Below are 288,358 nucleotides of genomic sequence, written 5' to 3'. Positions count from 1 at the left end.
ATGATAAACTTCCCCACTCTCCGTCCTCACCTTATGGCAGTGGGTCGACTGTGATGCCAATAACTCCCAGAGTTCCTCTGCTGGGAGTGGAAAACGAAGGGAGTTTTAGCAGATGCAAAAGTTCTGCAGTTCTGGCAGTATAAAATGACATACTTACATTGCAGAATCCTATGAGATGCAGCTCCAGCAGTTCAAGGGCAAAAGACAGGGAGAATCCGGCAAAAAATTTCCTTCTTGAGCTTCGATGCTCTCTGATACAATCAGGACAGTAGGAGTGATTGACTAGTTTGGTGAACTTGCTAAAAAGGAATGGGAATGGTTTGGGAATGAAAAGGTTTTGTCAAAGAGCATCAGTTAGAGGAAGCAAAAAGGAGCAATGCCCTAACACTCTGAACCAGCATTACACACAGCTACCTACAGCATTCTCACTGACATAGAACAAAACCAGGAAATGCAAGAATGTTGAATTCTTTGCTATATGCTAAAAAATAATTCTTTTCACAGGTATGTGGCAAATTACCATTCCTTGGCTGCTTTTTTTTTTTTTTTTTCCCAGAGACTCCACTTTTTTCTTTCCAATTTGCTTACCTTCTTGAAGTGCACTGAAAATATGTGCTTTAGTTGCTTGAAGTAACAGCGTAAAAACCTTCATTAAAGGACAAACTGAACGTGATTATGCTACTAACAAAAGTAGTGGAACTTCTTCTGGAGACTTCATCTACAGCTCACAGCACAGAAGGTCTAATTATTTATGGAAATTCATCATTTGTGTCATTATAAACATGCTGCAAGTGCCACACACATATAGTTACTAGTCTGCTGAATCCATATTGATTTGATCAGCTTACCTTTGACATCAGCATTTCATAAATTTCTTAGTCATTTCCTCGTGATGACCTCACCAAGCATGCTGTAAAGCAGCACTAAGCTATCTGAATGCTTCCCATCCTTTCCCCCGTGCAGCCCTGACCCTAAAATCTTCATCTTTTTTCCCCTGATCTTCCCTCTCGTCCCCATTCCTTTTTGCTCTGACCCTGTCTGCTAAAATTCTGATTTAGCTGCAGTTACCAGCTTTCCTCTTAAAATGATACCGTCATAATGAAGAGAAAGGACAAACAAACCCCACAAAATCTATTTTTAGCAGATGGTCCCAATTGTACAAACTTTAGCGGGGGTTATTTCTCTCTCCCCCTCTTTTTTTTCCCGACCCCATGCCCACCCCCCCGCCCCCCCAGTTCCTGGGTTGCGCTCCCTTCAATCTTGTCAGCTGTAAAATGGGTCTCTTTTTAACCTATAATGGATCAGTGAGATTAAAGGTGAAGTCATGAATTAGTAGCAGTGACAGCCCAGCACGATGGCCCCGGCAGCAGGGGGTCTCTCTTTGTGCTCGTCCACTCTGACCCCCCGTGCCACTCTCCGCCTGTGGGAACCGGACAAGAAGAATGTCGGGGTGGGGCCGGGGGCCGCCAGCCCCAGCCCCAGCCCGGCCAGCGCCCCCCAGCACATTCTTTCCCTGGAAATATTCTGACATCACCCCGTCATACCTCCTTGCCGGCTCCTTCGTTAACTCCTTTATGCCTTGCCGCCGGCAGACAATGGGTCCTGCTGCAGGCTGGAGGAGGAGGAGGGGAGGGAGACATCTTTCCCAGGACAACTTTTTCATAAGCTGTGGACCTTAGGCAAGTGTGGATTTTAAGGCTGGGGCGTGGGTGATTTCCTAGGAGTTGGGCTGTGCGGTTTGAGATGCCGCTCTCCATGACAAAAAAAAAACACAAAGTGAAATGTGTCAGTAATGCAGGAAGATTTCTTTGGAGTTTTAAGCCTAAATGCCTAGAACAAAACCATCCCTACCATAAACACAGCTTATTCAGTGGCTACACTTTGTCTTGGGAAGTACATCAAAACTGCTCATTAGAACCTTTGCAAAAGTGTGATGCCTTTCCAGCCTCCTCCATGAAAAACTGTGGTAGGGCAATATTGGGGACAAACACAAACAACAGGAGTTTCCTGTTGAGAATTCCTCTTTTGGGGAATACCTGAGAGCAGTGGGACAGCAGCAGAGCTACACTTTTCTGCAAGTGTGAAACAGACTGGTGTTCCTGTTCATGTCCTCTGGGATATATTTTGTCCTTACCGAAGTGTAAATTTAGTAATGGCTTCAGCCTGTCCTCTAGGATAAGTAGCTAGACTTTTCATAGTCCTTCCCAATTAAAATGCACTAATTAATAAATTGTAACAGGATTTGTTATCCTGACTGATCTAGCCTCCCAATGAAGAAAGTTTACACTTCTGAATGTATTTTTCTAACACTTTTAAAGCTCTCTTCTGCACCTGCACCAGAGCTATCCCATCTCATATCACTTCTCTGAGGGATATAACATATTCAGGACTCATCCAGAAAGGATGGTTCCAGAAAACTTACAGAGGATCTTCCCAACACCATAAGAGGATCACTAAAAACCATTTCACTGGGTCAGCAATTTCAATTTCGTTCTTGTCATATTATAAATTCCAGTAAGAATTCACTATCTCTTGCCTTGAAGTTCTCCTCAAGTGGGTCCTAATCATACCCCAACAGAATCAGGTGCGATTTAGGCCCCTGAAACAGCATAAAGGCATTTTAAGATGTCTAAATTCACAATTGTAATTCCTGCTTGGAGGCTGCATAGCCCTAGGGAAACATTAGTGTTTGCAGGATTCTTCCATTTTGCTCTCAAAGATGTCAGACCACTTGTTTTTCTGTTCCAAGGTGAGTGGTCTGGAAGACAACCCCTCCTTTAACTTACTTTGCAGATTCTCCTGGGATTCACCAGGAAATTCTTGACCTAGTCTTGGAGAGGAGGGTAAGGGAAGAAAAATATGCATTACAGCCAGATGTCTTCTCTTATAGGACCTCATTTTGCCTTTTCTATGGCTCACTAGACAAAAATCCTGTTCAAGATGCGGGGATATTTCCTGTAAAACTAGCACAAATAAATGAATGGAAGGCCCAGGGAAGGGACAGGGCAGACACCTCGAGCCTCTTCATCTTTTGAGCAACATGTACTCACAAAACCAGCATCTGACTGGAAAGCTCACCCCAGCTTGACATCGCTGTGTTTAGCCCCAGCCCACAGCACAGGACTGTGCAGGAAGTCCTTGCCAAGGGAAAGGGACAGCCCTTTGGCTTCAGGAGCAGCAGTCCTGTCTCCAGCCCCGAGCTGCAGCGGGCACGGCTGGGAGCAGCCAGTGGAGTGTGCAGATGGCACAGTCTCAAACAGGTTTCTGACTAGATGAGCTGACAGCATTTCCACATCAGTTCATGTCAGCTGTGTAGCATCCAGTTACACTTCTGTGGGTCTGCTGGACCTATTTCCCAGAACAGCTCATCCCTGCCTGGCATCTACCAGGCTGCAATCCATAACGCCACATTTTGAGGACAAAGAGCAGAGCACACTGGAGCTGTACCTAACTGGCTGCAGGATGCACATTGCAAAGTGTCGCTTGGCAACAGGCACAGCCAGGACCAAATGGGACACTCTCAAGCTACCAGTTACATCCCCTTCCAGATAAGACCCTCCAGGCCCAAGGAAGAAGAGTTCAGATTGCAACCAGCAAAGGTCTTAGCAAGCTGAGCAAGTGCCAGACCTGATGTGCCAGACCAGAATCCCTCTAATATGCAGCATCAGTGTCTGTCCAGTATCCACAATGTTCTTCTATTTCCTCTTAAGTTGCAGATTTAGGTGCAATCTTTTCTCTGTCTAAGAGAAATCTAACTCATACCTCATTAAAGGGTCAACCAATCTCTATACATTTGCATGTGTTCAGAAGGAAATCTGGGAAAAAGGCTGGTTTTAGCTCTCAGATCTTTCTTTGAAACACAAGAAAATCCCAAGTATCTGCACTCAGTCCTTAGGCTACAGGGTCATGTTCCTTCTCTTTGGCATGCCACTGAAAGCAAATGACTGGATGTTCTGTGGCAATGCTCCAGCAAGCAAGCTCCTAGCCAGGCAGCAAGCACACTCTGGGAACAGAGGAAAACATCTTTCCACAGAGGGGTGGGACCAGAGCCTCATAAACCTCAGGAAAATGCACTGGACAGTAGGTGTCTGTAAAGGATTACATAAAGCACTGGCCATGTCCTACATTTAAAATTGTGTCTGTTTATTTTTGTTAGAAGAAATGTTTTAGCCTCCCATGATGAGGGAGGTGAGCAAAGGAGAGTGCACAGGCAGGCAGGGCTGACTCCAGGGTAGTCAGGGGAAGCTGCCTTGAGGAGCACTTCACTCTGACCCTCCCTCTCACCTTGCTGCTTATGGCATGTAGTGTGGGCTGTTCAGGGGTCTGTGGGGATGCAGAGGCAAGGCATAAGGCTCAGGACCACACTGAGGAGGAGTGGCAAATGGAAAGGAGTTTCTTCCCTTAAAGATTTCAAAGGGCTTTCCTGTAATTTGTTCCTTGCCTCACCCAAACAGAAGGAGCAGGGGTAAGGAGTAAGAACAGCATTAAACTTATAGAGAGGTGGTGTTGTCATAAATCCCGATTTCATGAAATATAGTGTAGTTCTTCTTAAAGTCAGGGCTCTTGTAGTCTCTCCATGTTAAGGAAACAAGAAAATATATATCCTTAGGATCTGGAGAATAGCTTGAAAACAGTCACCTTTATAATATTACCATCAGATAGCAAACAATTAATAAGTCAATGTCCAAACGTACTTTCGAGTGCTGTTGTTTAAAAAGCATTATAAAAAATTAGCTCTGCTTTTCTTCAGTTTGAGACTTTGGACTCCATTTCAGATTTTGTGGCTCTCGACTACTGTCTGCTGAATAATGGAGCTTGAACATCCTCTGCCTTCACCACAGCCAGGAACATTTCATAAGTATCCCCCTTTGGAGCAGGGGGAGGTCCCCTTTAGGGCTGGGGAAGCCTGGAGCAGGAGAGGAAGTCTTCAGCCAGGAGCTATGAAGGGCAATTAAGAAGGAAATCACCTCCCAGAATCACAGAGGCATCGAACACCAGTGTATTTTCCCTGAACAGTTGTCCCCTGTACCATCTGATCCCATATCCAGCCCAAGAGTTCTGTTCATTCCTCCACAATCCAAACCTAAGACCCAAGCAGTCCTGGGAATGACTTGATTCTCCTTGGTGGCTCATTAGCAGCTGAAGAAGTAACCCAGTGGAAAGCCATCCAATCCCAAGGGACAGTAGTCTCCAACTCCATTTCTGTGTGAATTTCCTGGAGGGCTGCATCTCCCTATTCCACGAGAGTGCATTGGTTGGGGCTAGCACAGAGATTTGGTTCCTTGTTGTGTGTTCTGCCTGCAGCCTCCTCGTGCAGCCTGGAATCCACAGTGGGGATCCCTGCCTGTGCCAAAGCAGCTTCCTGCATCCCTGCTCTTCCCTCACTGGAGACCCTGACTGTGCACACCAAAGACACTGCCTTGCTTCTTTGCTGGGGCCTGGGCAATTTATGACAGCTCGTAAACTTTGAGGACACACTCTTTGGCTGAGCACTGCCTGGAAATAAAAACATAATATTTCTCTCATGCCGTCTTCTCTCTCCTGGATGTGCAGCCCAGCAGCAGCTCCAGGGTTATTCCTGCCACCTGCCCTCTCCTGCCAGCGTGAGGGAGAGCTGTGCTCCTGCCGGGAGGCACCAGCAGGGCCGGTGCTGCCCCGTGTTCCCTGCAGGCTGTCACTCCCCCTGTTGCACACGGAGGTGCACACGCGTGTTCCCGTGTGTGCCAGCAGAGCCTGGGACATTGCCACTCTCTCTCTGTGCAGGGTGGGTCAGGGCAGCTGGGCATTATTTATTCCTTCCCCTACACACTGCCATGGGAGGGAGAGAGGTGTTACCTGTGCTGGACATGGGGCTAACACGGACTATGATAATCTCCATTTGTGCTATTTCCTATTCCCTGGAAAAAGAGGGAAAGTGAAGCCAGTCCTAACCATCCTGCCTTATAGCAAAGCCACGGTTTAATAGCAGCTTTTTATTGAGTCACTCAGGTATTTCGTTCTGGAGGAAGGATGGGATTAAAAGCAGATTAAAATGATCAACGCTTCTCCAGCATTTCAATGTCAATCCAGTCCTTGATCTTCAGGAAGAATCTAGCTTTGAAAAAATATTTGCCAAAAATACAAAAAGCCAAAATTTTAATTATTATGTCTCTGCCTGTTTCTCATACTGCTCACTTAGAAAACAGCACAATGAAACGTTTCATTACCCCTTACTAGCTACTGAGAAAATTCTGGAGTTACATTGAAACATCAAGCTTTCAAATGACTGCAACTTCTATCAAATACTTCTAAAGACAACAAAAAATGTCTCCATTAGAAATACAAAAACATTTTGTGGCCAATACTCTCCTAGGAAGGTTTATTATAGTTCTAAAGTCAATTCCAGCTAGTTGCTTTTTTTTTTTTTTCAGGTATCAACTAAACTGTATTGTGAGAAAAGTATAAAGAATTATTTTTTTTCCTTAGATTTTTATTTTAATCACCTAAAAATCATTCTTATGGAAATGAGAAAGACAAAAAGATTCCCCAGGGACTGAGAAACTTCACTGATTTGCATCATTAACACTGAAAAGAACTTGCCTGGAAATGGCCCCTTCACATTTTCTTTTATTTACATTTCCAGACAAATACAAAATTAATTTCAACAAGAAGGTTTCTTGTAGATTCCTATCCCATTTTGATTAGTCTAGCCATTAAAACATGAATATAGCTTGCTGTGCTTTGATGGACTGATTTAGTCTTTGTTACACTGGAATTCTTAATTTTTTTTTTTAATTTTTTTTTTTTTTTAGTTTTTACTTCATTTACAAAGGGTTTGCAACATGGGGGCTCTGAGTGATCATTGACTGTATTAACATTCATAATTAACACCAGTAATTATTAAGATGCTTTTGGAACAATTACCATTTGTGGCATGGAATGAGAGAAAAGTGACATTCATTTAACAAAACTCTGCCGTTTCCATTTAACGAGTCTGTCCAAGCATAAGCAAAAATAAAGAAAAAAAAAAACCTGAGCACACTAAATATATATTTAAATGCAGATAAATTTCTGTGATAAAGTAGTTCTTTCAAGGCTGGAATCAAAATTTTAAACAGTTTACCTTCTTTGTGTCTTCTGAAGAGTTTTACGCAACAAACTTTCAGTGTCATCACTAATAGCAGTTCATGCCAAGGATTACTTTCTTAAAACTGCTACTCAAGCCCGGTGATTTGCAGTACACTTCTTATTACAGGATACATTATGCAGAAACCCTCTGCTATGTGATGGGACATGGCAACCCTGCTGTGAGAATGCCTATCAGCGCTTCTTTTAAGGCCCTTTCTCAATTGTCAGCAAAGTATTTTTTAAGGTTAAAAGGTGTAAAATTATTCTGAAACGCTTTTCTGACCTGTCGCCTATCACTGCAAAAAGCTATAGTTCATTTTTTTCCTAAGATTGTATTTTTAAAATGTGATATTATAAGAATAAAGCTAGTAAGAAAAATATAGTTTTCTATGCTTTTCATGATATTTTTTGTAATTTTTTAGTACTGATGCACATTAAGATCGTGAATCCCTTTTGATTTCTGATTTTCTTCATTATGATTCTTACTTTCCTGTGAGTCAGTTATGATGTGCAATTAATGAGAAATGAGCAATTACAATAAAAATATTTTAATTTATATTTTTGTGGATTTTCAAATGAATTCCTGAATCATATTCTCTAATGTAAAAGTCAAATGCAGCAGGGTCATGAAGCATAATCTCATTTTACTGGTATATAAAGCTCACAAGATCTGTCATTCTTCAAGTACTACCTGTACTTTGATTGAAACAACACTGAATATCAGCAGGAAAACTAGAAGACGACTTCTATTCTTCAGACTGGTGGCTGGCTTTTATGGCTTTGCAAACTGCTTAACTCTAGATTTCCCAGGCTACGTGCACAATTCAAGGTCAATGATCCTATAGTTTTAAATCCTGTGCACAAGAGGTTACCATCTCCCATTGTCTGTAGCTTAAGATTTCCAATGGCAGCTAACTATTTATGCGCTGGTAAAATGCTGGGAGGTATCTGAAATCACTTTGCACGGTGTTTCATGGACTGTTCTATAGCACAATCTTATCAGAGGATACTGGAGAGCTCAGCCCTGCTGCAAAGAAGTGTCAGACATGAAGGGCCTGATTTTCCCATCTGATATGTGATACATGCACACAACAACGTGAGTTGCAGCTGGAGCCAAGAAGAGAGGTACAAGTAGGTGGTGCAGCTGAAAACAGATGCTGTGCTGGGCTTGTGCACTGAGTTTTGTGGCCCACAGCAGAACACCAAGGTGATTATACCCAAGAATTCTTATAGCATGGCTACAAGAAGTGATAAAAGCAATAAGGAGGCATGGTCATGTTGCAGGCATGAGGAGGTTTGTATCAGTCCTTTTCAATGTGGACTCACCCACTTTTCCTGATACCCACTTAAGCAGTCTGAGCCTCCAGAAAGGTTTTCTTCCTGTATCCTTCAAAGCTGTTAGTGGTGAGGTGTGCAAGTCAAGCAACTATTGTGTGCTGTGCTGTGTTGGCATTGCCAAAAGGCAGACTGCACATTCTGCTTCACATGGATTTTACCATATCCTCTCTATTAACTGACTATATCTCATCAGCAGAAAGTCTCATCTTAGCCTGCTTGCAGGTACCTTGATAACCAAACAGGAGAAGGATGCCATTCATACACACATAGATGACTGCACCTCGTGTTTTTTGGACCACACAAGTATAAACTGCATGTTCCCCAGAAAGGAGCACTCCAGAGGTCTGCTCTTTGAGAGGCAGGGCCTGGCCCAGCATCCCTGGGGGCCCTTCATCCCTGTGTCTGTGCAGGGTAAGAGCAGGGCTTGTCTTCAGCCAGGTCCTGGGTTCAGGAGCAAGTGTTTAGGTCTCAGACATGAGAACAGAAAGTGAGATCTCACATCAGAGCACAAAGCACAAGGCAGAGGAGCAGAAATGCTGCGCTCCAAGGATGATGACTATCCAGCCAACAGTGCCTAGAGAAGCTTGCAACATCCAGCCCTAAAACTCCTACCATGGATGACTGCTTACTGCTATGCAAGATGGAGTGATTCTTTTAGACAACAAACCAGCAAATTTCTAAAACTATACCCAAGGATTTAAAATTCTATATTTAGAAATTACTAACAAATACAAAGTGCAAATGAGATCATTGCAGTATGTAGTATTTAGTGGTAGAACTAAACATATCAATCTTAATACTGGACAATTCCAGATGAGATTGTTACAGGCACCACAGAATGATCTTTTAAGTTAGACCCTGAAAATTATGGTCATCATATTTCAAAATATATATGTTTACCCAAAGTAAAATAAGTCTCTCAGGCTGAACAGTTAATCTTCATTCCCTGTCAGTCTTCCTGCAACCATTCTGAATGCACAACAGCCTTCTCTTACTCAGCTCCTTAAAACTCCACCTCTTCCACAGGGAGAAATTCAAGGAAGTTATGAAGTGAAACCCACCTTTGACACTCTCTATACACTTTGTTCTTGGAGAAGGTGATTTCATGTTCAGGCTGTGCATTTTTAGAAATGGCCAGAATCCCAGGCATCAAGGTATGGAGTGATCAATGTCACACTAGCCAGCTCTTTGGGACCAGACCAAGACACTTTTTAAAATTGAAACTTGCCAGACTCTCTTCACAGAGGTCTTGGCTGCAGTAGAATTCATCTGTTTTAACATTTTAAATTAATCTGTCTGGAATTAAAAAAAGAGTTCTCTATATCATATTGAAAGGAAATGTGCAAATCCAGAGGCATCTCACCCTAAAATAGATATCTATGATTGGGATCTTATTCCTGGTTGAGGATAAACAATTCATAGACCTAAAAAACTAAGATCTGGGAAATATTTACAAGAAGCTGCTATTGTTCTTCTGAAGTTCCACATTCAATTTCTTCTGCATCCAAATTCCAGCTGTGACCTCTAGATAAGTGAGGAATAGTAGGCAAGATTATTGTCATGGTGTCATTTTAACACTATCTCTACACCTGTTTCTATGTAATAATTTCCATGACATTACCAATGGAGATGATAGGGCAGAAAAGATCAAGAAGGTGCAATCCTCAGGACAATGAAGATCTCGTTTTTGCAATATTTCAGAGACACTAGCCAAATATCTGCCAAAGGAGTTCCCTATGGAACTTCTGAAAATTCTGAAATAGGAATTCTGAAAATAGGAAATTCTGAAAATTCTCCTTTTCTAAGCATCCACTGAAGCCAGTGGTTGGGTTTGCAGGAAGTCTGGATTGCAGGCATCTGTGATGCTCCACACTGTAGAATGATTAGGAGCACCTGTGCTCACCCATGAAACCCAAAACATTACTATGGCCATTATCTCAAATAAACAGAAATCCTGCTGCTAATTGCAGTCACAGGTTGTGGCATTTAATTATTACCAGTTAATGCTAAGGCTGGATTTTAGGCTCCAAGTCAGGGCGATGACCTGGTCGTGTAAGAGTTCAAAACCCTGCAAACCAGCAGCTGGAGGGCACAGCTGCTCTCCAAAGGTACAGCTGGGCACCAAAACCCAGTTGTGCCAGCTTCCCTCATGGATGAGCAGGAATACCAGGGAGTATGCCAGCAGTGCTGGGGGCAGATTGCAGATTCAGCAGGATCCTTTGCTTGTGCAGCTTTCTGGGCCCAGTCTAACTGAGATATTGAGTGCCTGAGCTCTTTCTTGCCCAAAGAGAGAGGCTACAGACCCAGGTAACATTTTCCAAAGCAAGGCCGTGGTAGGGAAGAAGTGTGATGTGCCTCTAAGAGTTAGTGGGGGCAGGCAGACATGAAGAAAAAAAAGTCAGTCACATTCATCAGTAGCATGTCCAAGACAGATATATGCAACTATTATTTTTTAATTTAGAGGTGCAAATTAAATAAATAAATGTCCATACAAGATAAGAAAATAACAAGACTATTTTAATGTCCAAACTATGAATGTCAAGAGACAAAAATTAGTGGAAATACTGCAACAATATCCAGACTTTTAAAGTGATCTGATTTCATAATCTAAACCATCATATTTTTGCATAGTAAAATACATTGATTTCAACTTTCAGTGTTTTTCATACATACTTAGTTGTTCTCACCTCTTGCACAAGACAGTAAATTTTTCTGTGCACTTTGCAACATAAAATAAAGACACCACTTTTTTTCTGCCATGTCTTCTTTTTGTTCCACTGGTTTTCCATTTTCAAGGTTTCCCATACTTCTCAAAAGAACCCCATATTGCTGAATATTTTTTTTCCTACTGCACTAGTAATTAAAACAAAAAAAAGCAGCAACTTTATGATCATTTTTCATAAAAACCATTCACTAAAGCAGTGGGCAAATTGAAATATGGGTTTTAGCCTGCTTTTAAAATTACAGTGGTGTTACATATACATACATACATATGCATGCAAACCCTATAGATATACTTATAAAATACAAAGAAATCAGATGAGGTAATAGCACCCCCTTCTGAGAGTTAGGACCAAAGCTAACGCCCTCACTTTAAAACAAATCTGGAGACTTTTCATCATGGTGCTACAGCTTTTTGAATGCAGCTCCTACTTCATGTTTTGTCCTACTGTGCTAAGCTAGAGACATGTACACATTATTTACTTGGCATTTATCTGCTCCTCACTCTGCCACTGTAGGAATTCCTTGGTTACAAGGCAGCACTTATAATTTGGAACTAGGAAGTCCACAAGAAATTATTTCCCTCAGCTCACCTGTTCAATGATTCCATGTATAAAATTGTCCTTTAAAGTGGCTGTTTTGCAGTCAGGGGACAGGTGGAGGGAGGTGTGAAGGGCTGGTGTAACTCAGCAGGAATGTAATTTCTCTCTTGAGCAACTCAGCTTTCCTGGGGGTGGAGCTTCATCTCTTTTGAGATGGACATAGCTTCCTATTCCTCATGCCCTTTGCCTCCCCTAGTTTGAGATTAGGGCAGGACAGGACCCGGAGCCTGTCTCCCCCTTGTAGCAGCAAGGGTTTAAGTGGTATCTACAACAGCTTCTGGGATCATACCAGAGCCACTCTGGCACCACAAGGGCCACAGCAAAGCTTCTTGTGAGCCTCCCTTGCCAGGTACCTACACCTGCAAACATGGGCTTGGCTCCTCCCTTGGCCTGGCAAAAGGTTGACTTACCTGCCAAAGAAGGGCATTTTCCACACTAATGGAAAAACCAGGGCAAGATGATTTCCTGCCTCATCCATTCCTCTCCAACAGCAAAGTTCCCTTCAAGCAATTTCATCTCCATGGGAATGAGACGATCCTTTCTCCATTTGCTCAATGCTCCTTTGCACAGCGTGGTACAGGCAGAGCTCTTGTAAGGCAGAAGAGAGCAGCCCTGTGAGCAGCTCTGTCCCACCACACCAGGTTTTAGTGGCATCAGGCCATCCCAGCAGCCCACAGCTCACCAGCCAGAGACAGAATAAATCATAGCAAATAGCAGCAATCATGCCACAAAATGCTCAGAGAGCAACTGAGAAATATGGCCAGGGTGAAGAGTCAGAAAGAGACTGTAACAGTGCTCCTCAAATTCCCACTTCTCTTTGAGAACTGATTTGTGGTATCCCTCAGCATATCCTACTCCGCATAAATAGTAAAATAGTAGTTTGCAAAAACTTCTGAAGGGTTTGCAACAAAGCACCTAAGGGAATAGCAGAAGGTTATTTACTCTTCTCCTCTCTTTTTTTTTTTTTTTTTTGAGCTGCAAAAGAAAGAAATGTGTTTGATGGAAGGTGCTAGACTAAGGAAAATAGTGAAGGTTGCAACTTAAAGCACAGAAATCCACATGACACTGAGCTGTGTATAATTTACCATGACAAATCAGTGCTCTAGCAGAAAGAGAGTCACAGCATGTGAAGAAAAAAATTAGTGGAAGCTGAAGATAAGATAGACACCATTTTCTACTTGTAGTGCTTGGAAAAAAAAAAGTAAAAATTGAGCCTAACAAATAGAAAAAAAATTCAGCAATACTGAAAAGGAAAAAGGCTCAACCAGGTCATGTATAAAGGTATGTTCCACAGAAATGCAACATCAGAATACCATATCATCATAAGGAAAATATTACTGCTGAAAAATTATTAAAGTGCACAAAAAAATTATGTAGTAATGATGAATCTGATGCAAGAGCCTTCAGCAGAGTTTTTTGGAGCCCAAAACCTGTAGTAAACAATATGCTAAAGTAATTATGAATAAAGTTATGGAGATAAGAACTTATAAAGTGATTACAGTCCATAAAAGTGGATGTACCTGAAGCCCGGATTAAAATGGTACTCAGTGCTTGGTTTTGGCTCAGTGTTGTTATGTGCAGGGCTTTGGCATGTGAAGAACAGCCAGCAGTGCACTCAGAGAGAGTGCAAAAATGAAGCTGATTTGGGGGAAAGAGTTCAAAGCAGACCTACACACTCGGGATCTTTCAGGTCAAGGGCAGCAAGCCCCCAAGCTAATGCCTACATTCCCAAAAAGCCATGTGCACAGATCAAGGTTATCATAAACTCATACAGGAACATGAATGGACAAGCATTTGTGTTTTGTTATAGAATTTTTTTAAAAAATGACTTCTGGTAAAACAGGAGTCATGGGAAGGGTAAACGGCTTCTCCTGGGAACTCTAGGGAGGTTGCAGAGAACCTCTGACCTGGAAATCCCATGCTGAGGAGGATCATCAAGAGCAAAGAAGAGCTTTTCCTTGCTCTCTCTAGGCACTGACAGTTATTCCCAGAAGGAAATTGTATTATTGTGCCTGGAAGAAGTGCACACTCATCCACTCCCATCAGCTCAGGTATTGAAATCCCTCAGCTGGCCCCTTTGAGAGTCCAATTGATTCAGAGGCATTTAAGCTTTACTGCCAGCCAAGTCCATTTACTCTTCTCATCTCTAACAGCTCCTGCCCTGCTCAGTGTTTGGCAGGGCTGGCCACACCTGACCCTTCATCCCTTGCAGCATGGGATCTGACCTCCTGCTTCCCCCAGAGTGGCTGGGACACAGGGGATTACTTGGGCATAAACTGGGACCTCTCTGTTGCCAACAAAATGTTTCGCAAAATCACCAGTAAATAAAAATGGCACCTCACCAGCCACAAAAAGAATGCATTAAAGAAACAGAAGTGTTACTTGAGGTGGGAATAAGAGACAAACCCCTTGTATTACCAATGGTTCTTAATCTGTGCACCTAGCCCAGAAAAGTCTGCTGGATTCGATTTGGAGTGGAAACTAAGACAAGACTTTGAAAGACAACAGATTCTGTGATGAAACAGGAAGCTGTCCTGCAAGAAAAGAGACTGCAATTTTTCCTTCATACTATTTTTTACATTTCTGTCATAATTCTAATCCTTTGGAACACTTGGAGGCTTAAAATTTCCATTGATAATTCAAAGAAAAAAATGTCCATTCAGTGTCAGTCATCTGACTTTTCTACCATTTCTTTGAAGTTACTGTCAAAGATGCCCACATCTCAAAAGATGGACTTTGTGAAAGGACTTTGAACTGATCACAACAAAAATAATCACAGTGGAAAGGATGCAGAGGCTAAGGACATGCCTCTCAATAAAGGTTTGATGCTATCTGTGGAAGTGTAAAACATACTATGCAATAGGAAACTACTTAATAGATTATAATCCAGTTATTCTGACCAGCATGGAATTTGAAGTGTTCAAGTAGTCCACAGAAAACTTGAGACAAGGTTTGGGGCATCATCAACTGTAGAACAAACTATGTACACCTGCCTGGCAGTAAACAAAGATCAATCAACCCAAGCAGTAAGTTACAACAAGTTACTTCCTTTATGGGAAAATATTGACATCATCCCTGAAAATTCAAACAAAAAATTCTATCTCAACAGGCTAAAAAACCACCTGCTTTTGAATTTTGGGAGGGAATATAAATGTTGCACAAACCCATGGAACAATCATGGTGCTAAAGTGTCATACAAACGGGGTACAAATGACAGGGGTGACTGAAAGCCCAACCTGGATCTGTCACCCCTGCAGGTGACTGTGGTGGCACAGTGAAGCCAACCCCATGGCAAATGGCCTCTAAGTGCCACAGCCTGCTGATGGAAACAGGCAATGCAAGCCACCCTCTCACTCGAGGCTGGAGAGCCACAGCCAAATGCTAGCAAGGTCACAGCAGCTCAGCAAGCCCGTGTCTCCCAGCTGAGACACAGCAGCTGCTGCCCAAGGGACACTGAAATGCTCCAGCCTTCAGCAGGACAGGCCATGCTTGCTGCAGGCTGATGTGCTCAAGCAAGAGCCTAACAGATGTGTTTTGGAGAGCATCCAAGGAATTTACGCAGGAGATGAAATCCTTAGCCCTGTCTCCTGTGTGCTGCCAGGTGGACAGGTAACACAGTACAAACACATTGATACAAAGGAGTCTCACCAGACAGACACCAGAGGGATCGAGTCCCTGCTGGCCAGAGGGAAAGAAAGCCAAGGTCTGCTGTGGGATGCTCTCATGCATCAGTGTGTGCCAGGGCCTGGGGCTCCCTCCTTACTCTGTTGATATGCTCTCACACCAAGCTGAAGTGGCTCAGTTGGATCCAGCACCTCTTGATAATCAGTGAACATAAATGTGGCACTGAATGGAGACACAGCATTCTCCTCCAGTGCTGGCAGGACTCTTCCCTGCTCCAGCCCCTCTGCTCAGCATGACAGCACATCAGCAGGCCACGCTGAGAGGAGAAACAACATGAGGCACAAAGGAGCAATGCTAACAGAAGCAGGGGGATATGGCAAAGGAGAGCTGAAAGCCCACGAGCAAAGAGCAGAGAGAAGGAAGGAAAAATTAAGTTGATGAGCATCTGAATGAAGACTTTATGGGGGGGAAAAAGGCAATGTATTTCTGTGCTTGCACTTTTCCCTTTACACAGGCGAAAGCAAGAAGCAGAAATGATGGTTTTTGTACTGCTCATGATGAAATTCAGAAAGGAAATAGAAAAGAGATTCAAAGGCAGAGCTCAGAGAGCTCCCACTCCCAGGCTGCTAGGCCAGTAATTTTCAAGCTGTGGTCCATTGTGACTTACACTGCCAGGCTCTGTTTACCCTGTGACTTAGTGCCAGCAGTAGTGCTGGATAAGGCCTTTCAGCAGATCAGCATCAAATCCTATTTTCAAAGACTTAAAACAAAAACAACAACAAAAAAAAACAAAAAAAAAAAAAAATTAAAATTGCTCTGTACAAAACCTTGTTGTGATATTCTACATTCTGGGCAATTCCTCCATCAACTTTTAAATGAGCATATTTGGGCATTATAAGATGTCTATTTTGTGTGGATTTTGCGAGCATTGTGAAATATATATGGTTTCAAAGCTTATCAGTTGTGTTCTTGTGCAGGAACATAAAGGAGAACCACACAATCTAAACAATGATATTGGACTTGAATGAGCAGTAAATTTGAGATTACCATGGTTTTTCAGTACTCGAACTCCACCCTGCTCATGTGTTTTGAGAGGAGCACTGCCGGGGCACTGAAGGATGCAGCCATGAAGCCCAGTATCAGCCACACAAAGCCTGATGTTGGCACAGATAACTTCTGCTTCTGTGCCACTGTGATATTGATACATGCTAAGTCTCCATAAACTCCTTTGGCTCACATGAATAGAAAGGCACATTTAAAAATCTAGAGAAAATGGAAATCCCTGGCCACCCTGAACATGAAAAGGGCAGTGCAAACTCTGGAACAACTCAAGCAAAAATTTTTTCTCAAATGGCTAAACCAGAAGTTAGAACAGTTGGCTTACACTGCAGTTTTGCAGTTAAAATGGCAAATGTCCTTTCCCTTATCTGATGTTCTGTTCTGTGACCTGTTTAACAGTTTCCTCTCTTTCACTCTCTCAAGCTCAATGTTTTTATTTTATCCTTCCTAATTAGCCTTATGTCTTCCTCTGTTTCTTGCCCCTCTCACCCCAGTGATTTTGTCCCCTTGCTGTTGTCAGCTTTGGTTTGATCTCCTACCACAGTAACCTGCTTTTTTCCTCTAGGCAGTCTCCAAGTGAGCTGATTTGTAAGGTTTTTATTTATTTCTCTTTTAAATCACCTCCCAATCCCCTCTCTGCCACAGCAGTTACAAGAAATGAACCAGTGATAAATGGTAGGGATAAAGGGCACTTGATAAAATGAAACTTGATGAACTAAAGTGTGTCAGAAGGTACATTGCTGGTTTCTTTCTCCCATATCTACCATTTACAACCCACTTCTCAGAACAGAAATTAAAGATTAAACATAGTACTTCATCCAGTCCCAGAGTACACTGGCAAGTGCAATACAGCAAATACACCAATAAAGGTCACTTCAATTACCCACACAGAGGCTACTGATGGCATATATATAATCATGCTATGCAATGCTGGAAGTTTTTTAATGACAAAGCATAGTCCTGGAGTAAATTACTCACCTCTTCTGAAGGACCAGCAGCACAATGTTCTGGAGCACTCACTTGCAACAGAGAGAGGAACACCAGTGAACAGTAGGCATGATTTCTTTGCACCCAGATGTTTGCCTTGAGAACTCCAGACCCCACGACACATCAGAAAGTTAAAGAAGCCCAAATTTAATCAAATCAGCTACTTACCTCTGGAATTAAAAATTGTGACACAAAGACAGGAACAACAATTGATATCCTGTGTCCATGATCAGTGTCTACATTCAGTTAACTCAGATGTGTGCTGGGGTAGTAGAGCACATGCAAATAGCAGGGTATTAAATATTCTGCAAGAATATTATAACTGAAAGGGCACCAGCAAAAGTCACAGTGTGAATGTTTTTGCCCTGTTACTGCATCTTCTGACTTTTCTGCTCTAGATGCTTTTGTCTTTTCTACAGTCTCTCCTAAGTAAAGAAGCCAAGCACATGTGTGAGAGCGTGCATTCCCAAGAACGCTTAGGAAAAGCACAGTACAATACCAGGAATACAACTTCAGCAGGCACATGAGCTCTGTTCTCCCCTGGCTGCAGTAGTCACATCTCTGAGCCTGCATTTCTTGCCTGGAACAGCAGTCACTTTGCTATCTGTCCAGCCAGCATCCTTTTGCTGATCAGTGAAGTTTTGGCACTGCAGATGTGATAAGAATAAAAACATTAAAGCAATCGGTTAATCTAACAAATATGTTAAATTCAGTGAGACAATGCCCACTGCTTTCATTGGCACCAGACATAAATCTGAGAGAAAATTGCACAGATGCAATCACAGTTGAACACGAGAAGTGTTTGGCACATTTGAGCTCTGCTACCCTGAAGATAAGACTTGAAAAAAGGACAGACTGCCTATCAATACCTTCACAGAGCACACCCTTTTGAGCTCTATAAATACATTACATTCTCACCACAATACTTTTTTCCCCCTAGGACTGTCTTTAAACATACATGCCCTCATTTCTGCCCTGAGATTTTTTTTAGCATCCTTCTGATAACTTTCTCCAGCTTTGAATTATTAGTGAACTACTTTATTGTAGCTAACATTTTCTAAAATTACTCCAAATCCCTGCCAATACAGAAAGGTATTTATTTAAAAAGTACTTTTAATAAAATATTTGTAATGAGGCAGTTTTCAGCTGTTTGCAGGTGCCCCTTGCAGTCAAGTCTTACTGATGAAAGGTGGGAAACAACTTCCTGGAGGAGACTGCTCTGAGATTTTCAATTGAAACAAAGCTGTCTCACACTGTAATGGCTGAGTAATGTCTCCAAATTGAACACAATTACTTTTTAGGGAATAGTTGAATTTTCCAGGCAATTCATTTTATCAGAAACCCTACTAAGTTTTATAGACGTTCGTAAAAAATAACTTTTTTGGGAATAGACCTTGTTTTCCACCACCCATTTTTATGTTTCTCTCATGACAAACAATTTTTTCAACTTGCCAATTTGTTTTCCTCTCATTCAAGGTAAGAGAATTTCTTAAAGCTAATTCAAATTAAATTTTTAATGTATTTTAGGTAAATCCTATTCAGATTACCTGTGTGCTTTTTTCTTCAGAATCAAAGTTGCCCTGACCTAAAAAGTTTTAACCATCACAGCAGGAAATAAATTAAACCAAGAATGAAAACCTTTTGAATTTTGAATGAGAATGTACACATAATTTTTTTAATATGATTTAATATCATACCTCTATGAATTCTCAAGATATCTTCTAAGTGATCACAACAAGATTATTCTTAGATTGTTAAAAAATGATTAACTATTAGTACCAGTTCAGAGTTAAAAAGACAGTTCAGTAGCCTTAAGACAAGGTGAGAAGCTTCAACTTCTCTTACAGCTCCAGAAGGAGCCCATTTGTTGTTCCCACACAGCACGTGCCTCCATGCCTCTCTGGTTAGAAGCCAAAAGTCTTTCAATATTTGAATTGTTGCAGCCACAGGAGGCAAAGGAGCCAGCAATGAAAACCACCAAGTGTACTTGAGTATCAAGAGATGTTTGGACAATGCTGTCAGGCATATGGTGTGGTCCCTGGGGTTACCCTGTGCAGGGCCAGAAGTTGGATTCAAGGATCCTTGTAGATCCCTTCCAAGTCAGAACACTCAACGATTCACTGATAATTGTCTGATGCAAAAATATTATGGTTTTTTGCCTTGAAGTTCCAGTGATACCTCAATATGAGTTTATGAAGTCATAAAGTGTGAATTGATCTGTCAATGCCTTTGCTGGCTTTAACCTGCTTAAGAGTAATTGGAGAGTAAAAAAATACTCTGGCTCATTTTTCTTCTGTTGAACCCAGGAATGTCTCCTAGCTCCCACATTTAGCTGTGCACCCCAGCTGTGTCCAAATCTAGGACAGGGGAGGATCTGGCTGACAGCATCCCCTTTGGCTCAGTTCCTCACTCTAGTTCTCTTGTCTTCATGGACAACACCAAGGATCACAGACTGGAAAGATCTGGGCCATATCTCAGCATAATCCAGCCAGTTGGGGTGCCAGAGAAGAGGATATGCTGCAGAATTATTGAGGCAAAGTCGAAGACACCATCGCAGGTAGGCTGAAGAAGGATTTCTCTAAATCTCATTGATGCCCAATTCACGTTCCATAGAAGACCAAGGCCCCAGGCATGAGAGCAGGTTTATAAAAACCCTTCACAGGAGGTAGATGAGGACAGCCATTCTTTCCATAATGATATGGCTGGCAGAGATGAGAAATATGCAGGGATGAGAAAGAGATTTTGCTAAAACCAGCCAGGCCAATAGAAAGGTTGCACACCGTGACCTCACAGGAACCAAAATACTGATATCTCCCAACTGGTCAGATGATGAGGGAAAGATTGTTGTGGCACTGCCAACTAAGCCTGAGGTAGAGAGTTTTTGATCTCAGAGTCTGGAAGAATTTGACACAGCTCAGGAACATGGATGAGAGTGAGCATGAACTCTTTTTTCACGTGCCATACTCCAAACTATGACCTTGCCTCTAAGACAAAGGTTTACACAGACCTGCAGATATATGGCAGTAGCTCTGAAGTGGCTTTGGAGGCCTAGGACCATCCCAGAGGCCATGGAAAGGCTTGCAGGAAGGTTTATTTTTCTACTGAACTGATGTATCTTGAGAACAAAAACTCATGTTGATGTAGACATGTCTGCCTGCTATGGACAGACTTCATGGGTGGGCTATACACTCATGTAAGATGACTGTTGGCATCACAACCCTCCCCCTCCTTACATCTCATGTAAGATGACTGTTGGCATCACAAACCTCCCCTCCAAGCACCCTATGTGAGAACATAGGCAGGGAACAATGATTTGGTGACTTTGAAGCCATATTCTCTACACCAGCATGGAAAATACACCATCTGACTATCCCAAACAGTTGAGAGCTGGGGAGGCTCAGAGTTGACTTCAACTCACTGGCTTATGTTTGGTGTAAGACCTTCAGATGTGCCACTGCACTGCCCTGCTCCACAGTGTAGCCCTGGCTCAGCACAAAATAATTTGTTCAGTTTTCAAAGTTACACTGCCCTTTTCCATTGGTTAAATGAAATATTGAAACTAGGCAGGAAATCCCCCAAAGTTTAGCATCCAGGGTAAAAACTGTATTCCAGGGATTTCGAAGCACTTATATTAGCCTGTAGGTAAGTGGGCTCAAAGTTAGCATGAGTGACAGATACAGAACACAAGATAGGTTCAAAGTTGTCCACAAATAAACACATTGGCAATTTTATAGCCAATGAAGGCTATAAAAGGCTGCAGGGTATAAAACTATTTGGTGGAAGGTTGTATACTCCTAGAGTACCACTGACATCTAAACGTTGTCCTTCAATTTTGCATACCTGAAGCCTGCAAGACCAGCAGTGCAGAAATCTAGAAGATGGACCTTAAAGAATTTCAGCCTTCTCCACAAAATTATTTTTCTCTCAGGTTTTGCCAGGTTTAGAAAGCTAAAGAAAGGGGTCAAAACTCGGGGCAAACAAAGTTCTGAACAAAAAGAAGACAGTCTGAAACTTCTGGGGAGTTACTGGAAAAGAAATTACAGCTTGCTAACATCTTCCCATCAAATTTCAAAAATGGTGGATAAAATGTCATGCAGTCCCCAGCCCTGGGATACAATCTCTTTGAAATCTGTCGGCAATATTACAAATATGAGATTGGGTATGCTTAGCATGTACCATTGCACACAAGGTTTTTGAGCAGACACGAACATGGAAGTCCACACAATAATTAAATAAACAAAAAGAGTAGCTGGGAAGATTCCAAACACCACGTCTTATTTACTTAATCACCCTGCAAACACATTTCAGATTATTCTCTTTTTATTAGTTTCATGTTAAAATGCAAATCGCATACTGTCGTTTTAATGACACAATAAAATAGAAAATAATTTTTGGCATAAAGATCTACTGAGTAGATTTCTCCCCCACCAAACTGGCTTGTCCGACACATCCTCTGCTCAGTTTTAGTTCCTTCTCTCCATAGCAGCTCTTTTGGTAGGACGCCAAAGCCTGTCAATTAACAGTAAGCCTATCCCTTATGAACAGAAGCAGGGACTGTGATCATGTTCAACTAAGATCAAGGATTAGTAAATCAGCATGGCACCAGATTGCAGGCACTATTTAAACCCCACAAGCCTACAAGCCACAGCAGCAATATTTTATTCCATCTGGATGTGGAGAACAAAATCTCATAGTTACAGAGGAACTCACTTTTTACCTTTCCTGTGCAGGCAATTACAAGCCAACTTAAAATGAGCCCCGATTTAATCATGTTGGCTCTCTCAAATGCCAGTTAGGAAATAACCCCATGCTGCCACTGCTGGTATCTTATCAAGGACTTTCCATCAAATTATACATATTTCATTATGCCTACTATAAATTATAGAAGGCTGAATTTTTTACGAGCAAACCAAATATTGCTCCAAAGCTGGCACAAAGGTTTCTTTTTAGAGCTTGAGGAAGTGTAATGCTATCTCACCCCTTGCCTGGCACATGGGGTTGTTTCTGCTGCTTGCTGCAGAATCAGGCACGCTGCACATGCTGAAATGTTTCACTTATTTGATAAACAGAGTTTGAGTTCAGGGCTTTGCCAAAAAATGGCCACCCACTACAGTGAACATCCTATGTTTCCTACAATCATTGTTTCCCTCTGGGATTTTTAATTTTTTTTCCCCTCCTTAAGAAAGGCATAGGTTTCTTTTATCCCAGATCAAGTGACAAGAGAAAGAACTGAGATATTTGCTGCCAGGTAAAACACAAAGTCATGGAGGTCCAGGGGGATCTCATTCCACAAACCTACTGCCAAGCTGAAAACAAATGATATTATCAGAAAATGATCACAGAAAGCAAGCCTTGCTCAAAGAGAAACAGTCTTTAATAACCTCTCTCTAAAATTACCTGAAAGCAAAGTCAAAGAACAATGAGGGAGGGTGACCTGCCTCACTAGTGCTGCTCCCACCAGCCATCCTCAGCTGGAGCAATGCCTCGTGCAGTGCCAGACTGCTGGTGTTGAAACAGCAATAGCTCTGCAGCCAGGGAAGACACTTGGGCCTTTAGGCAGAGGTTTTGCTTTAACACTGCCTCCCTTGCTGAGAAATAATTTCCTATATCTGAAAATTAAAACAGAAAAAAGCTGATGCTGTTATTTTCAGCCTTGGTGCCTTTGACTTCTTTTTTCTATGACAAGCCTCACATAAGGAGGGAGTGAAGCCACAGGCTGAGAGGCCCTAATCTAGTGCCCAAGGGGTGTCTTGTATATTAAACTACATCTGTTTTACAGCAGGAACATGGGCTGTTTCTACACACGGGGTCCCCAGAGCATGTCAGTTCTTGGTCTTGGTGGCTTCTGCAGCCACTTTGCTATACCATACTGGGATGAAAGCTTGGCAGCAGCCAGCCCCTCTCCTCCCTCCCTCTCTCCCTCCCTCTTGTCCAGTTTCCTGGTGAAAGGCAGACATGCACCCAGGAGTGCCCCATGGCACTGCCCAGACAGATGTCATTTGGCATCAGCAGAGTTCCACAGCGTAAGGGATGTGTGTCCAGGCACGCTGTGTATATTTGCACTTTTGTTTGGGATTCATCTGTCCTAACCTAATAGATTTGATAGTTAAATGTCTGTCCCTAAACTGGCCACAACTGGTTGCTTGTGTGATCAGAAAAGAGAAAGAAGCACTTTGAAGGTGTGATTCATGCCATCTTAAAGCAGATGCCAAAAATATGGTCAAATTCTCATCCAATTAATATAAAGGCAGTCAGGGAGATGAATGCACATAGACATTTATTCTGTGGATATCTAAAGCCAGCAGATACAAGTTTTAGTCCTGGTGACTCTGCAGCATGGCCCCCTTTGCTGAACGCCTGGAGTTTACTGGGATGAAATTGATTTAAAGTCATTGTCCTGTTAAGGACAACAATTAATCTGAGACTCCAAATAACATAAACTTCACGTCAATTATTTGCTTCCGCATTGCACACATACCCTGAAACAAAGGATGGAGCCTGCAGATTTCTGTAATTCACTGCAGGACATATTAACCAGACCCAGCTGGTTTTGACCTCTTTAACACGTGTCCCACCAAAACCAATTAGCAAATCAGGTTTCCTCCTCCCTCAGAGTGCTCAATTCAGAAATCCCTCTTGCTCAGGACTTCCCTGTGGGCAGCATGGCTATCAGCATGGATATTAAGCATCCATCATATTTTTGCACATCTGCTGTGCTGTGTAAAGGAATTTCTTTTCTTTAAATGCTTATGAGAGGGAAGGGCTGAAAATCTCTCAATCTCTTTATTAAAAGCATTTTAAAATATGTTGTCAGTCATCCTTCATGGAAGAGCCATTGAAATCCCTATGCATAGCAGTGTTTCTTCTAGTGACAAGTCTAAAAACGAGACTTTCTCCTATTTCCAATTTTGCAGGCACAAGCTCCTTATTTATAAATATAACTTTCAGTGTAAATTTAGGTCCAAGTAGCCTAGGAAAAGCTAGCATATTCTTGAGTACTTTGCTGAAAATGTCATATAAGTCATGGTGCAAGTACTAAGTTTTGTTTAAGAGAATTGTCTTCCGTGTCTGTCATGACAGAGGGACTATTTTAGGAGAAGAGATTTCTTAAAAGTCAGGACCTTTAATTTAATCAACACCTGAAGATCACTAAAGAGAAAAGAATTGCTATGCAAATGAATTATTTCTAGTGATACTATCAGGTTTGTCCCCTTAAATTGTACTTGCAAGAAAAAAATAGTTTGTCTCACTTGATGTTTAAGCTATATAATTGCTCAGATGGACATTTATTGGCTTGCCTGGTGTCTGATGGTCTCTGAACAGCTAAGTAAGAGAAAGGAAACTTACAGGCTGCAGAAGTTCTGATTGTGAAACAATTGCTCTTTGGAAGTGTTACCATGCCAAGTGAAAATACAAGAACTGAATGTAATTTGGCATTGCTAGAACTTGTTAGTGCTTTTTCTTCTCTTAGCAGTATCCTCATGTGACAGGATTTGGTTATGAGGAAACTCCTAGAGCAATGCTCTATCTGGTCCATAAGGACTTTCAAAGCCTGTTTAAAAAGAGGGAGGGGAGATGGCAGAGGGAATGGAGATCTACAGGAAAAATACAACGAAGCCTGGTGTAGATTTCCCAGTTCTCTTTAAAGCCAAGATGTAAATGCCTAAAGCTCCTCTGTGTCCTTGAATTCTCAAACTATGAAGGAAATGTACACAACCCTTTTTTCTACCCCAACTGTGCAGAAAAACCTTCCAATTACTGAATTCTCTTTATGTGTCTTAGTAGAAGACATAAAACATGTTTTAAAAAGTATCCATTGCCAAGTACAATGGTATTTTCAGCAGAAATTTATCATTATATTTGTTAACTAGAGGCTGAAATAATAAATAATCACTAATGCTATCAGCTGATGGGTAGCATTTTTGTCAAAAAGTAAAAGCTACTAACAAGCAATACTACAATTTCATAACAGGGGCTTTTATTCAAACAAAAAAATCCCCACAGGTTTTAGGATTGTTTTTTCCTGCCGATCTTCTGCTGAGCTTATCAAGCTGAGCAGTCATGGAATCAATCTCACTGAGGAGCCGCAATTTCTCCCCAATTCATGAAGCTTAAAATCACGGCTTTGGCAGCAGCCCTCCCACCCACCCACTGCTTTCATGGATCCAGATATAATGTTATTTTATTTTTATCCTGTATGGTTTTACATGGAAACTCAGAAATATATTTGCACCATCACATAGTGTCTATGAAAGCAGCAGGAAAGCAAATTCTGCATTTGCAAGTTCGGGGAGACCTTTCAAATTCTCCAGTCACCAGTGCCTTTTGGGGGGCAGGAGGAAGAAAGAAAGCAGCTTTTTCTTTGCAGGTAGACAACAAAATGATTGGATCTACCTTGTACTCTGGTGTTGATTCCCTCATCTTGGGGGACTATTTATACAGTTGTAAAATCGCAGGACTGCTGAAATCCTGGTTATACCCCTGTCTTCTATGCCCAAAGAAGCTCAAAGATCCTGATTCCTTTTTAACAGATGTCAGTCTAACATGTTTCTTATACCTCCAGTAACAACAAAGTCTCCCAGTGTTATTCCAATATTTCTGCTTCCGGAGCTGGCAGGTTTTTTCTGTGTCTGACCTGAATTTGTATTTGTTGCAGTATAAGTCTGTGGTTTCTCTCCTATTCAGCTTAGACAAGAACAGTTCAGTCCATCCCTGCTGCAGCTTTTCACGTACTTAAAAACCTGCCATGTCACACCTCAGTGTTCACTCAGCTAGTGCAAGCAGGACTGAGATGCTGTTTTCTGGAGCTCTGATCATTTTCGCTGTTCCCCCTCCAATTACTCCTCCTAAAACGTGGCACCCCAAACCAGACACAGCATTTCATTCAAGGCCTTCCAGTGCAGAGCAGAAGAGGAGAACTGGACACGACGTGTGCTGTATTGCTATTTATACTCCCAGCCTTTACAGTTTGTCTCCTATTTGCCAGGAACATTTGAATTCTTTTTCTGGACCAGCACGCCGGCATCCCCTCTCAAGTTTTTGCTTATTTGCAAATGTATTGAATGCAGTTGCTATGCTATCATTTAGGCTGTTAATGAACACTGACCCAAATCACTGACACTCAGCTGCTCTTTTTCAGTGTAATGAAACATGTCATTTCACAGTGGGAAAACACAGAAAATATTACTTTCTTTTTTAACCTCTGAGTATGCATGCTTTGGTACTATTGTTTGTAATGGGACAACCTACACAAAGCCTGCATATTTTTTATTTCAAGAACTTTTTTCAAAGTTCAGTGCATATACACTTGAAATCTGGCTTTTGTTTCAGAGTGGTTTAGGATTTTTTTTCCACTCTGTTTCACTTTGCTTTTTCTCAGCACTGAATGAATATGATCAAAGGAAATAGTTACCAAGGTGAAAGAATGACTTGTTACAAGAAAATTGAATTACACTTGAAAAATTCTTGTGAAGACTAATATTTTCTTGGTAAATAAGTTCAAGGCTAGGAATAAGCAACCTATTCTACCAGGATTCTATGTGCAATAGCTGGGCAGGAGAGCAAATACTATAAAAAATGAAAAATACCTCAGCATTATTCTTCTGCTAACTATGAGAGAAGATTAATTCTCTAATAATTCAAATAACTGCTTGGGAAGAAATCTGCCATAATAAAATTATTTGTAGGGCAAATAAATGTTTGAATAAATCTGGGTTAGGTTTAAATGCAGGGGTGGGGTTTAAATGCAGAGCATTAACAAATATTTGCGTAAGAAATTTCATTGATCATCTCAATTCCTTATTCCATGGTTTTCTCTGACATAGATAAATGTCAGATGGTTAAATTTCAGATGTCAGATGTCCTACAAAAAACAGTAAAGGAGGCTGTGATGAGTTCTTCTCTGAAGTGGGCTTTAAGCTGTTGAGACAGATGCATAAAAATTAAGACAGTTTTTTTGGTTTTTTTTTTTTTACTGTGACCGTGACATATCATTGCTCCTGCAGTCATTTCTTTAAGGCATGTTTCTAAAAATGCTGCGAACAGAACCTGCTTCTCCTAACACAGGGCACACCCATGCTGTCAGCTGACCTCGCTCCCCAGACAAATCTTGGCCCTGTACTTGTGTTATCATGCTCCTAAACTCTGGGTTTTGGCATGGAGCAGCATCCAGGTACAGCATGAGGGGACAATTCCCACTGGTGAGTGGTGACAGCAGACAGGCTGGGTGACACTGCTGCAGCCTGCCTGGTTCCCAAACACAGCCCCAGCCTCCTTCCCCCACCCCTGCCAACCCTCACATACTGCCACAAGCTGGGGCTTGTGCTGGAAAACCACTGCTCTAGGGGACTGTGGCACAGCCCTCCCATCACTTCTGAAGTCTGGAACTGAAGGATCACATGAAAAATAGTGTTTAGGTCTAAAGGGGCACCACATGAGACAGGGGTGTTTCAGGTCTAAACACACTTCCTAATGAAGTAAGATTTATCCTAGAGAAGATACAGCCACAGTTTTCAAATATGTAGAGGACTATTGTAAGGACTCTTTTTATTGATACATCTTGTCCACACTTCTTTATTGATATGTGTTCTGGGAGGGCTGGAAACCATGGATTAAAGAGCAGCATGAAACCTTCAGGTTAGGAATGATGAATGACAGGAGAAATGGAGAATTGGTTGGACAGAAGGTCAGAAGGGAAAATGGGACCTCTAACTTCAGTTTGCTTGCTTAAGAGCACATTGGATGAGACTCCTTAAGCAATTGGAGTGTGTAGATGATTCTGCCTTGGGAAGACCTGAGATTGCATCCATGGCTCTACCAAGGTTTTATGAGTGTTGCTGTGGGTGCTTCATAAGTAGGATAGAGAAATGAGTGTTACTGATTAAACAAGAGGCTGCTCAGATGCAAAGCATTGCATAAAGCAAGGATAGCTCTGTAAAAGCAGGCAAAAGTTCCTTGGGGAGCTCCAATCTGTGAGTAGCTACCAAGTCTGGCAAAGATTGAGATGCTTTACACAGCCAGCATGTGAAAAAAGCAAGACAAGTTAAGGGTAAACTTCACATTCAGGTGCTGGAGCATGTTCATAGAAGAATGGAGAGGATGAAGCGATGGGGAAGGTTCTAGAGAACAAGTCTTATGAGGGGTGGCTGTGAGAACTGGGGTTCTTTGCAGCAGCTTCTTTCAAGAAGGAAGAATACAAATAAAAAAAATTAGTAAGAGTGCCTACGCTTATTATTACAAGAACTGTCTTCTTCTCTCTGTCACTATTTCTGTTGCTATAACAAAGCAAATCATAATTAACTAAGGACCCAAAGATTCCTCACATTCCAGCTAAATCCTGCAATTTTTCTGTCCAAAAACCCTCATTATATTTTCTTAACAAAACTGTAAAGACCTACATAGCAGTGAAGCTTCTGTCTCCAGTCTCCCCGGGAACAGGGGCTTCCTGGGGCTGTGTGTGCGCTTAAACCTGCATTCACAGAGCCAGCAACAACACTTACACTAAGCCAGGTGTGCTCCTACCCTCACTGTCCTTGACTGTGTGAGCACAAAGCTCAATCATTTTGAATTTTTATGAGCCCAATCATATGAATTTTGTCTACAAAGTTGGGCACATGGGTGTTTGACAATATTCTTTTAGTCTAACCCAACTACTTTAATTGATGTGTCAGAACCTTGATTGCTGGAATCGCTCTTCTCTCCAATGTTCACATTAACAAACTGTTCAGCCTTGGTGTGCTGTGTACTTACTAAAAGGAAAACCTTGTTTTCTTCTGGAGATGGTACTTCAGAAATGTAAGCACCTAGAAATGCAGAAATGTCTTTTGATGGCTTGAGTGTCTTGTTTGTGACTGTATCTCCTCCATAAAGCTGTACCTGCTTTGTGATTTTCCTGTGGCCAGTCCTCAGGTTCTTTCAAGGCTTGCATTCACTGATCACTGTGTTAGATCTCTTCTCCATTTCCTTTTCTTCTCCTCACCTCCCCTCTCCTTCCTTCTTTCCCTTTTTCCTTTTTCATTTTCCATGTTCCTAAGAATCTGCCCTTGTTCTTTGCTGATCTGTAAGTCAACAGCACCTCAAAGACATTGGGGTGCTGGAGCATGTCCAGAGAAGGGCAATGGAGATGGTGGAGGGTCTGGAGCACAAGTGCTGTGAGGAGTGCCTGAGGGAGCTGGGGTTGTTTAGCCTGGAGAAAAGGAGGTTCAGGGGGAACCTCATCCCTCTCTACAAGTCCCTGAAAGGAAGCAGTAATGAGCTGGATGTTGGTCTCTTCTCCCAAGAAACAAGCAATAGGACAAGAGGAAAGGGCCCCCAATTGTGCCAGGTTTTAGGTTGGATATGAGGAAAAATATCTTCATGGAAAGGGATGTCAATCACTGGAGCAGGCTGCTCAGGAAAGTGGTGAAGTCCCCATCAGTGGAGGTGCTGAAAAGACGTGTAAATGTGGCACTTGAGGACACAGTTTTTTCATGGACTTGGCAGTCCTGGGTTAACAGTAGGACTTGATGATCTTGAACATCTCCTCCAACCTAAATGATTCTGTCATTCAGTAAGTCAGTAAGAATATTTTGAAAAAACAATTAGCAGAAAAATACTTGGGATATATCTATGCATTGAAATGTTACCTTTTCTCATTTTAACGAGCACAAACACAGAAATAATATTTGTAGCAGATATACATCCTGCAATGAGCTCCAAAAGCTCTCTCTTTCAACACACATTCCACAAACTGTCTTCTAGCTTAAACAATATTTAATATATTCTCACTGTAGGCAGAAGGGAGTGAGCCCTTTGCACAGGCTAGTGCCAAGGCAGAGCGGTACCCAGCTTCCTTGAAAGGAAGGGGAAGGCAAGCTGAATTTTCTTATTTCTTTTAAAATAAGGAAATTCAGCTTGCCTTCCCCTTCCTATGCTAAACACCCAGTGGTGTTTAGCATAAACAAAGAACTAGCATAATCACCATTATTTAAAAAAAAAAACAAACACCCCCCCCCAGAAAGAAAGGAACTTCCTTTTCTAGTGCACCCTGGTTTTATTCTTCAGGGTATAAGCACATTGCATGTGTGTGTGCACCTGCCTGCACATGCCACATAACTGGGGAGGGGGGAAGATAGCATGCAGAATAATGTAATTACTCATTCTTGAATAGAAGGATAATTACTGTCACAGAAACCCACATAACTTGCAGATCTTTTTGTTCTTTTTAAGATGATAAATACAGTATTTTCCATTTTCTAACAGGATGCATCCTTTCCTTCTGATTTCCCTTCCCCCCACTTAAGCTGAATTACATACATTTCAAATTAATAACAAGGGTTATCTGTTGCCATATAGGAAAAGAAAAGCTTACCCGGATTTTTAAAAAAATAAAAGTAATTCCATGTCTCTGGAGTCACAGTGGTTAGTCACTGATTGGGCTGTTACCTGCAACAAACTTCCTTTAAGAATGACTTTCAACAGCTTATCCAGAAGAGGATGGGGAAAAAGAGGTAGGAGCAGAAAAAGACACAGTGACTGACCACAGGCTGACTTTTAAAATTCACAGTGAATCTCACATTTAAAAGCAATAATAGCCTATGTGTGCCTGGCTGTCAGTCACTCCCAGAGCCTAATCTGGGGACAGGTGGGAGGCAAAGCACTGCAAAAAGACAAATGAGCAGCCAGGAGCTCACAGCTTCTGACAGCTGGCCAGGTGCCCTCTTTCCCTCCTCCTTCCATCCAGAGAGGCCTTTGGAAATGGAGAGAATTGCCACTGTGTGAGTAACCATCTGTTTGAATATAGTCTCCTAAATAGCTTTATTTAAAGATGCCTTTTAAGACCTATTGCCAAACCATAGGCAGGAAGAGTACCTTTTTGGGTATAAATCTAAATGTACTGCCTGACTTTAGGGTATTAGGGCAACAGCAGCAGAGCAGGTACTGGGAACTGCTTTAATGAGACTTTTTAACATCTGCTGACAGAGCAAGCCTGCCCTTTTTTAGTGACAGTGATGTTGAAGAAAAATTTCAAAGACTCCATGGGAGCCTGGAGCTCACAAACATCTTTATGCCTCTGTGAACAACAGTAGTTTAGGCATCATCTGTTCTCACATCTTCTGGAAAAAAGGATTGAGATTATTCCTGCTTTGCAAATCCCCACTAAGGTTAGGCTGATATTGCAGTTAGCTTGAAACTGACTGGGTTTTGATGGCTGTATAACTGTGACATCATACCACCTAATGTAACTGGTTTCAGTGTGTTTACTGGGACTTTTCTCCCACCTGTGACCTCAGAATCATAGAATTTTTTATGTTAGGAAAGACGTCTAAGGTCAAGTCCAGCTGTTAACCAAGAACTGCCAAGTCCAGAATTAAACCATGTCCCCAGGTGCCACACTTACACATCTTCTCAACACCTCCAGTGATGGTAACTCCACCACTTCCCCACTGCTGTGATTTGATACTGGCCCCATGCCAGGCACCCATGAGAGCTGCTGACTCACCCTGCCCTGCCACAGCTGTAAAGGAGAGAAAAAAAATATGGAAGGGTTCATGAGTTGAGATAAGGACTGGAAGAAAATGCTCCAAGGGCAAAACAGGCTCAATTTAAAGTTGCAAAGTGAATTTACTACTAACAGAATCAGAGGAGGATAATGAGAAGTAGAATAAGCCCTTTAAATCCTTCTTCCTCCTGCCCACAACAGTGCAGGGACACAGGTGCTCTGGGGTGATCTCGAAACCAGGACAACAGGGCGTGGGGGTTTTTGGGCCAGTTCATCACCTGGATTTTCTTCTGCTGCTCTGGGAGAGGAGTCCTTCCCCTGTGACACCATGGGGTCCTCCCAGGAGAAAGTTTCCCATGAACTGCCCCATCCTGGGTCCACTCTCACAAGCAGCAGCCAAAGCACAGCTGCTGCAGTGTGAGCTCCCCCCACGGGCACACAGTCCCCAAAAAACTGCTGTGGCGTGGGCCTCTCTTACAGGGGTGCAGGCCTTCAAGGACAGGCTGCTCCAGCCTGGAAGCAAAGGTCCCCTATCTCCACCAGGACTCCCACTGGATCACAGCCTCCTCCAGGCATCCACCTGCACCTATGTGGACACCTCCCCCACGGGCTGCGGGTGGATCTCTGCATCCTGCATGGATCCCCAGGGGCTGTGGGTGGATCTCTGCATCCCCCATGGATCCCCAGGGGCTGCGGGTGGATCTCTGCATCCCCCATGGATCCCCAGGGGCTGCGGGTGGATCTCTGCATCCCCCATGGATCCCCACGGGCTGCGGGTGGATCTCTGCATCCCCCATGGATCCCCACGGGCTGCGGGTGGATCTCTGCATCCCCCATGGATCCCCCAGGCTGCAGGGGCAGAGCTGCTTCACCATGGTCTCACCACGTCCTGCAGAGGAATCTCAGCTCCAGCACCTGGAGCACCTCCTTCCCTCCTTCTCCACTGACCTTGGTGCCACCCTGTTGTTTTCCCTCACATTCCTCCTGACTTCCTGCTCTCCTCTGACCAGAGACACTACCAGCCTCTCTCACTGGCCCAGTTTTGGTCAGCAGCACGTCCATCTTCAGAGCCATCAGAGATTGGCTCTGGTGAGCACAGTGGAAACTTCCAGCATCTTCTCAGAGGAGCCACCACTGTGGACCCCCTCTACCAAAACACAGGCCATGCAAAACCAGTGCACCTTGGCAGCCTGTTTCAATGCTTGATCAACCTTCCAGTGAAGGTGATTTTCCTGATATCCTGTCTATACCTCCCCTGGAACAACATGGGGCCATTTCCTCTTGTCCTATTGCTTGTTTCTTGGGAGAAGAGACCAACACCCAGCTCACTCCTGCTTCCTTCCAGGTAGTTGTAAAGAGCAATAAGGCCTTCCCTGAGCCTCATTTTCTCCAGGCTGAGCAACCCAAACTTCCTCAGCTGCTCCTGGTAGAATTTGTTCTCCAGACCCTCCACCATCTCCATTGCTCTCCTCTGGACACCTCAATTCCAGCACCTCAATGTCCTAAGAGTGAGGGGCCCAAAACTGAGCAGAGAATTTGGGGTGTTGCCTCAGCAGTGTCAGATGATTGCTGCCTTCATCCTGCTGGGCACACTGCTGCTGAGCTTCGTGCTGCCTCAATTTCACTGTCAGTAATAATCTGCTGTGACTGAATATGCCTTCTTAAGCTTCTGAGCACTAAACCTAAAAAATCTTGAGCCAGGGAAATTCTCTCTGCTTTTATATTTTAGATAAATCTGGTAAATAAATCAACTTGTGTGATGCTATCCCAAATCCCCTCACCTGAAATGGAAGATGCTTCATCCAAGACAGATTACATTGCCAGTTCCAGGAGCTCATACCTTGTTATGAAAGTAATAATAAATAACCAAGAACAGCCTACTCCACACTCCACCAGAAATAGCATGCTAGCTGCCTGCTCTAGGCTTCAATTGAAATTCTGTCTGTTTGCAATAGCATCCTTAGCAACCAAAAAAATCACACAAGACAATTCCTTTAGGTGAGGTGTATCCAAGCAGCCAACATTTCAAATGCAAGCTTTTCTTGTGTGCATGAAAAGCTAATTTCTCTCCAAAAATCTTGAATTTATTTAAAAGTTTTATCCAAGATATCTTTCTCACTCACAGATTTAGCATATCAATGTTCCTAGGAAGTCATAATCATTGCTTTCATTCTATAGATTTCCTTGCCCTCTAACAACTCAGATTGTGTGTTGTCTCAACCATTTCCTTCAAGTCAGCTCTGACAGCTGAGTCAGACCAGAAGAATGGCTGAATTAAAAAGCCTGACAATCCTCTACCCCTTATTCAGCCAATAACCTCATTTGTTCATTGATTGGAAATTAAAGATGATAGAAGTGCTTTTATTATTTTTGTTGGTGATGATCTACAACTCTACATTTCATGCAAACCTCTCCATTACTCACTTAGGGCCAAATTACTGTGGAGACAGAACAGGAAAGCCCATAATAAAATACAGTAAAAATGTCAGAGAGGAATCAGTTTCAGCCAGGCAGATGTATCCTACTGGTGTTCACAGCCCAGCTGAAGGTTCAAGCCTTAAAGTCCCAGTGCTGACTGTTCCTTTTTGCAGCAACTTGCAGTAGGATGTTTGCAGCATGTCACTTCTTCAGCAGTGGGAATATAGCAGCCTCTTCCCTGGCTGAAGAAAAGGACTCTACTGCCTGGGGTGAAAATGGATATGTCAGTCCTCACTCTGCTAAAAGTGGAGCTAAGGCTTGTGTTAGCCTCATTGTGTGTTCTGCTGATAGCTGAAATGTTCTCTGCAGTTCAAAATTCATATTTTTGCTCTCCTAATTATCCCTTAGCTTAGCTTCTGATATTGGAAAATTATCCTCTAATTCTCTTCCTTTAATCAGATGGTTTATATTTTTAAAAATTCTTGATTATACTCATTTTCATATCCCCACTTAAACATAGTTAGCATTTGCTGACCTCTATCCCACGTTAAAAGAGCGATGAATTGACTGCAGTCACTCCAGCTGTTCACTAAATATTTTCCACATTTCTAAAATGGATTATTCATTCAATATGGGATTTAAACTTCAGTATCTGAAATATTCCTTTTTAAAAATGTTCTTCACACTTATCCATCCAGGCTTTTGACATTGAGAATGATGTAATTGCAAGATCTGAGGTGCTTCGAAATAAAAAGTCATTTCACAAACACTTATTTTCTGAAGGTAGGACACGGAGCAGGCTGTGCTCATACATGCTGCTCTACAAACTTGAATGACTCCTGAACTATATCTCAGAACATCTCTCTTCACCTCACGTCTTCTCCTCTTGTGAAAGATGAGGAATTAAAATGCCTTGATCCAACCTTCTGGGGAGTATATCTTTGAATATATAAAAGGTTTTGTTTCCACTTGCTCTGAATGTTTACAGCAACATTTTGACCTTTGGTAATCCCCATTACCCCTGAACCATATCCACACTTTTGATGATTTTTTTATCAGTCCTCTCTGAGAAGCGCTGCCCTTAACTTATGGGGTACATTAATTTCATGAAGGACTCAATTCAGAACTTTAAAATGTCTGGAGAAATTATTGACGAGTTTGTTTTAAAAAGAGCTGAAGAGCAAAAATATCTAGTATTACACATGGCTTATTATTTTTCCAAGCAATAAGCTTTCTTCTAATTTTCCACAGAATTAATTTTTTACCTGAGCAATCAGTGTTAAAAACATGTATTTGAGGCTTCAAAACCAAAATCTCTTTGAGTTATCTGGGTTCACATCCTTTACATCCTTTTTGGATAGTAAAGCCATTAACAGAATATTGATATTAAGGAAAAAAGTCAAGGACTAAGAAGAGAGAAAAATCCTTGTGTTTATCACCAGCTCACTCTCAGACAGACAAATACTTTCCTTCCTTTGAGGAAGACAGCAGTATATGAAAAAAACCTGCCTAAACACTGAGGGCATTTCTTTGGAATGCCGAATAAAAGTTAAGTGGCAAAATGAAAAGACAAATTTCCCACAGGCACCCCAAGTGTACTGATTGGCTGTCTGAGAGCCCAGAGAAGCTCCTCAGACACTGTGTGCTTGCCACTCTTTCCTGGGGTAACCAGCGTGCAAGTATGACAGAGGGGGAAAAAGCATTTTTGACAAAATACCAGGTGCTCACAGGAACAAGCCCTGGTTGTAGGACAGTAACAAAAGAGCAGCCATAGGGTGGGGGCAAAACTGGCCAGAAAGCTGTGCCAGGAAATTAGTTATCAGTGGTCAACCATCAAATTAAAAGGATGTATTGAGAAGGATTTCCCAGGAGTCTGTCCTGTGTCTGGCTCTATTCAATATTTTCATTATTAATTTGGAGGGTGGAATAGAGATTGTATATTTACATCTGACTCTAACCAAGTAGGAGATGGAAGTGATTTGGAGGTCAGGAATGAGACTCTGAATAAACTTCAGGAAACTGGAATTGTCTGAAAAAAAACCAGATGAAAAGTTCCACATTCATTTCTGCTGCTTAAATATGGAGTGGGAAATGATTGACTACTTAAGAGCTTTGCAGGATCTGGAGTTGTCACAAGCTGAATGTCAGCCAAAGACATCATGTGGCAGCAAAAAAACATCCTAACATGCTGGAATATGTAAACAAGAGGGTCATCTGTTAGACATACAAAGCAATCCTTCTGCTTTACTTGAGGCTGATAAAGCCTCAGCTACAGCACTGAGTCAATTGAGGGACTAGTTTGCACTCAGGTTTGGTATGAAGCATGTTCCCTAATCAGGACATAGCAAAAGAGTAATTGTAGGAAATGGAATGGCTGGAAAAGGAAGATTGAAGGAACTGATCAACAGTCTTCAAAAATGTAAAGAACAGGGCAATAAGGAGGGCAACAGACACTTGCAACTCTCTTTTCAATATAAAAGGTGTATACATCTTAAAGCAATTTTACAGACCACTTACCTGTCTTATTGTTACTGATGTATTACTTCTGTATATAAAAATCTGTGCTCTCTATTTCAGGATAAACCTTGACTAGAAAAGTAGACATTATTCGTAGGACATTGATAATCTCATCTTCTAGTTATTTCATTTTAGACTTGCTTCCTTTATTCTTTCTCACCGACATCTACCACATTAACTTCTTCCATCACATTACTTTTATCCTTGCATGCCACACACTGTCTTTCCTCCTCCAATCCCTGAGAGCCCTGTTAATATATGAACAAATTTCTGTCAGTTTTCTATAGCTGTGGACCCAGGCATCATTCTCAAATGACTTGACTTCAGTGCCTGGTATTCTCATCAGCCATGAAATATCATTTCCTTCACTGTAAGGAATGAGAGAGAAGACATCTCCCTTTCCTCTAACCCAATTTATTCAACTGGACTCACCACAACATGGTCTCCTGAACATCTCACTACACCACTGTGTTTGAATGCTTTTATATTCCTTGGCATGATGAGTGACAGCATTTTTTCCTTCAGCCCACCTGCAGGACCCAGAGCACATCAATCATTCAGAGAAGTACAGTCCTGCCATCCTACTGAGTACTTTCTTAAGGCCAGGAATTGCAGTTCAATCCCCTGTACAAGAACCTAAGTTTCTGGTACATGGTCTTTTTCCCAGCTTTATTTCATGAGCACTGCAGTGAATAACTCACATATGGGGGGTACATAAAGTAGTGGAAATAAGTAGCATTCATGTTCCACTGGAACTAGCTTTCTGTTTGAGATGGTGTGAGAGATGCAATGAAAAATAAAATGAGCAATGAAAAATAAAATGCCTCCCATGTCCTGCCATAAGTTATCATTTCCCTGGGCATGCCATTGGGTATAGCTCCATCAGGATTGCAACACATTTACTGTGAAGGTACAGAAATAAAATTTTAAAATTTAGTCAGTGTAGAATGAGACTGAAATATTTTATAAGAAAGCTACTTTTTTAAACTTTAATTTGCATGGAAGACACTGAATTTAGTGTTCTATGACTACAATTCTGTCTTCAAAACTTGTACATTATTTGATTTTAGTAATAAATACAAAAACCTCATAAAAATGAAGCATTGTTGTTCATTGATTAAGACACCATCCATTTTGTAAAAGTTCAAAATTCAGCTTCATTTTACATTTCTGTACCTTCATATTTATACTTCAAACAGTATGTTTTAACAGCTTAAAACATACTGTTTTATACTAAATAGATCATTTTTCACTTTATGATTTTAAAAATGATTGTTCACTACATTTTAACGTGGCTATAAATTAAACATATCTTGTAGGAAGTTCATCTCACTGGTTCAAATGGAGTGGCATTGTCTGCAAGGTCTCATTTCAAAATTATTGTGCTTTTATCCTTTTTGTCATGCCACAGGTTGTGAAGTCCAAAATATTTACCATTCTGATTGTCAGTCTTTCCTTCATAGAGATGTCTGAGTGAAGACAAAATAGACAACTTGTTTTGTTGAATCAATAGAGGCATATTATCACAGCAAGATTCTAATTCAGGTGTACAATACCTGCATTTTTCGGCGCACAAAACTGAAACTGCCATGTGCTGTGTGTCACAGTAGGTAACTAATATCAACAAAGTACCACCAGTCTATGTTCAAATACTGTTGTATGGGTCTAACTTCAATCCACAAAAGCAAGGCAATTCAAAGTTAAGGGTAAACTCTATCCACAATCCACTCTCTTCAGGAATTGCATTGTGAATGTAGCTGAATTCTCATCTCAGGCCTTTGCAGCTCCATGTTGCCACACAAACAGTGGGAGAAAGCAAACCTACTGTTACACTTACATGCAGATTCCTATCAATTGCTTTATAACTGGTAAGGATACCATCTACAGGCATTTGTATTCACTTGAGGCCGAAACCTGAGGCTTTGGAGACAGGCTATGATCATCACATAAGGTGCTTGGGATGAATGAGTTTAGGTAACTAGGTATTTCTCTTTGCTTGCCAGGGCATATTGGAGTTTTGGGTTTGCATGGCCAGGTTTTCATAACAGGGGGGCTATAAAGGTGGCTGCTGTGAGAAGCTGCCAGAAGCCTCCTTCATGTCCAGCAGAGCCAATGCCAGCCAGCTCTATGAAGGATGAGCTGCTGGTCAAGGCTGAGCCCGTCAGAGATGGTGGTAACACCTCTGTGATAACATACTTGAGAAGAAGAAAAAAAAAGTTTTTTGGCAGTTGTAATTGTGCTCAGAGAAAAGCAGAGTGAGAATATGTGAGAAGAACAGCCCTGCAGACACCAAGGTCAGTGGAGAAGGAGGGGCAGGAGGTGCTCCAGGAGCTGAAGCTGACATACCCTTGCAGCCTGTGGTGCAGCCCATGGTGAGGCAGCTCTGCCCCTACAGCCCATGGAGCCCCACAGAGATCCACCTGCAGCCCATGGAACCCCACAGAGATCCACCTGCAGCCCATGGAACACTACAGAGATCCACCTGCAGCCCATGGAGAAGCCCCATGCTGGAGCTGGATGCCTGGGAGGAGGCTGTGAGCCCATGGGACGCCCAGGCTGAAGCAGGCTCCTGGCAGGGACCTGCAGATCCATAGAGAGAAGCCCATGCTGGAGCAGGTCTCCTTGTAGGACTGGTGACACTGTGGGGGACCCACGCTGGAGCAGGCTGTGCCTCAAGGACTGCACCCTGTGGAAGGGTGACCCACACTGCATCAGTTTGTGAAGAACCATTGCCTGTGGGATGGATTAACGTTGGTGAAGTTCATGGAGAGCTGTCTTCCATGGGAGGGACCCCATGCTAGAGCAGTGGAAGGACTCCTCTCCCTGGGCAACATCAGGAACAACTTGTGATGGACTGACAGTAACCTTCTCTTCCCCGTCTCCCTATGCTGCTGGTGGAAGGAGTAGAGCTGGAAGGAGGGAAGGGTGGGGAAAGATGTTTTTAAGATTTATGTTTCTTCTCTTTATCCTGCTCTGATTTTGTCAGTAGTAAATTCAGTACCTATCCCTGTGTTAGCATTTGGTGAGTGATCTCTCCTGGCCCTTTTCCTTCATTCTATTTTCTCTCCTCCATCCAGTTGTAGAGGGAAGGGATAGAGGAGCTTTAGTGGGTGCCTGACATCCAGCCAGAGTCAATTTAACATAGAGGTAGGAAAACACCTGGTTTGTGAATTTCTTGTGGCAACAGGAGCAGACAGTCTTTTATTGACTTCTGCATCTTTTTGAACTGCCATTATCAGGAGACTGGAAAAAGAGGGAATATAAATCCATGTTGAAACCAAAATAAACTGGCATCAGTGGTTTTCAGTATCAAGAACCTTTCTCTTCAGCCTGTGATTATAGGCAAACAAGATCACAACGTAGGAAGAAAATGGTCTATTTCCAGCTGATGATACAGAGGGAAGTATAACTAATGTCATCATACCTGAGCTAAGATATTTGTTTATATAGTAAAGATCAGATTTCAGGCTTGGAAACAAAGGTTGTTTGTGAAAACTGACCCATCATGGCTATGTGTTAGTCCTATGAGCAATATTTTTTGCCCCTGATGGATGCGTCTGCTACCAGGGCCTTACATGTCCCACTGCTCAAAGTCTGATTTCAGGAAATCAAATTCTGCTCCACCTCTCAAGAATCTTAATTGTTTGCAGCTTTCTTTGTAGTACTGTCAGGACTAGGGTTTTGCAGCTTGTCCACGGATTTTGGAGTTAGCAGAAAGGAGAAACTCTGTGTTTTTCATTGGGTGTAGCTGTGCCACAGAAACATGGGATGAGAGCACCCTGGGAACAACTTCCTCCACCCCAGGGGCAACTTTCTCCAGAGGCATCTTTCTGCATGCACTATTTAACTACTTTTTTTTTTTTTTTTTTTTTTTTTAAAGGCAGGTTTCAATTATATCAAAGCTCTGATTAACTAGTGGCAGCGGTGAACCAGTAGGGATAATCTGTAGCTGCACAATATGCCATATTGAAGAACTTCATAAGCACCAATATAGCAATCTCAAGCATTAAGACACCTTCAATTTTTGACAAAAAAGAGGACTGGCACTACAGTTTCACACCTCCTAAACTTCTCCTTCAAGCAGCCTAGCTATTGCTGGAAAAAACAAAGCCATGATGGGAGTGGGGAGATGACAAGATATTACTGCAGAACAATTTAAAACAGAGCTAGAACTCTGTACTGCAGAGATATTCATCCTTTTTTATTGCCTCGAAGAACAAGCTTATTCTTCTAACAGATTAGTAAACAGTGCATTCAGCTTTCAGAGACCTTTAGTGTGTCTGCAAGTCTTGTGATGTAGAATAATGTAGGTAAAAGAAAATACAGTGAAATTTTAGTAAAAACAGATACTGAAGTATTGTAGTTGCTTACTTTGTCTCTGCTGTGAGGAAGATCAGAGAAGAGTCTTTTGTGTCACTTCCATTTTGAACCTATTTTGTTGCCGAATATGGGAAAAGATTAGTTTGCTGCTCATTGTGCCATTGGTTTTGTGATTCTATGAAAACCCCCTAAAAGTCTGCATGCAAAACCAATGAGGTAGAACATGTTTGACAAGCTTAGTTCCAACTTGACCGATGTAGCAGGAAAAGACTTTAAAATCATTGCCTCTCTTCAATAACAATAGTACATACAAGTGTTTACAAGAGGATTAAAGGCTGCTTTAGCAATTTGTATTAAAGATTCCCGTATCAGACAAGTTTTATCACAAAACCTGCTGGAGCACTATGCAGCTGATGAGATGCAAGCAGAAGCAAGTCATGCTACTGACTTTATTTTACCTGCTTTAAGAGGATGCTCGATGTATCTGCAAATACACACCATGTGTACAATAAGCCGTACCTATTGACAGCCTGCCCAATTACAACAACAGCAAAAAAAGCTCCGCAAGAAACGACCCCTAGCACCTGGTAATTAAAATTGCTAATCACCAGCAATTATCTGGCACAGCTTTATAGCCAGGCAAAACAGTCTGACCCTTTGCCCATGGAAAGAAGAATGTTTGCTGTCTATTGATAAGTGCTCAGGCGAAGCTGTGTTCGGCTCACATCCATTAAGTGGCGCCTAATAGGAAGTCAACAAAAGAGCTCTGACATCTGTAGTGGGCACTTCTGGCAGGCCAGGTTTGGGAGCACAGGTGTCCAATGGGCTCCTGCCAAGGACCAGCGTACAGGACATGGGGACTTTTTCTTGAAAAGAAAACTTGAGCTGACAATGTTTCCCAATTGGCTCCTCCACAACCAAAGAGTAAATGCAGTATGTTTCCAGGACAAAGATTAAAATAATTACTCTTGTCAGGAGTGGTGGCTTGTTTTCAAACTGTCTGCATGCATTCAAACACAAAGAGGTAAGAAGTCCAGGAGGCTCAGTAATTTAGGTAAAGATTGTTCTTTGGTCTATTTCTCTTCTTATTAAGTATTGAGTTAAATATATATTAAAAATGTCTCTCTAGTGTGCTCTTTAAGTCTGATAAAGAGTTTGAGATAAAAAGGTTTTCTTTTTTTCCATATGACACTATTATGCTCAAAGCTATAAAATACCCTTCCATTGTTATAGCTCCAGGAAGATGCTGCTACAGATTATTTGAACTACAATAAACAGCACCATTAAAGCTTCTGATCTCACCAATGACTCTTCTAAGGTGCTAGATAAAAAGATCAGGTTTGGTTTTAGTTGGGTTTTTTTGTTTGTGAGAAAGAGAGAAAGAAAGAGAGAGAGAAACCCTGGCAAAAATACTGCAAGCTTCTCATAATGAAACGACCTAAAAAACCTGAAGGACAAAGCATCCCTTAATCACTTAGGAATGCAAATTTCTCCAAGAACAGGCAGCAGCAGAGATTACAGAGCCAGGAGCTGAAATCCAGAACCAAACCTCTGTAGCCTCATTCCTTCATGAGGCTTTGGGGGAATCTTGGCAAGTTGGAGTTTCAGTGCAAAAGGAGATTTACAGACACAAGCAATTTGGGGGTATTCTTACTTGTGCATCCCATGACTTTTCCTGCACAAAATGTCAGAGCCCCTCCCTGTACATCTTTCTATTGTGACATGTAAAATCTGAACTATTTTATAAACAGGAAGCAACGTTGTTGGCATGATACTTGGCAGTATCTACTAATCCCAAATAATTAATTAAGTAATTCAAAGTGTTCTCTCCCTTCCTAACTCTTTCTTAAGTCCACCTCTTAAGCTGCTTCAGGTTACTGGGTTTGAAAATAACCTAATTTTCTCATTACTGTGACATGAATAATGCAGCCACAACTTGCATCTTTGCGCTTATTTGCTTTGGCAAAGTCTGCATCCCGGCTGGATACCTCTTGTCTGCAGAGGGCATCTCCCAGAACGTGGTGTAGCTCCTCTTCAGCCCATGCACAAGAGTCCCTTTGCTAGAGAAGAAGCTCTGTTACAATGGGCTCATACATCTCACTCCAACACAGACTTAAAATGCATATAGAGCTTGCATCCCAGCCTAGGAGCCTGGAAACACTTTTTAGCTCTCCAATTCAACTGCAGCCCAGGAGTTCTCAAAGGGTCTGTACTCTTTATGAAAGCCAGTTGGAATAATCTAAATAAAATTTCAGATAAAATCAAAAATAAATACAAAATCACCAGCCTACTTCTGTATTCCACACAGATTTTTGCCTTTGTAGAAGGTAAAATTTCCTACTTTAATTTTGGCTCATGCATGGATTATTTTTCATTAGATTCCACTTCCTGATCATTGGTATTACCATGAGATTGCATTCTCCTGCAGTTTATAAGCTCCCGCCAGTGTGAAAGAGCAGGATTTCTCTTTGACAAATCTTTTGTGAAGTCAGAAATTAATGAAGTCACTGGAGATACACCTACTTACAAGCTTGGGTTGTAAAGTGCAAAGCAAGATGAAATGATAGATCATAAATTCTGGCATTGCTTGACATTCAGATTCTTCTGCCTGCAGGTCTAATTCAGTAATGATCCACACCAGAAGAGCATGCTACCAGATTTGTGCAGAGTATCTATCACAGAGTAATTTACACTGAATGATTCTTCTGTGGGTAAGCTGAGACAATGAAAAATATGAGGGGGAAGATAAGGAGTGGATTTTCTGATGGTCTTTGGCATTTGGAGTCTATGAAATATGAGTGGATTTCAGAATGTTCTATTCAGACTGGGACATCATGGTCACCCAGGATATGCAAACATATTTGTTTGCCAACATTTATGCTGTACAGCAGTTTTTAATGCCAATGTCCAAAACACAATCTAATGGAATGACCAGTGGGGATAAGACATTCAGTTGCTTTTTGTTCCATTTTTGAGAGGCTGACTCTTTAGGGTGGTAGTAGCATAAGCAAAGGAATACAGGGAACAGCAAATTTATCACATTTTAAAAAACTGCGTTCTCAAAAAAATTAGATTATGGAGGTGATGAGCTAATATGCAGCTTGTGTTACCAGTCATTTAATTTAGATTTCGTGTATAACATGCTTGGCGCAGAATGAATGCACAAAGTTCACCAGATCACTGCTTCTCAATGGTTTTCTCCTTTCTCTGTGTGTAATTCCAAAACAAAACCAACTTGTCCATTTCTACTTCAGGTGAAAGCCTGTCTGTACCCCACAGGTCAATGAACCCATTCTGGGCTTCCTTGGAAGAGAACCTCAGAGTCAAGAGTTTTCCACTGAAAGTGTCTTGCTAGAAACTGCTGAACAATTAAACCTGGGGAATCCCTCTTCAAGTGCCTGTTGACCTCTTCTGTCTTGGGGAGGAAGAAGAAATGAAGCAGGTAGATTTCAAACCATTTAACTGCTGCACTCCACACAACAGTACTGGTGAGCTGGGCTAGTGTAGACACAGCCCTGGGAAGTGCCTTGTCCCAGGATGGCACATCTCAGCTGGAATACCTTCTAGTAGTTCCCCTGTCAGCCCCAAGGATACATCCAGCAAGAGGAAATACTCCACTCCAGAAATCAGTAAGGCAGTGCCTATCTCACCACACCTCACTCACAATTCACCCAGGGTAATAAACAAGCCTGTACTGACAGTGCTTTATGGAAAACCAGGCAAATACTCACCAAGAAATCAAATCTCTCTTCCCTCAGCATTTACATGTTCCTGCAGATTCCTTCTTCAGTACCAGCTCTGTCTTGCTCAGATTAAAACTTAGTGAGTTTGTTCATACCTTCATCTCAAGCTTGGTCAGGCTTTTGATGGGCAGCAATGATGTTCCTCCTGGACTGGACAAACAACTGCTAAGCAGGACCATGTTGCCATGGTGGCCAAAGGGTTTCAATATCTCCCCTACCAGAAGCAGGACACATGGAATCATAAAATAAAGAGAAAAGTGAAAAAACATCTTATACCTGGGTTGATGATTTGCCCTGTTACATCTTGGTTTCCTCATTGACTGTCAGATAGTAGATCTCTGGCATACTGTGCATTTTTCTCAGCCACTGCCCAGGCAATACCCTACAATTCTTACTGCACAATTATAGAATTTTCTTTAAAATGTGTGTCTTTACCTTTCTCACATACATTTTAGTGACTGGGAACCACGAGTTTGTTACCAGCTCAGTTAACTCCTGCTTTAGTTGCTTGTAGTTACTGAGTGCATGTTGTGCAACTCTTTCTACTTGATGTGCTCCAGAACCTTCCCTTGACTTGTTCCCATGTCCTTGTTTTTTACTTTTGTTATTTGAAGAGACAGAGAGAGAGTGAATGAAGAGCCTCCTTGTTAGCTGGTGCTCCCTAGTGCACAGAGTGGCTCCCACCAGACTGGAGCAGACATGGTTGATCCATTCATGGGTAGGAGACGAACACCAAGGTGATTTGGGGGCCCAAATAAAACAGTGAATCAACATCAAAAGCTTCAGTAGTGCTAGAATTATGTGGACCTGGGTTTGGCCAGGCATTTGACACAGCTTCTGCGGGTCAGAATCACAAGGACAATGCTTCTGTGGAGGACAGCAACCTCCATGGTAGCTACCTCTCAAGAAGATCATCTCTGTGAAGAAGGGTCTGTTAGACAGATATCAGGATGACACAGCCCCCAGAGCACAGGAACATCATAGCTTTCTGTGCCTATTTGCCAGAGCTTTCTAGTTCTCAGTGTTCCAAATCTCTATGGCCTCTTCCTAGTCCATGCGGAAATGGAACGAGACCCTAACAGAAGATGGAGGTTAACCAGAGATGGTAAAAAGTGTAGATGTTGGACTGATCTGTCTCTCCAGCTCTCTAAATCTGAAGGCAAACCAAACTAGACTTTTCAGACCAGTAGTACAAATACAAAAATCTATCACCAGTGCCCCAGGATCAGCTGCAACATTTTCCTGGTACTCTGTCAGAAGGTGGAAAAGGACTCCACTGAAGAAGCTTAGCACCTTATTTCTGTTCATTGCAAACTAAATCCCTGGCCATAAACTGGCTTTTAAGCTGAATACACTCCATTTCAGAGTTTTAGGACAGGGAGATCCTATGTCAGTGAATGATGATGCAAAAAAAATTCTTTAGAGAGCTTAAGTGGAACATTGTTATTGAGACATGGAGACTTTGCTGAGGAATGTTGTGAAGGAAACAGCTCCAGTAAACAGTGAAAAAGACTGTAGGACGTGCTAAAAGAAATACAAGTGTTGAAATTAGTTAAAAATAAGAATAAATTAAAAATAGGATGTGGAATGGGAAAGACAGCCAAGAAAAAATGTTAATAAAAGGTATTGGATGAAAGCCCAGAATAGAAGTACAACAAATACAAACAACCAGCAAATGTACACATAACAGGGTGAAAATTAGTCTGTCTTCCCCTTGCATGCAGAACTGAGTAAATGGAGCTACAGGCAATTTTGAAGAATGGCAGCTCTAAAGCACCCAAAGTATAAACATTTCTGTCAGGTCAGCAGCCAGAGAGAGAGAGCCTGAAGTGAACCTGTGAAGTACCCAGAAGGGAGATGATGTACAAAATGGTACAATTCAAATACTCCATGCACAACTTTTGAAGATCTCTCAACGTGGTGGGGTAATAAAAGTCTCAGAACAAGTTGTCTATCTGACTTGTTATGAAAATGCCCCCTCCCTAAAAAGTTTTGTAAAACATAAAAGGGCCTTTACCCAAGATCAGCAAAAGAGTATAAAAACAATTTTCAGATGTTCTTTTTTATTTCATGGAGACAAATAATTAACAGCTACTAGTTATACAATGAAATCTCTTCTTTTCTGTCCCCTGAATATTTGTACTACTTCAGATTCATTTAAAAATTTCAAACAATAAACATTGAATATTATTGTTCATGTTTACCCTAAATAATTGGTGACATCTTTAATGCATTCATTTCCAATAGTCATAGTTTGAATTGTGAGTTTTAGCTTGAGCTTGGTCATAATGTTATATTTCCAGGAAACATATATAATGTTTCCTGGCTTGATGAGAACCACTTCTGCAACTGAGAGAGATTTAACAAGCTTCTGTAGATAGGCTGTATTTATATAGGATTGAAAGATTTACATAATTGCAATCCTTCTTTTCCCAGCCTAAGCATGGCTTTTGCTAGTCAAGAGAAGTGTTTAAGAATAAGATGATATAGTCAAAGGCAAAATGCTAGTTTTAAAATCAGTTTTCTTATGCAGAAATAAATATATATATATATGCTGGTTCAGACCAACTTGTAGAGGATATTTTATGTTTTTTTTTCTTCCTGTCATAGTTCAGGCTGGGATTTGGAAAGTTGATTCCCTACCAGGCCAAACAACATTTCTCTCACGTTATAAGAAGTTCTACTTTCGGGGCAAATACATGAACAAAAAGAATTAAGGTTTCTTATCCTCAAGTATTAATATAGGAGTGTTTAGGATTCTTTGAAAAACAGTTTCGTTAAGTACATTCAGACACTAAATTTTAGCTAAGCACACACATACAGAGATAAATGCTCATATATAATTGGAGATGGAATAACTTCAAGTGAAGACAGGTTCTTTTTTCACAGTATAAAGTACACACACATAAAAATAAAGTAAAAATATCTAAAGGAAAAAGCTAAATAGTTAGGTAAATTCTTGCATCACAAATGAAATTTAAATATTGTATCAGAGAAGGAAATATTGAGCGGGATGCAGGAATATTTTGGAAGAGTTTACTTTTACCTTAAATAAATATTTTTATATTTAAATAATAAATTTAAATATATTTTAACATTTAAATAAAGATTTTTAAAATTGTAAGTGACACTGTTAAAATTTTTTCTGGTTCCCGACTTCCTTCACACGTCTCAAATCAGAGAAGCAAAATTTGAGATACCTAAGATGAACCACCACTTTCAATAGACCAGGCCCATGACAGAACAAAGTAGTGAAGTTCCTCCTATCTTGTTCTGATCCACACACAGTCTCATGGGGCAAAAAGAGCCCCTCCTTATTTCCAGATCATGTCCCATGACAAACTGAATACCTGCTCAAAATCATAAAAATGGTGAAGATTTATATTAAAAAGTTGAAAGGGATCATAAAAGTCTTTTGTAACATCATTCTCAGGGAAGTCATGCCTCTCTTTACAAGTATTCAGGGACTGGCAGAGCAAGCAAAAAAAATAATCCCAAGTCACAGAAACTTGGCAGAATTGTGGACAGAAGAAAACAATAGCATATAATGGAAAGAATTAGGCAATCAAAATGGTTAATGCTGACATCTTGACATCATCAAGTGAAATCTGCTCCAGAAGTTGAACCAGTCCCCTTTCCTAACCACTACTTTCCTTTTGTGTGAAGTTCGTGGGAAAAGTGAAGGTTTTGGAGATGTTTTTATTCTGACCAAATCCTAAATTCCCTTTCCCTACATTCAAAACAAACAACAGCCCCAAATCCTCCTGACTCAATATTAAGCCACTGACCAACTGCTCTTCCACTACCAAAGCAAAAAAAGGCTCAAATGTCCTTTCTGTTCCTCAAGCTGCACAGAGATCCTCCTGCTCCCCTTTCTTCTGGCTGCGAGAAGAGAAGCTCCGAGCATCTTTTCCAAGGGTTTGTTGAAAGGGGTCAGAGGAAAATTATTCTGAGCAGGTCTTTCATCCTCCTTCAAGAAGCCAAATAAACCCTGGTGTTGGCTACAGGAATGTTCCCTTTAAATAAATTTTTGTACTGACCTGATAACAATTCTGGGAGGAGTGAACTCAGTGTTTTGAAGAGCCAAATGAATTTGACCATCCAACAAGCAGACTGCTGGCCTCCACTTTACACAGGGCAGCAGAAGGACATTTTAAAGCAGGCAGAGGTATTTCGTGGGGCTGCACAACAGGAAGCTCAGTTTGGGTATGCAGCAATTCTCCAAGCACAGCTCTAAGTTTTAAGTATGTTGTAACAATGACACATGGGAGACAGAGATGTGTGTGTATATATATAAATATATATATACATAATGTTCCTGGGGTTTGGGATCAGCCAATAAGATGGACAATGAAGGCTTAGAGGCCTTTCAAAGAACTTTTTGCTGAAAGAAGTGAGGTTCAGGCATTACAGACTAAGAGGCTTAAATAATTTTCCTAACAGGTCTTCCAGCAGTTTGTTGAGGTAACATAATGTTTGTAATTTTGTTACTGATAGTGAAGTCAAAACTGCAGTAACAAAGTGTTTTAGGAGAACTTTGAGACCCAAGATGTGGAGGTATTTTAGAACTCACAGTGCCTTTACCACTCTGTTAGCCACATTTATGAATTGCTCTAATGGCAGCTTTCAGAGGATCATGTGTATCCATCCTGCTGGTGTAAACCCTTCAGCTCACTGAGGATTTAGCAAACAGTGTATGGGGGATAAAGGAAAAACACCTCTTTTTACAAAAAGCAACCATGTGTGGGTGTCTAAAACCAAAAGGATCTTGAGAAACATTGGGAACAGACATTAACTGCTTAAATTTTCATACTACTTCAAGGTATTAGCCAGGTACAAAGGATGCTGTTCAGAAGAAAAGATAGTAGGATAAAAAGATTGTTGACCTTTTTACCCAAAGAATAACAGAAAATTAATACCAAAAGTAGTATATTTCACATGACTGAAAAAAATATAGGTGTGGAAGGAAAAGATTGTTGGTAAAATGGTTGGCATGGCCTGCTCAAATCAAAAGCTTTTGGAAGTTGTTTAAATCTATGTCATTTAGATATTAGACACTGCTGGAAGAACACAAAAGCAATAAAAGTCGTAACACGCTCCTCTCCAGAAACATTGTGGTTTGATTTTTCCTATAAAACATTAGTTTAGGTTTTACAAAGTAGGTAATTAAATGTTTACAGGTACGCTGCCCTTACACCTGGAGTGGCAGCAACAGCGAGATTCCCTTTCAAACTGTACTTATGAGTAAGAACAGAATGTATTTGGTTTGACCTTTCAGAGTGAAATGAAAAAAGTTGTGCTGATTCACTCTGAGCATCCAAGGCTCTACAATCAGACAAATCCCAGAAAAAAAGGTCCTGATAAGACTAACATTTTATACTGGTTTGAACAAGCCAGTATCTTAAGTTGCCCCCAACTTAAAAATATTTAGAAACTGCTCTTTACCACAGTCATCTCCAGAGGGTTCAACTTCTTTTATGATTGCATGGATGTGTCAGACACAAGTCTGTGGAGACCTTCTCTGTGAGCCTGCAACCCCCACCTCAAAAGGACAGCCTGCTTGCACTCACTGCATGTCAAAGTACTTAGGCCACAGTGAGTAAAAATAGAATTACATTTGAAATCAAATCAGACCAAATAAGATGCATCTCATTTTGTTTCATTAAAAATGGAGAACCCATCACTCTTCTCCTTTTTGAAAAAGTGAGAGGTAGTTGTTCCATCCTTTCACTCACCCAGGACATGAATGATGTGCTTGAATTTCCTTCTTGGCAGTGAGAAAGCAAATCTGTGTGTGACAGAAGAGCTACAAACGAGCTTCTCTCTGCTTCTAAACAAGGTCACTAGCCTGTCCTATATTCTGATGGCTAGAACAGCATTTTGACCCATGCCCCAAGGACTGTAACAGGATATTAAACAGCTAAAGAGCAAAATATAATTCCAGATTCATCTGCTAAACTTACTGAATGATGAAGTACAGGAGACAGACAGCAAAAATCTTCTCTTTGCCTGATCTTCATGGAGTCAGGTGTCTGATGTCTACTGACGCTTCATTCTGGCAGAGTGTAATTCTTTGGGTTGGGTGTTTTAGGCAATGTTTTTTTGTTGGTTTTCTGAGCTTTTTCTCTTTTCATTCTGACAATTTGTGTCCAAGAAACAAGACCAGAAATGGTACAGGAAAGAATAGAAACCAAGTATATAGAAGAGATTAGTGATGTGATTTCCCATATGAACTGTAAAAGCCTGTGAAAAGGCCTGGTCATTCTTTGCATCATGTCTAGTTCTGCATTAGATCCTTCTAAAGATAACAGAAATTGCTGTTGCTGGTTGTGGCTACTCCACTATGACCAGCACCAGCTTCAGATGTGGTGTTAATCAGATTATAAGACACAGATAACCATTCTGTAGCTTCTCCAGGCAGCTCATGCTTCAAAGGAGCAAAAGCTTCTGGCCAAATAACTATAGAAAGAATTCTCTCTCCTAGATAAAGCAAAACCCTGCAGGGATACAGCACTACAGCAGACTCTTCTCTGTGGTGCCAGGCAGTAGGAGAAGAGACAACAGGAAGAAACTGATGCACAAGAAGCTCCACCTGCATTTGAGGAAGAGCTTTACTGTGCAGGTGACTGAACACTGGAGATATTAAAGAACCATCTAGGGACTCTGTTTAAGCAAGGAGGTTGGACCAGATGAATCACTGTCCTTTTTAACCTAACGTAGCCTGTGATTTTGTGACTCTGATTCTGGGAGGTGCAGTTGGCATTTCCCAAATAAGACTGTTCAGACTGTTCCCTACACCATCACTCAAGACTGGGATGCATATTCCTCACCTTTCTGAAGATCATATTGAAATCTTTCCAGTTCAAGTCTGTAGCACTATGGGGGTCAAACCACACCAGGTAACCTCCAGGTGGGACTTTTGAGACACATTGTCATATCCATGTAGCCATGGACAAACATTTTCCATTATGGATCACCTCATATGCAGGATCAGTAACCTGCAGAGACCCCCACTGCTGGGGTCAGACATGGGAGCTGCAGCTCATCCCATGTCTGAGGAGAGGCTGGCACACAGCAGGCTGTGTGTATCCCTGCTGATGCTCAGGATGGTGCCGTGCAGCAGCACTGCTCCCATGAGCTGCTCTTGGCAGATGAGAAGGGAGCAAAGCACAGCTGCTGGGGCTCACTCAGAGGAAGGTACAAGCTGGGTGTTGTGGGGCTGATGAGCTGTTGCCAAAGCTCCCCTGGGAAGTGCTACATTTGTCATTCATTCAGGGACAATGTCACACACACACCTGTGTTCACAGGCAGGGCTGGAGCAGCAATGAGGACACCGTGAGTGCCAAGAACAGCCTGAGAAGGACTCTGACCTGACATTCTGGTGCAGGGAACAGCAATGCTCTCACTGGTTTTAAGAGAGTCCTTAGCTGCTTAAATGAGGGTGACAACACCTTGCAAGATGGCTCTGTGCTGAGCCAGCAGTAAGGAGACTTGTTCTGCATTCATATCCGCTTCAGGGACACAGGCTGATTTTAGCCTGGTGCATAATCCTGAGGTGCAGCCCCTTGTCTTACTCACCAATTGTTCACTGCCAGGCATTCCAGGGTGATTTGTACATAGAGTGGAAATTTCCTGAAGATCCTTTGTCACAGGTTAAGTCAGGTTATTACTGTGACACGTTAAAGTAACAGCTTCTAAATTCTGGTTGTTTATATTTGCTGTATCAAACTATTGTGCAATAATATAGAAACAAAATGGTTTTAAGATTAAACATATTAAAATATTGTATTGCCTATTATTTCAGGGGTTTTTTTGTTTCCCATACTTGCAGGTTCATACAATGCTCCAGGTAAATGCTGCCCCATATATTTTTTTAATCAATGTCATATTATCAGAGCATGCAATATAATAAACAGATCTGTTAAAGCACCAGTGATGTCTCTATTGGCAGGCTTATAAAAGAGCTCGGTGACCTTGGTTAATTAGCCATGTAATAAACCAGAACTGAAAGAGCCTATTCCCACAAACCACAGCCCAGCACCCCTCCACCCCCCGCCTGCCAGAGGGGCTCTGAATGGGAAGTCAGCAGACACTATGCAAAGTGCAGCCACTTAGCCTTAGAGCCCTTTGGAATGTATGCAAAGATTCACAAAGACATTTCCTTCCAGCCACTGATTTAAGAAACTATATTTAAAACAAAAAGATAAGTTTTCTGAATACTTTATTTATTGGCTAGCACTGCTTAAGTTGTGTTGGGATAAATGTGTATCTTCTTGAAATCTCACAACACTTGCTTTGAAAAATAACTTTAAAACTCTTCCATTTCAGACATGTTTTCTCTGAGTTCTCTTATTTGTTTTGATATTTATTTCAAATATTCCTAGTTTAAAAAAAAAAAAATCCAACCCCTCTGGTAATTAATAGCTATTGAATATACTGTATACTTTGAATGGAATTTATTTTGTATCCATACAGTGCAGCCCTCTTAAATTGTAAAGCATATTAATAAATTACATGGAAAACAGTGTTACATGTATTTCTGTTACTCACCCAATTTCACTAAAGAGCACACCTAAAAATTTAGACCTGTACTTTAAAAATAAAATTGTTGACCTTTTATCTGAGGCCAGGCAGTAAAATGGATACAAATTTTTAGCAGATTCTTTGACTTTATCCTATCAGACTCTTAAGAAATAAAATCTTTTATAAGTACAAGCAAGGACCAGAGTTTTAAATTCCACCCAAACGTTAGTTCATAACAAGCATAACCACGATCAACCACACAGCCACAGAGTGAGGCTTTTCTTCTGCAAGTGCAATAGTTTTTCTGATTGCTATGGGGGTTAGCTCTTTTTGAAGTAAACATATGTGAAGTCCATGACTGCTATCCTTTCATGGCATGCCCCTGAGTTCTGGCCCAGAACAGGAACAAAGAAAAAACCCAAATCCCTAACAGAAGCTAACACTGTTTTTCAGCTGTCACTTCCATATAGGACAATGATTTTTAATTCTTAAAAAAAAACACCCCAAAAACAAAACAGACAAAATCAGCATCAGCTATTTCTTTAAATAAACGTTTTTCTTTTTCTCCAGAATGTGGTTTTTTGGTTTTTTTTTTTCCTAGTGGACTTGAAATTTATGGTGTTTCTATGCAGTGAAACTAATGAACATCACTCTGGTTTTAAATCCTATACAGCTGTTCATCCATTCAGGATTGTTTTAGCTGCAGTCATTTCTTTCAGTACTGCAGATCACAGTCAATTAACACGAACAGAGAGTTTCACTGGGTCTGCCAAACAGTCTCCATTATTCTGGGGAAGTTTTGGAATATCAAGCACAACATCTTCAACAAATCTGAGATTACAGCTAGTTGATAGCAGAGTATCCAAGAGGAAACTTTTTTTCCTTGATATTCTTTTTTGTTGGTTCCCAGAGTGAAGTGGGAGATATATTTTAGGCAAAACATATTTTTTAACTCATTCTCTGTGTTTTCTAATGTGATCTAAGAGCTATCTGGAATGTATCTGAAGGCTCAGGAACCTACATAACTGCATGGCTCAGCAGCTCATTTGACAGACAATGTGTGTGGTGTGTGTTGGTTTGCATTCATAAAATTGAAATTTTTATCCACGTGCTATAAATACAAATGTTAGTACTCATACGAGACTGTGAGCAATGCCCATGACTCCCAATAAGATTATGCATAAACAGCTCAGGATCAGACACTGCAGCTGAATTTTCCAGTCAGTGTCCACCTTCAAGGGTGACCACAGGCATACCAAAAATTTGATCTGAATATGGAGAGGGGAAAGTACATGCAGATAAAAGGGGCCATTATAATTTAATGTGATGTTGCAGAAAATAACAGCAAGCAGACAAAGAGGAAGAGAACCGGGAGCTGTGCCTTAGTCACTCTCAGATCTGGATATTGCACACAGTTCTGCAAGACAAACCAAAGGGACCCTTCCCAGAAACAAAGCTGGGCACAGGTTTATGAGGTGGTAGAACTGGGACTCTCAGGATTTAAAACTGCTATGCTACATAAGGTACAGCTGGTTGTTGGTATGGCAATCCCACTGAGAGGACTCAGTAGATACTGAAAATAAAGGTGTGTGCTATATTCTCCTCTGGCAGCCTCTGGTCCTACCACATCTCACATGCCAGTGCAACAGACTAAGGGCTGAGGCCAGGAGTGGTACGTGACAAACTGTGATCTGGGGCACAGGGACTTGGGCTGGAGGTGTCCCAGATCAGTCCAGTTGCATGAAGGGGAAAATCCCAAGGGCAGCACTCCAGAAACCGACTCACTTCCCATAGACAATTCCTATTGCTGCTGCTGCACAGCCACACAGCCAGGAATGCACTTTCCTGACTGCCAAATGCTCCAGAAGAGGAAAGTTTGGAAATTCGGGCTGCCGCTGCTCTCCGGTTTCCAGCTGCCTGAGGCCTGCGGCTGCTAAGGCTGGAGGAGGATGCCCTCCTCTGGCTACACACGCTCCCTTTTCATCAAGCCTCAGAGGCTGAAGAGAAATCACTTTGAACACTGAGGCGGGGAGCTGGAGGCAATTACTTGTGATTGATAGCACTAAATATGAAACCGCATGTACCTCATCCATGAAGCATGGAATCAGCAGCATATTGTTAGTGGGGGAGATGAATGGGGCTTGAGATAACCTTGGCAAATTAGGCATATGTTAGCATTAAGCTTTGTCAGTAAGCAGGCTATAAATTACAGACATATTGTAACTCCATAAACTCATCTAATGAATTGAATGACAGTGGTAATTTAAGGCAGAATGGAACTGTTTAACCCTTTTAAGAATTTAGCTTTATTTCTATATTACACAACAATCCAAACTGTATTAAAAGGTTGGTATTTCATATATACTGCAAGCTACCCTAACTGTAACAGGGAAACAATTCTTCCACGTTTCATGTACATTTTAACAAACAGTTGGCAACCTGCAAATTATTTCACTTGTAAGTTGGTTTAAAAAGAATGGAAAAAGAATGGAATGGCTGGGGTGGGTTTCTTGCACATTCCCTTACTTTGTCATTATTTTTCCATATGATCAAGCTAAATACATTGAAGCTATAGGACACAGCATGCTGTCATTTCTGGACTACTACTGAACTCCTCAGGAGGTGTTATAAGACACAAGGCTAAAGGGCAGGTGACTTTAGTCATAAGAGAAGTGCAATAATCCCTTCAAAATGCATGGCCTGCAGTGTCTTATTGCTATTCTGAAATGGCAGCTATAAATAAATATAAGAGCAGAAAGTCAGTCTCCTGCATTTACTGGCTGCTATTGACAGGCTTATGCCATCAGTGACAGCTAATCCAGGATTCTGAAGCCATTTTCCACGTTACTGTGTATTTCAGACAAAGTAATGCTTGAAAATCACTGGCACACCAATGGCACAAAAGGGCTTAAAATCTAAACCAGAAAATTTAATAAAATGTTTTATTAATTAAAATGTGTTGATATAATAAAAAGATTTTTATTTTTATTCAGTAGAGCAACTGAAGAAATGAGCATATAAATGATGCTGTAGGTTTAGTCCACTTCTGAGGAAATTTTAGGAAAGCATGCTTCTTCACACACTTTAGGCAATTTATCTTGGCACTCATATAAATCATGGGAAAATTGCTTATCAGACCTTTGTAGAATATTTGCTTTTATGCCCATTTTTCCCTTTAGGAAAGACACAGTATATGAATCAAACAGGGACAGTCCTGTGGGATGTAAGGGTGGAAGGGACACTTGGTGGACAGGATGATAGGCAGAAAGTGAAATCCTCAACATATGTAATTTTACATTATGTAAAAAAGCATTACTTCTGATGCTCACCCATGACAATAAAGCCATACAAAAATTAAAATTATAGACTTAGGGATAACTCACTGTGTGAAAAGGAGAAAGAAGTATAGTTACAGATATTTATTTTGTGTTTGCAGCTCACACATATTTCTTTTTAGAAAAGGATTATATTTACCTCAACCTCAGGAAACATAGGCACTTTGCTAGCCCTGTTTTGGCTACTGAAGGAACAAAGCTTCCATAGGACTTACCTGGAGTTGTGCAAGGAGCCTGCAGTAAAGTCAGGAGGAGACCCAGTCCTCATCAGTCCCCTTCTTTTAACACACTGATGTTGACACCATGCCTAGAAGTATGTCTGAGATCAAAGAGAAGCTTGCTGTTTCCAAGAGCCACAACTGAGTAAATTCATTAGTGCAAGCAAGATAACATAGGAAATTGTTTGCATAAAATGGGAAATTCACAACCCATGTGTGGAAGGAAAGAAGCTCTTTCACACTTTTTCATTTTCTGTTGAGCAATGTCATGTTTCACAATTGCTGTATATCAATGAAACCGTGTAAATGCTTAAATAATGACATAGTGAGAGTGCCATAGAGTTTTTGGTACAAATCTGACCTCTGAATAAAATCGGTTCTTCATTCCAGAAAAGATTACTGTGACCTTTACTACTCCATTTTCCTAATGGTTTCTTCACGACAATAACAAAATTGAATGACTATCTCAGCCATCTCTAATATTTGGAATTAAATTTACCTAGTGCAAATCAATAAAGTGGAAATCAAAACTAAAAGCCTGGGGTTATTTTAGCAAGACTCTGTGTGTAATACAACTTTGCATTTAACCTCTGGACTAAATGGTGGCTCTGTAACTAAGTCAGTCACTGAGCACATGCTTTACATACTTAAGTGAAATCAAACTGTTCAGATCAGCAATGATTAATGAAAAGATCTGCCAAAAGTGATTTAGAGAAAAGACGCCTACTCACTCCTGCGAGTTTGTTAGGCCATCAAGACAGAAGACATACTTGAGGTAGATAAAAAATTGTCCTTTGCATGGAAAATTGAGTGGGTTTTTTTTTGTTTTGGATGTATGATGATTGCATGGCCTGGTTCTAGTGGGGGCACATACATTGGGTAAGGAATCTCCATCCCAGCACTGCCACAGAATGTAGCTTAAGAGTGCAGCCATTGCCTCCTGTTCTGGCTGTGGGAATCTCATAGCTGTGGACTCAGGTCTTCTCCTAAGCCAGCCAGCTTCTCAGCAGCACTCACAAGACCATCTGCACAAGGAACATCCTGTTCCTAGGAATACCATTGAGATGTTTATCCACAGACCTTGGTAAGACCGGCGAGCATCTGACCTGGCAAGGTCTGTTTGTGTAGAAGAAATTGGAAAAGTTTGCCCAAAATTAAGTCAGCAGGGAAGAAATTTCCCTGAGGATTAAACCCCACCTTTCCAAGCTTAGGTTACTGTCTCTGCTGGACCACAGGGCTGCTGTGCTGTGACACTGCAGGATCACAACAGATGAGCAGAGCTGCCATGCAGCCTGTGGTGCCCTCTCCCACCACTCCTTCCAACAATAAGAGAACCCCATTTACCTTAAGGTGATTGGGGTCAGGCCCCACTGAGGTACTCCAGGATGTGCTGGCAGGTGCCATTTACTGCCATTCCCCAGTAACCTGTTGAAAGGAGCCAGTGTGACACAGCCATCCTCAGCCTAAGAGGAAAGTGGATTGGTAGACACTCACTAGGATCCAGGGCACACAGTCCCTCCATGGCTGAGATGCCACATGCACCTCCCCAGCACCAGTGCACACTGCAGCCCAGGCAGAGGGACAGGCAGGAGCAGAAAGGTGCTCAGCCTTCCCTGGTGCTGAGGGCACCATGCAAATTCTGCCTGTTCACCAGACCAGGCTCTTCGCCTCCAGCTGCTGGTGCCAGCTCTGTTCTGGTTCCTCAGCAGCACAGTACAGAGGGAGAAAGCATCTGTGCTTTCCCTGCAGCTGGGAGCCTCTCAAGGACTCTCATCAGCTCACAGGGGCTGGGATTGCTCCTTAGGCTGGGCAGATAATGGGTAACCAGCTTCATACAGGTCTCTCCCCACTACAGCACCAGTGTAATTAGTCAGTGTTCTGCTGGAAGTAAATATTAATTAACTGAGATGAACCTTCTTTTTACCTTAAGATTTCAATTTAATTTTTATTCCTGAATCTAGGATACATGTCATACAAGAATAACACATTAATGCATTAAAATTGAAAATTAGTGGAGACGATGAAAGGATGAGAGGTATAATTAACTTTCAAATAACATACAAGTGCAAGTAGGCAGTATGATAATATGCATAACAAATAATAATAATAATATCACTGCTTAAGGTAAAACCACCAATTTTAACATGGACACAATTAAGATGATTTCTCAACATGTTTTTGGGAAGTGTCTGTTCATTGCAGCCTTGGCTGAGCCAGCAGTGAATGCTCACATGATCTTAAGTGCCAGCATAACCATGTCCTGTTCTACGTCAGGGGTAAGACCCAAGCACAATGTCCTCCTTCATCCCACCACCTGCACTTTGATATCCCCTGAGACCACAGCTCAGGAAACCAGTTTGAAAGAAAGCCACAGCTTTTGGATGAAAGTTAATCTGGTTTTAAGTCCCTGTCCTACTTTAATCAAAAGCTCAGCCTTACTCCTGCAAAATAATTTCTTGCAGATATGGTGATCTGTGGCACCCTTAAGGCCTCAGTAGGATTAGAGTGTTTGGAAGTTCTGGATGAAAGCACCATTTGCCCAAACCACACTGTGGTGTTATTTTCTAGGCAGAGTTAAAGCAGGTGTAAATCCCAGCTCATAGCCCCTGGCTCGTGCCAGAGCCTGAGGGGCTGAGCTGGGCTCTCGCCCCGCGATGCTGCACAGCGAGGCTGATCAGGCATAGCAGGAAGCAGAGCAGGTCCCATAAGGGAAGTTAAGCCTGGGTGCTTCACACAACTTCCTAAAATCTTCCTTGCATCCACTTTAGGAGCCCAGTCATGGCTGAGGTGACGTTTTCTGTATGGATTCTTGGTCCCTGCTGACTTTGGTGAGCTCACGTTTTCATGGTGTTTCATTCAGCGAATAGCAGAGTTAAGCCAAAACTAAGAAGGCATGTTCTGAAAAGTGGAAACAACTTGTCAATCTTTGATAAGATGGATTTTAGATTACAAAGAGAGAAACCCTCTATTTCAAAGTTCATGTGAGTTAAGATGAGTAAACCATTAAAAAGAACAATATTAAGTAAGTGTTTCTATAATTTCAAAGTGCTTCACAGGCATGCATTAATTAGCTGTAATATGAGATAAAAAACTGGATATCAAAATGTTCCCAGATTTCACTGGGGCACAGATGCCATTAGAAGACAGACCACAGATAAAATAGCTTGCAGCTGACCCCATAGAAGCTTCCAGAGCATAAAAGGGTCCCATTAATCCGAAGGGAAGGGAAGGGAAGGGAAGGGAAGGGAAGGGAAGGGAAGGGAAGGGAAGGGAAGGGAAGGGAAGGGAAGGGAAGGGAAGGGAAGGGAAGGGAAGGGAAGGGAAGGGAAGGGAAGGGAAGGGAAGGGAAGGGAAGGGAAGGGAAGGGAAGGGAAGGGAAGGGAAGGGAAGGGAAGGGAAGGGAAGGGAAGGGAAGGGAAGGGAAGGGAAGGGAAGGGAAGGGAAGGGAAGGGAAGGGAAGGGAAGGGAAGGGAAGGGAAGGGAAGGGAAGGGAAGGGAAGGGAAGGGAAGGGAAGGGAAGGGAAGGGAAGGGAAGGGAAGGGAAGGGAAGGGAAGGGAAGGGAAGGGAAGGGAAGGGAAGGGAAGGGAAGGGAAGGGAAGGGAAGGGAAGGGAAGGGAAGGGAAGGGAAGGGAAGGGAAGGGAAGGGAAGGGAAGGGAAGGGAAGGGAAGGGAAGGGAAGGGAAGGGAAGGGAAGGGAAGGGAAGGGAAGGGAAGGGAAGGGAAGGGAAGGGAAGGGAAGGGAAGGGAAGGGAAGGGAAGGGAAGGGAAGGGAAGGGAAGGGAAGGGAAGGGAAGGGAAGGGAAGGGAAGGGAGAATGGCTTGAAAACAACAGCTCTTTTGATCATCTCAACCAATTTTCAGCATTTATTTTCAAGGAGACAAGTGAAAAAATATTGCAATTGTCTGAAAAAGTGAAGAGGAACAGATGCAGCTAATAACTCAGGAAACAATGATTCATTAATTAAATTAGGGATCAGAGTTCTTGAAACAGCATGTGAAGAATGAAAAATTGGTCTGATGGATGACATTAAACGTCAGATAATTAGGATCACTTTTGACAGAACAGAGGTTTAGCAAAGAAACCTAAAGTTTATAAAGAATACTGCAGTAGCTTCTGGAAATATCTGCATTTCAGTAGATATTTTTAGTAAAGCAGATGAGGACAGAGTTCTGTCAGCAAAGGCAATTTTGAAATTCATACTAATTAATTTTTGAGATTGTTTTAGTCTCAGTCCATTAAAACACTTCCCATAACAACATACTGTACTTTACCACACTTCCTCTTTTGTCTCAAAATATTGCCCTTTCAGACATAAATTGCTAGCCAAAACTCATAGTCTTGAAGATTTCTTTCCACTGTGGTCAGAACGTGACTGTATTTGGCCCAAGGCTCTGTACTGGGGCATCCTGACTTCACCTACTGGGCCATATCCCCAGAATTCATGTGATCCAGCCAATCCAACTCATCTTATTTATTCTGGCCAGAATCCAGATCCAGAATCTGATCTGAAATCCCTGTGACAGGGGAAGTATCAAGATCCTGTTCTCCACTGAAAAGTTTTAATTTAACAAAGATTTTAGGTCAACCCTGAAGAAGTGTTCTACACCAAGTCTTGAGATGAAAACCCAAGGATCTGTCCAACAATGCTCTCAGTGCACTTTCAAAAGATTTCCTTGGATTCAGCACTCATTCAGATGGGTGTCCCCTTCAAAAGCATATGGTCCCTTTGGGTGAATTCCTCACTTCACCAAAAGCAGCAAGAGTGTTTCCATCTCTTTCAGTGAATTCCCCCTTTCGAGTGAAAATTAATTTTAGTGTATATGACTCTATGTCCTTATACTGAATTTATCAAGATCTCCCTGAATTTTCCATCAGACTTTTAAACCATCTTACCAAATAATTTTAGAGGGATGTTCCTTTTAGTCTTCAGTGCTGTGCGTTAAACAAGTGATCTTTAAAACGGTGAAAAAAGTAAGCTAAATGGTAATCATTAAATACTCTAACTACATGTTGCCATGTTAACCATAGGGTGTAACACCACTTTTCTTTGTCATGCAATGGGACTGTCCCATATTTATATGTTGTGTAAACAAGTTGCACACTCTTGTGTCCACAGACTGCTTCTTCTGCCACCCATGTCCTGTGGATTTTCACCTCCAGCAGCACTACAGCTTGTGAGTATAAATGGGTAATACAAGAAAGGAAGTGAATTTCCTGGCCTCAGAGTAGTTGGTGGCAGCACCTGATAATTAAATACTGGAGGCTTTCCTTAATTGCATCCTTCCTTGTTTAAGGCAAGATCTGAAACAAGGGCAGAGGAGATGAACTCTGTCCATGTTGCCTTTGAGGATGCTGCTAAGCTTTCAGGGGGTACTGCAGCCCTATCTCCCAATACCCCCACAGAAATGTTATGGGCTCCTGGGTCTGTTTCTCTACAGGAATACTGATCCTTCCCTGTTCTTGACAGCACTCCTGGAACTAGCCTGTCCAAGACTGTCTCCACAAAACCCCAGCTAAGGTAGGTTAGCTCCACAGTCAGATTATTCTGCTAGCACTTCCACCCATACAGGGTTACTCCATCACCAGTCTTCTATGTTTCACTCTTGCTAGAAGGATGGAGAGGACCATGTGTTTTCACTTCTATATTATGTGTTCCCACATATTTTTAAAAGCTTTATGGAAAGCTGATAAAAGATCAAAAGCACCCTCTGGTAGCATGATGCCTTCCAAAACACAAGATGAGATATAAAATTAGTTCCCATAGGTTATTAAGAACAAAACCCAAACCCCACAATTATTACCTGTCTCATTTGCCCTACTGACACTTTACAAGCCACCATACAAGACAAAAGTAGAAAGGACAGTAGCATAAACTGCACAAAGATGAGAAATAGAAAGTAAAAAAGCCAACAACAATGTATCACAAACAGCTCAGTAAATAATAGTGCAATTTTCCTAGCTAATAGAATGGTTTAACACCTGAATACACTCACACGCCTGATTAAACACTAACAACGTAAACCCACGAAAGAAGATTATAAGTTGTAATATCTCTTTGCAAATAATAGCATATTAGCCACTGTTGCATACTTCTCCAATTACATCCCTTTCATTCTTTTCATCTGGAAAACAGTTCACATTATAATAGTCAGCATCATTCGTGTTTTAAAACAAGCTATTACATAGTATGCGGTGTATATTGCCAAATTGCAGGTCTCTTTCTCCATTTATCTAAAGATACTCTCAAAGTTAATAAAATCAGTAATTGGCAGAGCAAGTTATCTTTAACTTGGCTTTCTATGAAAAAAAAATGTTTAAACTTCAACAAACACTTACTTCTTGTCACACTGGACACTTTTTCCCGGCCTTCTTCCCTTTTTTTATTGTACCTAAGAGCAGCATGCCCACATTTACCAAAATCCATGAGCCTGCCCACATCCACATCCATACAGCTGTGTTTGGCTTCTGCTCAGTTGACTTGAAATGTGTGTGGGTGTCTTGAAAACAAATGTGGAAGGCGAAAACCTCTGGTTTCAGACACAACAGTCTCGGTTCACCACCTTCTCTAATCAGTCACTTTCACCCCTTTCTATTTTCCATGCCCTTCCATCTATGCAATTCACTGTCTCTTCTTGCTTGGACATTCAACCTCTGTAATTTATTTGCCTTCAGGCCTCTCTCCTGCTCGAATTACTTAGAAATCCCTGGTTGGTTTGAAAATCCTCCAAGTCAGGCAAGAAAAGAGAACCCTTGGAGATTTAAGTGAGTAAAAAACTTTCCAAGCCAATGGCAGAATGCTGGAAAACTCCAACACGGTGCCCTGTAACATTTTTATTGCTGAAGCTCTTTAAGGACAGGATAAACAAAAATCTCTCAGGAACGATGTGGGTATGCTCCATTCTATCTTAATGCACCAGGTGAGACTCCATCACCTGCTGCATTTGCATGATTCCTTTAGAGCATAAAGCTCTGTGGTAAATAAAACCTGGGGCTGAGCTAGTGTGGCAATTTATGTGCTTCAGAGGGTGTTCAAAACAAGGAGGAAAATCAGCCCAGTCTTTTTAAAGCATTTTGAACAGAGATGATACTTACTCAGAAAAGGTAGCCTAGATGGATGTATCTGTTAAGAAAAGCCCAGGACAGTCATCTTCTTTTGAGATAATTACTTTCTCTTTTCTTCCTAATTTTTTACTCCAGCTGTTGAGCATATAAAAAGGTGGTGAGAATTTATTCACCATCATAGAGGCAAGATAATATTTCAAGATTTTTCCATGATCTTCTAAACCATCAGGTACTAGTTATTTACTAAGACAGAGCAAGGAAATTTTGGACCAGTCTTCATAACTGATCCAGCTATTTCTAAGTTCCCTACCAAGAAAATTCAAATTGGTTAAAATTTCTCCTTTTGCTTTTTTGACTCCTAGAAGGTTACAATTTGCATGATCTTTATAGTCAATCTACCCACTAGTATGCCCATGGGTTTCACAAGTTATTGTTAAACTGCTTGTATGACTGAGAAGTAATAAAAATTATAACACTACTGTTTCTAGTGATCTCCTTTCCTAGACACTCTCTTGTACCAAAATCAGAGTTATGAATCTGTCCTCCAAAGTGCTTGACAGACTGCCCTAAATTTCATTTCGTGAAAATTTTATACTCATATACTCATCAACATCAAGGCAGTTGATGGAAAGAAGGCTGAGGGAGGACCTCATCACAGTCTACAGCTTCCTCACAAGGGGAAGCAGAGAGGCAGGCACTGATCTCTTCACTCTGGTGCCCAGTGAGAGGACCCAAGGGAATGGCCTGAAGCTGAGTCAGGGGAGCTTTAGGTTGGATGTCAGGAGAAGGTTCTTCACCAGAGGGTGGTTGTGCATGGGAACGGACTCCTCAGGGAAGTGGTCACAGCACCAAACCTGGCAGAGTTAAAGAAGTGTGTGAACAATGCTCTCAGGTGCATGGTGTGACTTTTGGGGTGCTCTGTGTAGGGTCAGGAGCTGGACATCAACACTCCTTGTGGGTCCCTTACAATTCAGGATATTCTATGATACTGTTATTCTACAATTGCATGAATATTGGCTGTGAATATAATAACTGGACAGTTAAAAAAAACTGTTAATGACGAGCACAGGAAAGGCTGCAGTGTGTATCTGTCTGTATGAAACACTTTGTTGTCTTGACCATTATCAGCAAATTCTAGTGGTTTTTGATTTGGACTAATTAGTAGTCAATGACATAGATAAGATGTGTGTTAACAACCTCCACCGGAAAAAAATCACCAGGAGCTTGTTAAATAATAGCAGTGGAAAGGTTAAATTGCTCACTCAGGGCAAATCTGTACCCTACAGGAAATAATTTCCTACACAGGTCTAGTAAAACACTACTGCCTCAAGCGCTGGTGTTTAAGACCTGTTCAAAGCATATTGTTGTGGTTGTGGCTCCAATGGCTCCTGATCTTGCTACTAAAGTCTTCTTCTACCTTAAGATTAACTTTAAGAAGTACACCTTTAAGAAGTTCCCCTTTTTGTCCTTGCCTCTGCTGCACTCACTTGCTCTTGTGCCGGCATTGCTGGCAGCTTGGATAAACTCCAAGGCAGATGACTGAATTGAAAATAAAAAATAAATTAAAACATACTACTCCTGTGATCTTTGTCAGAACTCTGTGGAGGGAATGGCAAGAACACTTGCTTCACCACAAAAGTAGAAGAAACACAAAGCTACCAAAGTTTGCACTTGGAGCTGGAGCAAGCACTATCCCCACTTGGTACTGGGTGAATCAAAATGCCAGTGAGAATAGTGCACCCAGCTGGACTCCTAATCATCTTTGAAAAACAATGACATCAAGGCGTGGGATCAGAAGGACCAAATACTAACTGAATTGAAAAGTAGAAGTAATCATTCATCTGGAAGGCATATTCTAGAGGCATCCTTGAGACACAACCAGAGCATAATCCTCTGCAGAAGAAAAAAACAAAAAGGGAAAAAATAAAATGAAAAGGAGAAAAAGAGCAATGATCTGTCTGGGAAAGTTGGTCCATGGGAGTTACCCTGGGTATGAATCACAGGAAGAGTCAGGAAGCAGATCCAGGTTGTGTCTGAACTGAACCACTTAAAGTCAATTCATTAAAACAAGAAGTCTCCTGGCATGTTGGCAAGTTCAGTTTTATTCAACTGAATAAATTATTATTCACTTTATTTGGTGTGATGACCTAAAAAAGGAAATATACATACATATATACTTTATGTTCCATAAATACATGGTATGGCTCCCTGCTCTGGAGGCAGATACCAGGGAGGACAACAGGGAAAGAGCAAAACCATAAGTAATCACTGAGGGTTTGAGCACCATTTCAAGCAGCTCAAATCTCTTGAAATGAATGGGGGCGGTTGCACACATGAAGGTTGTCTCACACAGAGAAACGCTGTGGTCCAGCCTACAAACTCTTCCACCAGCCCTGCTCTCTGCCGGTGTTACAGGTGATGTCACATCCATGGTGAGAGGAATAGCGGATTTGTCTTTACAAACAAGCTGTGGGTCTGCTGGTAGATAAAACTAGCGCCGGGAGATAAAAGAAACAATGGGAAGGATTCCACTGACTGATGAATGGAAAAAGATATTTGCTTTTACAAATAAACTTTAGGTTTGCTGATAAATGAAATTAGGCATTGAAAGATGAAAGAAACAACGAGGAAGAAAAACCCCTAAGTTCCGTAAGAATTAAAACTTAAAAGGGAGGGTTATACATTAGAGGGAAATCTTTGGTATCGGACATATCGAGAAGTCTGTACCTCTCAAGTGCCTCAGCCAATGGGAAAAGAGAGAAGGGAAATGCGGCCAGGAAATTGGGATAAAAAGGAGGCTGCGTCCTCCGAAAATTCGAGCAATCCCAGGGGAATGCCCCATGGTCTCTCCCTTTATTCGAAGAAAGCCAAAAAAGGACTCCTCTGTCTCCTTTTTGGACATAAACCACTGGTGTTTGTGGATTAATTTTCCTAACACTGGTGACTAAGCAGTTGCACAAGTTTCTCTGTCCTCTCTGTTCACTTTTTAATGATGTTTTTCTCTAGGCTTCACATCCTTGCCGTGTGTTTAACCTCGGGCTGTGCGGCGGCGCGGCTGCAGGATGCATTTCAGGAGTGCCTTCTGCAGCGGTCCCGGCCGGGGATGCCCCGGAGCGGCCGCGGTGGCGGTCGCGGTGGCGGTGGCGGCGTTGTCACAGCCGGGCTGGGGACAGCGGTGGCCGGGCCACGCCAGCGCACGGCGACCCCGGGTGCTGTAAAACACGGGTGTGTTCCAGCCTGTGCTCGCTGCCTGCCGCACACAGCGCTTCTGCTGTAATTAGGGAGCAGGCGTGGAGCGAAAACAGTGCTCGTGTGCTGCAGCTGTATCCGCTCTTAATCCGTCATTAATGCCTCATCAAAAGAGTACTGTACTTTTCGTTTGTTTCGTTTGCCGAAGGTCAGCATACTTGGAAGCTATTGTCATACAGCATTGCAGACTTTTTACATATTTCTCTGGTATTGTTCCAAGCTATTGTATACGCAAATGAGTCAATTGGTATGCAGATTGTCTATCATTAAAACCGTTTCAAAATCAGCTTTGTTGTGGGTTTAGCGAGGAGCCTGCATACCCTTCCTGAATGCAATGTGTGGTTCTGCTCTGGTGCCGTGGGGTGGTTGTGGAACCTCACATGGGACCACTCCTCGTTTTCGTATTGGCAGAACTTGCAGTGAAATCGTGGGAATTTTTCCCTGGGAACAAGCCTGCGAACTGAAGTCCTCTGCCTGCCTCACCCTCACTTTGCAAACCACACAGGCTGTGTGTGGCCACAGCTGTGTCTGTGCTTTTCCCTCTCCCCCTTCTTTTATTGGGTTATATTTTGCCTCATTATGCGTTCCTGAAGACTGCAAAACTTTTCCTGGTCTCCTTAGGAGACGTGTCAGCCCCGGAGCCGGTCCTACCTTTCCAGCAGGCAGCACATCTCCGCAGCCACCAGCGCTGCCTGCACCAGCACCGTCTCGCTGCCCGTGGCACCGAGCCCTCCCCATCAGCCCAACACATCCAAACTTCACACACACTCAGGGCAGAGCCTCCTGCTTTGTTCTTACTATTGAATTTCAGCCATGAGGGAGAAACGATGTTTCAGAAAATAAAGGCCACTTTCCTTTTCCATCACCTTCACACAGTTATTTAATGTTTCCTCTGTGGTTTTTTTAGTAGTTCTTACCCAGGTATCACAAGCTCTTGGCGCAGAGCCTGGATTCACTTGTCCACAAAAACTATTTTAATGACTTCTATGTGAAAAAATAAAGTATTTTTATTTGCAGCTGCATTGTGTCAAGTGACATAAATTCTTCTGTCTTTAACAGGAGAACTATAATCATAATAAGAAAAAAATGAAGGCTAAAATTGAAAGCTACATTTTTATAAAACAGTTCAATGACAGGGAACGTTCATTTTAACAACTAGCAATATATCAGGAGGTTTAGGAGAATAGAAAATGTAGATATGCAATTCTTACCAGAAGTGGAGGTCAGCTGAGTTAGAGACCATCTGTACAAACCCAGTATATACAAGGCTATGGGACCTCATAAGATGCAGCTGAAGGAGCTGAAAAAGTTGGTTAACCTCAATGCAAAGCTGCTTTCTATCATCTTTGAAAAATCATGCAGCTCAGAGTGCCAGACGAGTAGGAAAAGTCTAATTTATGATCATCTACCAAAGAAAGATCCGAGAAACTCTCGGGACCTTAGCTGGTCAGAGTGACCCCAAGATAAATTAGAAAGTCTCTTTTCCCAGCCCGGCAGTCGAAGGAGTCAGAGCTCTTCATTTCTCGTTCTCAAGGTTGTTTATTGTATCTTATCTATAAAATTCTTTCTCCTGGCCTGTCAGGGTCCACTCAGCAAGACAGTTGGAGGCACTCTGCCTGCCCCTGGGGTGATGTTATCTTTTTATACTAAAAACTACGTGTACAATATTTACAATTACTTTCCAATACCTATCACCTATGTTAGACAGTGAGCTTCTACTCTAAACCAATCTAAAAATGCCAACATCACAGCAGAAGGTGGAGGCTAGGAAGAAGAAGGAGAAAGGCTGGACACACCCAGATTCCTCCATCTTGCCCCCTGAGCCCCCATTCTAAAAACCCTAAAAAATCTATTTTTCACCCTGTGATAAATTCACTATCATTCTACTTAAACTTTCGTGGCTTGTAACTCTTCCTATAAGGTTGGTAATTGTTTTTTCCAAGGGCTAAATCAAAGGCACAGGGGTCTTGGGCTCTGTGTCAAGGTCTCTGAGCCCCCTGGGCAGGGACTTGAGTTCTCCAGGGCAGCCAGAGGAATTTCCTGGGTTCTGATGGGAAACTACACACCAGTCAAGTTCACACTTTTCCCCAGAAAAGCTGTGTGTTGAGCCCTCATGGAAGGTATGTCCAAGCAAATTTAGGTCAAGAAGGTGACTAAGACAAACCATGTTGGATGATAGCCTTCTCTGATGAAACAACTTGCTTGGTAGATGAGGGGAGAACTGTGGAGAAAACACTACCTTGATTTTATCAAGTCATTTGACAGCATCTCCTAAAAAATCCTCTTTGACAGGCAGGAAAGTTTTAGTGAGCATGGAATTACAGCAATTCTTGACTACTGAGACTTGTTGCCAAAAAGACATATTTTTCCATCTTGGTTTCCAAAGTTAAAATAATAAGCATGGAGAAATTTTCCATTACTTGCAATTATTTCTTTATTTCATGATGTACAGATGCAAGTCAGACACTCACATTAAGATTTGTCAATGGTCTTTTTTCTACCACATCTGAAAAAATCTGCTAAAATCAATTCCAAGTCCAGAGCTATTAAAACATTGGCTCTTAGGTGCAGAGAGACCACCTCCCTCACTTGTCAGCATCTGGGGGAGAGATGTCACTCTGACACCACTGTTTGTGGCACAGGTGTTGGCTAGAGTGCCCTTGGGTTAGTTTTCTAATGTCCATTTGAAGGCAAAGTTTAGTGCAGTCTTGAAGCATGATTTGTGATCTACTGCAATTGTATGGACTTGTGTTATTTATTGGGATCTGAGCTGGATCTCAGAGCAAATTGTGTTTGCTGAGCAGACTGAATACTACACACTGGTTTAAAAGGGTACTAGCAGAAGCAACATCTTTTGCACAAGTGATTTTTGGTCTTTTGATTTGTGTTTTAAAGCATCATTGCATAAAGGAAAATTATAATTTACATTCTGAGAGCACTCCCACCCTAGTGTCAGGTAAATTTCTGCAGATAAAATATTTCCAAATAAATCTTCTTAGCCAAGAAAATGGCAGTAAGATGTACATGGGCATGTGATGCCTGACAGAGCAGTGGTCTGGTGCAAAAAGGAGGAAAAACAACAAGGGCAATCAATGCTTTCTGTTTCATATTCCCCTGACAGGTCTAAGATAAGAGATCTACCCATTGGTTCTCCAGGCATTTTGAACAGGGAGAATTCCTTTCTGTTGCTCAGCAGCACTGTCTATCTTCCTACGGCTCAGGGGGAAGAATTGGGCTGCCAGGGGCTTCCACTAGCTCTGCCTAATGTGAAATGAAGGCAATCACTTAGATCACTTAAGCAAGCAGCAGTAGCACCCAAAAACATACAAAAAAGGTCAATTTATGATTGTCAGTTCCAGTACAGCAACTCTGAAGCCCTGGCATAATGACAGGAACCTCCTTCCCATCATTGCTCTTGGCCACTGTGATATCACAACTCATTTTAGGTTTTCAGCTGTATTATCCAAGGTGAGTGGTTACCAGAGACACCATTCAAGTAAATGTGAAGTATAGTCACCTCCAAGTCCAATTCACCCCAACTGAAATACCAACGTTACTAATCTTATTTCTGTTTTCAAGTTCTTTCTGCTTGAAATATTCCTTGCATTTCACTGGGCAGAGTAAGCATTTCACAATGTAAACCCAGCCAAGTCTACTTGCCTGCTAGCAAGGGGTACAATTTGGTGATACCTTTGTCACTACTGAAATCAAGAAAATGTTGCTGTTGCAGGTTTTCCACTCATTCAGGGACACTAACAAAGTGAAAAAGAAAACTTCCTGTCAGTGTCAAGACAGATTTCCCAAGATTATACAACAATGTCAAACACTCCACGGGATTATAAGCAATGTGGGGTCTTGTCCTCTAACACACAGATTGCATGATTCCCTCCAGACAGGAGGAACTGCAGATATGTATGAAAATATCATATTACAGTCTCTGTGGGAGTCTCTGATTTCATACTGGTTGGGGCAGTGTTGGCTTCAATAGTTACTTCAGTGATGGAGAAAACAGCTGATCCCCTCCCCACCCCACCTAACTCTTTATTAGATGGTTGATATGAGCAATTAAGTGCTTGCAGTCACAGGATTCACCACTGAACTTTGGAGTATGGCATTAGCTGGTAACAATATCAGTATTGTTAAAGATCAGTATCTTTGATGTAATTTTATTTTAATTGACCTCTTATATGGGTGAGTATCATAGAATTGAAGAGGACAGAAAAGACCTCTCAGATCATTGGGTCCAACTGTTGACTTTTTCTGAAATATTTTTTCTCTTATAGAGGAAGAATAATAACTGATACTGCCAAAAAAAGAAAATAATCAAAATCAGAAGAAGACAGACAAAGCTCAGGAATACAAGCAAAAAGAGGATGTGATTACCATGCAAAATACAAATCTCAACAATAGCTGCAGTCAACTATCCATGACTTCTAGGAGAGAAGTCCTAGGGTAATGGTATGGATTCCATGATTTCAGAAGAGCAGTCTGATCGTGAGACACCCTACACTAACTCAGCACCAAAAGCAAATTATAAAAATACTGGAATTTCTGTAATTCTACTGTACCCCAAAATCATAAGCAGCTATCACAAATACCTGTTATCTGCAGCTGCTGTTCAGGAATGAAAACTTTAAAGAACAACAGTGCCTGCCCCACCACAGTGGAATTGGTCATTTACTGGTCATGACACTAATTTAGTACAGCCAAACATGCACTACAGTCACACAAACTGGGTAGTACAGTCAAACAGACCAGCAGTGTAAGTTGCAGGTTCTATAACCCAGATTATTCTGGGGAAAAATACTGGAAACATTATATTGGAGCAGGGAGAAGGAGAAAGAATGTCTTTGCCTCAGCTACAGAATTTGTGATGTCTTGTCAGCTATTCTTTTTCAAGGGATTGGCAGCCTGCTAGGAAGTTAATCTACCCCTTTTGATTTTGATTTAAAAGGCTTTCACTTGAGAGTGATATGTCTAATTGTCCAGACAGAAAATGACATCATGGGCTGAATCTCCACCTTTCATGCCCCGTGTCCAAGCCCCTCCTGGGACTGTCTCACCACCTGAACATTCCCTCTTCTCCACAGCTCCATTCCTCTTACACCAGCAAGTGCAGTTGAAAGGTCAGTGTCCCTCCCAGCTGGGAAAAGCAGGTTACTCTGCAGGATACCCCACTGGGGAGCTCTGCTTACACTGTCAGCAGTGGCTGCAGGGCCAGAGGACAAACCTCTCAGCCTGGACCTGCAGGTTTGAAGCACCTTCCTCATGAGTCAGAGCAGCTTTGCCTGCATGGCTTGGGAGGGGCCTCTGCAACCCAGGGGGTCAAGCAAAGAAAGGGCAAAGTGCAAAAAAAGTCACAGATGTGGTTCATTTGAGAGCAAATTTAATGAATGAATTCCACACAACTGTAACTACAATTCATACCAGTACCAAGGCCTTGTAATGGGTTGGTTTGCTAGAGAACTGCAAACCAGCTCCACTCTGAACTGGAGCCTTCTCCTTCCTTACCCTGCTCAAAAATTAATGTCTTTCTACTGCAAAAGGCAAAAATTGTTTGAAAGATAACTGTTTTTTTCTAAATTTGTACTTGTGAAACATAATATATGGTTACTTCATTTATCTGACATAATGGCTTTTTTGCAAAGAAATCCAGAAACTTTTCCTCCTCCAATATCTGGATAGAAATATATAAATATACAGCAGGAAAAAAAAACAAGGAAAGAGAAAGAGAAATAAAGTAGATCTCGATTACTCAAGATATTTTCTAACATCAGTTTTTGAAAAGAAACTATACCTTCTTTGACCATTGGGGTTTTAATTTAAGTTCTTAAGATATTTCATAAGCAGTAAGCTCACTCCTATCTATTTCTACAGTTCACTCCTGTAAATTAACCAGAAAATTTTCCTACTAAATGACTACTATTTGTAACACCAACCTTGAAAACAAACACAGAAAAACCTAATGTTGCTATAAATATATCACAGTAATGAAAATTATCATAACTAAATGTTTTATAGCACTTCTTAATAAGAACATTTGGTCTGAATCCAAAACTCCTGGCTATAACCAAAGTGACTTAAAGTAGAACAAGTATGTATTAAAAATTATTTCTATTTTATTTTTAAGAAGGGCAATGGTGCTTTCTATAAACAAAAGAACTTGTGATGTCTTTGACACAGATATAAGTTACAGTGGAAAAAGCTCAGAAAGCTTCAAATAAAATTGGTGGTTTTTTTTAAAGGATTGTTTAACCAGTTGATTGGATGAGGTTCAATCAGCCCATACAGTCTGCTAATTCTAGAAACATCACTGTAATAAACCCTGCTTTTTTTGCTTTCTGCTATCCAGTGTCACACAACCACTGGCTGAGAACGTGTTGCCTGCAGCAGTGGAGACCTCACCTTGAGTCTGTGTTGCAGGCACAGTGCCATCACCCCAGTCCAAACACACCCATTTGCTGTGGGTCATGCAGCAGCACAGGGCACCCCACAACAGCAGAGACTCTGCCCAAGTGCCCCAGCCAGCTTCTAGCCATTTCAAGCAAAACCTAATTACAGTCTAATTATTGCTAGAAGCTGTCCTAAAATTTGACCCAAGATTTCCCAGGTAGGGAAACATGCAACATTTTGTCCCAGCCAGCAAATTGCTTACAGATTTAAAGCCCTAATGCCAAAGGTTAGGATCATCACAGCCTCCAGAAAAGTTCACCAGTATTTGTACTGTGGGACACTGTTACCTTTTCCATTAGACCTCAACATGAAGAAGTGAGCTCCCTATTGGCAGTGCAGCCGTTCACTCAGCGAGGCCACAGCTTAGCCAGATGGAAAGTGAAAATCTTATTGACAGAAAAGGCTACAATATAATTAAAAATAGACTTCTGTTACAAGTCACAACCTTATCTTGAAAAAATATAGCACACATTGTTACTTTGTCTGCACCTTGAATAAGAATTCATGATTCATACAAAAACCAAAGTATCCCAGATGAGGAGGCCACAGCTGAAAGTGCTCCATTTGCAATTCTCCGCTGTCCTCTAAAGGCTGCTTCAGGAATTTCAGTCTCTGAGTGTGAAAAGCAAACTCTGTATCCACGTACTAGAGCTCAAGTCAGGGGGTCCAAGAAATGTGAGAGGTTTATGAAGAGCTTCAGCTGGAGCTCTACAAGCCACTGAAAAAGATTGGTCTGACCAGGGACACAGAGTCACCACGCCTGTGACATGTGTGACACTGCACTGGCAGCATCACTGGCTCTGGCAAGGTATGGGATCAGCAGGTATGGGATCAGCAGGATTTCTCTTCCTCTGCATCCTGATACATTTCGTTTTGCTGGTGAGGTTTGAAGTCCCTCAGCATGGCCAGATGCCTGCTACAAGTAGTAATGTGCATCCAAATCAGCTTGCCAAACCTGAACCAAAAAAATACGGTCTTATTTGGTGCCTTCCTACCCCTTTAAAGGTGATTTTGAGAAGTTCTTTGTTTGTAAAGGAGAAAGGTCAAATTTAAAATAAGCCTGCAATTATACAATTGTCTAGTAAGAAACCTTCTAGTTCCAGCCACAAATGGCTGTGAACTTCTTCTACACAGCTATTTCTTCTGAGTCATCTACAGTATTGCCCTTTTACAGCCTTAATCAAGGAAGTGGTAACATTTATTGTTTTATTTTGCTTTCTGGCTACAATCCAATGACTCTTTTTTTGTAATTATTTTCTATTCAGTTATTAATGACTGTTTTGATCTTTTCATTTGAAGGAGCTTTCTTTAGACTTCCTGAACATTTTGCCTGTGAAATACTGGAACCTGTGCATGTGTTCTAACTCTGGGATAAGCCTGGATCTGATTCCAGTTTTGTCTTAAACTCCAGTTGTGTTAATAAAGTGGCACTGAGTGGAAATGATGCTTTTCTCATTTATCAAGTACCGTTTTCAGGCCACCTTTTATGTTCTCTTTGTGCTCCCTGTTCACCACTAAACGGCGCAATTTCACTTCTCTCCATCTGATGGTTCAATTACTTGTCTTCCAAAGAAGACAATTTAGTTTCTTCCTTTTCTACCCATCATAATACGCTTTATACCTTATTTTTACACATCAGGTTATTAAAGGAAAGCTCCCAGTTGCCTTTTTAGTTACTGTTGCAAGTCTGTGTGTAATTTCTCTCTGTTTCTTTATGGTCTTCAGCAGGTTCAACAAAAGCAAGAGGTAAAACTCAGTACAAATACCCTCCTTTAAGGAGTGAATGCAGTGCCTTCTTAGAAAGCAAGGCAGAAGACTTTTCTTTATTTCCCTCTTAGTAATTTTTGGAAAAACCTTAAGGGGTAATGAAGTGGCCTTGAGCAGCTCTGGGAATGTTCCCATTGAAGAAGTGAGAGGAATCCTAGATGCCTAACTACCTTGTTCTTGTGGCAGGTAACTCAAATGCAAATAATTCATTTTCATTTTCTGCAGCACTGGAAGAATTCATGCACGGGGTAATCACCTTGTGACAGCTTTTTCCTATCATATGTTATAATATTCAGACTGATGGTAATAATCACTCCAATTGCATTTTCTATATCCAAATGTTAGCTAACTTAATTGCTGTTCTGATAACTTCTGAAGGAAAACATTCAACATAATTTGCTCCACAAAGAGCTAAAGTGAATTAACTGAGCAGTGATAGAAATTTCACCTCCTACACTCCTCAGATTTTTCTTGGTATGTTTTTCTTTCTCTACTATTTCCAGAGCGTCTCTCTGGCCACTATTTGATGCCTTTCAGGACTCCTTCTCTCTTCTCTGCTCTTCTCTCCTTTTGTGAATGCATCCCCACCAGTTTGGTTTCTTTAACTCTGCTGACCTCTGTGCTCTCTCTGACCCCATACCCCTCTGGTCAGCTTTGGCTTTTCACTTGCCCTTGAGTCTCTTATTTCCACTCATGCGACACTCAGGTTTTAGTCCAATGATGTTATGAAAACTGTACAGTACTGGGCTGTCAGAGTGTATTAGCAAAAAGATAACTTTGGAACAAAAAGAAAGAAAATAAATACTGACTGAGGCACCTTTGCTGCTCTTCTGGTGAAAGAGAGTAAGCACCAAGTTAATCCTTATGAGTGATTTTCACACCTTAAGGACTGCATTGCACCAAGCTAACAAAAAAAGTTAAAGTACTACATCAAGGAGCCTTTTACTTTAGGGAGTCTGAGTGGTTCATACCTTAAAGTCATAGTATTCCTGGTCAACATAAAAATAAAATGCTTCCTTATATTTTAAAACTGTGGTTCAGCCAGCCCCCAGAATGATACATGCTAAATCAATGTCAGCAGAAACTTTTCACTCTGAACTACTGCAGATTAAGAAAAAGTATTTTACTTGTAATTGCTTATTATGATCATCCTTGGCATTGTAAGTAATTTTGTTTTGTTAAATAGGGTAGAGCAGGCAATGGTTACAATGCCCTTATAGAAACCAGACAGGACTATTTCCTGACTTCTGAAACAGCAGCTTCATATACCTATCCCTGCTCTACTTGCCAACATTTGTACATCTCATGCAGCTCTCCCAACTTTTTCCTCTCTCCAGTTAGCAGAATCTCATTAGTGGCTAAAGTGGCATTTTAGATTCCATGTAATCAACAGATGATTTTCAAAATTAATGAGGCACTTTGGAGAACTCCCTGAGCACTCTTGTGTGAGTGTGAAATACATTCTGTCATCTCTGAGGCTGCTCATTCAGGTGAAAATTGAAATGAGTACAAATGTGCACAGCCACAGCTTATTTCTAAGGTCAGCGTTAGGAAACATTTATGCAACATCACAGACAACTCCAATCTTTAAGTCTAGAAGTTTAAAATAAAGCTTCCATTTTCTGTTCAAATACCTCCCTTTTTCCTAACCATTATCTTGCAACTCTTAGTCTGTTTAAAAAGTTACATATGTACTTAAAGAGTGTCCTCAATACTGAAATTCATTGTTAGGTGTAGCATGCTGGAAGGTACAGCTTCACATTGACCAAAGATAATTGGCCATCCTTGATAAGAATGCTATTTTAAAAGGTTGAAAAAGTTCTTGTCCAAAACACAAACACCTTACATATGTGACAGGAGGAAGATAAAATCCTTCCACAGCTAATTTGTTTTAACAAAACAAATCACGCAGATTTAGGCTTTTTAAATAAATATTTTGCTCCTGTGCAAGGCTGAGACCTTGGCATTTATTCACTGCCTGTGGTATAAGAGGAGAAAATACACAGGGCCTTGACTGAATAGAATCACTTAAATAAAACTGGATTATGATTATATTCTATCCTTGATCTCCTACCCTAAGCTTATAACTAATTCACTGAAAAAGACATTATATCATGAGCTTCTCCATGCCCTAGTGGATGCTTCTAAAATACTAAACTGCATCATACTGTACTCTGGTACAGTCAAGCTGTTAGAATTTACAGAGGAGGATGAAACTTTCAGGGGTTGTTTTTTAACTTTTTCTTCTTCAGAGGTCATATTGGTTAAGATATTATTTTCCTTCAGTTACCAGAACAATATCCCTTGTAGTTTAAAAGAAAAAAATATTTTCCAGCTCTTTTTCTTTTAAAGCATTTATGATATTGCTAGCACCACATGGATAGCCCTTCACCCAGAAGAGTGTTGCATATTGTATGACACCCTAAATTGGGTGATAACTTTATTCTTGGTTTCTCCATTTCTACTTTTACTGCAGTTTGTTCAAAATTTCTTTAGGCCTTTACAACACTGAAAAGGAAGGGGCCAAGTGTGCAGGCTCAGTTAGCGATGGCCCTGGGACAGGACACAGTGAGCAGGAGCTGGGCTTGTTCCAGCCTGGAAACATGGCTGGAGACACAGACACACAGCTGTATTTGTATTTTCAGACACCGTAACTCTAAGAAAGAAACACTGAAATTACCAGTCAGAAGTGTGCATTAAAAAATAAAGAACATCCTTGTATAGTAAATGTGTTACTAAGAATTATTCTTTAGCATTGACTGCAGTATATAACTTCAGTGCTGAAAAACAAATAAAAATCTCTCACGTGAAAATCTCTCACATTTCTCCTCAGAAATGTACCTTAATGGTGCTGCTGCCACCCACTACAAGGAAAGCCACTTGTGCAGTCACAGCAGCAGGAGCCTGTCACTATGTGCATTTATGTATAACTCAATATTGGTCTTTGGGCACGAATGAAATATAAGATCATTCCTCTCACAATTGTTAAGAATTGTTGACAGAGGCGAGGTCACAAGAAAACCCATGTAAATTGAAATAAACATACCAGCTGCCAGGTTAAAGGATAAGAGGCTGGTAGCCACGAACAAAGAAGCATGGGACAATGGCAGGTCCCCACTGGTCCCCTCAGCCTGGCTGACAGAGCAACTCCTGCAGCAGTGAAGACCTTTCCCAGATCTACAGGTTGCCGTAGAATCACATCAAAATGATCATTCCCAGCATGGCCAGGACTGTGAGTTTCCTGGGTACTGCTGGATTCATTTTAGGAGCAAAGAGTTTAACCTTCTTCTGGAACTTGTCCTCTAGTTCCAACATTGGTGCTGCCTCTCTGGCCTCTGACTTGTATAGTGATGTGATCATGAAACAACTCTCAGCCCAATGGCCAAACAAGTGCTCGTGCAGCTAATTTTTTTTCCAAGTTTTGGTCAAAACACAATCAAATAATCTTTGCTGTTCTTCCAGACTTTTCCACAATATGCTCCCATCACTGGTAAAAATTGAGTTACTCCTGCCTATCAATGATCCATGACCTTATGATGCCAAGCTCAGCATCTTTCAGCTTTCCCTTGGCTCAGAGAGGCCATCCTTGCTTACAGCTGAAGTGCTGCCTGCACACTACACCAGTGACAGCACCTGCACCAGCAGGGCACAAAGTGAAAAGCCTTCCATGTTTTAACAAAAGCAAGGATTCTGAGCCTGCACAACAGGGATCCTGGAGTCCAGAGAGCAAGCCAGCTAGTCCAGGGCCGCAAGTCAGCATATGCTCCCCGCAAGAGAGCTCACTGCCATGACTCATAGCAGCCTTACCGGCAGGGCCAGGCAGGTGCCTCTGACTCCCAAGGGCTCCAGCAGAGTAAGGGCAAAAGGCAAAAAAGGCCACCGACCTGGCTGATCTGAGGGTAATTGTTAATTAACTGCACACAACTCTCAGTACATATAACTAGTACCAAAATCCTGCAATGGGAAGGGTTCTATAAAATATCATTCTAAATGGAAGCCTCTCCTTTCTTAACCTGTGAAAAAATTATAAACTTTCAATTACAAAAAGCAACACACTTGTGTGAAAGATAATTGTGTTTTTATTTTTCTAAGCTCGCACTTGTGGAACATAATAAATGACCTGATATAATGACAACTTTGCAAAAGAAGAATCCCCCTCTCCCCAACATCTGGACAGCAATATATAAATATTTACAATGAAAAAAATAGGAAAGTGAAGACAATGAAGTCAACATTAGCCAAGTCAGTTTGTTTCTACATATCTGATTTTGAACATTAAGTATTCAACATTAACCAACACTTTCCTTCCATACTGAGGCTTTAACCTCATTTTTAGATCTTATGTGCAACAGATACACTCCTGACTCTGCTTTCATAGTTTGCTCCTGTACAGTAACCATAGAATTTCCCCACTAAATTTTTTTTCCAGGTTTTTAACTTTGAAAACAACAAAAAATTAAATATAACTTTATGTCTCCTGATACAAAGTTTCTCACACAGTCAAACACATCACAACACTGAAAATCAGCATAACGAAATGCTGTATAGCTTCTTAACAAGGACAATAGGTCTGGGTCCTGATCTGTTTGCTTTAACAAAAAGCTCTCTTCAAATAGAACAAGTACATATAGAAAAAATAACCTTCTTATTTTCTTATTAAAAAAGGAAATGGTGCTTTCTATAAACAAAGGAACATGTGATTTCTTTGACACAGATATAAGTTACAGTGGAAAAAGCTCAGAAAGCTTCAAATAAAATTGGCGTTTTTTTAAAAGATGGTTTGACCAGTTGATTGGATGAGGTTCAATCAGCCCATACAGACTGGTAATTCTAGAAACATCAGTGTAAAAAACCCTGCTTTTTTTGCTTTCTGCTATCCAGTGTCACACAACTACTGGCTGAGAACATGTTGCCTGCAGCAGTGGAGACACCAATCCCACAGTCTGGCTGCACTGTGTCACCACTGGTGGCCCTGGCAGCTGTGTCACATGTGCGAGCTCCGTCTGCCCCGCGTGCCCAGCGACACTCGCAGCCGTGGCTCCCTGGCCTTGTAGTGCTCGTTGAAGTCCAGCCTGAAGCTCAGGAACCGAAGGCTCTCGTCTGAACTGGTTGTCAACAGGACCAAGAACTGCTGGACAATTCCCTGAAAAGGAAAGAAAAACCCAAGAGACAGTTAAGGAAGCATCTTCAGTGTGTTTTGAACAGAAATATCAGGTGGTGCACAGATCTGGTAAACAGGCAGACAGAATCTGGGAAAAGGCAAGCACAAGGGTTCATATCTAACAGTTATGGTGGATTCATTCTTTCTGCAAAAATCCAGAACTTCATTTGTATTTTTCAAATATCTGCTATGCAAGCCAGTCTCCAGTGCAAACAGCTTGGTCTTTTAAAGTGTGTTCCCCACCCCCTGTGCCCTGCTGGCACACTCCATCTGTCTGAAGGCTCCCAGGCTGCAGGGCAACTGCCTCTGTGTGCCACTGCCTCAGGACAGCATTCAGGATCCAACCTGTGCCAACAGGAGACCTCACCTGGAGTCTGTGTTGCAGGCACAATGCCATCCAGGCCAGCATCAGGGCACTGCTGGCTTCAAACATACCCATTTGATGTGGCTTGTACAGCAGCATGGGGCACCCCAGAACAGCAAAGCATGTGCCCAGTAGGGCAGTCAGTACTGCAGACCCAACTAGACTGAGCATTTGGAGCAATCTGAGGGGGGATTTGCACTTGACAGGTGGGAGGTACACTTCTGCATCCCATCTTCCCATTCAGCTCTAGCCACAGCACTGCAGGAGCCCCACAAGACACAGGAAAGGAGAGGACTTTGGGAGGAAAGGAAGACTCTTTTGAAGAGCTCATTCCTAATCTCCAGTAAATAGTAACATGAACATGCCCATAACTAGAGCACTCTGTTACTTCCAAAGGTGACCAAAGATGTCCATGGAAATCCTGTTTGGAAAATCCATAATAGGGCTCAGCATGAATACAGTCCAAGCAGGCAAAACCTACATTGCTACAATTGTAGCAATCTTGTAGAGCACAAAACCCACAATTTATTTACAACCTACACTTAAAGGCCTACGCTCATTTTTCTGGGGAATGGTAGCTTTAGTATCAGATATAACAAATAAAGACAAAGCCAGAATAAATTACTTACAGAAGATAGCCTGCACATGTTCCCCCCAGACATCTTATCCACTGCCCCCCCCACCCCCCCCCCCCCACTCCCAGTGAGCTTAAAATTAAGTGTCAGGCCCTTAATAAGAAACTTTCTGCAGTCTTTAATAGCAATGACTTGCAAAGACTGTGAGGAAAATAATGGAATGCAGAAGAAATTCTATCTCTTTTTCCCCCTCAGACTACACCAAAAGATAGCTATTACTTTCCCTACTGGATGAAGAAGACAACTTGCATGGAAAGACTCTTCTCCTTTATGTGGGGAATATAAATGATCACAAAACCTTTGACTACTAACCAACAGTGAACACAGGCTTATAAGCAGAGAAGGAAAAAACAAAGACCTAGCTCCACAAACTGCACACACATGAATACAGAAGTTACATCTACTCAATATTTGAAATTCATTTCTACACAAAGCTCAGAATATTTTAGAAAAATATAATTTAAGAGTGTCCTAGGGTGACGTTAGGATGCTGTTATCCCCATTTGTGTGTGTGTAATTTATGCTGGATATTATGTTCTATGCCTTTAAGACTGGCAGAGGGAAAGTTTTGTTTTGGGCCTCTTATCAGCCACTCGGCGGGACATACAGATAGCACAGTACATAGTGCTGCTTTTTTGCTTTTTGCCCTGCTTTTTGCTTTGCTCTTGCTTCTGCTTTGCTCTTGCTTTTTTACCTCTTTTCATTAGTTAATTTAGCTAAACAGTCCAAATTCCTTCTTGGACTGTTTCCCCTCTCCTGTCGGGACCTGCTGACTGCTCTGGACTGGGACCTGGAAACACCGAAAGAGAGTTTGCATTTTGTGGCTGCAGCAGCTGCCCCAGCACCGGAGGGACTGATAACAGTGATCACCCCCAGGAGAGACTTTCTGAATTTATCATCTTTTTTTCAGAGCAGTGAAAGAGTGGTGTCATCTGGTATTGTTCATTTTGTGTGTTGGGGGGTGCTGTGCTTGTCAAATAAACAGGTTCTTTCCACTTCTCTCCGAGGAATTCTTCCTGAACCGGTTGAGGGGAGGGGCTGTAAGGGTTTGTTTTCTGAAGAAGCTCTTTTTGGGGATTCTCTCCCAAATTTGCCCTAAACTAGGACAAAGATGCACCTGGTAAAAGTGAGTGAGTATTCGCAGCTGTGAGCACATTTTAGGTATTGAGTCTTGAAATTCTTTCATCCTCTTGTTCTCTTCTTCCTCTTCTGATGCAGTTATACCCCACTTGCCCTACACAGAAACCAAACAAGTTTAGAGGTGAAGCATCACATGATTCAAGTTGCTAACTGGGCCACCTTCTGCCCAGTTTTTATAAACATCAGGTTTATAAAAAACAGCCATTGCCATAGAAAGACAAACACAGAGCCTCCAAAATGGAAACTATCAGACCCTCCCCCCCACCCTTGGTGGTTGTACAGTGCATAAAAGAAATAAGAGGTTTATTAGCAAGGCAAGTCTCACACCAACAGTGCGTGTCAGTCTTGCAGCAAGGAGGTAGACATGGAGCTACAGCATTTTTTGCAAAAGGGTTCCATTTACTTCATCTAAAAGCCCTAAATTTCTTATGCTCCAAAGTCCACTAGAGAAATCAACTCAAATTTTGGGCAAGACACCACTCAGCCGTTTTGCTTGACGTCACCAGCAACTTCTGATGACTTTTACATCTGCCCAACTACATTTTTCATTTTTACTGTACCGCTACGTGCTATCTAAAATCCTCCATATATCAAAAGCCTCAATTCATTTTCACATTCAAGAAATATCCTTCTTGTACCTCAAGTTCACGCTGTTTTTTCCTCTCTTCAAATTGCAACCTCAGCTGCAGCTCCTCCAGAGCAGCTCTGTACATTGTGTCTTGGGCATTCTGAAGCTCAATGATCTGGTCAAAAACTGCTCGAAGCTGGTTGAGAAGTACCTGTGAGACAGGTAACAAAATAATTAAACAGCTGTACAACACAAGAGTTTTAACTTACTATCCTTCTGCAGAAAATGAGCAAAGAAAAAAGTAAAAGAAAAAAAAAGTAAAGGAAAAAACATCTTTTTTACACAACTGGAGAGACTGTTCTCAAAGCCCTAAGTCAGTTGTTCCATGATCACACAGCTTCTCAGGATGAAAAAGAACTGGCCCACTCTGCAGCAAGCTTTATTGTGTCACTATGTCTGGGCAGTAGGTACTGAATCTACCATTAGAAAATCTTATATCAAAGGAATAAAAATGACTTCTCCCTTTGCTCCTACAATGTTAAAGAAGGTCATTCCTTACATATATGCCAAGATCATTAAGTTACAATTACATCCAAAGGAGATGACTTACCCTGGAATCACTATCCAGCAAGCACCGAGCTATGATTGTGTCCAGAAAAACTTCATGAGCTGCAATGATGTGATCCAAGTCCTGTGCTTGTTGGACCTTGTTCCAGAGTTCATCCCATGAACATTCAAGCACCTGGAGCAACGATACAGGATTGGGCTGTTTTGATTTGCCAGATGACAAGCTCTTAGAAATTTAAGACACACAACCCATACAGAATATTGCAAGTGCTTAATTTTCTAAGTAACTCATTGGGTGGGTAGAGCATACCTCAAATGTAATGTAATACTGCATTTGATGAATGAAATGGACCATTTCTGACGCCAGAACATGACACTGATGCAGCACACCAGAAAGCTCTGTAAAAATCCAAAGAGACAGCATGTTAAAGACTGCAAGGACAAGCACATCCAACAATAAATCAACTTGGTAAATTCTTTTCACTGTATTGAATACTTCATAACACAGCCACTAATCTTAGATGGTAGCAGCAGTGCCCTTCGGAGGTCAGGTGTCCTCTCCCACCCACCAAAAGTTCTTAATTATAAAACAATAAAATTGTAAGTATTACTATGCCATAAAGAAGTGTAACTTTCAATAGTTATTTTCTACTGAAAGACATGTAGATAGATTAAAAAAAATTCAAGAGTGAGCCAGTACAGATGCTCACAAGTATGGCTAAATTCTCTAGCTGGGAAATAGGATCAAAAAGTCCTGGTCCATGAAACATACACCAGAGCCACAACATTTCAGAGCTTTCCTATTTCGTCTCAAATATCTTTCTCTTCTTAGCCTCTTCTGTTCTTAGCTAAACAAAAGCAGAGGGAATAAGTGAAGGTAAAACTAGTAAATTCAGAACTGTGCATGCATGAGACTTCACAGTTAACAGACAGCATAAGAAAGAGGGAGACATGGAGTACAAATAAGAAGGCATCAAGAAAGATGAATACAAAGGGATGGAAGAGATACAGTCTCACAACCAGGCCAGTGTAGTATTGTCCACAAGGGTCCCAGGATGAGGGAAGAGACGAGAAAGTTGACTCCATGTATCAGCAAGCTAGGTTTATTATTTTATGATAGATAATATATTAAAACTATACTAAAAGAACAGAGAGAAAGGATTTCATCAGAAGGCTAAGCTAAGAGTAGGAAAGGAATGAATAACAAAGGTTTGTCTCAGACGGAGACAGTCTGGACAGGTGAACTGTGGTTGGCCGTTAATTCCAAACAACCAGATGAGACCAATCACAGATTCCCCCTGTTGCATTCCACAGCAGCAGATAAGAATTGTTTACAGTTTGTTCCTGAGGCCTCTCAGCTTCTCAGGAGGGAAAAATTCTAAGGAAAGGATTTTTCCTAAAACATGTCAGTGACAGGCCAGCACAAAGATACTTACATTAGTGCAACTTTTCCAGACAGGAATCAAGGATTAAGTAAAACAATAGACAGGAAACTTCTATTTACAATTATGTTATTTTACTTTGATCATCCTTACCATCACCTACCATTAAACAGCCAGTCAAGAAGAGTGCCAAAATGCAAAATTAATCTGAACAGAATTCATTAGACACTCTTTTCCCTCTTAACACACAGTTTAAAGTAAGATGGAGTTGTCTGTATCCATTTTACAAGCATGTCATCCATCTGGACACCTCTTACCTGGCATACTTTTCAGAAGCTTTGCATTGCACATGTGCCCTTTCCATATATCAGTAAGAATATACTCCATTCTCTTTGCTCTCCAAAGGAAATTAAATACTCTTAGATAGTGGCTCATGCACTCACGTGTAAATACCTACAAAACAAAGAAAATAACCACTACAAATTAATAGTCATACCAAATGTCCTGAAGTACCAAAAGCCTCTTAAAGGTTCATCTTATCTGATCCATGCAGTTTACCTGTAAATATTGTAAAAATAAAAAAATTTCCAGGAAATCCCAGAGGTTTTGGAAAGATCCACCCTTGAGGGCTGACCAGGGCACTCCTGGAAGTGTAAGAAGGGGTGAACAAAACAAAACAAAACCTAAGCCTATTTTCAAACTGCTTAAGAAAATTTCTTCTGCTGGTCAGACTCACAGTTTGTCCTGCTTAAAAAAAAAGTTCTTTACGAGTTCTTTATAGAGGCTAAATGCATTCAGATAAACAATGCAACTATCTATCAAATGCCATTTAGACAGCATAAATAAGTTCTCCACAAATACATTCCTCAGCTCCTTTCAATTCTCCCAAATTAGTATCTACAGACAAGTAATTATAAAAGAATAGGAGCACTCAATTTATCAAGTACTTGCTAAAAACTGTGCTGGAACAAAATAATTACTGATTTTCAGTAATGACTGTTTTAAATGTAGCTTTTCAGCACTCACACTAACTGGTAAGAATTGAGATTTTTGCTTAACTGTTGATACAGCAGGTACATCAACTGTTGATACAATGGGTATACCCTAGATGCAAAAAAAAAGATAAATCTCTGATTTCACACTCCAGAACAAAAAAAGGTTACCTCAATTAAAAAAACTTTAGCAATTTAATTCAGCACCCAAAACACATTCCAAGCCGGCAGTGTATGACATTACCGTTGCTATTGGCCCATCAACATGATAGTCCAAGCTGAAGACATCCCATCCAGTGTCCCCAGGAGATACCTGTATTAAAAAGATATGGTACTGTCAGTGTATAACCAGAGCATACTAAAGCTGAAGATGAGCATCACTCGCTTTCTCTTTCATTTTGAAGGGCCTATGAGCAACCAAGCATCCACATAAACAAGAAATACAGAGTTTCTTGTTAAAAGTAGCAGATTAGGCAAAAATGGATCAAATAGTTTGATACAAGGGTGAGACTGATCTCACACAAATACCGATGTTTGCAATGTCAGTGTTTCTCCACTGAACCTAGTAAAGGAAAATATCAGTAAGGACAAATTTCTTTGGCATCTGAAATCTATTTTGGACGCTACAGTTCATCACTGAAGTCTCACCTCAGGGACAGAAGCTTTCAAATTAACTCAAGTTTCTTACCACAGGCCTCTTCCATGAAATGTGCTTTCATTGCTTCTCTTTTTCTTAACTAGAGGCAAGAAAGAGGCACACACCCCAGCCTGCCCCTTCCTGCCCCAATTCTTGTAAGAGTAACAGCATTAAGAGCTGTTTGGAGGACCTCAAATCAGCACCACCAGCATCAATTTCTGTTAGGCTCCAAATACTCAACCTTGGATTGTCAATAGCTGTAAACCTACATCTTGAAATACAAATAGACAATAGACAGGGAAGGCAGAAAGAAGAGGACTTTTTAAATGACCTTTATATCAATCAAAGTAAACTTCAGTGGAAAGGAAGGGGGAAATGTATTCACATAAGAAAATTTTGTTTCATAGAGATGTCTGCATGTTTACACACAAACAAAGGCATCTTTCAGATCAGAGTCACCATGATGCAACAGACCTCCAGAAGTCGAACATCCAATCGCTTGAGAATCTCGGGATTATCGAACTGGGCATTTGTGGCCCTCACCGCTGTTTCCAGGATTCCAGTTAGATTATGCTGATATAAGGTTGTAGCTGGTCGTGCAAGCTCTGGCCTGGTGGTTATGGAACAGTCATAGCACATTACTGAAATACTCTCCAGCAGCAATTCAGTAGTAACCGCAGCACACAGCAAAACCCTTTTCTAACTGACATTCAAAACTATTACTCTTTCAGACTTAATCATGAAGAAAACCAGTGAGAAAAATATTTGCACAGAGTATGAGCAGAATATGTCTATTCATACGCAGCTACACTCCTGAATAGTAGCATGAGGAGCAACTTAATCCTCAGTTAATGCCAGTAATTTGAAGTTACCAGGATTGCTAGTTTAGCTAGTCTGTAATTTGAGTTGCATTCAGATCTTAAATGAGGCAGATTACATCATTAGCACATCAAACCAGTAATTTCACTTCAGTTTTGAGAAACTTACTGATAGCCATCTCACAGGCTCAGAAGTGCTGGCAGGAACACAGAAACCCACCCCATCTATGTAACTTCAACTTTCAAAGAGTTGCAACATGCAACTCTTGTAATACTTCTCTGTCCTTCAGAAAGGAGAAGACTGGAAAACTTTTCACTCCTTCTGCCTCAAATGCAATACTGACTCCACAAATCAACCTCACTCAGCTTCACATTAAAAAGCATGGTCATATACTGTTGATTTTGATTTGCAAACAAGTTAATGAAAGCTTTATTACAAAGCCTGCCTTATAGATCAAAGAAAAGCTTTGCAAGCCAATGCTTCTGATTGAAGAATTTCATCAGTAGCACCAGCATGTAAAAGTGAACTCACAAATACTCTTTAAGAACTGGATTCAGCAGCTGTGGGTACACCTGAGTGCTTGAAACAGAAGCCAGTGAGGAACCAAACAGATTTTTCAAATTGCATTGAGCGGTTTTGAAACAATTTTTTAGACCAAACACCTCCAAAATATAGAAGCCTAATAATTCCAGCCAAGCTAATCAGTAGCATCAGAAGCAGAACGTTTCTGCTTAAAACTGCTGACAGGACCGAGAGAAGTGCCAACATCCTCAAGGCTGTCACAGGGCCAACATAAAGATATCTGTATTAGTACAACTTTTCAAGACTTTTGTACTGTATGTACCACTTATCAAAAAAGAAGAACAAGTTTTAATCCTCAGGGTCAAAGAAATTAAACCCAAAATACAATTTAAAAGTTATTACTCAAAGATTTAATTGAAAAGGTACTTAGAGGGTCCTCTTCAAAAAGCAAAACAGTTTCTGTGCTCATCATGCACAGAATCATCAGAAATTCAACAATAATTACCCTTCCTATTGTCTTACTTGAGCAAGTCCATTAAATGCCTGATAAAGTCTCCTTGACCAAGTAACAAGTAGCGCCTCATGGCCTGCATGTGTTCCAGCAAATTGTACTTCTTATTGAGAACATCCAGCAGGTATTTGCTGGTTTCAAAATAAGCTGCATCAATTTTCTCTTGAAATGCATTTTCCAGATCTGTGAACAAATCAGCAGCTAAAAGAAAATAAAAATTGAAATTAAATTAGTAGTTTTCAAAAACTGAGGCAAACAAGCTTTGGAGTTGAAACAAACAGAAAAACTGCTATTTCTTCTGATCCACTGTGTTGTACATTTGCCATAGCCAAAGCAAAAGCAGCCTACACTCCTACACTTCAACCATATTACTTTTAATCTGTGCCCAGATTGTACTTGCCAGTAGAAACTCATGTTATGTATATAAAAAGTTGGGGATTTTCAAGCTTGCTGAAATACTGCACTTTACAAATCAAATAATTCATTGAGTTCTAAAAGCCCAGAATTAAGAAAAACCTTTGATGGGCAGAATCTAAATCAGAAGGCACTTCTAAGGGTACGGGGAAAAAATAAATCAAAGAATCAGACTATTAGAACACTCAACAGAAGAGAGCTTCCATAGATAAGAGAATGAGAGAAAAGGGAATATGCTGGAGTTACCTGGGGGACAGCCAGCAATCTGACATTTTCTCTCCATCTTTCCTGCAAGGCAGTTTGGGGACAGCAAGCAGGAAGCAGTGGAAAGTAGTAGGAAGCTTATTTCACTGTTTTCTACAACTAGAAGCTCATCAAGAAAGGGACTCCAGTAAAACTGTTATGAGTTAGCAAGAACTGTGGCCTCTTCAGGCAATATGGAGCAATACCCCCAAATACTGGATTGCCAGCTATCATCAGATTCAGACCTTCTTCAGCATTAAAGCATATACTCCCACTTTAACTACTCAATTAATAAAATGCTTATGAATAGAAGAAATAAGCAGTGGCTCTAATAAAGAGCAATAAGAAGGCAAGTCTAGAAGTCTGGTTCACTGACATTCCGGGAAGTTTCCCAACTATCATTCAGTAACCAGTGAAACTCTCCAGAAGACACAAAAGTTCAAGAGATGTCAAAGAGATGACTTTTTTTGTGTTTAAAATCTTTAGACTAGAGAAATACTACTTAGTCAATCAGCACACATCAACCTTAGGGATGTGAATTAATAGAGCCTGCAGTAAGTGCAAGTGTCTTTCCTCAAGATGCTGCGAGGCTTGCAGGCAAAACAAGAGAGGGAACAAGCCAAGCCAGAAGGAGTTACCAGCTGATCTCTTCAGCCCCTGGACACAGAGGTTGGGCCTAGCACTGGCTCAAGGCACAAGCAAAGCCAGCAGACAACACCCTGGCTTGTCTATAGCCAGCCCAACATGTCAGGCATGCTGGTCCTGTCTCCACTCACACAGGGGTGTGTGTGGCTAAGCAGTAGCTCTGGGATACACAGACCAGTCACAACTTCTTATTAGCTCAAGCAGAAAAGGCAGTCTTTCCCCTCTCCTTAGTACGGATCCTCTTGTCTTGAAGGAAGTGACCTGGCCACAGCCCTTCAGCTCAGACTGGAAAGTCAAGTTTACATCTGTAGCTGTAATGCACCACCTCTGCCTACACACACAGCCCCCAGCACAGGCAAAATGCAGCATTCCTGTCTGACATGCAAAACTGCTAAAAAGGTTGCTTACATCAACAAACACAAGGCCTAGGCACAAGTTTTGAAAACTGTGCAAAATTATCTCAGAACACTGAAGAGCCAGAAGTGGATAAAGAAAGGGTCAGACTAAAAGCACTGACAGGCAGGTTCATGAGCTGCTACTGAATACAGTGTCATTCCTGGTCCAGAAGTCCCCAAACAATAGACAGCTACATGTTGGAGCTGAGGTCACTTTATTGGCCTTTTTTACTGTTCCTCTCTCCCAAATGCTACAGTTCTCTGCCAGGCAGGATGACCAACTTCTACACAGTTATGTCAGACTTCTTGTTTTAATACATGTCCAGACAGTTTTCTACACCACAATTATTTCAGCATCAAAAAGAAACTGGGGAAAGATGATAGTTATGGTTCCAAAGCAAATGAAAGAAATAAATAATACAGCAAAACCCACGAAATGTTCAGATTTAAAATGAGAAAAAACATCCAGAACTCAGGCTGACATCCTAGCTTTCCATCATCTTAATAATAAGTAATTATCTAAAGGGACTTTCAGGATACTGTTAGATGGTACAAACAAGTACAAAAGGAAGCATTTCCAACATCCCTGACGTAGAATGCTCTTTCAGGATTAAATGGGTAAAATGCCCTAAACACAAATGCAGTTTTATGCAGAATTAAAGCAACGCAATACCATGAGGTATTAGGCTGCCAACCAAAAGCTCAGCACACCTTCAGCACACTGCAGATAGAGTAATATATTTCTAAAACTACACTTCTGTCTCAAACAGTTATTCTCAGCACTTAGGATAATGTAGGTGTGCTTTGAAGCTCTCATCCCCCACATAATAGGAAACCTGTATTTGTGAAGATCTTCCATTCAATCAAGGAGAGAGAGAAACAAGTGCAAATGTAAAGAAATATTGGAAAAGCATAGCCATAAATGCTGTATAAAGAGGTGAAAGTAGTGCAGGCAAAGAATGGGGTTTTATTTCCTTTTTTCCAGGAGTAGCTGGCAAGATGATCGTTCAAATGCATTTACAGCCCTTATTCACTTAACCCTGACCCCTTTCTGCACTTTAGGCTTATCTTTGACTAAGCAAGCACTGAACATGGTACAAAAATCACATTATTAGAAGACACATTCTTCCAGATACGAATGGGATTTTATCACTAGAACATTTTTCATGGAGGTACTCATGCCAGAAGTCCACACTATGAAGAATTAATATTAAAACCAATCCAAGGTTATTTGAAGGTGAAAAAAAAACCCAACAAATCTAAACCTAACAACTCCATATACACAAGCTTTAAAGTCTTATATAAGTAATATTATGTTATAAAATGTTAAGAAGTATGTTCTTTGAAAACAACAATTTGACAGAAAAATATTTAGATTAGCATCAGAAAACTTATCCCAGTGATCTATATCTCAACAGTTAGAGTAGCTTTGGTAGATTAAACAAATTATCAAAAGAAGTTACAGTAGCAAAATACCACTTCCACCAGAAGGCAGCAATCTGTTCTTTCTCAGAGATGTAGCAGTATCCTAAACATTCTTTGCTTAGCATTTAGACAAAGTCTCCTTGGTTTAGATGTTTACTATTTGCTTCCTTTCATCATAACAATGTTGATTTCATTGCAACAAATACGCCAACAAAAATTAACCACAAATGGTATAGAAGTTCTTATTCATTAAAACTGAGATCTATTCTAAATAAAACAAAATTATCTGAAGGAATTTAACAGTTAAGTTTTGGTTCCAGGTTCATCAGCTGGCAATCCCATTTTTAAGTAATCCCCAAAAAGAATTTTACTAACCTTCCACATACTTATTTTTGACATATTGATATAGTGCATTTACAGAAAGGCTGGAAAGGCTTCTGTTCTGTTTTTACTGCTTATTCCATTATTTACAACTAACTGAGTATTTTTATTTTTTCAACCACAAAATTAACTCACTATTATAGAATTGTATGATGGAATATATTTGATGAGAAGTCAAACATACTAAATTCTTATTGCAGCACTCAAGAATATCCATGCTCCCACCCCAGCCAAGGCAGCTAAAGGCAAACTGTTTTTTGAATGGTTTCATTCACAAGTTCAGTACATTAACAATCATCCAGCAAACATATCAAATTAAGAAAATTATACATATGCATCTTTTGTAAAAAACAAGTATACATTAAATTATCTATACTTTAGGGCAGATGAAACTTTTGTACTCCTTCCCATCCCACCATCCAGCTTACAGTCTAAACCACATACAGTACAGGAGGTCAGTTCAAAGGGGAGATACTGAATAATATTAATACTGTACCATCTTTTGAAGACTCTGCAGATTTTGCAACAGCAATCATCTTTGTGGATGGAGTTTGGTCATGACAAACTTGATGCAAGAAGTTTATGGATTTTCCTATTAAAAGGACCTAAACAAAACAGGATACAGAATTTTTTAAAAAATTATTTGCTTATAAGAAAAAAAAATAAAATACCAAACAAAAAAGCCATCCACAACCACCAGGACAAGATATTTTGCCATCTTTCTGTGCTCTTAGTTGCACAATCCCAACCACAGCAACCCAGAACAGGTATGCTAATATAAAAAGGTTTTAAACACATTTTAAAACTTCTTTTCCCCCTACTTGAGATCTCCAAGTTTAACAGTTAGTGAATGGAAAGGAGAAACAGTCCTATAGCCTTCCTCAGCAAACAATTCTAAAATTCTCGAGAAGATTATTTTTTGTCAAATTTGGCCTCTATTTTCTCAATAGAAATCTAAGCAGCAGCACAGGGCAAACAAATCATCAGAAGATGAACTTTTAGATTCATACCTTTTTTGACTGCTCCATTGTAATAAAAGATGGGATCATTGATTTCCTCAAAGTGTATTTGTCATGCCACAACCGATCAGTTTTAACTGTAGGATCTGAAGCTACAAAAAACTGAAGATTGAAATAAATATTTAAAGTAAAAGATTAGTGCAAACTCTAACCTATAGTTTCACCTATTATTCCTCCTATTTTAACAGATGCAGAAGGGAAAAAAACCCACAAGAAAAGCAAAAACCCCAAAAAATTTTGCAGTTGTTACAGTGATCAAATGTTATAGTGTCTCAACCTCACCCAAGAGAATCCTCTCATTTGTAAAAAACTAAAACTACTTTATTAGTTTTGTTGAAGTGAAGTTTGGATGGATTATGTCCTCATCTTGTCAAACAATATAACCATTTTCTGGACACGAACTCTTTTCACTGTCTCCAAATACCATTTTCCCCAAGAATGGCCAATTGTCTTTGTTCAGAACTGTCTATCATATGAAGATTATAGCTTTCAGCACAACACATCCAACAATAATTTTTAATTAAAAACACTCTTCCAGTACACGTGCAGAGGTTAGCGGTAACAAACTACCTAAAATCCAAAAAAGACAAAACCTCATATCTGGGGAGTAGCTGGGAAAAAAAAGAGTATTTTTCACTCCTAAAAAAGATTCATATACATTTTACACAATTCTGACCTTAAAGATCAGCTGACACGGTCACTCACTTAGATTTTGACCAAAATAAGGACATTCCAAGAAAACAGACAGTATATTTGACTCTCAAGTAAAATTACTCAGATTTGTCTCAGAAGCGCTCAATTAATTTTAAAAAATAATTCTTTGGCTTCTTGTAACAAAAAAAAAATAAAGAAAAAAAATCTAATCACTTTAAACAGACTGTACTGATTGGAGATAGGAAAGTGTTGAGAGAATTTAGAAAAGCATACAAAGTATTTCCAAGAAGAAAAAGGACAATTACTAGAACTTGATGTTACAGAAGTCACAACAAATCACTTGGAAGAGTTTCAGTTCTGGAACTATAAACTACTTCTACTCAGTCTGACAGACTGAGCTTATTTATCAAGGATGACAGTATGCAGTCAGAGAAAAATATTCTGAGCTTCAATCCAAATACAAGGTTTGCATTCTGAACAGCTACAAAGAACTCTGTATACATACTGTTGTTACAGTAAGCAAGAAAAGATACAGAGGAATTATTTTGTCTTCAGAAACAAGGACCTACTGTCAGCACACCATTCTGACTCTACTAAGCAGACCCAGCATATGATTAGTTGAAGACAACACATTGCAACCTGCACATATCAAATTCCTGAAGAATTCATGAAGAGAGTGGTATTTCAGGTTGTTACTGTATGTATTGCTTACTCATGTTATACACTTTCATCACACTCTACTTTCCAAATTCTCCTCTAAGCTTCCCACAGATTATTACACCACAATGCAAAGAGATGAATTATTTACTCTAGCATATACATTACCTCATGGTATGTATCCTCCAGCTCTCCATCATAAATCCAGCGATACAGGAAGTTCAGGACAGGATGGGATACTAGGCCAAGAATGTGCTGAACCAAAGATCTCATGTAGGGATCTCCTGTTTTAGTATAGGCATGAACTGCTGAAGCTAGTTCACCACCTTTTCTCCCTGTAAGAAGAAAGGAAGAGGAAGAGAAACATTTGAAGGAAAACCTTACGCACCTCATTTAAATTTAGCAGCCACTGATTTTAGCTACCTCTGTATCACATTGAGCTTGCTAAACAGCAACTCTAAAATGTAGCAAAAGTAGATTTTTTTTATTGCTAACAGGGAATTCCTAGGTTTTAAGGCATGAAATATTAATCTCACTAAAGCATTAAGCAGAGTTATCTGTCTACTTTATGGCAGCTTAGAGGAATACAAAATTCAAGGCATCAGATCACACATAGAAGTTGATGTTACACTTCCAGAGAAGCATTAAAGGAGCCTTAGAATGTTTTCCCTCTCTCCTGTACTTGACACTCTCAGATATTCTGTGTGCATACATGCACACAAACAGGGTTTTCATGTTTCTTGGTTACAGTTGCCCTCATAGCCCCATTAGGGAATATCTCCTGTCTTCTTGCAATTGTAAAGCAAGAGGCTGTCAAAAAAAAGTTACAAAATAGACTGAATATCTGATTTTGCTGCTATGCTCCACAGCTTACCACTTCCTTGCAGCAAAGGCCATGCAACTCAAAATTTTGATGAATGTCTTAAAAGTAAAGCCCATTTAAAAAAAAAAATTGCTACCAACTCCAATATTAAGGTCAAGCAAGTATTGTAGGCTTTTTTTTGGCTACGATGATCTTTCTGAAGGGCTACAATCTCATAAATCTGAAGTACAATCAGGGAGAAGCATCAATTACTGGTCAGCTTTGTCAGCTACTGGCCAAAGTTCTGGTAAACTCCAACATGACTCTCCCCAGCATCATCTTGTGGATTGCCAACAAAATCACAATATCTGCAGATTTGCAAAGTTTTGTTGTTTCATGTGAGTCTGAATACAAGTTACTAATGACTCCTCTATGCCATCATATATAGAGAAATTGCATAATACTCATGTATAGTGAGAAAACTAAGTCAACCATTTCATAACATATTAGTAGGGCTTTTTCACTGTACCATTCTCTTAAAAATGATTAAGTAACTGAAAATAGCATTAAAAGTCCATGCTTAAGCTTTAATTTTTTGAGAACATTCTAGTCTTAAAAAAGCCTGAATGTATCAACACAGCACTATAATTTGTCATGATTTGTTTAAACTAAAAGAGGGAGAATCTGAACTTCCTACTTGAAATTTTCTAAAAAAAAAAAAAAAGTCCAAACAGGCACTAATATTATTGATATCCACCTCTTCCATGCAGAACTACTCAAAGTTATATAAAATCCCCAGAAATATTAAATTAATGTTAAACAGACCTTGACAGTGATCAACAAGTGCTGCAAGGGTCTTTAACCTTATTTTGGGGTCGTATGTCCACACTAGAAGACGGCGAAGTGTTAAACTGCTCTCAAGTCCCAAATTCACGCCCTGATCATCTTCCAGTTGTAACTGATCAAGTTAGAAACAGGAAGACATGTCAAAGAACAAAACTGAGGAAGAACTCAGGTTTCATAGTTTGTTCTGAAGTCAGATTTTTACTAATACACTTGAAATACCAGTGTTATGTATTCTCTCATCAAGTCACTGGGCCAAAACCTGAGAGCCAATTTTTAGTGGAAACAGACTTGAGCAAAGGTGAAAGAACAGAGACAAGCATAAGCACAGTGAGGTAGACAAAGCACAAAGACCAAGAAAGTTAGAGACAACAAGGTAATAGTCATGAAAAGAGAGAAGAGCAAAGGAAGAGAGAAGAAATCCTGAAAGACAGCCTCAACAATGAGTAAAGAAAAACATCCAAAGGACAGGCGGGCAGTGAGAAGCAAACTTTTCATTACTGCACACACAGCTTATTTTAGTTCAATATGTGACAAATTCTGTTCAATGCCTTCCTCCAGAAGCCATCAGAACTTAAGTTAGCCTTATAGTGAGATTAAGGAATTGCTACATTGAAAGAAAAATACCAAACTTTAAAAGCTACAATAAGAAAACTATCAAAATGTGACTACCATGAATCTTCCAACACCATGGAAAATAAAAGCCGAGTATTTGCATCCAAGGTACAAATGCAAATCTTATACAAGAACAGATGGAATAAGCAGGACAAGAACATAATCTAAGAATACAGAAGCAAGTTCCTGGAGCAGTACAAGGAGACAATCTCTTAGAAAAGATTCTGTTTCTGATATATGACAACCAACCCACTCTGCGCTTTCCCACCTAGCACCTTTTTTTAGCCAAATGCAACATACTAGTTAAATTTAAGGCTAGTGTCATCCACATTAAGTTCAGCCTTAGAGCCAGTTAAATTCATTTGCTTCCAAATTCTCCTGGGTCCATGCCTGGGATTTCTCTTTGGTGTTTTTGGAAATCAGCAATGACAAGAGAGATACATGAGCCACCCTTTGACTTTAGGGAAGACATGGTACATCTTCATCATGGAACTGCATTTTTAAATGGGCTGACAATGTGAAAACAACCTGCAAGAAAAAGACCAGAGACGCTTATGGAATAGTAGACAGTATGTTCATGATTACACATTCAAGGGCAGAAACATGCTCAGGAGTAGCTCTGAAGAGATAATAAAATGTTATAAAGAGAAGAATCTTTGACAAGATTCTTGTTTTTCTATGACCATACTGCTCTCTAGAACTGCAGTTAACAACTCCTAAGCTGGCAGCCTGTACGACGTCCTAAATCAAAAAATGTCACATACACTCAATTTCAAGTCAATTTTCTACATGTCTACAAGAAGCTAAAAGGCACAGGTTTTTCGTCCATTCTGCAGCGTGACCTTTGAGCCCTTCCACCTTTCAAGTCACAAAATAATTCCTCCTCCACTTCTGAATCTCCTTCCTTTCTTTCATGTTTTTGGGAAGAAATGTTGCCAGAAGCTTCTGAAAACCCAAACATAACATGACTCTGGGAACCCTTTCAGTTAGGTCCTGAAGGACCTAGATTCCCCAGAAACTCCAGTCTGCTGCTGTGCCAAAGCATTGCTGACACTGCACTGACTGTTCCCTATGAAAAGGCATTTAATCAACATGCTCAATGCACTCAGGAACTCTAACACTGAAGATGAATCTGGCAAGGACCATGAAGAGTAACAATAAGAACAGCAGCAAAAGTAAAACTGGGAAAAACGTGTCCAACTACTGAATGATGCTACATGAGGGGTGACACAAAAGATGGAAAATGCTGAGGTACTTAATGCCCTTTTTGCCTTGGTACTTTGGTAGGATTTGCTGCTGGGGATATCAGATGTCGAGGTAAGAAGAGAGAGAAGTCTGGAACAAGGAAGACTAAGCTCAGAAGGATCAGGCTAGGGTACACCAAACAGATGGGATATTCTTAAGTCTGTGGGACCTGATGGGATGCACTAAGTGTTGAGGGAAGGAGTTGGCCAATGTCACTGCAAGGCCACCCTCCATTATTTTTGCAACACAGCAACTGGAGGCAGTTTCTGATGACCCTGAGAAATCAAATGTCATGCCTCTCCTCAAGAAGGAGAAGCCATAAAACTACACACCAGTGAGACTCACTTCATTCCTTGGGATAGCAACTAATCCTGGAAAACCATTTCCAAGCTTATGGAGGACAAAAAGTTCTCAGGAAAAAAAACTCAGGGAAAGGAGAAGGAAATAGGAGCATTTGTGGTGATGGAGTCTGTCTTCCCACGCAAGTGTTAAGTGCCCTGAGGCCCTGCTTGCCAGGAACAGCTGGACATCTGCCTGCTGAAGGAAAGAAGTGAATGAATTCCCTACTTTGCTTTGCTTGCACGCACAGCTTTTGCTTCCCCTTCTAGACTCACTAACTTGATTGACTTGTCTTTTTGTCTTCTTTCTATTTTCTCCCCGTTCTTCAAGAGACCGGGGGGAGCAAGAGGCTGGGTGGGTGCCTGGCTGCTGCCCAGGGTCAACGGCCCACAAAGGCAAACGCAGCTTGAAAATAAGTAACCCCAGAGCTTTTGTCTTTTTTTTACAGGCTTTGCCTCCCATCCTACTCATCTCTTCTGTTGCAAGGTTTGGTGGGGCAGGAAAGGTAGACAAAACTGCATCTCAAAGTAGTCGAATATTTTAATGATCAACAAGTTTTAGAAGTTAGGAAAAAAAAAAAATTAAAAAAAATAAATCAAAGCACCAGCAAACCCAGAGAGAAAACACATTTTGGACAGAGCAAGAAATAATTACAAAGGAATAACTGGATAATAGCCAGGAAAAACAAGCAAAAAGTATATATAACATGCATTCCAAGAGTCAAGAACGTTCAAGAACTGCGAGTTAAAAGGAACAGATGCTTTGAAAACATTAACAAAAGCCTATGACAAATGATAAAGATTTTATTGAAGTTAGAGTTTTAAGAGGCAGTATAGTTTAGCTTTAGGTCAATTATCAGAATAAATTTTTCACCATTACAAGTAATGAACCCCTTGAAAACCCTTTTCAAAAAAAGACAAGCAGAAGAATGTTTATTTTATTTTAGAGACGGCATCTAGATGCACATACCTACAAATATTTGTGGAAAATCTGCAAGATTATCAGCACTGAGTTGGTCTATATGTTACAGGAAAATAGTAAAACATTGAAACATCTGCAGAAGAGATGTCTTTACTCTCAGAAAACAAAGGGACAAGAAAAATGTTCAAACTGCACCACACAGAAAAGAAGTTGGAACTGTTATTACTAGCTGCTAAATCGTGCACTGCTGGAAATACGGATTGGTTTTTTCTCCACTCAGGAATGTGTGACATTGTTCAGGATTTGAATGATAAAGATATTAAGCAAGGTGAAACTGACAAAAAGGATGCAAAACAGGGACACAGACTTAGAAACACACATTGTATTCTTTGCTTATGTAACACATCAAATACCAGTGAATTCTTAAGAGAAGAATATTCAAGGGCACATACATTTAAAGAGCAAGAAATGTACAGAGAATTGCATTCACTGTCAACAGAAACTACTGTACATCCTTTACATTCTACCAGAATAGGTAGGTATTACCTTTTTAGGAGATATTTAGATAACACAGAACAAAATAGTGAAGTTGAATATGTACCACTTAACTGACCTGAGAATGCAAAACAGACAGAAGTCGGTAGTATTCTTTAAGTTCCTGATGTAAGGCGGCACAAAAACTCTGTAAGAGAAAGAAGAAAAAAGAAAGGGGGGGGCGGGGTGGAAAGGAAAAGTCATCAGGAGAAATCTTTCTGATTGAATGCTATCACCACACTTCCAACACAGTCAGAAATTTCTTGAAGGGAATCTATCTACAAGTTTGAGCATAAAAGCCAATTCTTAAAAGTAATGGCCAAAGTATAAGTACTTCCCTAAGAGCTGCATATACCTTTTCCAGGAATTTATACACATTATCAAGTGACCTTGTTTTTTGCTACCTTAACTCTATCAACATATTTAATTATGACAAGTGTAACTCTTCAAGTAGATATATCATCTCAGAAATGGCAACAATAATTAGCACAGGGATGTACAAATTATAACATGACCCAGTTGAAGATTTTTTTTAATAATCATGTAAGATACAGTATGCAGTGAAGTAACAGAGTTTAAATTTCAGGAAGGCCTCTAACAACAGCACACAAAAGTTAGGCAATTATCAGTATATTTACAGTATAGCCTATATGACATGAACAAGAAAACACAATGCTCAAAAAAGGCTCCAAATAAGTGCTGCCAGATCAAGAACTATAAAATTTTGGCCTTTTATCAATTCACAGTTATATATGATTCTTCCCTTGACATGGAAGAAATGAACAGCACAAAGTGTATCTTCAGAAATCTGTAAAATGCGCAGAAGTTAATTCAGGCTGGAACTAAAGCAAAAACTCTTCTTTGTAAGACAATTCTAAGCACAGCTACTTTAGGTTGTTTGAAAACCAAGATAAATTTTAAAAACAAATCCTGCAATAATACTCTTTTAGTGATAAATATTTTCCACAGTTTAGAGTTTGGGGGAGGTCTTGTTTTACTTTTGTAATGGTCTTAACCTAACATACAGACTAAAAAAATGCCTGCAACACATTTTTCAAAACAGAGCTAAAAATGTGGCTCATTAATTTGGGAATAACTGAAAAAGACTTTAAAACCCCCCAAGAAGTAAGGGAAATTTTTTATGTGTTTGGTTTCTTGGAAGAATATGCTCATGCACACACAAAAATTCTTCAGAACTTTCTAACCAACTCTCAGCTAATGAATTCGATATCTATTTTGATGGATTTTTTTTAAATGAGAAATTTGCTAGGATTTTCCTTCAAGACCTTTTAAAATTACAGTCAAAAGAATTTGGAAAAAGAAAAACTCATAGAACCCAAGAACCTAAAGTATTTATTCACTAGAGTATGTAAAAGGCAGAAATCATTTCTAGAAGCACAAAGAGAATATAAATCTTCTTTCCTCCTAAGCAGCTAAGAAGCCTAGAAAAAAAAGTCATTAATCTTGCCATTGTATCTGTTTTAAGAAAAGGAGGTTCCTTTCTTCAACTCAACATTATAAATTGCAAAGAAATTTGACATTCTTTTTATTCCAGAGGATACTGAAGGGCAAAAAGAAATCCCTTTATGTGTAACTCCACTTTTCATTTCTTCTCACTTGCTTCTCCAGGAAATTTTTTAACCTATTAAAGGGACACTTGCCAAGATGGAGGGCAGAGCAGAGCCTCTAAGGAAACAATCAAAGACACTGTTCTGGTCAAAAAGGAGAACAGTAATCACTGACTGGATTAATTTAGCAGCCAAAAGGATTTAGACTCTAACTGGTCACCAATTTTTCAGAGAAGCTTTACATCCAGTACCAATAGCTGCATCACAAACACAGACTTTTGCTTCCCAAACTGTTACAGAAAAACTGGACATTACCCTAGAATTCTGATTTAGTCTGCTGCAAAAGAGAATTGAGGAAGGAGACAGAATGCTTTTTCAAGAGAAAAAAAATTAAAACGCCCATTAATTCAACTGGATCTAAATGGGCAAAATACCAAAGTACAAGCTAAAATATAGTTAACTGCCAATTATTCTTTTTATTTTCTGAGGACAAAGTAAAATTTAGATATTAATCAGCAATGGTAGGAAAATATAAAGTATAATATATTGTTACATCTCTACTTCTAATGTCAATACCTGAGATTTTGTGTAGTAAAATCAGTCACCAGAATCACACTAGAAGAGGTGACCGACATCTTACTGTATACCTGGTTTAAACAGGGGTTTACACAATCATCCTTTCAGAACATGAAGTGAAAGATGTTTTATATCAATATACACTGTTGTGCTAAATTCCTTAATGCACAGTGCACAGCACCTGAAATTCTCAGCTATGAAAGATATGAGGAGCATGAAGGCATACTCTCTGTGCCCAGATACTGACAGCAAGAGCAGAATATAAGTTTTTATTTGTACACTTATGTTCTAGAAATATACACAAGTGCTTGCCTCAAGCAAAATTAGCAGCATTAGAGCTATGCAGATTCAGGTAACTTAACTGCACAGCCTTCTGCACAGGATGTGAAACCTGTATACAGAAGCCAAGATACTGCACATTTAAATTCACTGAAGAATTAAAGTTCTCCCCTTTCACTAAACTTGAAGATTATAGCCAGAGACAGTAAAAATAATCACAGGCAGGAAGCTGCTAGATAAAGAATAAAACTTCACCCAGATATAAGGGGGAGAGTCCAAAGAAAATGCATACACAGTAGCACTGCCATATAAAACATGGAAATCAGCATTGGATTGGTAGAAAAATAATTATTTATATGTAATTAGAAGGGTTACTTAGAATAAGAGACAGAATGGAACAGAATAAAACATTAGAAAAGCAGGAAGCACTACAGTGTCTCTACTGACCTCTTAAGAAAAATTAGATTGAAGGGAGAAGCACTTCAATTTCTTGGCAGATTAGGTAGGATGTTATGGCTAGAGGCAAGGATAACATTTCTGTCGACTCAGAAGGGATAATATCCAGTTTTACAGAGGGAGCAAGTGAGAGGAAACGGGAATGTCTTAGCAGTAAATGTGGTTTTGGGTATTACAGCAGCAGTGAAGTTACTGTAGACTATAAATCATGATGATGAAACCTATGAAAACAAAAATTAATACTCTTTTGATGCTGTATTCAAAAGAAAGGGCAGAAGATAATGGACTACTTGCAGTTTATGTAAGCTAGTGCAGTACTAACACATGAACATCAACAATAGCTGACAAGAATGTCTCCTGCACAGGTCACTAACAGCTGAATTGGTGATTAATTACCTCAGGGATGACATCATCCCATTTAAGAAATGTTTTTGTTAATGAACATGCATGAATAATTTTAAAATATTGGTTTTAAAAAAAAAATGGAGATTAAGAAAAGGAATTTATGAACATTTCCAGCTACAAATTACAGGGGCAAATCCTTAAGAGCAGAAAGGGCAAATGCCTTTTCCTTGCCTTCTGACTATGACCCATATCAAATGCAGCATCCACAAATGGAGTTAATCAAATGATAAATTATTCAAGCTCCACAGTTTATGCATGATTCTAGCACTGCATTTACTCAGTAGTTTCTTAGCCAAACAAGAGCAAATATTGTAGTTAGACTGTTTTATCTAGCTGACCCACCTGTCCCACCAGCCCAAATGCTCGATCCAAACTCCTCTGGTCTGTGTATTTCCTTATTTTGTTATGTAGCCACCCCAACTCTGCAAGTCTGCTTGTAGTATCTCGGAGAGATTTCGACAAGCTCACCTATAAAGTTAAACAGAAACAAGTTTGCAATTAAGTCAAATCTGCCACACCAATACTAGTCTCTTCACAAAGGTCCCCCTTTCTCATAAAAAAGCCAGTTTCAGAAATAATTCATTTTACATTCTACAGATACTGCAGAAAAGTAGATGACCATGTAATTAGCATTACATTTATACACTCATGCATTGAAAAGGCAGCAGCAACAAACTACTGGCAACTTTGAGACCTTCTTTTGGAAATCTTAACGTAACAGTATTCATATACTCTTTTTACATTAGGCAATAAATTATGGCAATAACAAATTATGGCAATAACAAAATGATCTTCAGAAAAAAGGAAGAAATCTGCATTTTCATGCAGATTTCATTGCAATATCAGACTCTATCTTATCCTGACAATCAGCAAGACTGAAAATATGAGCGTTGTAGCAGGTGTTAATGACTGAAACTAATGAAAAAGCTTTAACAAAATAATTAATAATTGCTACATGTGAAAGAAATCTTCCATAGAAAATAAATGATTCAATGCCTGACTAGGCATTAGGAACACAAACTTGTAGAACCCAACTTCCAAGATTAAATAACTTAAAAAATCTGTACTTAATCATATGTCCTTCTGAACTCTTCTAGTCTGTTTCTGGTTTTCTTCCAGTACCTCACTCACCTTGCAATCCTGCCTTAGTCCCAACACCCCATTTAGCTACCACTACTACTTTCATCTGAATTACCACATCTCTTCCTCTAATTTACCAACAGATAAGACATTTCCCACTTCAGATTTTCTTCTTCCACATTTCACCATACTACTCAAGAACTCTACCATCAAGCATTCAAAATTTCATTGAATAAAAAACTCCAAACAATCTGACTGATAATACAAACGAGACACAGACTGACTTCTGCCCACAGTAACTGGGCCTATCCCACCTCTACAGACAATTTTGACAGCCAGCTGGAACAGTTGAAACCAAAGCAAGGAATTGTTCCAAGAAGTTAAACTGCCAAAGAACTAGAAATCAATCCCCTTCATTAAACCTTTTAGTTAACAGTACGGCATTCTCCAAGATAACAATTAGTGTCAGAGTGTGTTATCCACACCAGTGTGGGCTTGAAACAGGCTGCAGCATTTGGTTGTAAGACCATGGTTCCGTCCCTAGCCCTCTTGTTTACCCACAGAGGTACAGCTTTAACTTCTTGAACAACTTCTGTAGGGTAAATTCCAGCCCAAACAAGCATAATTGGACACAGAAACCCTGCCCACAACTAAAACCAAAGAGATGACATAAGAACTATTTAAAATTCTGCAAGTACAGAGTACTTGGCAAACATTGAGCACAACACACATCCGCTGGAATTAAATGAGGAACAAGTAAAATTGGCTTGTTGTTATTACATTTGTATGCCTTAGATCAAATCAGAAGCTGCTATCTTATACTGTGCTGAATGTCACCACCAGACCTAATATTAACACTAAGATTAGCAAACATTACTGCAAAAATAGCACCTTAGAAGGTGTTCTTCTTTCTGGAAAAAAAAACCTCACCAATCCAGACTATGTACAATGAGATTGTCATCTGAGGGAGAACTACATGCTTTGACTACTATTTTGCCTAATGTGCAGTAATACAGCTAGAGGAGGTATGATCTTGGTCCTCCTTGCTTTTCAGAAGTTCCAGCTGCAGCTCTGGTGGGTCAGATAATCTCGCTTTCACCAGGTCCAGTAGCTCAGACCAAGGAGAAGTAAGGAAGAATGGAAGATGACTGACTTCACAAAAATAATTGACAACAGAGCTCTCAGGCAAAGATTATTCAGCTGGCTTGTGGTCAGCAATTAAATTCTCTGAATTACAAGTTCCAAGTAAAACAGCTTCTGACCTCAAACCAGCCTACTGGACATGAAAGCTACACAGAAAACCCATTGCCAATTTTGTAATCACTGACTAAGTTTTCTTCACATTCCTCTAGAAAAATATATTATGCTACCCTTCTTTTGCCATATATAATCTCATATATAGAATATCAATTTACTCAGTGAAGGTGCTGAGGAATTACAAACTTTGCATCATCTACAGGTGGATGTTTATTAAGAACTTGCTCATTAATAAGATTTAACAACATTTAAGTTTTTCCATTTATCCCTCCATTAAGCAGCTGTAAATGTCATTGTAAAATAATGGTGAACAACTACAACATTTCACTTTTTCCTACTATCATGAAGGAAAAAAGGAAATTAGCTCAGGAATCAACATTAAGACCTGTCTACCATGCTCTTGGCACGTGAAATGGCCCAGGAGTAATTTCCCCACCATTTAAGGACTATGTAATATTGTCATAGTAGAAAGTTTTTAATATAAGTAAAAATTGAAAATGTTGTCTTTCCATCTGAACAAGAATATGAAAACCAATTAGCAGAAAGTGAACTCTGAAGCTGTACTGTCTAAATACTGAATGTGAAGATATTAAGCAACTAGCACCATTTTTTGTTCTTTGGTCAGCTGACCCAATCACACTCTTGGGGTCTTCCTGAATTGCAGACAGGCATAACATCTCACCACCTTAAAGCAAAGTCTCTCAGGCATCTTTCCTATTCTTTCACCCCTATTTGTTGTCTTCATTCAAATTCACATCAGACCTTTCTTCTGTTCTACCACCAGTCCTTTCTTTTCTAGGTCATCTGCATCTGATCACTTATAACTGTAATCAGGCCCATAACAAGAAGTGGCTAGCAACCATTCCATATCTCAACTGTTACATTTAATTTAATAAGAATGCAGTAAAATAGCTGAATCTGCTTTATGTTAATTCTTATACACTGAAAAGGAGAAATGTTGACAGACATCCTCAAAGCCATAACTTATGAGTCCTTCTATTGGATTAAGAGTTGGAAGACTATTCACATCTTGTGAAATGCTACATTTTCAATCTGGCACCTAATCGACCCAATTGATTTTCAACTACTAATGTTGAAACTACTCTGTTGCATTAACAAAAGAACCTCCAAAAACAAAACAAACAAAACCAGCACAAAACAAAACAGTTGGTAGAGGGAATAAGATTTTAACTTTTTTACATGTTTCTCACAGCTATTTTTCCCCTATATACTTTTCTGTTCACATATGAAATCAAGTCACCATACAGTACCTTTCCCTCCACTTTATAGCAATTTTCAGAATTGCACATTTTGATGTTTTTGCCATCTATTCCCTGGAAGACATATAAAACATCTCTTACAAGATTTGCTTCCGTTATTTCAACAGAACCTAGAAAAGAAAAAAAAACAAAAATAAAACAAGTATTTAGATTTGTTGAGACAGTAAGTTTTGATTACAACTTTGAAGAACTATTTAGATGCAAAGCCAAAAACCCCAAAACTATAAAGCCTATGCCTGTAACTGTAAAGAAATATTTCAGGTCCTCTTAGTCTGACAGGAAAGCCCAAGATTGCCTTTACCTGGCTCTAATGCTACCTGTGGTTCTCTCAGAGCAGTCAGCTTGTATGGCACAGGACATGTCCTATTTTAACTGACACATTGGCCAATTCTTAAGCTTGGTTATCTCTTTTGATACAACACCAGTGCAAATTCTGAGGCGAGCATCACGGTAACTTTATCTTTCTTTGAACAAACAGTTCAAGTTGTTAAATAGACTTATAGAATAACCTCTTCTACATTCACCTAGAAAAAGAACAGTTAATCCAGAAGGAGGAACTGCTTGTTTCATAATGGCTTTCAATTACATATGCCACTGCTCAGTGAGAAGAATGATCAAATCAGACTGCATAACAGCCATGGAGCTAGAAAATATTAAAGTGTAAAGTTTGCTTCTGGTTCTTATCTCTAGTCAGAGGGTAGATTGTGTTAGACATGTAAGATATTTATGAATTTAAAGGAAACATAAAATCAAAAAAGTCATTGTGTAGGCCATGAAAATTATCCCCACCTTTTCTGGGCAAACTGTCACCACTTGCTTTTGTAAATTTATTTAGGATTTCAAGAATTAAACAATTTAAACAACAACTACACAGAAATTGAGATGCTACAACATGCTTCTCCCAATTTAAACAGTACTCTTACTCTTGTCAGTTTGCCTCCCCAACAACCCACTTTCCCAGAAAAATTTCAAGAAAAATTAAATTTTACTCTTATTTCAGTATAAGTAGTCTTCACTCTAAGATACCATTTAAAATTCAGTCTCCTCTCATAACAATAAGAAGTGCATGACTGTAGGTTGTCCTTCTTAGAAACTTGTAGTGAAATGGTGAAAGATTCAAGCGCACATTTCTTTAATTGATAAATAATATGACAAGTATTAACATCAGCCATACAATGTGCTTTTTTATACTTTGTGTGTGGATGTAAGAGTAGGAAAACTTCAAAATAAAAGCAAGCAACTTTAGGAGAAAAAAATTATCTACAGGAATTTAATATTCATAGAAATGTATCATCTTGACAATAGACTTCTATATTCTGAATGCAGTCCTCCTTCTATTTCTACACCAGCAAGTGACTACATTTAAGACAACTGTCAGTCCTTATCCCCATCCCACACAGGAACCAAAGTCACAGCTGCTGGCTGACTCAACAGAAGAAGTATTGCTTTTTATAGCAATCAGTATAATATATTAAGTGGCAGCGTTAGATTTTATGTTTTTCTATTTCTTTTTCCTACTCCTTTTTCTACTTTTTCTTTTTTCTGTTTTTGTATATGTTAAATCTACTACATATAAAACACATATTTACATTACATAGATAAACACACACACACACACATCATCTTGCATATAATAGTATTGTTATTAGCTTCTAAATGTCAAATACTGCCCTCAGATACACCAGTACAACTCTGATCTATAAGCCCCTGCTTTGTACACTGCTACTCAAAGATGCAGAGGCTGGCACACAGGCTATATTTTAGTTCCTTAATATCCACAATTAGTTGTAGAGAAGTTAAAAACAAACAAAAACAAAACACCACAAACAAAAGCCTGCATCTCTTATCTTTCTCTGCCAGAGAATAACGGTGCTATGGGATGACAACATCTGCCATCAGCTCACTTATTCAGAACTTATTTACTTTTACAGTAAGAGTTGCCACAGAGATCACCTGTTAAACAATTCCTCCTTAGCTGCACTTGTGTAAATTCAGAATAGATCCTCTAGATATCAGCTTCAAGTTTACACACACTTAATTGTGGATGTAAATTAGCAATATTAGGAATTTAGGAAGCAATTCTTTACTGTATGGGCTGAAAGGCACAGGAACAGGTTGCCCAGAGAAGGTGTGAATGCCCCATCCCTGGAAGTGTTCAAGAATAATCTGGAAGGCTGTCTTGAGCAACCTGGTCTAGTGGAAGGTGTCCCTGCCCACAGCAGGAGAGTTGGAACAAGATGATCTTCAAGGTACCTTCCATCTCAAAACATTCTGTGATTTCATGAGTCTATATTTGTATTTTTTTTATTGACAATATTTTATGTCACTTGTTCTAAATACAACCACTGCATACAGTATGCTAATCTAAAGAAGAAAGAGGTTTAAGAGCTCTAGATTCCAGTTCACATTTCCAAATTTTGAAAGACACAGAACCACAAACAGACGAGTATTTCAACAAGTTCTCTTTACTGAGCTCTCTTTCTGACTCAAAAAACAGTAGCATCTTCTGATCATCAAAAGAATGATCATTGCTCACATATCACAATCACTTAACTATGACAAACACAGGAATGAACTCAGTCTTTTCAGAAGACCAGATCAAACCAGTGCAAAAAGAAATTAACAACCAGCCAAAGGGACTGTGGTCAAACACACTAGTCTTGCATATTTGCTGCTATCCTTCTATTAAGTACATTCTAGAAAAACACTCTTCAAAAAAGTCAACATATTACGATCCCAAAATAATTAAAAAGATGATGGAGGATATAGATAACAACTGCAAAAAACCTTATCTTTAACAAATACATCTTTGCTCACCACTTGTATCCCCTTCTCGCCTCGACCTTGGCACACCACGAGAGACAGGATTTGAAAAGCCTTTTGAGGTAGTGCTTTGTAAGGAAGGCTGGCTTGCAGTTAAAGTCCATGCAAGACGTGAGCCTAGCTGCTGACGGAGGCAATCTCCAACACCCGGAGCTTGATAGGATTGTCTAAAAGGATAAAAGGAAGAAACACCTTTAAAAACTTTCACTCTATACCCATTATACGGTGTGGAGTGATGTAAATTCTGAAAGATACCCCAAGTTTTTTGCAAATGTTTGGGGGGACGGGGTGGGGGGAGTGGGGTTAATAAAGGAACCTTAAAAAAGGGTAGAGAACACAAAAGCAATTTATTTTTTTCCTGTAAGCCAACACTTTCAAAAAAGGCCCCCAGCTGTAGAAAAGGGAAGTGTAAGTTTGACATACACGATTTCATATCAAAGATGAACTTTGATGAATTACATTGAAATAGGTTAAAAGTGAAGGTATTATAAAAATAATAAACATAGTCATAGTAGAAAAACCTAAATATTTAAATTTTGTTATTACCTGAAGATATAGTTACATGTCAAAGAACTAAAGGAAAATAGAGGGAGAGAAGAAAGCTCATTTTCTAGCTACTCTATTCTTTCAGATAGTTTGTTTCAAGTGACTGAAGATATAATCAAGGAGGGACTTTCCAGGCAAGTTCCAATTTCACTTCCTTTCAAACTTTTCAATTTTTTTCACAAATAAAGTCTTAACTGTGAAAAATCGTCACCTTGGCCAAGCTCCAGTTGTCCATGATTTCCCTGGTTAGCCAGGACTGATTAAACGATGGACAGGATCTTGGTGAGCCATCCAGTCCCACACAGTTGTGAGCATCTAAGTGGGTCAACAGGTCAGTAATTTGTCCCTCCTAGATTACAGTAGATCCATTCTGCTCCCTGTCCACATCTGCCAGCCCAGGAGGCCACCTATCCTGAGAACAACTGGTCTCAGTGCTGAAGACTGAGCTCTGCTGTGTTTAGCATTAGTAGGGCCTCAGAGTACAACACTGAATTTTATTGCTGTTCCGAAGAATGTAACTCTAGAAAAAAGAAAAAACAGGTACAAAGAGAAGTTCAAGAGGAATGAAATTTATTGAAAGCTTTAATTTGGGTTGTTCAGCTCACAGACTAAGGACTAAAGAACACAGTGAAATTACAATAAAATGGAACAGTATGAGCAGGTCAGAACAAGAATATGCCAGAAAGAGGGTAGGTTCTGCTGATATTTTTAAGAAAGCAGATATAAGAAATAACCTCCCTGACATATCTTTCTATATTGCATCAGTATAATACAATCATTGAGGCTAGAAGTGACCTCTGGAGATGTCCTCCTACAAGCCTTCAGATCAAAGCAGATCAACTACAGAAGGCTAGCTGGTACATTGCTCAAGTCATATTAAAAATATTTTCAAGCATGGAGACTACACAACCTCTCTGGGCAACCCATTTCAGTGTTTCACAATACGCCCCCACCCTTAAACATACGTCCCCATCTTAATGCAAAAAGGTTTTTCTTTTTCTCTTTTGATTAACTGTGATTCACAATTCACATATTTTGCCAGTTACCACTGGTTCTCTCCCTGACCCAAAACAGTCTAGCTCAGTCTTCTTATGCCCCTTGTCATACCATTATATAGGTAAGATCCCAAGACTTTTCTTCTCCAGGCTGAACAACTCCAGGTCTGACTCAGCTTCCCCTCACATATCAGATGCTTCAACCCCTTAAATAGTTTTGGGCTTCCTTCTCCAGACTCCTTCTTCCAGCCTGCCTATATCTTTTCTTTGTACTATAACTGGACCCAGCATTTCAGATGTGCCCTCATCAGTACTGAGCAATGAGAAGTTTTATTTGCCTCACCCTACTGGTGATGTCCTCCGTAACACAACCCAGGAGGCTCTTAGCCTTCTTCACCACACATTGCACACTCATGTTCAACTTGGTGCCTACCAGGAATGCCAGGACATTTTCTGCAAAGCTGCTTTGCAATCAGTCAGCACACAGTATGTACTGGTGTATGGAGTTATTCCTTCCCAGGTACAGGACTTTGAACTTCAGCGGGCTCCTGTCAGCCTGTTTCTGGAGCCCACTGAGCTCCCTCTGAGAAGCAGGTTAACGACCTCCTTTAACAACCACTCCTCCCAGCTTTGTATCATCTGCAAAGTTGCCAAAGATTCACTCTGTGCCACTCTGTGCCATCAGGTGGGACCAAGGATGCAGCTTCTGGTTACACCATTAGGGACTGGGTTCCAACTGGACTTTGTACCACTGATGATAATCCTTTTGAGTCTAGCAGGTTCAGTTCACCTCACTGTCACCTGACCTAGTCCATATTTTATTCAGTCTGTCAATAAGGCTGTCACAGGTAGACAGCATTAAAAGTCTTAGGTTGAAATAAGCAACAATTACTGCTTTCCCCTTGTTCACCTAATCAGTCATCTCATCAAAGAAGGCTGTAAGATTGGTCAAGCATGCCTTTCTGAACTCTGTGCTGACTACTCCTAGTCCCCCCCTTCTTGTCCATCACATGTCTGAACATGCTTTCAGAGCAACAGACTTTCCCAAAGGTCTCAGTGTCCTGCACTGACTTTACCAGCACAAAGGCAAAGCAAGCACCAAGTACCTCAACTTTTTCCGTATCTGCTACTTAAGTCCATGCCCCTTGAACAGGGGCATGTTTTTCCTAGCCTTCCTTTACTGCTTATGTAGTTGCAGAAATATCTGCTGTTTTCCTTCATGGACCTTGACAGATGAACCTCTAGGTCAGTTCAGGATTTCATTGCAGTCACTCTGCCCCTGGATGCTCCTTTGCACCTGGCCCTACTTCCATCTTTTGTACACGTTTTACATCTGAGTTTTGTCAGAAACAACTTGTTTCTCCATGCAGGCCTCCTGCCACTTTTAAATATTCCTCCTTGCCCATTTCTTTCTTAAGCTTGCAGGAGGTGATCCTTGAATACCAACCAGCATTCTAGTCCAGCACTGAACCAGATGATCATTGTAGCTCCCTTCAAACAGAAATATCCTATTCTGTTCTCTCCTTAATCCCTCTTTCCTCCTGGGCAGCCTCTCAGGGGATCTTTCCAAGAAGATCCCAGAAGAGCCCCATGTCTCCTACCCTGAAGTCCAGGGATGAAATACTGCTTTTTACTGTGCTTCCACTTCCAGAATGCTGAACTACATCATCTTATCACTACTGCAGTATTTGTAAAGCCTATTAACAACAATAAAATCCAGTTCTGTCAGCACTAATTCCATAATATAAATTTAATAACTCATGTCAAATACACTCTACAAAAAAAATGTCTTCAACTCAAAAAAAAAAAAGCTCTGATCCTTTCTGAAAATGCATCTTGTGATTTTGTGTTTGTTTCACAACTCTTGGGGGTGGGAAAGAAAATTAGGAGACGAGAAGATAGTGATTGAAAATGGACACATTTGGACAGCCATTTATGGCTTCATATGGTCATATGCCAGCACCTGATATTCTGAACTGTTCAGCTCAGAACTTAGTTTCTCTTCACCTAAAGTGGAATTTCCAATTGCATACAAAAATAGAGGGTGAAGGAAAGAAAAAAGGCAAGCCTTCACCAAACCTATCTGTAAGGTGAAATTTACCCTGGAATGAGTGACTGTGGAGTTGGAGTTGGCCCATTTAGGGCATAGAGGCTGATGCTGCTGATCCCACTGCTCCCCATGCTGCAGGAACTCTGGGCAGACTGAGCACTGCGGTCTTGGTAATTCAATGGAAGGGTCTGAGGCCTGGCATAGTAATAAGGGGTTGAGTGAGCATCCCGTGGCAATGCTTGAGCAAAAAGCGTGGCATAACTTGACACCTGAAAAGAAAAGGATTTGAAAAGGGAAGAATAATAAAAGAAATGATGTGGGAATTACTTTGAGTTACTTCTTCAGTTAACAGAAGTGTAATATCAACAACACAAGAAATATTTACTTGTTTAGGCAAAGAAAAATCTGCTGATGCAATTATCATGACAAAAAAGTGCCTTACAGTGAGCAACAGTATTTTAGCAACACAACTTCTTTTGGCCTGCAAATCATTAGCAATAGCTGTGAAAAGCACTTTGGTGCCAGCAGCGCTGCAACTGCATTTTGCTTTTCCTACTCCATTTAAAACTCACCATCACATGAGCAGACATCACACCACCAAGCAGAAAGTAAACACAAAAACCACCCATCTAATACACTCACAACTTCAGCTGCGTATGTTGGACAGCTCATATTTTTACATTTATGTAGTGTAAGAAAACTACACCAAATATTACAGATACTTAACAAGTGTTTTCTTCCCTTCAGCCTCACACACAGATATCATGAAAACAACCTTGAGGTATTGCTCAAGTCTGGATAATGATTCTTGAAGACATCTAAAATAAGTGACACACACTTCCTATTTCTCAGATGCAACAAAAGTCTCCTCGCCTACCTTGTTAGACTGTTTACGTGGATCTTCACTAAGGCTAAGCAAGAGGTAGAGTATTGACCATTTGTTTTTCAAAATGCCCTTCAAAGAAAAATGAAGACAAAAATAAATAAGTTCAACTCTTAATAAGAATAAAATTCTTTTTAATTATCCAACTATGGATATAAATAAACTTTCCAGATAAATAAGACTAACTCAGAGCCACATTTTTTTGAATAAACTGGGAATGTGCAGTGCAGCCTCTGTATTGCTAATTTTATGAATTTTTTTCACTGTGTTCAAATCATGAATTCTCACCTGCTCTGAGATCAGCAAGCAGGCTGAATTTAAAATTCATAGCTACTAAGAATGAGGTTTATACAGAGTTGAACTGTTACCAGCATTCCCACACACTCTCACCACTTAAAACATCCCAGATGCAGCCATTAATTTAACCTAAATGTGAAAAAGGAAAACTCTTGGTGAAGGTTTAGGCAAGGAACTATCTTTTCTCCTTTCTCCCCTCCCCTCTCCTTTACAGGGAGGCCTCGAAAGTGAGGGTTTTGATTTCTATTACTTTAAATGCCATTTAAGAGAGCTACCAATTTTTTAATAACTTAAGACAGAGACACTGTTAATATGAAACTTGAGGAATACACAATAGTCTTTAGCAAACAGACACATACAGACTTTTAGAATAAGACTGTCTGCCGTTTTAGATCTCAGCAGAAAGCTGTCCAACTTCAGCTAAAGCGCAAGCCACAGAGTACTTGAAAATGAAAGCAAGCATTAAATGATTTATTTTAAATATGCATATTCCTAGATATGCTACTCCATAGTTCTATGACACTAACACTTGCACCTGAATTTACCAGGGACATAGAACCTTATGATGGACATTAGGCTGAGACAAAGAAACTTAGACAATTTCCCTCACAATATTGATCAGCCTATGATCTGCAATACTGAGCAATGTAGAATATAAAGCAAACTTGAGTCATATCAAGATTCAACACAGACTCCATCCCTTATGAAGCAACATGATTTACCAAAGCTCTACATTTTTATTTAAAAGGAGACATTCTATATTATTATGTAGAGCACAATTCTATTATCTTCTCCTTTAATCTCAAGAACAAGTCAAAAATAGCTGTACTGCATCTGCTGCAAGTAACTAATACAGCAACTGATAAAAAAGGGGTGAAGAAGGAGCAGCAACTGCTTCTTCTACTGGCCAGGACAGAATAAATCCAAGTGCTCTAAGAAAAGTGGTTTGCTCAACTGGCAGGCTGCCATAAAAATAAGCACTGACCTCCTTTTCTGTTTGGAGTAATAGATGAAGCAAAGTTAAAACAGATTCACGTGCACTTTTTTTCCCCCTCCCAACTGCTTTCAAGAGAAATGTTGGAAGAGCCTCATTTATTCAGAAAACATATATCCCTTTAAGCCCTTCTCTATGCTCATAGGAAAAGGAAATGATTGTACACCTTTAGTAATAAACCTAACAGCAGATTGAATAATAATTGGCTGTGTGAATTTTAAAGAAGACATTATACTATTTCACACACACAAGATGCTAGCAGAGGGAGAAAAAAAAAAAAAAAAAAAAGCTTAGCAGAACCTTAAATGTTTGAGGAGGCAGTAAAATACCAGGAGATAGCTTCCGTTACATTCAGAAGAATAAGCAAACACATAACACAGGCAAGGCATTTTGTTCCAAAGATTAGTCATCATGCTCTGCATCACTTTGCTTGCCAAATGGCAATGCAGTACATAAGCTACAGACACATTACACAAAGCCTGTACTAAGAGCTGTCTGCAAATCAGTGCTCTGCTGTACAAACCAGTGCAATTAATACACAAAATCACAGGACACTGAAACCAGGACAACTTTACTCAGTAAGGAGTCCAAAGACTAACAAAGTAAAGGGTGAGTCAAGTATGTAAGAGAGGAAGAGAACCAAGTTCTGACTAGTCACACACCCCAAAGAATACCTTTTTTGTAATCCTAATCTTAGCATTATCATGTTAAAAGGTTTTCCACACACTAACATCATTAGTCAGAATATTGGCATGCAGTGTTCTTTGATTAACACTGGTGTCAGAGCCATCCAAGTCAGCAAACCCTTAACCTTCAACATTAAAAGACCCAGAGCACTTAAGAACTCAGATGCATGAGAATATTAGATTAGTAAAATCAGTACACTGCAATGCATTTCTGTAAAATAAAGGATGAGAAAATTCATCAGTTTTACATATAAAATGATCCCTTTATTTTTATAGAGTCCCTTTCTTCATATGAAGTACCTCTTTATATAACTTGAATCAAATACTAAAAATAGAGCTAAGGTCGAGAGGCATCTCTAGAAGTTGTCTGGTCCAAACCCCCTGTTCAAAGCCAGGTCATCTACAGCAGGTTGCCCATGACTGTGTCCAGTCAAGTTTTGACTTGTCTCTAAGGACGAAGACTCCACAACTTTCCTAGGCAAGCTGTGTGAATATTTAACCATCCTCCCAGAAAAAATATTGTTCATGACCTGAGCACTCTCCAAAACAACTCTAACAGCAGAAGGATGCTTATGAGTGCTTTCAGTTACTTTACTCTTTACACATTTATTAAACTACCTGTGAACCGAGTTTTCTGTAGAGTTCTGAAAACAAAGCAGCATCTGCTTCCCTTCTTTGTCGCACAACTATTAAAAAAAAAAAAAAGTAGATTAAAAATTTGAAAGAAGTGTAACAGTCATGTCTTAAAATATACATGAGGTAAATTATAAAATGTAACCAAGAAAGCTTCATGATGCTGGACTGTTTCATTGTATTTACTTCAACACTGTTTTCATCTTATCTGCATTCCAGCCCTGAGAATTCCTGCAATGCAAGTGATTCAATACAAGTACCTGCTTTGCTTAATTCAATCACAATATACATCCTGGTAAAGCCTAGTCTGCCATTCAGTAGATTTAGGGACCTAAGGGACTGAAGACACAACTGAAAGTAGATAATCATTAAAAAATGTTACAAAAACTACATGTAATTGCTCCAAAACTAGAGTGTAATTGCTCCTATTTTAAGCAATAAAATCAAGGAAAAATGTAATGCCATTTGCTGCAAATCAGGTAGAATTCAAGGGTCACACAACTCTCATGTATTACAAAAATAATAGTCTCAAATCAATGCTAGTTACAGAAGTACCTCCTCAGATGAAACATATCTTCCAACTAAGATTTCTTAAAAAGCCATGTTGCATCAGAAAGAGCCATGTTAAAAGAAAACCAAGACAATAAAGACATCTGAAGAAACTTCAGTGATAAGAAAAATAGCTATTAATGCTAGAAATGTTAATTAGCATCAAATGTCACTGCTAAGTACACTTTGCCAAGTAAGTCATCACTTGTGTGGTATCTCCAAAATAAATGTAAAGTTGGAAGGACATATATCCAGCTGAAGTTGGGGAGGAGGATGAGGGAGACAGTCCTCTTCAGAAAATTGGGAACAGGCCCAAAGAATACATGCTGTGCTGTCTACAAAATAGCCAAACTATGGCAGAAAGTATATATTGTAGATTTCAGTGTTTTGGAGTTGTAGCTAGAGGAATTCTAATGGGCTTATTTGTCTGTCAGCAAGTCACGGAAGCTCTGCATTAGCAAAAAATACACATGGACCTTAAACCAGTTATAACCACTGACGTCAGTTATCCTAATTCAATCTCTGAATATTCAAAGCTCAAATATGAAGTTTTAATTTCATTAGTACAATTCAAGTAATTGTTTCTGGACATCCTACTGTGCAGCAGAATCTGCTGAAAGCAGTATTTGGCTTTTCAAGAAGAATTCATCACATCCCCTTTGGATACACACAGAGCAACACATGACTCAAGAGCTGCAGAGAGAACTGTGGAATGGAAATGCAACACCCCTTACAATGTCATGGTCTGATTTTGTTTTTAAGAAGGTGGTTGCAGAAAACTTGTAGAGAAACTGAAGGCAAGTCAGGTAAGTCACAAACCATTCCATCAGTTCCCAGGATACTCATTCAGCAAGTTTCGCAGAGGTGCTCATAAAGTTAATTGTGCCAACATGCAATATTCCTGAAGCGCACATATCAAAAATATCCGTCTTTTACTCTTCTAAGAAGAACTATGAATTCATAATTTCCAAATACTATTAAGGTGAATGGAGTGCAGTATTCATTGCTCTTTGTCTTTACAGTGGCTAAGATACAAAGCAGCAAGGAAAGTTTAAGCTGAGTATTCAGAAAAATTTGAGTTGTGAATACAAATAGCCACTCAGTAATATTTACTAGGAAATTAATGGCATTTACATCATGAGATTTTCAGGAAGAAAGCATTAATAATAGATAACTATCTGTGAGGCAGAAATGTCCCCTTTTCAGATAAATAACCTGATTAACTTCAAAAAGAATTTTGTGTTTCTAAGAAAGAAACAAGATGCACTTACGTTCTTTCTTGATTTTCTCCGCTACAAGAAATTCATCACGCTCAACAGTGGGAGCAAAATTGCTTCCAATAACTCTCACTGCATACTGAAACTGCTGGGCTGCATCAGCTGAAAGAAAGAAAACTCTGTCAGTTAAGTAGAATGCTACAATTCTATTAAAACTAATTTTAAAAAAAGCGAGACATGAAATTACATCGCTATGTCTGAAAGCAGCAAAAACAACCCCGGCTTAGATCTGATAACGCTGTGCTGCAATTCTTAGGCACACTTCTAACCAGAGGGCAGTAAAGTCCAGTTTATTATAGTATTAATGTGATATTTCAAACACACTCACCTGTACACACTCCACAAATAACTGCACCAAAATTTGTGCATAAGCCCTTCCTATTCTGAGCTGAAAGAGACAGGTCTACCCAGTTACTAGAAATCACTTGCACACTTAACTTGCTCTGCCCCTCCCCATTGACAGAAATGCTGTGGGACCTGGCACACAGTCACACAGCTCAGCTCACACACCACAGCAATACATTCCTGTTCACCACCTACCCGTGGATCTTCACTCAGATATCCACAACAGTGGTTTTACCAGTTTGCATCTTGGTTTGGTTTTGTTTAAAACACTTTGAATGGCTTCACCATTTGGTTCAAAGCCAGCTCAGAGATATCAGCATCACACCCCAATGCATAATGTGCATAGTAACACAGAGGTCACAAATCTGTGACCTCCTTCCACTGCTTCTTACTAATGCAATAATTATGTTTTTAATCTCGTTGTTGAACAGCACTGTTTTAGTGCAAGTATCTTGCTTTCTGGGAAAACTAACAGTCTAGTAACACCAAGACAGGGCCAGGTCAGTATTAATGCTTCTACAGCATAGTCATATTCCCATTTATCAACCTGAAATTCAAACAATAAGCCTACAGACATGTCAAGCGCCCTTATAAAAGGTCAGATAGATTTTTATTCCTTATATAGAAATAACTGTAATAACACAAGGAAAAAGGTACACAAGAAAATATCCAAATGTACTTGCCACACTTGAATCTTTTTACTTTGGGAAAGAAACCCATCTAAGCAATGCTGGATATTGTCTGTTCTGTATATAACATTATGTGTGCAAGTGCATCACATCCTCGTGTGTTTTATTTCATCAGTTGAGCAGTCAGCTCTCCAGGAAAACTGCCGAGTAATGCAGCAAAAGTTCAGCCGAGGATGCTGGTCAGGACAAATATGTACAAAAGGAACAGAAAAATGAAATAAGGTAAAGGACCACTAGAAGAAGACTAGAATATTTTAAGCATTTAACATCTCTTAACTAATTAACTAATATTTGCAACTGGAAAAAAACAAACACCTTAGAGATACTAGGAGTCAAACATTGATTAAATGCATTAAAATCTTCAAAAGCTTATGGAAAGAGGTTTGAAATTTGCAAGTCACAATGTGCTAGATTGTGTTTGAATGCCCTACATTCCTCTTGAATGTCCATTTTATATTGTATTCTACTATAAATGTCATGCACTGGTCCAACTCCACCAGAATATAACTGTAGAACAGCAAGCATTAACCAATTCACACAAAGAAATACCTCACACAATCAGAAAAACAGTCTGCTCAGACAAAATCAGTAACATTTAACAGTATTTGACAATACGGGCCGACAGAAGGAACAAGAGTATTGTTCTATTCTCAGAGAAGAAAATGCCACTATTACTGTAAGGTCACAAATGTCTAGGACAAATGCCTCCTCTACTGCTAGACTAAGCAACATTTCAACTGCAATAAGGTTTTGAAAATACAAATATAAAAATTTAATAGTCCAGCTACCGATGAACTAGGTTTGAAGAGTTAAGTAGGAGGAAGCATTTCTGTGTAATTCTGAAGTTTAATGCATGTCATAACAGAACTCAAGATCTTAAAAAGTATTCTGCATGGCCATTTAAAATCAAGTATTGGCACTAAGTCATCCCAAACAGCATATGTTCCATTAATTCCTCAACTGTGTACTTGGCAGCATATAGGAAAGGGGCAAGCTTTTCCCGTAATGGGAAAGTTTTACGGAAAATCTATTACCACCTGTAACAACCTTCTATTTCAACACCAACCACAGCAAGACTAGTTAAAGCACTGAGGCTTAGTCTAGCCTTTTCCATACTGCCCTAACAAGGCATCTGAGAAAGATCCCTTGTTGAAAGACTACAATTCCAACAAATCCTGCTTTTTAAACCTGTTGCACTACTGAAAACATGGAAAATTATCTGTTCTTTAGACATTGTTGATTTGCACCAGCAATTCAACAGCTCTGTAGCAAGATTGGTATTCTATTTTATTTAATTCAGATTTTCATGTTTTATTCATATCAAGTCCAGTTTCCTTTTAACAAACAAAATTCCCTGCTGTGGGTGTTTCATCAGCAGATGATTTCTCATAAATTCATAAAATAACTTCAGTACCTAAAGTGATTAAACACAACTAAATACAGATATGTGTCAGTACAATAAAAATTCACACAGCTTACAACTAACAGGCACATCTAATTGCTTTCTTCCTCAAAGAATCATCATTATGACAGCAGATATACTTAAAATATACAGGCATCTATCTATTTGAACATCCTTCATCAGAAATGATTACAGCATGACTCTGTTACATAACAGCAAGCTCAATATATCTGATGCAGCTGTCTGAAGGCTAAAGGCGTAAAACAACATTGATCATGGCTTGATTTCCAGAGGTCCGATCAGAGCAGAGAATGCAGACAGAGACAGCCACTTCTGCTCAGACTAGATCCCTTAAGGAATACACACACAATTAATGACACTGAGAAGCAGCCACACAGCTGAATAGAGAACTGTCACTTGTGACTCACAAGAAAAAATAGCAAAATTTAAAAACTGTCTCCTTTGAACAAAGCAACCCATCAATCCTTCAAAAGATCTATACTCCACACAGCCATTCAAACATTCCTACACACAATGCAGTATTAGAATTGAACTACTTCAAAAGCCAGGTAACAGCCCTTTAAAGCTGAAGAAAATACAAGTGTAGCACATGAGAAAAAAAGTACATAGAAGCAATGCTCTGGTTGTAAAGAAAGCAAGAAGAAATAGGACTAAATATAAAATTTAAAGGAAAAGTTCATGAGACAAAGATAATTAGCCAATTATTACTTGAAAGAAAGCAGTATTTCAGAGAACATGCTGAAATTCAGCAAACTTCTGCTATAAAGAAGCTTCTAGAATTACCTATAATTTTAGGAAAGTAAATTGAAATTCAGTTTATACTCTTACATATTTCTTTATATAAAGTTGGTTATTGGTTAAATTAAAATTAAATTTCCAAAAGCGGGCAGGGGGAAGTCCTGAAAAACCTAAGTAGTAATCGAAACTGTTTCTCCAAGTCATTGTGAGAAAATTGTTTCCTGAAAAGAAGACATGTAGTTATTTAAATAGGCCTATAAACAAATTCTAAACTATAGGACCACTCTAAAGAAAGTTTAGCTAAATCTATTTCTTTCCTTCTTGAAAGACTTCAAAGATTAGCAAACTCTCCAGTGAGCTGTCCATCATCCCAGACAAGCACTTTCCTTAAGCACAAATACAAAATTATTGTGAAACAATTACACTCTAAACTGCATTCAGTGCTGCAGGAAAGGTACTGACCAGGGAAAAATTATTGCTGCAAACTACTTCAGATACAGATGCTGCCAACACATACTGAAGGAAAAAACCCCAAACCAACAAACTTCTTTCCTATAACAGTGTTTGTTGCAAAATTAAGCCAGGAAGAAAAGCTGAAAACTTTTCACCTTCTCACATATACCATGAGTACATACAATGTTTGCCAAGACAGCAATGCTGCTATATTTCCTCTGTTTTACTCATATCAGATGTTCTACACTACTGTGAAGTATTACCTGGAGAAAGGGCAATTGCATTAACACGGCATATAACAATAAACTAGAAAACTAATCTGAAAAGCCATTAGCACAACGATTTTCTTCTTAAGGAGAATCTACATGCATTGTGAGCAAAACTGCTTGTTCCTGTAGAAAACACTGGGTTTGAAATGTGCAATTCTAGGCCCAGCCTGGTTATGACATGCAAAGTGCTGCACTGGGTTGAAGCAATACCAGACAAAACTGCAGACAGGCAGAACCCATTGAGAGCAGCCCTGCAGAGAAGGACTTGGGAGTTCTCATGGATGCAAAGCTGGACATGAAGCAGCAACACGTGCTTGCAGCCCAGAAGGCCTGATAGACATCTTGGCTTGCATCAAAAGAAAGGCAGCCAGGAGGTCAAGGGAGCTGATTCTCTCCTTTACTGTGGCCTCATGAGATCCCACCTGCAGTGCTGCATCCAGCTCAGAGGTGCCCAGCACAAAAAGACTTGGACCTGTTAAGAGCAGGTCCACTGGAGGCCACAAAGATGGCCAAAGGGCTGGAGCACCTCTCCTGTGAAGCCAGGCTGAGAGAACTGGGGTTGTTCAGTCTGGAGAAGAGAAAGCTCCATGCAGAGACCTTATTGTGGCATTGCAGTACTTAAAGGGGGTTATAAAAAAGAGAGAGAACAACTTCTTGCATAGGCAGATAGTAATAGGACAAGGAGGAGAAACAATTTAAAAATAAAAAAGGAGACATTTAGACACCATGCTAGGCAGAAATTCTTTACAGTGAGGATGGTGAGACACTACAGCAGATTGCCAAGACAAGTTGTCCCGTCCTGGAAGTTTTCAAGGCCATGTTGGATGGGTTTTGAGCAACCTGGTATAGTAGAAGGTGTCCCATCCCATGGCAGCAGGGTTGGAACTAGATGACCTTTAGGATGCCTTCCAAATGAAGCCTTTAATTTTTTTCAGTAAAACTTCATAGAGTCATAGATTCTATGAAGTATTACTGAAAAAAAATTAATTTTACATCAGTCTTCTGATTTAGTCAACTATCTTAAACTTCTCTTCTGTTGATGAAAGTTTTTAGTTGAAGCATTTTGAATTTATTGTTAATTAATTGTTTTTCTAGTCTCCAGACTCCTTTCCCACAAAGAAAAATAAATCAACATATGCACAAAATAAAGCCCAAGCCACACACACTCCCATATCTTTCCTAACTTAGAAGTTGCCCATACACTTTGATGCACAGCACAGGAAACATAATTATTTAATTTTGTTAATATGGCTGGCTCTTGTTGCATTGCTAGTAAACAGATTTGAGTACTGTCCCACTGGACCATCAACAACTCTGCCACAATCTTTTCAGAACTTTCCCTCACTGTGAATTTTTGTCTCTTTTGTCAACTCCCATGTGCTCTGTTATTAGCATAGGTAAAATCCATCCATAACACCCTTTGAATGAACTCAATGCTTTTTCCCAGACAAGAACTTTCAACATCTATTCCAATAATTCAAAGTTTAAAACCTCAAAATCAAACAGCAATAACAAAACTGCCACTGACTCTGGAGATTAAATTGAGGCACAGTATGGACTTCAGGTAGCAAACTGCTCCCCAAAGACTGAAATACTACTTTACTTTCTAGAGCATGCACACCTCCCATAGTAGTTTGGCACACAAAAATTTTAGCTTTCAAACTCAAATAGATTTAGCTTGAATATTTACAGCAATGCCATTTGTTTCCATTGGAGGCACTAAGAGTTCTTAGAGTTTTAAGATTACCAGGAGGTTTGTGAAAGACAGCTAAGAACAAGAAGTTCTTTGTCAGAAGGACTAAAACCCCTGTCTGAAGAGAGGCATGCGACTCTGTGTAACTGCTGGAGCATGCAAACACAGGGGAGGAAAAGAAAATTATAGAAACTACAGCACAGGTAAGCAAGCTCCCTGCAAGATCAGGCATAAGTATAAAAGTGAGTGGACAGCCTGGAAAAACACAGAAAATAATATAAAGCCAGTGCAGTAATTCATAGTAATTCATAGTAAGACACAATGAGAACATGTGAAGAGAGAGGTCAGCAGCAACTCCAACGGCAGGGGCAGAGACCCCAACTAATCACAGTGGCCGACTGCAGACACACAGCACCACGCAAAGCTTTACAACCCCCGTGAGGTCTGGCTAGAGTGCAGCAACAAAAAGCTTTCAAACACTAGTTTTAGGGAAAGAAAAGTTTAGGTACATAATTAAAACAAACAAACAACTAAACAGTTCTTCCACATAACTCAGCAGACCCTGTAATGGATTTCTCAGAGGCAGAACTCTTTTGCAAAAAAGTAAATCCCAGTAACTAGACCTATGCAGTTGACTGGTTCTGGAAATAAAGCAAGCCCTCCACTTAGGGGATGACCCCAAAAGGGGAAAGAGAGAGAAGATGGCTTCACCACTGAGAGCCTGAAACCACAGTCCATCAAACCACAAATTCACTTCAACATAAATCTTTAACTAGCAGAGAAGGTGGAAGCCTTCTAAGGCCATCACAGGCAGAAGCAAAAAATCCCTTGATGAGGGTTTATGGAAGACTTCAGGCACAATGTAGACTTGGAAGGAGAGTAAGCCCACCTAAGCATTAAGTGAACAATTACCACACAAATATTATATAAACAGAACCCTTCATCTCCTCCTCCAGCTGTAGCTTCATCACAAACATAACACACAAGTGCTGAGAAGGAACAAAGGGATAACAAAAATTCTCAAGTAAAAACTCAGCGAATGCACAGGAAGGAACAACCACTAAATCATCAAATATCAATTCCTTAATTTTTTACCAATAAATTTTCACTCAATTTCATCAGCACCTTGTACTTCACATTCACAGTAGGTTAACTGCACAAATGGTTTAAGATGGATGTTTTCAGCTTCTTGTTTTGAATTGTTACTAGAGATTTCTCTACTAACAATTTAAAAAGATCTCTTAAGTGTCTAAGGTTTTTGCCCCTAAACTCTGTAGGAGTACTTGAACATCATAAATTACTTTCTGAAGACTAAACTGATAACACTTGGGAAGTTTGCTTCAAAAAAGAGGATGTGTATATACAAAGCAGCCTAACTTGACCATACACAAGGAGCAGAGAAGCTGCCCACAGACCACTTACCACACACTAATACCTTACTTCAAACTAATCCTGTGCTGAAAGGAACAAGAATTACAAGCCTGAAAAACAGCAAGATGCTAAATAGCTTATCTGGTTGGTTCCTTACTGCCTTCAAATACATGCATCTTCCTCAACACAGAGGATGCTAGTGCTAAAAAAATTACCTCATTGTCTTTTATGTATTCCTTGGACATGGATATCAAGGGGGTGGGGGGAAAAACCACTACACACGTTTCATGACTGAGACTTTCACAGAATTTTTGATTTATCAGTCTCTATGCATTTGAAGTCTATAGCTGAGCTAACACATGTACTACAGTTGACTGCTTCAAGGGAAATCCTGTCTCAGAAGGCTGAGGTTTCAGCGCTAGCATCCCTCCTAACAAAGGAATAAAGAGCAGGGTAAGAACAGGCTTCCCATCTGTCACATGTATAAAAACATGGGTGATAAATGTGGCAGACAACCCAGGTTTTTTTTAGCTGTCACTTCAAAGAAGTCCTCAGATAATCCTCAAGCACGCAGACGAGCAGACTACAGGTCGCACGCAGAAACTTACTGTGATTTTGGCCAAAATTTCACTTTCATTAGTCAAACATAGAAAGGATCATAGTCACATTATCAGAATCCCAACACACATAAACAGGTTCAACTTTTAAAAAAATAAAAATACCCAGCTCTCTTGCATGTTTTTGCACCTACTGCTTGTAAATACAATTATTATTCCAGTTAGGAGATACAGAGAGGTATCAAGACTATGACTTCAAAAAAAAGCTAGATCCTAAGTTACTAGAAGTGAGCCATCTCACCTCAATACTCATACTTCAGTTGATACTCAGAGGTTTCCATTTCTGTTCTCATGATCTGTTTAACTTTTCAAAGTATCACAGACCTAGATAACACTAGGAAACAAGCTTAGATTGAGTTTAGGTTAGATTCTAAATCTAAAAAAAGAGTCATGAAGAAAACAGGACTAGACATTATAGAAATAATGTCCTTGAAAAGGCATCCACTAAAGCAATATAATCTATTTTCCATTTTTTAAATTTTTTTTTAAATAGAACTAGTAACTTGCACAATAATTTGAGATTTTTGGTAGCAAATGTTTGAAATACTCTTAAACAAGAACATATACCAATTGTACCAGAAAAAAGTTTCCTAAGAATGTTAAAGCAAGTAAGAGCTTCAAAAAAAGAGCTAGAAGACCACCTCGGAATTGTAGTCTGATGTGAAGTACCCTTTAAAATACAGTTAAAAACTTGCTAAAAGAAACATGTGGTTACAGAAGAACACAAGAAACATTAAACAGTTTAGAAACTACTGCTGACTTGGTGGAGATAGGAGAAGAGCAGAATTTTGCCATATCCTGATAAAATCTTACAACTGGAATTCCTGATACAGAAATACTATAGATTCTGGGAAAAAAATACTGCCTTGCAGAAGACTTAAAAATGCAATGGAAAAGGAAAAGATTTTGAAAAACAAAACACAGCAATCAACAGCTGTTGATCATAGAATTATTCAGGCTGAAAAAGACCCTTAATATCTTAGAGTTACATGGAGTGTTTTCTGTGAAGGAGTTCCTACTCAACAGTTCAGTGAAGACAAAGATTCCAATTTCCTACCAACTTTACCAAGGTTCTCAGATGAATCACAGAATCACAAAATGGTTTGGGCTGGATGGAACCTTCAAAGACCATCTAGTCCACTTCCCCTGACATGGGTAGGGACATCTTTCACTTGATCAGGTTGCTCAAAGCCCCATTCAGTCTGGTCTTGAACACTTCCAGGGATGGGATTCACAACTCCTCTGGGCAACCTGTTCCAGTGCTTCACAATCCTAACTGTAAAAACTTTCTTCTCTGTGTCCAGTCTAAACATACCCTATAAATGTTTAAAGCCATTACCCCTCGTTCTTCACTTTAGGCCTTGGTAAAACATGTCTTTCTTATAAACCCTCTCTAAGCACCAAAAGGCCACAGTGAGATCTCTGAGCAGAGCCTTCTCCCGGCTCAACACCCCCAACTCTCAGACCTGCTTTGGAGGAGAGGAGCTCCATTCCTCTCACTTGCTCTAACACATCCACATCCTTTCAGAACTGGGGGCCCCAGAGCTGCATACAGTACTGCAGAGGGGGTCTCACAAAAGGAGAGCAGTGAGGGCACTCAGCACTGTTCTCTTCCTGCTCTCCATAGTTCTTTTTAAGGAGATCAGAATATGCGGACCTTCCAGGATGCACATTACTGTCTTCTGTCCAATTTTTCATCCACTTCCCACATCCTTCCCTGCAGGACTGCCCTCAATCCACTCATCTTCCACTCTCTACAGATATTGGGGATTGCCTTGACCCAGGGGCAGAACCTTGAGGTTCACACAGGTGTGTTCCTCAAGCCTGTCATGGTCTCACTGAATGGCACTCCCTTCCCTCAGCACGTCCCCTGCACTGCTCAGCTTGGTGTCATCTGCTAACCTTCCAAAGGCACTCTCAAGCCCACTGTCTATGTTATTGATAAAGATATTGACCATTGTCAATCCCAAAACAGACCTCTGAGGAACACCTCTTCCTACTGATCTTCATTTTGACATTGAAACAGTGACTACAACTCTTTGGACGAGGCCATGCTGCCAGTTTCAGTTTCTCATTCACCAAACAGTTCATCCATTAAACCCATAGCTCTCCAACTGAGAGACAAAGATGGGGTGTTAAGACATGCTGTCTAAAACAGATGGAAACAAAGTCTGAGAAACAGACAACATATAGACCTGCACCTTGTTACACACTTTCTAGATTTCTAAGATAGCAATAATCCACATGTAGGCCATTTTTTACATTTTTTTCTAGTAATTTTTTACAACGGGTAATGCTCAAAAGTCTTAGTTACTATCCTGGAAATATCTAAAGGGATTTGTCAGAAGAAAGGGGCATGGAGAGAGAAAAGAATGAGGGACCTGACAGCCATTACAAGTAAGGGAGAAAGTCATCTCTCATACAAGAAAAGAGATGCATTAAAAGCTTCTGCATGAGTTTCTCTAGTGAGCCATGCTAACAAACAGAGCAACTTAAAAAGGAGACTCAGCAGATGCACGCCTTCCTTTCTACCCCCCCGACTGCTTACTAAAAACAGTCTTCGCCTCGACCTGCAAGGGAGAAACTTACGCAAACAGACAAGAGATTCATTCCCCTGCTGGAGCCTCACAGCAGCATCAAGACACCGAGGACCTGTAGCGGACCTGGCGCACGTCAATGGCTCCCCTCGAGCAGGCACCGGCGGGAGGCGGAGGTTCCTCAGCCCGTACACGGAGCCCCCTTTCGCCCAAACACCCCGGCACCGGTACCTCGCTCCCCGAAGAGGAGAGCGCCTTCACGAGCCGGCCAAAGGCTCCGGAGGAGCCGGAGGAGGAGAGCACGGAGCCGTCTCTAGCCGCCTCCCGCCGCACGGCTCCGGCTCGCAGGGCCGCTGCCGTGCCCGGCCGGCCCCTCAGCATTGCCCGGGCTGTCGCCCCCGGGCCGGGAGGCCGCTGTCGCTCCCTGCCGAGGGGCCCGGCACCTCTGCAGCCCTGCCGGTGCAGCCCCCGCGGGCTCCGAGCGCAGCCGGCGGGGGAATGGCGGGAGGACGCCGTTACCTTCGCTCTTGCCCAGGATGCGGCAGCAGAGGCTCTGCAGCAGAACGTTGGGCGATTTTTGGTCCGGAGTCGCCATCGCCTCGCGGAAGGCAGGAGGCGGCGCGGGGGCCGGGAGCGGACGGCAGAACCGGAGCACGGTGGGGTGGCGGAGGGAAGGAAGGGGGCGAGGACGCGCCGCCCGGTCGGCAGCGCAGGGAGCCGGCGGCACCTCCCGCTCCCGCCTACGGCGCCATTTTCACGGGACCCGCCGAAAGCCGCAGCCGCCGCCGCGCACCCACAATGCCCCGCGTGGCGGTTCCGGGGCAGGCGCCGCCCCGCGCGGGCAGGGCCGGGCGGGACGGCCCCTGGTCCCCGGGCGGCGAGCGGCACCGGCACCGGCACCTCCGTGCTTGGGAACGCTTCTCACCCAGCCCCAGAGCCTCCGAAATCATGCTCCATCAACGCACACATTCACTGCAACACAGACCTTCTACCGAATGCAGGAGGTGGGGCCTTCTCAGGCCGTCGCGGGCAGGAGCGAAAAGGTTCTTGATGGAGTGCTGACAGAGGGCTTCAGGCGTGGGGCTGCAGAATGTCGGCAGGGATGCAGAGTAATCCTCTTGCCGAAATAGGTTCTTTCACCCGGTGTGCTAGAGGCCAATACACACACAGAGTCGAGGTAATTGATTTATTTACAGTTCTCGGCTGAAAGGGGTGCTGGATGGCAGATTCACAAAGCCAGCATTCCAACTATCAAAACTTTTTACTATTTATACATTTTAGTAAGCAAAGGAATTAGTGTTTATTGGCTACAAGTTACACAGTTCTCTTCTTAATTAGTATTCTATCTTCTATTAATGGTTCAATTGCTTCTTATCCTTAGTAGTCCACATTCTCAGTCTTTCTTCTTTTGAGTCAGTGGCCATGGGTCGGGTCACAATTTTGTCCTGCCAGAATTACCTTTTACTCAGTCAGAGCTGATTTCAGCACAGTTGCTGAGTTGGCTTTGTTACTTACTTCTTGGAAGTTCTGCTAGATGTCCTTGTGGCCCTAAATTCTGCATTCTTTGTGTCCACCATCGGTGGTATATCCTTCATCCCAAGTTTTGTTAACCTCCCCCTGGTCTGAGGTCACTGTAACATATCGAGCCCTAAACCTTAACAAAGCAATTCTTCCAACAACTAGTTTGTCTTTCTAACACCTGGACATCACTTACAGCTTTTTAGTTACTCTATGTTTCACAGATTAAATCTCCTTTTCTTGTTGTTGTTTAGGCTTGAAAGTATACAAAGATCAAACATCAGAGAACACACTTTCTTCAGAAATATTTACATATTCTACATTTTGCAACAATCCCACATTAGCTGTAAGTGCTATGTACAGACATCCTCACAAGTGCTGAAAAGGAACACAGCCAAGGAGAACAAAAATTCTGAAGTACCAACTGAGGGAATGTACAAACTGAGGCCGGAACAACCATTAGATTGTTGAAACTCAATTATTTTTTGTTATTTACCCAATAAATTTTGCCCAATTACATCACTACCTTATATTTTACTTTCAAAGCAGGCTAACTACGCAGATGGTTTAAGGTGAAGATTTTCACCTTCTTATTAGGAGTTTTTACTAGAAATTTCTCTACTAATTTTGAAGATCTCACAGGAGTGTAAGGTTTTTGCCCCCAAACTCCATAGAGGTAATTGTACATGGTGAATTACTTATGGGCAGGTCAGGTTCACTTACTCCTCCCAGAGAAGAGCAGGCTGTGGGGTGGCTGCACTTCTGTGATGTGCTGCCTTGGGGATCAAGGCTCATTTGTGGCTTTTTCACACAAAGTAATGACGAAGCAAGGCAGGTCTGGAAAACTGTGTGAGGATGCTGTACCTGTGAGTGCATGTCCTGCTGTGCCGTGCAGCTGGCTGTCCTCAGTCCTTGCGGAGGGCCTAGCCTCTGACTGCTGGGCAGCCTGGGGACCAGGGACAGCACGCTCACGGCTGCTCTGTGCTGCTCCCTGGGACCTGCTCCTCAGGCTTGTCACCTCTAGCACAGGCTCTGATATTACCAGGTGTCTGAGTTCCATCTCTTCAGTAAATTCATGCTGTGTCCAGCCCAAAATACATACTTAAGAAACAGTTATTACCCTTGTGCTGCTGGAGTCCTGCGTAACCTGTACGGGGTGATTGGAAATGCTGCAGCAGCAGCAGCCAGGTGGGCTTGGTGCACTGCTGGCTGTGGACAAATTCGTTCCTGCTGTGCAACACGTGGTTTTCTGACAGCCCCAGTTGGCTTCATTGTCTCCACAGTCACAATTTTGTGTGTATGCTTTCTACAGGCACGTACACAAGCTTTTCATTATGGGAACATTACAGATGTAAACATCAGCTCATTGCTAGCATTACTGCTAGAAACAAATCACAGTGGCAAGCCAAGAACTGAAACACATTGAGGATGTATGGCAAGTCATTGCTTGGAATATTCTAGTAAAAACCTTCATAGTCTCATCACTCACACTATAACTCTTCAGTTCTTTGTGACACAGTCTTTAGATTTTTTGAGAAGTAAAATAGGGCCCAAAACTAAGAAACTTACCAAAACTTTATCCTGTGTAAATATGGGTTGTAAGCTTAATTTTCAATAGTTCTGAAGTAAAGACTTCAAAGATAGTGTGAGCTTTATTTTTTTTTTTTTTTTTTTTACTGAACAGCAGAAGAGTCTCTGTTCCATTTTTTTGCTGAAAGCAAACACAATTGTGATACAAAGGGCTGGTGACTCACCACTGCTGCTAGTCACTTCAGATTTAGATTCCACCGTGGAAGGTGTTAATCTAGCAAGCAGCAAATATGGTTCTCACATGAGGCAAAAAATTAACTTTGGCAATTATATCTGGAAGCAGGATTCCTTTATAAAACCTTAACATTCCAAGGGAATCCAGTCACTCACAAATATCCTGTTACTGCTTTTAAGTGGATATTACTTACTGGTCACACTAGTTCATTTTAATAAGGCACTTGTGTCACTGGTCTGAAATCAGAATACATTACAGAGCAGCACAGTGAAAACATGCCATTGAAATGGGTGCACTCAGGCCTCCTGCAAGCAGCAGTGCAAACACAAACCTGAGCTTTTCAACTTCAGCACAACCACATGCTATGTTATGTTTCTGAAGTAGTGTGATGGCCAACCATTCTGTTACATTACTGACAATAGTCTCATTTCTAGTCTCTTTTTCCTAAGGAAATGAGGCTTAATGCAGTTATTCTGTATGTCAGTGCCTCCTCATAGCTCCTGGATCTCATCATGAAGTTTAAACAAATTCAGCAGAGGGATAGAGTTCTTAAGGATATTACTAAAATTTAATGGAATTCAACAGCTGAGACTACTAAGGCCTAAGTCAGTCCCCCCTTGAAAAGAAAGGTAAGGGGAACTTACTTCTCCCTGCTGTGTTTGCCCTTAGCAAAGCAACTGGTGTGCACACACCCTGGGCAGGTAGACACATCCTAGCTCTGAGCCACCTACAGTACCAGCTCTGCTTGCCCAGCCTGATGGATGGATGATTTAAGCACTGAAGAGGGAAGGGACAGAGAGCTCTGGAAATAATGTGGAAAGTAGTCAGAAAGAGATGAGAGGAATGGAAAATGGAGGGAAACTAAGCTTCATTAGTGTCACTCCTCACAGGCCTCCTTGCTTTTTTTGTAATGGAAAGAATGAATCCTAAAATCCTGTTTAGAAATGCTAATTCTGATAAAGCAGGTTGCTAGCACATGCAGCTCATTGCGGTTTTACCAACTCCAGTATGATTGCTTAAATCAGCCTTAAAAATCTCATTACCAATGAGAGAGAAAAAATATAAACTATTTTCTTACTATATAGCTATAAGCTTGATTCACCTTGCTGCTTGGTCTCTTAGCATTGGACAATAAAAAAAAGTTATTGCTGCTCAGATTTTTCACAGTACAGAATGTTCATCAGTTAGCAGAGTGAAATATGTGCTTTTAAAATTATGATAGTGTCTTACAAGAAAATCAGCTCATCCTTAGAAGGTTAAAGGGACTTGTGTTTCAGATCTGCTACATAAAGATCATATTTCTGATAGTAAATAGCTTTATAATGAAAGAACGTGCAATGAGATCCAGCAGGAGGTGGAAGCTGAAGCTTGCCAAAGTAAGGCTAGAAACGATGACGGTTTTAATTCAATAAGGATATTCATTCATTAGAGATAGATGTTTAAAAGCATGGCACTTTATTCATATCTGAAACATTTTTAATTGCCCTTCTGGTACAGGCCTAGTGACCAGATATGAACTGACATGGGAGCTACTGAGTTGCGGTTCCATTCTGTACAAGATCGGTCTGCAGGGCATCATTGTCCCTTTTAATCTTACATCAGCTAAATCTAATCAATAGTGCTAAGCAAAAATAATCTTATCCTTACAAAAAACCTAAAGGTTAATTGTGCTGGTTTTGTGAACTCTTCTTTGGTAATGCCTATAGGGTGCAATACCTTAGACAGCTTTTGCTGTTCATGGGGCACACAAAAAGCAGTAGGGAATAATTTTTTACATCTCCAGCATTTCAATGTGCTGGACAGACTTTTTTACGTGTCATGTAGCCAATGTTAAGAATTACAGTGGCTGGAAATAGGGATGGATACTGTCTGTGCCTTAGTTAGCATATGGCAGCCCTGGAAGTACAGCAGCTGGGCCTCTTCTGGCTCCAGCACCATGTGGCTTCTGCCCCTAAGCATGTATTTTCCACGTAGGCAATCTCATAATGGCCTAGAGCTCTGCTATGCTGAGTCTGCAGCATTAAAAGGGTATTAAACAGATCTAATTTTTGACAGGCCATATGTTTTAGGATGATGTTCTGTGACTCAGTTTCAGATGCATGTCCAAGGGCACAAGTGGGGCTCAGATGAAGAGAGCATTTTATCCAGTTTAACCCTCCTGCTCATGTTAGTTCTGCATTGCAGCCTGTTGTGACTTTCACAATATTACTACCACCTCTCCATTTTCAAACTCTTCACTTCAGCTGTTCCCCTGTTGACTCAGGAGCCTGAGTACATTATGGAATGTACTTTATACTTACAGAAAGTCTACTGAATTGGTGTTATTCTATCAAAAAATAAACTTGTGTTTCCCAATACTTAAAGAGAGGCCAGAAACTATGATTTAAGCTATATTAGAGCAAAACAAAGGACATTTTATTTTTTTTTCTTCGGGATTTTTAGTCAATACTTGTAATAAAATAACAGTTTTAGATCACAGAATCACAGAATGGGTCAGGGAAGAACTGACCATAGCAAGTTATCTGGTCCAATCTCCCTGCTCAAGCGGGGTCATTGTAGAGCACTTGGCACAGGACTGTGTACAGATAGTTCTTGAATATCTCCAGTGAGGGAGACTCCACTCCCTCTCTGGGCAACCTGCTCCAGTGCATGGTCACCCACACAGTAAGGAAGTTCTGCCTCATGCTCAGGTGGAACTTCCTGTGCCTCAGTTTCTGCCCATTGCCTCTTGTCTCGTTGCTTGGCACTTTGAGCAGAGCCTGGCTCCACCCTCTGACACCCTCCCTGCAAGTCCTGACAGACATTGATGAGTCCCCTCTCAGTTGTCTCTTCTCAAGGCTGAACAGGCCCAGTTCCCTCAGCCTTTCCCCATAAGAGAGATACTCCAGTCCCTTAAACACCTTTGCAGTCCTTCACTGGACCCAATCCAGGAGCTCCATGTCTCTCTAGTTCTGAGGAGCCCAGAACAGAACACAGCACTCCAGATGAGCCTCACTAGGGCTGAGTAGAGGGGCAGGATCTTGATGAATAACATGAACTATCTAGATGAATAATACTGCTCTCCTATAAACTGGAAGTAGTACTGATGTTTTACATCTCAGGACAGTTGTCTTTCTTCTGCTGGTGCCTTGGCTATCTGAGAAGTTTAAATTTTTTCCAGTACTCTTTAATCATAAACAGAATTCCTTTCCAACAGGAAGATACACAGGCAGATGCACATTGAAGCCCACTCCATATTAAATGCTATTGATCCCACAGGGGTAGACACCATTACACATCTTTCTAAAGAACCGTGTAGCTGCAGCCAGCAAACAGATTCCAACAAGCTCAGTAAAACTACCTGACATTTTCTTAGTCCTGTGCTGTCTGTCATATCACAGTCATGTTACATATATGGAGTTTCAGTAAAAAAATCACATCAAATCATCTTCTGCCAGCAAGTGATTCCATAAAAATATTTTGCAAGAACACTTCTATTTTGTCAAAACACCCTAAAATATTGTCAAAATATTTTTGAAAGTTAAAGCAACTTTATGACTATTATTTAATTTTAAAAATCAGAGCAATAATTTTGGAAGGGAGCCTGGAATGAAGCCTTGTAATAAAACTGATTTAATATTTCTAAATATATCTATTTAGTTTTTAACAGATCATCAGCTTTTCAATAGGAGTTTTGACCATATCTGGCTTCAGTATTTTAGAGCAAAGATTTTTGGTCTTTCTCAGCCCTAGAAAAAGGTGTGTGCGGGGAAACTATCAAAATAAGACAAAGAATAAAAAAAAATGGAATGTAGCAAACCAGTAAAAAAAGATGTGCTAATGTATTTGTAAGGAAATTATTTCTATAAATGTGGTAATATCACTAGGCAAACATTAAATTAAATTAAATACAGCAAAAGTCAATAATAAAACTCTACAAAGCATTGTGATACTATGCAAGCAGAAATTACAAAATAATTGGCATTTTCTGATTTTTTTTTGTGGCTGTTTTATCTTATTTCACTTTAAAGCAATAAAGTCTGGGTTGGGGATTTTACAGTATTATTCTATTTTAAGAACCTTACTTTATTTACTCATTTCCCTGGGCACATATTTCTCATTCCAGTAGCAACTCTTGGGTTTTTCCTTACATCACAAGGAAGAAGAGAAAGTAACCAGGTGGCGAAGGAGGAACCAATGGAGGAACCAACCATGTGCTTTTGTTTTAAATGTCAAAAATATTAATGAACTGATAAGCAAATGTCATCTTGTGATTGTACATAAGCTAGCTGTATTTAGGCAGTTTTCTGACAGTGTACTCTTTAAGGGATCAGTCTGAAGATTTCAATCTATAATGCTTTTTAGAGTGTTTATTGATTTTTCTGCTGTCCTCTCCATGTTTGGAGAGTTTATCCTGATGCTCATTTTTTCCTTCCCAATGAGCTAGTCAAGAAAATGATGTACTAGCTGTGTCCCTAGCTGTATTAAATATATAGAGTAAACAGTTTTAAAAATAGAAGGAAACATTTTAATTTTCTTTCCTGCAGTACAGCAGTTAGTCACTTTGTAACAATGTGTACCATACTTCCAGACAAAAATGACTGTCAAGGTAACAATATCCCCTGCAGAATACATCTTGAACTTCATCTTCCTACAAATATTGGAAGAAAAATTGCTACTCAATTTAGTGAACTCTTTGTATTTATGAAGCTGATTATCCATCTCCTAAAGTCCGCTTCATACCAGCCTGAGCTTTTTCCATTTTAGTTCTTGAAGATTACTGACTTCGTTCAGATTATTGGGAGGAGTCTGTATATGACTATATATATATTTTTAAGGAAAAACAAGAAAACTTCAATCCATAGCCTTCTTAAGAAAATAAGAACAATTCCTAGTGTTCCTGCCTGTCACATTCTAGCCTGATGGTTATTATCCCATGTATCTACATTAGTGGATATGGCATTTTTCTGTTTCCTGCATTAAACTATTGAATAATTTTTCTATGCCTGGTTAAAAAAATACCATATTTGATTAGGTTAAGAGGTGCAATAAATAAGCCTAACCAAGTGACTTTTAAGGCTTGAATTTATAAAGGCATGTAGGAATACATGCCTCTATTTCTGTTGAAGCATTGGTGGGTTTTAGGCTTGTAAATGTCTGTGAACCCAAACCTACATTACATGCTCCCAGATGCTCAGATTAGAGGAAGCTGTAGAATTTCCAAGTGCAGCTTATTGCTACCAGTGTTGAACTGCCAGCAGCTGAGGGACAAAAGGAGCAGCACTGGTTGCCAGTTCCTAGGTGTGTGCTTTAGCAGGGGAACCACATTTGGTTCCTATGTGCAGGAGCGTTTCATTGTCCTGAGGCAGGGTAGTTTTTATATAGGTAACTTCTTATGTGTTATACTGTTCAAAGATTTCTTAAATATAAAATCTAGTGGGTTGGAAACTAATCTCAACACTTCCTCCCTCCTGAAGTTAAAAGCATATTCTAGGAGAATCAGGCTTCCAGAGACAGAAATAAATACACACAAGCGATACAATCAGGTAGTAACTGGAGCCTTTGAGAATGAGGTTTGTTGACTCTATTTCTTGGGTTTCCTCTGTGTGATTAGATCAGCTCTAAACTGAGAGCCTATGTAGCCATATCCTGTGTTTCCATTTATAATGTCAGATAACACCTTCCATTTCAGGATGTCTGTCCCCGCACATATATTTTTAGTATTCTCTGAGGCAGAAAAGGGTTATAATCCCCATTTTATACAGAATAAAATATGGAAATGTAGACAGGCAGAGGTGAAGCATTTTGCCCAAGGTCATAAGGAAAAAATCTGCCCAGTTCAGGAATAACTGAATAATAACGCAGATATTCTCTTTTTCTTATACTTGAACTACGTAACTGTTGTTCCTTCCTACTTAGAATGCTCTCAGTGTTTTTAAATGCTGCAATTATCCTATGACTACTTTCTATTTGAAGACAGGGGTATACACTCAGCACTTGTCTCAAAGGCACAACAGCAGCATATATTTGTTAACAGATTGTTCCGTTTTCTCCAACCTCCTGAAGAAAGAAGTCATTATTATCTTTCTAGGGCCAATATGGAGTTAAAAGTAAGAAAACCCCCTTATCCTCAATATAAGAAAAAATAGTGAACACTGTGTTCCAGATAATTCAGAAAGAATACTTCTTCTCATGAAAATTGGAATTCACTGGATTATGATTACAGTTATCATTATTGCTTTATGAGAGAGAAAGTATAATAACAGTGGCATAATCTTTGTGTAAAAGTCTTCTAATAATCTTGTTTAGTAATATCTTTTTTCCAAAATGAACTGCTGGCAATCTGAAGAAATGAAATTTTCCTTCCGTTGTTTCTGATTTCTTAGAGAACTGCATGGTGAGCATTATTGACCTGCTTTATAGGGACACTATGAGACAACTAAATATGTGATCAAATAAGCAAACAAAGCAGAGTCCAGTCCAGGAAACTCTGCAGGTTCATTTCATTTCCCAGTCACTTCCTCTGCTGGACAGAAACATAACACAAACCAGACAGAGCTATTTATCAAACCATTAAGATGGAAAACATCACACTGAGTCATTCAAACACAGTCTGCTTCACTGAATAGAGGAAGAATTTCAACAACAAACCTTATACAAGTTAATACTTGAAAAATCAGTGTTAGATGAAAATCATAGGTTTTCCTCAATTGTCTAATATAATGTGAGGCATCTAAATTCAGTTATGGGCACCTTAGTATTATTGCCTACTAACATTTGCCTAAGGGAAAAGTAAGTCATGTTTATTGTGAGAGGGCTTCACAATTTTTACTGTTTACTTGGAGGGGGGGGGGGGTGCAGCACTGCTCACAGGTGGGCCCCACATGTTTCTTACCCCTACATGGAAAGGCGCATAAGGAGGAGGCTATTGGATGCCCAAGGCTTGTTCAAGTATGGGGTTGGGAAACTTGGAGGCTTATGCTTGTCAGAAGTGACTCTGTTGTATGTCAATGTAGTTCTAATTCCAGATGGCAGACTCCACATATCTTCATGTAAAATTAATATAATAAGGGAACTATCTATGTTAATAAGTACTAGCTCAGCTAATACATTGCGTGCATCTGGTAATCATAAATTTTCTGTCATTTTCATCCCCTATTCCATTTTAAGGATAAATTACTTATTGTTTGGAAATGGGAAAAGTTGTCTAGAGAAAGTTAACATGCTTAAAACTACAACTCTCAGCTGAAAACGATGGAAAGAGAAAACAATCAGCAAACTCTGGATTTCTGATAAAATTAAATTGGTCTTCTACAATGTAATTTAATTTTAAAAATGAAGTCATTTGGCTGCATGATAAGAGCTGTTGGGAGAAATCTCCCCCAGTGAGTTCTCCAGGTTATATTTCTATCCGTGTTAGCTTCAGAAGATGCTGCTGAACAACTGCAACCTGAGAACACAAGAGTACCACAGCAGAAATGAGACAAGTAAAACACAAATGCTGAGACATGACATTTAGTAAAACAAGCACCAGAGTCTAAATCTAATATTCTGCTACTATGAAGAGTAGAACAACACTAAAACAAGTCAGAGCTCAAGTTTGATCTCACAGAATCCTTTTCTCTGCTTGACACAGCATCTTTTTAGTAAGCTTTTCTAAAAACCTGCTTTCTGCTGCTAGTCAGTGCGGAACAGTAAAGTTGCTAGTGTTGCTATTAGTTTTGTAATAAGGAGAATGGCATACGAGCATGAAAGCAGGTTTATTTGGAATACCCAGCTGAAGTTACCAGTCCGGAGGCCGTTCTTTTGGGTCTTAAGAAGACTTACACGCCAAAGATGAGAGCGCTTTGTGAAACGGGGTTTGCAATGCCCCGCGGTGCCCGGAGCCGGCGGCAGGTGTCACTGCAGAGGGCACCGAAACGCGGCCGCTGCTCCAAAGCCGCGCTCGCTTGCTCAGTGCCCTGTGAGTGCCCCGCCGGGCTCCGCCGTGGCAGCCTGGCCACGGGCTCTGCCCTGCGGCCGCCGTCGTCAGCCACCTTGTCAGCTGCCTGCAGGGATAACTGCATATCGGCAGAGACGAAGAGAAGAGCGCGTACCCCCTAGTTAATAAAGGGCCTCCATGGTATCCTTGTTTGAATGCAGACTGCAGCTCTCGCTTGGGAAAAGGGGGCTGTTCACTTCTGCCTTGCTGTCCCAGGATGTGTTAATTGTTCAACACATATTCCTGCTTTCTGCCCGCTGTCTGAGGCCGGTGGTGTTTGTGCACACTCTAGAGACAGTCCAGACTTGCCCAGAAACCAAACTGACTTCCCTCTGCACACCACAGCGTATGGGCACTTCCCAAAGCTTTTCCACTTCTCCTCGGGCAAAAGCCACAGCAGCAGTTCAGTTCTGCAGGTTCACACTTAATCATTTCAGCTGTTAAAAAAACCGTGTGGTGCAGCAGACAGATGCCTTTCTTTCCTTTCTACAATTGTCCATCTAAGGGAGGAATACATGTCATCCCCTCATGGCTAAGTCCCATTCATCTCTTACAGCCACTGAAGCTAGCCAGACAGAGCAGATTGAGGTCCAGGGAAAGTTCAGTGAGACTGCTCCAAAGGAAAGGAGTATATTGGAAAAGGCAAGATCTTCCACCCGAATGGCTTGCTCAGGATTCTGCATTACCCAGTCCCTCCAGCCAAATCACTGCTTTTAAGGCAAAAGACAGATTTTGTGGTGTTCACTAAGCAATACACCACCTGGGGATAAGGAATACATGAACATAATAAAGCAGGTCATTATACAAAATGTGCTACCCTCAGTGTCTCTGTAAATGAGCACAGAGATCACATGAGGTACAGTTTCTAAGATTCAAACCAGCTAGGATCTAGTTTTTGTACTGTTAGTGCCCTCCACTCTATCATCTCCCAGAGAAACAGAAGGTAGTGGTACCCCTCTTCACATTTTCTCATCCAAAACTTCCCCAGACTTCTGAGCAAAATCTCTGACTTACGAAATATCAGACTGAGTGCTTCATAAATTCATATGAGAATAGAAGCTTTCTTGCACCAGAGGAGTGTGGTTGGAACTGTTCTGTCTCTGTGACTCTCACTCTTGGGGCACTAGCTTCCCACATTTCTGAGGGTTTGCCTTGACAGACTGCTGTTGGACCACACGTGTCTCTGCATGCCCTTGTGTTCTTCTCCCTGAAGGCATTAAATATGGAGCTGTCCCATCTGCCGTTCTGTTCTTTTGCCATGCATACTCCAGAATAACAAAACTCTATAGCAGTGGGGGAGGAGAACAGGTTGTGGAAAGAGAGCAAACACAAAAATAATTTTTGTAGAATTAAAATTTGTTCAGAATCCAACAAATTATCCGGGGTGTTTCAGCAGGTATATGAGATTTCAGCTCAGGATATCAATGCTGGTCAGGAGAGACAATAGCAGTCAGAATTTAGGTAGCAAGAGGATGTTCAGCTCCAGACACTGAAAACGGGATTGCAGAAGTCAGATCTAACTGTAGAAAACACAGAACTGTACACCTACATCTCTTTTCTTAGATTCCTGATAAAATGAGTTGCTGCTTAGACTGGGTTGATCCCTTGAGTCCATCAGCATATCATGTCCTAGTCCTTCGGGGATCCGCAGAGGAGCTATAGATAATCAATTTTAGTTTCTTAATCCCAGATGAACAAATCCCACAAGTGCATGAGAGGACATGACACTGTCAGGCATGCCAGAGGAACTAAGTCAAATCAAAAAGGCACAATGTGACCCTTGGGAGAGCGAGCAGGACACCTGCTTTCACTGCTGTGGTGCACGAGAGCCTGAGGTTGAGGCGATGACATTCGAGACACCCTGCAAGATTCAGCTGCTTACCCAGCTCTTCTCTGCAGGTGTGAGGAAGGGTCCTAGGAGTTATTGCACATGTTTTGTTGAAGTTGGTGATTTTTTGGTATGTGTAGTTCACTCTTTGCTTTCAGATTATAAGTTTCATCTTGTCATTTATAGCAATTTTTTTTTCCTAAAGATAAAAAACAGAAGTGCATTTTATAACATTTGGGCCATTATTCAAAAATAATTGTTCAAATAATATTCTGTCTCATGTCTTTTTGTACATACGTCTTTGAAACATTAATAATCTTGAAAATATATTGGCATGTAACTTGTAAAATCACAATTAAATTAATAGATTTATATTTTTACTAATAATAGAAGTGATTTTAAATAAAAATATAGAGAATTCAGTGGTCTGCTATGACTTACACTAATCCATAAGTATTCAAAAGTGCCCAAAAATTGCAGGAATATCATAACGCTTAATAAAAATAAAGAAATTAATACAATTAATCTAACATAAAAATGCATTATTTGCTATATGCTATGTTTTCCCTGTTTTTAAAGCATATCACCCAGTCAAGAAGCAAAGTACATAGTTTAGATTATTAGTTACATACACATTAGTACATTCTCTGTACTAATCATGTTACATACATGTACTGAGTGCTGTTTGGTGGAGAAAACAAAACACAAATACTAAACAATGTCTGATATTACAGCAAGCTGATCAGGAGCTTCCAGAGCTCATTACAAGAATGCACTAAACAACAGTTAACTTCATTTACTTTGCAATACAGAAAACTGACATTAATTTTGCATAGATATTTTTCACTTATTCGCTTTCATTATTCACTGAACCAGATCATGCATTTTTGAAGGGACAAGCAGATTTAACTTGAACATTTCAAACAGAATTAAATGTAGATGTTACTTAAAGAGTCCTTAAAACATCTTACGTCAGTGTAGCTGAGATCAATTTTAGGTACAGCTGTCAGCTAAATAAAGGAAACAAAATTATTGACAGAGTTTACTTTGTAGTTCAAGTTCAGTTTCTGTTTTGTTTTCATCTGTGCATGATTGCTGCTTTTCTTTTCCAGAATAGTACTGTTCTGTTCCAACATCTTTTGTGCTCTAAGATGCCAGCATAGAGCTTCAGTATTTGTTCCAGTAAACAGATTCCTCCAGCTCAATAACACTTCTCTTGGTTTGTTTGATGAGGCCGAGGTCAGGAAACAAAAGGATTTTGTTCTCCGGATACTGGATATTGCATTGCTAGAGTTGCTTTCAGCAGTCTATCATGTTCTCCTATTTCAAACTTAGATGAAATAAAAATACTCCCACTGCTCTTCTCAGTCACGTTCTCCTCACTTGTATTCCACAGCCCTTTTCCCCATAAAATATGTTCTTCCCCAATATCACTTTGCAGAAGTTCAGTTTGAGTTTAATAATATTTGAAATAGGATCTATCTGGCCTGTACCAGAGGGGGGAACAAAGGTTGTGCACAACTCCAGACCTCGTTTGGTTTTCAGTTGCTTCCTCCCTTTTGTCTAGTGACACACATTTCACAAAGGAATACAGACACCTCAGACACCTTCTCCACCAGCAGCCCATGAAATTTTAAAGGCACTTTTAGGCTCTTTACTTCCCCTTATCATGGAAATACAAGCCCTCAGGAAAGAAGTGGAACAGACATATAGGGGGAGAAACTATTTAGCTATCTTACTGTAATCTGCCCACATCCAGTGGTGTCTGAACTCAGAGCTCCACAGTATGGGCACATGCTTCCCATATAGCCCAGACCACACCATGGAAAGGCCCCAGTATGTACTTGTTATCTAACTCTTTGTGATGCCTGGTTTGCCAAGCTCCTTTTTAAAAAGTAGATGTCCAGAAGTAATAATTTTAATACCCTGAGTCTTTACCAAAAGACTGCCTGTTAGTATAGATAGAACCACACTTTCATCACAATGATGCACAAAATGAAATCTATAGTAATTTTAAACAATATTTTAATGATATTTCCTATACTTAAGAAACATAGCTTAACAATAACTGAAAAAAACCCACAAAAAACATAATCAAAAGCAACACCTCCAATCAAAGCATTTGTACTTTAATTTTTTAAACATTTAACAATAAAGAACCACCACAATTTAACACATAGTTTCTCTTCACAAATGCCATCTTCTTTTCCCATTACAGTTCCACAATGGATTACTTGCCTGCTGCAAATAATCATTTATTATATTCTTATATCAGATGATTGCAAGCAAACCGTTCCTTAAGATTCTTGACAGGAATTCTGTCCAAGGAAGCCTCTGCAGCAATGATGTCAGGTGTAGCTCTGTGCTGGGAGAACTGTGCAGAGAATGCATTGCATGCACTGAGGAACAGCTGCATGCTCAGCAGTAGAGTTCTCACAGGGGTGTGGCTGCTCTGTCTCTGGACAGCACAGGGGTTATCCCAGGGAGCTTCAGCAGCAGCACTCCCCCTTTCCACAGGCTGAGTACTGCTCACATCCCAAGCTGTCCACAGAGCTGAGGACTCTGGACAGAAAACTTCCTTTGTATTCAACAAGCCCGCTATGTATTTGGGCAATCTGCTGTGTATGTTTCTGCTGCAATGTTCTGTGGCTCATGATGTGATCGTGACAAAACAAATTTAAATGGATAGTTACAATAATCCATTACCATTTATTTTCAGAAATTTTAGCAAATGCATGTTTTTTTGCATAGGCTATTCATAACAAAACGGGTTTGTAATCTTCTATTCCCCTGCAGGCAAAGACTTTCTGGCTGAAAAACCTCTTTTACTGCCATTTGGAGAAGCAGGCAGAAAAGAGAGGAATATTTTAATTCCCTTTTGTAAAATACTGTGTCCTTGTCTTAGTCTTGAGACCAGCAAGGTAGTTGGGGAATATGTCCTTTTAGACATTCGTCGGCTTCTCTATCACAAAAATTATGGTCTCTCTCCTTAATCTCTACAATTGAGGTATGTTAATCTTTTACATACATCAGTATATAAAAGTGTGGATTGATTAATAATTTAATTTGTCAGAAATCAAAAAGCACAAAAGCCTTTTGTCTTTCCCAGACCTTTCTTTTGACATGCATTCTAACCCACAGCAAAATTGTGTCAGCATTCTACATCACTAGAAATATACTTCTTCTCATGTGAATTTTCAGACTGTTGTGCTGAATAACATAGGTGAAATGTTATTTTAAGGTCTGAAATTTTCATGTTCTGAACAGCCATTGTGTGCATGCAGGAGAAAAAGCAAAAAAACTTAATAGTAACAATACCATTTGCAAGTAAAAGTTTAGGAAGGAATTATTTCTTCATATTCTTCCTGTAAAAATAGAAATACATTTTTTTCTGGATATGTGTTACTCTATTATTTTAACTATTTGTATATACTTATGCTTCACTAATAGAAAAACTAAGTAGGCAAGAATATGGACAAAGAATTAAAAGATCTTTAATTAGAGGTCATGGACAGACCAGTTTTGATGACTCAGACACAAGATGAGCAAGTTAATTTACTGCTAGGAAGAACTTCACATCTGATTCACATAGTCAAGAGCCATCTTTATATAAAGTCCTGGGCCATTTTCCTGGGAATGTACAACTGCTGCCACAAAGACTCTCGCTACATACCACACAAACTGATTTAACATTTTATGGCACTGGGACTCTACCTCATGTTGTTTCACAGTCTACACTTAATCCTGAATCAACTCTGTGTGTTTGAGCATAGTTTTTATCCCTTATGCAAAAGGATGGATATGGGACATTTTGTTTGATTAAAATTCTGCTGTGACCTAGTCCTCCTGAAAGGAATACCTCCTAAGACAGGCAAGTGTCCTGGAGTACCCACTTGCATTCCTGTCCTTACAGATGTTTGTCTTCTGCAGCTTGGCCCTTGCTGCTCACTGACAGCCCTGATTAGGGGCTGGTAGAACAACACCTCAGTTGCTCCAAGAGCGGCAAAAATGCTTGCAAAACTGATTGTTAATTATATGCTTGCATTTGCTGGGAATTCTTCAGAAAATAACCTTGGAGCAAGACATCCAGCATAGCAAAAACAACAACACACAATGGCAAGCACATATAAATGTATTCCTGGGATTCCTACAAACTGCTTAGCTGGTAAACTACAGTCATGCTTCTGTCTTTTCAGAGCTGAGACGAGATTGTGGGTGAAGTACCATTAGGTTTTAATTGAAAATTAAAAATATTTGAGTAAATCAAGGCACTGCTATGGATAGGCTTTAACTGTCATGAAATGTTGTACAGATATTTTTTCCACCATCATGATGAAGGCTGATGGTACTAATGAGGTAGGCTATGAGAGGAAAAGATTTAAAAGTCCTGTAGCCTATCCCAATAAATCTACCTCTGACAGATATGAACAGACAATCTCTAACTTAAAGAATTAATAAAGCATGCTGTAAAAATCCATGTGTATTTACACCATGCCTGCTTGCATCTGCAAACTGAGTAAAGTCAAATAATGATTCAAACTGCCAACAGAAGAACCTTTGCTTAAGTCTCATTTTGAAATACATCTGAAAACAGTCAGTACCAGTTAGGATTTCTTAACTGCCAGGGGTGACAGGTATCTATTATTGATGAAAAAGATGAGCTGTGGCAGAGCCATCTCTTAATATGGAAACACCGTTCCACATTCCATTCACTTAGAATGAGAACTGCTCATACACAATGAAAATGTCCCGCTCCAGCTTCTACAAGTCTGAACCCGATAGAAAGATATTGCATTAAATTAATTTTGAACACCTTCACATGACTATTAAAATAGGATTTTGAAAGAACATATATCTATCCTATGTATTTTGGAAGACAACATATAAAATCCTTTCCTGAACTATGTATTCCTTCCTGTCTTGGCCACATGAACACACACACCCACACTACTCTAGGGGAGTTCCATTATTCAGAACTACTTACCTCAGTCTAGAAATACAACAAGCCTATCAGTGAGAATAACTGTATTTTATTATTAGAACCTAAAGGAAAATATAATGCACCTTACATAGTTCTTCTAATCTATCAGTGATTTTAGTTTTCTGCCTTAAAACATAAGCTCACAATAATTCCTAAATTTGCAATATTTTAATATTGTATTTCATCAAGGTTAACTCAGCTTAACAGCAGTACAATTCCACTTTCTGAATGACCTTATTTAACATCACTGTAAATATGCTGAAAGAAGTTGTCAACACAGCACAGATTACTTGCAAGACAAGGTGGAAATTCCTCAAAGGACCAGGTTGTTCTTTTCTGCTTAAGGAAAAATTCTATTGTGGGAATCATTACCTGCAGGAGTTTCCTCAGGTAAATACTTTATACCTTTTTCTGAAGGAATAGCAGAACTGCAGGTTCTAGCTCTCAGCTTCCACAGGAGTCTGTGGAACCCCAGCAAGATCTTATAAGAGCTGGATGTCTTCTTGTTGCTCATCTACTCCTACCTAGTAACATAGTTAAAAGTACCAGCTGTCCACTATAGATATCTGCATAACTGCATGCTTTTAAAAACTTGTCAGTGTGGAAAATATTTCAAAGGAAAAAAATACATAATGTGGCAATTTTACAGACTACTGTCCACTCTGTACCAGGAACAAGGTAAAACACATTCTGGTTTTCCTCTAAAACCATATTCTAATGATAAAAGTTTAGCCAAATACTGATTAATTCAAGGAGATAATTTGGACTTTGAAAAACTACATTTAATCACTTGTGCAAATCGTGTCCAGTTGGCCCATCATTATATCTTGAGATTCAGTTCTTTATCTAGGATCTGTCAATATATGAGTAACAAACCTTCCATGTTTCAAAAAAAAAAAAATCCACATATTCATTTTACAGGATTGTTTCATAATCTTACAATTGTTTCAGAATCTGACAATTCCATATCAGCAAACTGAGTGCACATCACTGAATTTATTGAACTGAAATGAGGGTGACCATAAGTGTTACTATGGTAACTCTTGCCCTTAAAAGTTCTAAGAGCAGAAAACCCCTCTTGGCCCCGTTGCCAAAGAAAGTCAACATTTCTTGTACAGGGCTTCTGATCCTGCAAAGTGCTATTTGAGTGCTCGAATTATGTTAATCAGATTTATTCATGTACTAAACAGAGAAAATGTGTAAGAGGGGAAAAGGGAACCATATCATGTGAATATAAAATAACTAACACGATTAGTGTTGGCTGTCATTAGTAGCAGGTGTTAAATGATTTCAAGCAGAGATATGTCTTGAACATTTAATTTAATTCCTCCTCTTACATTATATCTATGATTTCCTATTGCCCTTCACTCAAAGGCATTGCAAAAGTCAGAACAGATGCTTCTGTGCCATGAGGTGTATAGAACACGTATGCCATTATAACTCCAGCATGATTTGTGTTCAACTTTAAATCAAACTTGCAGTCACTTGCACTTAAAGGACACGTAGATATGGCACTTAGGTACATGGTTTAGTCATGAACTTGCCAGTGCTGAGTTAATGATTGAAATCGATGAACTTTTAAAAGTGTCTTTTCCAGTCTAAAATATTCTATGATTCTGTGGCTTGATTACATTCTGGAGTAGCACAGTCTTACCTCTAAGAGGTGCAAGGATTTACAGGAATTTTCTTGGATTGTGTTACTGTTTAAGATGATGAAGATTGGAGGAGTTTCTCAGCAAGGAAATAAAAGTTGCCCTGGGATGTCATGAAGGTCCACTAACTCACAGCATTTGTAGAATGCCTTAAATCAGGGAGTGACTTGAAGTGGTGTAAAAAAGTGGTGTAAAAAACCAACTTTATGTATGTGACATACAAATATCTAGATCATAAACCTGTCTGATTGTATGCAGCTTGATACGCAACATATAAAACAAAGGTATGTATGATAAAACAAAGGTAAACAAAATTTATATTAGGGAAAAAGGCTTAAGTGGTAAATACCAACTAAACAATGGGCGATACACTGACATTTAGCATAATTTAAAATGCAAGATAAAAAAAACTCCTTAAAAGACAGTTACAGCAGAACAAATATTTGAAATTCTGTTCTATACAGTAGTCTCCTTTAAAGGCTTAAATGGATATTCATATGAATTAGTAGTAAAAATGAGTACTTAGTTAAAATGCACAGTCAAATTGTCCGTTGTCATTGCATCATTATATAAAAAGAATTAGCAGGCTCCAAATGTTTCACCTTTTTGGCATAGCTTTCATAATTCCTAGATATTTTAATATTATGAAATATTATTTATGCTAGGCAGTCGTGTATGAGCTGTAGTGGACAGAATAAAAAACTTGAATAATTTTATTACAGTAAATTTTTGTGTAAAAGTATTATTTTTGCTGCCTTTGCCATTGTATTGTCTTTTCAATGAGTATGAAAAGTTCTAAAAAATATATTCTAGAAAAGAAAAATTTTCTTGGATGAGGAATTCAAGATAATTGAATTCCTAAATTCTTACTAAAAGCAATATTCCAAATAATCATGTTTATTTGTCCTTAAAACCCCACCATTCTCTCAAATGTCAGCATATATTTGATAGTACAGGACTGACCTGACTTTATTGAATAATTGTATTTGATATTAGACACAAAATTGACATTATATAACAATAGATGTGATTATTTCTACTCTATTACATAAAACATTATATATTTTCAAATGTAATAATTTTCAAATATTAGGAAAATAACCTTATCCATCTGAAATACGATTGGTTTCAGCCTTTATAATGGCCCAGATTACACATTCCTAGAGCAAGAATATAAATATTCTCTATTAAAAGTAATCACAGTCAATATAGAAGATAAAATCAAGATGCCTTAGTCTAAGACTCTTTGGCAGTTCCCTGCTATGCATATTATAGATCTTCTACCACATGAAACTGATTTTAAATACAATCTTCAGTGATCTAAATATCTATTGACTTCTTAAGGAAGTAGAAAAATCAGCGCCGACAGCATGAAGTTACTTTGAAAATGGCTTTAACCTATACTTACCCTGGAGGTTTGTACCTCTTTGGGATTCAGCTTCTTCTGAAGGAATGCAAATATGATTTTAGACTTGGTCTTCTAATATCAGCCCGGCAAACAACCCAGGGAATAACAGATTTTACATATTCCATAAATACATCTCTTCCATAACTCAAAACAGGGAGCTCCATGTTCCTAGACTTAAGTGAAGACAGTTTTTTTTCCTGTACCAAAATCTTTTAGACTTGATTATGAGAGCAGGGATGCATTTATGCAAAGGTGCAGGAGGAAAAAAGAAAACAATATTATGAGAGGTTTAAAAGCAATATTTTTCATTCTCAATAATTATGGCATCAATAACATTAATATCAACATCAGTATCATTAAAAGCATCGTGATCAAAGAATGTTGGCCTAAAAAGCTCTGACCAAGGTTACATTTGTTGCACAGAGGATGCTGAGACAGAGTCACCTGCACAAAGTGTTGTTGCCAGGGGCAGTTACTGGCAGCCGGTGGCTTACAGCACTTCTCATGTTGTGTTACTTTTTGGGAAGAGGAGAGAGGAGGAAAAAGAGGAAAAAAAAGCCAGCTGAGAAGAGGAGGGAAGGCAGATCATCCGATGAGCACCGTCCCCTGGGCAGCTGGTAGCACCACCATCCCCATTCCCTGCAGGGATGCCCCGGGTGACCTCGGAGATGCCCCAGGCCTGTCACATTTGCTGTCCTGAGGACAATGTCAGCGTGATCAGGGCAGGCAGGGAGTGCTCTGTGCTGACTGCTCTGTGCACTCCCTCGGGGTCTCCTCGGGTCAGCAGGCACCACAGCTGAGGGGGGAGACAGGAGAGGGAAGGGTCAGTCCAGCACTGCTGGTCACTCCCCAGGAGCAGCAGCACCACCACAGCCCTGTGCCTGCTGGGGTGAGGCTGTGGGAGTGACAGCAGGACAACAACAACCCTGTGGGGCCAGCCTGGGGCCAGGAGCACCCAGCTGGGAGGAAAGGTAGGGTCCAGAAGGACCAACAGAAAACCCTTAGCAGTAGAGAGGGGAAGGCACCCAAGGTGCTGTGCAACACAGGGGAGCACAGATAATATAAAAGAACCACCTATCTGCACATTCTAAAGCTTTTTTTACATCCGCCTTTCATGATTTAACATCTATAAACTAAACTTCACTAATCACCTGTGTCATCCTTGACTGCACTGAATGCACACATCCCATCACAGTCATCCTTCCATATCCCTCCCAACCTAAGTCAGAGGCATACCTCTTTCTGTCTGCCTGTGCTAAGACCAGCACACAATATGTTGCCTGGTTTTCCTAGACTGAGCAAATTTAGCACCTTTCCTCAGAGGCACAAAGTACATGTAACACCACTCTGTCTCTTCTTTTGTGACATGTCAGTGCTCCTTAATAAAATGGCAGAATTCAAAATTATTTCTGGTTCAATGAAAACAGATGTAAAGAGTTAACAGCCAGTTCAAATTTATTTCTGTTCTCATAGAAGTGTTTTCAATTAATGCACTTTAGAAAAACTAAAAATAATCATGAGACACATCAAGATGGATTATTTAGATGTAAAACATTAGCCTAAGATTTGGCATACCAGAGTTTGTTTATATTCTGCCTCAAAGACAGAACCTGCCTCTATAATCTGTAATAATTCATGTGGAGACAAAATCCCAAAGGAGTTCAGTGCCTGACTCCCATGGGATCTGGCTTGAATCATACTGTTTTTATCTCTATTATCCTATAGGACAGAGGGTGGGATAGCTGCCAGAATATTTCCTGACAGACTTTTGTTCCCCATCAGCCTCACTCAGTAGCTGGTCTGTGACCACCTTGATTGAAGGATGGGCTCCAGAGACCTACAGACTCCAGCTGTCCATGCCACACGGGATACAGGGCCACTGCAACTCCCACAGCAGTCACACACTCCTGTCATGGGCTGACATGTCCATTCTCCATCAGCCACACCCTGTGAGAAGGGCTGCTGCTGGATGTTGCTGTGGACTCAGCCAGGATGCAGAGGTATCAGCATATCCAGCTGCACCTGGGGTTATGTAGCACTTGGGGTTCCCCCAGTAGGTGTCTGCCATGGAAATGTCTGCATATAGACACATGTCTACAGGGAAACACATCTGGTGATCTGACAGCCTCCCTGAGCTCCCTGCAGTGCTTAGGCCTTCACTGGTTACAGCAGGGGCTCACTTTGCTTAGGTGAAAATTCTTACAGTGCAGACACTGAAACATAAGTCAAGTTGCACTCTTAGATTTCATGCCATGGTGTACACTAGCATTTGGTAAATCTGAAGTAAAATCAAGACATAAAACAACACACAAAATGCACCACAGATATGTGTTCTCAGATCCCTTTGGCAAGCAAGGAGAAAGTACTTCTGCCTCACAGTGCTGTTTTATGATAAGAAAAACAAAATATATTACAGGCAACGGTACAAAAAAAAAAGTGAACTATTAAATTTCCTCTTTATAGATAGAAGGGACAAATATTTTAGGAAGGAATTGAAATTCCTACTATATTTTCTTAGTCCTTGCATATTATGTGAAAATTTATATAATGCAGATTTGGATTAATATTTTGTTTACCATTTATTGATTTTTCCAGTAAAAGACTATTCTTAGGCAGCTACAGTAGAGCCTGACGTTACAGAATCACAGAGTCACAGAATGGGTCTGGTTAGAAGGGATCACAGTGGTTGTCTCATCCGACCTCCCTGCTCCAGCAGGATCATCCCAGAGCACAGGGCACAGGATTGCATTCCGACAGTTCTTGAATATCTCCAGTGAGGGAGACTCCATAACCTCTCTGGGCAACCTGCTCCAGGGCATGGTCACCCACACAGTAAGGAAGTTCTGCCTCATGTTCAGGTGGAACTTGCTGTGCCTCAGTTTCTGCCCATTGCCTCTTGTCTCATTGCTTGGCACTTTGAGCAGAGCCTGGCTCCATCCTCTGACACCCTCCCTGCAAGTACTGACAGACATTGATGAGGTCCCCTCTCAGCTGTCTCTTCTCAAGGCTGAACAGTTCTGATGCTCTTATTGACACTGCTAGGAGAGAAGAAGCTAAGCAGGCTAGCCAATTTCAATGCATTCTTGATAGTGTTTTTAGTATGATATCATGTGTTAATGCTGGTTAAACCTTTAATTACAGCCTTTAGCCCATGTGCTTGTAACAAGATACTGAAAACAACGCACTTTTTGTCATTTCTTTCTTGTTTAACATCCACTGGAAGACACTGAGGTTTAGCATCTAAGGTTTTAGGATTTAATGTTTTAAGGTCCTACCCTGTTAGAAATTTAGTGCTTTTTCACTTCTGAAACTGTTCTACTTGTAAATCCAAATCCAAGAGTATGATACAAGTTTTTTGCTCAAGACAATGTTTATTAAAAGACTGAAAATCTTGTTAGTTTAGAGGAAACAGTAAGCAAAATACACCTGGTGCTGAGCTCCATATCACTTGAGGAGGAGGTTAAAAAAATCAAATATTCTATTACACAGAAATGTTTATCTTACTTTCCTGGGTCTTTCTCTTGATGGGCTATCAGTTTTAGAAAACAGTCTTTAAGGGAACTTTCAGGCTTAGTATTCAGATTCCCTAGGACTTCCAGTCTCAGCCAAAGGAAGAAGCCTATGTATAGTATATCTGTAGTATTCAAAGGCCCTTTTATCCCAGTCCTTTATACTCTGAATAATTTTGAAGATGAATTGTAAGAGACCTCATCACCATATCAAAGATGTCAATCAGAGATTCTTCAGAATTTCACTAATGCAATGTTGACCAAGAGGTATCATTTGGATGAGAAAAAAGATGTTTGTATTTTTTTAATCACTGCTGTTTTGCCCATGTCTCTGCTTAGGGTCCTCTCTGCCCTTCTGTAAGCTCCAAATTCCCCAATTTCCCTTCAATAAATTCAAAGGTTTTAGGGGTCCCTTTGATCTTGCCAGCACCTGGCTGAACATAAAAGAGTGAATGCTTTGGATCCTAATTTGCATGTCAGCTATTCTGGCTTGACATACCAGGTAGTATCAAGCTCACTCTGCCTTTGAAGCAACAGTGTTTGATTTTCTTTCATAGTTTAACTAGATATGAACTGACAGATTAAACTTAGCCACAGAAGGGCAATGGCTAGGATATAAATGCTTTAGACCTCCTCTGCTTGGTGGAGTGTCTGGGTGATTTGCTTTAAAAATTTCTTCAAGTGGGACTTGAATTAGCGTGCAGAGGTGTGTCTGGTTTCCTTCTGTGTTATGTTGGTTTGCAGGAAATAGCAGATCCTGGTCCTGCTTGTTCAGGCAATCATTTACAGAACTACTCCCTCTGAATTTTCTGTAAGGGAACAGATAAAGAAAAGGAGAGATTCTGGCTCTCACGAGTACTAGGTTAAATACAACTCTGACTTCTCCTGAGTACCTGTAGCCTTCACTGGCTACAGTCCATGATTCTCCATCTCTCTGTCTAGGCTTCAGGTTGCTGTTCCCATGCTCAATCTCAGTGACTTCAGCCTCTCTGTAAATATCTCATTCCTCCAGTTCCCTTTTCTTTGGGTGATAACACAGCAGTGCACACCACCTTCAGCATTTATAAGTAATGGAGGGCAAGGATGTATGTAAGAGAGACAGAATTTAAACTAATGAAGATTTTGCACAGGTCATAGGTATTTTCCCATGTGGGGATTCTTCTGATCTACATATTTCCTACCTCTTTCAGACCCTCCTCCTGCTCTGTCTGGGAAACATAATCAGCTTTCTTAGCACATAAACCAATTACCTCCCTATCAATGGAAACCAACAAAGAAGAGCAACCAACTGGAAGAGCATTAACCCACAATGAGGCTAGTAATTTCATTAGTAGTTGTTTTGGGTTTATTTCTTTAAACCAGGCATATTTAGCTATGGTAAAGAATACTTTTAAAATTGTTACTTGTTTAAGCCAAACTGCAAAGGGACATATAAATCTCCTGAAATTCCAGGCAGGGATTATTACCCTGACTTTTTTGAAGACTTTCTGTCCTGTATGACATCAATGGAAAACTGGTAAATATATAAAATCATACCAAACTGAGAGAGGAATGATGTAGAAAAGTCACAAAAGTTTAAATTACAGGGAAAAAAAAAAAAAAAAGGAAAACCTCAGTAGGTTGTAGTACCTCATTTTGATTGTACTATAAGCATATTTTTAAATTGGTTCCATGAAACTGTAGTTTGGGTGAACAGGCAAAAATTTCTGAACTGAATTCAATGATCTAATTTTAGTCAAATATAGCTGAAACTATACGGACAAAATTTGTGGGTTTGGTACATCTGGACTTGTGGACTCAACATGAAACACTACAAAATGTTAACTTGAGGAAAACAAGTTAACATTTTGTTATTAAGTCCCTTAATAATCATAGAATCATGTAGGCATTTGGGTTGGAAAATACTTTTAAGATCACTGAGTCCAACCATTAACCCACTAAGCCATGTCCCAAGTGCCACATCTATACATCTTTTGTATACATCTTTTGAACACCCTGGGCAGCCTGTTCCAATGCTTGACAACCCTTTCAGTGAAGGAATTTTTTCTAATATGCAATCTAAACCTTCCTTGGTGCAACTTGAGGCCATTTCCTCTTGTTCTGTCACTGGTTGCCTCGGAGGAGAGGGTGACCCCCACCTGGCTACAGCCTCCTTTCAGGTTGTTGTAGAGAGTGAGAAGGTCCCCTCTGAGCCTCCTTTTGTCCAGGCCAAACAACTTCAGCTCCCTCAGATGTCTTCATCAGCCTCGTGCTCCAGACCCTTCCCCAGCTCTGTTGCCCTTCTCTGAACACCCTCCAGCCCCTCAGTGTCTTTCTTGCAGTGGGGGCCCAGAACTGAACACAGGATTTGACGTGTGATCTCAGCAGTGCTGAGTACAGGGGGACAATCCCTGCCCTGCTCCTGCTGGCCACACTATTGCTGATACAGACCAGGATGCCATTGGCCTTCTCGGGCACCTGGGCACTGCTGGCTCATGTTCAGCCACTGCCAACCAGCACACCCAGGTCCTTTTCCACTGGGCAGCTTTCCAGCCATGCTCTTTCTGCACTGGCAACACCATGCAGGATTAATAAAATTCCATCAGTATTCCTAGAATATTATCATAGAGCTGACTCTTGCATTTTTTATTGTCCCCAATATAGAGATTCATTTTGGCCTCTTCCTTTCACATGGGAATCTTAACAACTTTAGTATCAGATTTTCCAGCATGATCAATCATGATGGCATCCTATAAATCATATTAACACAAAGAATAATTTTTCCAGTGAATGAAGTGCCTGCTAGATGCCAGAAAACTGCTCTTCCCTTCATATTGTTTCCTTTCCTCAGAGATTTACATTTGTAAGTGATTCTCTAAATCTGGCCAAAAGTCTCATTGAGCTTGCATTCCTGGCTCTGTAACGCTTCTAAGGGCTGTGATCTCAAACAAAGAGCATCCTAGAAAGTTACTCCATTCCTCTTTCTACTGTGGAGACAGACCAAAATCATGTTTTGAGGCATTTCTGGGATCTCCTTTCTTGTTACTTAACCTTCCATACTATTTTGCTGATACAAAAGATGACTTTTACTGGACAGATTTAGAGAAAACAAGCCATTTTGACACATCTGATTGCCCCAACTTCCCCTCCCCCTCCCATTTCAGTCTACCATTGTAGTTTAGGACAGTCTAAAATTTTTTTCACCTGTTGAACAAAAGCTAAAAAATAATTAGCATAGTATTGGGTATATTCTGCAGCTGCTACAACTGCAGCCCCCTACCTCACCCTTGTCAGGTGGGTGCTGAATCCTGCCCTGGAGCAGATCACAACTAAAGTAACCCGAGTGGGACAGACATCGAACTATGATATTGTTGATACCTACCTATCACAAAGAACACACGTTCAGGGTTCTAAATATGACATCTAAGTGAAAAGAGCACTATTATGCTGCTTTACAGCTATTTGCCCCTTCCCACTAAACCAATGCTAAGTAGCTGAAGTCTGCAGGGATGCTCCTCCTGTTTGCAATGTGCTGTGCAGTTCCAGGCTGCTTTGATTTTTAAGATATAAATGTCAAGGGCACAAAAACCTCAAGCACAATAAATCAATTGCCTCATATGTGCCTGCATCAGATGTATGAACAATCCACTCAGGTCTAAAGAGGAAAATGTGCCAAATTTTCCAGCTTTTAATAAAAGCCTTGGCAACCCATCAGCATAGGAAGAGTAACATTTAAGCTCATTGAAAAAGGAAAGGATGTTTCATCAGAAAGCACTTTTTTAACCTTAGTCATGGCAGAAAGTCCATTGTCTTCACCTTTTCCTGACTGACATAACAGGCTACATAAAAAAGAGACAGGTTTTGTCAGCAGTGACTGAAACACCTGGAAACCCTGCACAGTGCAGGACACCATGCAGAACCATATCATTATATCACAAAAGGAAAATTGCTGGCAAAAAGGAAGCACAATTATGTTCTTAGCAAAAATAATACTCGAGTAAAAGCTGCAATAAGTAGCATCTATTTCAAGTAATGTTTGTGTATTGGAATAAGAGCATCATGAATGTGTAATGGAAATGGGGGGGCTCACTATCTGCTCTTTCATATTTTCCCACCAATTATTTTTAAATAAACATCCAGGTTTCTAGATAAGCCTTTCTAGAGCATTTCTAAAACATTATATGCATATGCAGCACCTCAGTAGTTCTGTAAGTCTTTGAAGATGAGTTTTATTACTAAATGTTCTTTTCTTGCATTATTTAGTAAAGTTATTTTATAGCATTTTGTTTATGTGATGAACACAAGAATAAACCAAGTCAATACTCATATTTCAATCAGTTTCCAATTTCATGCAGTAAAAAATGCCCAACCATGCTTTCACTGTAAAAATAAGTTTCTTTAAAAAATCCCATCAATGATTCTCATTGAAGTCCAATTACCTGTTTACTTTCTGTATAAACACAGCTAAATATATCCTGATACCAGCAGATGCACAATTGTGAGATAAAATGTTGTTTGTTTGCTTTTAAAATTTTTCTGAGTGTAACATAGTATTCCCACAGCCTTCTTTTGCTCGCTGGGTATGAGACTGAATAGAAAGTCTATGACTTAACAAATGCTTTTATTATCCAGGGTTTCAGTGCCATTAAGAGCTTTTCTAAAAACTACAGAGCTGTTATGGGGCCATCCAAATTCTCTTTATGCTCACTAGCATAAAGCATACTGGCAGCAGTCTACTCATGGAACTCAGACAACATATGCTGCTTCTTGACTAAAATTAGCTTTTATGTCCCATAACTGTAACACTTAAGGGATATGTAATACACTGTAGTAATACAGTTTCAGCTTCTGTATTCCAATTCTTTTTTAGCAGCAAGTTCATCTCTACAAAGAGCGTAATTCATACGTATCTGCATTGCATCATCCTGTATATGTACAAATATGTATAATACAAATATGGAATGCATCATATTAGAAATGCTATCCATTATTAGAAAGGTACCATGATATTAGAAATGCTATCCATTATTAGAAAGGTGCCATGACATTAGAAATGCTATCCATTATTAGAAAGGTGCCATGACATTAGAAATGCTATCCATTATTAGAAAGGTGCCATGATTTTGTATTACTCTGTCTATGTGTGTGTGTGTGTGTATACAGTGACTGGTACTAAAGGGCCTCACTATAATCATGCTGTTAAACAGAAAAAAGGAGTTTGTATGCATGTGGCCACGTACACATTTATAAATAATTATTTCAGAAATTTATTGATAAGAGCTACCCACCTTTGCTCTCTCTACTCCTTTTCCCTCATCTCTCTTCCCTCTGGCCTGCAGTTGCCCAAGACTTGGTCAATTCTTAAGACTTTGTTTCTGTCTTCACTGTCACCACCCCTCAAGCTCAAAGCAGCTCTACAGAAATGCAAGAAGCCATTCAGATTGATTCAGTGTGATGATTGTTAGGAGCAAATTCATCTGTTAGCCACGTGCCAGCCCACCAATGTCAATGGAACTGCACAGTAGCAAGCAAAGATGGAAAAGCAGTCTAAGGGCTAACTATTTCAAGGAAGGAACCCCTGACTCATGACCTTAAAGCATGGAAGCCTTCATAAATCTCTTCTCCCTTTACTGGGTTCTTAATATCTTGCCTTTGATGATTAGCCTGAGCCACCTTCTCTTTCCAAAGCGGGAGGAAGGGCATAGCAGGGAAGAGAGGAAAAACTGACATTTCCCTTACTCCCCTCTCTAAGCAATATGGAAAACTAAGGCAAAAATTTGAAATTTCTCTTTGCTCATGTGCTTCTCAGTATAGAGGAGGCAAAGGAGTTGCTAATTGTAGAACTCCAACAGTACAATGAAAACATGAACGAACCCTCCCCTATCCAGCTATAAATCAATTCCCATTATAGGACTCATTCTAAAAATATCACACAAGCACATGCACTCCCCAGTTCGGAGGCATCAGGGCAGGCCTGTGCCACTCGGGACAGAACTCCTACTTTATGTGGCTTTGAATCACAGCTCATCTTCACGTATAGGAAAATTCAGCACATCGATCTTTCTGCACTAACACTGAAGATCATTTGTAATGGTGGCCTAATTTTAGGCAGTAAACAATTATTTTAGGAAGCAAAGGGAAGAGGCATACTCAAAAAGTCAGTTTTTATTCTCTCCTTTCACCTGGGGATGTTAAAGCACTAGTTATAGAAGATACCAACCATGCACTTGTCACAGCTTCGCCCTTCCTTTCCAGCACCAGCCAGCTTTGCAGAACATGTAGCATCAAAATGGGGCAAAGCAACAGCAGCCTTAATTGTGTTGAAATCAGTCAACACTGAATGGCTGCTGCAGGACTGCCCTAGTAGACATGTCTATTTACAGAGTACCAAATAGTGTTGGTGGCACTTACTCCTAGTACTTAGCTTACTACCGACACATCCCTCTTAAATGGTTTCTGGTCGTATTATCCAGTATCTAAGTCTACTACTAAACATCAGGTCCCCTGGATTAATTCCCAGCTAAGGATATTTTTTGCTGTCCCACATTTCTAGACACTAGAAAGTCAATCAAACCCCCTGTTAGCAGCTTGTGCCTGGGTCCAGCAGAGGATTTCACCTGTTGACAAGGTGGTAACTGATGTCCCTTGCCAGGACAGCTTACTCTAGCAAACAGGCTTTTCAGGTTAGAGCACAAAACAGGAGGAGCTTTGGTTTGGCTGACCAGAACTTAGAACCAGTTAATGGAAACCTCCGTCTGCACAGTCTGAACATCACAGGAAAGACTGCTGCTTTGCAAACTACAGCCTCTTGATAAAATCTTTTCCTCACCAGCCTTTTCACCCTGCATAGATGTTGATTCCCTTTCCTTCCTACTCTGCTGTAAGTCAGGTGGGCTTCCTTTCAGAACTGCAGCTTTGGGAAGCATCACGACAAGGCATGGATGCCACCACTACTGCTTATTACTCCTTTTCTACTTGGCACACAATCCTTATGGCCATTACATGAAATAAAGGAAGACACAGAAAACACCAAACTTGCAGTAGAGCAAAAGCACACACTGTGTCAGTGGGCAAGCTACTTTCATAATCACCAAAATCTGCCTCCACATGCTCAGCAAACTACATATATTTTGTCATGCTTACAAAACTTAGGCAGACCAGAGCTAGAATTGCCCATTTATACATCTGTCCACAGAGAATATTAGCCTCTATAAAAGTGTGGCTCCCTTTCCTGCTTCCCTCTTGAGGATTTAAATGCATGGACCGTTAAAGGAGAATATGGAATTGAAACTTCTGTAATTATATATAATATAGAGATATTTTACAAGATAATAGGCTGTGCTCTGGAGAGGAAAGATAAGACAATGAAAATGCTAATAGAATTTTTTATTTTTGCTCTTTTATGCAACTAATTTATATCCTTATGGGCCCTTTTGTAAAGATGTAAAGGTTTGTGATAATACATCTCTGTCAGGAGGAAACATTCTTCCTGGAATTATTATCTGCTTAACTACAGCAATTTTTCTTAATATATAAATGTCAATTGGAACAAACTTGTAACAGCAACTATATTAAAATTATAGGCAAACTCTTACATGAAAAAAAAGAGCAATGGCTGTGGCCATTACACGTTTCACAGCAAGTGACATGATGGAACTGAATGTTGTCATGGTTGAAAGCTTCGGGGATCTCACACACTTCATTGAATCCATCTACAAAATGCTAAGTCCCACTACATTCCCTCACAGCAAGATTCCCAGTCCACAAAATGCTCATCATGCCCAGCCTCTGCAGTGCTCAAGGAGATGAGACAGACAGAGCTGCAGTAAGGGAAAACATAGCAGCATCTTAAAGAACTATTTCTCAATTGAATAAGCTGTCACCATAAAAGCACTTTTGATACTTGCTACAAGCAGTTGAAAAAGCCATGTATAGACCATTAATACACAGCCAAAAATTACTTTGAAAATATATATTGCAATAGTCAATTTTTTTGCTAATCTGAGAGGAAATGCAGATGCTTTTTGGACAATGGAAATGAAAGAGGTGCAGTCTGTGTCATTGTCACCTGGGATTTTACCTACAGGAAAAATAATGGACTGCAGCCATCCTACTTCCATCCCTACTGCCTGGGGTGGGTCATCAGGAGGCATGAAGGGGTGAAGAAAGGACTCTATTTCGGGCATTCTCCTGCCACCACCACTCCAATACTGTGTCCACTCCCAGCCCTTGAGCGTGCAGCTTCAAGAATAACAAAAAGAGAAGGGAAGAGAGAATGATACAAAGGTACAGGAGCAGTGGGACAAGTCAGAATGCCCTAGGCTGCCGTGCTGTGTCCCTTTCTTAAGAATTTGTCCTCCAGCAAGCAGTAACTCTCAAACTGGAAAATCTGATGACTGTATGACTGCATCATTATTATCTAAGTGAAAGGCTCGTTTTTGTAGTGTTTAATATTTCTGGTACTTTATGCATTGATTTGCAGTTACTCATGCTTCCTAAATAAACAGTTATAAAACAAATTGAACACAGTCAGGAGAAAAAGCAGATATTCTTGAGAAACCTGAACCACAGCTTTTTTTGAAGGCCAGAATGCTGATATTGCTATATTTAGTGCCTTATTTGGTGGGAAAGAGCAAACCACTAAACGATTTCTTCCAGCTTCGATTGAACGCTACATCAAAACAAAAATAATTTTACAGATGACGTTAAAGTTGTCAGAATGTGCTATTGTTATTATTATTATTTACTACCCCTTTGGAGGATCAGCTGCTTGCTTTTATGGCTTTAAAGTATTTTCAAAAAGTATTTTCTAACCTGGAAGTGCGTTATGATGAAGATTAGTTGTACTAACTAGTCTATCTGGTAATTACCATGAAAAATGGCAGGAATTTTCACACTTTAAAAAATGTTATCTCTTTTTTTCTTGATACTTGGGGGAGATGGCAGGGGGGAAGTAGCCTCAAGACAAGCAATTTATTTGCAATTTGAGTTTCATAGTGTAGGACTACTATACAGTTGGACTGTATAGAAATATGTAAAAGGCGAAAAAAATGTATGTAAATGTGGGAACACCTTTGGGAAGACCTGTGAAGTGCTACCAAAATAAACCAGCAAAATAATGTGCTTGTCCCTTTAAGATACCAAAAATAAACCACAATATTTTGCTCATGTAAATCCTGATGCTGCACTCAGCTCTACAGTCACAGGAGTCTGACTGTGGGGAGTTCTCTGCTGGATCGAAGCACTGAGGTGTAAAATAGGGACATAAGGCAAGACTAACATTAATGCAAATCCAAAGTGAAGAGAACACAAAGTTCACAAAGCAGCAAGGACAGAATATTATTGTTTACAATACCCATAGATTCCAGCGCTTTCCTTTCTTCTGATTATTTGCTGATCATTTGTATCTTTTATCTCTTTGATTGTGCATGCCTGCCACTAATGAGGTTTGTCACTATTCCAACAACAAATATCTCTGGAGGTACTTGTGCGTGGTGTTTGAATGAGAAAGCAGGTGAGTGAACAAGGAAGTAAATGGAAAATCACATTAGTAACCATAGCAGCCAACAGCATTTCATCCCAGGAGAAGCTTCCTCTGGTGGAGGCTGGGCTTGCTCTTAATGAGTTTCATACAGTTTCACAGTGATGGGCAAGTCTTCCAAACGGTCCATGTGACTGTTCTGTCTCAGTAGTAAGACCTTCCTGATTCCTGTGCCTTTCCTGATGAAGAGGATAACTTTGCAGCAGCCAGGGACTGGATCTCCTGCATCAGGTAAAGCAGATGAACTAATCTTGGCTGTAATTGCAGTTGACTGCCTGAGCTGGCAGAAGATGGCAACCAAATTATTTCAACTGATGTGCATCTGTTTGATTGCATCTGTTTAGAAGCCTGTGTTCTTTTAGAGGATTTTGTTAAGAAACTATTTAACAAAGGTCACCTTTGTTAGCAAGGATGTGGGAATTATGTGTTGTCACAATGACAGTGCATTTAGCTTTTGAGTATAAGAGAAGTTATGCATCATTGCCAGAGGTTAGGAACAGATAGGTCAAAGAGCCAGAAATGTGTCTCTTTTTCACATACATGTTTTCTGCAAAAACAAAAAAAAAAAAAGATCTAGACAAAGAAAGTCAAGCAAGAGTGAAGTGATCTTCAATGTCCAGTGGTTTCTTGAGTCTCCCTCTGCCCTTTGGGCTACTCTACTTCTACTACAATCATCATCAGAGCAGTTTGATGCTGGTCATTTTTACTTGCTTTGTCTTTACCTTCAGTTTGTTATCTCTCCTGGGTAGGTAAGTTGTCAGAGTACCACCGTAACTGTTAATTATATTCTTCTTTAAATGAAGTACATCTGCCACAAACTCCAGGCAGTGAAATGTTTTTAACATAAAGCATATTTCAGAATTATTGTTGGTATCTCTTTTCACAAACAATATTTAGAAGGATCTGAAAAAATACTATTTCAATACATCAAAACACAAACATCTGTTCACTGGGGGAGTAACTTCTCTTTTTGGCGCCAATTTACTAGTTTAAATATATGGTGACTCAAGAATGAGAAGTTGTTCTTTTCATTAACTTTTCAGAAATGTAATAGATGGAGAGACACAATTAAGAAGTGATATAGGGGAAAAGCCAGGAACACTGCAGGATAAACAATTTCACTCAGAGCACATACCAGTTTCTCAAGCAGGTAAGCTGCATACAGTTAACAGCTTTTCAATCTCTGCCATTTCCCACTCCTCACACTATTTCACAGATGCCTGAGTCAACTCCTATCACCTACATATAGTTTTTCCAAGAAGTATTTAGTAACATTGGCTAGAACTACTAGAGGTAAATAGTCACTACCATAATAGGAAGCAGGAACCTAAACAGATGTTAAACTAAAATCTAGAACAAAAATCCCGAGGTCTACCATGTTATCCATTTATATTGTTTCACCAGCATGCTTGTGAAAACTGTGGCACGTTATTGGAGCCCAGCTTTAAATCCTGCCTTCCCACCTTCCAAAATCAAGGTGGACTAAACTGCAAAATATCTATTACTGCCTCAAGAAGAGAATCCAGCATGTAGTGAGCTGCCGCCCTTGGACCAGTCTCAATATTTTCACTGCAATGATGAAATGGAGTGACTTAATAAGGATTTAAAAGTAACAGAAATCTGTACATAAGAAAAGTAAATCTTTTGCACACTAACATTGATTTCTAATTCTATTACAGAATGAGTGGGATGTTTCCAGCAGAGCTGTACTGACACAGTAAGTAAATCAGAAGGGGTGTGAGATTCTGTGGTAAGTAGTAAGATCTAGAGAATGTGGTAATTCAGCAGGGTAGTTAGGAGTATCTTGAAAGGCCAGTAATGGATCACAAGGAATCAATCAGAAGAATAGGAAGGAGAAACAGAGAGCAATGGAAGAGGAGGTCAAATCTGCAGTCAGAAAAGACACAAGAAATTTAGAAAATACAGCATACAGGTAGTTTCAGGAATTTTTAAAATGAGAAATGAGAAGTGAAATAAATGTCATGTCATATTCAAAGATAAAGACGATTAGTTTAATAAATTGCTTAAAAGTGAAACATTGCATAATAGGCAGAACAGATCCATGACCAATAAGATCAAAGCTCCTCATTTGCCTTGGCTGCTAAGTCACAACGTGACCTTCAGCAGGTCACTTTAGGATAGATCCAATAAAGGACTCAGGCACCTTAAGCCTGACTTAGGCAGATTTGATGTACCTAAGACTAAAACTGTGACCTCAACACCCTCCTCAGTTGCACACTGACCCTGGAAATGCTTGCTACTCCAAAAGTCAAATGTATGAGCTGTGCAGTCCTCCCTGCACAAGCATGGCTCCGTTGGCAAGGCCCTGTGCCAGCTTTCAGTGCCCTACCAGTGCTGTCTTCTGGGCTGCACAATCAGGTGCCTTCTGTGGAACTATGGGCACAAATGTAGGATGGGCTTTCACCTCAGTATGTGCCCAGAACCCAGCTGTGCTCATTTTCTCTCTTTCCTGGCAATGTGGGGAAGGGCAGCAGAATGGCTCAGCTCTGCTTGAGCAGCAGCCTGGAAATGGCTGTATCTGTGTGTCCTCTGTCCTGCACTGAGAGAGTCAGTGAGGACAGGAGCTTTTTGGTCCACTTTTCACCTCAGGGAATGCAGCCAACCTACACCTACGAGTCACTTCCAGGCTCTGTGAGGAAAATGCTTCTTGCAGCCCCACCTTGGTTACCTAAGCTGAGGAGACAGCAAGGAGCTCAGAAATATCTCCATGGTGGCCATGCTCAGAACTGAACCATTGTTAACTGCTCCCAGCTCAGCAGGTGAACCTCTTCCCTTCAGAGATGCTCTGAGAGGTGCACCAAGAAATGTGGGCACGGCACACAGGGACACTCAATGAAGTGAAAAAAAAAAGACTGTGGCACCTGGATGAAAGAAACTACTGAAAGTATTAAAAGAATGGAAACTTTAGAAGCAACTTTCTGCATGATTTGAAAATTTGCTTTCACTCCAAACCCAGGTAAGAAGCAATGTCATTGAAAATATTGGATTGATTAAATGGTACTGTTTGAATAAAAGCTAAATAACTTGAAAAAATATAACAAAATATGAATATTCCGTAAGGTCTTTGAAATTGGAATAGCTAGACAGAGAGGGATGCTAAAAAGCAAAGGAAACAACAATTTTCTGTTACAGCTTTGCAATCTGTAACTATCTCAAACTATCACTTTATGTTCATGAAATTCTTCTGTAGTATTTTCTTGGTAATGAACTAGTTTCCTGAAGACTGATGACATGCACACATAGTATTATTTTAATATGTAACTGTTCTTGTAAATAAAGAGAAAATAAAGAAGTTTTGTGTTAATTCATGCAGAATTGCTGATTTTGAGAAAAAAACTCCTGTTATTTCATGGATTTTTTTTTATTTTCACCTTTCAATTTCAGTGATGATTTCTTGAAGCTGAAATGAAAGAACAGAAACCTATGTCACAGAAGTGTTAGGTCTATAAATAGGAGCATGAAAATGGGAGGTGCTGCAAAATGAATATAAATTATTGGTCATAGCCAAGATGAAAATTGGGGTTTAGACCAACATCCTTTAGAGTTTGAACAGCAACATTAGCTTGACCACAGTGTACTTAGTGTGCATTAAATTATACATTTTGCAATCTAACCAGCAATAAAAACTGCTGAATTTATAAAATGCACCTACATTAAAGGTGACCTGTAAAGAAACAGTCATATGTTCTTTCTGTTAGTATTTATGTAATGATCTCAAATAGTTCAATTTCTATTTTTTTCTGCATGTTCGTTGTACTAGAAATTTGTGTGTTCTTTGTGGTAGAATATCTGATGGTGTCTACAGAGCTATGTAATTGTGACAAAACAAAAGCCAAAATAAGCAGAAATTTTATTGTTTTAGCCATGAACTAGACAATAAGGGACAACTTATATGATTGCTGCCAAAGAAGGGAATAGATTTTCATAAGCATACAATTCTGATTTTGTTAAAGTCGACTTTTTTAGTAAAAGATTGACTTTTATAAAATTAATAAGTTTAAATTAATTTTTGAGAAAGTATTTGGTTTAGAGCCTTCATTTTATATGAAGTCGTAATCTGAGACTGAGTACAAAATTCTTGCAAACTTGAGTGAGTTCCTCGGTATGAATGGCATGAAAAAACAACAGCTGCAGCTAACTGAGGCCTAAATACCTAAAAGGTGTTGTCTTAGGCATCTAGGAAAAAAAAAAAAAAGGGAATAATGATACGCTTCTACTTCTTCTTTGTGCGCATTTTTTGCCGAGTTCTGCTTCTCTCTTTACCTATCACCGAGTAGTTTGCGGGCTTAGTAGGGCTGTGATGTTGGGGCTTGTCACCGCACAGAGGTTTCCTACTCCGTTCCTGCCGCGCTCTGCAAGCGGGGTCGGTCCCGTCCGTCCGCGCCGGGCTCCCCGCCGTGCTGCGCCCCAGCGCTGCCGCCGGGCCGGGCGGAGCGGAGCTCGCCTCCAGCACAGCTCGGCCCGCAGCACTCCTGGCAGCCCGTCCCGCGGCCGGGTGGAAGGAGGCACGGCGGGGCAGCGTTCCCGGAAAGCGCCGGGGCGGGCGGGGGTCGGCGCCGTCCAGCCGCGGGCACCCCCGCCCCGGAAGGGCGCGGCGGCCGCTCCCTCCCGCCCGGAGCGGCGCAGGTGAGGGCGGGGCGCGGGGAGCACCCACGGGCACTGCTGTCGCTGCTCAGCGTGTCCGCCCAGTATCATTCACTGTCTCCCTCCATTGCTCCCAGTTTCCTCCCAGTACTCCCAGTATCACTTCCTGGCTCGCCCTAGTGCCCCCAGCAACGTTCCCCGGCTCCACCCCATGGTCCCCGTGCCCATAGCGGGAGGGGGTTGGAATGAGATCCATCTTTAAGGTCCCTTCCAATCCATCCCAATCCATTCTACAGTTACGAGTACTGCCAGCATCATTCACTAACTCCCCTTAGGGTTCCCAGTTCACTCCCAGCATCATTCCTGGCTTCCACTCCGTGCTCTCATGCCATCCCAGTTCTTCCAGTATCGCTTCGTGGCTACCCTCAGTGCCCCCAGCTCCACTCCCACTACCCCAGTGCCACTCCCCGGCTCTCCACCAGCGCTCCCAGTTCTCTCCCAACGCATCCAATACTACTCTCTGGCTTCTCCCAGTGTTTTCCCTTCCCGCCCAGTTTCACTCCCTCCAGTGCTCCGAGTACAATGCACTGGCTCACCCCAGTATTCCCAGCCCATTCCCAGGCACGGGCAGGTTTCCCGCCTCCCCCCGCCGGGAGCCGGTACCGGCTGCTCCGGGAGCCGGTACCGGCTGCTCCGGGAGCCTCGCGCGGGACGGGACGGACGGGACGGGGAGCGGGCACGGCCGCCGGCGCGCGCGTGCCCGCCGCGCGTGACGTGCGCGCCGCCGGGGCCGCCCGGCGAGATCAGAGCGGCGCGCGCCGGGCGGGGGCCGGGCCGGTACCGGGCGGGCCCGCGCGCGCGCGCCAGGACCGGGGAAGGGCGGGGGGAGCGGCGCGGGGGCTGCCCCGGCCCCGCCCGCCGGATAAAGCCCTGGGCGGCGCGCGCGGCGGGCAGAGCACAGCGGGCGGGGGCGGGAGAGGGTGCGCGAGCGCCTTCCCGGCAGCGCAGTCCCCACCGCCTGCCCTCGGCGGGACTGTAGTGGCGGCGGCGGCGGCGACGGGGGGCATGCGGGGCCGCGGGGCGACGCGCCGCAGCGGCGGCGGCGAGCACATGGCATAGCCGGGGGACGGCAGCGAGCGCCGGGCCGGCGTCGCAGCGGGTCCGGCGGGGCGAGCGCGGCTCTCTGCATGTGGCAAGTGAGGAGGAGAGCCAGGGAGCCCGGCGGCACCGGCGGCACCGGCGAGCGCCCGGCGGCGCGGTCCTGAGCCGCCCGCCCGCCATGGATTGCAGCCTCCTGCGGACCCTCGTGAGCCGATACGTGAGTACCGCCGGTGCCGCTCGATCCCGGGCGCGGGGGGCAACCCCCGCCGTGGCCCCGGGCTCGCAGGAAGGGCTCGGTCAGGAGTTGGGCGGTCCCGTGACCGGCTCGGCGGCCGGGGAGCCTCGGGGCCGCCGCACGTGATGCCCGGTGCAAGCGGGGATGCAGCTGCGGCGGCACCGGGTGCCGTGCGCTCCCTGCAGCCCGCCCGCCCCACGGGACTGTCCTTCGCTGAACCTCAGCGGCTTGACCTGAGTTCAGAGCACTGTAATTCACAGTGTACTGCGATACGTAGTCGGCAGAGCAAATAAAACCTCCAGCTCTCCAGCTGCTTTTTTTTTAAAATATGTTTGCTTTCGGTTTGTTTGTTACCTTCCTCTTCCCTATATTGTTTCAGTCAAACGACTTTTTTTTTTTTTGGGGGGGGGAATTGTCCAATTTAAGTGTACTGACGAAAGGTCGGAACGGTCCCAAGTTTTTGTAGGTGTGCATAGTAAGATTCAAACACGCCAGACTTGAGAGTGCTCCGGGGAAAGAAGGTAGATGTGGCTTGTTGGTCAGCGTGTGAAAACCCATCCACATCGCCCGAGAGAGCAACTGGGCAGCGCATTAAAGTGGGGTCCAAGTGTAGGCTGAGGTGCGTCACTGAGTGCAGCTCCAGTTCCATGGAACCTCTAATAAATGCTCAGGATAATGGTTTAAGTAGATTAGCAAGATGCCTGTATGTGTGGGGTTGTTCAAGGCATGGGGACCACCAGTACTAGGGCATGGCCAATTTCTGCTTTTGGACATAGAGGTAATTTTTAAAAGATAAGGAGCAGATAATAGGAATTTTTAAATACAAATAGCTTTCTCCCTATTCAGGAAGTACTTTTGCCTTGGTCAGAGCACTCAAGTTTTCTCACTTAGAGTAAGTACACTTAGTTTTGTGTGTGCCAAGAGCTGTGTCCACCTAATACTGGCCGAAGTCTGTCTTTTTGAAGTATAAATGAAGAAAAGCAGCAGAGATGAAAATTGTTCCTCTTTTTTTTCCTAGTTTACAGTAGGATATATGTGAGATGAGTAGAGATGTGAGCGTTAAAAACAGCTATGTGTGTAGGGATCTTTAGAAAGTGGTCCTAAGAAAACAAAAAGAGTACTCCAAATAATGTGTAGCAACAATAATAATGAGGTATAAGAGAATGGTGTCTGTGGATGCAAAGACCAGCTTAGTTGTGGTGAAGTCTCTTTGTAAAGAGGTAGGATCACTTTGGGTGTAGAGCTCTGTCAGTGCTGATCTAACTGTTGGATTTAGTTTAAGATTTCTTCCTTTGTCTTTGCTCACATCTGGAGCCTGTACAAATGGTGTGGCCATTATGCACAGAGCAAGCACACTGTTAAATCTCTTGTGCATAGCATTGTTGGTGACCTCTTCCAAGGTAGGCTTAAGCATCAAATGTGAAGGAAGTGGGCTTGAGAGCGGCTGCAGTAAAGATCCATGAGAAGACAGTATGTTGAAACTAAGAGGCTTGAGCTCTTGAGTTGTGGACTGTCACCACCCTCCTGCGCTGCTGATGAGACTAAGGCAGCAGTCTAAGAGATAAATGAAACATTAGTATATTCCATGTAAAGAAGGCTTCCTATTGCCTAGGTCACACTACCTTCTGTATTGTGTGTATGCCGACAGGCTATGCCTAGGTAGTTGCCTAGGATGGTCCATGGTGCCTCGTATATTTTCACCTGTTGCTTCTTGTTATTTTGCTTTTGCTCAGTGTCTTAACTTTCTTCCACGGAAAGGTAATTTTAAGGAGAAGGTGCTGTAAGAAAATTTGTGTTCATTTCAGTAAGACCGTTGAGGTCTGGCAACCTTATGTTTGTGTTGCATGGTTTTTCTTGTCTGTTTCTCTTCTGTATCTCCATGGTTCAACTACTTTTGTACATCTACAGCAGTGAAAATGAAAAGTACTAGTTTGACTGCTGGGCCTGAAACTGACTGCTCTGCATGAGTAGCAGATGTACATGTCAGGCGCATCGCTCCAAAGCTCCGTGTGCACCAGCCAGGCACACAGATGTAGATGTGCTTGCCACATTCCAGACTGCTTTTAATAAGGGAGACAAGGCAGCGACCCTTCTGTGGGAGAGCTGGAGTGGACAGTTACAGCTTGTGTTTATTCCAAACTAAGCTCAAACTTGGCTTTAGTTAAAATCAGTACAAAAACTGTTTCATAATCAGTGTCTTGGAACTATGAATTTTTGTTCTGCAAGTCTCCTGGACTTGTTCAGCTTCAGGTCCTTCCTAGAGAAAGACTGGTCTCTGGATTATGCTGGAAACTTTGGCTGCTGCATCTGGAGGTGCCAGGTTAGCTGGGAGCTCTTATGGTACAATCTTGAGAAAACAAACAGTTGGGATGTGATGTACTAATGGAGACTGCTAATGGGATGGTTTATAATAGTTCTGTGTCACTACTTTTCTTTCTCAGTCCTGTTTGTTGTAGGACATAAAGGTATAAGCTAAATACTAGAGGGCTTGTTGTGGTTGGCAAGTTCCCTCATCTTTCTCTTTCCTTTACTGGACAGTTTCTGTCCTGAAGCAGTGCAAAATCAGTGCATATATTTCTAAGGCCCTCTGGAAGAATAGCAATGACTGGATGCTGTCAGCTTCCTGGTTAGCATTTTCAAATATTTGCTGTTTTACCTGCAGTGAGTGACCTCTTTATATCTTCGAGGCATTGAAGAGTTTAGAGATGTGGGTTGAATAAAATATATGTTCAGCATGCTAGTCATACTGTACTTCCTATCTCTTCACCAGGAGATGTTGTAGTCTCTTAGAAGGACAGAGGGAGTTGTCTTTATCTTAGTAAATTTTTAAATTTACTTTGTTTTATTTTGCTCTTAAGATCATCCTGCAGATTTTGGGTTCTTTTCACTTCACCTCTTGCTTCCTGTAACCATGACTGCAGCCATACTCAATTTACAAGACTGATGGTGAAAAATAACTTTGTTATGGAAAAAGTGTTTGTTTCACTGCAGCACAGCTGACATGAAGTTCAGTATTCCAAATCCTTTGGAAGCTGATAAGCAGCATTGTAATTTTCTTATTTATGTATATTGAGGTTAATCTGTATATTTTACTGCTTTAGAATGTGTATGATCTGTATTAGAGGCATATTTAAGTAACAAAATAGAAGCACCCTAATATACAGCTTTGCTTCTGCATGGAATCATGGGAACTGAATAAGTCTTCTACAATAAGATCTATAAGATAAATTTTGACATCAAAAAATTATTTCCCAAATAATGAAAGTAATGGCTGTGTGTGGGTAGTATGACCATTACTAGGTGGGACTATACCCTTTGTCACATACTCTATAAAAATAGAACCTTTTTTATAGATGTTGCTTTTGAGTCAGACAAAATGCTTCTCTGTCTTCTCCCTGGATTCCCCAGAGGATGTGTGCTACCCCAGGGAGGGCAGCTGCACAGAGAATACAGAATTAGCATGGGGTATCCTGGAAGTGTCATGCAGAACCTGCTTAGTAACAAGAGAAACTTGTTAGCTTAATATTAAGCAGTACACTATTTAGAGGAAAAAACAAACATATGATGGCAATTAAAACTGCCTCCATACAAGATTAGCTTCTGTTATGTAGTTAAATTATTTGGGACACTGTGGATATCATTAGGTGATCTGTTCTGCCTGTGTTAATGCAGCTGCTTTTATTTTCTCTGATCACTTATTTTTGGTGGTGATATGACTTCTCCAGTCTGTCCCCATCGCAGTCAAAAGTTGGTTAATAATGTTTAAAAAGGTTTTGGTGACATCTTTCACCAAATGAACACTGCTTAAACATGGGCATATGTCTTTTGTAGCTGTTCATGGCTGAACATGGATTTGGATATTCCTGAGTATCGTTGATTTGACTGTATCTGGGCAATCTGGGAAGATGTTGCTCTTCAGCATATGCCTGTTTGGACACTAAATGGTTGCTGAACATCTTGCTGCCTGTGGTGACAGTCTGTTCTGTATTTGTAAGACAGCTGTCCCTGGACACAAAGCTCCTGCCCAGGTTGATGGCTTTAGGTTGTACGGTAACGCTACTGGGTCAGAGGTCTGTATTACTGACGAGTTTTGCCTGTGTTACGTAGTATATTTAGAGATCTTGCTACTTTACTGCTTCTCCTCTTTCAGGTTCTCCTGTTACTTTAGGATTACAAATCTGGATCTTAAGTATTTGTTACTTGTGTAAGTATCTCTAAATGAAGGTAGTAGCAGGTAAGACGTGTTTCCAGAAGGAGCAATGATTTACTACAGCTTTGGTCTCTGGGGAGCTGCTGGCCTATTAGCTGTGCAAAAAATCTCTTTTTTTGGGAGGCTGGAATAAATTGAGTTTACAAATGGATGCTCTATTTTTCACTTTTGTAGAAGTGGGTCAACTTTAATCGTAGTTTGAAAAGACATTTGGCTAGCCTAACCAGGAAGTTGTGGTAGGGATTTTTAGCAAGTTCTTAACTAAGTTTCATGATAGCCTGTGACTTTTTGTCATTGACTTAGATGATTTTGTTGCTTTTGATTGGCATTATAATTCTAAAATTGTTTTCTAATTAGTTTTCCTAAGTATTTTACTTGTATATGTAGTCATAGTTGATATAAATTAATATTGAACTTGAGTTTATTTATTTATTTTTATCTAACTTTGAAGTAGAGGTTGATAACTGCTTTGACTGGAAAGTTGGTGAAATTGTAAGCCTTGGTGCTTTATAGTTATTTGTGTCTTAAAGCACAATCCATTTGTCAAGTGTTTCAGATCACCTATTGTTTTTAGTCTAAATTTAGTTAACTCATTTGAGGGTGTTTGGTTATTGCTTTTGCTTCTGAATTTATTCAGCCTCCTTTGCAGTCCTGCAGATGAGTATTAAACTGGTGCTGTTTCTTAGTCAACATTCCTGTTAAACAGTTTTCTTCCTAGGCAAGTAAGTCAAAAGCATTGTTATGTTCTGTTTCTAAGTTCAGAGATATGATTTGACAAAATCTGAAGCTGTTTTAAGCTATATATTAACTCATTTATATGACAGACTTTGTCTGCTGGCTGTGTTGAGTGTACAAAAGATGCTCTCTGTAGATCTATATAGGTATTTGTGGGTCAGCAATTAGTAACTTGCACCTCTTAAGGGTTTGTGTCTATTCCTGGTATGTAATTCATTTTTGTTATCTCTTGTGCAAGTCTGTCTGTCACAATGTTTTTTTGAAACTTGAGATGTTTCCCATCTCTCAGCTCTGCTTCACTGCAGGTTCCAGTTCTTCCTGCTGTGGAAGGTTCAACAGAGGGCATCCAACAGCACAAGTAACTTTTGAATTTGTTTCCCTAAGCACTATTGCTTTGTTATTTGCCTAATTGCCTTTTTCTCCTATTTTTTGGGGGGTGGTTATCTGTATGGAGTGTTTCCTGCTGACTTTTCAGCAATTTATTTAAAAAGGGCACAGTTTCAAAGCTTTACTTAGGTTTAATTTTGGTGAATGTAGCTGACAGAATTTAGCACTCCTGCAAATTTTGCTCTTCACACTGGTAGTGAGTCTTGTGTTCATTCTGGCTTGTAATGTACTCTAAACATATCTCAGTATTATCTGATGCTCAAAAAGTGCCCATATAGTCTCCCTTCCCTCCTTTCCCCCATCAGTTATTTATTGCTGAAGAGCAATAAACATAGAGAATTGCATGAGCTTTGTTTTTTCCCCTCTCCCCAACTCCATCAGTTAACTAATTTACGCAAGAAAAACATAATTTCCTTTTTCTTTTGAGAATAAACAAATGAAAATAGGGCATTGCATATGTAAAACAGTTAACTTACAGGAAGTCAGTGTACATATTACATGCTGGTTGCTATTGACTACAAAATATTACTCATCTGCACTCATCAGATGTTCTATGACAGTGGAAAACATTGCTTTTGGAGCATCTAAATTGTAGAACTGTTTCAGTGACTTTAAATAGATCAAGAAGTTTTGATCTTTTCTTAGCATCAAAAATCCTGAGATGAGAACTGTATAGTTCTTTTGTTGCTTTTGTCTCTTGATAACATGTTGTTTTGCTTAAAAAAAGTTGAATATTCTGCTTTTATGTGCTTTCTCAAGCACCACTGAGTATCAGTTCTGCAAGCAGGAAGCCTTTTGAGAATTATTTTTGGGAATGGAAGAGGACCCAGTACCACATAGCATGTTTATAGCTTAACATCTCTGATCACCATTTCTCATTGATTGTTTTTCTTCTGTCCTACAGTAGTGGTCATAGAGCACTCAGAAAACAATGACTGGGCTGACAAGTGAAGTATTCCACAAATACCATGGCTGGCTACTCTTTGTGGTGTTGAGGTGGCATAATAAAACTTAGTCCATTTAACTAGGTTTTAGCGTGACTAGAAATCTATTGTGTTTTCTGAGGTGCTCCAGCAGGATTTACTGTGGGATACCTGCTGCATGTCATGTGCAGGTGTGTCAGGGAGCAGAAACAAGAGAAAACTGTCGCAGAGAAGACTGAGCAGATGTTTTAGAACCTGTTATGCAACTGGATTCAACTTTACTGGATTTTTTCTTTAGGTTTTTGTTGGGCTTTTGTTGTTGTTGTTGTTGTTTGAGCAAAATATTGTACCTCTGCACCTAGAAGTCTTTTAGACAGATATTTTTTTCCAGAATAATTCTGCGTATTCAAGTGGCTTACCATTACACAGGATAATGTATTATTTTATAGTTGAGGGACTTTTCAGCAGAAGTTCATCCTGATCTGTGAAGTAAAATGACACTGGAATGCTATTATCTTCTCTGCTCTAATTACCATGGCAACAGCTGCAGGTAGACAAGGCAAACCAGGGATTCTTACTCTATATCATATGTACACAAGCTGTTTTTCTTCCCTCTCAGTAATGAGAAGCCTGTGGCACAGACTCTTGAGTCGACATTAAAAGTGTTTCATTTGTTTTTTTTTTTTCCAATTTAATTTTGATTTTAATTTTGAAAGTATTGAATGTTTGTTACTATATTAAAAAAATGCCCTTTTTTTAGGAAGAAACTGGCAGCCTAGCTTGGATTGTTCTCGAAGACTGAGGAGATGGGCTGGTGGCCCAGTAGTTTTTTTGTTTGGAAGATCACAGAAGATAAATGATAAATCGCTTAGACATCTTTCTGCTTCCTGATGTTAATTTCTATGTGCATTCAGCCTTCCTTGGGACAGGGATGAGAGCATCGTCCACCTTTCCTGTGAGGGTAGTTTAATGCTTCCAGGTAACAAAATTACTGTGTCACTGGAAGAAAACTGGGTGTGAACACAAGCTTGTAATGACTGTTTTGGGGTTGGTTTTTTTCTTGTTACCTAAGTGTTCTGCATTGCTTCTCATGATACCACCTATTTCCCTCTTTATTTCTCCATCTGCATTTATATGCATTCATGTGCAGATGGGTTTACATGTGCTTCCTTAAATCATGTGCTATTCTTTTAGCAATGTCAAAAAGTATGCCAAGATTTACCAGGGATACAGATGTATATTGGTATTAAAAAAAAAGGGTCTTCATATGAGCTCTTTTCTGATTACTGAGGCATACTGGGAAAGTGTGTTTTGGTGTGCTTCTTATTTATGTCATCTGTGTTGTTACTACTAGCATGGAAGCTTAACTATTTGGAGATGTCATAGAAACATTTTTTCTTTTCTTTTTGCTCTCCTCTGTAGACTAATTTCCCTTTTTGAAACAGGAGAATCTGTTTCCTTCATTAATCATTAAGCTCATCTAGATACGGGCCATGGTGAGGGGGGAATAGTGTTTCTTTTTCCTGGTGACACTCACTAATCTCTTTGCTTCAGTCCAAAGAGGATTTCATCTAACCTATTTTGAATAGAGGATTAAGGACAATTAGGCTCTTCCTCTGCTTCACCATTAAGATGGGATGTTGTGAAATCCTCTGAAAAGAACATCTGCTGATGTGCCATTAAAGTTTTGCAAAATTAATGTTAATAATCAAAATATTGTATGCAGAAAACAAACCTTGTGTATGAAGTACTTGTCTGGAGATAATTGTATGGATGGACTGGAGAGAGGGAAGGAATACTGAGCTGTTTGCCCAGTAGGTTTTTTTGTCTCTGATGCTTCGAATTTACACTGTGGAGTAGACATGCTGATGAAACAAAATGGATTTTTTTGTTATCTGAATTGCATTAGTAACTTGCAGTTCATGCTTAGCATTTTACATATTGCTTCACTTCTTTTCAAAGTCCTATTAATGAGCTGTTTGCAGAAATTATTTATGCTAGTTATATTCATTGTAAGTAGCATCTCTTGAGATGAATCTGAATCAGCAGTGGCATTTGATGGCTAGCAAGAAACTTCTACATTTGTCAAGAGGTCATTAGAAAATAAAACTGAAAAATGCTACTGTTACTGGAACATATATGATGTGCCTAAGACAGTATAAGGATTAATGTGAAGGAAAAATGTCTGTGTGTATTTTTGAGAAGGTTGGCTTGCAATTTTATACTGTAAATGATGGAACTGGTTGCCTTCCATGAAGCATGGATAGTATCCTGTGAAGCTACAAAGAAGGTAGTTGAATGACACTTGCCTCTGAGAAATTGCACTTGTAGTCTTAATTTCATTAATAATAGTTGTAGGTAGGTTATGGAAACTCAAAGGTTCTTTAGGTTTATTTCCTGCAGAACACTAGAGACTCAAATCTAATCCTATTTTTTGGGTTGGTAATGTAGCTGAAGAAGGGTTGTAGAGAAAAAGCTGAAGTCTCTTTACTTGGTCTTATTCTTGAGGTGACTGTGAGTGGAATAAAGTGTAATTTTCCAGGCTGGCATTATCCATGGTTCAGGAATGAGAGGAATGTTTGGCTCTGGGATCCCAAAGCTCACTTCAAGGAGAATTGGGTTCTGTTGAAATGTATCTGGTGTCTTTGCCTATGGCTTGGGCTTGAGGCTATAATAATAGAGGGCATGCCAGAGTTGCTGGATGAATTTTGGGAATGTGGAGGAAACCTTGTTGGGGAGTTTGACATCTACTTATTCAGTGAATACTTTTTCAGAGGGGGAAGACATTATTTAAAATTTAACTGCGTGAAAGTTCTTAAAAAGCAGGCTTCCTTTTAATCTTACTATAAAATGGGCCTATGTAGATATACACTCTTTTATTATGTGAAATACAATATGTATGAAAGAGGTTACTGTACATGTAGGCTTAAAACAGTTTATTGACTGAGTCATGGCTAAAAAAATAAACTTTTATGCTGATATTTGCAGAAGTGTAATGTAAGGAAGTTCAGGCTAGAGGTTTTGCTTTGGTTGAAAAGACTCCTTACACTCTGAGCAGATTGTGATAGATCAATGTTAGTCCTTTAGTTTAATACTCAACACTTTTTCTGTAAACACAGAATACACTGACATGCTGTTGTTTATTGGTGTGTTGTGTGTGTTACAGAACAGCTGTAAACATCTCTCTATTAAATTGTGTAGTTCCTTTTTCTTTGATTTTTTTTTTTTGTCCAGTGGAATTACACTAACAGTAACAATAATGTTCAGAGTTACCTTAATCTTTCATATTCTAGTCTCCTCACCATCAGTATGAACTTGGGAAAGCTTAACTCTGATAAATCAAATTTTTTGCTCACCTAGGCCAAGAAAAAAAAGAATAAAAAAGTAACCTTAAGTACAAAAAATATTATCAACTTCATTTAATGTTTAAAATCCAGTATATAGATTTTAAAATGTCTTATACTGTTTCTTTTTAAAGAATATTTAGTATTTTTATCAGATTTTCAATTCCTGACTACCTTAAACAAGCAGTTTTAAGAGTTCTAAACAAATCCCCTTTATTTTTGACTTTAAGCTCTTTCTATATTGTTGGTACATCAGATACATAGCTAATTGAATATATGGTTGGTTGTTAATACCATAGTGGGGAGGATGGGAGCAGGTGGGCTAAAGATAAAAAAAATTGTTTAGTGACATTTATTTGGCACAACTACACAATTCTTTCACCTTCTAAGATTAAAAAAACCAAAAAGACAGCACAAAACTAATGCTCAGGGTTTTTGTAACTTCACCTGCAAATGCTGTGGTATTGTTAATCTCCTGAACAATGTTAACCGACTGCTTGCTATTTACAGCTGTCAAGTGACCAGATGGCCTAATTTGGTAGGAGGTGCCTGTGTATTGGCACTAAGAGAGAAGAAATGAAGAGAAAAATGGGAAAAAGCTCTCTGCTTAGCCCAGAATGGCATGATTGCTTTAAGCTGATTCATGAATATGAATATGTTGACTTCTTGATGCTGTAAGCTTTTCTCTGACATAAGGAGGTTATGTTTCCATACTCGTTGGCTGTAATGACACAGAAGCAATAGGAGAGCTTCACATGCTTTTGTGAAGCAGTGCACAGTGAACACAGGCAGGTATAAAGACATGTTAATAAAGGGCAGTCTGGATTGTGGTTTTGCATCTCCTGCCTCTTTGAGCCCAGGAGGTCTCAAATTTAAAAGGCTTGTCTTTTTGTCTTAAGGGAAGGTTCTTAAGCCTCTGACTTTCTTCCTAAGAAGTGAAGAAGTTACCTTGAGCATTTTTACTCTGTTAGTGATATTTACTGTAACTTGTTTAAAGACCTTTTATGGCAGCATATATCTAAAAGAAGTTTTTAAAAAAATTACTTGAGGCTAGATTTCTGCTGGGCATGTGGAATTAAAATATCAGTATTCCTTTGCTATTTTCTTGCAAGCTCTAAGGTATTTTAAGATGAAAATAATAATGCTTTTACACAGGCATTTGTTCCCGTAAGTGTTGAAAATGGTGACAAAAGCCAAACAAAATTTGCTTGAGTTGTGGTAATAGTTGAGTTATTGAGAGAACTGCAAATACTTGCAGACTTCTAAGGCTAGTAAGGCAGTGGCATATGGTAAAAACAGGGTGCCCCTGATGTAGGGAATGATTGGCATCTGACTCCATTGATTCAGAATGCTGAAAAATTGCTGTTTTAAACTATATTATATTACATTATACTATATTAAAGAGATACTGTACTATACTAAAGAAAACTCGTGACTGTCTCAAGACAGCCAGGACACAGCTTTGAGTGATTGGCCAGGGAAACAAAACAATCCTCAGCAGAATCCAATTAACAGACTACTTCAGGTGATCCTCCATACGCATTCCACATGTGCGAAAACAACAGGAGCAGAGACTAGACATAAGAATTGTCTTCTGTTTCTCTGAGGTTCCTCGCTGTGATTCCCAGGAGATATCCTTGGGAAGCTGTGCCTGCTTGCTCTCTATGAAGAGAGCTGAGGCTATAGTGGCATTGGCTTTTCTTGTTTTCTCCCTCTGCCCGCAGTCAGACCGCTTAATTCTGCTTATAATAAATATTTCTTGCTGCAGAATAGCAGCTGCTTGGTTATGTGGCTTGCAGCTGATCTTGGACAGCCTATGATAAAGGGAAAAAGTGCTACTGCACTGTCAAATTCATAGTTATGTCTCGGAGGTGTGGAGTGGAAAGGGAGGAATGTGGTCTTTCCAGCCCTGTGGGCTGGAGCACAGGGAGCTTCCCACCTGGCACTGGGCACTTAGGTCAGTCAGGAGTGAAAAAGCATGTTTGTGGGGCTGCTGGCTGCAGGCAGCTGCATCTTGTCAGTTCTTCCTAAATTGATTAAAGGTGTGATCTGGACTTTCCTTCAGTTTCCTGCAGTATGTGGAAAAGACCAAAGCAGAAGCATTAAGCAAGCTGAGGCAGTGGCTTATAGCTCCTGGAGCCTTGCAAGAGCTGACAGAAGGGACTCTGGCTGCACACACAGGTCTGTGCTTTTTTTTCCTCTTGGGATGTGCTGTTGGCTCGTTCATAGAGACATCTGTTTCACTTTGCTGAGTGACAAACCGCTGGGCAGTGACTGTGTGTGGGTGCATTCCTGGAGAGGCAGCTCTGTTCCTCTGGGTTTGAAGCTGAAATGGGTGAAGCAGTAGCAGGTTTTGCTGGGGGGGAAGGAGTGCTGCCAAGTGCCAGAGTTCTAGTAGTGCTTCTGACTGGGTGACATCCCTGAGTGCTGACTGATGAGTCAGGGGCTGATTTGGCAAGATGCTGACATCCATGGAACGCTGCCTTGTTTTGTGAGTAGCAGCTGGCATCAGAAAAGAAGTAATTGGGAGAGGGGTGGGAGTTAACAGTTTGTGTAAATGTCAAGGAGCTTGAGGACTTATAGAATGAGAAGTATGTGGGGGACTGCATACTGGAGAGAATGTTACTTAAAATTAAACCATCTGGGACATAACTCCACCTTTTTCTCCCCAGACTAATGCTCTGATGTGCATGCTCTTGCAGCACTTGTGTCATGTGGCTTGACCTGCCTTAAGTTCTAAGCGCAGTCAAAACATAATGATGTGTGGGGGAAATGGAACAGCCCTTAAATGCCTACTGCTTCCTCCTGTGTTTATGAGGATGTGTTCTGTAGCAATAAGGATGCCAGTGCGGGAATACTTCAAGATTATGAAAGTCTATAGCACAGGCAGCTGTGGGAGACTGATATCTTTGGTTTAGTGTGAAGATCAGTGTCAAATGCTTAAAAATCAAGGTTTTCTTTGCATGAAGAAAAGGTGTACACAATCTATTTCACTAATGATAGTTGGAATTATATAATTCTGAAAATATTTACTTAAACTCAGCATTGCTAAAACAAGCAAAAAAAAATTGTTAATATCAGGCTGGTCTGAAAAGACTTCATGCTTTTTAACTCTCTTTCAATAAAAAGTGACAAGATGATCTGGAGAGATCACTTCTAACCTGCATTGCTGTAATTCTAAAATAAGAACTAGTGACTACTACTTAATTTAAATAAAAAAAAATACTCTTACCTCTTTTGCAGCCATCTTGGTTTTAATCTCTGAGCCTATGGTAGGAATAAGACACCCTAAAGTTTAAAACAGGCTTTGTGGATAAAGCTGCAGAACACCCTTAAGTGATAATCCAGGGGCTCCACAGCAGCAATTAGACTGTGGTGTGTTTGTGCATTTGTGCTTGAAGATCACTACAACAGAGGTTCACAACCACTTCCCTGTGTTTATCTGCTCAGTGAAAACTTCTGTAGGTGGAACTGAGGCTTTCATAGCTGTGCACCTGACCAGGTTAAAGTATTTATCCTGGTTCCTATTCTTCTAGTCAAAGAAAAATTATTGCAGTCAGCCTGTACATGGTTATTATCATCCTTCCCTACTCTCTTTAACTCATGTGCCTATTACAGAAGCTTTTTCCTTAAAAAATGTTTTTTCTCAGAGTAGTAAGTGTTAAGCTGTCTGATTCATGTATCTTAATTCAGATGTTCATAATATCTAATTAAGTCCTAGCCTGAAAAAGGATGATGGTGAGTAGCTGGGTGGAGAGGGAGCTGTGGATGGGAAACCCTTTGAGAGCTGCATGCCTATAACTTAATTTGGAAGCTGCTGTTGTGTAAGTGTGACCTGAGAGGCTGGAAAAGAAAAGCTACTAGACTTTAATTAGTAACAAATAGTGTGAAAATGCTTGTGCCCTTGAGACTTAAGCTGGCCTGTCTCAGCTTTCATGACAAGATCGTTGTCACCATGGAGCACTGATGGGTGCATGTGCTCTGAGGAGTTACTCTGAAGCTCTGTTTAAGTGCTGAAACTAAGTGTGTTTAGTTTTGGGAGTGTGGGAATGGTAAAAAGAAGATAGAAAATAGCATCAACTCTGGACCTCGTTACAGAGTTACTTATGCAATGCCATTAATATAGAAAAAATACTGGATCATGGTAATGGGCATGTGGCAGTAAGCTGTTCTTGAAAGACTTACTGGGTTAAGAGATTATAAGTTTTGGAAAGGATCTCAGGCCTTAAATTGAGGAAAAGATGGTGAAGAGTATTTGACTATTAGGAAGGAAAATATGAAAGTAAAACCTCCTTGATTTCAGTGCAGTTGACATATTCTCTTAAAATAATTTGGGTTAATGCAATGGATTTCTATGTCTGTTTTAAAATATTAAAGAGAGAAGAATGGTAAAAGAATATTCCATAGAAGAGTGGGAGTCCTTGACTGAAACAGAAACTTGAGCATCCTGACTTGATATCATGTGCTTGAAGTCACGTGTTGCAATGTGTCCTTCTGTGGTTTCTGAGCTGATGGCTGACGGAGAGCAGGCTATAAATACTTCTCTGTTCTCCATTTACGTGGTCAGTTGAAGCTTGATCGAACTTTCGTTTAGAACTTGACCACTAAATTGGCAAATTAAGCCAGCTTTTCTGCTTCTGATTTGAGTTTACTCTTTAAAAAAAAAGGCATAGTGAATCTACCTGCTTCTGCGAAGTGTTTTAAATTGGGATGCACTCTTAAGAGGCATGTTCTAAAAGAGGATCTGGACATTTTAGTAGACTGTTCCAGGAAGAAGATTTTTCTTCCTCTCTTTGGAGTAGACTTTTGAAGAATTAATGATACTCCCGTGGAAAGGCTGACCCCAGTACAATCCATTTACATAAAACCATTTTTGCCAAAAATGTTTATTTTTATTAGCAAATGTGTTAAAACATCTGTTCTTATTTTGCACTGTTCATGGATGTTTCCATTAGCCTTTAAAATACTGGAGGCATTCCTGAAAAGGGTTAAAATTGAGCCTAAGCTCAGAATAGATCCCAGAAAATATACAGTCCTTGCTCTGGAAGGCATAGAACAGTCTCACTTGGCTTGCTAAAGCTTTGTTTGTCCAGCTTTTGCTTCCTCTGCAGATGGTTCAGGATGCTCTGTTTGTCCATCCACTGTGTCAGAATAATGAATTAATCTTTGTCCAGATGCATCTTAGTCCAGTACTTCAATTAACCTTTGGTGCTGCTTCAGGTAATCTTACCATGATTCCTGTTTCTTCTGTAAAGGCTTTCTTAAAGGTCTTTTTCTGCTCAGATTTCCTGGTTCATTGTTCCACAGTTATTATCCTCCTTGAGCCCAGATTGTTCCAGGAGTGTGTCTCTGCAGGTCTTTGCCCACCTTGTCTGTTTCCTTGTGTGCTTCCCTATTGAGGTGTTACAGGAAGGAATACTCCAGAGGAGTTCTCATAGCCTAACAGGAACATGGGCTCGCCCTTCCCACAGTCTGCTCTGGCTCATCTGATCCCCAGCTGACCAGATCAGCTGCTGCACTCTGGGGCCTTATACAGGAAGAATAAATTGACCCTTGCTTCCTTTGAAGATCCCACTGCTTTGGGTGTTTGGAAAGCTACAGCCAACAAAGCATGCTTTTGTTATCTCCCTCAAACTGAGCTCAAGTGTATGACTGAAAGGATTATGGCACATTAGGTTACTAAATATATTTTTGCATTATACTTTTACACTAAAAAGAAAAACACAGAGATAGCTATCTCCAGTAATGACAGGAGTACCTTCTTTTAGTGGACATCAGTGCCAGAACTTTATTTTAGTACCTTCGAAGTCATTAGTACAGAAAACAGTGCTGCAGCTGTCTTGGCAGGCTGTGCTAGGAAGAAGTGCAGTTCCTAATTTAGTGTGTATCCGATTGATGCATTTGAAAGTGGCAATTCAGCCTGGCAGCAAAAGAGGATTGAAAGCTGGTGCTGAGCACAGTAGGGTTTAGCTTATGGTAGCTCAGGGCTACTTCATTCTGTACAAAGGGGAAACGTTAGGGTGTTTACCTTGTGCCCTCAGAGAAATGGATTGCAGGATTGGTCAGTGTTGTAGCCTGGCTGCTTGCTGCTAGAAGGAGTTGGAAAATAAAGGTATCTTTTGAAATAGGTGCCTTGCTGTCTTGAGGTTTTGGAACTTTGACTGGCCTCCTAGCTTTGAAGCAAGTTCTGTACCTGGGAGAACCACCTAAAAACATTGCCAACCAGCATTATTTTGGTCAGTCCAGGTCTGGTTTACATTTTGGGTTATCTAAATAATGATCTGATGCTTAGGCTGGGAAGCTTTTGTGAGGACACTGGTTGCTATTGGGTCACTTCAAATAAAATCTGGAAGCTTGTTCTTACAGGCACATGGTTTGCAGGAGCAGTGATACATAAAGCTGTCTGGTTGCAGTTTTATAGCGACAGCAAGAGCCTGAGGGAAGCATGTTCCTTTGGCCTCTTACTAGAGACTCAGACAGGGAAAAAAGGTTGCATTGCAGTGTGTGCTGAGGCCTGCCAAACCCCAGGAATTGTGGTTATTGCTACAATGCAAGATGAATCTCCTTGATTGCAATAAATCTGGAAGTCACAGTGGGATTGCTGAGTCTGATTATTGTTCTGTGCGCCTGTTGTCTTGACACATGTGACTATTGACCAAGGCAATGTTGAAAAAAGATTTAGTGTGAGCTGAAATTTCCTTGGGTGTCAGGGAAGAATGAGGAAAGTGTGTTATGTTAAGGCTCCTGCATTCTTCATCTTAGGGCTTTTTTTGTAGACACACACCTAGTTTGGTTTGTTAGGTTTGCTGTTCTGAAGGTAGAGCTGTTGCTGTCAGAGGAGGGTAGATACCTTCATTGCCTGCATGGAGTTGGTAAACACTTTTGACCTTTCTAGGTTTGTAACATACACCAGTGGAAAGCTTGGAAAAGCACTGGCTATCTTTTTGCTTCACTAGAAATGTTTTCTTAATTGTTTTTTCGGTTGGTGACAAATGACCATTTTGTGGAGAACATGCATTGTTGACCTTAAAGCAAAGGGTTAAGCTGTCTCATGAGACTGCTTTTTGTCCTGGAAAGAATCAGCAGTGAAAGTTAGGCTGTCAGCTTTGTTTGCATTTCCCAGCTATGGTGCACTTGCCAGCGTCTTTTAAATGTTTTAAATGTAGCTTTTGTATTTTTTCTAATGCATAACATTTGTATGCGGTGGTTTTTGTGAGGATGCCAGAACAGCCATATAGTAAATATTTAATAAGAATAGTAAAGATTTTTTGTTCTCAGTGGGCTAAGTTCTGATCTAAAGGAAGTGAAATTGCCATTTTAAATTATTTATGAAATGCTGCACATAAGGAGATATGGTTTGTTTGCTTTATTGTACGTAGATGACAGGAGTAAAGGTCTCAGTTTAGTTAAAACATAAATGATGGGGGTGGGTTTTAAGCATGATAAAAACCTAAGTAATCCTACTTTTATGGCTGTGAGGGATATATCCTCATCCAAGATGGTAGCTGTACTACAGGTTGGATGATGGAAATGATCCTGTCGCTCCATACTTCAGCTAACTCAATTTTTGGAGACCTTTTGCTTTGTAACCCTTTATCTGAAAAGCATGAACTGTTTGCTTGAAAGTCTTAATAATGGAACTGTCACTTGTGCTAAAAAAAATATTTTTTAAGATGGCAGACATGTCTATCAACTCTCATGGGAACATGAATTTCCCTTGTGTTTTACTAGTACTACAAGAGAAATGATTATTGGTATATCTGTAACTTCAGTGTAAGAGGAAAGAAAGTGAAGCAGCTATGGTTGATGCTTTGAGCATCTACGGAAACATTCAAGAAGTATTCTTTCCTCTTTGTTCAAATGTACAAGTGACTAGGGAAGAAGTGAACAGAAGTAGTGACGTGTTGAAGGTAAAGGAGACTGAAGTTGTTACACAAGAAAAAAAAAAAAAGAAACCAGTGTGGGTATCCCTCTGTGCCAAGACATAAAGCTTCAGGTGCAAGTCCTTCGGTGTTTACTCAGTTGAGACAACCTGTATCTCCCCTCCCTTGCTATCACTGTTTGATTTCTGATGTGTGGAATGAGGAGTGTTAAAATAGAGGAGAAATGTGAAAATTTCTGAAGACTATGAAGTAGGGGCTTATTGGGATTTCACAGTATGGGCCCACTACTTGAGGAGTTAGCTCACTGGAAAGAGGGGGCTTTCTTTCAGCATTGTCATTTTCACAGGTGTTTGGTTTCATTGTGAGTGTTTGGCTGTTGGGTTTTTTTGTTTGCTTTCCCTGGAGACCACAGCTCTTTTCAGGGATAATAAATATTTATTCCAAAACTGAGTCTGTGCTAATGATGGGAGACATGTACTGAGATGGCCTTTACCCAGCTCACTGTAGACCTTAAAATGTAATGCTGATCTGGTGAGAATCTCCTGTAGTTTTTAGAGCATTAAAAAAAGAATGAGCAAGACTGCCTGGCAAACAAATAAGGGCTGTATGTGAGAGAAATAATACCTCTTTAAAGTGAAAAGCTCAAACGTGCTTTTTAACATACCTCAACTTTGCAGTTTACTTTTGATGTTGGGATTTTATTTTACTTTCTAGTATTACTTTTATTTTTTGCTTATTATGCTCCAAACAAGAAACTAAGTTGTGTTTTACAAGCTTGAGTGTATCTGGAGTGAAAACTCATTATTATATTTAAAAACACATGAGTATCTTATGCAACTCTTAATATAAATTATCCAAACTCCTTTGCAAATGAGGAAAGAGATTCAAAGTAGAACCCATGGAAATTAGGCTCCATTAAAAAAACCCAGGTTCCTGCCTTTATATTGCATCTCAGTGGGTTTGCAGTTCTCTCTTCCTCTGTTTTCTGTTAAAAGAAACCTATTCTGAAGCCCTTACTATGTGCTTATATCTGGCTAGCTGTTTTCCACTTCTACAGAAGGTGAGCTTTCAAAATAGTAGTTCAAGGCACAAACATTATATTTGTGCTCAAGTAATGCCACCTCTGAAAATGCTGATAATTACTCTCTTTTATGAGCATGTTATTTTTTTTTTTAGTTTGGGCAAGATAGAGTAAATCCTTGTTATTGAGAGATTTATTTTTTTAATTTTAGAGTATAGGGTGGTCTTTATAAACATATATAAATGTTATAAAATATGCTATTGCAGCATTAACAAGGCTTTAATGATTGGGGTTTTTAGAAGCACTAGTGTTTGGCTTAAATCTAGTGTGGTTTGCTTTAAAATGTCTTCATGTCTTTGGGGGGATTGAACTAGAGCCTGTGAGTTAACTGTCTGCAGTTGTTGTGCGTGCTGTACCTCTAATGAAAGACATGCTACTAGATGTGTTCATGTTAATACTAGTGAACCTGGAGAGAGTTAATGGGCTTTTTGTGTTCTAAAACATTCTAGTAATTAGGCTTGACAATTTATTTTAAGCTGTTTCCTTTTGGGGAATAAAGATGTAATTGTATACTGTGAGTCCATGTATGTGTATACAAACATATAAAAGTTTTTGTGGAAACAAGTTGCGTATTGTAGATACCAAGGATGTATGTGTTCAGAGGAGAAAAGGAAATGTGAGGGCTGTCACTGTTTAAAGTCTCCATATTCCTCTTCTAAGTAGCCTTTTCCATTTCCCTTATTTGAATTCACCGGTTTTGCTTCTGAAATAATTTCTCCCTTTCCCAAATGGTAAAATGTTTGGTTTTGTTTTGCATGCTTTTTTTTTTTTTTTTTATGTTGCTTCCCGTGTCTACTGCAGAAAAAGCAAATGGCTTTAACGGAAGAAACAGCCAATATCTCACTCATGTCTGGTGGAATCCACATTTGGGTTTTTCTGCTTCTGTGTCTGTGCTTCTGAGGAACCTGTTTCTTTCCTGGGTTTCATGCTCAAGAGGCTTTTATAGGCAAATGTTTGCAGTTCTCTGCTGTCCTTTCTTGTCTGAATATTGGGACCTCTTCCTGGCTTTTAGCATACTGTATTAGTTTAGTGCTTTTGTAGGAAGGCTCATTATTTCCTCCATTTTGAAGGCAAAGCTTGTCTCTTCTGTAGGAGCCTTTCTGTTCAGGACTGCCTCAAAGCCTATTTATCACCTGGTAAAATAACAGCAGAAATTATCTGACTTAAGACCTTAAGTGAGTTGTTTTTGTTAAAGCATAACTTTGTGTATGCTTGTGATTCTTCAAAGTGCCAAAATGGGTTTGCTTGTAGAGAATGAAGTGTTGAAACACTCGTGATATTGAGCCAAACATAAATCCCACTAGTTTTCCACTTATATCAGAAAAACTTCAGAATATGCTCTTCTTTCAGTGGAACCTTTGGGGGTTTCTTGTTGGGAGTTTGTTGTGTTTTTGTTTGATTGTTTATTTGTGGTTTTTGTTGGTGTGGGTTTTTATGGGTTTTCTTTTTTTGTGTAAGGTGATGGTAAGAAAGGAATGCTGAAATATGGTACTGCTCTTGCTATGTTTCCCCCCTTCTTTTTTCAAGGAGTTAAAGTTACCAGCTTAGATAGCTTTCTGATTAAAAAAGTATCCTAGAGAAAGGATAATAAAGTAGATTGTTCCAAAATGGTTAATCAGCAAGGCATGCTTTCAAGCTATAAACAGTATTGTCCATTTAGCAAATGCTTTTCTTGTATGTCTTAGTACTCTTGAATATTTTTGTTTGACTAGTTGCAGGTGCACGCAGACTTGTGTTGTCCTTGAGAGCTCTGCATGCTTTCTGTGTTCTAATATGGGTCATGCATTTACCAGTTCTGATATAATAAAAACATTTGTCATGGAAAAGTAGTAGGTAAGTGAAGACTTACACCTGAGTATGGAAGGGAAGCAGGGAGGGAGCAAAACATTAAAAACGGTGCAAAAGAGTTGTTTATCAGAGTATATAATGTCATGGACTTGGACTTCAATTTTATATTTCACCTTTTTAAAATGTTGGAAGAATTAAATACTTGGCAGTGTTAATCAGCTTAATCAGTGTTAATCAGTGGGCATTTAAGAGCTAAAGCCAAGAGAATGCTTAGACCCAGTTCCATGGGTTTTTTGTTAGGACCCTCAGTGAGAGGTGCTGTTCCCTGCATGAAGAGAACTCTTTCTTAAACCGGGGAGTCAGGAGAGTACTGGGGCACCAGGAAGTGTGAGAAACTAAGAGAAGTCAGGGTTGCTTTTCTGGTTGTTTCTGCAGAAGGCTCCTGTTGCAGCACAGGAGCTGTTTGAAGGATGCCTCCCTGATGTGAAGTGTGTTTTGTTCTCTTGATTAGCAATATTGCCATTTACCGCAGTGCTAACATTAGACTCCTCTACTAGTACAGCGATATATGATAAAAGCCCAATCAGTAGAAGCAACTGCTCAGATAGTAATGACTCCTTCCTACAGTGCCATATTTATAACATTGATGACCTGGAGTAATGTGATTCTTGGACTGATATTGCTGCAGTAGAGATGGATATAAATTAGGAAGGGAGGAAGGAAGCGTTGCCTGCGTAAAGAAAATATTTTCTAAAATCGATACAAGTTTTCCACTCCTTTGTATTTTCCAAATCTGGTAGCATTGTGAACTACCATGTCATTTAGTAAGAGGTATAAAGTTGCTTAAGTATGGTTAAGTAAATTATTTGAGCTTAGAATGGAGTTTTGCTAACTTTTTTGGCAGTTACTGCCCTTTTAGTGCACCTGTAAAAAAAGCACCTTGTTTTAATCTTAGAGGATAAATCCCACAAAATGTATTGTGGTGGTACATAGAGATGTTACCCTACTTCTGTGTATTTAAAAAGAAAAACAAAATAAAAAATCCCTTTTTACTCCCGAGATTTCAGGATGTGTCTTTGATGTGTCTGCTTCTTGTGTGAGCATGTTTGAAGCTTTCATATTGTAAAGCATCCTGTATGCTGCTGTTATGCATTGTGGAAAGCAGCTTCACTCTCTCCATTACTGGGACAGCTTTCTAATGTCCTGTGGAATGGCCTTGCCTTTGTGTTCTCCAGCAGTGATGCTGTCTGTGAAGCATCCTTCCTTTTAACTGGTGTTATACACTAGCTGAGTCTGCTTCAAGGGAAAAGTGTTCCTCTCATTTCTCCAGTCATCAGGCCTCAGAAAGTAGAGCTTGACAAGTGTCTCCCAGTGGCAAGTAAACATTTGTTCATTGAAATTTTTGGGTCTGTATCTGAGTTGTTCTTAAATTTTTGGGGTTTTGTGTATTTTTTCGTTTTCTTTTTTGTCTAAGACAAATCTAAGACACCAAAAATGAAGGAAGGACATTCAGTGAGGTCTAGCATGCGGGTTGTACTTCTCAAGAACAAGTTTATACTGGTTTAAATCTTGGGAGTAAATGACAAAAGCAAAAATTGAATTATTACATCAGGTCACCTGGGCGTCTTAGAGCTGAAAATGGCATGCAACTAATAGCTTTACTTTCCCAAGAGACCTTGAAGAAAAGAGGAACTAAGAGATTACAATTGCTACCTAAATACCTAACAATTTTAATTTTGTTACAAAACAAGATTATTAATCTTTATTTTGGCGTGTAAAAGTTCTTAGTCTAAATTGTAAGAAGGCAGCAATTCAACTATTCATGCTGGGTTGGTAGGAGGACCAGCCATTATACAGTTGATACCAGATGAATTAAAGCTTTGTACAAGCAGACATGTGTAGTGCCCCACCCCAGTTCAGTATGTAAATCATTTAATGCATTCAAGAATTCTTGTAATTTTGACCTTGGAAAATTAGCTAGGTCACTGCTGGGCATGCTTGACAACTTACCAAGGAAATAAATGCCAGTGAATTGCTGTCTCTGTTTCCAGATCTGGTTGAACTGGAGGAGTTTTTTTTTCATAAGCAATGTGTACAGAGAGTCCTAGATAGAATAAACAACCTAGCCAGAGTCCCTCAAGCATAGTGGTGACAGTGAAAACTAGAATTTGTCTAGTGAATGTTCTCAGTAAGACTAGGCTTTCTGATAGAACTGATAACCTAAAATGGAGGGTTTAATCTTTGAGCACCATCTGTTGTGCAGGGCAGCAGCAGGTGGTCTGCCTGTGGAGAGGACTGGCAGAAGTGGCTGGGTGTGCTGCAGGGTGGGTGGAGCTCTGGTGGCAGTGTAAAGCTCTATGCGGTTATTTGCCTGCTACCACTTTATCCCTGGGTGACTTCCATTCAGCAATTATCCAGATGTTGGCTTTGAGAAGTCTTGAAAGACAAGTTAAGAAAAGAAACATCTTTACCTAATGTTGTAAAATTACTTAGTGTGTTTGGGCTGAGATCTCAGGTCAGCTGCAAGTATCCTCATTTCTCATGTTTACTACTGTCACTTTCTTTAAAAGGCTCAGACATGTAACACAGTTTAGGCATAGGATGTCTAGCTTTGACTCCCAAGGTTTGCCAAGGTAATTGATGTGGTACTCTAATTGCCTTGCATCAATGTATCAAAGTTACTACACCATTCTAATCTCACACATTGTCTGTCTTCTTCTACTGTACTTGGAGACCTGCATGTCATACCTCTTGTGGTTGGTGAGAATGTAATGCACAGCTCAATTGTAATATCATGTGGAAAAAAAACAGTAAGAGCAGAGAGTGCTTATATGGATGATAGCTAAGTTTTCCCTTCTTGAAAATCAAGTAGTTGATTTTAACTAACAAATGAAAGCAAATTCAAGCTACTACTTTTTAGCTGTTTTTATTTGGGGGGGGCAGTATATCTTTGGGCTTCTTGATTTCTTTAAGACACCTCCCTGCTAGGTGAGCACCTGAATCATCTAATTTGTTGTTTTAATTGTAGTGCCTGCAGTAAAGGAGTCTGCACTGGATGGGGGAGCAGTCCTCTGCTTCTTCTGTGTGGGTACTGTGCAGGGCTGGTGAGCAGTCTCTGGCTTTACTCACCTTTTAGGTAGTGCTATTCAGACTGCACTTTTTTCTTGTGACTGTTCATGATTTCACTACCTCAAATGCAAGTTTCACATGTTGGGGCATGCTGAAGTGTGTGCATCACCAGCTATGCTGACAAAGGTGTTTTTTCCATAGAAAAGAGGAGTGAAGACATTGCTTTGGGCAAAGCAGAAATTGGCGGAGTTGAACAGCGTCAGAATAGTGATGAAACTCCTCTAATTTTGAGGGTTCTGTTTGATTACTTTATGTACCTTTAACCTAGTATTTCCTCTAATCCCAAGAGAGTTGAAATAGAACAAAAAAACTGTGAGTAAAAAATTTACTTCTATTTAACAGCATTTTTATTAAAGGTAGTTTGCAAGTCATGATAGTTTTGAAAACAGTAAAACCAAGAAGCCTCCAAACTCTTGGAAAAATTATCCTGCTTAAAAAACTAGACAAAGACTCTAATTGTCTGTCCTTCCAGGAGCAATGACTATATAATCTGACAAAAAATGAGCATACTGTAATCTAATATGTCATTTTTTGGTGTAATAAGAAAGCTATTCCATGCTCTACTTCCTTTCATGCTATTAATAAGAGGCTGCCACATTACATTACTTTGTTCTTAAGCTGTGACTTAAATTTTTCACCCTTCAAGCAGGCCAAATTCAGTGATCTGATGCCCACTACATTTATTTCATATACAAAGTCAAATGAAGTGACAGAATAGCTGCAGGGTATGAAACTTTGACATTTCAAGAGAAGGCAACAAAAGGCATCAGACTTTGACAGCTAGTGAGCTACATCAGAAATGTCTAACAGAATGTAAAGGTTGCACTGTGGCTCAATTTGACGTGTTAATAAATGGAATGGCAGTAATTTGCTGTGTGCTAACATTTTTATTGGCAGCATATATCTAAATATGTAAAAAGCATATCCCACCCAGAGAGCATCTAAGCCAAAATCAGTTTGAGACCGTAAGTGAGGATTGCCAGCTGCCATATTCTTGCTGAACTTTGGGCATTTGTTAACACCTACTGTCAGTGTAGGTAGCTTTGGCTGCTGTTTTTGTTTCAACCAAGTCTGGTTTTTTTAGGACTATTATGATAAGGTGTGAGATGATAGAATCATTTAGGCTGGAAAAGATCACAGAGTCCAGTCATTAACCTTACACTGCCAAATCCACTGCTGAGCTGTAGTAGTCAGGTTGTATTATTGCCATGCTGTTAGTAATTTCCAGAGCCCAAGAAGTTCATGTAGACCAATGTGCAGACAGGTGTCTCAGCTTGCCAGTGAGAAGGATTAAGTAATGATGATAGAAAAGGGGAGTTGAAAGAAGCCAATGCTGAGCAAAAGACATGCTTCAAGTGGGCAACAAGCTTTTTAGGCATTCTCATTCTCAGTCTAGTAGTGTCAGAGAAGATGAGTGCAGAGTGCTTGGGTATAGTGAGCTGATGGTGGCACTGCAATGGTTCATGAAGGATGTGGCTGAGAAGGGGCTGTCATAGGGCAGTATTTGAGGAGCAGGATTGCTCTATGATGGTGGTGAGTGTTAGACCTCCCAGGTACTGGCAGAGGGGCTAAAAGGTTTTCCAGTGGAGAACTACTGGAAAGTGTAGGAATGTGCAGGTAAATTAAAAATGCAAGGATTCCTTTTTAGTCCCTAGGATTGGAAATGCACTCTGCCTGTTGTCAAAATCTGTAATGAAATTCAAAAAGTATACTAGCTTTATTGTAGTAAATTTTTTATCGTTCCTTAAACTGAAAGCTGTAGAAGAAAAGGTTTTTTTGGATAGTATTTCACTGAGTGATGAAAGGCTAAGGAAAGTACTTCTGTCCCTTTTTTCTTGTTGCCTCTTTTCTGAATTTTAATGTGTTACCAAATTAAGTCTTCTTCAATGGTATATAAAATGATATATAAAAACAGACATGTTGATAAAGCATGGGATCTTGTGTGCCTTTACTGAAGTGCTGTGTGCCTTTTGAAGAATGTAGTAGACTGAAATAACTATTTTAAAATGAGCTTACTCATGCTAGAAGTGTTTTGAGAAATTTGATGGAAGAGAGATAAGCAAAGAGACTGCAGTATCTGGGTGTGAATATGTAGGAATTGCATTACAGATGAGTTGCTTTAGTAGAAAGATGCTATATTATTAAGAAAAATGGGGTAAAGTAAGATGTATTAGTTTAAATGGATTGAAATACATCTTAAAGGGAGAAGGGGGTTAATGCAGTTGCTATTTTGTTGACTGATAGTGTAGCTGTGCTGTTTAGGCACTTAATCAGAATGCTGACAATTACGAAAATGCTAGAAGGCATGGAAAAAAAACCTGAAGGCAGAAGTTTTGGTAAAAGTAGTACAGTTCATTTACTCAGGACTGAGGAGGAGCAAATCTTGTGTGGAACAAATGTGATGGAGACAATACTTATTTCAGCTCTTGAGGATGGTTTTTGAGCATCTATCTTGATGCACAGAGAGGCAATGTATATCTTGGGCTGTGGAGGAAGTCTGATTTAAGATGTTACTTGGTAGTTGTCTTGAGAAAATTACCTGTGTTGTATTGGTAAATGGCATTCCTGTATGAACAAAAGTACTCCCAAATTTTTAATAAGCCTTATTCTTCTCCGTCCCAAAACCTAAGTCAAGCCTCAGACTCACTGAAGCCAAGTAAGAAGAATTGAAGAGGTAGAGCTGTGAAGGTGAGTCTTGCATGTCAAGAAAACAGATAGGAGATTTGGAAGTAACATGTGTCAAGAAGTTAAAAAAACCTAAATCCAAAAGGTTAAATAGAATGAAAAAAGCTCATGGTAGTAATCCTTCAGAGAGCAGCACTGTTTGAAGAATGGCAGGTTAAAAATTAAAAGCCCAAGATAATTACTGACATCACTGACAGTGGGGAGAATTTGAGGTAGGCTGTGGTCTGTTCAGTGGCCAGCACATCAGGGAATTCTTACAGAAGGTGCTATTATAGCAGACAAGCCACAGGAGTTTTTTGCAGAAGTGTTCACTGTTAAAAGATTCTACATGAATTCTCCGACTGAAGAATTTCTTAAGGCATGGTCAACAAGATCTTTTTAATTAATGTGTTGAGAGACAATCAGTATAAATGAATAGGACATCATGCAAACCAGTTAAAATTTACTCAAGGTGTAAAATACCTCAGACATATAAGTATCTAGGTTTTTTGTCACAACTATGTAATCCATCACTTACAACAGGCTGTGTGTACCAGAGGAATGGAAGCTGCAGACATGATACCACAGTGACCTAGGAACTGAGTGTTTTAAGAAAGTAGAGTACCATAAAAAATTTTTAAACACATCAGTTAAAAAAAAAAAGGCCTTTTTTAGCTAGAAGTCATGCATCATGAAGCAGTTAGAATCCTTGGAGGGTGCAGGGAGAGAGAGGAGTAAGTATATGGCTGGTGTAATGCACTTCGATTTATAAAAAGCATTTGACAAGACCTCCTGCCAAAGGCTTTTAAAGGAAATCAGCTGCTGTGGTTTAAGAGGAACCACCTCCTGTTGTATTAATAACTGACCAGAAGATGAGAAAAATGTAAGACTAAGTGATCAATTTCCATAGAGGTCTTTCCAATGGGATCTTCAAGGATATGTGCCCTTAGCAAATTCATACATATTCTAGACAAAGGAACAAAGTGTGGTGACATTCAGCTGGGAATGCAAAATCACACAATCCAAAGTTAGTTGTGAGATGTTCCAGAATTTCAAAATAAACAGATACTGGACAATAAATAGCTGCTGGGATTTCGTATCTGCTAATAGTAGCGATACCTACTGCAGGAAGAGGATGAACACAGTTCTGATTCTATGCCTGCTTTAATAGAATCCTAGTTAGTTGTGAACCTTTGGCAGAAATAGGTATAAAGGTATAAACTTTGAAGGCAGAAGTGTTTAGGCAAGGGATAGGAAGTAGAACAGAAAAGATCATTATTGTTCTTCCTTGGTGTGCTGTATCTGTCTTTGGTTCCCGTCCATGATTAAAACTAGTAATGGTGACTGGGATAATCACTGTGGCCTGGCTTCTGTATCAGAGAAGGTTAAGCAGGATTGAGCAGTAAGAGGAGAGTTTGTGGGTGAAAATGAAACACGAGGTTCTTCTGGAAAAGGGACCTGAAGGATGTGTCTCTCTGCCTTTTTTTTTTTCCCTTTTTTTTTCTCTAGCAAGTCCCACCACTTCACTGCAAGATAATTTCCATTATATGGATTACTGGATGATACTAAAAGATACTTTGCAGAGGAGATTTTATAGAGAAGGTCACAGAAGACCTTAGAGAAGAGTCCTGATCAGTTTAAGAATTAATGCTAAATATAAAAAAATAAAGCGCTGCAAATACAGCTGACTTTTCAAGGCTGTCATGTAGAGTGTCTGTAATTCTGCTGTCTCTGAGTGATTGTGTCCTTTGTAAAACTTAGGAAGTTTGGGGTTCTATTAACTACATACGGGAATACAAATGTGGGCTAACTTGGGCATGTGAACTTTGAAGCCTGAAAAACAACTTTGTTAATAGAGGTATTAATCACCTACAGCCCTGATTATCTACTTCAGGAGAAACTGTAGTGACAACTCTTTAAAACAGGAGCAGCTTTAATTTAGTCACCTTCCTCCAGGCCCACAATAGCAGCTCTGGTCTCCTCTTCAGAGACCTGGGTGAGTGTTTCTGGGTCAGGTTGATGGCTGAAGCACTGCTGCTCTTGTGAAGAATGCAAGTGTTACAAATTCAGTTAGGAAAATATTCCTGTGTGTCACCCCTGAGTGACTCACCTAATGGCCTAGCCGAATAGTTGCCTCCCTGTGAGCTGTGGTGGTTGATGACCACCTACTTAAACTGCTGTCAGATATTATGGGTGTTAGAAGAAAAAAAACTGATCATCCGATGTAAGCTGCCAGGACTAATTTTCATTGTAAATTTGATGTAAAGAACTGGGGTTATTAACCCTTCCTTTCATTTCCCAAATTGCTAATAGAAATTTCTGAACAGTTTTTAGTGACATGTAGAAAGGGAGATAAAATGGGGGTCACTTTTATGTGGTGGGGGGGAAGGAAGGTCTGAAGTAATGTTACTTTGTCAGAGACAGTCTAGATATAGCATTACACTGTTTTTGTGCAGTGGCTGTTGGTGGTGGGTTTTTTGGTTATTGTAAAAATTTATGCTGAGACACATACTACAGAATTACAGAGAGAAATAGAAATGGAGATTTTTTTTTTAATTTACTGAGTTAAAAATTGTATCACAAGACAACTGCTTTTGAAAGGTTGTGGTTTTTGTCCTCAAATTAAAACCTGTAGAAAAAAAACTGTAGCTGAGACTTCTGGTATGCTTGAATCTACTAGAACTGAGGATCATCAGAAATTCTGTGAAATACTCGTTTTTCTCCATGTAGAATAAATCATTTAACAGAAAACCTGGATTTTTGATTTTGCGTATTTTTTAAATGTTAGTATAATTTTCTGAGCTAATGTTGCTAAATCGGATCGCATAGGACTCTATATCTTAATAGTGAAAGTCACCTGAATATTAAGCAAACTAAAAATGAAACTATCTCAAGTAAAATTTTTGTGCCCTCTTGTGAAGATTATTCTATATAAAGAAAGCAGCTTTTATAAAAGCCTGTCAGAAGTTTCCTGTTAGTAGTCATGATTGGACTTTTGGAGCATTTTGAAGAACAGTACTGCCACAGCACTGCTCTTGAGACTTTGAACTTCCAGAATTTCTTCAAGGCTTTCTGTTGAAAGGAATTTTTAAGCTCCAGTTTAAAATGGTCTAATCCCTACCAGATCAAGTTTTTTTTGGATGAAGTTTTGCAATCTTAGTCCTGGTTGTTTACTTTGCAGAAAAGATTTACGGGTGTTTCTGGGTGTAAGTTCAAGAGCTCATTGTTATTCTGCAACTACAACTTCAAAAATTATTTTTATAGGAAGATGTTAGTTTGTGCAAGAATTCATGTGGAAATGAGCTATGACAGGATTAGGTCTGCAGAGGGAAGGAACAGGTTCTCCTTTAGGGACAATGACTGGTCAAAATAATTTCTCTAAAGGTAAAAATATTTGACTTCATTTGCAATTTGTATGCACATGCCAGTCTTGTCTCTAGGCAAAATGCTTCATTTAATCAATCCCTGATAAGGCCTCATTTTTTGGAATTGCCTAAATCTGTTTAAATACTTAGAATTCATATTGTTTTATTTGCTAAGTCTGACAGTGTACTAAAACATGACCACTAAATTGCTTCTGTTCATTTTGTCTTTTTTGTGGTTTACCATTTACATAGTAAGCTACTTAAGCCCTTTTTCTACTTAAGTATTGTTAAACCAGCTAATGCTGTGTAATGTGGGTCACTGGCTACTCAATTATCTGAACAGAAGGAATACTATGAGGAGGGGAAGACTGATATACTTCCTGAAAAGTTGGGGTTTGTGAGTTTTTGCATTCTTGATGTTTGGGATTTTTCCTGAAGACATTGCATACATTGAACAGTTGAGATTTAAACCTAAAATATCTTCCTGTAAGGACAAGGTTCAGATTTCCCTTTTTTTCTTTTTATGACTAAGTCTTGGTGATTCTGTCAAGTTTAGGTGGCTCTATTATTGGAAAAAGGAGGTTTGCATGATGTTTTGCTCATTCCAGTGCAGCAGAAATTGTCTGGAGAATTGTGTAGTTCATAGAAAGATTAGTATTTCCCAGTTAGAGAGTATAATCTCAAAGCTAAAATCAGTATTCTCTAATGTGTGGAAGGAACATGGCTTCAGATTTTTTGGAGAACTTATTTGGCCTGTTTTTAAAATTAAGGTACAGAAACATCTGTACAAGTAGATTGCAGTATTTGTATCAGTGCTTACAAAAGATAAAGCTCTCAAATTGTGGCAAAAATCATGTTACATGCTTATTTCCACAAAACAGAAAATGCCTATGGAAAATGACAAATAATCTTAGAGATGCTGATGAAGTATGAAATAAATGCCTGATCTATGTATTGTTAGAGTGTCAATGCTGCTTAGCAATTTGCTAGTAAAGCACGTCTTTCTTAAATGGATTTTTGTCAGGAATAGAATAGCTTCTCTATTTGTGTTGTGTGTAGCTCCCTTTTGAATGTGGAATCATATTTACCAGGAACTTCATTTTAGTGTCATTGAAGTGTGTCAGATTTATTTCAGAAGAAACATGGTTTTTCAGAGGTTTTCTGCCTATTTGCTTGTTTTCATTTTCATGACTCCTCTTTTCCTTTAGTAATTTTTTTCTCTCTTCATTCCAGCCTCTCTTGCTTCTTGTACTCAGTTATATGGTGCTGTCTTGTAGGTATTAGTGTTGCCTGGAAGGGCTCAGGAGTTGTGTGGAAAATGAGAATGTACTGATCTTCTTATGCTCAGGGCACACTTCACCTCTTGAGATTATTCTCTTCCATGACATTAATTCTTTTGTCTTTCTACACATGATGTATTTTTGTTCCTGTGCACATGCTAACCTATTTTCTTTGCTCAGAATGTATTTTGTTGAAGCTAGATTTGAATGTCACATCTATTTCTTCTTGTTTCAGAAGAATGAAATTCTTTCCTCTGATGTCTATCTCTGGTGAACAGTCATGTCTGAAGAGTGCTTTACAGTGCTAATATCATCAGGCAGGATTTTGTGTACTTTGTCTGAGTTGAGTACTAAATAAGCTTCTGTAGAAAAGTGTTGAGATCATTTTTATATTTATTGCCATGTCTTCACAGTAAATTGTGTGGTTTTGCTGTCTTCCCGGCTGCCTTTGTCATATGTGTTTGTGCTATACCAGGAGTCTGTGTGCCTTACATACGTGTGTTTGCAGTTAAGCTAGAGTTTCAAGCCTCATTTGTATCAAGACAAATTCTGACACAGCTGCTTTACAGAGAGAGTGTGCAGTCAACCTCATGTTAGGTAATCCTTTGGTGTAAACTTGCATTCCTTAATCTCCTGTCCCTTTTGTCCCCTCATTTCCTATGACCCCAGAGTTGTCTGCCTTTCACTGTTGAACACAGTTCAGCTTTGGCAGTGTGGGGCTCATTATACCCAGGGAGCCATCCTTATGCCCAAGGATGCCTAACTGTGATTCTGTTAGCAGTTAGCAAGTATGGTTCTGAAGGGCTCACTAAAACTTCAGCTCTTGCTGCCTGCAGGCACTAGATAGCTGGTGTTTGATCTGTGAGTCAGATACTGTTAGAAGCCATGAAACAACTTGATGTGGCACTTAGTGCTGTGGTCTAGTTGACAAGATGGTGACCCAAGGTGTTGGACTCCTGGAGATCCTTTCCAGCTGTAGGGATTCTGTTATTGAAGCCAGCTATAAATATTTCTAGCACACTGCTAATATCTCTTGCTTACAGTTAGGCCATTATTATAGTGGAGGCTTTTGTGGGAAGTTGAATCTGTTAATATTGTATGACAATCCCCCAAATACTATTTATGGGTCTTTCCAAGGCTGAAGGAGATGGCTTTCCATTAGCCATAGCTTAGGAAGTTTAGACAGCTGTGCCAATTTTTTGCTGTAGTTTCCTTCATGATCTGTTAACACTTCAAATCAGTGAGTGCAGCACACACAAAGTGCCTCCAAGAAGCACCATCACCTTCTGAGGCAGAAGATAGTTCTATGGAATTGCTCTCAGCTTCTTATTCCTTATCTGTATCTTGGGGTAGCAGCTGTGTAGTCAGCAGCAAGATCACTTTGTCTGTGCTGACACTATGACATAATGCTGACTTGATCATACTGAAGTGAGAACAGAAGTTGCTTCTCTTACCTGTGTTGCAGGCTATGAATGCTATTAACAGGGAATTAGGAGGGAAGAATAGGCTGCCTTACAGACAGTGATGATTGAGTGCATGTTGCTTCTAGTTCGTCACCTTTTTAGCCCTAAATGTGTTTTGTAGAAATCTTATTGCAAAACTAAGGTAATTACAGTGTAAGTGTAATTAAGGAGGATGTTTATGAGACTTCTGACATCATAAGTCATCCCCATATAATACTATGGGGATACTCCCAGTTTCAGGTACTGTTTTCTTGGGCAGGAGTCTGCTGGTACCTTATGGACAGGTTTTTGTTTAAGCAAGGAACAGCCATGCCACTTGGACTTGATTTTTTAACTTGGGACTCTGTTGTTTATTTAAATACTGCCACTTACCCAGGAACTGAAAAATAATCTCTATAAAAAGGTTAAATTTAGCTGTGGTGGCTCTTATCCCAGTGGAGTATCCTCAATGGTAGGCAGTGATATTTTAATGACTGTAGTTATTGTACTGCAGGTTGAAGGCTTGAGCATTTTAGGATTGTACTATTCTCTTAATGTATTTTGCTGGTTTTGTTTCCAAAGCTGATCCAATCCATAGCAATTAGAAAAGGCTATTCTATTTCTTAGTGTTGAGGTTTTGTTAATGTAGGTGTAGTGATCTTCAGCTTTGAGGCTAGCTACTGCTAGCCTTAGATAATGGAAATTAAGCAAAGTCTGAGGTTCTTCCGTTTGTTTGACAACTGCATTAGTTTTCAGTTCTGACTATTGCCACTTCTGTTGACTGCGCAATATATATATCCAATAAATACACATGTAGAGGTGTAGTCATCTGTCTTGTCATGTTTGTCAGCAGAAAGTTTTCTGGGATGGAAGAACATTTTAAGTATAGACTAGATAAGCGATTAGAAATGTTATGGTTGTTAGAAGCTTTCTAGTAGAACAGATGGCAGGGGATGTTTTTCTAAGCCCTGTTCTGAAATACTCTGTATAGATTTAATACAATAAAATCTCATATTATTTCAAGTGAGTATGTTTTTGTAATGAAAAATATCTTAGGACTTAACATTTTTCAGTGGAATGTTAACACATTTAACAGTGGAAGAAATATGCAGATTGGTGGTGACTTAAAAAAAAAAAATCTCGGTGAGAGATCATGTTTTTGTGAGCAAATGATGAGCAGTACCTTCCCTCTCCCAGATGCCTTTTGGCTTTTATTCTTTCATATAAAGTTGCATATTCCAGGCAGCCTGCCAGCATTTATGTCATCAGTTTGCCAAGTTGAAGAGTTGTTGGAACTTTTTTCCCATTGGAAAGTTTTTCTTACCCCGCTTCCAAAAAAAAAAAGAACCAAAATTTTGCTACTTTGACTGAAAATGAAAATTCCAAACAAACTTTACAGACAAATGGTGCATATCTCTTCATAAACCAAACATTTGTTTAGTACTGATTCCTATTTATTAATTTGTGGTTTAGAGGAAAACACATTTTTCACACTTGAATGTCATGGATTCCTAGGTTTTCCTAGACATAGAAGGGTTAATTTTTTCTCATCACAGAGGCTCTCTCATTATTGATATGGACCTGCTGTGTGCCTGGTTTGATTTAGATTGATCTCTTATAAAATAAGGAAGGCTGGAATAGTTTTTTTTTTTTTAGATGCCACCCATGCCCTGTAAAATACTATCAGTACATTTCTTTCTCTACAGGCCCATCCTCTTGCCCTCTCCCAGCTGATGAACTGCGAGTTTATAGCCACAGCTTTTGCTTTTAGTCCATAGAGATGCTTCAGCTTATACTCTGTATGATTAAATTTTACTGCTTTTTTTTTACTACATTTCTCAAGGTGTTCTAGTACAATATCCCAGTCCTCTTTTGGTGTCCTGCTTTGTGTTGTCATCAAAATTTACCGCTATTCTGTAAAACATCCTTGTGGTTGTTTCTGTGCAGTGGTGTGGGTGATTCTTACTTTGCCCAGGCCTTAGTCCTGTTTAGTCCCCAGCTGCAGGTCTGATTTGCTTTACTGGCCAGGCTGCATGCTTGCTGTGCTGAGTGTCATCCAGACATGTTGCAGCTTCCATGCTTTCATTATCTGGCACTTGCCCACAAAAAAGCAGATTTGTTGTTCTACTCTGAATTTTATTTGGTTACCTGTAGTACAGTGAAGGGCAATGGAATCATTAAATGGTTTAGGTTGAAAATGACATCTAAGATTGTAAAGTCCAACACTAACCCAGCACTGCATAATATTGTGTATATGTATTTCTTTTGTTCTGGTTAAAAGGAAAAGATAACAGACTTGAGAATCTCTGTTTGTGAATATCAACACCAGTCTGCCTACACACATTTTCCTACACAGCAGGCCATGTAACATTCTTCATCATTTTTGGGGGACTTACAGAAATAACACATCGAGCTTCAGTGCAGTGTGTGGTCCTGCTGCTGGGTTGATCTTGGACCTAGCTGATGGTTGTGTTATTCTTTAATAAAGAATAGCCTAAAAGCTACTTTCATGTTGACTCACGCCGATCTCAGTTTGGAAGGTTCTCAAGGTAAGGTGTGTTTATGATCAGATTTTTTTGTTCTTTTGTTAGAATTGCATGTCAGCAAAGAACAGGATGAGCCAGCTTAGTTTTGAGAGCACAGTGTGAGACTTGATTTTTTTGATGGAAGTCTTTTGTCAGTGTGAATGTGAAAAAATGCTTTCCCAGGAGGAAGACAATAGAAAGCAACTTTTCATAGGCTGAAATGGGTAATATAAACAGTGGAACAGCAGAGAAGGATCTTATTAACATGTTGATACATTTCAGGGAAAAAGAGTTCTCATGTATGACAGCCTTGAAAGAACAAAACCTAGAGATGAAACTACAGGAAGTATTTAAAGATCTTGTCATATGTCTTACAGAAGAAACTATTTTTCTGTTAGATTATGGTGTTTTATTTCCTCTTCCATGTATCCAGGTTGTGGCAGTGTAAACTATGTGAAAGGTGGAGCAAGAGACACATTGCATAAGAGGATGCTGCTTTTTATATTATGTCTGGGTGACTTACGAGCTTATGCTATGACTTACTTTTCCTTCATGGAAGAGGAAGCGTTTTAATTAACAAAAGCATTTTCTTCTAGAATAATTCTGTATCATTCCCTCCATAGTTGTTTAGATCATGTTGTTTTGAATACAGTTAAGAATAAAGCTGTATAGGAAACTCAAAGCCTGATTTTTTTTTTTAACTTGACAATGTGTAGCACTATATTTAATATGGTAATTTCATGTAATATGATTCAAGTTTTCCTTTGTGATGCCTAGAGTAAAACCTACAGTATTTGCAATTTCCAGATCAGTAGATGGCTTTTCTTCTTTTTACAGATTTTTTAAAAGCCTTTGATATTAGTAGATATTAGTGGATATTAGTAGATGTGTTGTTTGTTCCAGCAAGTGAATCTTACTTTCTGTAATATTTGGTGCATGGTTAACTTCTGATCTCTTGTTAGCAGAACACAGAAACTGAAGTTTGTAATTCCAAGTACTTTGCTTTCCCAAGAAGAAAAAAGCCAGCATAGTCCTATAACAGAATTTTTTTGTTTGTGTCAACATAGAGTGTAGGGGTAGAAACTCTTTTAGTTTTCTAATTGGAGCAATATTTTGGAAATACAGTCTACACAATAAAATAACACTGCACGTAGCTTGAAGTAGGATAGAGTGTGCCTTTTGGACAAGCTACAGTGTTGTGAGTGAAGGATGGTAGGGCATGGGATGGTAGCAAAGCTTCTCAGAAAGATCATTGCTTTTTCTATAGTATCATCGCAAATAGTTGAAAGTTGCTACAGTGTAAAAATGTTTGGTTATGGGCTATACTCTTCTTTGCTGCTTCAGAGTTAAACTACTAACTGTTGAGGGAGGGAGGAATTTATTCATGTATATAGCAGGAAAAATCTGAGATACAGATTGCTTTGTGTTAGTATGGGTCAGGTTAGGCACATTGAGAGAATCGTAGGGTTTTTTTTTTGGTTTTTTTTGCTTGTTTATGCCATGTTTAAGTGAAGATTGTTACAGTTAGGAGTAACCATGTGTTATGTAGAGAGAAGTAATGATGGAGGGAAGTCGATGTGGTAATTGTTTATTTTATGTAAAGAAATTGAGGTGTGTAAGATTTCTGAAGGCCTTAAATACTTGACTTCAAGAGTGAAATAGTTTTGCTGCTTGGTATGTGTCCTACATAAAAGGAAGATTTTGGTGATGATTAAGTGGTTGTCAAGTCACTGTTTATGTTAAAATTACTTGATTTTTGTCTGTTTAGCTTATTAACTTAGGTGTGGTACAAAAAACATATCAGTTACATGTCTTGTTTTATGTCTTTGGTGCTGTGCAGTGGGAATTTGCCTATATAGATTTGATTTGTGGAAATGGTGTTACATGGGTAAGTAATTCTGATGGCTTCTGGTCCAGGGAGGAATGAGGATGAATATTGTGTCATTGACTGGCTTTACAGTAATTTTCAGTGAAGAACAGTATCAGATTTAATTTTGTCTAGTAATATATAGATTCCTAGTAGAAGTCAGAAGTGATGCTGGTAAGTGGAAGGCAAGCATTTTTTCTGTGCTTGAGGCTTTTTGTGCCTTGGGCTTTTCTTTGTTGTTGCTCCTTTCCAGCTTATAGGAACAAGCCAAATGCAAGGGCTTAGGGAAGCATGACCTAACATGCCCTTCCCCCTATGTATGGTAGGTCTTAATTCTCAATGGATTATGAAGATGACCTACGTTTTGTCAACTTCAAATATGTTTGTTATGCCTAATGTGTTCAGAACCTTCAAAGCTTTATGTAGAAATAGACACATTGAGCAGACAGGATTTACCAGGCAGCATAAGACATAGTTAAACAAAATCCATCACTCTTCTGAATTTACAAGGTTAGCAGTGTTTTTGTAGAAATCTGTGACCAGATGACCTTTCCCTCTGTGCCTTTTTCTGACGGATTTCTGTTTATGCTTGAAAGTTGGATATTGGAGGTCTTCTGACCTTGGAAATTGATCTATTTGAATTCTCTAGAGCCTGAGCTTGGGAACCTTTGGATCCTGCTCTGAGGTTTACTTGCTCAGCATGTATTGTTCTTTTCCTGTTTTGTTTTGACTTTTTATTTCTCTTCAGTTGATTGTTTGGTTTTATATTGAAGGAAGCATTTATAATAGGCTGAGCTGAATAAGTTTTTTTTTTTTTATATGCCAGAAACTGACATGCAGTGTTGGTTCTTGGCTCTGTCTGGGAGTGGGAGAAACACAGGAAAGTTCACTTTGGCAGATCTAAGTCATGATGAAATTGTTTTTTTCCTAGGATTAAAACAAGGTACCATGTGTTTGCCACTCTCACAGTAATTACTAGAGCTCAGAATTTATGTGTAAATGATCACAGAAAACACCTGCAAAGAATTACTTTGTATATTAGTGTAATTCTGAGCAAACTGAAATACCTTATAGTGCCTTTTTTTTTTTTCTGTTCCATCTTTCTGAATGGAAAAAACAACAGCTTGTGTGTGAAAGTGCCTTTGTTATTGTATTTGGCCCACAAGACACAGTACTGACCTGTAATCCTGGGATATTGGTATTGAATGTCATTCTAGGGATGTTTAAAGAAAAAGCTGAACATTTTTAGAGAGCTGGAACAAAGCAAGTGTCAGGAGAGGATGTGAGTTTTAAAATGTTGCAAAGCAGATGTCTCCTAATGGATTTTTCAATTTTGGGTCTTGGAAAAGTAGTAATAATATTCTTAAAACAGCTTCACATAACTTTGATTTGATCTTATTGGCATCACTGGAAGTAATTGTTGTAATTAGAGGAGTGATCTGCTCTCTTACTGACATACAGGAGAATGGGAAAAAATAATTAAAGTAATAGATTTGATGTGTATTGACTTATTACTTGCTGCAACTTGAAGGGAAAGTATGGACCTTCTAATTTATTTATTAATTCCAAGGAATTGCTAAGGTGATTTCTTTTCTTAGCCTAGCCTTGTTCTATAACCTAGAGAATTTTTGAACTAAGATGATGGGACAATCCAATACATTACATCATTTGACAGAATTTAATGTGAGCTCCCTGGAGTGGAACTTCTTAAATCAATAGCATTAGAGCCACTTATTTTTAAAGGAAATGGCACGAACCAATAATGACAAGCTAGCAATAAAAGAGCAATAGCCTTTTTGGAGGCATTTCAAAAGAATAAGTGTGTTCTTAGATCTTCTGATGTGTGATCATTTCAGAGACACTGGAACTACTTAGCTAATGTTGAAGAGACCAAATCAGAAAGCTGCCTATATGTTGGCTCTGTATGAAATGGGAGACATACAAGCTTCTTGCAATATGATCAAAGATGTTATTCACAGTTAGATGCATAATACTTTAAAGTAACACACAATTCCAGACCACCTTCAAGCTTTAATCAAGGGAGTTCATTAACTTGTGGAAATTTGAGTACCAGTTCAGAAAACAAAGGTAGTTGAAAGTGAAGAGAAGTTTTAAATGGCTATGAACAGGTTAAATGCATTGCTTTAAAACCAAATTGTGCAGTTGTCAGTTGAATTAACTGTGGTTCTCCTTAAGGGACTTTCCAAGTGTAGTAGTTGCTGATTTTTCCCCAGTTTTACAACAGAAAATAAAAATTGGTTAAATCAGTGCAATAGCTAGTATTGGCATTGTGTTTTTCAGGTGCTGAGAAGGGGCTGCATTGTTTTCTGTTCTTTTACAGTACTGATAGTTTAACTGATTCAGTAGTGTGAACTGATCCACAGTATTAAAAAAGCTTGGAACTGAAAACACTGATAGATTAGGAGGTTAACAAGGTAGCAGTAAGGGACTAGATGGTTTAGTCTATCCTGTGTAACTCTGTATAAACTCAGTTTTAACAGAATACATAATTTGGAGCAAATATGGATCCAGAGATGAAGTCATACCAAGAATTAGAAATGGGAAAATATATGTGTTCAGAAGATCAGATTAGCAAAGGAGAAGATACTTCTGTGTCTTTCAGCAGCAAGAGGTTGTTGTGACAATCATTTTACAAGACTGCATCCCCAGTGCAAATCAGTATTTTTTGTACAGGTTGTCTCACGGGGGTTTTTTTATGCTTCACTAGATGAGACGTTCTCAGGTAGATGACTTTCATATCTCTGTGCCTATAAATAAAATTTGAAATTCATTTTCTTCAGTGCTATATTTTTTTTTTAGAAATTCTTTGTTTGCTTTCACAGCATCTTATGGAGATGTGGTGAAGATGCTTTTTTAGCTGATACTAATCTTAATCTTACAAGGTATGGAATAAGCAGCTTGATTTGTGTTGCTCAACCCTTCTGGTAGTGATGGCATTACCATGTGGCCTTAAGCTACAGAAAGGCCACTAAGGTGGCTCTGTGGTCACGGGTGGGGGGTATGTGTGTGCTGGCAGTTTTGTACCGAAGATGCAATTTTTCAGTGTCTCTTTTTCCCCCTGAGAGAGACTTTATGAATTAAATGTGCCTGTACACTGGCATCTGTCGTGTGTTTGAGGCAATGGTGACTAAGTTACTCGTGTGCTTGGGGCTGCCAAACAAGGATTAGATCCTCCTTAAGTGGGGTCAAGGCCAGGGTTTCAGCAGACTCTGCCAAGTCATGGCATTCTGACACTGTAAAGCAGTGGCCACTGTGGTGGCCCCGGGGACTGGAAACGTCAGTGATGTTCCACTTTGTCTGTCAGGCCTGATTTTAGGAGCTCTGCTAAATGTGGTGGCAGCTGTGTGGGTACAGCAGGGTTTGGTTTTGCTAGACTTTCAAAATAAATTGTTTGGGAAAATATGTTTAACATAAGGAAACTGAGTATCATATGAATTAAATTCCTTCAGCCATGTGTGTACACTTCAAAAACTCTTCTGTCGGTGGAGTGTGAATGCTTAGGGTGTGTGGATGGTCCCTTGTGAGGTTGGTCTGCTCGGCCTTGCAGCAGGGGCTCTGCAGCCATTTGGGAGCAAGCCGTCCCAGCTTTACCTGCGTGCGCCCTGGTGTTCCTCTGCTGTTCGGGGAGAGCCTGCCCTCCCCCGGGTGCTGCCCGGCCTCTGGGGATCCTGCGCAGGCCTGGCGGTGACCGCGGCTCCTGCCCTGCATTTCCAGGCAAGCTCGGCCTGTTCTCTGGTGCTGCCACCATGGCCCTCAGGGTCAGGGCCTTTTGGCGGTCCCCGAGGGGCCGGCCCCGCACTGCCATGAGGAGTGGCCCCCTTCGTGCCCCATGCCTGGAGCTTCATCCCCAGGTGGGTTCCTCCTGTTGCCCGGCCTCCTTCGGCCGCTGCCTTAGTGTGTTGCTTGTTTTCCACTCCTTTGGCCTGTATGGACTTCCTCTATGCTCCTTCCCTTTTTAAATTTCTCTTTTTTTTTAACAGCTCCTATCATCTAGAATTATTTTTATTTTATATTGTAAGTACAAAAGAGCATTATGGAGTCCAGTGTCTTTACAGATTGCAAAGGTTTTGCCCCCTCTTGAGTAAGTCTAACCCCTTCAGTATGTACCCCTCTGCTTGCTGGCTGTTCACCTATTTTACCAGACAGTCTTCTGTTTAATTTGCTTGACAAATCCCATTATGAATAAGTAAGAAATATGAAGTGTAGGTATTTTCTGGAGGGCTTGCAAAGGTCATGTGGGGCCTTTGGTGTCCTTTCCTCTCTAGGATCTATCTGAGGTACACCAAGCTTGTACCTCATAAGACATCAAGACAAAACCATGTTTTTTTTCCTGAGTATTCCTAACTATTGAATATTTGCTAAATCTAATGTTGAGTTAAGCTTTATAATATTTAGAAATGCCTAGACTTCCACAGTAGAGACATCAATGAGGATGTTGATACTAAGGTGAGATGGAAAATGGAAACAAAGCTGGAACCAAAACATTTAAGAGGTGGAATTTTGTTGTGTTTTACCTAGAAGGTTTCCAGTTAACGTCACATTTAAGGAAAATCCTTTTCCATGTGTCCAGTTTCATATCTGTGCAGATGTTTAAACAAACCACAAAAAGATGTAGAAATAAAATTTCATTTTCTGCAAGTAAGTGTGTAAAATTAAAATGGAAACATTAGGAATAGGCAGATTTCTATATACCACTAAGAACAAAACCAGTATGCTATTTCTTCCTTATTCTGGTATCTACATTGTAAGAAATCTGGCTTTTTATTGCTCTCTCTCCAACACTGACAAAGACAGTGTCTAAGAATTAGAAGAATTACCTTATAGTGATTAAAGTGAGAGAAGCATAGAAATGAGTATTTCATGCCATAGAACCATAGACAGCTGAAGCAAGGCACATTCCATATAATAGATAACCAAAAGCAAGTTGCTTCACAGTGTTCACACTAGTAAAGTTCATGTGCTGTCTCTAAATCTAGATCTGAGTAATTTTTAGACATGTTCTGTGTTACTGTATTATGAGATCTAAATCCTTTAAGAGTTAAAAAACCAACCTTCAAAGTATTTTTTTCTCTTCACTCCAAAGAGTGAATTTGAATGTAATTGTTGCTTGGTATTAAATCTGATTTTTACTCTTGTGACCAGTGACAGGACTTGAGGAAACAGTATGAAGCTGAGTCAAGGGAGGTTTAGTTCGGGTGTCAGGAAAAGGTTTTTTAGCCAGAATATGGTTGGGCACTGGAAGGGGCTCCCCAGGGAAGAGGTCACAACATCAAGCCTGACAGAGTTCAAGGAGTGTTTGGACAGTGCTCTCAGGCAGAGGGTGTGACCCTTGGGGTGACCTGACCAGGGCAAGGAGTTGGGCTCCATCCTGATGGGTCCTTTCCAACTCGGCATATTCAATGGTTCTGTGATTCTGCTAGTATTAAAGTATGGAGACCTTTAAAATGGTCAGCTGCATTTAGCAACAAGGCGAGGGAGAAGTACTTACTTAAGCATTAATTGGAAGGCATGGGTGATAGGAATTTTCCAGCCTTATGGCGTTTGTCCCTCCCATCTCCATGGTCTAGCTCACTTCCCTTTGCAAACACACACGAAAAGAAAGCACTATCTAAAGTTCATTGTATTTCAGTTCCCTGAAAAAATGTAGAAGAGCTCTCTGAGAGGGTGCTACTGTAGGGGTTTTTTCTGCAATAAGGCAAAGTAGAAAATGTGATTGTAACCTCTGTGCTCTCAGAGCTGAAGCAAGCAGCTTCATCAGTTGGACACAGTGGTGTTGTAGAGACATTGTATTTTTTTTTTTGTTGGTCTTGAGGGAAACACTAGTTATTCCCCAAGTATGAAAGTCAAGGTTTTCTAAACCAGCTAAGTTTGATACTGAGTTTACACACTTATAGGAAAGTGCCTTGTAAAAATAATTACTACTAAGAAAATCTAAGCAGCTTACCAAGAGTATTACTGCAGTTCTTGCAGGGACACTGGATCATTGTAACTTTTATATTTGTGAGTTAGCAAGCCTTTCTTTTCACAATAGCTCCATTGGAACAAGTGAAGACATGCAATTTATTGTTTTGTTTTTCCTCTCCATTAACAGTGCAATGTTAGCATTATTTGTTACAAGGACACACTTTTGTTTTTATGTAGAGCTGAGGCATCATTTTATGGTCTTTTTATAGAGTATATGTGAGGGATGATATAGGTTATAATACAGATGATTTAACATATGTACTCAGATTTTATAGTACTTGCTTTGTTTTCACTCAAGATTTCAACTAATATGTACGAATAACATCATGGTGGTTTTGGCTGTTTGTACCTTTGAAATAGAGCTTAGAACTGTGAGTCAGGAGAGGATGCCGTGTATGTGTATGGTGTGTGTGCAAATGAAATCTGAATTTGTCTCCAGGAAGTATTTTTATAGCATATTAAGGTATTTTTATAGCATATTAAGATTATTTGGAGATGTAGTTTTCTGATGGAACTTTTTTGTAGGACTTCAGCACTTCTCATTTGAATGGATTTATGTTAAGTGCAAATACATTTCAGCATAGCTTCTATACTTTCCTTTTACTCTTTCTGTAAATGTAAAAATTTACCCAAATTGCAAATGAAACCGTTACCTGTTTAATAGCTTCCTGCTAGTGTCCTCACAAAAGCATCTGGAGGTTTTATTTCTAGAAGTTTGTAGTTGAACTCAGTTTTCTTTCTTTTGTAATGTGATATCTTCACTGAAAAAAGAAACCCCAAACAAAAACCAACAAAACAAACAACAAAAACCCCTCATTTAAACCCCAGCGTCCTTGACTATTGGAATATTGTCCATAATAGATCTCTTTAAAAGTTATAAGCTTTCTTCATGATAGCAGATTTAACTCACTTGTGATGAATTTGATGCATAATTTCCTTACTCCTTGCATGTGCCAGAACTTGTCAAACTGTGAACATTGCTTTCCTTCTAATGGTGGGTCCAGTGCCATTTCCAACCTCACAGTGCCCCCACTGAGGAGAGGTTGTGGCTCAGCTGAAGTAAAAACATTCCAGCTGCCACCGGATAGCCTGTTGCATAAGCACATAATCAACTTACATTAAGAAACAAAGTAAGTCATTATCTCCTCTTATCAGAACACTTGGTCCATTTGAATTCAATGTACAGTGTATAATTGACCTCTTAGGAGCCATGTGTACTAGGAAAAAACTCCAACCAGTTAACTGGTAGACTCACAATCTTGCTCTGCACTAGACCTACAGTAGCTATTTGCTTCCAGGGTGTTCTTGTTGGATATAGTAACTGATAGGGCTGCTGAGGCAAAGCCTCAGATGTAGTCATATTCTAAAAAGTAAAATAAATGTGAAAATATTTTCTGCTTTCCTTGATTTTTGTCATAATGGCTTATTTATAAGAAAAAACATTGAGTTTCCTTTTTTGTTTGTACTTTGTCTCCTACAATGATTTGAGTTGCTGTCTGTGCCTGGTATTCCCTCTGTCTTTATTAAATGTAGTTGTATTTTATTTCTAAGGAATTGTCTAATAGCATGCCTCCTAAAACCAAGGAAGATTGTTTCTAGATGGCAAAAGTAAATTACTTTCCCGTCCTGAAATTCTCTCTTGCTTACGGATTGTTTCCAATTATATTTAGAGGGGGGGAAAAAAAGGAAAGTATTAGGAAGTGGACAGAAATAACTCCTGTAAGACATTGTACTACCAACCAGGGTACTGCCAAGGATTACTTATCTCATTTGTAGTAATACTCCTTGGACTATCACCTAAAGTTTTATTTTTGGCACTATCCTTTTGCTGTCTTGCCCCATTTTTGTTGCCTACAGGACAGCTGATCCTGCCTGTAGGATACATGTCCTGAAGAGTGCCCCATGTTGTCAAAATACATTTGGAAATCTGGATTTTACAAAACTGGTCATGTGTGTGCTCTTCTGCAGAAATCAAACATGCCTCCTTCATTAACAGTCTGTATTTCTGTCTAGGGGTGAAGTGGGATTTCTAGAAGCTTATTTTACTGCATTTTGGGGGGAACAAAGAAGTTAGTCTAGAACAAGGATTTCTGATTTGATTTAGGGATTGCCTTTGGCTTTCAGTATTTTTAAAGGTTTAAGATAAAAAATTACCTAATAAAATAAATGTCATGAATGGTTAGACTTTTGTTTACAAAAGCAGACTGAAACAGACTTTTGTTTACAAACACAGTTGTGACTGAAATTGGCCAGGTAATCAATGACCTCATGTTAGCTGCTTTAGAGAGCATAGAATTGCCTCTCCTAAAATCACTGAATTCTAGGTTTTTGTCTTTCAATTATGCAACCAGCTGATACCTGGAAGTTATTTGATCTAAACCTCTGCTCAGAATATGGGCAGTTTTATGATTCATTGAACTCTGAAGTCAGTCAAATCTGATTCACACTTCCTGATTTGTAGATAGTATCAAATGATTACAAAGTGCAGAACTGCTGTGTACTTTTGAAAGAAGCAATATTTGGAATATATGTTTGAGTATAATAACAGTATTGGATAGTCACTTTAGAATTTATTTCCTCCACACAGATGTAAAAAAAAAAAAAACCAACACAGCATGACAAGCTAGTTTATTAGTCCCCATTCTTTTTCCTAGCCCTTTTTTGCAGCAACTGAGAATTTTCATTTTGGAGTTTTTTTCACTTGAATTGATTACAGGAATTTTTAGTCCAACAGGAAAAGACACATGAGGGGGCATGCTGTTTTCTGGGAATTTGTTTTATTAAGCATGAAAGCTGAAACTTTAAAAGAACATTTGTCTTTTGGACTGTTTTCAAAAAGAGCTCTAGGGAAAATCTATTAAAAATATTTTCTTTGCTGTTGTAGTATCTTCATTTCTTAAGTATGTGTATTCATTTGAAACAAAAATAATTGTTAGTAAATGTGCTTTTTATTATTATTTAGCTATTTCACTTCTCAGGTTCTGCCTGTCATACACAGCAGATGAAAATAGATAATCCTGATGATTCTGGTTCAGTACTTTTTTGATACTTGTTCATATACTTGAAGTAATATCTCTCAGATGTTATTCTTCTATTATAAAGGTGAATTGTTAATTTCTTGGATTTTTTCCCTAAGATAATCTGTCATACAGGCTGTCCAAAAGCCGGGTATATTCAGCTTGGTTTCTGAAGGAGCTGTAAGGCCTGTGATGCCCTTAGGTATATGTATGCTTTTTGCTAAATAGAGGTCTTTCCTGCCAGCATGTACTGGGAGTTTATTTCTGTTTGCATTTCCCAAAATGTGGAGTATAGAGACTCCTTTTACTGAGAAGAAAATGTGTTTAGGTTTTTTCATGTTTTTTTCCTTTGCTTATCATTGAAAAGGGCCTTCCCTTTTCAATGAATGGCACATCAGCCTTTGAAGTCTGAGAAACATTTCTTCAGGAAGATTATTAAAGATGTGAGTTCATGTTGTGGAGTATGTTTGTCTAGGGTGAAAAAAATGGTGATTTTTCTTAGATTCTAGAGTCCTGAGAGATGTTTAAGGCAAAAAGCAACTATCCCATCACAAGTTGTTTTTAGGGGATGATGTATTGTAACAACTTGCCTCCATCCCTTCCTACATCAAAGAAGTCACAGCAGTAAATCAAAGCCTAAAGGTCAGTGACTTCTCTTGCGTTTTTATGTATGCTTTTGCTGCTGCGTAGAAACCAGCAGCATCAAAGGTTGTTAAACCTCTTCTCTGTATCACTGAATGACAGACATGTGGAGGTTGAGATTACACTTATCATCTCATCCCAGACAAACCTGCATAACCTCCTTTGCCTTTATTACCACAGTCATTGCAAGTCAGAATATATTAATCTCAACCTGCAGTACAGTTCTAGACTTGATAGAAAAATCTTTCTTTGAAAATACCTTGAAAATACCTTTCATTTTCTGCATGAAGGACACAGAGCAGTTTTGATATATTGAAATGCAGTGTGGACATTTTGTCTTCCACATATAAGTAAAAGGAGGTGTATGGATCACTGAAAGCTTAAAATAACATCCCCCATATTGTATGATAAAAGTCTCATAGTAACATTTTAAAGTGGGAAGTAGCTACAGTTTTGCTAAAATAAAACAATTTGAACCACCTTTGCTTCTGACCAAGAGATGGTCTTTCATATTGTGCTTAGTATACTGGAGCTTTACTTAGATGTGTTGGATGTACTGTGTTGGATTACTTTGAGTTCTCTGGCTATTATTAATACTTTTATTAGTACTATTTTATAAGTATGAAATGTTTACTCAGGGTGTCTATTCATTGTAGATCAACTTGTTGTAACTTACAGGTGACTGACTATTTGTTGAGAGAGTGGTTTTTTTTAAATGTTCCTCACCTTTGCTGTATCACAAATTTCCTCTGAATTATTAATGATATCCTGGTTTAAAATTCACCTTGTCTCCACTGAACTATTTAAGATGATAAAAACTGAAAGTCTGTCCTTGAGTTCTGGTGTCCTGCTTGCTCAGGGATTAGTTAGACTGAGACAATGAGAACTGGAGTTCTCTGACTTCAGTTCCCTAAGGGTTTAGTTATAAACCTTCATTTTCACTGTTTTAAATGCTAAGCATTCACTATTTTGATTTGTTGAGTTTGTGATTTAATTACTTGTGTAACAGATATTCTGGGCTTTCTAGTTTGGTTTTTTAAACTAGCAATTGGCAACTGTCTTCTAACTAAGCAGTCAGTATTGTAATGAATTTTTTAAAATGTTATATATATATCTTATTCTATCTGTGACTATATATGACAAAAGAAATAGATATTTATACAACATCATTATTTTACATTAGAGCTAACTTCTAAAACACAGCTAATAGCAAATGCTAATAAAGTGTATTTTTTGTAAATATTTGACTGGTTACTGTAGTAGTTCTTGAAGTCTTTTGATGTTTGTAAAAGTACAGAGTTGTGAAATATTTACTGTACTTCACATTGTTCAGTTGCAAGTCTTTAAATCCATTCTTTGAGAGTAAAAGTAAATATTAAAAAACTCACTGCATCGAAAGAGTTGTAAAGTAATGTTTAATCTTAATGGAATTCACATTCCTTAAGTGCAGTGAAAACAAAAGGGGTTCTAAAATCCTGTGGTTATTGGTGTCATAAACTTCTTATGCATCATAAGTAGGTTTACTCATACTCCTGATGTGAACACTCAAAGCTACTGAATGTGTCATTTTATAAGTTTAAAATTCTTGTTTTTCATCAATGTCGACTTTATCTGAAGTCAGATCTATCATCCTGATGCCTGATCATTTTGGAAAATTTACAAGATCTTCACTATTATACATGAGGATTGAATGTGGCATTTCATCAGTAACACCTGTGTGTTAGGAGGTAAAACTGTAAAATAGTTTGTGACTTCTTACCTGAGTCAATCACTTATGGCTTTTTCCCCTGAAGTACTTCAACACATGGCATTGCTTTGCAATATAGGAAGAAGTAGTAGCTTAAAATTTTATATTCCTTGAATGTTTGAGTGCTGTACGTGAATACTGTTGTGTATGTAAGAGTTAGAAGTAGGTTGAAAGTGTTTGAAATAGCTCCAAATAAATGTTTCATTAACCTATAGCCATCTGTAATTAGGGTCCTTCCTTCTATCAGAGTGTCTGTGTATTCACAAAGCTGAATTTGCGTAACATCAGATTTGGTGCTGATGTGCAACAAAAAGCATGGAAATGAAGGAACAGAATCAGAATATGACCTGACAGCCTCTTGGTCAAGGTGCTGGTAGCATAGCAGTCTGATTATATGGTGGCTACAGTGTTCCTGCAGTGACAGGTGTGGTTCTGTTGGAGCAGTGATCCTGTAGAAGGAGGGGGGTAGTTTTCCTCTGAAGGTCCCATCGTGGTGTAGATGGGCCTGGTCTTCCTTTGGGAATCCAGTGGAGAAGACAGCTGCCCCTCTGGCAATCCAGTGGGAAAAGGCTGCTCTGGTGTTTCAAATCTGAGATTATATCCAGGAAGGAATGCTTGGCTCCTCCCCCTGGGCATCTCACAATGAGATGATGTAATTTTATCAGTCATGCAGTGACACTCAGTGGGCCATTAACAGAAGATATCTCCCGGAAGTAGGATTGGTTTTTGGAAGAGATAAAGAAAACTGGCCAGTTAACAGAAGATAACTGCCCCACCTCTAACAGATGGCAAATAGAATACAGACATCTTACAACCAGGACAGGTATCATAATCATAATATAATACAAGAAGGTTGCCCCATCTTCTCTCTGCTAGAATCATAGCTTCACTAGCTCTATATCCACTTAGGAATGAAAATAATTTGGAAGTCTAACAGGCACTGACCATTAAGATAGTGAGTAGTTGCTACTTGGCATTGAACTGTTTTAGAGATTCAAATGCGATGACAGAGGTTTACAATGGCGGGAGGTGTTTTCTTGATATCAAAACTACATTATATTTTTTTAGTAAAAGTTGGAATTGAGGTCTGCTTCTCAGCTGTGTGTCAATAGAATGCATAGTGCAATAATTAACTATCCTTTTTATTTTTTTATCCATAGTTTACTTGAACAATTTAAAGACCAGCAAACATGTAGATGAGGCATTTTCACAGCCCTTGTACTAAGTATAAATAAGAATGCAGAAGTCCATATATTTTAATTATCTTTGTCCTGGAATTCAGATGGGAAATTTGACTCTTGCCCTTTTGTTTGCTAAAATCCTAGTGGAAGGCTGTCTCTGGCTAGTTCTCACCATGTCTGATGGTAATTTACTGTTCTAAATATAAAGCATATTTTTAGGGTACAGTCCCTTTTGAATAATCTGAAGCTCCTGTAAGAATACCATTTAGGAATGGATTTCATTGCATCTGATCTTGTAAATCTTGATGATGCATCCTGTCTCTATGCGTTACGTTGTTCCTTGGAAAAAAATCACAACAGGTATTCTTGCTTGATTTTTCTTAATAATTTAGTTACTTAATTTAATAATTAATAACATTAATTTAAAAGAAGAGAACTAGTGTGGCATATCTGTAGGTTTATTACTTATTTTTGAATGAATGAAAGCAATCTGCTACTTGCTTCCCTCCATCCTCCTGTTTTTTAGAATCTGTCAATATAATATAAAGAAAAATTTCCATGTTCTGCTCTGAAAACTTGATAGCTTTAGATTATTTTTCTTGTTGGATTACTGCAAACAGAAGCAGCTATTGGCAACAAAGAGTAAAAGAAGAAATTCTGCACTCTGAATTATCTATACAACTCTCTTGAAAATGTCTTTGTAGATAACTGAGTGACTGGCACTGCCTGTAGATCTTAGTGGCCTTCAGTTGCTTTAAAAAAATGAAATTGCACTTCTTTTACAGCTTTTCTTGGCACCTAAGGAAGCTGTAAATTTCCTCTGCAAAGCTTAATTTCAGATGTTAGTCTGGAGCTACTTAGAAATAAACTTGATTTTAATTAATTTAAGTACTAAGTCTGTCAAATATCCTGTGTCTTACGTGACACTTTCCCTTCTAGTTTCTCTTACCACTGTGCTTTGCAGTGTAGTTTTTTTTCATTTGCCTTTCTAATTGCAAGTGAGACCCTTGAAAGGATTTTCATGTAGAGGCGGTCCCTGACTGGACTTGGGCAGAGGAGCAAGAGGCACACAGTGTCCCTGTCCCACTGGCAACAAGGGGCAAAATGTGTCAAAGCTGGTACATTGACAGGAAGGAAAAGTGTAGTAAAAGCACACATTTTTCCCCATGCCCAGTTACTCATGTACATCACAGATCTACTTTCTTACCATCATTGCAGTGATTACGTGAAACTAGATGAAGATTGTATGTTAGGATGGAATAGCAGACTTTTATCTCTATCACTTTTATTGTTACTTTGCATGGAAAGAAACAGGGAAACTAAAGATTTGCCTGCAGAGAAAGCACAGACATCAGAAATAGCTATACCTAACTGGCGAGTATGTCAGCAGTATTTGGAATTTAAATTGACTGCTTAGAAAAGATCTCAGTCTTCTTTGAGTAACTGAGGTGAGTTTTTATGTATGTGAAAAAAGAATTATTGTAACCCTTTTTAGGAGGAACACAGATCACTGGCTTTGTCATCCAGGAGGTCAAATTGTTCAACCATTCAAAGTACAGAGTATGGAGAATTTAGATTAAAATTATGTTCCAAACTGGAAGTCAGAAAGGAGAATTAGACTGTCTTCAGAGTGCTATATTGCAGTGTCCCAGTGCCAGCTTATGTGACACAACTGGAATATAGTTTTATTAGGATAGCTTCAGAAATGTTGTACTCTAAGTATGATGCTCAAGGAGACGTGAACTGTAAGGCTGAAATAAAATTTATATTAAGGACACACATAGAAATGTTAGGTATTTTACAGAAACTGGTACATTTGCTGTTGTAACAATATCTGTTCTAATAGCTGTGATTTACAGAACTTTACATCATTTTGTCATCTTACTTTTTCATTTCCTCTTCAAAAATGTTACAAAAACTTATTTCAGCCTATTTCTATAAATCCGTTTCCCCTTCTGTCTGCATGCACAAGACCCTTGCAGGAGGTGGAAAGAAAGATCAGAAAACCAGGATGCACCAAGTAGTGGAGAATATGGCTTGGTTGGGAAACTTGAGGGCCTGGCACCATTTTCTGTAGTTAAGATGTACCTGCTTTTGCTTCTAATCACAACTTTTCCCTGAGAGTTATAAATAAAATAATCTATTAGCAGTTAAAGAATGTTAATATCTTCTTTCTTTTCCCTCTGCATACACTTAAGTCCAGTATTCTGTGACTTCAAATGGTATTTCTGACAAAAATCCTTATCCAAGGATTTCAAATTCATTTGCTGAAATGAAATGCAGTGATAATCTGTGGCAACAGATTCCCTTATGGATGACCCATAGGAAATATGTTAATTAGTCACAGAAGTTTCTGGGAGTGAGTTGTTCTGAGGGGTGTGTTTTTTTTTTTTTTGTTGGTTTTTTGGGGTTTTTTGTGGTTGCATCTGAAGAGCTGCATTTTGGTATTCCATTAAATTAGTTATTTAATGGCATATGTCCATGACTCGTAGATGAACGAAGTAATTTCTTTTCTGTTTACAATGTCTCATACTGAGCTAGTCCTTTTTCAGAATATAAAATCTGATAGGGTATTTATTTGATAATTATATGAATTCTTTTATCTGTGCTATTCTATATTCATAATAAACATAACTTGAACAGCTTTCAATGTTATATTCTGTATTCTGAGCTTGGCAAATTCATGTGAAAGGCTGGTTTAATGCTGTGCACAAAAGGTAAAGCTTAAGTGCTCTCTCTATAGGTATTTGTGAGTTGACCTATCATTTGAAATGTAAGAGCCTTTAAATGGATGAGAATTTCACGCTTTATCTCCACAAATACATACATATTAGATTTTTTGATAGAAGTGGACTATTTAAAAGCTTAATCTATTTTACTGGTTGGCAACTTTAGGAAATGTAGATTATTTAAAAATTATTTCTTTAGATGGATTTTTGTTATCTATAGTTCAAATATCCCCTTAAAAGGACTGGATTTGGAAAGATGACATAAAAATCTGTACTCTGTGCCATTGTTTGCGAAGGGAGATGGCTGCACTATTCCTACAGAATGGTGTCAAGTGTAAGAGAGCAGGTACTCAGAACATTTGACAGGGACAAAGATGAGATTATATGATATCATGGCTTGGTAAATACTGCAGGATAAGGATAGTTTCTTTACAGTATTAGGGAAACAACTTTTTTTTTTTCTCTTCACTTTAGTGAATTACGGCTTTGAGATATTGAAGTTTTTTTCTTCACTGAATGAAAAATTGGAAACTGAGAGCCTTTAGTGCAGAGCTGTTATAATGCGTGAATGAATGTTTTTTCACACTGTGCACTATTAGTTCTTCCTGTAGATTCTGAGTGAGAATGGCTTGTCAGTATCTGTTATCCTAAAACTCCAAAGTGGTTGAGCAGCTGTGTGTGCAATGTGCAATTTTAACAGTGGTGCTAATTGCTTAATTGACATCAAATATTCGTGACTCAGTAAAACACCAGGCTGTTAGGAAAGCCTGCCTCAATTGGTGTTAAGTACTTCTGTGTGGAGGAAAGGAGTCACAGCCTGGATGAACAAGGCTATAGCTGATGCTGAGAATTTGTTGCTGTCAAATCTGTGGTTAGAGTGCACTATCTCTTTTAATCAAAAAACATTTAGAAAAAAGTAGAAGAGGATACTGTTCAATAAATGTACTTTGAGCTCGGCCAAGGCAGATTGGTTGAGTTTTCAGCTGTACTTAGAGCATATTAACTTATTTGAGTAGTGTTTGCATTTATATTATTTGGAGAGAAAATAAAATATTGAAGATTGTAGCTGGTAATTATGCCTGAGTTAATAGTTCAAGTGGAGAGTCAGGAGGTGTCATTCAGTGTTTCCACTGATTTCAAAATCATATGTTAAATATCTTTACTAAAAGTATGGGGAAAGAGTTGGAATCTTTCCAAGTCAGTTACTTTTCCAGCAACTACCCACTAGCATCTTCCTATCATCTTTTTGCTGTCACCCATTGACTACCAAGCCCCTCGTCTTTTCAGGCAATACATTTGTTTAAATTAGATCTAGATAAAAATTACTGGAGTAGCATGAAGGTGAATCTCAAGCTAGTTTAAGTTTGATTTTTTTAAATCAGAAAAAAAAAAAGCTGCAGAAATACTTAAACTCTTAAGGTAAAATCCTGTTAACTGTTTCTGTCTCTGTGCCTTTGACTTTTGCTGGTCTTTGCTTTCATGGTTGCTGACACTGCTTGAAAGGGTAAAAGCTATGTAACATTTCATTGATTCGCTAATAAAACTAGGTCTCAGTGCATTGAGCTTTACACTATAAATAGAAGCAGATAATGCTAAGGTATATTTATGGTTTCTTGGACATATTCTTAATGGGCTTAAGCAGTGGAACTTTAAAAAAAGTTAATGTAGTTTGTTGTTCTGGCAGTGGCATCAGACTGCTTTTTTCAGTGACTCCGGTGACGTTGCGTTAGTTGTAATACCAGAACACTAAAAGAACTGTCAGATCAGGGTGTTTGGCTTTGGAGGTTGACATTACAGGACATTCAGTTGCTGTAGTTTGATTTCTCTATATGACCCACGTCCTGGCTTCAAGTGCTGTTTTTCTAAAAGGATCTTTTTCGACTTCACACAAGTCTTGCCATATTGAGCAGTGCATCTGACTTTGTGTATTGTAGCTCTGCCTCACTGGCAAAGAGAGCCTTACTCTCCCATGCTTAGTTTTTTACACTTGTACTGGGAGTGGTTTTGGAGGTTTGAAGTTGTTGAATTAGGTTGGTAAAGTGCATTTATTTTCTATAACCTATTAACATAGTGAAAAAGAAAAAATGTGCTGTGCTTAGCAGATAGTTTTAGCTAGTTTAAGTTAGATATGGTTTTATACATTTGTGGTAAATTTATCAATCTGTGATAAAACCAGATGAAATTAAGCTAATAGAAGAGATTGTCTTTATTTTATATTGTTGCTTAAAGTAATGCTTTGCTTTAGGGACACAGATTCCAGAGTGGTTGGCTTACTTAGTTTTGACACAGTGCTCCCGGGCTATCAGACCTGTAAATACTGACAGTAATGGCAGGAGGGTGTTGTTTAGAGCTCTGTCTTCCCAGGTTCATAGGTATTTTGGAAGCCTTTTTTAACTGAGTCATGATGAAGACTCAATGTATGCAGTGAAACTTTAAATAAAGTGCCTTTTTGAGCTAAGAGTGTTGTCATGCTGTTTGGGTTGGTTCATAATAATTGAGGGAAATTGTCATGCTGGACCTCTGTGGAGGAAAGTAGAAGCTGAGTGATGTCTTCTTTGTTTTCAAAGTTCATGTGGCATTCCCATTAGGTGTTTAGGTAATCATCGCTGAATAATCATCTCTGAACTTAGGCACTTCACTTATCAGGAGTGATCTTTGTGCTGCGTTTATGTCTGGAATGTCCTTCCTAATGAAAAACTAAAAAATGTTGTACAATTTGATGTATTTTACAGGAATATCTCACATTCCCTTGTATTTCTAGGAGTATTAAGTGACGCAAGTGACAGTAGATAATTTGTGTGCATTGTACATTTTGTGCACTGACAAGATAAAAAAAGTACTGTGTACTGATAAAATGGTAAAGATACCATGTTTTGTTATTGCCATAGAAGTAAGGTGGAGTATAGAAACATTGTCATGCTTTAGTTCCTTCCAAAATGTTTTGGCTTGCTCAAAGAATGTTATCTGGCCTTCAGGAGTGGGCTGAATGACACTTGACTTTTTGACAAGTCCACTTGGTGGTAAGGGAGAAGTTGTCTGACTGGAAAATCAATGCAATTTTTATACTGACCCATGTCCTAATTTCGAGCCTGTGCTAGCTGTGGCATGAGAGAAATGTGTGTGCACTCCCACTGAGCCAGGGGCAGTTACAGGGCTTAGCATAAGTCCTGACTGGGCTATTGGTATGTCTTTTGAGGGGCTGTCATTTTTACTTCCTTTGTGAACAGCTTCATATAATGTATTGAGTGATTCTTTCAAGTTACTGGAAGTTGAATAACACATAAGAAAGGCAAGCAGTTTGCTTTTGGCTTTAGTTTTATGCCTGGTATTGAAATTTTGTCCTTTGGTGTCTTCTGAACATAATGCCTTCATTTTTTTGTCAAGAAAAGAATCAAGAATGTGTAAGAGTCAAGTAATGATTTTTGGGTCCTTTGTGTCTGCTTCTAGTATCTACTTCTGGGATGGCAGAAGCTGCTTTTCTTTAATCTTTCTATTTCACTTTACATTTTACTTGATGACTTCTACTCAGCTATTTTGTGGTTAATAGTCTGTGTCCAATAGGTTTTCTTTTTATATTTTTGATGTTCTCTCCAACCTCGAGAATGTCATGCACATCACAGAGATAATTGTTTTATTAGCTCAACTGCTCCAAATCTGCAGAGTATTGCAAGATTTTATATGTCTATTCCCAGTAAATTATGTAGGAAGTGATCTTCAGCTCTGTTGCACTTAAGGGCAGTGGAAGAACCACAGATGTGAATTGATGAAGAAAATGTTAGGGTGAATGCTTTTTAAGTTTGAGAACTAAATTTTCTTTTAGGCTTAATAGCCAAGTGTGTACTAGTAAAGTAAATGGACCTATAACTATTGACATTAAGACTAGCTAGAAAAGAAGGAACCACGTCTGTGTGACTAAACTCTGTTGAGAACTGCACAGGTACATCCAGCTGCTGTGGGGAATGATGTCTTGGCTGTGTAAACTAACAAAGTCACGCTGTTTGTTTGGGGTTAGTTTGCTCAGGGTCAGTCTGACAGTTCACCTCTAGAGGCAGACAAGCACCCGTGCCAAGGAACACTTCCAGGAGGTATTTAATGTACTAAATACCATGTAGCTGTTGAGGATGCTGAAAAGAAGCTTCTCTCTAATATGCTTAATGAAAGAACCTGTAAATGCAACTGCGTTGTTGCAGTGCAACAAAAAGCAGAGGTTTTGAGTTTAACTTATGACTTATTTAAATTACTCCAGATTTGACCATATAGTGATGTTAAAGTTGCTGATGCCTGGGCTTCTCCAAGTGTTAGGAATGTATTCTGTGCTTCAGAAATGTTTTTCATAAGGTAGATGCGAATTAGACTGTTGACTAAGGGATGGTCATTTTATATCTATGTCCCCCAAAAAAATTTACTTCTAAATTTTAAAAATTGGTTGTTTTTGTTTTGTATAAGTACTTTTTTTACAGTGGTTTATACTTTTTTTACAGTTAATAGAACACAGAAGTAGTAATTTTGGGGAAGCTATAGGTGTGGTAGAGTTTGATGTGAGTGTGAAAATTTGGCACACCTACTTTTTTTTCCTACAGCTTTCATAGAAGAGGAAGTGCTCTGAGTTGACAAGCTGAGGTCTTTTCCTGGCAACCTGAGTGTCTAAGCTTGTTCATGTGTGGAGAAATGATTACTACTAGTATTTCAGGAGAAAAGAGTTTCATTTTGCTGCAAATGAAATTCTGAGTTATGGCTGGCTAGTCTCAAAAATGTGAAGAATTTGTCATATATTAAAATATTTTGATTAGCACAGATTTTTATTAGTGGTGAAAAGAGTAACACATATAAATACTAAATACCTAATTTGACTGAAAGTCTTAAACAATTCACCCTTTTTTCAGTTATAAACAAAAAAGTCAGATCAGTGATTTTCATGGATGCTCTTTCATTGCGTTGTGGAAAAGTGAAGTGCAGTTAAGGCAGAATTTTGACATTTGTCTTGGCTTTAGGTGTTTTGATGATCTTGAGCTGGTACAGAAAAGTGTGAGGGGTCATGTGCTGCTGGCTGTGTATGTGTAGAGGGACGGGCATGTGATTAGTTAATTCAGTGTGTGACTTAGTACTCCTACAGTAACAGGAGTGAACTGACACAGTAACTCTTTTTTTCTCCCTTAGTGTGCTGGAGAAGAGAATTGGGTGGACAGTCGGACTATTTATGTTGGGCATCGTGAGCCGCCTCCAGGCGCGGAAGCATACATTCCACAGAGATTTCCAGATAATAGAATAGTCTCATCAAAGGTACCTATATTTTCTTTCATTCATTTAGATAAATCAGCTGAAGTTCTCTTTAATTTTTTCAAGTTTTTTTCCTAGGCTTCCTGTATATTTTTCCTTTCTATGACCAGCAAAGGTAAAATGAAGATGTCTCAGATATCTTCTGGAGAAACTAATTGCTCATTTGTCTCTAAAGTGAATATAAATAGAATAATTTCTCCCATGTTTACTGTAGTGCCTAGTATAGTACAGTCTTTGAGTAATAATGACCTTTTCAACAAAGAAAAAACAAATTTTCATTTGAGTCAATACTGGAGTAAATAAAATCTTCCTAAAGAAAGACTGCATCCTTTTTACTCGAAAGCAGTACCTCAAAGTACTAGAAATAATTTAATTTGTTGAGCACTTAGATTCATCATACTCTCTCTACCCTAAGTGTCATTCCCTTCAAAAGCTCCTACTGTTCCTGAGGGATTTTGTCAACAGTCTTCTTTATTCACATGAAAGTGCATGATGCTTAAAGTCTTGGCAGTGTAATACATTTGTGCTGTTTAGAAATCTTCTAGTTGTCCCTTACCTCAATTAGTAAGTTTTAACTTCCATAAGCTCCAGCAGCTTTTTGTGAGCAGTTGGGATGTTGGTGCTTTCCAGCTGGCATTGTTTAGCCAAAGGTTTTTACTGCAGTGGCATAGAAATTTGAATGCTTGCAGGTGATGTATGGCTAACAGCTCAAGAGCTCCCAAGTTTGCAATATACTTAGATTTTAATCTTCATGAGGTTGCAATTTCAGCTAATACAAAATAATCGATTCAAAATTATATCTCCTTTACTGAGAATTTCTTTTTGAATAGTGTCTCATCCTCAGCCATTTTAAGAACCTTGGTAGCATTGTGATCTCAAGGAACTGAGTGATTACCTTTGTGGACCTGAACACTTGCCAGCCATTAGCATAATGAAAGCCAGACTTTTCACAAATGATGTGTCAGTTCTTATGTGAGATTTTCTATTTGCTACTCTCTTACCATATTTCTTTCAAAGAAAGTGTACTAAGCAGCAGTGTAGTATTTAGGCATCTTTAATTAGATGGAATGCTTGAATGGTAAGGCAGATGAAGTACAGTCAGACTGGTACAGTGGGAAATCCTGTGCTCTACACATTGGTTTGTATTGTCTTCTGAATTATGGAAGAGTAAACACACTTAATGCAAATTTTTGTACTCCTGTGACTTTTTTTTTTTTTAAATCTCATTTGAGATGTATGTAAATAAAGCCATTGAAGTTACTGCTGATAGTTGTATTGAAGTAACAACATCCTGTTCAATTATGTTTTGACATATTAAGTTAGTGGAAGTCACAAGTTGCTTTGCTTTGCAGAGTGAGATTTTTTAAAGTATGACTTAAACATGCATTGAACTAAGGAATCCTTGCCAGCAATTAGTAAACATATATGACTTCAACCAGTTCAGGGCAGAAACTTTGCTTTATATCCAAATAAAAATATAGTATATTCAGTTAAATACTTTAAATGTTAAACTATTTAGCTGTGAACTGTATCTGTAAATAGCCTTTCATAAACAAAAAGTATTAGTAGAAATCCATTTTATATATACAAGAGGTTTCTCAATTTTTCTGTTTATTTATTAAACTTACCTCATTTAAAAAATAAAATGTAGGTTGTCTTTGTGGAAATGCAGTGGTGATATTGCAGGAGGGAAGAGAATTCATGTAAATGCTTTATAATATTGAAGAGTTCCTCAGACTGCTGAAAGTTGTTGCTTGTATATGAGAACTTCCTGTGCTGTTCCTTTCAAGTGAACTCTATTATTCCCACACTTCATCCCAGACAAACTGAATAAGGCACTGTTGTGACTTGACTAGCATTCATTCTGGTTCTGGGAGCTGCTTCCTCTTCCCCTTCCTCCTGTCCTTATCCCTTGCTTATGAACCCTCAGAGGGGGCACCCCTTACAGTGTAGGGAACGCAGACATTACATTCCTACTAAATGCTCAAATGTACAAAATTAAGATGGCAAATCCATAATTGTTAGAGTAAAGGTACATGCTCACCAGCACGCTGTATAATGTTACCTCAACCATGAAGGTAGCTTCCTTCATCTTTCATCAGCAAGACAGGCAGTAACTTTCAGCCAGGCTTTTATAGGTGTTTAGTGCTTATGTAAGAAGGTCTGTGATTGCTCTTCAAGGATGAGAAACTCTAAACTTCTAAGTATAGACTTTACCAATTTAAAATAAACTGAGTTTCTAAAAAGGATAGCTGAAAAGCATGAGAAAAGGGCATCAATTTGTCTGTCTGTATGCTGCTTTACTGAAAATGTCATGTCATAATGCCCTGAAAAATACATCACCTTCCAGTAATGGGAACCTTAACTTTACTGGTCCTTCCAAAGGTATACTTTGCTCTGCTTCACCAGAGGCTTCCTGCTGTCAGCAAGGTAATACTTTGATTCAAGTGCAGAGGGATAGTTTGTGTACGTTGCAGTGTTGCTATAGAATGTGGTTAATGCTCTTCCTAATGATACATTCCTGATCGTGAAAAATGATACAGAGACAGACCTTGGCTAGACAAAAGTGTTCTATTGGTTTGATGTGTTAATTCAGTTATGATATTAACAATATATTGCAAAAGGTGTATGTTGAGGTAGTCAAAGATAAAAACTCATGTCTTTTGGATTGTACATGCAGTTCTTTTTACCTTCTACCGACAGTGACCTTTATAACATGTATCCTTTTGTTGATTTAACTTTTAGCTGCTTCAGCTGCCTTGGGTGTTGGCCTTTGAAGTGGCTGTTTTGTGCCCTTGATTGAATTTGTCACATGACAGTGCTTCATCATGGAAAAATATCAGCTAGTAGAAAAATTCAAATGTTTCAAGTGTAGAAGAAAGAAAGTAATTGAAAGTAATTGAATTTGAAGAAAGAAAGTAATTGAATTAGCAGGAAAGTGACTTGCCTTTTTCTGAAAAAAAAAATATTCACATTTTGATACTATTTACTTTCTGGTGGAACTTAAAAATTCAAAGGAAACTAAGTTAAACTAGGCAGCCATAGCAGCTACCAAAACTTTGTGAGAAACAACGTCTTTTTCTTCTGAAACAGGATTTTACTTTTTGAAAAAACTGATAAATTATAAAATAACTTCTTCGTACAAAACTTCCTTAAGATTCAGGCTTCATGTTATTGTGCTGGGATTGTGTATTTAGTGGTCTTTAATGAATTTCTCCTCTTTGAATTCCTTCAGTATCTTTTAAGCCCATGTAAATTCTCAGAATAAAGAGCAGTTCAACTGTATAAAAATGTTTACCAAAAGAAACTATGAGCCTTCATTCTAGAACTTCCTGCTAATTTGAGTTAGTTATTGTCTAATTCAAGATTTTGGAATACAGTTATCCCCCGTTTATAATCTTGTTCCTGTTGGTGGTCTTCCACCAAATTTCCATTCCAGGAGGAATAGCCCTGAGCCAGTTTAATAATTGTTTATGTAAAAGCTACTCCATGCCTCTGCTCAGGTTTGGTCTGCCCCTTTTCCCAAACCAGTGGAATCATGCACAGATCATTCAGTATATAGCAAACTATGGATTTATGTAGTGTCATGATGATGTTTTTAGCTTGTTATTAATTTAATATTTTTCAATTTCCAAATTCCCTTTTCCTGAAGTTAATCTAATACTTTTATACATTTGCTATGCTTCAAGGAGCTCATCTGTTGACAAAGTGGGGATTTGCACTTCTTGTTCTACTGGAATCAATGAATTGAAGACTGATTGGATGCGTAAAGGTCTCTTGAACAGAGGGAAAACTTTTACTGAAAATAACATCTTTTTTGAGACAACAACATGGAGTTCATAGGAACATGTTTAATTAGATTTGCTTATTGCTTTTGGGAAAAAAAAAAAAACAACCCAAAAGCCCATAAAGAAAGAACCACAAGAAAGAGCCAAAAATTCCTAGGCAGGAGTTGTTTGATGAGAGCTAAGAGAATTTCCTGTATGTCAGAGACCCCTGGCAAAATTTAAAAATCCACAGACTTTAGGCAGGAGAACAGGTTCTCACCCCCACTGTATCACCCACAGAGGAAGTTGGGTAAAGTAGACTTAGAGAGGCTTTTACTCTTCATTTCAGTCTGTGGATAATCAACATACAATATTTTGCCTCGGTGGTCATGTCCAGCTGCAAACTTTTACTGTCATAGTTTAATAAAGAGAAACTTTACAGCTACAGAACCCACTTATGCCTGGGTCACCAGCATAGCTGGAGACATCAGGACTTAAGCTCCTGGAAGATGATACTGAAGAGTAGTGGGATGTGACTCTTGCATGAAATGCAAGATTGACTCTACAGTGGATGCAGAATTATTACTTGAAGAATTTGCCCTGAAGAGATGTCACTGTAATTAAATTATACATGAAATGACTAAGTGCTCATTTGTGCTGTAGCTTTATTTCCTGTTCTTCCTTATAGAAAAGGAATCAGTTGAACTCAGGTCGGAGAGCTGGACCACTGTTATTTCCTACTTTGTAATGCTGTATGCTGTATTCATGGATCAGAAGTGATACTGGTTTTGCTGCACAAATAATGCAGTCTTCATTTGTCTGTTTCTTGAGGGCTTTTCATTAAATACTGATTGAAACATTGGTTTCTGTGATAGTGTCCTGAGACAATATTGCTGTGTGTTGGAAATCTTATACATTGCAAGGCAAAACTTAGCTACCTTCAGTGTCAATCTGATTGAGATGACTCACAATTAGTTCCAGTAACTAATAGTTTAATAAAATTGAGTAATTCTGACATGTTTCAGCAGATGCTGTTGAAATATTCCATTCTTTCAGCAGAAATTCATGCCCTTGTGCTGTACCTCTTCCCTGCAGCACTTGCACATATAAACATACAAAGACTGGATCTGCTCTGATTTCTCATTTTATTGCCACATTTAGAAGAAATATTAATACTTACTGAAGCTTAAGGAAATACTAAACCACCTCTATCAAGATGAACCACTTGGAACCTAGCAGAAACCTAGGCTGTCCCACACTTTCCAAGGTACTGCTTCACAGCTGGGAGCCTTTGGCCTCTCTAGGGCCATGACATAGCAGTTTCAGGATGAGTACAAACACAGCCCTGAGCAGTGATATTTGAAAGCCAGAAGAGTGTTCAAAGCCCCCAGTGGAAAGAGGCATGGTCATGTGTTTGTGAAGCTGATAAATGATTGTGTAGCAGCATGCCCTGGGGGGGTAGAGAGGGTGGGTAGACAGAGATGTGTATGGGACAGGGTCTAAAGCAGGGAGCATTGTGTATGCCTTTTACTGCTTTGCTCTGAATGCAGCTGGAACACAGAGCTTTCCTTTTTGCCTGGGTAATCCCCTGTGTCCCAGCCACTCTGGGGGAAGCAGGAGGTCAGATCCCATGCTGCAAGGGATGAAGGGTCAGGTGTGCCCAGCCCTGCCAAACACTGAGCAGGGCAGGAGCTGTTAGAGATGAGAAGAGTAAATGGACTTGGCTGGCAGTAAAGCTTAAATGCCTCTGAATCAATTGGACTCTCAAAGGGGCCAGCTGAGGGATTTCAATACCTGAGCTGATGGGAGTGGATGAGTGTGCACTTCTTCCAGGCACAATAATACAATTTCCTTCTGGGAATAACTGTCAGTGCCTAGAGAGAGCAAGAAAGAGCTCTTCTTTGCTTTTGATCTGCTCTGATCCTGCTCAGCATGGGATTTCCAGGTCAGAGGCTCTTTGCAACCTCCCTTGTGTTCCCAGGAGAAGCCATTTAACCTTCCCATGGCTCAGTCCAGGGTTATTAGCAATATTTTATCTTCTGCTCTGGTACTGCCCCTAACAGAGCTTTATAAGTTTTTGTAGCAGTGTGGAGTGTTCATGTAGTGAAAGAGAAGCAGAAGAAGAAAGGAAAAGAGCAGATCCAAACCTAATGCTAGGGAAGACAGGTGTAGTTTTTCTGTCTTTACAAGTGGGAAAGTGAAGCTTCCTTGCTCTCACACGCTCTTTCTTCTGTTTTCCTAGTATTCTCTGTGACTTCTGTCTTCAGTCATCCTTGCTGTAAGGTTTTGTTTTTTTTTTTTTAATTAGAATTACATAATTACGGATTCTGGAGGATTTTTTAGTCAGAGGAGTTCCTGGAGTTAATAGCCTCTATTTGATAAGACTAGGAGTTGCTGAACAGAGACTACTAAAGATAGACTTGTTTGTAATAGAAATTCTGTTTTATCAGCAACTGGTTATACGGAACCCTATGCCAAAATATGTATCTTGGTTCATCAAGTGTGCCATTTGATGTAACTTCCCCAAATCTGTTTCATTTTTGCACTTTCTCTGAATGTACTGGTGGTTGTTATTCACTTGTAAAAGCCCTACATGTAGCAGAGCTTTCGCTGATCCTTGTGTTGTGAATGACCTGTGTGGAGAAACCAGAGTCCCTCCCTCAGTGGAGTGATAAACACTGTGCAGATGGTGCTTATGTTAATACTTTTGTTAATATATTGTTGTGTCTTTCTGCATTCATTCCAAATTGTCATAAATATGGCACAACACTTTTCAAAATATTCCAGTTCTGTTGAATAGCATATAAGCACAGAAGTCTGATTTTTTTTTTTTGCTTTGAGTCAAAGTCTTCATATTAATTTAATACATTAAAGAACATAGGTGAGTTCTGCTATAAACTTCCTATATGTTTATAAGCAAGTCACTTGAGTTAGACAAGGCATACTCAACCCACTTCTTATGATTTCAGATAATTACTGATTTAAAAAGCTGAAGAGGGACTTTTTACAAGGGTGTTAAGTGAAAGGACAAGGGAGAAGGGCTTGAAGCTTAATAGATGGTTGGGTTAGATTTACCTTGAGCCTGGTGCAGCACTGGAACAGATTATCCAGGAAAGTTGTAGATGCTGCATCTCTGGAAGCATTCAAAGTTGGTTTGGATGGGGCTTGGAGCAACCTGGTCAAGTGGAACAAGTCTCTGCCCTCTGGCAGGGAGGTTGGGGCTGGGTGCTTGAGAAGATCTTGAATGTTCTTTTCCACCAAAACCATTCCATGGTATGCACACATGCCTGCAATCTAGTTTTTAAACTGCAGCTTTAAGCATGTATTGTTTATTGTAATTGATATAAAAATGTGTTCATTAAAAATACTGAAGTCAGCATGGACACAAATGAATGCAAGATCAGCTTTTCTCTATACTAGTCTGATTTTATTGTTCTCAGGATGGATTTTGTTTTGCAGAAAGGATGAGAATCATCATAGGAAGATGTCTATGAACTAGGGCTAAACCAATATAGAAGTTTTTATTGCAGTAGTTTTAAGCATTTACAAGAAGCAGTCAAAAAGGTTGAGTGAAAAGAGTGAAATCAAGGTGTGTTAGAAGAGAGGTAGTGACTATTTAAAACAAATAATCAGTAAGAAACAGGTGTTGACAAAACTCAGTACAAAGTGCTTTTTCTTACAGCTTCAGCTTTTGATGTAAAGTGATTACTTAAGAAAGTCTCCTTTTACTTAAGAAAATATCTGCCTCTTAGGGTGGAAAGAGAAGCTTGAAATACGAGCCAAAATTCTGGCATGTGGATACCAAATGGAAAGGTCAAAGTACAGTGTCAAGAACACTGTATTTTACATTTTGGAATTTGTGTGACTGGCCTTGGAGGTGCTGAAAACAAGATGGTATCAGTAAAGAGCAAGATGGAACAAGGGGCATGGGTGGGAATGCTATGGACATGCTCACGAGTGCAGAAATAGACCAGCACTGCATGTGCTGCTGCAATTATAAATGGGAAGAAAAGCTACTTGTTTTGACACCAGATTTATCTTACAGACTTTTGCATAGTGCTTCAGATGCATCTGTTGGCACCATGTGTTCTTCTTTTGGCTGGATGCATAACTACTACTACTACTTTGTGTCTGATGTGTTACCTCCTGTCAGCAAAAAACACCTGTGCGCTCTGGCCTGTGGGTCTCTGGTAGCCTTTGGAAAAGATCATTTAAGCCATCTCCAACTTGAAAGCTTGTGTAAATAGTGTGTCACTGTTTGGATAAACTTATTTCCTTCAAGTGAATTATAGTGAAAAAAAAAGTAGTTAAATATACACAAACCACTTTTTAAGAGTTTACAAAGAACGTGACTAGAAATTATGTGAAGAAGAGAGAGATGATAGTACTTACTCTGAGCACAGTAATCCAATGGATTTAATGTGGTTGATTTTAATGACTTTCCTTTAAAAATTTTTGTTTTGTTCCTGCCTAGCTAGGATAGAGAAACTGCCTTGAATGCAGCAGGCATGAGATAAATCTTGTTCTGAGTGGCAGCCCCTCGGTTGCTTCTCTGAGGAGTGATTATGTTGATTAAACATTACTTGCCCATCTGTAGATACTGCTCTGAGCTACTGATGGCTTGGGTAGGGGAAGGTCTGTCTAGACACCTTAGTGTTCTTTCTTGCTTAAACTGCAAAAATCATTACTTCTCTGTTGAAGATGAATGGGCAGAATAAAGACATACTTAGTATGCCTGAAACCCAGAGTCGTAAAGTGCTAAAAATTTGTCATATTGAAAATAAAGTTTTAAGAAGTAGTCTGTGTTAAAGAAGCATCCATTTTAGGAAACACTTCTCAACCATTAAAAGGATTTGTTCCCATGGTATTCACTTTTATTCACCTAAGAGAGTTGCTGATCAGAGGTGGAGCTGTGGTAGACCACAGCTTGGCAGGGAAAGGAGTGAACTAATGTTGGAATATGAGGACAATTGGATACTAAAGATAAAGGTGAACAACCTTTTTATGGATCGTTGATTCAATTTATTTACTTAATTCCTCAATCAGATATTTTAAATATCTAGTCCAACAGTAAAATGCTATTACCAGACATTTTGTCAAAAAACCCTCTAGGAGATTTTAAGTGGAAGTTATTACATAAGGGCTTACATTTTTATTTCATGAATGGTGATTTGGGGGACTTGTGTAAATCATTGAACTTTTAATGGTCAGAAGACCCTTTACCATGGAAAAAATAGTATTTCTATCAAAAGAGCTAAACAGGAAAATGGAAACAAATGTTTTTCACTTTTCTTTCCCAGCAGGCAGAGAGTCTTAAAAAAAGAAATTGATAAAATTAAAAAACAGAGCTAACTTTCCTCATAATGATGAAAATATGAAATTATTGTCATTGAATACAGTCCATATGGTCCTCTCTCATAATAGTAGTTTTGAATGTTCAGCATTGTTGTGCAAGGAAAAATAATCAAGTCTAACTCATTCTCTCTGAGAATTCCATGTAGCTGGATAATGAGTAGTGCAGACTGCATTCCTGTCTGATGAAAAGTGTTCTGATTGCAAGACTAGAACACTTGATTTTCTAGCTGTTGCATGTCTGCATGCCTGAGTTTTGGCTTGCTCACAGGTGATTTAATACTGAACTAGCTATTATGCAGGACTAAGTAGTAACATAGGGCATATTTGAGATAGATACTGATTTTTGGCACATGACAGAAGAACATTTCGTTCCTGTGTCTTGGACACGTTCAGGCTTTAACACCCAAGAAGTACAAAGATTGCTCTATATAATAGGTTTTCATATACATTTAAAGCGTATTTCTCCTGGATACTTTTTGTCTCTAGATGTAATAAGAGTACTTTCCTTCTGGAGCTCTGTCTTTGCCTTCAGGGCCAAATTCAGAAGATGTCTAGCTCATGGAATAATTTGGTTATCAGCAAGTATTAGTGCAATCTGCCAAGAGGAGACAAGACACATTTGTAAGAGAGCAAATAAATTAGGATAAGCTTCTTACCCCATCTCGTTTGAAATGAAAGTTTTATTGGAGTTGTCATTTTATTATGTGTCAGAGGATAATTTGGATAATAAGATGATGCAGTGCTAGTTTTCTCAAGCCATTTTTCAAACCTTTTCACACAATTTTAGCTGACATTTTTTTACATGTGTTCCTATAAGCAATCCTTGCAACGTTTTGCTGGAGCTACAAAGTGAGCTGTGTAAAAACACTGTAGTTGAACCTGCTGCAGGGCAGGGGATGGGGACTAGATGATGTTAAGGTCCTTTATCACTTTTACACGACTTTTTAAATTTGAACTTTTTACATTTTCTGTTTGCAGCTTTATATACTGTTTCTTATGTCATTTTACAACATGGTAATTTGTAAGATCAGTATGGAAATATGAAGCCACTTACTCTTATTCACCACTGAAGAAGAGTATTTTCTTCAGTGGTGAATAAGAGTAAGTATCTCGAAGAGTATTTTTGTGTTTTGTGTCCCTGCCAAGGACAAAAGAGCCGACAGCTTTTATTTGGTTGTCTTGCTATTACTGTGTAGTAAACTCTGAGTGCCACCTATCTGGAATCATGAACACAACATAAAAGTGAATTAAAAGTGCTCTTTGAAATTACGAAGGTGCTTTTAAAATCCATTAACAGCTTTAAATAAACCATTCCATAACTAGCTAACTCTGAACAAGTATTGTTGCTAGTTAAAAAATTATTACAGTCCCTAGTACAAAGATTATCACAGTTCAGGAAAACAATATTATTCTAAGGATACATGATTGTCAATTAAGATTCCAATTCAGTAAATTATTAAACTAAGTAACAAAAATTCTCCTGCTTCTTGTTTAGTTTAATCTTGAAATGTGAATTATAAAATTGAATGTGAATGATATTTTCTTCACAAACGCTCATAATCTGTGCATTTGTTTTCAGTACACGTTTTGGAACTTTATACCAAAAAATTTGTTTGAGCAATTCAGAAGAATAGCTAACTTCTATTTTCTCATCATTTTCCTTGTTCAGGTAAGTGCTCCCCATTTCCCAGTAAGTTCTGTGCTCTTTCTAAAATAGGAAGAAGTTGAAAAAAGTTTTAAAATTACCTGATTTTGATGACCATGGAGGTGAATGGTTGCACCTATAAAACCTTTTATACACTGATGATATGACGAAAGGGGTTTTATTTAATTTCCAGGTTGTCAATGTGAAATTAATCTGAAGAAAATTTGACAGCCACGCTAGCTGGATGGCAAGACCTATGTCTTGAAAAAATTAAAAAGAATGTTGTAATTTTTATTTTGTAATAAACATCCAGATCAGTAAAACTGTTACTATAAATTCTGTTGATGGCAAAGTTTTCTTTGTTCTGCAAAAATACTATATTTTATAACAAAATAATGTCTTGATCCCAGTTTTCCTACTGTACTGTGATCAAAGCCTGTCAGAACTGAAATAATAGGTATTGATATGATACTTGCTTAGGGTGGTACATAAATACTTGGTTTTGAAATTAATTCCATGAGCATCTAGTGTGCTGCTTTATAGGTGTCTTAATACTGAACCTGTCACAGTATTGTGTTAAATAATAAAAATCTTACTAAGTGAAGAGCTGTATTACTTTGCAGACCAGATTCTGTAGAAAAAAAAGTAGTGCAGATTCGCAGCACAGCTTAGATTTTGTCATTTGCACTCCCTCTGTGAATTCTGCATCTTTGTTTATATTTGCAGAAGCCCCAGCTCAGTATTTCAGAATTTACTCTTTGTGTGCGTAAGAACAGCTCTATTGTATAACATGTAAAGCCAGTGCCATGCTAATTTCTAATGGTGCTCCATAATTTTGCTTCCAAAGCTGCAGCTTTCCAGTCTAACACTTCCCTAAAGTCTTGCTAGCAAATATTTTTTTGAGGCATTAACATCTGCTATTAATGTGATCTAACTACAGTATTGTATCTTCTTATAGAATCCAGTTTTCAAATTTTTACCAGTATAGTGCATGTTCTTTAAGTTTTATTGAAGTACTGGTTTTTTCCATTAAAATTCCTTGATGTCCTGTAACATATTGATGAAATTGCTTGAATGATCTTATTTGAAAGATTGACTGCTTACATTCACAAAAATATAACCAGAAAATACTTGTTCTTTTTGTTGCAGTTAATTATTGATACACCTACTAGTCCAGTTACAAGTGGACTTCCACTTCTGTTTGTCATCACCGTCACAGCTATCAAACAGGTGAGTAATGTAGGGAGCAAAAGTAAAACCGAAGAGAGAGTTGGGTTGGTTTGGGTTTGCTGTCCAAGTAGTGCCCCCTCCCAGCCTCTTACCAATCACAGCCTGCTCCTCTGCTGTGGGCGAAGGTTGAAGAGAAAGCCTTGATGCTGACACTCTTCAGTAGTAGCCAGAACACTGGCGTGTAACCAAGACTGGATTGGCCCCAAGTACAAGGCACAGCAGCGCAGGACTGTTGTGAAGAAAGTTAACTCCACCCCAGATGGTCCCAAAACAGAGGATAATTTCAGTTGTCTCTTAATAGATAACTTCACAGTCTTTTTGCTAAATGCAGACTTCATGAGTCTTCAAAGAAGCTATGGAGAGCTGTGTTTCTCTTTCTTTACAGCGGTAACTATGCATAATTGAGTATATTCTACAGCTAAATTCAACATTTCTTGTTGAGCAAAAGTTGTGATACATGCAAGAGCTAGTATTTTAGTGTGACTTTCCCACTCTTAAGATTTTGAATGTTACACTTTTAAGTGTTACTGTTAGTAGTGACCTACCAAAGCCTGCGTTATGACAGGCTGATACTGCAGTTCTGTGCATTTCCTTGAGTTTTCTTCCCAAGAACTTGTGTACATTTTGGGACCTTCTTAAGGAGCTGTACCAACCCGTGGAAGTATATTACACTAAAATTATAAAGTCTCTATACATTCTGAGATTATTTTTGAGAGCATCCAAGATAGTGATACTTTTGTTCTGCATTGAATTTTCAGATGTGCTCAAGAGAGTTAGATCTAAAAATGCTATGGACTACAAGTGGTATTTTCCATCTCTTAACCACTGATGACTTTGTCAATCCCAGTCTTTGTCATATGGCAGGACCTTTTTTATATAAAGTTGTAGATTCCCTATCCTTTAGTTTGTCTGCTTGTATAAAACTCAGATTCATAGAGTAATTGAGCACTACAAATAGGGTACTCCGCAAAGTTTCTCAAAACAAATTTGTTCACAACTATATATTGTATATAGTGTTAAAAGGTTTGGATTAAATATGACAGTCATCAAATACGACTACCTTTTGTCATGTCATGTCTATCATCTTACAGGATAAAGTCCCATTCTTCCAACATCTATTGCCTACACTACCCCTTCGTGACAACTGCTTTTATGAGTACTGTGCACTTACTTGAGTCAAGAGAGCATGAGCAAGAGATAATCACTTAAATACCAGAAACTGTTCTACACTTTTGAAACCCTTATTCATCCATATGTCTTTATTGAAACACACGGTTTTGTTCAACTAATTGTAACCATGACTGCTGTTTTTCGTAGATATCCAGCACAGCTTTAGTACTGACATGGATTGCAATTTCATTTGTTCTAGTGAGAATATTTTTTCTCTTACAGTGATCAAGGATAATTCTTAAAATTTTTCTTACAAGCTAGAGCTATTCTGTGTCTTTATAGCCAACTGTGCATCACTGCATCATTCCATTTCACTCTTTTCTAGGGTTATGAAGATTGGCTGAGACATAAAGCTGACAATGCAATAAATCATTGCCCTGTTCATTTCATTCAGCATGGAAAACTGGTTAGAAAGCAAAGCCGAAAGCTAAGAGTAAGTAACTATTACTTAACAAGTTTTGTGAGTCAGATTTTACTTTACCCTTCTTGTACACTTCACACCTCAAACAAGTTATACAGAAATGTACTATGATGATGCAGCATTTATTGCATTTAATGATTAGTTCTGCTGTATACTAATTTTTAGTTTTATGTCTCTGAATAAAATATTTTTGTAAAACTAAACTCCTAATGAGATTAGATAAATCTCATTTATTAACATTATTCTAAAATTTTATTTTTAGATATTACTATTGCTGGTTTTTTATCAGGCTATTTTGCTTAGCTGGAATTAAATAACTCCTTCCGTAAATGTTTCTTTCGTTTTCCATTTTTAACTTAAAATTTCTGTCATGATTTATCTTTTCTCTATTTTCTGTCCACTGTGATTATCACAGAATCATGGGATGCCTTGGGATGGTAGGGACCATAAAGATCACCTAGTTCCAATCCCTGTGCCATGGGCAGGGACACCTTGCCCTAGACCAGGTTGTTCAGAGCCTTACTCAACCTCGTCTTAAGCCCTCTTTGGGATGGGGTATAATTACAATTATGCACATTAATGATTTATTTAAGTCAGATTGTGACAGTCAGTGCTATGTATAGAGATGTATGCAAATGTACAGACAAAACACATTCTAAATATTTTCTCAAAACCCATCAAATCACAGTCTCTCCATTGACCTTGTGAAGGCTGCTACATTCCCCTTTTGGCATATTTTCAGAAATTAATTTTTGTTGCTTGTTTTTTTTTTTTTTTTTTTTTTTTTTTTTTTTGTGAGCAGATTAACCTCTGAACATTATTTTCTTTAGAATTCAGAAAATTTGATAGATTTTTGTTTGGAATTTTCTTTTTTTTCATATGTTTGTTTGGATGTCTTTTTCTGCTCTGCTGTTTTTGGGCATAAGTGTTTCAACAGTGTTCACAAGCCTTTCTGCTGTGACCTTCCATTTCAGTGTGATAGCTTCTGCCTGGGGCTTCGTAGTAATAAAAAAAAATTAGGACATCACATGCTTGAGAGTTTCAGGTGTGTTAACTAACCAGTTAAATATTCCAAACAAAAATAGTCAAGTACCATGCAACTAGATTTTGAGTTTTAGTGGTTAATATGTCACCCATATTTTCTTAATTTCTCCCCTGTTTATTACCTTTCAGAGTGTGTATATTCAGTGACTAAATGATAGGAGAGACAGACCTTGAAAACACTGGGATAGAAAGGGATATCTCTGTCTATTTGTAAATGGGTGAAATTCTCAGATCTATATTGCATGAGAAAGCAGACTAGGTTGTAAAAAGTAGGCCCCTCTGCACCTAAAGTCTGAGGACACTTCAATAAAGAAGGAAAATAAGGATTGCTAAAAAATGGAGTTCTTTTTCACACAATCAGAGAATGGTTGAGGTTGGCATTGACAATGCCTCTACTTTTTTTTACTGGAGGTTTTCTGGTCCAGCCCCCAGCTCCTGCAGGGCCAGCAGGGCCACCAAGAGCTGTTTGCTCAGGATCCTCTCTAGACAGGTTTCTAGTCTCTCCAAGGATGGGGACTCCACTGCCGCCCTTGGGCAGCTGTTCCAGTGCTCAGTCACCAGCGTGATGAAAACGAGGTGGACCCTCCCACCTTCCAGGTTGTGCCCACTGCTTCAGGTCCTGTCACTTTCCACCAGAAAGAACCTGTCCCTGTCCCTTTACATCCTTAGCTGACATACTGGCAAATACTGGAACAGCTTTTAAATTGTATTAAGATGTTATGTATTGGTACTTTTATTTGGTTTGGATTGAGGAAAATGAGAATTTCACACCTGATTGTTGCAGGCATGCATAGAGTTTGTGTTCTCCTGTGCCATGTGTACAATCTGCAATTTTTCATGGCTATTGGTTAAGAAAAAAAAAAAGCTTTTTTCATATCTACAATTAGATAAATCTAACTTTTTATAACGATTCTAAAATTTTAGTTTTAGATGTTACTATTGCTGATTTTTATCAGACTGTTTTGCTTAACTGGAATTAAGTGACTCCTGTGAACTGCAAGGATAGTGGAATTTAGCTTTATAAGGATATAACAAGCAATGATTAAGCTGGGTCTTATTATAATAAATTATGACATAAAAGTATATTGAACAGATGCTGACCTACATGAAAAATTGCAAACATTATGTATTTTGATGGGATTTTTATTAAAACCCTGATATTCGTAGAACATGGAATATGTCTTTGCCACTTGTTTAATCTCCAGAAATGTAGAAAAATTTATTTTTCTTGAATGATTTACATGAATAATTTGAATTTGTAATTGGTTAGCTGTTCTGGTGCAACATTCTAACATGCTGTAAAATAATGCCTATGTTTCCGTGAATAAAAATTATTTTGTTCACCTTTAAACATAGATAAAAATAGGATGGACTTCTAGTCAAAAACTCTGCTAAAAATGTATCCTGTTTTCATCAGCAGATTAAATTGCTGGCTTTTCCTGACACTTTTTCAGCTGTGTCTAAGAGCAGCTCATATCTCCTGCTGTTTTTGAAACAGTTTTGTTGTATTTAGTCTTAAAACAAGGATAATATCTTCCATCTCTCAAATAATGTTGCAAAACTTAATAAGACAGTACTCGCTGGGTGGTTGTCCTGAGAGGAAAGCCAGAAACAGTAGATCTCAGTCATTCTACAAGGTATATTTCAGCTTTCCAGAGATATCTCTGTAGTTCTTTACTCTTGTGGTAAAATGGTGGTGTAAATAAAAATTGCTGACTTTTCAAAATATTTATGTTAATCTAGGAAATCCGAAACTGGGGCTGCTACATACATGCATTTTATTTTCTTGTGTTTTTTTTCCTTAGGTTGGAGATATTGTAATGGTAAAAGAAAATGAAACATTCCCATGTGATTTAATATTCCTGTCGAGTAGTAGAGGAGATGGAACATGTTTTGTTACAACAACTAGTTTGGATGGTGAATCCAGTCAGAAAGTAATTAAATATTCTACATTTTCTTTCTAAGGCAAAGTTTGCTTTCAATTTTTGACACAGACCACAATTTGACTGCATGCTTATATATGTAAGCAGGTACACTAATTTGTGTAATTTATGTTTCTACCATCTGACTTCATTTCTCTTAAAGTAATATTATTTTATGAAAAGTTTTAAGACATTAATTTGTGATTTTGTTTGTGTCCAGTATAGGCATGTAGATTACAGTGGTAGTACACTAATGTTTTGTACTTATATGCTTTCATAGTGACCTAATTTATGAATACACTGCAAGGTACTTTCCTATTACTGTATAATCATAAAAAAACAAGGTTGGAAAAGACGATGTAAGATGCCCAAATAGGAGCATTTAGAGATGGTTCATATTTGAATTATGAGCTCTTACTTACGTTAGTAAATTTCATGCTGAGCTGCAGTGTACGTACAGATTAATGTCTTGTGTATCTGTTCTTTTTTATTTTATTTCCATGTTTTTATTGATTCCAGACTTACTATGCTGTTCAAGACACAAAGGCATTTCACAATGAACAGGAAATCGATGCACTACATGCTACCATTGAATGTGAACAACCTCAGCCTGACCTTTATAAGTAAGACAATAATTCTTACCTGTTTCATTTAAGGTACCTGAGCAATAAATCATAAAAAAATCATAATGAAAGGATACTGGCTGCATCTCTCTGGTTAGAGTGAGCCCCAGAGTGAGCTTGAAGTCAGGTAGGTCTTCCATTCATGCTCCTTTTGTGGAGGTAGCTCCCTAGGTGTGCTCTGGGGTAGTGATTTCCAAAGGGGATGGCACAAAGCAGTCCGCTGAGGAATGTAGTGGAAATTTTAGAACTTCAGTTTCTTTTTTTTTTAAATACAAAAATAAGGAAGAAGTTAAGATTTACTAATACTTAGTATACTTCTTGATATTGGCACCCATACCCTTTCTGTATGTCACACATAATTTTGAGGTTCTCCAGAGGAAGAGGGTGTTCCACAATATGGAGAAGTTGCCTGCGGCACTCATTCCTTTGCTTTCAGTATATTATGAAGTATTGCTATTTATGTGTACCCAGTTAAATGGATATACAAATTATATTATCTAATTTTAACTGAAATAACACTCACAAAATGCTGAAGTGGCTTAAAAAGACTCTTGCAAAGATATTGCAGATTGAAGATAATAGTAACAGTCTGTGCACAAAGGCACAGTAAGTAAATGACAAGCACTTCTAGTCCTGGTACAGAACTTCATCAGTCACATTACAAAGTAAAGCCACTGTCAATCTAATCAGATCTGAAAGAATGTCAGCCACAAAAAAATTAAATTGTCATGACTATTTGAAATATAGATTTTCATTTGCTGTTGTTAACCATGAGCCTCATACCATAGGCTATGAAATACTGGGTAATGACAGCATGAAGCCATCATGATTAGGAAAACACTTTAATGCAGAACATGAAGAAAAACGTCTACAGTTGCATAAAGTCATACAATACTCAGTATTTTACAAAAAGAACTGTACACAATTCCACTAAACCTAATGAGAAATCTTGAGAAGCCTCTTTTGAAGTTTCTTTCTTAATAGTAATACAAAAAGTCCTATACTATTGAGAAAACACTTGGTTTTTTTCTGCCACAGGAAAAAATAGCTGAAATAATACACAGAAAACAATATGATGTCAAGCTAAAATGCACTCTTTTGGCAGCAAATACTGTGGGAAGATATAGAAAAAACATTATTTCTGAGGTGTGAAGGCATCTCTTTTCTGTGATCTTGGTGATTAAGAAGCTGATTTAGAAATCTGCTTGAGAACAGGTTCTTCAGAGTGTCAAGTCCATCACTTGTTTGATCCTTTTTTTAAATACTTGGCTCTCCAAGTGAATGACTGCAAGTTGAAACTCGTGTTGTTATAGATGGTGAAATTCTTTGGGATAGCTGTTGACACAAAATAATGAAAATGTTTATTGGTAGTCAGCTTGTATCTCTGCTGATTCTAACTTGAAATTTTACCTCTCAACAAAACAGTGGTGAATCTTCTTTTCCAAAGGCACGTGTTTATTTTGCATCATGATGCATCATACCCAACTGTACATTATTGTCTTCAGATGTGGCCCTGCCATGTTGTATGTTCTCTAAGCAGACAGGTTACGACTCCTGTGAGCCTCAGAGGGTCCATTTCGGGGTAACAGGCCCACCAGCTCCCCGCAGTTTCCTCTACCACTGAGAACCCTAACGTCCAGCTTAATCCTCTTTGCGTTAGGTTATCCACTTGGACAGTGGTATTGCAAACACACTGTACTGATTATGGCTAGAATGAAGTCAGTTCCCTTCATAGCAGCCAGTGTAGTGTAGTGTTGCTGCTCTGAGACTAAAACAGTGTTAATTGCACACTGTGGTTTTAGCCATTGTTGCCAAATTTTTACAGTGTCAAACTTTTCGTTCCTAATTTTACCCCTCCAGCAAATAGGCTGGGGGTGGGCAAGAGGCTGGGGATGGACACAGCCAGGATGGCTGACATCAGTTGACCAGAGGGTCTGTGCCATATAGTGTCGTGCTCAGCAATAGAACCAGGGGCAGGGGGCAGTCTTCGTTCCAAAGCAGCTGTTGCTTGGAGACTGGCTGGACATTGGCAGGCTCTTGGGAGGTGATGAGTAGTTGCCTTTGTGTCACTTGTTTTTTTGCCCTCCCTTATTAAACTGCCAAGATCTTACTTTTGCTCTTCCAGTTCAGTTCCGTGTCCTGCTGGGGAGGGAAGGAGCCAGAGGCTGATGGGTGCTTAGCTGCTATCCAGGGTAAAGCCACCACATACAGATAAAATGTACTGACAGATATTAAGAGGAAGAATTACTTACTGGCTCTGTGCTTTGGTTTGCTTTGGTTTTAATTTAGCTGTGGGGTTTAGATGTTGTAAATATATAGTAATTGCACTGACTCATCTCGTGTAGATTAGGGAATAAGACTTTTTATTTCTTTTTTGTGCGTCTACTTAGAAGATTTATCCCTGTTTTTTACACCTATTTATTTGTAAAATTTATGTCAAGTTACCATTCTCTGTGTCTCTTATGTTCTTGTATATGTTCTGGATAATTGGAGCCTGTTCAGTTGGAAAGTGTTCTCTGTGATACATATTTTCTAGAAAATATTTCTTAAATAATCTATTTGCAGTACTGTTAAACTATTTGTATATTTCCCTTTCAGATTTGTTGGTCGAATTAATGTTTACCATGATAGGAATGAGCCAGTTGCAAGGTGGGGAAATCCAGAGTTTCTACATATTTAAATATTTCACAGTTCAATAAGTATCACTAATGAGAATTACCTTTGGTTCACCAACACTGTGCTGCTATGTTTTAATGATAAAATATTTTTCTCTTAGAAAATTCCAGACTGCTATTTCATAAATAATTGATATTTTATCTTCTAATCATATTGCTCTTCTTAAGTATTTTAATGTCTTTATTCAGCTTCAGTTTTATCTGAAATGTATTTAGTTTGTAAATTATGTTGATAGGATTTTGACAGCACTTGTACAATACTGCCCCATTAGTGTGAGATCGTTAGTGCACTAAACAATATAAATAGTATCACTTGTGTATTTCATTTTTCTTAAATTTTGAAGGTTTTGAACATGTCAAATATTTTTTTTCTGTAATTTTACTAGGTGTGTTTTTACTTCTGTGTAAAATGTCCATAGTGCTTTGTGTTCAAGAGAGGCAACATCCAACTTGCTGTACATGATTTTGTTCTGATTCTTGTCACAAAGAGGCAAAGCAATAGGAGAGAAAAGCTGCTTGCTGGGATGATATCCTAGATCCCAGCATGTGGAGAGTTAGGAATTGCCTTCCTAACCTTGGTGTGTCTTTAGATATGTTATTTTCTGTCACAGTCTGCTATGGAAGTTGTCAACTGATCTGAGTCATTCGTGTAGCATTGTTCCCCTAGTTTCTTCAAAGTAGTTTCAGGTTTTACATCAGCATTGTGGCCCTGTTTGTTTGGAGTTTCTTGATTTTTGGGGGGGAGTTTCATATCACAATTACACTTGGAATAACATTAGAAAACACTGAATGTACTTCTTGGTTTGTTTTTTTTATTGCTGTATAGATAGACTCTGACAATTCTGCATGCGGTCTGTCTGTGAAGTAGTCCTTGACTTTGAACTCATATGATGATTAGTGTACATATCATGTTCCAAAATATTATTTAAACTTCATTGAGGTCCTTAAATTAATTCCTGTCCTTTTCAATAAATTATTTTACTTATATTTATTGGCATTTTGAAAAATGTTTACAGCAAGTATCAAAAATATCTTGTATGCCATTTAAAATAAAATGGAGGAATGTACTGTCCTTAAAAAGTTCTAACATACAGGAAACTATAGTTTATATAAGCCTAAAAAATAATAAAATTATTATTTTTAAAAATAAGTACTGTACAATTAGGATGGTGAGTCTTTATTTGGGTACCTGCCAATATATATGTGGGGTTTAGGTGCATTGGTTTAAGACTTGAATTGTGAAATTGTCATCTTAATTTTAGGCACATGTTTTTCTATTTTTAATTTTCACTTAAAAATTTTAAATATGCCTTGTAATTTGTTAAAATAAAAGGTTTTTAGTAAAACAGGGTTCCTGTTTTATGTGACTTCCACTAAGGTCTGATGGTTTTCTCTGAATGTTTAAATTTTGTAATACTTCCTTTTGCAGGCCATTAGGATCTGAAAATCTGCTTCTTAGAGGAGCCACTTTAAAGAACACAGAAAAAATCTTTGGTAAATATTTCTGTTGACTATTTTAATGGATCCTGAAGTAATAAGCAAACACCAAACAAGTTTACAAGCTTATAGGTGCTACTGAGCATATGATTTCTATTGCATCACTTGTTTTACAACTTTTTAATAATGTTTAACATTGTTACATAGAAATACTTTAGCAGTTGGAAACTGTGACTGGAATGGGATGTAAATGCTGCTTAAAATTTCTAAGTACCAAGATAATTAAGCCATTTCTAATTTTGGGTTATCATCCAAATCTGTGGTTTCTTTCTTCAGACTAAAGGATTAAAGAAATGGTGGAGTATAATGATCTAATGAATTGTACTCTTTTGAAGTTACTGCACTGTGCAATCTTTAGTAAAACAATTTGTCTAATTTCAGGTGTTGCTATCTACACTGGCATGGAAACTAAGATGGCATTAAATTACCAATCAAAATCACAGAAGCGATCTGCTGTAGAGAAGTAAAATATGTAATACTTATTTTGGGGTTTGAAAGCTGCATGTTTAAATGGTGCAAATCAGATTTTTTTTTTTTCCTCTGAAAGTGTGTGTTTCATTGATTTAAATGAAAGAAAAAAGGTAGAGGGACTTAAAATTTGCTTATTTTTAACTAATTTTTTACTTATAATGCAAGCCACGTAACACCATATAAATAAGGTTTTCAATACCAAATTATTTTTGTTGGATGTTCAAAAAATAAAGCCATTTTTATTTAATGCTTAGCTCTTTAATGTATGATGTTTTGTTGTTTTATAAGACTTTTCTTTCACTGTTTAGAGTACATTTACTGACAGTTTTCGGAGGTTGTGGTTTTTATTATCCTAGCATTCAATGCTTTTCATTGCAATTAAGTCTTGAATTCAGTAAAAATAACTTTTTTAATGCACTTCACTTTGGATCAGCTGCAGTAACAGTCTGTGCTTGTCTGTGACATGTTTTCCATGGTTTAGTGAAAATTAACAAGCTCCATATAGACATATATGATGGGAAGGTATGACAATGCTATCCTTAAGGCGTGAGCTGACATTGATTGCTTACTATTTTCTATTCCTACTCTATCTGAAATCATCAGCTCTGACTAAGTTGTCCAGCCTTGTGGAAAACAAGATGTCATTGATTGAGGCAAGATGTACTGACCAGCTGACAGCCTTTCTCTTACACAGTGCCTGAGCAATGATATTGTGTCTCTTTCTATTGTTATTGGTGTAAAACCCATGGCTTTTAGTTCATGCCCATCATTAATGAAAATATAATCGTAAATGCAAAGTGTTCTTGCTCTTTATTTAGATCTACCTTGAGTTAAAACATTAAAGCTATGTAGCACAATGTTCTTTTTTGGTTTTTTTTTTTATTTCTATAAAAGTACTTATGTGAGTGATCTTATAATGATGCAGCTAAGTGGCATGAAAAGGTCTGCAGATTCAAGCCCAGTTATTCTGTTATGATTCTATCTATACTGTTGTTTTCACTAATATACTAGTTTTGATAATTTGTCACACACATTTTGGAAACAAGTATAAAAATGGAAAAATAGAAATTAAAAATAGGAAATACTGCAGTTGTAAATTTTAATGCAATAATATTGTTCCTCTTTGGAAAAGCACTTTGGAAGAGTTATTTAACATCTTAGCATTGTTAAACTTGCAGCAAATATTAGACTAATGTATAACAGACTGAGTATAACATTTTCTAATAAACTCTGTAATTTATATGCTAATGGGGTTCTTATTTTGCCCTTTTTTTTTTTTTTTTAGATCAATGAATGTATTTCTAGTTGTATACCTCTGTATTCTCGTCAGTAAAGCACTAATAAATACTGTTCTGAAGTACGCCTGGCAGAGTGAACCATTTCGTGATGAGCCATGGTACAATCAGAAAACAGAGCCTGACAAGAAAAGGAATTTGGTATGGAAATAAATTATAATAACAAGAAAGTTTCCCAAAACCCTTAATTAATAGAGATTCTACTGAAAAATATATACAGCCTGCTCACTTACCAGTCATGCTTTTTTGCTGACAGTGGTGATAGTGTACTTGTAGAAAGCTTGTATGTTAATTTTTTTCCTTAAGTTGTATGTGTGAATTTAACTGATGAGAAAATCTCTAGTTTAATGTAAAAATCTTCATGAAAGTGTTTTGGAGCTGCCTCTTATTTATATAAATTACTAAAGAATTGACCTTGCTGAGATACAAGGGCTGGAAGGAATCCCACAGCCATTTTCAGTCCTGTAAGAGACATGGTCCAAATTACCCACTGTGGGAATCTCCCTAAAAATGCCCCTCAAATACTGCTCTGTTATGAGCACTCAAGGCATCAGAGAGCATCAGTCACCAGTGCCACATGTTCTTACAGGAATGAGGACATTGTCCTGAATGGATACCCAGAGGATCTGAAGCAGTGAACTGAACCCTGCCCTACAGAAAGCACAATATTTATTTCACTAAATCCTCCCAGTCAGACTAGGGGAAAATTTGCTTCCTTACCCTAAGTGCATGAGGAGCACATGCTAGGCAGGCATTCTGGAGTTCTCGTTAGCACCAGTAGCACTGTCTCAACCTGCTCAGTGGGTTGACTGTAGCTCCACCAAGTCTCCACCACTGAAAAATTGAGCCCAGGTTATGTGCATACATTCTGCTTATGTTGAGAGAGGGAAAGGAAGCCCTTTATTTATTTATGAAATGCTGCCTGAAAATTATGTAATTTAGTAATCCTTAAAGGAGTTGCTGTGGAACTATGCTATTTTTTTTGTAATTTTTGAATGTACGTGTTAATGTTTCTCTTGTTCCCCAAAAAGTCTTTGCCATGCTCATTAGTTGCTCTAGAACTTTACAATAATTCTATGTAATGGCATTCTACGCCTGTATATGTGTAAAGAAAAAGGAAAGTTTCAAAGGAAAAGCTCTGTTGCATGCCTGTTGTGGTGTTATAAATCATGAAGGTTTACATCCTGTGCTGAACTGTGAGCTATGAAAGACGTTGCTTATTGTTCAAAAGTTATTTGAAAAAACTGATTTGTAAATACATGTAGTAATCTTGCAGTGTTTAATGGTACATGAAAAATCTATATTTCCATCTTGTTTCTTTGTCAGTTTCTTCAAGCTTTTACAGACTTCCTTGCATTCATGGTTCTTTTCAACTACATTATTCCTGTCTCCATGTATGTCACTGTGGAAATGCAGAAATTTCTTGGTTCTTATTTCATTGCATGGGATGAGGAAATGTTTGATGAGGGTACAGGTGAAGGACCACTGGTGAACACTTCTGACCTCAATGAAGAGTTGGGACAGGTAAATTTCATTGAATTATATTTTTTTTCAACTGTTTCTACTGTTAGTTTTTATTTTAAAATTGTTACTTCAAGGTTTTTTAGCTTTGTTTTATTTTGAGTTTTTTTGCAGCTATATGTGCATTTTCTTTAGTGCTGATTAATTTTAAAAATAAAATCTGAGATATTTTTGTTTTCAGAATCAAAAATTCTAATTTCTCACACAGTCAGTGAAATTCAATCAGTATTACTGTAGTATTAAGGAATAAACACTTCCTCTCCGTTGATTAAAGAGGGGAACTATATAAGCATCTGGCTTCTTTAGATTAAAAGTTAGATGCAAAAAAAAATTTTAAAAATCCCTTTTTGTCTGACTAGACTGACACTGCATCTCCAGACGCAAGTTTCATCCATTAAAATGATCAATTGTCAGTCTCATTTTTGAAAAGAAATTCTGTTCTGTGTTAAGAAAATCATCACCTTGAGGCAGATACAGATAAATTTTGTTTGAGAAAGTATTTAAGATCTCAGTTAAAAATGTTTTCATCGGTTTTTTCAAATAAATAAATAAATAAGATGTTGTATTTTTTTCTAGTCAAACAGGTAATAAAGGTTTTAAGGATACATACCTATTTGGATTAAGGGTGGTACCTGGTATTCCATTATAATGGCAGACAATTGACATTGCCTCCAGTAGGATCCTCAGAGAGGATCTGCTGAATTACCTGGATGAGCAGGCAGTGAGCTGGATTGAGCAGGGGGTGAACAGCTGGGCTCAGAGGGTGCTGGTCAGCAGTGCACAGTGGGAGGCCAGTGTCCAGCAGTGTACACTGGGGGTCAGTTTGGTTCCCATCCTGATAGTGAATGATTTGGGTGCCTGGGGGCCATCCAGATGGGAAAGCAGCTTTGCAGGAAAGGACCTGTGTGACCTGATGGAAATCAAGTTCAGCATGAGCCAGCAGTGCGTCCTTATGGCAGAGAGGGCCAGACTATCATGGGCTGCATTTGGCAAAGTGTTGCCAACAGGTCAGGGGAGGTGATCCTACCCCTCTCCAGGCCTCTCCTGGAGTGCTGTGTCTGGCTCTGGGCTCTCCAGTACTGACACATGGGCATTCTGGAGGGAGCCTAGTGAAGGGCCACAAAGACAGCCAATGGGACTGGGCTTTCCATGGCTTATGCAAAGACAGTAGAGCCAGGATTTTCTCAGTTGTGACCAGAGGCAGTGGGCACAACCTGAAACTGTAGGGTCTGTCTGAACATGAGGAAACACTGTGACAAAGCAACACACTGAATGACTCGATTGATAGCATTTTGTAAATGTAATGATGAAACTGAATGTAGGGGTTGAGATGAAAAAAATCCATATAAATCCTGTCCACTCAGAAAAAAGTTTAATTGCAGATATTTTGTCCACAGATAAAAGCCACCGTAAAATTTTGCATTTGCCTTTTCAGATTAGTGCATATTATAAAAGTCAATCTCGGTGGAAAGTGGGCTTTATTAATGATGTTTTTGAAGACTGAGCAAAAATTTATTTGGTTTTTAGTTTGCTCAGTGCACTGCATAAATGGTGAAGTTTGATAAACAATCTGATGAACTTTAAATAATAGCCTTATTTTCAGTGTTTAGTTCCTTAACTTACTTCAATTTCTTAGTTTTTCAAATGTGACATGCAGTATGTATTCAATGCCTACATCCAGGATCCAAAATTGAGCCAATCTAGTTCCTCTAGTTGATAGTTAAGATTTTGGTTTTAGTTTTAATGTTGTTAGACTTAAGCACTGTATCATTGTAAAAGATAAAGTTAATAAAAAATTCAGTATTGAGACAAAATGAGTGTTTCCAGGGTAATTAAAGTGCCCAGGCATATAACTGTATGTGTCCACAGTCCTGATTTAAATTAACATAATCGTAGTGGGGAATTCTGATACTACCCTAAAGACTGTTCTGACAGTAACTGATCCACATCCAGGCATGTGCATTAAATAATAATGCCTGGGAAATGAAATTTGTATGCATTTTGTTTCTATAAATACCTGTCTTGTAGCAAGAAAGACATTAAAAAGGAGCTAGAGAGAAGAGTGGAAGTAGGTTAAAAACATCATTTACATCTGTTATGAGGCAAAAGATAGCATTGTTTGATACTCTTGTAGGATAAAATCTTTCAGGGCCTATATTTCTATGAAGATAACTGCCAAAATAAATTGTTGTCTTCCTTTTCTGAAAAAGCAGAAGGATTTTCAAAGGAAGGTGTAGCCCAGTAATAAACTCAGATTTGTTCAGAGACTTTGGAAAATTCTGTTCACATTCCTGCGGTTTTTATTTTGTGCTCGTTTGCAGATTGAGTATGTCTTCACAGATAAAACAGGAACATTAACTGAGAACAATATGGAATTTGTAGAATGCTGCATTGAAGGGCATGTTTATGTACCACATGTTATCTGCAATGGCCAAATCCTCCATGATTGTACAGGCATTGATATGATTGATTCATCTCCAGAAAGTAGTGAAAAGGTATGATAACTCTTTCTGTGTTCTTGGTTTTTTACAATGAAACATGAAAATTGAACTGTACTGATGAAGGGAATGTTAGAAATCAAACCTTCTTGAATTTTACTAATCAAAGTAGATAACTGCATAGACATTTTCATTTCCTAGTTAAGAGTAAGATTTAAGTCTTAATGGGAAGTTTCTCATTTTAATGCAGTTGTTAAGCTGAGTTAAAACCCAAATATAGAACTTTCTCTGGTTAATAGCTACAGACACAGATAACTGGTTTCCATTTAACCTTAGCTACAACAGAGAAAGCAAGATAGGAAGATCCTCAAAGAGGAAAATGGGGGCTTAGTGCAATCACTTATTTAGTCATCACTGAGTGAAAATGTGGCCAGAGAATGGTTTATGATCAAATTAAATTACTTTAAAATGTGACTTAATTTAGCCACATCTGAAGTGTGCTACCTACCACATGTATGTATTGTGGCTATTTGCTGTGTTGAGAGTTGAAAGTTAGTTGAAAGTTAGGGAGTCTTCACATGTCAACAGGTGAACAAGGGTGTATATGGGCAGGATAATCACAGCAATGTATTTTTTATTACATTAGTACAGTATCATATTCACACTCACTTCATATCATGCCCTTCACTGTGACAAAATGAGGGCTCTTAAAATATGTTGGTGTAATTCAGCAGCCTTATGTCTCTCACCCATGGCCCTCTGAATATGGCCCCGAGGTATGGTGAATTCTTACCTTGGAATCACAATGTCACAGACAGTTTGTACAGAAGAATAGGTTTCAGGCACAAAGATAAAGATGTAACACACACAGGTATCCATGAAATAAAATTCTCTTTCTGGTGTCAGGAGCTGTCCTTACCAAATCATCTGAAATTTTATAGGAAGTGGTTGGCTGGAGCTGCCAAGGTATGTGCACTTCAGTAATTTATTTAGTTCCGAGGGGTGTTCAAGCTGCTCAAGAAATTGAAATCTGTAAGCCCTGTGCTCCAGGTACTACATCCTCTTGTGTGAGCTCAGGACTTCTAAATGATACCTTGACTAGTATTTAATACAAGTTGTTAAAGTTTAAGCAAAAGTAAAGAAAAAAACACCTTCAGCTACATGTAGGCATTCAGAGGAGGTAGAAGATGCATGCTTGGGGTTTTTTCCATCATTAGCTTGACTGGTATGGCAATCCTAAGGGCACAAACAGCTGTGGTACAATTGTGTGGTTACCACAGGGAAAGACCTGGCTTCCCTTCAAGGAGCCTGCCTTTGTCTGATTAATAATCAGCAGTAATCAGTGATACTGATCACCTCCAAAATGAAGAGTTTGCAAGTTATAACGCATAATGACAACCATTCCTTTTATTTCTCAGGAGAGAGAGGAGCTATTTTTCCGAGCTCTTTGTCTCTGCCACACTGTTCAGGTAAAGGATGATGATAGCGTAGATGGTTTGAAGAAAAACCAGGTACCAAGAAGACCTTGTATATATATCTCATCATCACCTGATGAAGTTGCTTTAGTTGAAGGAATACAGAGGTATGTGTGTACTTAGGTATTATATTTTTCTAAACTACAGATCAAATCGCTGAATCTCAAATTTGTTTTCAGAACAAAAATCGTAATAACAAACGCCAAGTAATCTACAGCTGATTGCTTTCTTGACATGAATTCATCAGTATTCATAGCCTAAAAACTAAAACCAGTTTGGGATTTTGGTGTTGGTTTATTGTGGGCTCAGTCTTAAATCCTTATGACAATGCTTAAACTGGATAATTATATATTTGTTGCGTTCATTTTCTTATTCTGTGTTTCATTTTTCAGACTTGGTTACACCTATCTAAGGCTGAAAGAAAATTACATGGAAATCTTAAATCGGGAAAATAACATAGAAAGGTGAGTGGTTAAAAATATAACAAGACAGACTGAGATTTTGTTGATGTGTTTAATAAACCATCGTTTCCTTACAGATGAATTTTTAAGTAAGGAAAGCCAAGAACCTTGCATTTTAGTAAAAAAATAAAGAAAATTTAGTCATTTTAATTACTTTCACTTTTTTTGACATCATATGCAGCATAAAATATTGATATGACAACGAAGGTGTGATGTGAGATTCATGACCTAATCTAATAGTTCCTGACGGTTTTCTATATTCTTAATAGAAAATGCTGTGTACCCAATTTGCTGTTCATAGATAATCCATAGAATTTACAGGAGGGTAATATCTGTAGAATAAATTTTGTAGAACATAAATATGAATCAAATTTTCAATAACATTGAAATAGTACAGCTGTTCTGGGGTATGTGCATACCCTTGAAAATTTACCTTACATGTCTCTAGATGTCTGCTGTTTGGGTCTCTGGTATATCCGTATCTTCCTGCTAGGGTACTCTGCTAACTGTACAGGGATTCTTGGACACAAATATGGGAACCCTGCTGTTACTTTACCTCCTTTTGGAGATTTTTTAGGATCAGCTCATAAGAACTGGAGTCAGTATCATTTGGTGACTCAGAAGAAATCATTGAGAATTTTCTCCCAAATGCATCACAGTTTGTAGACATAGGCCTGATGTAGCTTGCACAGGTCTGAGTTCTAGGGTGTTAGAAGGACTTAGGACTGAAGGATTTAATTAAACAAGCAGATTTGGACAGAGACAAAAAAGTTGGGATTAATGATTGGATTGCTTATGTTTGCTCTGGAAAAAGGGAGGCTCTCTTAAGGGAAATAGAGAAGAGAGTAAATGATAGAAGTGTACAAACTGATGAAACCAAAACAGTGCAATGGGATCTTGTGCTAATTTTTCCCCTTAGAAAGGAAAGGAACATGTGATAAAATCCAATAATAGAAATAATGGCAAGTATAAAACCAGTAAAAAGAAATACCTGTTTTTCACTTGGATGAATTATCTATCAACATTTGAGCAAGATTATGGAATTAGGTCAGCACTTTTGGGAGATTAGGAATAATAAAGACTAGAAAAATATAAAATAAAGACTTGGGTGTAAGCATGCATTTCAAGTTCTAAGGCTATGTCTAAGTATTATACATAGAAACATACTTTATAATCACTACAGTGCTCTGCTGTAAGGTTTCTAGTTTTCTACTTAAATTAGAGTGACTATACATCTGAGGATACTTAGGGACATCACAAATTCTGTTTTGAGTAACTAGGAGCTAAGGCCTTTCCTTACTTATTATTTGCAACCTGTTGTTTCAGTCTGTACTAGTTCCATATTCCATTAGTGCTCAACATAATCTTCCATGTTAGAAGAAATGTTTCATTTATATGCCTGAAGTTATAATAACCACTTCAGGAATCAGAAAAAATAGAGTTGTGTAAAAAATAGTTCTGTTTCTGTTTCAGGTTTGAATTATTGGAGGTTTTCAGTTTTGATTCTGTATTATTTCTGTTTCAGGTTTGAATTATTGGAGGTTTTCAGTTTTGATTCTGTGAGACGACGAATGAGTGTAATCGTTAGATCTTCAATAGGTAGGGCTGTCACATTCTTTTTGATTTTTTTGTCTCACTTGAATTCATTTCAGATTTATCAGAGTTAAGCATTAAATACAGTTTGTATGTCCTTCTTTATAAAATAAGGGAACAGGTACTCAAAAAGTTGGAGGAAAACATTTTGAAGACTTATTAATTTGGATGTTTTTTGCAATAAGTATATTTGGTCATTTTGAATTCCATATGTTGTCTCTTTTAGGTGATATATTTCTGTTTTGTAAGGGAGCAGATTCCTCCATATTTCCTAGGGTTAAAGAAGGTAAAATTGACCAAGTACGAGCTCGAGTACAGCGCAATGCAGTGGTAAGATTCCGTTTTATTGATCTGTTCACATGATATCAGTGTCCAAAAGAAATTAAGTGTTCTGATGTCCTGCTTTTTCTGCTAACAGATTTGTTTTTACAGGCATCAAGGTTATTCTATGCCAAGGTTCACTCAGGCTTTGTGGCTAGCAGTCTGTGTAACTCCCTTATTTGCATCTGTCCTCTATCTCATCTTCCAAATGTCAGTGGTGGTGCAATATGAATACATTAGATATGCCCAACTGTATGTTAAACCAGAGGTCATCAGTTAGCTCGTTAGTATGGCAGTTTCACAATTGTGGTTTGAGTTAATTTTTGAATAGAAGAAAAGTGAAAAACAGTAAATCTCTGTAAAAACTATTGCTAGTTTCAACCCCCAGCCTTAGCAACTGTGATTTGCTGCCTTTGATTGCTTTACAAGCTCTGAGGAGACAGTGCAGTGATCATCAACATCTTATATTTTTGCTTGCTAAAAATCAGCTATGAACTGGCTTATCATCTTCAAAAGAAATTTAGAGCTTGGTTTTACCTAAAAGTAGTATTTGGAGTGGTCAAGTATTGAATTTTGTTGTATCCAAAAATATGCAGAACTCATTGCAGTGCAGGACAACTGCCAGTCTTACATAGAATATAATTTGCTGGCATCCAGTACTCAAACTGAAAGCAAAGTATTATTACAGATATGTGGAAAAAAACCCGCTACAATGTCACCTGCTTTTGTTTTGAAGCAAAAAGCTCTCAAAGTGCTTTACTAAGCTTCATTTTGTGGGACAGCTGTCTGATAATTACGAGTAAAAGAGGCTAATGAAATTGAAAAGTATTTACGTACCATATCCATTCAATGTCTGTCAAGAAAGAAATCCAGACCAGCACCTATTTATTCATCTTGCATAATTGGAAACAGGACTGGCTCCTACACACACAAGCCTCTCAAAGAAAATACCTGGCTGGCACCTGCTTTTATAAATTTCAAGAGGCAGGGAGATATTTTAATAATTGTCCTTCTTGGTTTGGTAATAAGTAACTATAGAAAGACCTACTGGATGAATTAAAGTTAAGGAAACTGAAGTGCCAGTTAAATGGTGTTGTGAGAAGCAATATATAACTCAGGTGGCAAAACCTTACTGTGTTTCTCCCCACCTTACACAATCTATATATTCCCTTTCTTATTCATCACTCAGTCCAGCAGTTTGATGCAGTCTGAAACAGCCACAGCTAAATTCTAGTTTTCACTTGATTGAAATGGTACAGTTGGATTTTCACTTTCAGTTCTCTTTGTGATGTTTGGTCCCTGTCTGTGGATCTGTTGCAGCACAGCATCAAAATCAGACTCTGCAGAGCTACTATTTATATTACTCTTATTTATTCTGACTCATCCTGCCTAATTATACACATAGGGAAAGAAACCTTTACCTTGACTTTGCCTTCTCTTGTAATCTCATATATCCAGTTGGATCACTGAGCTGTTTACCTTCTGGAGATTGAGGTTGGTCCATCAGATTGTAACTGCTTATAGAGCAGAACAGAATTAAGCTGAACCATATCCTAGTCTATACTATACTGAACTAGTCTATACTTAGTTCATGATGTTCCTTTTTCAAATCCTCCAGCATAAACACCAGCAAGAAGTCTAAGAAGAGCTTTGTAAAGTGCATTTTGTTTCTTTTGATTGCGTTCTTTAGGAGGGACTGCGAACGTTGTGTGTTGCATATAAGAGGCTCTCAGCAGAAGAATATCGCAATGTGCAGAAGATGCTTCAGAGTGCCAAGCTGGCCCTTCAGGACCGGGATAAGAAATTGGCAGAAGTTTATGAAAAGATAGAAACAGATTTTATATTACTTGGTGCTACAGCTGTTGAAGATCGGTTAGTTTCATTATTTCTTAGTTTCTTATCTTCAGTGATGATGACAAAGTAATTGAAGACTCTTTTTCTGCATTGGAGAGTTTTTGGGAAACCCCTTATTTTAATTGATTCCACACCCTTAGCTTACTAAAGTTACACATGGTAACTTTATAACCTAGTGAGCAACTAATAATAGTTAAGTGTACAAAACTCAGTGTATTTGAACAATGTAATAATTCATTGATCAAGTTACAGGCAAAAGTTTCAGAGGGAAAGACTACAAAATGGGTATTGAGGACATAAAGGAAGAATTTTTAGGTCTTAAAAAGATTCAAAAACATACACTAGTCCCCTGAACATTTTTGGAGTCCTCTTTGGGGAGAATTCTTAGATCTGATAACTTCTATTTAAACTTTTGATATGTTTATGAAAATCTTTCAATAAAGACCTTTCTCATTTCCAAGCAATCCATCAATGTATGCTGTAAATTGACTTTACAGGCTACAAGAAAAAGCTGCTGACACTATTGAAGCACTCCAGAAAGCAGGAATTAAAGTTTGGGTTCTGACAGGAGACAAAATGGAGACTGCTGCAGCTACTTGCTACGCTTGCAAACTCTTTCGAAGAAATACACAAATACTTGAGCTAACCACAAAGAAAATTGAGGAGCAGAGTTTACACGATGTGCTTTTTGACCTAAACAAAACTGTCATAAGACAAAATGGCAGCTTAACCAGGGATACCTTCTCAGGGTAAGGAAAAAGTTGGATTTTCAGGCCACAAATGGGCTTCTGGGCATTTTGCAAACAATGAAATTATGACCAATTACCTTAAGAACAGCAGTATGTTTAAGTTTCTGGTGCTAATGTGTGAATTACTGTAAGGCAATTAAGTATAAGCTTGTTTACATAAATGTAGGGTTTCAGTCATGGTTCTTTATCTCATTTCTGATACTACTTTGACTATTGAAAGAAAAATCACAACTGATACTGTAATAATTTTTCCACCATAAAACTATTAGCAATGAGTTAACAAGCATTTGTGATGCTGTTTTAGCAGAGATTTTCTATAACTCATAGCCTTACTGCTTAAATCTATGGACCAGGTAATTTTTCTTAGCTCTCCTTACAATTTATACCCCATTGATCTAATCAGGAACATTTGTATATTCAGTTAAATAAGTAATTTTTCTCCATGTCATCTGTACCATTATGTTTAAGTACCAAGGTCTTACGAAGTGTGATCAAACATGTTTAACTTCTTGTGCAATGCCAAATTCTGTTTAAGCTCTCTGGATTTTTTTTTTTGCCTTTATCTCCAGAGCTAGAGAATACTGCTAAGATAGTAAAAGCAGGATTCTACCTATGTGTTCAAATTCAGGCTAAAAATATTTCACTATAATACACCAAATATTCAGTACATTGCTTGAATTTCATAATGAAACCTTTTCATTTGATATCATTGTACCCCAATGGCATTGCCCTATTTGTGCCAACAGTAGCAAAGTGGTGAAAATATCTGGGAAATGTTATTAAATGTAGTTTACAGAATTGTATCTTACCTGTCAAAAATTGCTTCTGTTCTAGTAAAAAAAAAATGGAGATGCCTAAAATGCATAATAATAAATATGTGTTTTTCTCACAAACAGTGGTGTTGGTGAAACCATGGTTGTTGAAATCCCATGCACAGTAGTGTATAACCTTGGAACACTGAAAAGAGAGTAAAAATAAACCTCAGTGTACATTTATACAACATTCACTGTTGACCTGGAGCCTGAGGCTGCTGTGTAATGCAGGCACATGCAAGGGTGCTCTGAAATAACTTGTCTGGATGCCACAGAAAATGGTTCTTGCAGTCCAGACCATCTTATCTTACCCATTGTTCAGAGTATGATAAAGTAGTGAATAAACTACTTCCTGTGACTGTGGTTACACTTCTAGCAATGTTCAAATTACTACAGGCATGCTGCTAATAGATTTTTATGGGTAAGAATATATTGTAATATTATAGGAAACGTAAATAATTATTTTAGTATTACAAATAAAAGTTAACCTGTATTTGACTTAGCCACTACTCTAAAGGCAAAATATCCATACTCTAGAGGTAGACAGTGGCTTTATCCATCTGGGCCAACAGGTTTCCTTTAGGCATTTCCTTCGAGGCACAATTTACTTCTGTAAAATAAAAATATTTCCTCATCAGAGCACCAAAGGCCTTTCCCTTTAACTTATTTTTCCTCTGTGTTATGGAGTGTGGTGCAAAATTAACTTTATTCCTGCAGCTTGGTTTACCTCGCTGCAGTTCTTGGAACCTTTTCAAACCAAACTGAAAAGTCATTAATTATACACATATACTCACTGGTCAAGTCACTGAGGTATCAGATTTATGCATTCAAACTGGTGAAGCACTGAATATTTTCAACATAATCCAGAATTTTAAGATGTTGTAAGTATCAGTCTTATACAAGGAATTGCCTTTAGAAATGTATTAACTTTGCGGTATTCTATACTCATTATTTTTTCATTAATTGATTTTCACATAATTCTTATTGCCAGATTTTAAATGTGTCTGAGAATTTTATAGTGACACTTAGTTTGTATTTTATCCCCGAACAGACTTTCAGCTGATACTCAAGATTATGGTTTAATTATTGATGGAGCAGCATTATCATTAATAATGAAACCAAGACATGATGGGAGCTCTGGTAACTACAGAGAGATCTTTCTCAATATTTGCAGGAACTGCACTGCAGTGTTATGCTGTCGAATGGCACCTCTGCAAAAAGCACAGGTTTGTGTTTAGTTTCATAATTGCTTGTTAGCTATGCACATGTGTAAATATTGAAGGTTAATACACTGTTTGACTTACTATGAGAACTTAAGATGTTACCGTTCATTTTTGTATCTTCTAAAATGGAAAAATGTAAAAAAAAAAATGGAGAGGAGAATTTCTGTTGGCAAGCAATTTAGACAATGGTATTGCTAAAACCGCACCCAGCTGTGCATCTGAATTTGATTTAGCTACATACTGTTCAAATTTTATGGTTGGTAATATGAACGTATTTAATAAATGAACTAACTGATCTCTTTTTAACCTAACAAGCTTTGCATACTCTTTTGACACTATGCTCTTTTGACACTGTAAGAACCTGTGTTACTTATTACTGCAGAGTGATATTTTTTCTCTGTTTTTAACCTAAGTGGAAATCCAAGAAGAATCCAGACAAAAAGTGTGTGCATTACCACATTTAAGTATACCTTACTATTGCATTTGTTGTTTGTATCAAGTAAAGATACATCCTTCCATTACTGAAACCTCTCAAGATAGCTGAAGAACTTTAAAGGAAAGAAGTACTGGAATATGCATTCCTTTTTTCTTTCAGTTTGTCATCTTTTTCTCAGTGTGCAGGTACAGCATATGTAACCCTTATTCACATTAACAAACGTATTTAGCCAGCACTATAACTACCTGGAAGTTTGTAGAAGTTTTTAGTTGCATCTGACTTGGTACCAAATTTACAGAGGTGATAATTTGTAATAGAGAGATTTGGAGTCAAAATTTTGGATAATTTTTATGTCAATAGTTTTTGTATGTATACAGAGTCCAATATATTTTCTTAAATGTAGGAAAAAAGTTCAACACAGATGAGAAAGAAAAGTTTTTAGTCTTTCATTTCAGGATTTCTTTGAAATGATGCACTCTGTCTCTGGAACCCTCTTAATTTATTGATGCGCTGACACAGCATTAAGCAATCTCAACAACATCTTCCATTATTCCGCTCTTCCTTCCTCCTGTCCTATCTCTCTCAAAGTAGTGTGGAAGTATTTAAAAAATGTTTGGAACAAATACTTTGTAACATGAAGAAACGGTGATCTTTATGCCTAGCTGTTGCATTGAGTAATGCTGCTTTTGTGTTCCTTCAGAGAATTTCTTATAAAACTGTCTTGGAAAATTTTTTTTAATGTTACACTTAGGCAAAATAAGCAAACCATTACAGAGGAGATTTTCTAACGCTAATTTTTTTCCAGATTGTAAAATTGATTAAGTTATCAAAAGAACGTCCTATCACATTAGCAATTGGTGATGGAGCCAATGATGTCAGCATGATTCTAGAAGCACATGTTGGTATAGGTAAGCCTACTAGTGTATTATTTCAAGTGAAATGACAAAACCCATGTATTTCTTAAAAATAGGCAATTTCAAAGAGTCAGCTTATATGTGTTATAGACAACTTTTAGTGCATTTATCCTAGGAATTGTATGAGATATAGTCGTGATCTCCCATTACATCAGTACCATAGCATTATTATATAATTTTGCAATTGATTTTATCTTTTTAATAGTTCTTTAGTTATTAAATAGCTTCACCTCTTTTTTGCTTTTTAAAGGAGTCATTGGCAAAGAAGGTCGTCAAGCAGCAAGAAACAGTGACTATGCAATACCTAAATTTAAACATTTGAAAAAAATGTTGCTTGTTCATGGGCATTTGTATTACATTAGGATATCTGAACTTGTGCAATACTTCTTTTATAAGGTAGGAGAATGCTTATTCCAATTACATAAACCTCAAATACTCAAATGGTAATATCTGACTATATACAGTTTTTCCAGCTAATGGTACAAACTAGCAACAATTCCATGAAGAGATTTTCTTGAATACCAGAAGCAGTGCTGAAGTGGGATTATTGGTTTTATTCTGAACATGAAGTGAAATAGCTTTTATATAGATAGATTCTGTATCAATGGTACATTTCAAACCAAAATTCTTAACTTACTTTTTCATATCCTGCAAATTCCTTCTCAGACTGGTCTGCTTATTTCCAGTACCTTCCAGGTTGTCTCTATAGTGAACTTTCAAAGCACATGGGAAATAGTATTTGAGAACTTAGACATCAATGCAGATTAAGTTATGCTAAATTCATTAGGATAGTGTAGGTGGGGAAAGTTCATAGTGAGCATCGCCCTATTTAGACAGTTTTGTTATTTCAAAATGTTGGCATCCAATCCAAGTTCTTCTGGTAAGCAATGAAAGATTATAGAAAGGAACTGTCAGAAGGTAAGTCAGGGTTCTAGTGTTTGACTGTAGGTATAATTGAGAGAAGATGGCATTTGAGGTTACAGCTAGAAACATCTTATGGTTGTTTTGCTGATAACCATGCCTAATCCATGAGCATCCATGCTTGCTTATCATGGTTTATCCCCTCCTATGGATTATCCCTTTTTTGCTTTGCTTTAACTGAACTGTGTTCCTGGATCCCAAATTTCACTGCCCTTCAATTTTTGAACTGTAGTCTTGTAGTATTGTTGTCTCGAAAATATTTTAAGTGGGTTTTATTTTTAACAGTACTACTGCAAGATGTGACTGTTGGGATTTAATTTATGTAGTTTTGTCTACTGTTCCTACAATGCTCACTATTGTTACAAAACTATGATATACAAATCTATAGCATTGTATATAAATTTGTGCTTGCATTTCACTTGACAACAGTCACTTTGTTTTTCAGAATGTCTGCTTCATTTTTCCTCAGTTTTTATATCAGTTCTTCTGTGGGTTTTCACAACAGGTTAGTTGATCTTTTTCCATCAATGTTATATTATCTCTTTTGCTTTTTTTCTAACAAAAAAAAGGATCTTCCTGAGAATTTAGTTTAAATTTACGAAGAAACACATCACTTTTGGTTCTTATGGTATTCAGTGGCAATTGCATTTAAGTTACAGTAGTCAGTTTTATGAATTTTCATAAAAGCAATGTTAAAGTCAAGGAATACAGAAATACAGTATTTGGAAATGGCAGTGCAAAGTGAAATGTCTGTGGGAAATGTACAGTCAGTTAGATTTAAGCCTACTGGATGTGAATAGAGGAAATCCTGAAAGATGAGTAATTGAATCAGTTGTTCATTTTTAGAATCCAGAATGAAAATGAGACAATAAGCTAGTCTTCTCTAGCACGAACAGCTATGCATTACAAATTTCAGATGAATAGCAGCATTCGATTAGTTGAAAAGAAAATATAAAAACTGAAAAACGGAGGAAAAGTTCACTGTTGCTCACCAGAAAAGTTCCATCATTCAGGAGATAATCCGTATTTGCCTTCCTAAATTTTTGTTTCTTTCTCCCTGTCATCTAATTTGTGTAGAAAAGATCTAGCTCTTCTTTCTTCTGAATGAGGGAGCAAAAAACAAAGGAATGAATGACTGAATTTAGACAGAAAGGGTTTATGTTTTCAGTATTAAATTCAGTGAGAGTTGGATTTAATTGGGAGGAAATAGTACTATTGCTTTGAATTTGTTGAAAGCAAGCCCCAGGAGGTGTTAAAATGGAGGAGTTATTTCTTCTGTTTTGGTTTCCATTTCAAACAACCATTAAAAACTTTTTAGGTTTTTATAAAGCATTACGATTTGGATATGAAAGCATGTGTTATGAAAATTTAGCTTAATTTTTATTCTTTAACTTGATAAATATAATTTTGAATCATAAAGGGATTTTTGATAGCAATTTTTCCAGAATAAATGATTACCAAATAGATTTTGAGAAATAAACAGCTCACTTTGTGGGGTGACATGGTAGGTTTGAGGGTACACTGATGATACATATGTGAAAAAGCATCTCAGTGAGAAGAAGAATCAAAGACACATTGTGATGTTTCATCTTTGGGATGTTTGGGAAGCTCATTGCAGTCATACACAGCTGAAAAACCTCTGGAGTGCTCTTCCTTCTTCTCTGAATGTCTCCATGTTTTATAGACATTAAGGAGATAAAAGGGAAGTGAGATACATGGATGTTGATTCAGAGAAGAATTTTTGCCTCTGCAAAATGTGCTCTTCAGTTTTGGTACTTCGGAGTTGGTATTATAGCTGATACAGTAAGAGGGGCAGTATGTGGACCAGACAAGTCCATGAAATGGATTTTTCTGCTGATCTTTTTTCTCCAGGTAAAAGGAATACAAGTTGGAGAGTTGTATCCTATATCAGTTAGCAGCTGTTCAGGGGTATTTGCCTCCATTCTGAAGGAGTATAACTTTGGTTGCCTGCAGAAGTTCACGTATTCATTTTTAATCAAGTCTCATGCAGAGGATTTAATTTTAAAGTAAGATTTAATTTATAAATTAAAAGTAGTTGATTTAATTCTTTTCCATCTACAGACTTTATATGATACTGCGTATCTAACACTGTACAATATCAGCTTCACCTCCCTTCCTATCCTCATGTACAGTCTAATGGAACAACATGTCAGTCCAGACACACTCAAGAGAGAGCCTTCCCTGTACAGGTAAAATAAAACACTGTACCCCAAAATTTGACTGTTCAGTTGTGGGATCTGTGTCTGCTACAAAGTACAGTAGATAAACATGTAGTTTTATATGCACATTTACGAACCATGCCATGCGTTTGCTACAAAGGGGGTGAGAGCAAAGTAGAAATCACTCTTTAACAAAATCAAGTTAGGAGATTTATTTTAGTACTCTTTATTTCCTCCAACCATGGGGAGGAAGCATGCAGAACAGAAGTATTTTTATAAAAGAAAACCTGCTGGTTTTTTCTAGATACATGTTTTATTCTGAAAGAAAAGATTGTTAGAATATATCAGAGTATGTATTCTGTGCAGCTGTCCAGAATTATCCTCTGCATTGTTGACTCACTTCTGGGCATTGGAATTGACTTGTTTAGGTTTTTAGCCACTTGAAATACAGTTCTTGCCTATTAACTGCATTTGACCATTGAAATTGGGAACAGTGTCCAGTTGAGATCCTTGCTGCTGCAAAGCCAGTACATTTCAGTGGGGGGTAACAGTAGATAATCAAAGGAAAAACATTCTTTGGAAGAAGTAATATTAGCTGCCCAAACATTAATCAATGTAGTGATATGTTTTTACCAATGAAATTGAAGAGAAATACAAGAGATTACTGTTGAGTTTCAACAGTAATGTTTTTATTTTTTCTTTGATGTTTTGCATGTTTTCAATTTAGAAATCGTAGTTAAGAAGCCTCTTTTTGTTTTATGAAAACTATCAGAGCTTATTTGTCAGAAACTTTTGGGTTTTGATACCTAACAGAGCCTATGGCTAAGCTGTTTTGGGCAATAGTAGTTGTTCTGGGCCAGGTGAGGCTATTGTTGACCACATATGGGTTTGCAGTCTGTAGTGTTAATTTCTGGGCAGAAATTACCTTATAAGGTCATCAGACAGTCTTTATAAAGTTCATATGGTGGAAGCACTTCTTGGTAGTAAATGTTTCTGTAACTCAGGGGTTTCATTTAACTGATTTACTCTGATGCGTTCTATGCTATATGCCAGGTTGATACATACCCATTTGGTGGAGAAGAACTCAAGTTGTAACATTTAAAATTTTTTGTAGTAAGAAAATGCATGCTAGTGAAGAGTTCTGTTGTTGACAAATCCCTGTAATTTTTTGTGGAAAAACATTCAAGAAACTCTATTTGACATGAAGCTTCAAGTCAACTGCAAATCCCTTGTTGGACATTCCACATAAAATGAATGTTTTTATTTTGTTGCAATAGTCTGTATAAAAGTATCCTGGAGAAATAAAGCAAGGTCTCCAGAGACCTCTAGTGTTTCTATTTAATATCTGCAGTGTATCATGACATACAGCAAGCACTGGAAAAGAGATACCTTCTCTAAAAAGACTGAAAAGTAAATGGGTGCAGCACAGGCAGTTTGCCATTGTTGAAATAAGTAGAATTACAGGGAGCAGTAAAAGGGGTTTAGTAAGAATTAAATAAAAATAAATAAAGAGGACATTTTGAGGAAGGAGTTATATTTGAAGTGGTAGACAGTTGTAATGTGGAAATGTGGTAGTTTTCAAGAAACAATATGAATTATCTCATTTATCTGGGATTTTCAAACCTGATAATGAATACATGTTTCTTGTTTCACACAGAGATGTTGCCAAGAATGCTTTGCTGCGCTTGCGTGAATTTATTTATTGGACATTCCTAGGAGTGTTTGATGCTGTGGTATTTTTCTTTGGTGCCTATTTATTGTTAGACAACACAGTTGTGACCAGCAATGGACAGGTTAGTGTTGGATTTCATCTGTCAATGGTAATTTTTTTTTAATACCAACTGCAAAATGAACATAGTTTTAATTGTTTTCTTCAATATTTCATGCAAGATGATAACTTTTTTTTTGAGTTACTGTGGGATAGATGGGTTATCTGTTTAGTAAAATCTGAACTGTGCAGTAAAACGTACTGTGTATTAGTAAGCAGAGACGTAGGATTGGCTACTAATTAGGAAGAATATATAACATAAATTCCACATATTACTTCTGAATTTATACAGTAACTTTTCAGTTTCCTACTTAACATGCATCTGATGATAATCTCTTTAACATATCAAAAGACTCTTAGTACAGTAGTTATGAATGATCATAAAAGATCTTAAATATAACAAGCTTTTTAATAGTTTAATTATTTTTGACATATAGCAGCTTAAAATAATCTATCTCTACTTGCTTTGCAGTCACATGAATGCAAATTTTATGAACTTTTGCATTTTATTTATTTTATCCATTGATATTTTGGTCTATTTTATTTGTGTGCTTTTTTTCTTTTTGCTACTTGCTTCTCTTCCTATCCTCAGCTAATGACAACCAGCACTCACATGGTAAGACTATTGTGGATTTGTCATGATATCCATTTCATCCTTCACTGTTCTTAAATTAAAGTGTTAAAGAGCAGTAAGATATCATTTAAGCCTACAGTTAGAGACGTTCTTTATAGCTACTCTGTAAGTACTTAAAATAAAAGGAACTTCATATGAAGTGTATTGAGGTATATGAGGTGTGGTAAAGAACCATGAACTCTAAAAAAGCTTTTTGCTTCCTTACATTTTGTTATTCTGTTGTATGCTTTTCTGTAACCTATGTTTTGTTGCTGGCTCTCTGCTATAGAAATTTTTTACAGTTTATGCTATAATGTACTTTAATGGCTTTGGAAAATGTCCTCAAAGTGAGAGAGAAAATAAACTCAACACAATTTTGTTGCCTGTATGCAACATGTGCATTTGCTAGAAAAGCAGTGTTCAGATATCATTAAAAACCACCTTTGTGACATCTGTCAGGGAAATGAACTTCTAGCGGGAGAGAGCGCACTTGTTAAAAAGCGTTTTACCTAAGGACACAATGAGCTTCCACTAGACAGAACTGTACACTGCACTATAGCTTTTTTTGGTATCTTTATGTTCTCTGTTAGATGTTCAAAATTCTTCATCACCATATACTTATGGTGCTGAAAATTGGAGTTACCATACCTGTACCAGTTTTGTCAACAGTTTGTATTGCAAATATTCTGACTTGGTTCCTTTCTGAAATTCTAGTTGTCTTCCATTGCACACATTCAATCTAATTTGAAGGCTCTAAAGCCAGATTAATGCCTAAATCTTAAATTTCAGATGTTGAAGTTTACAACTGCTACCCATGTTAACACTTGAAGATAATGTGTTGCTTGCGGGGACATTCTGAGTCTTGAATGTCTGTGATAGAAAATTTGTCATTATTTTGAGGATGTATGCCTGTATTTATGTATAAAATTTTGAGAGATATTGAGCTGCAATTTTAGATTTAAAGGCTTGAAAATTTAAAGTGTTCAGGAATAGTGAGACACACTTACATATGTTCATACACACATGAATGCTAATAGGTATTGATAGTTATTTCCCAGTTTTTAAATTATGCTTACATCTGGAAAAAGTCAGTGAGGAATTTGAAGGTTTGAAAGGTTTGCTACTGCAAAAAGATGTTATTATTGAACAGGGGAAAGGTAGAAAGCAGAGAAGAACATAAAAGAGCTGGCAGTAACACTAATGCCATAAGTGATACGTAGTGATACAAGTCAGGTTCCAGATTGTTAAAAGGGGTACTGAAGCAAAAAATTTTGATTCCGCCCCCCCCCCCCCATGAACTAATCACTGTTATAGCAAAACTAGTAAAAAAATTACCTAAGTCAAGATCTTTCCTATCCAATGATGCCTGTCAGACTAAAATGAATGTACCATTAAGCTTGCTTCCAAACACAGTTCCCCCCAAAATGTTTCACAGTATTTAGAAATTAGTTTGAAAATATTTGCTTTCTTTAGTGTGATATTACTAGAATAATGGGAAAGTGTACTTCTAATCACTGAGATCTACTTTTTAAATGCCTCCCTTGGTCATTTTGGGTAAACAAAACTAAGATGCCAAAGATTTATCTCCTATAAATTGTTATTAATTTGTGATACTGCTTTGTGTGTATGGTGTTTCAGTATGGATAGGACATCATGGTTGGTGTTGCAAAAACATACAGTTAGAAACCAGCTTTAGAAGAAAGGTAAGAAGAAAGGGAGGCACTGTAGAAGTCATTGCAGATTGCAAATGTCGTTTTAGTTTACCCATATAATAAAATCTATTTCCTGGGTGATTTTCTTTATTTTCACATTTGATACAGAGTACATTAAATGCAATTAAGCTGGGTTGAGAGAGACTAAGTTAAAAGGAATAACTGAATGAGAGATACAAAACAACAGGAAGGAAGATAGGTGAGCGGAATGCTGAACTGGAACATGGAAGATCAACAAATAAAGTCACAGTAGGAGGAAGGGAAGTCTTGGATAGGCTGGGAGAAGAACATAGAAAAATACTTGTTAATAAACTAGATGTTAACAAACAGACTTGCAGAAGAATGATTTATTGCCTGAAGGCATGAGTAGTATCTTGAGATAGTCAATGCTAAAAAAACATTGTGAATTTTTGTAACTCACACCTTCCCATTCTGCTTTGCTTACCTTTCTCTGTGCTAAAGTAGCAGCTTTAAGGATCTTGTCCCTGTGCTGGGACCTCACTTTCTGAGTCAATAAGATGGGTGGATAAGGGATTTGGTTGCAGAGCAATGCTTTCTCTCTAGCCTGACAAACTGACACGGGAAGGTTGTTTCAAATTCTTTATTTCATCTGGCAACTTTTATTGCAAGTATGGAAAAATCTGTTCAGTATGAAGAAATTTAGACTGACACTAGGTTCTCTGAGAGATGCTACATATGACAAGAGAATATTGTAAAATTTATCTGCAAGAAGAAAGTTGGTAAATCGCATGATTGGAAGTTGCTGATCCAGATTCCTGTCTGGTGTTTACTGCACAGGCTTTTTTAGGTCAGAAAAAATATAATGATGGCATGAGCCTATTACATATCAAAGTAAAAGATCCAAATAATGAAGGTTTTCTGAATTTTATCTAGTGTTCAATAGACTCGGTCACACAGTAAGTAGTTTTAAAAAAGTGAAATGATTACTGAGCATAATGAATCTTTTGGCCAGTCATTTGTTTATTTTCATTTTTTTTCCATTCCCAGTTGATTGCATTATCTTAGCCGAGCTTTCTACTGATTTATGTCCTGTGGCTGTCTGTGGTCTTCATTAAAACTTTTTCACACAGAGCATATTTGTGTGATCATCTTCCCACGTGAATACCCCGTCATGTAATATTGGGTGAGCTCATACAGAAGAGTGTAGATTGGACATAATCCAGTTCAACTCACTGCTCTGTGCAGGGCTAATTAAAATCAATTTGCTGAAGGCTTTGTCTAATTTTTTTCAGGATTTCAGTATCTCTAAAGATGCAGATTCCATAACCTTCCAGGGCAACGTGTTCCAATGTTCTTCTGTCTTCGTGGTGGAAAAATTTCTCACAATACCTAAGCAGAATATTTCTTATTGTTAAAGAGAAATTTGTTCAGTTCTTCATTTTTGTAGCTCTTCAGACATTTGTGGGCAGGTGCTAGATCGTTTCTTAACCTTCCCTTCACCAGACTAAGCTCCTCCACCCCTCTTTGCAGAAGAGCCATAGGCTGCTAAACACCTTGGTTGCAGGCCACCAATCATTTCTTTTTTTTTTTTCACATTACTCATGACAGAGAGGCCCAAAAGCAAGCACAGTGTTCCAGGCTGAACGTCACTGTAGCTGAGTAGATGGGAATAATAGCCTTTCTTCAGTGACCACGTTCCTTCCAGTTGCTGTGCAGTTTACCTTATTTATAGAGAGAGCACAGTATAGGCTTGTATTCAGCCTGTAGTCCACATAACCCTACTGCAACTTCCTTTTCGCAGGGCCATTGCACAGCCAGTCATTACTCCATTGTAGGTGTAAATCTTTGCACTTCTCCTTATTTCTTTCCATAAGGTATCTGTTACCCAGCTTCTCAAATCAGCACAAGTCCCTCTGGATTGAAACTCTGTCATTCATTATTTCAGCTGTTCTCTATTTTTATGCCTGGTAGTTTGCTCATGATATTCTGTCACCATCCAGCTACTAACAGGGATATTCCATGATTTCCAGCCCAGTTGCTGTTCCTAGTGTGGTTGACTGATTACCAGAAGCCAACCATCCATCAAGGACTTTTGAGTCCAGTGGTTCAACCAGTTTCAAACTGTAGTAGTAGTCCATTTAGCCAACCCCTGCTTCGATATTGTCCAAGTGTCAAATGCCTTGCTAAATTCAAAATATATTGCATCCACCTCTTATCCTTCTTAAAAACGACTCAACCTGTTGGTCCCTCACTGTTGCCTGCTCCATTTCTTCCCAAGCTTTGCTGCTAAATGCAAGGAGGAGGTCTGTTAGTGAAGACTATTATCCAGAGTATTGAGTAATTCAGCATTTTGAAACATTCCACTAGGTTGTCTTACCACTCCATCAGCAGACTCGCATTCTTCCTTTGAAGCAAGGATATCTGTAAATATCTTTTCTGTCCCCCTCAACACCCCTCAGTAACTCTAGTTTGAGCTGAGTTTTATATGTGGTTTGTTCTTCTGCTTTTATGCTGTTTCCTGCCTGCGCATATTGTCATCACTTGAATGCTCCCAGTTTGCCTTTTTGTCCATGCAGTAACATCCTACTTTGCCAACTGGATCTTCTGCTGAAATTCCATGCCTGTGTGGAAGTTGTCTCATTCCTGAAGTTGTAACTGCAGAAGGGAGTTCATGAGATCTCAAGAGTTATCTTTCAAAGTAATTTGGATCTCTTGGACACTTCTCTTTCATGGGTGCAATACCCTGAATCAAACACAGTCTCTTCTGAAAGACAGCATCCTAACTGTTGCTTACTTTCCCAGTATTTCTCTGGATCCTGAACCTGGTCATCTGGTAGCTGCTGAAGGCCGAGCAATCCTCTGTGACAATATTCACCACTAGTTCTTCCCTGTGTCAGCATTAATGGTCATTTCTGCTTGAAAAGCAGAGGTGTTTTTATGTCATTATGCAAGAGGGAAGAAAATCAAACACAATCTAAAAGTTGTTTATCTTAAAACATATGTGGGCGTTTTTGTACTTATATGGTTATAGCATTCTTATCTGTATAGCATGCTGTTGAATCTCCAAGAAATTGTTGGATGCCAAGGATGTCCAACAGAGAAGGGAAATCAGGGAAAAGATGACATCCAAGAAGATTGATGAAATTACTGCAGTTTGTTTTTCAATCTCAGTGATTTGTAAATTGTGCTACCCTTGATTTTTATTAGGAAATATATGTGTGAACTTCAAGTTCAGAACAAAATGTTGTTTGTGGTCTTTTTCTGTCTGTCTGAAATCTGAGGTCTGTCCACACAGAGCAAGAAACCAGAGCACTTTGCACTGGATAGATCATGTAGGAATTCAGTTTTTCCTCAAGTGTCAGGTCATGATACAAAGAAATACTAAGCTTTAAGATGTTTACTCTGAACAGTTCACAACATAGTGGACAGTATTGCCTATAACTGCTTTGGACCATTTTTTATAGATATTTGGAACTTGGACCTTTGGAACAGTGGTGTTTACTGTGCTTGTATTCACGGTTACATTTAAGGTAACGTAAGCTGTATTTTATCCACTGAAACTTTCTTAAAACTTGTTTTTTTAATTATTGCTTATTTATATTGGTTTCTTTATATCACCTTGCATTGTTTTATTACTTTAAATAGGGAGCTTGCTATCTGTGCCTTCTTAACTGCGCTCAAACGTGAAAGATGTTTTTAACTACTACTGTGCAGAATTTTTCCCTATTTTCAAAGGGTATAATTCTGTTTTATCTCCTGCTGGGAATTCCTGTTGAGTCTAGATCATAATAACATCATATAATATCTTTTTTTTCAGCTTGCAATAGATACACACTATTGGACATGGATAAATCACTTCGTGATCTGGGGATCACTGGTATTCTACATTGTCTTTTCTCTGCTCTGGGGAGGAATTATTTGGTATGTACCCTAATCTTAATTGCATTGCAGAAGTTGTTTCAGAAACATAAAGTTGTTATATTTCACCTTTTTGTCACAGAATTAAATTTAGCCTTTATATAATGCAGAATTCTATTTTAAACATGACATAATTTCTAACTAGAGTGCTCAGCTCTTCTGTCAATGAATGTCTGCTAAAATCTTCTTAAAGAAGAATGCGAGGAGAATATCAGACCCCAGATGACCACTGGGTTTTATCTCAGTAGTGTCAGTCAAAAGCAGCCCAAGGGTTGGTTCAAGGGGCTGCTATTGCCTTTCTGAGTCAAAATGTCACAAAATAGATTATGTCTGTGCAGTAGGTGACTACCCACCTACCTGCTCGGCTTGTCTTGGAAGCTAGCTGTAGCAGTCAAACTAGAGACAGGGAGCAGAACTCAATATCAAAGTCATGTGGATGTCCAAGAGTCCTGTTTTTGAGCTCATTGTTTTGCCTTCTTAGCAAAGTGGAGTTACTGTAGGTGTCTGATCACCTGCTTATTCATGTTGGTAAGAGGCTTTGTAGGCTCTTGTGCACAGCCAATTTAAAGTGTTGGGGGGTTTTGCTATTAAAAGTTCTGTGTACTTGAAACTGAAATTTTTGGAAAGGAAATCAAGTTGGAACAAGTTCAGTTCCTTACTGTGCCTGATTGCCATCAGGAGCTGGAAATTTTGTTTCACGCTTGTAGAGCTCTCAGTTACGAGGCCATCTTTTTAACTACTGCTAGTAGTTAACTACAATTCTACATTGTATTCACAATATTTTGATGGACTAGAGAAGGAGGGGGCTAACTGTTGCTTGGTGATTAAGATGCCATTTAATTTAGAGAGAGGATTTGTATTTAGCATGGCATTTGCAAATGAGTAACTACCTCTTAACTCCTTGGATGTTTAGCTGCCTCTTCTTTTTTTCTAGTAATATCAGATCTCAGTTCCTTCAGCATCAGTTTGCGGAAGTGACATTTTCCCAATGGTTTTCCAACCAGCCTTGCTGTGTATTCAAGATGTGTCTGTGTGTACATAAAAATGTATTTCAGCTTAGTTACCTTTTTAGTATGCCAATACTATCAGATTTTGAAAACCGACAGGAAACTGCCCTACTGGTTTTACACTGCAGTGTTGCTGCAAACTGTCCCTTGATCTTGGCTCTCAGTGATTATGGCCTCTGGTTCCCAGTACCAGACAGTGCTGGCATTTTAATGATCATCCAACTGCATGGGATACAGGGAGGTTAGGAAGAGAAGGTATTAATAGTGTGGTTAGATAAGTATGTGGTGCATAGGATGAGGAGCATAACATGAAAATATTAGAGATACTTACAGGAGCCTGAGAGGTATGAAAATAAGTGTGGTTGACAAGCATTAGTCTGAGGATACACTCAAAGGAGTGTGCCTTAACAAAGACCAGGGTGGGTGGGACACTAAGAAGAAAGGTGGAAAATACCTGGGGCAAGATAAGGATACATGGAAGAGTATAAACTCATTAAGAATGAATTCAATTTATCTTTGCAAGGGAGAGACACTATGGCAGGGAGGGGACAGCATAATATTTCCTGCAGTCTGGAAGACAAAAGGAAGGTAGTTATCTCCAGATGGTGCATGGTTAGCACCAGCTCCCTTTGAGGAGACTGGGATGGATGAACAAACTGGGAAACTGAACCTGAAGTATTTCACCACTGGCCTAATTCTTGTATTTAATGCTGTCAGCCTTTCTTTTGTGTATTGAAATGTAATAATTATTTTATCTTTTTTCTTCCAGGCCTTTTCTCAATTATCAGAGGATGTATTATGTGTTCATGCAAATGCTGTCCAGTGGTCCTGCGTGGCTGGGTATAATTCTGCTCATAACTGTCAGCCTTCTTCCAGATGTTCTGAAGAAGGTCTTATGCAGGGAGTTGTGGCCTACAGCAACAGAAAGAATCCAGGTAAATAATCTTTTTCATAGTAAAGTTAGGTATTTTTTGTATTACAAGTGTCTGTTCACCTAGGCCCGGGTTAGAGATAAGATTGAAGCAGAGGTTTCCCATCTGTGGTATCTGAGCAATATGGTGAAAGATGCTGCCTGTTACTTAGATGGTAGCATTAACCTGATCCTGGGGCAATGCTTGTGCCTCCATGCCAGTAACCACAGGGAAATCAGCTGATGAGGATGGTGGGAGACAGCTACATGGTTCAACATGATTTCTGATTTGAGGATATAAGAAGGGCAGGGGGATTGGGATCTCCAGAAGGGTAGATAAGAGGCACTTATATCTGATAACATGCTGATGCCTGCTACAAAAACACAACTTACTCATATCCTATTTATAATTTTTTCCTCTTTTATATTTCAACTTACATTTTGCCTGTTCTGATCCATTATTTGTACATAAATGTGCCTTGCTGTGCTCATGGGAAGAGTATTTTAAAATCTATTCTCTCCTTTCTTTCATCTGATCAGCCCAAAAGGAGAAATGACTGTGTAAATATAGGCAGTATCTTCTAAGGGTGGAGAGGAAGCCAGGTTGTGTGGGAACCATGGTGCTATGCTGGGGACATGAATAGAAAAGGTTTCCTGTATTTTAACCCCAGTAAAGTTTTACCTATTATCTATGTTAGAATGTGAAGGACAGTAGAGGTGTGCTGAACTTTTAACTTAATGTTACTGCCCTTGCCCTTTTCAGCCCATGAGCTGCCTCCAGTAGGTTACAAGAATGAGTTACCAGCAACAAAAGGGATTATGTAGCATTTTTTTAATTCAAAAGGTACTTTGCATTAAGAGGAAAGGAATAAAGGAACTTTGCTACCAAGGAAAATAAAATATCCCTGTGGCAAATGTAAAACCCTCTGCCACTGTTTTGTATTCCTAGAATGTACAGGTGTAATAATAATGCCTTACTTCAGGAAAGAATAAAGAATAGCAGGAAAGCATTCCCAGGCAGATCAGTACTTCAAGTTTTTTCATTCAGAGATCTTAGATGTCATATGTACTACTTGTGGAAGAAGTTGACCTCAGTATAGATTCTGAATAGTTAATTTGCAAGTCTAAAGAGAGAGAATGAGCAAGGGTTAAGGTGAAGAAACAAGCTAGTAAATAAAAACCCCTGCCAAAGGCTTTGTAGCATTTCTTACAGACATTGTGTATTAGTACTGGAAAATTAATCAGTAGTAAAGCAGACTTTGGGCTCAACACTGACAATATTCATTTCTAAATATTTAGTCAAAGATCTGTGACTTTTAACCAGTTATATCGCTTGTGTTTCTTCTTCCCTCTCTTTGTTTCTTCCTGTCTTCCAATCCACTTTGTCTAAATAACTGCTACCTTGCTTTAAACATAAATGATGTGCTCGGTTGCTTCCTACAATCTTCTGGGGAAATCAGACTAAACATCAGTGCCTTTCTGTTGAGCAGTCCACCATCTTTATGCTTTCTCAGACTTCAAGCAGTCTAAGTTTCTAATGGAACAAAAGGTGACTTTTTTCTGCCTTTCTGCATGCTTGGCCATTTCATTCAAAGGACTTTATAAAGTTAATCATTAGAAGTTATTTACCATACTCATTATCTCCATTTGTGATTCATGTCAACTACATTTTGAGGAATACAGTTTAGTACAGTTTTTTCCCTCTGAGTATCTCAAAGATTGTATGAGTTGTCACAGTCCATCACTGTCACTATCAATTTTTGTCACTGTTCTTGCTGCATTTTACAGAATGTTTCTGCCTCAGGAATCTACGAATCTTTTATTCCCATTTTAATCATTGGTCTGTCTGTAGATGAATGCATGTTGTGTTTGCATTGTACCTGAATAAGTAGGATAGTGGCCACACAAACAAGTGATCATTCTGATTAGGCTGATGTTGCTAGCATTATACAGAAAATATGGTACTGGAAACCACTTAAGCAGTCTTTGGAATATATTAATGTATCTTCTCTGCTGCTAGAAAATGCAGCTTTTTTCTTTTTCAAGCATGCATTTTGAAACCGAGCTTTCCTTATGTTCCCTTTTATGAAAATCTGTGCTCTTTCTAGAAAGAAAACAACTCAAGGCCTGAAAGTTCATGACATTATTTAATATAAAAGTGGAAGAAATGTTAATCAATCTTGTTTCCCCTACAGTCTGCAAGAAAACTGGTTTTTTACTTAATATTCAGAGACTGTTGGATTCCATTGCAGATTTTATATCTTTCTAAGTGATTAAGATAAAAAATGTATTTTCTCCTTCGTTCCTCCTCAAAAATATATAGTCAGTAAAATTTACTGTAATTATGTAAATCAGAGGGAAAATACAGTTTTTTTCACTATCTAAAATTCTGACTAAAATTGTCTCTTAAATTTCTTAAGATTGGTTTGAACTGAGCTTATAAATAAGTATTTTTAAATGTACTGCATTCCTAAAAGTGATACTGCTCTCTTTATAACAAAAGGGCTTCGGGAACAACTGAAAAGACAAACGTAGGACTAGTGACCATTTCCCAGGTTACTAAATTAGTTCTACTCAGGCAATAAGAATGCATAAAGCCTTTGAAGCAGTTCTTATACTTCCAGATTTTTCTGTTATTGGAGAGTCACTCCAATGTGTGGTGAGCGATTGTTTACCATCATTAACATTTGGATGTTTTTAAACATTCCTCATATAGCTCTGGGGTTTTCTTTTCAGAGAGCTTTTCTGTTGTATATATATATATATATATATATATATATATATATATATATATATATACACACACATACAGACATATATGTGTGTACAGATACATATATGTGCATACAAGTATATGTATATATATATATGTGCATGTATATGGATAATGATATAAATATATATACATAGGAACTGTTGTCTTTCTTGGGCTAAAACATTAATTCTGCAAAAGCTTTGGAGGAATCTGTTGCCTTTTGGTAATTTCGGTCAAAATCTGCTTATTTCTTGTACATGTGGTCTCTGCAACTCTGGCTCAATGACACAAACTGAATTTTTTCCTTTAACTGGTGACTGTACAGCTGCAAGGTTTCTTTCAGCTTTTACTTTTAAAAAGCAATCAGGTATTTTTTGTAATACAGCCTATCTATATTGGTTATTTTTTCTTTATTCTTCTTTCATTAGCAGCAGAATTTTAGCCACTCTGTTAGGGAAAATATAAATTCAATTTACATTATCCTATTTCCATTTTTATAATTTTCATTTTGATTGACAGTGTTTCAGCAGTTCCAAGTATTTGGTAGCTGAAGTACCAGGTGTTTAGTTTCTGAGCTGTAAATGACTTCTGTATTTTCATCCCTTTTAAAGAAATATTTTTCTTTTTCTCTTTGTTTTTGACTGACGATTTTTTACTTTGCTTTCACTCAGTCACAAGCATGGGCCATCAGCCATGTTATGAAATCTCTACCCTTTGCTGCACCTGGGGAAACCCAGAGTGGTCCTTTTGCCTGGGGAAGCTTCTCTGGGGATTCATCATTCTTCTGTTCCTCAGTGGGCTTAGCTGCTGTTGAACAACTGCCCTAGATGCTCAGACAAGTGTTCACCAGCAAACTGCTTCCTTGTCACGTGTCATCTCCTCCTCTGAGGGAACAAAGCAATGGATCTTGCTGTTGCAATATTTGAATGCTGTGGAAGGAGTCTCCTTGGCAACTCCCCGGCCCCCTCTGCCCATAGTGTAATGATGAAGTTGTGAGTCAGCCTTCATGAGCACCACCCCATCACCTCTGTGTGGGGCACTCCCCTCAGTGTGCCAGCTGTTCCAGGGAGTAGGGAAACAGCATGTCCACTCCTTAATGTAGGATCAGTTTGGCCTCCTCACACCACAGGCACCTCTCCTATTCAGTGCAGGTTATTGTTAGAGGGGCAGGACACACAGCCCAGAGTACTTAGTCAGTTTAGTGCTTTTGAGAGTAATTTTTTAACAGAGTTTGAAATGGAATTAAAAACACCCTCAAATGATTAATCTCAGGATCCAGCAATAGAAACCTTGTTTTACACTAGATAACCTTTCCTTTTTAAGTCTGTCAGAAAGTCCATCACTTTTACAGGACTTTACTATAACAGTTACCAAATGGTACAATTCATTCGCATTTCTTGTATTCATCAAGAGTCTCACTGTTTTTCCTCATCCTTGCAGAAGAGTATGAGACATAAAACAGGCCAAAATGCACTGCCGAGCTGCGATGGGCCACTTCTTGAAGGAAATCTTTCACCTTCCGAGCCATAATTAGATCAAAGCTAGGTAACAGTACTGTATGTGTTGCCAATTTGGATTAAGTTCTTTTGGTGCTATTTACAAATCAACTGTTTCCTCCAGAGTTTTTGATGTACTTTATCAGTGTTGATACAAAATCATTATGTTTTACTTGGAGAGCCTAGTTTTTGCAAGAGATATTCCATGCTACAGGTAAGACCTTTTTGTCTCAGAAAGTTAATCATGTAAAGCAAACCAATAAATTGATATACCCATATTCATGTCCTATAAATACATTGTATTATGTATAGGTGTTGTGTGACATTTCTTCTATAAGAGCTGCATTCATTATTGCAGTGTGTACTCACATTACACCACAGTGTAGAATACATAAAGTCAGAGGTAATTCTTACCCAGGAGCAGTTTCTCCATCATATTTCATGTTCTCGAGTACATATATAGACCAAGTGCAGATGCTAACACGTGGAGATAATCATAGCGAGTTACTTGTGAATAGGACCTTGGGTCAGAAGCCTGGGGCTGTGCATCTGACAGCATCTGCCACGGTGCTGTGTTCTGTACAGACCAGGGCATTGCTGTGTTACTGCCTCAGGTGAAGAGAGAAGGGTGATAGTTTAGCTGAATATCTGAGACAGCAGCATAAGTGGTGAACTAAATTCCCTAAATATAAGGCCAGCAGAATGAAGTTCTCTGCTTGAAGTCATATCCTTGCTATGCCACCGATGATGCAAACAAGTAAGAAGGTACACTCTTTACTCTAATGTTTCCCACCTGGCTGCCATGACTGTTCCAGTACCTTCATGCTCTCCTGACCCCAGAAGCAGCACATGAGGAACTAAGTGAAGGTGTAAAGTTAGCAGTATGTGAAAAGGACAAATGTCATGTGTACTGTAGAACTTTAAAGTAGCTGAAGGTAGCTAAAGTAGGTGATTTGCTTTTAATGACTGTTGCACAAGTAGTAGTAGAAAACACCAACTTCCTTGACTAGCTTCAGGCTTGGTAAAGGCTCTTGTCTCGGAGCCATATCTAGTAAAAAGCATTTTATTTTTAGAACTATCTATGGTAACTAAAATGCTTCACTTTCTAGCTGAAAGAAGAGGAAAATTAGTTACCAAACTGTATGACTACTCCCTCTTGCATTTCCAAAGCAAATCTGCTAATGTTTATGTAATAATGTTACTATTTGGTCTATATGTGTTTAAAAGAATCCAGTCTAGGACAGTTTTGTGACCTTTCCAAGAGTGTCTTTTTAAGAGAGCTTTCAGATTACTCTAGGTTATGCAAGAGTAGGGTTTCAAGCTTGTGATTGGCATTAAAGTGTCATGTTACATTGCAGCCAAAGTTCTATAAGCTGTATCATTAATATTTACTTTGTGATTTTGTCCTTTTGCTACTGTGTTCTGAGTAACAGGGAAGAAGGGGATGATAAGAATACAGGATTAACTGATTTATATAGCATTCATGGAGAGATTGATGAATAACATTGTTTTGAACCATGTTTATAATGTTAGATACCATCACAAAACCTCCGTACCTCTATACCTGGAAATTATATGTGCATTTAGTGAAAAGAATTTCATAAACTTGTTGGGGAAAGGCCTGTGCTAGTTTTATTTCAGTTTGTGCACACATCCAGGCTCTTGTCGTGCAGCTGTGGTGTTTTGTAGTCCTGAGCATTTCCTAAGTGGAAGTGCCAATTCTGCCAGAGTGTCAAGTGATTATGTGAGAAAGATAAATTTTAATGGGCAATTAGACCAAGATAGTACTGAGATGTACAGTATAAATTGCCTGTATAGATGGTACATGTAACCTAAGCAAGTCTAAAATTCAGTACTGCTTAGAAGTACAAAGCATGTGCATTAAACTCTGGAACCTTCATCTGTTAGCACAAACTGATTGTAAAGAATTTCCTCTCTTTGGAACTACTGGGCAAAGTACTTGAATCTGTCCTGTCTTAAAATTCCACATAAGAAGTGCAGCGATAAAAAGATAAAAAGCGATAAAAAGACCAGGAGAAATTCCAAAATGAAATATAACCTTGATTTAAAACACTTTCATTTGAAGAAAGGCCTCTGTGTCTTCATCTCTTCTCTGAAGAGCCCATTATCAGGTTTACAAGTTAAGTGTAAAATCATGCCTGGTTCTGTAGGTCTTAGTATAAAGCTAATCATGTTGAAAGTGGTTGATTGCAAAGCAACGCGAGGGATTATACTTTGACATGAAACAAATATCCAGAGTGGTGATCTAGGGAAAGGTGTTATTATACCAAGGGGACAGTGGTCCTATGAAAGAAAACAATTATAGACTTTTGGTTCCAAGATTGTTTATTTACTGTGTATTTGTTTCCTTTTTTCCCTTTAACAGAAGGCATCAAGGCACTGTCGGGAGCACATCTCAGAATTCACACCTCTTGCCTGTCTGAAAAGCCCGAGATACAGGAGCAGTGACTGCAGCAATTCCCCAGCAAGAAGGTCTAATTCTCATTCTAAAAAAGTGATGTTTACTCAGTGGAGAGGCATTGATTATTCAGTACTTCCATCTGTCTTTGGCTATTCAAATAAGCATTGGCGTTCCAGTGCAGGCTACCACTACAGTGGGTCAGGTTTGGAAACGTCCATATGACAGAACACCAAGTCAAGCCTTTAAAAACTGTGGTTTTGTTTATTTATTTTTTCAGGAAACAGACGTGTCACAGAGACATATTAAACTATACGTGGCTTTTGCTGTCTGAGGTAGTGTTGAGAAAACAGGATCAAGAGCTAGAAGTATGAACCCTTCCAGGCCAATAGGCCTCTTTTTATGTTTTGAACTACTGGAGCAATGAACAATCTGCACAGTCTGGTACTGTGAGACTGGTAGCACTAAAAATTCTCTTCATCCTGTGTCAAGACTTCTGTGTATTTACTACTTCTGTCATCTTTAGTGATTTTCTTTGTTACTTGAAGTGCAGTTTCAGTCAGTGACCTACATTTTGAGATCAACAGTTTTAATTTTCAGCCAGGAGCAATTGTCTCAGTTATCTCAAATGAAATTCTCAAAAAGCATATTTAACAACTGCTGTTTCTGATTTTCCTCTGTCCTTTTTTCTTTCTTTGCTCTTTCTGTAGAACAAACTGGTGTTTCCTCTGTGCAAATCTGCTTTCAAGAAACACTCTCTAATGTTCACTTCCTTGTAAGTGGCCAAATCAGGGCTATGTATGGCTTTGGTTAGTTTTCCTCTATAGAAAGATAGGCAAAACAATCCTTGTGTAGAGTATGCACACACAATATGAAGTCAAGTTGGCTGTTAAACAGGTAAATATCACCAATGCTGGTATTTACTCATAAACTGAATGTAAGCATTTTGCCTAAAACATCTTAGACTTTTTCAAAGATGCACATTACCTGGTGTTCTCACTTCCTGTCCCTATGATTGTAAAATACATATAGCAGAAAGTATTACATATTAAGCTTTTTTTGACACAGTTTGTTGGGTTCTTTTTCTTAAAACAAGAAAAGCTGTTTTTCTGGATGAGTATCTTTTGCTATCTTGATTCATGCTCTTAATTCTGATTTTTTTTGTGTGCGTGTATGGTTAGATACTGGCTGATGGGCTTGGTAGATGTATTACAAAGCACACAACTGTTAGCTTTTGCAGACAAACCACAAGGTGGCACACAACTGTTCACTAACAGTTGAACCACGGGTGGGATAGAGAAACTAGTTTGACTGCAAGGATTCTGTTTGAATTCCCTTAAGAATGACAGCCAACTTGCACTTCTGTTTTCTCTGCTACATTTATGTTACCTTGCAGTAATTCAACTATTAGCTGCATCCTTGTGTTGTTTCTTTAGTCCAGTGTTTTATTTTGGGGTGCAAAAATATCTGAAGCAGAAATGCAATTTCAGTCAATTTCAGCTTGGTGGTTACAGCTGGTTAATGGCCATCCTCATTCAATACCTCTGGGAGGACATTACCTAAAAATGTATTTCAGTGTGAAAACAAAATACTTGGAATCAGACCTGCAGCATTTATTGGAAGACCTGGCCAAGACACTGTTAGTTGTCTTTCATGTGGACAAAGGTGGCAGAGAAAAATTATTTCCCTTTTTGTGTTTTAACAAGAAAAAACAGAGGCAAAATAAGTTTACTTACTACTTTACTTTTTAATAATAGAAAAATCAACTTACTGGGAAATGTCCCTCACAGTATTCTGAGTAGTTTTCATATTAAACATTGATTGCCCTGGGTAAAGCAGAGATTGTGAGTTATGAAATTTTCAGTATACCAAAGATAACAGAATTTTACAAAGTCTAACAGTGAGCACCACAGATAAAGGTTTTTTTATCATTTAACATATAGCACTTTTAAGTTTCAAAGAATATCCTTATAGCAGTAGCATTTTGAAATACATACACATGTGTGGATGTGTGTACATATACTTGCCATTGCAGACTTGAATGTTGGTCAGTTAGAACCGTCCCCTACATAAAACACTGGTGTATATATTTTTAAGAGGTTAATATGGGTATACATTTTATACCAGTAGCAGTGACAAATTTCTTGTGTGTAGTTAACAAATTATTTGTAATGTATTTTTTAGAAATCTTAAAATTGCCTTTGCACTGAAATATTTTTCATACTGTAGCTATTTATAAATCTGTTTTACGCATACATTTGTTAACACACCATTTCTATTTTTTTTAAGTATATGTTTTGAAGGCTTTTTTTATAACTATAAGTTTTGGCCACTTAAATTTAGCTTAGAGTGGAGTTGTGGCTGAATGTTGAAATTCTAATGAATGTCAAATTAGAATACAGGTCTGTTGCTCTATGAGTCTCACCCAAGTTATTGATGTTTTGTTGGGATTTGTGGTAGCAGCGATTAGAGCGCTGTACTTACAGTGCTATATTATAACTGCTAGCTTTTTTACTCTGTAAAGCCTCCTGCTTTTTTACTTTGTGAGTTCTATCTTTTAGCCTTAAATAAGGAAATGTTTGCTTGATATTTTTGAAAATGCTGCATTCCTGTTCTGCCTACTAACAAAGCAGTTCATTGCAAACTTCATGTAGCCCTGCACTTAGATATTGTTGACAACATTGTTCAGGCTGAAACATCTGTATACGTTGGAGAAATTTTAGTTAAACATGTCATTTTTTGGAGGAGAAAGAATGCTTGAATTTAAGTGGAAGTTTCTGCTTTGATTTAGCAATACTTTTATCTTTAAAAGTTGGTGCTGTTTGTTTGTTAAAATAGACTGTTTAATGAAATGAACATAAAACATCAACTTGGCTTCACTTGATGTGTTTTTGCTTCAGTCCCTGTTACTATTGCCATGTAAACCTAGTCCACTGCAGCAGGTGTTAACCTGGAAGTTTTACTGCAAAAGATATAAAAGATGAAAAAGTAGAAATTAGCTCAAAATGCATTAGAGTGTTTTACTATGAGTGGGACACTGAAAGGAGACAGATTTTTTTATGTATGAAGAAAAAAAAGAAAGAGGAAAAGTCTAAAAATGTATGTAACCTTCTAACTTGCCTCATTTAAATTGTTGCAGCTTTAACAGCATAATGTCTCCATAACTGCTTCTATAAATGTCTTGAAACTGGTAAGCGCTAACCAAATGTATGTGAAGACTTAGAAAGTATTTCAAGCTTTTTGGCCACAGAAGCTCATATATACCTGCAGTGGCTTGTGGCAAAAGGTCTTTTTTGTTTTACCATGTACAATAATTGTTTGTTCAGCCACTTAATGTAAAAGCTTACAGTTTACTTTCTTGCTTGCATTAGCCTGTGTGTCTTGAACCAACTGGCTTGCAAAAATAAGAGGAAAAAAATAGTGTAATTGAGGAACTGCACTACTTTTCTTTTGGAAGCCAGTGGGATCCTTGTGCTCATGCTACTGTCTCTGTTAAAAAAGCTTTAATGGAAATTTGTGAAAGTATTACAAAAGTGAAAACATACATGATTCTACTTTGCAGAATAATCAAAAAATCACTTTATATAGCTTTAATTTTTTACCGTATGAAAATTCACAGGATTTCAATCTGCATTGTCTTGGACATAAATTCTGTGCTATGTACACTTTGCATTTTAGAGGTTCTTTCATGATCTAATGTAAAGTAGAATCTGCGAAAGTTGCTGTATGGGGCTGGGGGTAGTTATCTGTGCTTTAAACATTAAAGATGTCTGTAGTCATCAGCACCAAATACTGACACTTATTTTAATTGAATAATTTTAGGTGCATTTATTTGAAAATAAATCAGCCTTCAAATCTAATGTTCAGATTATCCTATACTACTTCATTCATTTGATTTGAAGAGTCAATGTGTGAATACATTACTGTAAAGTTTCTTTTCAGTGCTGTTTTTAACTTTTATTTCTGTAGACAACCAAATATAACTTGTTTATATTCAGCCACATTTTGGATCCTTATGTAGAGTATATAAGCAGGAGATACAAATCTGCTTGCAATAAATATAAACATTCAAGACTGGTTTAAGTTTGCTCACAAGTAATTACAGTAATTCTAGTATGAATATGAGATGGTTTCATATTACTCTGTAATAAAATGTAAGTCCATAAAGAAAACAGAATGAGTGTTTGATTTGGTTATTGAATATGTTTGTACTCATGCGTATTTCTCATACCATACATGGGTCCAGCAGAGTGCCACAAAAATGACAAAGGGGACTTGGAGCATCTCTCTTATGAGAGACTGCAGGAGCTGGGCCTGTTAAGTCCAGAGAAGAGAAGACTGAGAGGGGATCTCTTCAATACATATAAATATCTCAAAGATGGATGTCAAGAGGATGGTGCCAGGCTCTTTTCAGCAGTGCCAGAGACAGGACGAGGTGCAGTGGCCTTAAACTAAAACAGTAGAAGTTTCACCTCAACATGGGGAAGAACAGCTTTACATTGAGAGTGGCAGAGCACTAACAGGCTGCCCAGGGGGCTTGTGAAGTTTCCCTTTTCTGGAGACATTCAAAACCCACCTGGACACATTTCTGTGTCACCTGCTGTAGGTGACCCTGCCTTGGTAGAAGGGTTGGACTGGGTGATCTCCAGAGGTCCTTTCCAATTCTACTAGTTCTGTAATTCTGTGATTTTCAGAGAGTGTAGCCAGCTAAAAAAGCAAATTAACAAAAAGAAATTCAAAGAAGGCTGGAACATGAGCTGGGGGATGGGGGGTTGTTCCAAAACTAATAGAAATTGGTACCAGTCCAAGAGAGCTTTGTTTCTCCTGCACAGATTAAGTGCTAAAGTTCTTTCCAAAGTAAACTCATAAGCTACACATGAGAGTCTGCCACATTTCCTTGCAGTTCTGCTGTGTGAGGAACCCAGAGCTATTTCTCTTTTCTTTTGCAATGTTGTGGATTTAAAGAAGCTGAAGTAAAAAACAATGTGCTCTGACATCTGAGTTGGTAGCAATGTTCATAAATTCTTGCAGAAGAGGCTGAGTGCATGGAATGACCATGATTTTACTTTATTTGGTGATACAATTTCACTGAACTTCCTTCAGTTTCAAAGCCATTACAGCTCCAAAGTACATTGGCTCCATCAGGGTGAAGTTATCCCCGACAGCCTCCACAAAGCAGTTCAGGGTGTCAGGTTTGGTCCCTCCTGCTGCTGCTCTGAGGATATGTAGAATGCTTAGACCTTTGTTTCTATATTGATTTTGCGCTTCCCATAATAAAGGTTTCAGAGGAATGGGTTTGTATTTATATGAGATTTTTATCTAAACAATACAAGAATGTTGTACCCATCTCCCTTTTGTACATCAAGAAATTTTGTGCTTCTACTGAATGAACTCCTAGAGAAGGTAATTTGAAGGGGCTGTGTAAATATGGAAGCTGTTTTTCCCTTTATTCATGCAAAGAAGAAAAAAAAGCATAGATTGTAATTAGATAGGATATTACATTGAAACTGTTTTTAAAATAATGTGATGATGTATCTGGATTTCAAGAAGAACACAGTACCCATACAGACATGTTACCACACAACTTCATTTTGCGCATAATATTACCTTTACTTATTTAAAGGAAGAAAGGATAGAAAATAATGTAAGTGACAAACGGTATTCTCAATCAAATACCATGTGTTTTCCAGTATCTTATTAGTTATGCTCTTTTAGTAAGCTACATTATAGAATTGATTGTAAACTGGTTTTTATATTCTGCAGTAAGGCTACTCAAAATT

At 39.0% G+C, this 288,358-nt stretch overlaps 2 protein-coding genes and 2 long non-coding RNA genes across 7 annotated transcripts; 2 read left to right on the top strand and 2 right to left on the bottom strand.

Annotated features, from left to right (window-relative positions):
- Window positions 1-79,580: 79,580 nt before the first annotated feature.
- On the bottom strand, window positions 79,581-129,515 carry TUBGCP3 (tubulin gamma complex component 3). Its single transcript, XM_059839674.1, has 22 exons — window positions 129,243-129,515; window positions 118,583-118,690; window positions 116,748-116,815; window positions 114,147-114,224; window positions 113,321-113,538; window positions 109,673-109,845; window positions 106,847-106,965; window positions 103,581-103,706; window positions 100,034-100,102; window positions 96,283-96,415; window positions 94,824-94,990; window positions 93,336-93,446; window positions 92,822-92,930; window positions 88,834-89,023; window positions 87,445-87,580; window positions 86,578-86,646; window positions 85,659-85,794; window positions 84,270-84,358; window positions 84,003-84,134; window positions 83,463-83,603; window positions 82,802-82,918; window positions 79,581-80,667 (listed from the first exon to the last, which is right to left on the bottom strand). The coding sequence occupies exons 1-22, from the start codon at window positions 129,316-129,318 to the stop codon at window positions 80,509-80,511; spliced, it is 2,724 nt and encodes a 907-aa protein (XP_059695657.1). The 5' UTR covers window positions 129,319-129,515; the 3' UTR covers window positions 79,581-80,508.
- Window positions 129,516-129,587: 72 nt separating this feature from the next.
- Window positions 129,588-130,766, top strand: LOC132323888 (uncharacterized). Its single transcript, XR_009485449.1, has 2 exons — window positions 129,588-129,900; window positions 130,496-130,766. It is a non-coding gene; the product is annotated as an uncharacterized LOC132323888 (long non-coding RNA).
- Window positions 130,767-166,718: 35,952 nt separating this feature from the next.
- On the bottom strand, window positions 166,719-167,398 carry LOC132324303 (uncharacterized). Its single transcript, XR_009485566.1, has 2 exons — window positions 167,149-167,398; window positions 166,719-167,061 (listed from the first exon to the last, which is right to left on the bottom strand). It is a non-coding gene; the product is annotated as an uncharacterized LOC132324303 (long non-coding RNA).
- Window positions 167,399-168,654: 1,256 nt separating this feature from the next.
- On the top strand, window positions 168,655-286,755 carry ATP11A (ATPase phospholipid transporting 11A). 4 transcript variants are annotated; one of them, XM_059839671.1, is made up of 31 exons: window positions 168,655-168,787; window positions 225,887-226,009; window positions 236,708-236,797; window positions 237,923-238,003; window positions 239,499-239,606; window positions 242,444-242,572; window positions 243,080-243,183; window positions 245,782-245,832; window positions 247,288-247,352; window positions 247,737-247,818; window positions 249,112-249,262; window positions 250,448-250,645; window positions 252,964-253,137; window positions 253,987-254,046; window positions 254,499-254,662; window positions 254,948-255,019; window positions 256,542-256,615; window positions 256,836-256,939; window positions 258,621-258,802; window positions 259,282-259,533; window positions 261,397-261,571; window positions 262,810-262,912; window positions 263,169-263,314; window positions 264,285-264,344; window positions 265,922-266,049; window positions 267,677-267,812; window positions 273,538-273,603; window positions 273,891-273,994; window positions 275,768-275,933; window positions 280,104-280,208; window positions 282,546-282,683. In XM_059839671.1, the coding sequence occupies exons 1-30, from the start codon at window positions 168,749-168,751 to the stop codon at window positions 280,191-280,193; spliced, it is 3,477 nt and encodes a 1,158-aa protein (XP_059695654.1). In that variant the 5' UTR covers window positions 168,655-168,748; the 3' UTR covers window positions 280,194-280,208; window positions 282,546-282,683. The 4 variants fall into 4 exon arrangements, with proteins under 4 accessions (XP_059695654.1, XP_059695655.1, XP_059695652.1 ...); XM_059839672.1 differs by lacking the exon at window positions 280,104-280,208 and having other exon boundaries at window positions 282,546-286,755; XM_059839669.1 differs by lacking the exons at window positions 253,987-254,046; window positions 280,104-280,208 and having other exon boundaries at window positions 282,546-286,755.
- The last annotated feature ends 1,603 nt before the right edge of the window (window positions 286,756-288,358 follow it).

The sequence above is a fragment of the Haemorhous mexicanus genome, chromosome 2 (assembly GCF_027477595.1).
Source record: "Haemorhous mexicanus isolate bHaeMex1 chromosome 2, bHaeMex1.pri, whole genome shotgun sequence".
NCBI lineage: Eukaryota > Metazoa > Chordata > Aves > Passeriformes > Fringillidae > Haemorhous > Haemorhous mexicanus.
Note: the sequence above shows the minus strand (reverse complement) of the source record. Positions and strands in the feature narration are given on the sequence as shown.

Coding starts and splice junctions, on each gene's coding strand:
- TUBGCP3 (XM_059839674.1), bottom strand. CDS start 129,318: ATGGCGACTCCGGACCAAAAATCGCCCAACGTTCTGCTGCAGAGCCTC. Junction 106,966..109,672: donor GCGAGAAGGGGATACAAGTG/GTGAGCAAAGAT, acceptor TTTCTTTTCTAG/GTTCTGTTGAAATAACGGAA. Junction 100,103..103,580: donor CATTTGGGCTGGTGGGACAG/GTGGGTCAGCTA, acceptor TTTCTCTTACAG/AGTTTTTGTGCCGCCTTACA.
- ATP11A (XM_059839672.1), top strand. CDS start 168,749: ATGGATTGCAGCCTCCTGCGGACCCTCGTGAGCCGATAC. Junction 261,572..262,809: donor CACCTCTGCAAAAAGCACAG/GTTTGTGTTTAG, acceptor ATTTTTTTCCAG/ATTGTAAAATTGATTAAGTT. Junction 266,050..267,676: donor AGAGAGCCTTCCCTGTACAG/GTAAAATAAAAC, acceptor TGTTTCACACAG/AGATGTTGCCAAGAATGCTT.